We start from the raw sequence: 286,138 nt of genomic DNA on the forward strand, positions 1-286,138 counted from the left end.
CCCTGACTTTTTACACCCTCCTTCAAATTCCCTGACTTTTTACACCCTCTTTCAAATTCCCTAATTTTTCCTTGACGTTTTACACCGTTTTTCAAATTCCCCCACTTTTTACACCCTTTTTCAAATTCCCCGACTTTTTACACCCTTTTTCAAATTCCCCGACTTTTTACACCCTTTTTCAAATTCCCTGACTTTTTACACCCTTTTAGAAATTCCCCGACTTTTTACACCCTTTTACAAATTTCCCGGACTTTTTAGACCCTTTTCAAATTCCCGGACTTTTTACACCCTTTTTCAAATTCCCTGACCTTTTACTCCCTTTTTCAAATTCCCCGACATTTTACACCCTTTTTCAAATTCCCCGACTTTTTACACCCTTTTTCAAATTCCCCGACTTTTTACACCCATTTTCAAATTCCCCGACATTTTACACCCTTTTTCAAATTCCCCGACTTTTTACACCCTTTTTCAAATTCCCCGACTTTTTACACCCTTTTTGAAATTCCCCGACTTTTTACACCCTTTTTCAAATTCCCCGACTTTTTACACCCTTTTACAAATTTCCCGGACTTTTTAGACCCTTTTCAAATTCCCGGACTTTTTACACCCTTTTTCAAATTCCCCGACTTTTTACACCCATTTTCAAATTCCCCGACATTTTACACCCATTTTCAAATTCCCCGACTTTTTACACCCTTTTTCAAATTCCCCGACTTTTTACACCCTTTTTGAAATTCCCCGACTTTTTACACCCTTTTACAAATTTCCCGGACTTTTTAGACCCTTTTCAAATTCCCGGACTTTTTACACCCTTTTTCAAATTCCCTGACCTTTTACTCCCTTTTTCAAATTCCCCGACATTTTACACCCTTTTTCAAATTCCCCGACTTTTTACACCCTTTTTCAAATTCCCCGACTTTTTACACCCATTTTCAAATTCCCCGACATTTTACACCCTTTTTCAAATTCCCCGACTTTTTACACCCTTTTTCAAATTCCCCGACTTTTTACACCCTTTTTGAAATTCCCCGACTTTTTACACCCTTTTTCAAACTCCCCGACTTTTCCCAACCTTTTTCAAATTCCCTGACTTTTTACACCCTTTTACAAATTCCCGGACTTTTTACACCCTTTTTCAAATTCCCCGACATTTTACACCCTTTTTCAAATTCCCCGACTTTTTACACACTTTTTCAAATTCCCCGACTTTTTACACCCTTTTTCAAATTCCCCGACTTTTTACACCCTTTTTCAAATTCCCCGACTTTTTACACCCTTTTTCAAATTCCCCGACATTTTACACCCTTTTTCAAATTCCCCGACTTTTTACACCCTTTTTCAAATTCCCCGACTTTTTACACCCTTTTTCAAATTCCCCGACATTTTACACCCTTTTTCAAATTCCCCGACTTTTTACACCCTTTTTCAAATTCCCCGACTTTTTACACCCTTTTTCAAATTCCCCGACATTTTACACCCTTTTTCAAATTCCCCGACTTTTTACACCCTTTTTCAAATTCCCCGACTTTTTACACCCTTTTTCAAATTCCCCGACTTTTTACACCCTTTTTCAAATTCCCCGACATTTTACACCCTTTTTCAAATTCCCCGACTTTTTACACCCTTTTTGAAATTCCCCGACTTTTTACACCCTTTTTCAAATTCCCCGACTTTTTACACCCTTTTTCAAATTCCCCGACTTTTTACACCCTTTTTGAAATTCCCCGACTTTTTACACCCTTTTTGAAATTCCCCGACTTTTTACACCCTTTTTGAAATTCCCCGACTTTTTACACCCTTTTTGAAATTCCCCGACTTTTTACACCCTTTTTCAAATTCCCCGACTTTTTACACCCTTTTTGAAATTCCCCGACTTTTTACACCCTTTTTCAAATTCCCTGACTTTTTACACCCTTTTTCAAATTTCCCGACTTTTTACACCCTTTTTCAAATTCCCCGACATTTTACACCCTTTTTCAAATTCCCCGACTTTTTACACCCTTTTTCAAATTCCCCGACTTTTTACACCCTTTTTCAAATTCTCCGACTTTTTACACCCTTTTTCAAATTCCCCGTCATTTTACACCCTTTTTCAAATTCCCCGACTTTTTACACCCTTTTTCAAATTCCCCGACTTTTTACACCCTTTTTGAAATTCCCCGACTTTTTACACCCTTTTTGAAATTCCCCGACTTTTTACACCCTTTTTCAAATTCCCCGACATTTTACACCCTTTTTCAAATTCCCCGATTTTTTACACCCTTTTTCAAATTCCCCGACTTTTTACACCCTTTTTGAAATTCCCCGACTTTTTACACCCTTTTTGAAATTCCCCGACTTTTTACACCCTTTTTGAAATTCCCCGACTTTTTACACCCTTTTTGAAATTCCCCGACTTTTTACACCCTTTTTGAAATTCCCCGACTTTTTACACCCTTTTTCAAATTCCCTGACTTTTCCCAACCTTTTCAAATTCCCTGACTTTTTACACCCTTTTTCAAAATCCCTGACTTTTTACACCCTTTTTCAAATTCCCTGACTTTTCCCAAACTTTTTCAAATTCCCTGACTTTTTACACCGTTTTTCAAATTCCCTGACTTTTTACACCCTTTTCAAATTCCCTGACTTTTTACACCCTTTTTCAAATTCCCTGACTTTTTACACCCTTTTTCAAATTCCCTGACTTTTTACACCCTCCTTCAAATTCCCTGACTTTTTACACCCTCTTTCAAATTCCCTAATTTTTCCTTGACGTTTTACACCGTTTTTCAAATTCCCCCACTTTTTACACCCTTTTTCAAATTCCCCGACTTTTTACACCCTTTTTCAAATTCCCCGACTTTTTACACCCTTTTTCAAATTCCCTGACTTTTTACACCCTTTTAGAAATTCCCCGACTTTTTACACCCTTTTACAAATTTCCCGGACTTTTTAGACCCTTTTCAAATTCCCGGACTTTTTACACCCTTTTTCAAATTCCCTGACCTTTTACTCCCTTTTTCAAATTCCCCGACATTTTACACCCTTTTTCAAATTCCCCGACTTTTTACACCCTTTTTCAAATTCCCCGACTTTTTACACCCATTTTCAAATTCCCCGACATTTTACACCCTTTTTCAAATTCCCCGACTTTTTACACCCTTTTTCAAATTCCCCGACTTTTTACACCCTTTTTGAAATTCCCCGACTTTTTACACCCTTTTTCAAATTCCCCGACTTTTTACACCCTTTTACAAATTTCCCGGACTTTTTAGACCCTTTTCAAATTCCCGGACTTTTTACACCCTTTTTCAAATTCCCCGACTTTTTACACCCATTTTCAAATTCCCCGACATTTTACACCCATTTTCAAATTCCCCGACTTTTTACACCCTTTTTCAAATTCCCCGACTTTTTACACCCTTTTTGAAATTCCCCGACTTTTTACACCCTTTTACAAATTTCCCGGACTTTTTAGACCCTTTTCAAATTCCCGGACTTTTTACACCCTTTTTCAAATTCCCTGACCTTTTACTCCCTTTTTCAAATTCCCCGACATTTTACACCCTTTTTCAAATTCCCCGACTTTTTACACCCTTTTTCAAATTCCCCGACTTTTTACACCCATTTTCAAATTCCCCGACATTTTACACCCTTTTTCAAATTCCCCGACTTTTTACACCCTTTTTCAAATTCCCCGACTTTTTACACCCTTTTTGAAATTCCCCGACTTTTTACACCCTTTTTCAAACTCCCCGACTTTTCCCAACCTTTTTCAAATTCCCTGACTTTTTACACCCTTTTACAAATTCCCGGACTTTTTACACCCTTTTTCAAATTCCCCGACATTTTACACCCTTTTTCAAATTCCCCGACTTTTTACACACTTTTTCAAATTCCCCGACTTTTTACACCCTTTTTCAAATTCCCCGACTTTTTACACCCTTTTTCAAATTCCCCGACTTTTTACACCCTTTTTCAAATTCCCCGACATTTTACACCCTTTTTCAAATTCCCCGACTTTTTACACCCTTTTTCAAATTCCCCGACTTTTTACACCCTTTTTCAAATTCCCCGACATTTTACACCCTTTTTCAAATTCCCCGACTTTTTACACCCTTTTTCAAATTCCCCGACTTTTTACACCCTTTTTCAAATTCCCCGACATTTTACACCCTTTTTCAAATTCCCCGACTTTTTACACCCTTTTTCAAATTCCCCGACTTTTTACACCCTTTTTCAAATTCCCCGACTTTTTACACCCTTTTTCAAATTCCCCGACATTTTACACCCTTTTTCAAATTCCCCGACTTTTTACACCCTTTTTCAAATTCCCCGACTTTTTACACCCTTTTTCAAATTCCCCGACTTTTTACACCCTTTTTCAAATTCCCCGACTTTTTACACCCTTTTTCAAATTCCCCGACTTTTTACACCCTTTTTCAAATTCCCCGACTTTTTACACCCATTTTGAAATTCCCTGACTTTTTACTAGAGATGTGAAATTACCGTAATTTTTAAAAACGGTAATTTACCGGGTAAATTACCGATAAATTACCGGTAAATTACCGATTGAAATTTTGGGAAAACAAAAATTACCGTTCAGTCGGTAATTTTTGGTAATTTATATTTTCCTGTGCTTACAATCCATTACTTAAAACAACGTTTAATTGTGAGCACTATCTGACTACTTTACACGTATTTGCGGCTTTTTCTACCAAGACGGCAACTGTGGCGTTTCTAATCAGATTTCTAATTAAAGATTTATTAAAAGGCTGATTTCTAGCTCAACTTTGTAAGTACTGGTTAGCGAATAGCGCCTGGTGAGTCATTTTGGAAGTAAACACAGAAATAATTGATCGTTTAAGTGTAAAATGAACATTTAATGCGTAGTAAAAATGTTTGGTAATTTACCACGGTAATTTACCGCAGTAACTTACCGGTAAATTACCATTGTAAAATTACGGTAAAATATAAAACGGTAATTTACGCGGTATTTGGTAAATTACCGGTAATTTACGGACGGTAAATTACCGACTCACATCTCTACTTTTTACACCCTTTTTCAAATTCCCTGACTTTTCCAGTTTTTTCAGGTACTGTGACAACCCTGTTTTTAGTAACAGATCGTTTTATATTTCATTATCAGTAAGCCCATAAAGCTTCACACAGAAAGTCTGGGTGAGCTGCACAACATATTCGAAGCGCCTAACCTCCTCGCACCGCGGAGGAAACTAATTCGGTGACGCGGCTACTTCGGCTGTCTCTACCTCATGAACCGATTGACCAGTTACATAGATTCGATAACTCATATAAAGACAGAGTATAGGGTCTCTAAAATAGTCTTTAGATGAAATTATTCACAATTTCAAAGTCCATTTGGGAGTAAAGAACTACCAAAAAAAACACCATTTCTCTTTGAAACCCTTGTTTCCCATACATTAAGTCATTTTCAATATATTACTAATGGTATCCGTTACATTTTCCAGGGTTGCCACGGAATTTTCATTTCAAAATTCCCTGACTTTTCCATGCTTTCCCTGACCATCTAAAGCCAATTTCCCTGACCAATTTTCAAACTTTCACTAACAGACAAGTAAGAATGCAGCCTTTAAAAATTACTTATTTATCATCAGCTTTGTACTTACAATTATGCTAATTTTATCACAGTTTTTAAACTTAATAAAACTAGGAACTATCAGAAACAGTTAATGTAGTCCCGTATTTGAGTTGTGACTACACATTTGCTGATGTCGTCATGCAATAGAAATTCCGACTTTTACAACAATTTTCAAATTCCCTGACTTTTTACACCCTTTTTTCAAATTCCCTAATTTTTCCCTGACTTTTTACACCCTTTTTCAAATTCCCCGACTTTTTACACCCTTTTTCAAATTCCCTGACTTTTCCCAACCTTTTCAAATTCCCTGACTTTTTACACCCTTTTTCAAAATCCCTGACTTTTTACACCCTTTTCAAATTCCCTGACTTTTCCCAACCTTTTTCAAATTCCCTGACTTTTTACACCGTTTTTCAAATTCCCTGACTTTTTACACCCTTTTCAAATTCCCTGACTTTTTACACCCTTTTTCAAATTCCCTGACTTTTTACACCCTTTTTCAAATTCCCTGACTTTTTCCAGCCTTTTTCAAATTCCCTGACTTTTTCCAGCCTTTTTGAAATTCCCCGACTTTTTACACCCTTTTTCAAACTCCCGGACTTTTTACACCCTTTTTCAAATTCCCCGACATTTTACACCCTTTTTCAAATTCCCCGACTTTTTACACCCTTTTTGAAATTCCCCGACTTTTTACACCCTTTTTGAAATTCCCCGACTTTTTACACCCTTTTTGAAATTCCCCGACTTTTTACACCCTTTTTCAAATTCCCCGACTTTTTACACCCTTTTTCAAATTCCCTGACTTTTCCCAACCTTTTTCAAATTCCCTGACTTTTTACACCGTTTTTCAAATTCCCTGACTTTTTACACCCTTTTCAAATTCCCTGACTTTTTACACCCTTATTCAAATTCCCTGACTTTTTACACCCTTTTTCAAATTCCCTGACTTTTTCCAGCCTTTTTCAAATTCCCTGACTTTTTCCAGCCTTTTTCAAATTCCCCGACTTTTTACACCCTTTTTCAAATTCCCCGACTTTTTACACCCTTTTTGAAATTCCCCGACTTTTTACACCCTTTTTCAAATTCCCCGACATTTTACACCCTTTTTCAAATTCCCCGACTTTTTACACCCTTTTTCAAATTCCCCGAATTTTTACACCCTTTTTTCAAATTCCCCGACTTTTTACACCCTTTTTCAAATTCCCCGACATTTTACACCCTTTTTCAAATTCCCCGACTTTTTACACCCTTTTTCAAATTCCCCGACTTTTTACACCCTTTTTCAAATTCCCCGACTTTTTACACCCATTTTGAAATTCCCTGACTTTTTACACCCTTTTTCAAATTCCCTGACTTTTCCAGGTTTTCCAGGTACTGTGACAACCCTGTTTTTAGTAACAGATCTAGAGAGCTGCAAACTGAAAAAAGTCATTCCCAAAGCCTGCCAACTCCAATGGTAGAATTTTCACAAACGCCACTGCCACCCTAAAGCCATTGTTATATTTTCAACTCCTCCCTAACGCCACACTAAAGTTCATTTCATTTTTGAATCCCTGCCAAAGCCAATTGTGAAGTTTCACACGAATTTCAATCCCTGCCAAAGCCGATTGACAGATTTAAAAATCTTTCCAATCCCTACCAAAGCCAATTGATAAATTCAATAATATTTCCAATCCCTGCCGAAGCCAATGTGAAATTTGACAATTTTTCCAATCCCTGCCAAAGCCAATGAGAAACCCGACAAGTTTTCTAATAATCCCTGCCAAAGCCAATGAGATATGCGACAAGTTTTCTAATCCTTGACCAAACTAATGAGATATCCGACAAGTTTTCCCATCTCTGCCAAAGCCAATGAGAGCTTCAACGAACATTCTTACTCCAAACACCAAAGCATTTAACCTAACTAATTTTCGTTTATATTTACCCCAACTCCATTTGGATACTATAAATGCCAACGACAGCCAAAGCCACCTGAATCCAACAATAATCCAGTCCCGACCGACTCCCGTATAAGTTTTCGAAATATTTCCACTCCCTTCCAACTCCGTTCCATTTCAGAGATAATATTCCCAAAGCCACCCAAAGCCAAATTATTTATTTTACCCAACTCCAACTCCGACCAAAAATGAGGGAGTCCCTTGGCTTTCTATGGAGTTGGAGTTTCCCAAAGCCTTTGCAGTCCTCTAAACAGATCGTTTTATATTTCATTATCAGTAAGCCCATAAAGCTTCACACTGAAAGTCTGGGTGAGCTGCACAATATATTCGAAGCGCCTAACCTCCTCGCACCGCGGAGGAAAATAATTCGGAGATGCGACTCCTTCGGCTATCTCTACCTTAAGAACCGATTGACCAGTTACATAGATTCGATATTTCATATAAATACAGAGTAGGGTCTCTAAAATATTCTTTAGATGAAATTATTCACAATTTCAACGACTATTTGGGAGTAAAGTACTACGGTACTGGAGGCCTTTGCCAAGCCAAAACTGGAGTTATTAAGGAAAGTCACCTTGTATGAGATCCACTAATCAGGATTTTTAAACGATTACCAACAATATCGGAAATTCGCCTTCAGACTTGCTGGTTTGTTCTTTGCTTGACTGAAATCGAAGGCGAGGGAAAATAGTTTTGAAGCCGTAGCCGATTGGTCTAGCATTAAACAGGTTTTGCGCGGTTAGAGGCTTTTTTGTTCCCCTGCCTAGCGAGAGCCATAAAATCGGAAGCTATATGGAATACTTCTGCACTTTATGCGCGAAGCCTTATTGGCAATTGGTTTTACCGTGCTACGCCAATAACATTACAAACTGCCTAGTTACAAAATGTATTCTAATAGGAATTAAACATAATATAAATGTATAGCATATATGTGGCGTTAGCTTATCTTTGTAGCGAACTGGACACATTTGTCTCCTATTCTTTAACTTAGGCGTAAAGAACCAATTATTGAGGAAAAGGTGGTTGAAAAAATCCCAGAGATGACAGAAAATATACAGTAGTATAATATATACTATAATATATAGCAGACTTAGAAATAAGGATAATTTTAGAACTAGTCCTTGGGACCAGTGACCTTCCTAGTGTCCCAAATAATTAACTGGTCTCCGGAGTGGTCCCAGCCTTTGTTCTCCTATAGATTTGCAATTAATAAACTGGTCCCGAGGACCAGTAACCCCCACTTTTTGAATTAAAAAACTAGTCCAAGCAATTAATAAACTGGTTTTGGACCAGTGGACGTGTGCTATTTCTAAGTCTGATATATAGTAGTATAAAGAGGGAAAGAACGGATGGAGTGGGTTAAAAAACGTGTCATGGGAGCTACCACTAGAAATTTGGAAATATCCACCGTTTTCGGTGAGGGCGCTACTGTAAGTGGGTCAATTTTCACGATTTGTGACTCTTATTTTCCAGTCCCGCAAATCGTTGCTGTTCCTAAGCATAAAATTACTTACCAATTTCCGAACTGGCAGAAGATGTATTGCTTTCGGAACTATTTGTCAGGGAAATCACAATTGGAAGAATTAATTCCTGTTCATTCAATCCTGAATCATTTTCAACGCATTCATTGTTGGCTCTTTGATGTATTCCACTTTCCTCCTATGTTTTAAACAAGTAACAATAATTGAACCAACAATTTTAAGCTGATTCTCTTTCACATCGACTTTGATAATGAAGAATGTTCCATACTATCAGATCTTTGATTTCACTTTCCAACTCTTTAATGACCCCGTTGAGCCTTTCAATTTCATCCAGTTTCTTATTTATCGTAAATAAACTTTTCATTCTCACTTTTTTCATGTTTGATATTAAACCATTACACTGAAAAAAAAAAATTGATTGTATTACAAAAAAGGACTTGGACATATTTCAGAAAAGCTCCTGGTAGTCGTTCACTTTTCTTTCTACGTTTATTATAGGTAAAATTGGATGAAAAAAATTATGGTGCAAATATTTTTTGGCGCAAATGATTATTTAAAAAGTTACAAGCGTTAAATCTTTGGCTACTAAAACAATTATAAGTAGAAAAAGGACCATACACGTATAGGAGTCACAAATTAAGATCTCTGAAGACGAAAATAACCAATTAATTAGCTGGCACCTTTTCCAAAATATTCTCCTATTAATTGGCTGCCACCTTTTCCAAAATATTCTCCTATTAATTTTCTGCCACCTTTTCCAAAATATTCTCCTATTAATTAGCTGGCACCTTTTCCAAAATATTCTCCTATTAATTAGCTGGCACCTTTTCCAAAATATTCTCCTATTAATTAGTTGCCACCTTTTCCAAAATATTCTCCTATTAATTGGCTGCCACCTTTTCCAAAATATTCTCCTATTAATTTTCTGCCACCTTTTCCAAAATATTCTCCTATTAATTAGCTGGCACCTTTTCCAAAATATTCTCCTATTAATTAGCTGGCACCTTTTCCAAAATATTCTCCTATTAATTAGTTGCCACCTTTTCCAAAATATTCTCCTATTAATTGGCTGCCACCTTTTCCAAAATATTCTCCTATTAATTAGCTGGCACCTTTTCCAAAATATTCTCCTATTAATTAGCTGGCACCTTTTCCAAAATATTCTCCTATTAATTAGATATTCTCCTTTTAATTAGCTGCCACCTTTTCCAAAATATTTATATATTAGGTTTGGTTAGGTTTAGTTTTGTTATGCTAGGTTTGGTTTGGTTATTTTCGTCTGCAGAGATCTTAATTCGTGACTCCTATACGTGTATGGTCCTTTTTCCACTTATAATTGTTTTTTAGCTAATGACATGGATCCCTAAGCCTTTGCGCACGCCAAAGAATTAAAAGCTTGTAACTTTTTAAATAATCATTTGCGCCGAAAAAGTTTTGGGTCATAATTTTTTCATCCAATATTACACATAATAAACATAAAAACAAAAGAGATCTGCTACCAGAAGCTATTCTGTAAAATTGCCAAGGACTTTCTTATATGCAGAATGTCTTTCTTAAGTGTCAAGCAAGAAAACAGAGAAACCAATTATGTGGATGAAGGGGGGATCAGGAAACAAGGTCCTCATTTGGTTTCTTTCTTAAAAGGTGCCACCGAAGGCTTGCGGGCGCGGTAGCTTTGCAAGAACTAAAAGCAAGTCTGTAGTTTGTGTGTACATGGACGAAGTAAGCAGCCCATAGAGCCCCATACTAAGCGACTAAACAACCAACAACAACAAAAAACTTCCCCCTTTTCAGCCCCAAAATGGAGGGGGGGGGTTATGAAAAATGCTGAGTCAAATCCCGGAAAAAGCTAGCGCCATCTAGACTGCTTGCTTCCCTGTTAGAACGTTGATTTCCCCACTATCCGGTTTGCTACTATCTGCCGCTAGAAGGCGAATTAACAAGCCAAAAATTGGGAATATGTGTTTCTAATCGCCCACCAATAACCATTGGTTTAATCAAGGTTTTTCTTTTGTGATTTCTACTTTAAAGCAAATGCCAGCTCCAGTGTTGCCCTAACACGCTGATTAACCTTCTACTTAAACATTTTTGTTGCCAAAGGCAGGAACCAATCACAAATCTAGTGCTAGTCGTTTAAAATAAACCACAGTACCAATTGAGACACTATATTGATGGCTCGATCATGCACAGGCCAAAACACTATAGGGAGCTAACAACTGGCTTGGGGGAAAAGATAGTCTGACGTCACTCAGCCCCTCTCTGGTTGGAATTTTTGCGCGTAGAATACTGTTTCCAACCGTTAGGGGGGATGAAACTCCAGTAAGAGATAGAAGGGTGTGACGTTTCAGGGTCAGAACCCTTACTAAAATATTGCATGATAAAAAGGTAGATATTACATGAATTTCACGTGATTGTTACCAAGTACGTAAGTGAATATTACGTGACACAACGTGTCAATGATTATCACTTGTGTTTGAGAAGTATTTCATTAGTGAATACCAGCTCTTTAAAGTGTCACGTTAGATGACTTTTCATACTCAAGGTGATTCATGGGTGACACTCGCATCACTTATATATACCCATGGATATCGGTCACGTTCAAGGCAAAGCCTTTATGAAATGAGGGTTCCTGATAGCAATATCAGGTGAATAACATCCAAAAATCACTTCGGGGCTCTGTCGATACTGTTTGTTAAAAACTCAGTGAGCGCATGTCGGATGAATATCTGACATCAAGTAACACTTCACTGGGTTTATGTACACCTTGTTGAATATTGGACATTCAATATTCACCCGAATTACACCAGCCGCTCACATCACAAACATTCGTGAATTAATGTACAGTCCGCCATTCATCCAAGAGGCAAGAACCACCAACAGTAACTTATATGAAACGTAGCGAATATTGAAGATTCGATATTAACCCGAAATTCACCAACAGCATATACGTGAATTAATGGTTTATCATTTATGTCTTTTGTATCTCAGATCAACAGCGAGTGATAAATTATCATTCATGCCAGGTGTATCTCAGATCAATAATGGGTGACAAATTATCATTCATGCCAGGTGTATCTCAGGTCAATAATGGGTGACAAATTATCATTCATGCCAGGTTTATCTCAGATCAATAATGGGTGACAAATTATCATTCATGCCAGGTGTATCTCAGATCAATAATGGGTGACAAATTATCATTCATGCCAGGTGTATCTCAGATCAATAATGGGTGACAAATTATCATTCATGCCAGGTTTATCTCAGATCGATTACGGGTGACAAATTATCATTCATGCCAGGTGTATCTCAGATCAATAATGGGTGACAAATTGTCATTCATGCCAGGTATATCTCAGATCAATAATGGGTGACAAATTATCATTCATGCCAGGTGTATCTCAGATCAATAATGAGTGACAAATTATCATTCATGCCAGGTGTATCTCAGATCAATAATGAGTGACAAATTATCATTCATGCCAGGTGTATCTCAGATCAATAATGAGTGACAAATTATCATTCATGCCAGGTGTATCTCAGATCAATAATGGGTGACAAATTATCATTCATGCCAGGTGTATCTCAGATCAATAATGGGTGACAAATTTTCATTCATGCCAGGTATATCTCAGATCAATAATGGGTGACAAATTATCATTCATGCCAGGTGTATCTCAGATAAATAATGAGTGACAAATTATCATTCATGCCAGGTGTATCTCAGATCAATAATGAGTGACAAATTATCATTCATGCCAGGTGTATCTCAGATCAATAATGGGTGACAAATTATCATTCATGCCAGGTGTATCTCAGATCAATAATGGGTGACAAATTATCATTCATGCCAGGTGTATCTCAGATCAATAATGAGTGACAAATTATCATTCATGCCAGGTGTATCTCAGATCAATAATGGGTGACAAATTATCATTCATGCCAGGTTTATCTCAGATCGATTACGGGTGACAAATTATCATTCATGCCAGGTGTATCTCAGATCAATAATGGGTGACAAATTGTCATTCATGCCAGGTATATCTCAGATCAATAATGGGTGACAAATTATCATTCATGCCAGGTGTATCTCAGATAAATAATGAGTGACAAATTATCATTCATGCCAGGTGTATCTCAGATCAATAATGAGTGACAAATTATCATTCATGCCAGGTGTATCTCAGATCAATAATGAGTGACAAATTATCATTCATGCCAGGTGTATCTCAGATCAATAATGAGTGACAAATTATCATTCATGCCAGGTGTATCTCAGATCAATAATGGGTGACAAATTATCATTCATGCCAGGTGTATCTCAGATCAATAATGGGTGACAAATTGTCATTCATGCCAGGTATATCTCAGATCAATAATGGGTGACAAATTATCATTCATGCCAGGTGTATCTCAGATAAATAATGAGTGACAAATTATCATTCATGCCAGGTGTATCTCAGATCAATAATGAGTGACAAATTATCATTCATGCCAGGTGTATCTCAGATCAATAATGGGTGACAAATTATCATTCATGCCAGGTGTATCTCAGATAAATAATAGGTGACAAATTATCATTCATGCCCGGTGTATCTCAGATCAATAATGGGTGACAAATTATCATTCATGCCAGGTGTATCTCAGATCAATAATGAGTGACAAATTATCATTCATGCCAGGTGTATCTCAGATCAATAATGGGTGACAAATTATCATTCATGCCAGGTTTATCTCAGATCGATAATGGGTGACAAATTATCATTCATGCCAGGTGTATCTCAGATAAATAATGAGTGACAAATTATCATTCATGCCAGGTGTATCTCAGATAAATAATGGGTGACAAATTATCATTCATGCCAGGTGTATCTCAGATAAATAATGAGTGACAAATTATCATTCATGCCAGGTGTATCTCAGATCAATAATGAGTGACAAATTATCATTCATGCCAGGTGTATCTCAGATCAATAATGGGTGACAAATTATCATTCATGCCAGGTTTATCTCAGATCAATAATGGGTGACAAATTATCATTCATGCCAGGTGTATCTCAGATCAATAATGGGTGACAAATTATCATTCATGCCAGGTGTATCTCAGATCAATAATGGGTGACAAATGATCATTCATGCCAGGTGTATCTCAGATCAATAATGGGTGACAAATTATCATTCATGCCAGGTGTATCTCAGATCAATAATGGGTGACAAATTATCATTCATGCCAGGTGTATCTCAGATCAATAATGGGTGACAAATTATCATTCATGCCAGGTTTATCTCAGATCAATAATGGGTGACAAATTATCATTCATGCCAGGTGTATCTCAGATCAATAATGGGTGACAAATTATCATTCATGCCAGGTGTATCTCAGATCAATAATGGGTGACAAATTATCATTCATGCCAGGTGTATCTCAGATCAATAATGGGTGACAAATTATCATTCATGCCAGGTGTATCTCAGATCAATAATGGGTGACAAATTGTCATTCATGCCAGGTATATCTCAGATCAATAATGGGTGACAAATTATCATTCATGCCAGGTGTATCTCAGATAAATAATGAGTGACAAATTATCATTCATGCCAGGTGTATCTCAGATCAATAATGAGTGACAAATTATCATTCATGCCAGGTGTATCTCAGATCAATAATGGGTGACAAATTATCATTCATGCCAGGTGTATCTCAGATAAATAATAGGTGACAAATTATCATTCATGCCCGGTGTATCTCAGATCAATAATGGGTGACAAATTATCATTCATGCCAGGTGTATCTCAGATCAATAATGAGTGACAAATTATCATTCATGCCAGGTGTATCTCAGATCAATAATGGGTGACAAATTATCATTCATGCCAGGTTTATCTCAGATCGATAATGGGTGACAAATTATCATTCATGCCAGGTGTATCTCAGATAAATAATGAGTGACAAATTATCATTCATGCCAGGTGTATCTCAGATAAATAATGGGTGACAAATTATCATTCATGCCAGGTGTATCTCAGATAAATAATGAGTGACAAATTATCATTCATGCCAGGTGTATCTCAGATCAATAATGAGTGACAAATTATCATTCATGCCAGGTGTATCTCAGATCAATAATGGGTGACAAATTATCATTCATGCCAGGTTTATCTCAGATCAATAATGGGTGACAAATTATCATTCATGCCAGGTGTATCTCAGATCAATAATGGGTGACAAATTATCATTCATGCCAGGTGTATCTCAGATCAATAATGGGTGACAAATGATCATTCATGCCAGGTGTATCTCAGATCAATAATGGGTGACAAATTATCATTCATGCCAGGTGTATCTCAGATCAATAACGGGTGACAAATTATCATTCATGCCAGGTGTATCTCAGATCAATAATGGGTGACAAATTATCATTCATGCCAGGTTTATCTCAGATCAATAATGGGTGACAAATTATCATTCATGCCAGGTGTATCTCAGATCAATAATGGGTGACAAATTATCATTCATGCCAGGTGTATCTCAGATCAATAATGGGTGACAAATTATCATTCATGCCAGGTGTATCTCAGATCAATAATGGGTGACAAATTATTATTCATGCCAGGTGTATCTCAGATCAATAATGGGTGACAAATTATCATTCATGCCAGGTGTATCTCAGATCAATAATGGGTGACAAATTATCATTCATGCCAGGTTTATCTCAGATCGATTACGGGTGACAAATTATCATTCATGCCAGGTGTATCTCAGATCAATAATGGGTGACAAATTGTCATTCATGCCAGGTTTATCTCAGATCAATAATAAGTGACAAATTATCATTCATGCCAGGTGTATCTCAGATAAATAATGAGTGACAAATTATCATTCATGCCAGGTGTATCTCAGATCAATAATGAGTGACAAATTATCATTTATGCCAGGTGTATCTCAGATCAATAATGGGTGACAAATTATCATTCATGCCAGGTTTATCTCAGATCAATAATGGGTGACAAATTATCATTCATGCCAGGTGTATCTCTGATCAATAATGGGTGACAAATTATCATTCATGCCAGGTGTATCTCAGATCAATAATGGGTGACAAATTGTCATTCATGCCAGGTGTATCTCAGATCAATAATGGGTGACAAATTATCATTCATGCCAGGTGTATCTCAGATCAATAATGGGTGACAAATTATCATTCATGCCAGGTGTATCTCAGATCAATAATGGGTGACAAATTATCATTCATGCCAGGTGTATCTCAGATCAATAATGGGTGACAAATTATCATTCATGCCAGGTGTATCTCAGGTCAATAATGGGTGACAAATTATCATTCATGCCAGGTGTATCTCAGATCAATAATGGGTGACAAATTATCATTCATGCCAGGTGTATCTCAGATCAATAATGGGTGACAAATTATCATTCATGCCAGGTGTATCTCAGATCAATAATGGGTGACAAATTATCATTCATGCCAGGTGTATCTCAGGTCAATAATGGGTGACAAATTATCATTCATGCCAGGTGTATCTCAGATCAATAATGGGTGACAAATTATCATTCATGCCAGGTGTATCTCAGATCAATAATGAGTGACAAATTATCATTCATGCCAGGTGTATCTCAGATCAATAATGGGTGACAAATTGTCATTCATGCCAGGTTTATCTCAGATCAATAATGGGTGACAAATTATCATTCATGCCAGGTGTATCTCAGATCAATAATGGGTGACAAATTATCATTCATGCCAGGTGTATCTCAGATCAATAATGGGTGACAAATTATCATTCATGCCAGGTTTATCTCAGATCAATAATGGGTGGCAAATTATCGTTCATGCCAGGTGTATCTCAGATCAATAATGGGTGACAAATTATCATTCATGCCAGGTGTATTTCAGATCAATAGCGACTGATAAATTACCATTTATGTACTGAGGTTGGTGAATATTACACATTCAATTTTCACCAGAGATATGCCAGCTGCGCTCGTCAGAAACATTCAAGAATTTATGTGAGGTCCGCGATTCATCCAAGAATCACCAACATATAAACCATAGTCAATATTGGAGATTCGATATTCACCCGAAATTCAGTAACTGATATATGTCACACACTTAAACGAATTAATGTTTTAACATTTATGTTTGGTGTAACCTTTGGTGTTACTCTGTTGAATAGCGAGTGATAAATTATCTCTTATGTCAGATGTATCTCAGATCAATAAGGAGTGAAACATCAGTTTTGACAGGTGTATCACAGATCAGTAGCGAGTGACAAAGTGTCATTTATGTCTGGAGTATCTCGGATCACTAACGAGTGATAAATTATCATTTATGTCTAGTGCATCTCAGATAAATAATGGGTGACAAATTATCATTTATGTCTAGTGTATCTCAGATCACTAACGAGTGACAAAATTTCATTTATGTCGGGTGTATCTCAGATCAATAACAGGTGATATCATTTGTGTCATTTATTCGGCCCTATCTTGGTATGATAGTGCTTCCTTTAATTCGTATTATAATAAAGATTTTGAATAAAAATGAAAGATAAGATCAGAAGTCTTTTTCATTAAGTTTGTTAGCTGAGAAATAAATATATTTTTTTTCGTTTTAATTATCATTTAAGCATAATAACAGCTGACCAATTTCGTAGTATGCCTTATTTTCCATTTCCCATAATGATAGATAAGCCTGTATCTCGTAATTGAATGAATCGATCATTGCGTCCTCGGATTTCTAAATCAATCGTGGATATCGAAGCAATGTTCAATTATCGTTAAGTGCAGCCACTTGACACCGTCCATATTTTTCGAAAACCGCCCACATGCGGGGTTTCGTTTGAATGGGACATTTGAATTTTGGGTACAGCCGAATGGGGGAGAACCTTCGCGTGTCACTTATATTAGGTGTATTTCAGATAAACTAGTGATATAATATCAACTATTTAAGGTGTATCTCAGGTCTATCGCAAGCCAAAATTGGTCACTTTTATCAGGTGTATCCCAGGTCTGTTGCAAGATATAATTTGTCACGTACGTTGGGTCAATAACGGGCGATTATTTGTCATTCATGTCGGGTGTCTTTCGGGTCCATGGCAAGTGATTATTTGTCACTCATCTCGGGTGGCTTTTGGGTCAATAACGGGTGATTATTTGTCATCTCGGGTCAATAACGGGTGATTATTTGTCATTTCGGGTCAATAACGGGTGATTATTTGTCATCTCGGGTCAATAACGGGTGATTATTTGTCATCTCGGGTCAATAACGGGTGATTATTTGTCATCTCGGGTTAATAACGGGTGATTATTTGTCATCTCGGGTCAATAACGGGTGATTATTTGTCATCTCGGGTCAATAACGGGTGATTATTTGTCATCTCGGGTCAATAACGGGTGATTATTTGTCATCTCGGGTCAATAACGGGTGATTATTTGTCATCTCGGGTCAATAACGGGTGATTATTTGTCATTTCGGGTCAATAACGGGTGATTATTTGTCATCTCGGGTCAATAACGGGTGATTATTTGTCATCTCGGGTCAATAACGGGTGATTATTTGTCATCTCGGGTCAATAACGGGTGATTATTTGTCATCTCGGGTCAATAACGGGTGATTATTTGTCATCTCGGGTCAATAATGGGTGATAATTTGTCATCTCGGGTCAATAACGGGTGATAATGTGTCACTCATGTCGGGTGTCTTTTGGGTCAATAACGGGTGATTATTTGTCACGTATGTCGGGTGTCTTTTGGGTCAACAACGGTTGATTATTTGTGACTCATGTCGGGTGGCTTTGGGTCCATAACGGGTGATTATTTGTCACTCATGTCGGGTGGCTTTTGGGTCAATAACGGGTGATTATTTGTCATGTCGGGTGGCTTTTGGGTCAATAACGGGTGATTATTTGTCATGTCGGGTGGCTTTTGGGTCAATAACGGGTGATTATTTGTCATGTCGGGTGGCTTTTGGGTCAATAACGGGTGATTATTTGTCATCTCGAGTAAATAACGGGTGATAATGTGTCACTCATGTCTTTTGGGTCAATAGAGGATGATTATTTGTCACTCATGTCGAGTGGCTTTTTGGTCAATAACGGGTGATTATTTGTCACCTCGAGTCGGGTGGCTTTTGGGTCAATAACGGGTGATTAATTATCTGTCATCTCGGGTCAATAACGGGTGATTAATTATCTGTCATCTAGGGTCAAAAACGGGTGATTAATTATCTGTCATCTAGGGTCAAAAACGGGTGATTAATTATCTGTCATCTCGGGTCAATAACGGGTGATTAATTATCTGTCATCTCGGGTGATTATTTTACATCTCGGGTCACGTATGTCGGGTGTCTTTTGGGTCAATAATGGGTGATAATGTGTCACTTATGTCGGGTGTTTTGGGTCAATAATGGGTGATTATTTTTCACTCATGTTGGCTGTCTCTCGGGTCAATAACGGGTGATTATGTGTCACGTATGTCTAGTGAAAAATAAGTGATCAGGTGTCACACAGGTTTATAACGAGTGATAATATGACTCTTATCACAAATGACAATCAAGTGTAAGTCACGTAATTTTTACGTAAATGGTCAACGTGAAATATAAATAAATAGCAGGTCTATATTGGACTAATTTTAGGCATAATTGGAGGTCTATTTTTGGGTAAGGGAACTGTTAGCTCCCTATAGAGTAATTTCTTTCCCATAGAGTGCTGTCAGTTGTGACGTCAGATCCAAGGTTAAACGTCACGAGTCTGCCTTAAGCAATGGGCGGCCATGACAGTTACCGTTTTTTCTTTATGGGAAAACAGCATGGGTGACGTCACACCGGCGCTTCTGACAGCACTCTATATACGGCAACGTCATAACCCTCTATCTCTTACCTTAGTGATATCCCCCTCCCCTTCCCTTTCGGGGGCAAATAATATTCTCTAGTACAAAGTTGCCCCTAAAGTAGGGGATACACAGTTCACTCCCCCTCTCAACCGAAATTACCCTATAGAGTGCTGTCAGTTGTGACGTCAGATCCAAGGTTAAACGTCACGAGTCTGCCTTTAGCAATGGGCGGCCATGACGGTTACCGTTTTTTCTTTATGGGAAAACAGCATGGGTGACGTCACACAGGCGCTTCTGACAGCACTCTATAGAGCTATTTCAGAGGGGGTAATGGCTACGTCACCAATGCTATTTGCCCATAGAGAAAACCCTCATAAAATGGCCGCTCTACACTCAAAGGCAGGCCCAATTTTCGTAGCAGACGAAATTTTTCCCGCAACTGAAATAGCTCTATTCTTACCTTGGCTTTTAGTTCCTTGATTTGATCATCTTTGCTTATGCAATCATAGTTGCAATCATCCTCCTCCTCAGTTTCCTAAAAACAAATTCCAGTTTTTTGAAATTTAAAATTTCTGTGTAAACCATGGATTAGTTCAATAATTGTTCAAGTACCTCTTGAAGACTTATTAAACTCATTGCGGAAATGTCTGACTTTATGACAACTTTATTTTACCGACGTCAATCTGCCAGAAAAAGCGAAATATTTCTAAACCAAAAGTAGCACCAAACCAGCGAAGCAGAAATTGCTATAACCGGTTCAGAGACTCAACTAAAACTTTATTTTTTCTTTATATGTATGTAAAACAAATAATCGCTAATTTCATGTAGTATAGAGTCCTGTCAGAAGCCTTGGTTTTGAATTAATAATACGTCACGTTAGGGCAACATTCTTTTGCCACGGTTTGCAGCGCCATCTCTATTTTAAAATTTCTTAATATGATCCAAAATAAGTGTCGTGGGCGTGGCGGCCATTAGAGTTAAACCAAACTATACTTGCAGCTGCCAGCGTAGTCACACTGATCACATCTGAGTGGTTTTTCACCACCTTACATTTTTCATTTAATTTCTAATGTTAAATTTTACATTGTTGAAGTCAAATATATATATTTCCAAAAACGGATTTCTGTAAGAAGAACGTTGAACGTAGCAAATTCATTACCCATCCTCCCATACTTTATTGAGAAAATTCGTCTGCTTATATTTTGACTCCACCCACAAATAAGCGACTCCCATCAAAACAAGTAGTCGAGGAGTGGTATTTGCTACGTTAGTACAAAGAAAGAAACTAGATACTCAAAAAAAGAAACATCAATTATTTGTATTCTTGACTTTAAAGCTTAATTCCACTAAATCGGGAGTTATTTCGCATTGTTGAACACTTTGCTTTTTTACCACTGGCGTAATTTCCAAAAAAATTATTTAACCACGAAAATAGAGATAAGAATGACATTTTCGATCTCTAGAAGTCGATATATGCAGAATTTGTGGGTGGAGTCAAAATATAAGCAGACGAAGTTTCTCAATAAAGTATGCGAGGATGGTACCAGACACACTCTGACTTTTGACAGTGCGTTTGCCAGTCACGTTCTTTGTGCTCTGGTTTCTGTGTAAGTGTATCAGCTTTTCCCTCCCCTCTTGCTTTCTCCCCTTCCCCCTCCCTTTCTGTTCTGCTATGAACTCCCCTAAAAAACGGAAAAAAGAGTCAAGCGACCCTCCTAACTCACCCAATTACGATGACGAACAACCTACCACGAACTCTCAACCACGACAATCTGAGGACATGGATCTAAATGCCACAACTGAAGTAATTAAACCGCTTATTTTTCAACCAAAAGACACCCGAGAAGGAAAGATTACGCCGGAACAGACCAAACAGGGCCAAGGCCCAACGTTCCATGATACGGACTTTATAAAACTTTGCCACCATATCGAACATACTGTAGGAGAAGTTAAGGATTTGCGAGTACTACGTGGTGGAGCCTTACTGGTTGCACCATTAACCTCCCAACAACATGCCACATTCATGAAGTGGGATCATATGGACAAAATCAAATTTTCAATCACTACACCCGGCCACCCGCAGGAACCAGGAAATAAAGGGGTAATTTATCGAGTCCCCGAAAATCTAACGGAACCTTTAATAGCGGATGCTTTGGAACGGCAAGGCCTTCCCTGCAAAAAAATAACCCGACTAGGGGCCACTAGCTCCACCTATCTCCTCAACTTCGGATCCGCAGACCTTCCCACAGAAGTGCGAATGTATTATCAAATTTATAAGGTTGCTCCTTATGTTCGTCAACCAATGCAATGTAAACGATGCCGTCACTTTGGACATACTCAAAAACACTGTAAAAGTAATTTCCGCTGTGTTACATGTGGAGCTAATCACCCGGATGGCCAGGATTGTCAAGGACAGAAACACTGTGCTAACTGTGGAAATTCCGATCACATTGCGTCTTCTATCAAATGCCCTCAACGACTAAAAGAAGTTCAAATCATCAGACTCCAAGAGCAACAAAATCTCTCTCGCTATGCCGCTATACAGGCCTTTAATAAACTTAACCCCACTCCGACCTTCTCGGCTACAGACTTCCCACCCCTTCCCCCTGTCCACCTTCCCCCAACCAATCGTCTCCCCTTCCACCCCCCTACCCGCCCCCCCTCCGGCCCCATCCTTCCCTCCTGCCAGCCCGAAGATATCCTCAATGTGCTTTGCGACATCGTAGTTACCCTAGCCAAACCGACTCCGCCCTCCTTTGACGAAATAATTTCCCTTTTCACTGTCCTCCTCAACCGCACTCTGAAGACTACCATCAACCGGCAAGATATCCTTAAAAAACTTCCGGAAGACAAACAACACGCCCTCAGAAATTGTTTTGCCCAATAATACGCCATATCCCAATCTCACTATCATTCAATGGAACGCTCGTAGCATTCTGGCCAATCAAGGTGACCTTGTCGCCCTAATCCAAACATATACTCCACATATCATCCTTCTACAAGAAACCTGGCTACAACCCAAACATGCAACCCTCAACGCCTATACCGATTACTATACGATTTTTCGAAAAGATCGCCCCTCTGACCCAACTCTCCTCCCACCCCGTGGCGGTGGCGTAGCGATTTTTGCTGCGAAACACCTCTCACCAACCGAACTTACTGTGACACCCCCGCCCACAGTTGAAGGTATCACGATTTCTATATCTTGGAGAGGCCAACCTCTCCAATTGTCCTCCCTCTATGATCCATCGGGCTCCAGCTCTGACCAAGATCTCAATATGTTGTCTCGTCAAATACCGCATCCTATGATACTCGGCGCGGATTTAAACGGCCATCATCCAACTTGGGACACTGCCCTTTGTAATACGCAGGGAATGCATATCACAAGCTGGCTCAATATCAACCCTTCCATATGCTGTATCAATGATGGCACACATACCCGGCGTCCTCTTCAAGCGCGCAATACGGCTCCTGACACCACGTTTGCCAGCTCATCCCTTGCTCCTAGACTAACCTGGGTCCCTCTACCAAAGGGAGGTAGCGACCATCTTCCCATCCTCATTACTCTCCCCACCCCCATAAGACATGGCCACCCCCCGATACCTTCCCACCCCACAATCTGCCGACCAATTAACTGGACTTCCTTTCGCACTGCCGCTGATGCCTATCTAGACCACGATCCGGACACACCACTAACATTCTCTGAACTACAGTCCCTCATTCTATCCTTTGCCCACCCCCCAACCCCGCCTCGTTGTAACGATCGGCTTCCCCATAAACCGCGGCTTCCTTACTGGTGGAACCTTAGACTCCGCCAGCTTCACGAAAAGGCCAATTGGCACCGTAATCGATACTCTAAGCAACACAACCAAACTGACTATAGACTGTACCATCATACCCGTGCCTTGTTTCGCCTTACTCTAAAACGGGAGAAAACCCGATGCTGGCGGGAATTTTGCGATACGCTACAACCATCTACCCCTAGTGGGGACATATGGCAAAAACTCAAATGGGCAACGAGACCTCGCGTCACCTATACACCACCGCCAAACAACACCGCCGACCTCCAAAGAGCAACAATCCTGGCACAGCATTACCATCAAATCTACTTCACATCTACTTTGGAGGCCGTACCACCTCCTCTATCGGATTCTCCCCTCGATCTAAATGACCCTTTCACCCTAGGTGAACTTTATCATGTAATCCCGAAACTACAAAAAACGGCCCCGGGGGCCGACAAGATTTCAAACAAAATGCTTTGTCGCTTGCCGCACACCTTCCTCCCTAAAATTCTCCAAACCCTAAATCATCACTGGACCCACCATGACTTCCCCGCCCACTGGAATGATGCTACCATCATCCCTCTCTTAAAACCTGGCAAAGACCCCACATCACCGGAAAGCTATCGCCCCATAGCACTACTCCTGACCCTGAAAAAGTTATTTGATAGACTGGTCAACCGCCGGCTACTGTACTTCTTGGAAATGCACAATCTCTTACAGCCCTACCAAAGCGGATTCCGTAAGTGTCGCACCACTATGGAACACCCTATTCGCCTCGTCGATGATGTACACACGGCTCTCACCACACAGACCTGTGTAGTTGCAGTCTTCTTAGACCTTAAGGACGCTTTTGGTAGCGTCCACTCTGACCACCTCTTACGTCGTCTAACAGAACTTGGCCTGTCAGGCCACATAATGTCCTGGCTTACTGATTTTCTACTGCAACGTCGCTTACGTGTCAAGATTAATAACCAAGTCTCTCACTACGTCCCTATTAACACAGGCGTCCCCCAGGGGAGCCCCCTGAGCCCCACTCTATTCCTAATTGCCATAAATGACTTCGGTCAGGACTTTCCCACTCAGAGCGCCAGAGGCCTCCATGCTGATGACGTAGTTATATGGGCCACCGGAGCCACCCTCGCCATTGCCCGACAAATCCTACAAGACTGTCTCAACCTAGCTGCCGCTTTCATAGAACAATGGGACTTTCATTTACAATATAACAAATGCAAATACATGGTATTTACTCGTAAACACCGCAAGGATGACGATATTTCCCTCCATATAGATGGGAATCTTCTGGACGAAGTTCATACCTACAAATACTTAGGGCTCTGGTTGGACCCTAAGCTCACGTGGACTAATCACATCAATGAACTCGCTAACAAATGCTCGAAACGTCTTAACGTTCTTCGCGCCGTTATGGGCCTTAAATGGGGCGCTCGGCGGCTTATCGGTCTGCGAATTTACACCCACTTTATCCGTGCTGTTCTGGACTATGGAGCTTTCCTCTATGGTACCGCCTGCCACACCAATCTTCGCAAACTGGACAAAATTCAAAACTCTGCCTTACGAACGATCCTTGGTTTACCCCGTTCGACTTCTATTGCGGCCATGACGGTCGAAAGCCAACTTTACCCACTAGACTTTCGCAGGCTTTCGTTAGAGCTCAATCACTTGGCCAAACTCCTCTCGGTCCACGGTTTCCTCGCCGCCGCGCCGCCCCTCCTTCATCGGACCTTACCTCCCCTCTCCCGTCGTTCACTGTCTGTTAGACTTCAACATCACCTTACTACTACTCTTCGCGCCCTACACCTCGACTGCGGGGGTGTTACTATACTCCCGCCAGTACACCTCCCACGCCCACCGTGGGATAATCCGTCCGTCAATATCATCGACAACTATATTAACCACCCAAAGGCAGATCTCACCCCCGAAGAACTCCGCCAGGAATTCTACAGCCATCTAGCAACGCTCTGTGATCCCGATAACCCCCTAATCATATATACTGACGCCTCAAAAATACCTACAGCTCCTGTTAATGCCATTGGACTCCATGTTCAGAATTTTGGCTGGACTTACGCAAAAACGATTAACGTCCATCATGATATCACTCGCTGTGAGCTAATTGCCATCTGGGAAGCCGTACGACTTGGCCAAACCTTCCCTCACTCTCAATTGATTATTTGTACCGACTCGCAATCGAGCTTACGTATGCTGAAAAGTACCTCCGAAGATCCTCTGGTCTCCATGACCTATAAAGAAATTACTGTGGCCTCTCCTCAACAAATCTCCCTCCTGTGGTGCCCTGGACATACGGGTATCCAGGGGAACGAGTTGGCCGACCAAGCAGCCCGCCGCGCTCTAACTATCGCACCCCAGCAGCTTGATCTCTGGATCCCCTACTCCCGACTTACTCTTACAAGGGTCTTCAAGCAATGCCTAGCGTCTCATTATCAAACCACGTGGCAAACATCGGCGGAAGGCCTACGGCAATCCCTCTACCGCCCGCAAGTTTTTCTACGTCCGGCACCACCCGTTGCCCTACACCGTGCAGAAGAGGTTACTCTCAGTCGCCTCCTCTGCCGCCGCCTGGTCACTGGGGTCCTCTTGCATCGATACGGCAAACTCCCCTCCGATCTATGTCCCCCCTGTCAACTCCCTGACACACCAGACCATATCTTCACCGCTTGTCCTTTATATGCTCCTCTCCATGCTCAACTCCGCACCCATATCCCACAACGTCCACTACAATTTCCTAACATCCTTCAACAAATAAACCTTCACAATCTAGAAGTAATCCGACTGGTCCTGACTATCTGGAAACAGTATTCCACTCATCATGGCCGATGGTAACTCCTCCTTCCCTGACCGGCCGTCATCTTCCCCCCCGCCCACGCCGGACACATCCGCCTCTACCATGTTTTTCACCCGTCTCTCTTCGGCCGCCCGTTCACCTCGCGGCACCAGACCTGGGTGCTACCCCCTCTACTGCGCCTCACCTGTCGCTCTGTTACCGGGTGATAAAGCCGCCGTCCCCACCAATATTGCACTCGCACTACCGCCTAATCATGTTGGCACTATCAGAGGACTCTACCATTTCCTGGAACGAGGCATCCATATCGGAGGTGGTATCATAGATGAGGATTATAGAGGCGATGTGAAGGTCATCCTATACAACCTCTCCTCCACCCCTCTGCTGCTCCAGCCTGGATCCAAAATTGCGAAACTGATTGTTACTCCTATATTTCGGGGTCCCACAGAAGAGACTACCCACCTCGACTCAACAGACCGGGCTGACCGGGGCTTTGGCTCCTCGGACCACGATACCGGGCTCTACAAATAACGACTTCTACGGATTATTGCGTCACCCATTCCTAACAAAAAAAAACAATGTATAATTTTAAAAAAAAAAAACACCACCCATGTTAAAACGACCAAAAAAAAAACAAACAAAGGAAAATTACTAATAACTAACTTATGAACATAATAACGTTGTATAAAAAATTTTGTAAAAAAATGAACACTGTGTACTGGGCGGGCCCGCGGAATACTTCCCTATTGGCCTTTCTCTCCTAATAAAAAAAAAAAAAAAAAAGGATGGTACCAGAGGCTAAAGCTATGATTCCACGTTCTTAGTACATAAATCCGTTTTTGGTTTACAATTATTTTCATAGGTCTGGAAGTGGTTTTGACAATATTCTCGTCTTGAGTCCAGCATAAAATTTCGTTCTCTATAAGTTTACAATCTGTTCTGATCGTCTGCTGCATTCTGGCAAATTAACGGCGGAGTTCCAATCGACCGACCGACCGACCGACCGACCGCAAATAGTATTTGTTTTACGAAATGGATCATTCAGATGAATGTTACCACGATAATCTAGGCAAAGCCACGAAGATCAAATCAAGAACCTGTGTCAATGACGTTACTTTCCTTTTTTAAGCCATCTTATCTCAGGTGCATTTTAATTTTAGTAATGGGTAATCTACAGTCAATTTCCATATGCAGTGTTTTAATTGTTTTAACTTCAATAGACACAGAATAATATGGTTGCGATAAAGCATTGTTGTTACCGTGGCTGTCGCAATAACTCTAGGGATTTGGACCCCACTGTTGTTCAAGGGGCAACGTTTTACCCTTTCCCAAAGCCCAAAACTAAACTAGAAAAGTGTAAAAAATGGATAAGAGCTATAGGAAGAGAGGATTTGAACAATGTGGATAAGATAAGGAAGTTCCATTATGTATGCAATTACCATTTTGTGGGTGCTATGGGACCTACAGATGCAAACCCTGATCCTATTCTGTATGGAGCGAGCGTTAATGTGAGTATTAACACATAATCTACTGCATTTTGGTATTGATTGGTAAAACAATTACACTGTATACTCTTATGTCAAAGAAGGCTGGAACAGTTTCACGTGACTTTCTTGGTAACGAACCCTTGCAAGATATAGACAGTCAAGTGGTTGATCAGGCTGAAGTTACGAGGGTAATAGAGTAATTTCTTTCCCATATACGGCAACGTCATAACCCTCTATCTCTTACCTTAGTTATATCCCCCCTCCCCTTCTCTTCCGGGGGCAAATAGTATTCTCTAGTACAAAGTTGCCCCTAACGTAGGGGATACACAGTTCACTCCCCCTCTCAACCGAAATTACTCTATAACACGTGGTGTTCGTTAATCCAACAATGCAAGTCATGGATAATCGTGAACATATATTAGACAGATTCAGCAGAAGCTTGAAAAGTTCAAATGTTTCGAAATACGCATTAATGTGGGTTGTTGATGAGAATTATGATTGTAGCTACTTAGTTCTTAAAGTAACAGGCGGCTCTATTATCACCCCTAGCATGCTGGCTAATCTTCTGGACACGAATTTTACCTTGCCAAGGCAGGAACCAATCAGACCTAATGCACTAGTTCCCATTGGTTCCTGCCTTTGGTTTAACTAGCCTTTGCCAAGCTTAGCCAACGTGTAGCAGAAAAGGCATCTTTCAGGGGCATCAACGGAGCCGCCCTTTGCTTTAATAAAACCCCAAGTTGTTGTTTCCGTTTGTGTAAGATAAATCCAATATTTGAGGTCAAACTAGATGTGCTAGTATATTTGATTAGATAAGCTTGCTATTTGGTATTCTGATAAATATTACATAATTTCGGTGAACCTATAACATTTTTGACCTTTGAAGATTCCTGTTCACTTCTGGTGGTATTCCGGACAAAGAGTTGATTGATCCTAAGACCATTAAACACAGATGGACTGGAATGGAGATAGGGCGGGTGGTTCCTTGTGGGAAGCGTCTCTCTAGCGCCACGCCGCGACCAATAATGAAACTATTTCCAATCAAACAAACAGGCGCGTGAAATAGCGGACGACATTAGGCCCGTTAAAGCTCGAAAATCTATGTTAGGTTCACTTTTAGAAAGTTGATATTTGGGGTTTGGTATTTTGTTGAAATTAATGCCTTTCATTTGGGATTTATCAGAATAACGTTGATCATTTTTACAAACTCCGAAAACGCACCTTTTGCTTGGCATCTTAAATACCTAAACTAATCCTTTAAATTACTTTAAGAAAACGAACATAAAAGGCGAAAAAGCGGAGAGGAAAAACCTAACCGTACCTAGACTGTATAATCATAAAAATTCAACAGAGCAGACGACATAATAAAGGTCACATTATCTATGCTTTGAAAAGTTTCGGGACTCTCCCGCTAGGGGCGACGATACGCGCTGAAGTTTAAAGATGGGGTTTTAGCTTGTCATTCTAGTCCATCTGTGTTTAATGCTCTTAGATTGATCTTGATAAAGGATAGAAAGGGTACCGGAATAGTTTCACCAATTCGCTACATTCCACAGAATGTGAATTTATTTCCGGAGCTAAACTCGCGCGGTGACAAAAATGTAGCAGATTGAGGCCTAGCTCGGTATAGGGGGCGCTAACTAAAGGTGTAACATGACTCGCCACCTATTCCTACCTTACTCATGTTCAACTTATCTATTATGAGGCTAGAATACGATTAAGATAGGAGCCTGATGTATGTTTGTTTTCGAAGACTCAGTAGTGCATCCGATATAATGTGATGGAGCATAATTTTTTTAGGATCAGAGAGTTTATGTAAATTAAAAAATGCCCGAAACCACGCTATAGGGATGAAAAACATCTAAATGTTTGATATAATAATATATGACCATAATTCATATTTGAAAGCCTGGGAATTATTCAAATTGTATTAAATTTGGTTAAGAAACGATAGCTAATTTAGTAATTTACTATAGGGAGAAGGTATAAATTCGCGTACATCTCTAGCTTTATTTCCAGTCCAAACGTATAGTAGGTCCGGAGTTAATCCCCGCCGCCTCTAAATTACAACCAGCATCTCATTGGTTCTTGAAAACCCACGTCAACGCGACGCGAATGACGAAAATTACTGACGACTGAGGAGAGGCTGCGAAATAGCCCGGCCTCCTTTTACGTCCCCCCTTGTATCTTGATAAGGGGGACTGGGACTATGGTGCGCGAATACTAAGGCATCATATACCTTCTCACTAGTAAACTAGATATCCCTTCTTGATTTGGAAATCATTATCAAAATGTCAACACCAAACGTAATTCATAAGATATCTTTTATTCCTATTAATCGAAATGGGATGGAAACATTACTTTAAAATTTCGGATATAATCTTGATAAAAAAATTGAAATTATAGACAGTTTTCTCTGTTCGGGACTAGAGAACATTGCTGAGCCCCCATTTAGCTTTGGTTTGCCCATTTAATGTATGTATTTTAATTTTTAGTGTGACGTTTCAATGTCAAACATGAAGAAAGAGAGAATCAAAAGTATGTTAAGAATAAATGAGCAACAAGAGGAAATTGGGAGGCTTGATGAGGAAATTGAAAGGCTCAAGGGAATCATTGGAAACTTGAAAAATGAAGTTGAAGATCTTACGGTTTGTAACGTTCTGCCTTTTATAGTCGATTAAAAAAACGAAAATCAGGTTAATTTAGAAGATAATTGTTTGAATAATTAGGAAAAGAATGGATTGAATGGAACCAACGATTATGCCATAGCGGGACCAGTTCAATATGATCCCGAATCATATGGACAAGTATTGTCTCTTCCATTTTTCAAACAGCAACAACCTCAAGAAGAAATTGAAAGGTATTTGAATAGAATTTAACCGCTGAAAATCTTAATGGAAAAACCTTTCATGGAATAAAGTGGTTAAACCTACACTTACCACTATCGCGAATCTATACAACTTCACGAGTTAATAATATGTTAGCTCCCTATAAGTTACTCAGGCAATTCATTTTTATAGTCCCGCGTTTTCTCCCGCGCCGCCGGCTTCCCAATTATATGCGCCACTCTGCGGCCGCCACGTGAACGAAAATCTTATTTACTCTTCTTTCCGGTTTTTCCCCGGAAGCGCGTGTAGTGGAAGCTAGCCAATGATATCGGAGCTATTTAAGTAGCCGAATATTTCGCTCAGTAGCCTCGGTTAAGAGATCAGTGGATTGGATTTAGCTCAGTTGTATAATTTTCTCGTTTCAAGTCACAATAACAACTCTTATCTTTAGCATTCTTTATCAATATCGGCAAATTGCATTGAGTTCCTGCATTTGTTTTTTGTCTCAGTACTGACACAAACTCCACGATTTAATGTTAAATTATTAAAACATAAACATTCACGACTAAAACACTGCATTGGTGAAAAAGCAGCCGGACGACTCGAGGTCGAGGAGCCGTACGAGCGGGATTTTTTTTTTTCGACAAGAGAGAACGAAACATTCGGATTTTTTCCCGCGCGGGCGAAATGAGAAGAAATCGCTGGATACATTACGCCTATGGAGCCTGACTATCTTATAGGGAGCTAACATATTATTAACTCATGACAACTTTTTATATACATCTATATTAGCCTGTCCAACCTCTTCATAGGATTTGGGTTTTTCATTATTTCTTTTTACAGTATCCTAGCTGCTATACTGTCCTAGTGGAAGATCTTTCATTCATACATTCCTGTTTTAACATATATATTTAGGCTATTTCGTCAATTCATCAAGGAGGCCTGAAACACTTAAAATTAATAATAACCTTAGTGGGACTTAGCAATTTGGGCTGTGTTACTGTGTAATGTAGTAGGGTTGTAGCCCCTAGCTGGTTCAATAGTGGAAGTAAAAGTAATAAAAAATACAGTTAAAGCACGGATTAACTAACGCTAGGGATTGTTCACTAACCGTGTTTCCCATGTATTTCTATCGCCAACTACATGTTCCGAATTATTCCTTCCTTGATTCTCCTCTTCATTCCCCCAATTTATTGGACCAAAACGGATGTAGATATAGCGGCGCCATCTGTAGGCAAAATAAATCGTTTTTGCGGATTTTAAAGATGGCGGCGCCCAATTTTAGGTGGGATTTTAATTTTGACGTCATAGGACACGTGATATTTGGTCCAATTTTCTTATAACTTCCGGTTAGGGATAGTAGCTGCTGCTAGGGGGTGCTTGGAACATATGCATACTTAATCTTTTAGGGGGAACGAACAATCCCTAGCGTTAGTTAATCCATGGTTAAAGGGGCGTTGACTATTAATTTTCGTATAACAATGGCTTAGGTGGGGAATTAATTCAACTAGCTTCTGAAGAAGATAGTAATAAGAAATTAGTTTGTCAAATTAAAAGGAACAGGACTATAATATCGTCTGGGGATGGTTTGAACTAGTTAATGCGCAAAAATACTCTAAATGTCTATTATGAGAGCAATGAATTAGCATAAAGTCTGGAAATACTAGAAAATAAATCCCCAAATACTCGAAACGAATTTTCAAATTACTTGATACTCGACTCGAGCTCGATAAGAAAAATTTTCAATACTCAATGCTCGAGACTCGACTCGAAACCAAAAATTCAAGGCTCGCACAGCCCTAACAAAAAATCTAAAAGCTTGATTTCAGTTCAATCCCGAATTGGAAATCGCTATGCTTACATGAAGTTCAAAAATATTATTTTAAGTGAGATTAGTTAGTATAAAGTGTTCATACCACATTCATAGTGAATTCATCTTTTATTAATACAAGAAGTGATATCTAGTTTACTAGGGAGAAGTTATAAATTCGCCTCCACATTTCTAGCTTTATCTCCAGTGCAAACGTATAGTAGGTCCGGAGTTAATCCCCGCCTTTAAATTACAACCAGCGTCTCATTGGTTCTTGAAAACTCACGTCAGCACGGCGACGCGAATGACGAAAATTACTGACGACTGAGGAGAAATAGCCCGGCCTCCTTTTACGTCCACCCTTGTATTTTGAAAGGGGGACTAGCTGGGACTATGGCGCGCTAATACTAAGACATCTTATACCTTCTCCCTAATAAACTAGATATCCCTTCTTGATTAATACTTGTGCTTTATAATTATTTATTTATTTATTTATAGTTTGCAAAGTATTCCCACTGAGTTAATCAGCAACATTTCCCAAAGTCCACTCGAAAACGAAGCCGTGAATCACAATCAACTTGGTATAAAAAGTTTTTTTTTTACAAGTATTATAACGTTTCCCTCACCTAAACTTAAACAAGTTGGGAAAACCAAAATATTACCTCTCCGAGTCAAGAGGTCTACTACTGCAAACTTATTTACCTAGATATGGAATTATTTCTCTTTTTTTTTAAGTAAAAATTTACAAATTATTGAAGCAGTATTCCAAGCATTGCGAATATATAGTAAAGCAGGCGACATTTTACATCAAATAAGGATAAATCTTGGACACATAGAAATCAGTCAATGGGGAAAAGAACAGGAAATGTGTATAAATTTTGGAGAGATATAACCTTTATGTGTTTGTAAAGGCCCAATTGTCTACGCTTCAGCTGTTTACCCGTGTTATGCGTGTTAAGGTTAAATAACACCAAAGCTGATTTGTGGCTAAACGCACTGAAAGTCTTGCGCACCCTAAAAAGAATGAAAACTCCGTAGCTAATACCCGTTTACCATCAGCCCTTTCACTGGTCTAATTGCCACCATGATCTTTTCTTCGATTATTATATCTACACCTCATTATTTAAGCGTGTATTTAACTTTCGGCTCACTCTGAACCGTTGATGTCTCTACATTTCAGACACGAAAATCAACACCCATAGTTTACTACACCTTGGGCCTCAATTATTTACTCTTTAGTTCACTAGGCCTATTACGGATAATACTTGATTTAACCGACAGAGTGTAAGCCTTAGCGTTCTTCTTGATATAACTAAAGCAAGGATTATTCTATATACAGATGTAGTATAGCTAAAGTCATATATAAACAGCCATTTCAAATAATAATATTAAAAAATGTCCTTGGAATATCAAAATGAAACAGAGCTTTCAAGTTACAAAACTACTAAATGCATAGTAATTACGAAAAATACTTCCACATATTCACTTTATATTATGGAAAAAGGGAATATTAAGGTTCTGTATGATTTCTTAACACATCAACGAAAGGCTAACTGCTAACGCGACGCACTAGTGTAACAATGGACGGACACACACAGACAAAAACATAGACTGCTTTTTAACTCTTTCCGTATTAATTTTGAGTTGAGAAACAAGATTATCTTAAATATTAAAATAAATATAATTAATATTAAATATTTTCTTCGTTAGTTGTTCGCCTTATTGAGCGTTACATCGTTTTGATAAAGAACAATTAAACATTCTTGAGAGGCTTGACTAATATTGGCGTTTGAAATGAAGCATACGCCGGTTGCTTCCCCTTACTCAAATAGGTAGTATATAAGGGTGTCGAACTACAGTTAAAAGCAAGAACAACCGCAATTGCGAAAACCTTTGGTGGACAACCCACCTTAGGGAGGCTAGACGTTTCTCGTAACCCTAGCTGATCGCCGCGAATGTCTTAAACCAAACGATGACGATGGAGTTAGAAGCCAATGAGACAGATTGGTGTCTATGTGGAATAGGCGGAAGACCAGTAGATGGTGGTGTCTAGAAGCCAGTATGTACAGACTGGTGTCCAAGTGGGATGGACAAAGACCAAAAGATGGTGGTGATTAGAAGCTAGTATGTACAGACTGGTGTCCAAGTTGGATGGACAAAGACCAAAAGATGGTGGTGATTAGAAGCCAGTAAGTACAGACTGGTGTCCGTGTGGGATGGACAAAGACCAGAAGATGGTGGTGTGAGAACCCAAGTAGAGGAGCCATTTCCGTGACTGTGAAAGCAGTTCGGAAATGGCGAACACCTTTGCTCCGATTTGGAAACTGCGAACGCGGTCACGTGGGTGTAACAACAGACACACACACACAAACACACACACAAACACACAGACGGACACACACGATCGTTACAGAACCTCTCCGTGACTTACGTCACTCGGAGAGGTAAAAACTAAACGTTGCGCAATAAGCACAACATAGAGAAAAACAAATCAGTACTCTTGAGGTGCTTATACCTTCACTTTTCACACGCTTTTGCATTATGAATATTCTATGTCTTGTCAAACGAATAATACACATTAGAGCTTCTTTGGTGATATGTTTTTGCTTTGTGTAGGAAAATTGCAGGAAAAGGATTTTACTGAAAAAAACAATTCTAGCGAAGATAAAAAGTGTATAGAACCGGAGCCTCCGATAGAACATCACGCTAGAAAGAAAATGAGAGAAAAACGCTTCAAATGCGATCAATGTGGTTATGCTACCGATCAGAATAGTAAATTGATCCAACATCTACGCGTTCACAGTGATGAAAAACCTTTCAAGTGTGATCTGTGTGATTATGCCTGCAAGCAGAAGGGTAATTTAATGGAACATCGACTCATTCACGGTGGACGTGAGAAACCGTTTAAATGCGATCTGTGTGATTATTCTTGCTCGAGGAAAAGTAGATTAATCGCGCATAAACGCGTTCACACTGGTGAAAAACCTTTCAAGTGTGATCTGTGTGATTATGCCGGCAGTTTCCATAATAATTTGATAAAGCATCAACGCATTCACCATTGTGAAAAACCCTTCAAATGTGATCAGTGTGACTACGCCACTACGGACAATAACACTTTGAAAAAACATAAAGGCATTCACAGTGGTGAAAAGCCTTTCAAATGTGATCAGTGTGAATATGCCAGTATACATAGGACCGGTTTGATCTCTCATCTACGCTTTCACCGTGATGTAAAACCGTTTAAGTGCGATGAGTGCGAATATGCAACTACGCACAAGCGCATTTTGAACGAGCATAAACGTATTCACCGTGGTGAAAAACCATTCCAATGTGATGTGTGCGACTACGCCTGCCGTTACGAGAGTACTTTGGTCATACATCGACGTATTCACAGTGATGGAAAGAAGTTCAAATGTGATCACTGTGATTACGTCACCTCATTTCATGGTGTTTTTATCACACATCAACTCATTCACAGTGGTGAAAGACCCATCAAGTGTGTTCAGTATGACTGTATTAGCACGAAGAAGCCTTAATTGCTCAAACATCAACGTAAAGACAGTTGTAAAATGATGAAAGTAGCTATACCAGAACGCATAAGGCAAGTGGGATCAGACCACATAGAAATCACTTCAACTAATAGATTGGATTTTAAGGAAAAGGCTGTAGTAGAATATTTAGTTTTGGTCAAAAAGAACATGGCAAATAACGAATTTTGAAAGGGCATCACACCCCCTGTATTTAAAACGGCTTTTTAATGTTTTTTTTATTATTATTAAAATGTGTTTGTTAGTGAGGCCAATTAATAAGGAGTATCCAGGGTTCATTTTCTTCAACTGCCATTGTTTGTTCATTGCGCGTGATCAAAGTTTAGTCATTATCAAATAGTAATTAATCTTTTCAGAGTAAATGACATAAAACTTGGAACATTTGAAAATACTAAACTAAAAAATAAGCCTTTTTAAAATTTTTAAAAATTCACTTTTATGTAAATCAGGCCCAATAAAGCTTTTTTGTATCCCATCCATGATTTGATAGTAAGAAAATCCCTTCTATTTAAATTCAATCAAAACCTCTATTGAACTTTGCATTAAGAGGTCATTTTTTTCCGAGTTAGACCAAAGGTTTCACGACCAAGGCTTCGTCACAACCTATCTTCATACGTTGCCTACGTTAATCAAGGCCTGTGCGCGGCGCCGATTGTTTATTTTTCGCTTGGCAATTTGAGTTGCCGAATTCTCTCACCTGAGAGCGCTATTAGCTGGACCTAAAATTTGAAATATTCATTTTCTCGCGCTTGGAATTTTAAACGTTCATTTTCGCGTGCTTGGAATTTGAAATAGCGTTTCGGTCCAGCTATCAATGCCATCTCGCGGTAAAATAGAGAGAAAATAAGAAGTCTCGTTTCTTAAAAGTCGCCCCGGTCGAAACTACCGCGCACAGGCCTTGATTAACGAAGGCAACGCTTCATATCACTAGCAAAGGCTGAAGTATCTCAGTTTTCATGGTATAAAGTTAAGTTGATAATTTTCTATAGGTTTTAAAAATCTTTATTTTTTCAACCACGCGCTAAATTTCTATTCAAGTCCCGCGCTCCATTTCACCATTCCGATTGTCAAATTAAGGTGTTCTGATTTTTCAATAAACCTTTTAGGCCTACTTTTTGGTTCGCTAAATCTAAAGTTAGATCATCACAATAAATACCTGGATATTATTATAATATCTGGTAATTAATAGTTCCCACGAATATCTAGCACACGGTGCGTTGTATTTTCCGACCATTCCAACTGTAAGTTACGATTTATTTAAATAACATATGTAAAAAATTGGACGATTTTACAACTCCAGAAGTAATTTATTTCCTAAATAATTTTTCTCCCCAAAAAGGGACAAATATTATACAAAAACGAGTTTTGCTTCGCAGTCCTTAATAATCTGCATTTATACACAATCCCGGACTCTTTCAAACCAACAAAGGGCCAGAAATTATAAATTAAGTTTAATCAACATGAGAAGTTTTGTTTTAATAACATGGTTCAAAAATTTGTTATGATTCGAAAATTTTCAAAAAAAGAAAAAGGCTATATGCGGCATTTTAAATCAAAACATTTAAAATAATAGCACCTTTTCTGACTGATAATTTTCACACCAACGACACCGAGTATGACAAGCGTTTAAAGATAGTAATCGGAATGATGAATCTTATTTCAAGAGTAGCACAGGGATATTTCACTCAAATGAGTGATCGTCCGATCTGTTCCAACCTGAATATTTTTAGATTAAAATCTCATTTTGTATTTGCTCGTGTTAAACATTTTACATTTAAAGGGAGGGTGAAGAGAAAATTAACCGATTTTTATCGATTCTTCTACTAATTATAAGACCATTCTGCATAGTGAAACATCCAGGAAATATCTCCGAATGATTTTAAAACTCAAATTAGCTTCAGATTTTATGGATAATTTGAAATAAGGACTTCCGACCAATCGTGTAACGCCCAGCCTTCCTGTTAACAAAATTTCCGTGGCACGCTCTACATCTCGCGCCACGATTGTCACATCACAAGCAACTTTTGTCAAATCTCGTGCTAACTTTCATTCGGCATGGAGGATATTTTTTCGAAATCGGAAATGGAGGGGGTTCTCAGCCCAGATTTTTCGTTAGCGAATCAAATTAGTTCAGTTAGTTTAAGCGACGAAGACGCCGAAGCTGAGCTGCCTGGACAAGAAGGCAGGGCGTTACGCGATTGGTCGGAAGGGCTTATTTCAAATTATCCATAAAATCTGAACCTAATTTGAATTTTATAATCATTCGGTGATATTTCCCGGATGTTTCACTATGCAGAATGGCCTTATAATTAGTATTACAATCGATAAAAAATCACTTGGATTTTCTTCTTCACCCTCCCTTTAAGGTTTCATGCATGAAAATCTGAGCTCTCCTTTTTTCCGAAATGCCACATGTAAAATTTTGAATCATAACAAGTGTTTGAACTACGCAATTATAACAAAATTGTAATATATTTTAATTTGATGTGAATAATACATGATCGTTTCTTTAATGAGATGTTTTTACTCTGTGTAGGAAAATTCCTGGATAGGGTTTAACTGAAATCAACAATTCTAGTGAAGATGAAAGGTATATTGAACATCATCACGCTAGGATGCGAATTAGAGAAAAACGCTTCAAAATGCGATCAATGTGGTTATGCTACCGAGCGGAAAAGTAAATTGGTCCAACATAAACGCATTCACAGTGATGAAAAACCCTTCAAGTGTGATTTGTGTCACTATGCCTGCAAGCAGAAGAATAATTTGATCCAACATCTACGAATTCACAGTGGTGAAAAATGCTTCAAATGTGATCAGTGTGATTACGCCACTACGCACAAGAGCAGTTTGAACAGACATCAACGCATTCACAGTGGTGAAAAACACTTCAAATGTGATCAGTGTGACTTTGGATGCACGGACAAGAGTAATTTGATCTCACATCGACGCATTCACAGTGATGAAAAACCGTTTAAATGTGATCACTGTGACTATGCTGGCAGGTGGAAGATTGATTTTATCCGACCCGACATCAACACAAACACAGTGGTGAAAAACCATTTAAGTGTGATCAGTGGGATTATGGTAGCACTAAGAAGACTGATTTGCTCAAACATCAACTTAAACACAGTGGGGTAAATATGTCCTAAAGCGATCGGAGTAATTATGGTAGAACGCACACATAGAAATCACATTAAAGGGAATGAGAAGCTTCGTTTGAAAAACCTCTGATTTATATTACAAAAGATAGAATTAATTACTGTGAATTCAAAAATATCAAGCTTTTAATTCTCAGATTTCTAGTTATTTGGCAATATGCATTTGAAAATGCTTCATATGAAATTATTTGAAATCCACTTTTTAAGAAAGGCTAAAACGTTTCCCTGTTGGCTGACGTCACATATATTTCTCACGCGAGATGGGGCCACTCTCTCCGCTATCAGACCCAGTGTTTAGACAGGGGAGAAGCATGGACAAAGCTCGAGACGCGTATACCTCGCGCATATAGGATTGCCGCGCTTTCTTTCCTCACGTCATAGTGATGTCATCAAACAGGCGACCAAGCTCAAGAAGACAAAATTGTTGATATATCGAAACTGAGTTTTCGTGATTTTCCAATGGATTTTAAAAATAGAAACTTTGGTTCAATTATATTAAAAACTTGATGTTTTGAAAGTAGAGACTTGAAAGTGTAATATAATACCACGTTCGTGATAAAATATGATATGAAATTGTAAATTCCCATACCCTTTAAGTATATGATTGTAACTAACCTTTAGCTCAATAGACGGGCGACAATTCTGACCAGAGATTTTTAGAAACGCCGCATTTATACCCGTTTTTGTTGTAAAATTTCGAATCATAACAAATGTTTGAACTACGCAATTAAAACCAAATTTCTCACATCGATTAAACTTAAATTCAAATTTTAATACATCAAGAAGCAATGTCTAGTTAATTAGTTTACTAGGAAGAAGCTATAAGATGCCTAAGTATTCGCGAGCCATAGTCCCAGTCCCCCTTTCAAAATGCGCATACCCTTTAAGTCCAAACACAGACGCAATGTGCATTGATTCCCACGATTGATTATTAACAACGTGAAATTCATTATTACGCACGGTAAATTACTGTGCCGTACATGGAAAATAGAAAGGTTTCGTAAGATACTATTTCTGCAAAAAGTTGTATATTTTAAGGTAACATTGTTCGTGAAAGCCGACGAGGTACCAAAAAAGTTCGATTTTCTATATTAAAACATGTAACGCCCTGCTAAATACCAGGAATGTATACAGGCGTAGTCACACTGATCACATTTGAAGGGTTTTTCATCTTGTTCTTTGGTTTCATTCAACCAAACTTCTCTCATAGTGAATTTTATTTCAGCCTCTTTCACGTTGGTAGACGGTAGCTCGCTCAATAGTTTTTCTAATTCGCTTTTGAAATCCCTGTTAATAATACCGCGTTACGTTGGACATTTCGTTGCTCTTTTTCTCAGAGAAGTTTAACTTTAATTTTTGACACTTTTCCAAAATTTTTGAATTTGCTTGGAATAACCGTTACTTTCTACATCTCTCTTTTCTTCGACGGGTTTTCAACGAGTTGGGAGACAAATACTTCAACTTGTGTTTTGAAGCCGGTGACGTCTTATTCTTTACTAGTAGATTGCATTTTTTCTTGGATAGTGTTTTTGCGTATCGAGAGCGATAACTACATTCAGTGCATCGATAGTTTCCAGATGAAATGTCAGCCATCGGGGCATTAATTGGGGGCTTAAACCATGCCCAACATAATTCAGAAAGGTAATGCTCAAAAGGATATGCTAATTTGGTTAGTTTTTGTGGTAGAAATGACAATGTTTTTAGAATTTTAATTGAGTCTTCAGTAAGACCCGGGCACAAAATAAAACTATCATCGAAGAGCTGCTGAAATATATCCGTAGCAACATCTTCTCGGATCGATTCGCCTTCAAACAATAGCACTTTGATTACGCAGCCCTTAAAGATGTGAAAAACAGATGCTTCCCCGTTTTCTTCTACGATTATTTTAACCGGATCCAACCCGTGCCTTACAATAAGCCGATCCTTCCTCGTTATTTCCAAAAGAATCTTTAAATTAAGAATAATTTTTGAGTTTAATTCTTTTAAAATTAAACCGTAGAAAGTGAACTAAAAAAAAGTAATTCTCGCCTCTTTCAATTCTTTGTGAAGACTAATTTTTTCGGCTATTAAGAGGCATTCCTTTTTATCTTTGTTAAGGAGCCAAGTTTTCAATTTACCCAATCTGATACTTCCAGAAAACCCCTGTAATCATTTATGTAGGTTTTTTTACAATGTAACTAAACAACTATGATAATAGAGGCACCAAGGCTTAACCCTTACCAGGGGTTTCTCTGTATGTTTCATCCGTTTACTGGAAATTTCTTCATTGGAAACGTCATCGCAATTACAAAGATGACCTCTTTTTTGTAATAAATTGTATTTTACAGTTGTTTGGACTAGTTTTGATTTAAGTTCTGGGCCAAATTGGGACGAAAATACCGCCGTTGAGCGCGCCGTCATTTTGATACGATTCTTCTGGCTGTCTCCCTCGCTCCTATAGGGCGTAGCGCACTTATCCCTTAATCCACTTATGGTTGTAACTATTGTGTATTAATAAACAAAAGCAACACTTTATTCACAGTTCGCAGTCATTTCCTGTATATTTCTTGTAAACTGAATTAAATTGATAGGGGAGCATAACGTAAAATTGCTAAGGTGCGCATTCTAAATTTTATCATGCTCTTATGTATCAGACTACAGGTGGTGAAAAAATGAATCACTACGCTAAAGTACATTCCAGAGAAGAAAAAAAATCCGAGAGAAATTTGATTACAACTTACTGCCGAGTCTTAGCTCTGATACAGTTGCTAGGATCGTACATGCTTACATTGGCATTGCAGAACTTCTGGCTCCTCAACTGTGCGCCGAGGTAGGTACGCTCATGCCCGTGAGGTACAGAACCGACTGTGCTGTTCAAGTTACCGTCCCCTTTCCCCCTTTGACTCTCTTATTTTTATTTCCGTCATGGTTATGGCTTATGAGCGGGACCACCGACAGCGAACGTCAGCTACTTCAAAAGACAAACGCCACTCACCGATAGGTTATGACAGCGCCACTCGAAAATCCAATATATTTTAATCTAGATTTTAGTAGAACCCCCATTTATTTCTAATGCGAGTTTACATTAAATGTCAATATGTCTATTTTATCCCTATATTAGCAATTATATTTTGACCTGGACTCCTAGAGTTTGCGACCGAGAAAATGTTCATTATTTCCACAAGAGAAGTGACCACAGAAAAGTATGCCGCAGCAATATGCTACAGGTTCCCTCTAACGTGGTTTCCTCTACATATCACGCTTTCAAACGCTCAGTTAAGAAAAATTCAATTTCCAAGTTCCAACAAGTAGGAAATAGAGTAAGGAGAGTCAAAAAGGGAAGGTAACTTGAAAGGCGCAAGGTATCTCACTTACCTTGGCGCACAGCCCAGGAACCAGACGTCATGATAACCATTGCAATGTAAGCATGCACTAACAACAGCAGCAGCAGCAGAACTAAGCCTCGGGCCTAAGTTGTAAACAAATTTCTATCTGATTATTTTTCTCTATGTTGCGCTGATTGTGCAACGACTTTTATTTTAGGTTAAGGTATATTTAATCCATGAGCAAACGTTATAACATTTGTAAGGAAATTTTTTATACCAAGTTGACTGTGATTCGCGGCTTCCTTTTCGAGTACACTATCGGAAATGTTGCCGATTGACTCAGTGGGAATACTGTGCAAACTATATAAAAAAATAATAATCATAAGCATAAGTAGCAATAAAAGATGAATACACCATGAACATATACACTACTGGTATTATACACTATACTGATGTGAGATACTACTGACTTAAATGAAAATTTCTCTCTCGTTATTTATCTGAGAAACACCTGACATGAATGAGGTTTCACTCGTTATTGATACAACTGACGTACAGAAGTTTTCACTAGTTATTGATACACCTGGCATACGTAAGTTTTCATTCGTTATTGATCCGAGATACATCTGACATAAATGATAAAATATTCACGTATGTGTGTGCCGAATATACAGTTGGTAAATTGCGGCTGAGTATCGAATCTCCAATATAAGTTAGTTTTAGTGATTCTTGGATGAATTCTCGAATTTTTGTGATATACGCAGCTGGTGTCTCTCGGGTGAATATTAAATGTCCAATATTCATAAAGGCGTATCTAACCTCAGCGAATACTCGATGTCCGATATTCATCCGAGATGCACCTACTGATTATAAACCTACAAACAGTATAAAGTGGTCCCTGGAGTGATTCTTCGATGTTATTCACCCGATATTGCTATCAGGAACCTTCATTTCTTCAAGGCTTTACCTTGGGCGTAACCATATCCATGGATATTTTAAGGGAGTGGTAGCATTATAGCATGAGTTAGTGCGCGCGTCTATAGCATGCATATTCAAAGATGTATAAATGCACGATAGTGGTAAGTGTAGGTTTAACCACTTTAATCCATGAATGGTTTGTCTATTTCAGCCGGTGAGATTCTATTCAAATACCTTTCAATTTCTTCTTGAGGTTGTTGCTGTATGGAAAATGGAAGAGACAATACTAGTCCATATGATTCAGGTTCATATTTAACTGGACCCGCTATGGCATAATCGTTGTTTCCATTCAATCCATTCTTTTCCTAATTATTCAAACAATTAACTACTAAATTAACCTGATTTTCGATGTTTTTCTCGACTATAAAAGGCAGAACGTTACAAACCGTAAGATCTTCAACTTCATTTTTCAAGCTTCCAATGATTCCCTTGAGCCTTTCAATTTCCTCATCAAGCCTCCCAATTTCCTCTTGTTGCTCATTTATTCTTAACACAATTTTGATTCTCTCTTTCTTCATGTTAGACATTGAAACGTCACACTAAAAATTAAAATACACACATTAAATGGGCAAACCAAAGCTTAAAGGGGGAGCAATTTTCTCTAGTCCCGAACAGTGAATAATTTAAATTTATTTTTTTAATCAAGATTATTTCCGTAATTTTAAAGTGTAATGCTTCCATCCTATTTCGATTTATTCCTTTCGTAAATAGGAAGATATCTTATGAATTACGTTTGGTGTTGACACTCTTGGCAATTATTTTGCTTAACCAATTGTAATACAATTTGAATAATTCCCTGCAGGCTTTTAAATATGAATTATGGTACTCAAGACCCGGATTATTTTTATATAACAAACGTACATCAGGCTCCTATGCTCCCTAACTTTTAAATGGACACTGGCAATATTTTTACTGGACACCCGCGCCGTCTGCTTTACGCCGTCAGCTTCTGCTTCCGCGAATTCGATTAAATAAAGACTCCCTTACATGAAAACTAGGATTTTATAGGAGGAAAACTAGGATTTTATAGGAGAAAAACTAGGATTTTATAGGAGAAAAACTAGGATTTTATAGGAGAAAAACTAGGATTTTATAGGAGAAAAACTAGGATTTTATAGGAGAAAAACTGTGCTTTTATAGGAAAATATTTGAATAAAAATGCTCATATATAGTACTATTTTGGCGTAAATTATGTAGAAAAATCTCGTAAGAAAAAATACTTTACTTTGAAAAGAGGAACTTAATTAAAATATAATGTAAAAAAATCTGAGCAAGCAAAGAAAGCTCCGCAATTTCGGTGTCTAGTCAAATGTGATCGCGATAAAATCATAAAAGAGCTAAAATATTAGGATAATATAAGACATGTTCAAAACTATAAGATTTGAAAAGGAATTATGTGAAGATGGAAATCGAGCTGAAGTTTTGCTTTTATTGAAGAAAGGTATTTATTGTTAAAAAGTGGGGTAAAAAAGCTAAACCAGTTGAAGGGCGAGAAAAGTCACGGGTTTGCCATGCTCCAATACACCTAAAAATAAATTCATTCAAAATTTACAACGGCCATACGAGTTTCTAAACCGGGCTTTCACGAATGAGGGGTGATCTTATTGGTTCGCTTAGAAATGCACAGAGGCAGAATTTTAGTGTCAGATTTTCTCAGATATCATGGCGAAGAAACTGTCGTTAGCGGTTGTCTAGGTTCTATATAACAAATTAAAAGGTAAATTAAAAGAAAAAGCCTCAGATTTTTCAAAGAAGCGTTTTAGAAGAGGAAAGGAACCAAAAAGGGACAATTCAACACTTAGGTAGCAAACAGTTACCCTAGTCCCTACTCCCTTAATAACCCGTTACTGTAAACTAAACTTAGGCTTAAGACTAGAGTAAAGAAAGCAGACGAATGTTTTCGGCCAATGAAAAAATGTCACCTTTGAGTTTGTATTTCTGTTCACTAGATGGCGCTCGCTTCATTTTCAATCTGCCCCTTAACGGACGTATATATATAGCCAGCTTGTTTATTTTATTTTTAGGTCTATAAACAGTGTCCATTTCACCTTCCCTCCGTGAGGGCCGTGGAAGAACACTATGTTAAATTAAACCTGACAAAATTGCGCCTGGGCGGGAGCTAGTGAAATCCCGCCCCAAAAACTATCCAGGGTTCGTACAAAATTTTTGGAATGAAATTCCCCGACTTTTCCAGGTATTCCCTGACTAAATTCCACAAATTTCCCTGACCATTTGCAATAAGGTACATGGCGAACATATATGAAAACCAATCTAAATTCAGTCGAATCATTTTGGCACGAGATATTATTATAAAAATTAGACAATTAATTCGATTAAATTTAACTTTAGGTAAGTCATAAATAACCTGAGCGAGCGAATTTGGCGCTCTGGTCTAATCTCAGACAACACATTTTCTGGTCACCCTTATACTGTTATCCATTATTTCCCTCCATTATATTTTTCCCTGACATTTCCCTGACTTTTTAGGTCCATTTTAAATTTCCCTGACTTTTCCCTGACCTTTTAGGCTCATTTTCAATTTCCCTGACTTTTCCAGGTTTTCCAGGTCGTGTACGAACCCTGCTATCCTTTCCCACGCGAATTGAAATGGCTCTATAGAGAGCTTTCAGTTGGAGGAGGAGCTGAGTCTATAATTTACGCTGCTGTATTTACGCTGTCGGTTTAAAGCAGGAATGAAGCTGAGACCACCCAATATGGCTACCAGAACAGAGGTAAGACTTGGGAGGGTGTGACGTACTACTATCCCATCTGAAAGCTCTCTAGACTCTTATAGAGAGCTTCCGTTTGATGATTTAAGGTGGAATTCATAAACGTCGGACGCAACGCAATTTAGTACAGGCAAAGGCAGGGCGTCGCGCGCAAAACATAGAGATACAAGAGGAACAGTTGAATTTTCAGCTTTGATTCGGGTTCAATGGAAGCGCCCCTTCGCGTGTGTGATAGGGTGAGTTGCTTGTAGCGCCATCTACATGCGGCGAGGTAAACTAAAATATTACTAACCCCATGTTAACACTCGAAGCTGCTTGAAGTTAAGAAGCTTCGAGCGCGTTCAGTACTTGGGAGGGAGACAACGCGGGTTCGAATCCCGACGGGGACGTTTTATATTTAATTAATTTTTATTAATTTCCGTATTAATTGGCCATATGTCTAATCAGCGCCACTAGCGGATGGTCTGAAAACTACTCCCAGACCATCTAGGTATATTTAAGAGGGTTTACAGAATCATAGCCAGGTGGCTCGAACGCCGCGCCATCTGACGGAAATTCTGCACACTCGCTTAAATATACCTAGTCTCTATGGGAGTAGTTCTCAGACCATCCGCTAGTGGCGCTGATTAGACATTTGGCCAATTAATGGAAGGAAAAGTGTTTGTAGAGTAAAGAGATGTTTATTAACAGAGAATTAAAACATTTGCAAGATGAAACATTACGGTATTTATTTTTTGATCAAATTGAATAGCTCCTTCGCTCGCCGATAGGGGCGCCACGTATCAAAAACCCTATCACACACGTGAAGGGGTGGGATGGAAATTTTCGTAACAGAATGTCGCGAGACCCCCCTTGCAATGGTTTGTCTAGGTTCTTAATAGTGTTCTAATCAGTCTGGGAAATAGCACACTTCCTCTGGTCCAAAACCAGTTTATTAATTGCCTGGACTTGTTTTTTAATTCAAGAAGTGGGGGTTACTGGTCCTCGGGACCAGTTTATTAATTGCAAATCTATTGGAGAACAAAGGCTGGGACCACTTTATTTATTCGGACACTAGGGGGTCACTGGTCCCAAGGACTAGTTTAAAAAATATCCTTATTTCCCAGACTGGTTCTAATGTCTATGGCGCAAAAGGAGGAAGTTTGCGCACGACGCCCTGCCTTTGCCTGTACTAAATTGCGTTGCGTCCGACGTTTATGAATTCCACCTTTAAATGATTATTTTTCATTTTGACGTGTACTTCAGCTTCTGTTGTGGGTTGTGTCTTTATGACGGGCGTGGAACGCGTTTTTATGGTCAAGAAGTTAGATGGACAGAGGAATACTTACCGAAAATGTTGCTTCGAGGTTATATGTTTTTGGGTCAGGGTTTCTTTCAGTGGGTCCAAGATCGCCAACAAAATGTTCACTGCATACGTAATGATATTTTTTAATTTTATCGGGCGTTAACTCGACTCTTCCACAGGCTTTTATCCATCTTATACACTTTTCTAATTGAGTTTTTGGTTTAGGGAAAGGGTAAAAATCCGTTCCCTTTACTACAGTTTTATCTAAGAACCTGGAATCATTCCGACAACCCTTGTAACAACAGTTTCTAGTGCGAACCATAATTTACTATTTATATTACATAAAATAATGATAACTGTTCCGTTAAGGCAGTTAGCACTAACAAAATGCAGCGCGACACATTAAGCCTTCATCAAAAAAAAAAAACAGACGACGACCGATGACGATAAGAACGGAGCTAGTGTGCGCAATTTCTGCGCATGGTGTGCGGGACAGTGCGGCTAAGAATCTCCCATTCTCCCAAAGAGCCAGAACGAGTGAAAAGGGTGGAAGCCAAAATAATTTCGGGGTAAAATAGTGTTGCCCACATATTTCACGTTTTTCGTCACTATCTCACTCCAGAATGAGTAGCAGACGACGCGTTCTTCAAAAGCGCAAAGATAAATAAGCACTGGCAGACTTGAAAATAGCAGACTTAGAAATAAGGATAATTCAAAAAAAAAAAGAACAGACGACGACCCAAGTAAATGGTACTTACGATGGTTTTGAACTGTAGAAACATTTTCTAAATGAATTCGAAGCTAATTTATCCATTACTTTTAATGTATACATCTCGTTGAAACCAATCTATACCTCTTGACCTTTAACCACGTACGTGTTTACGTTACAATGATCACATGCCGTGTGCAATGAGATTAAAATTCAAATCGGTTTACCGCGAAAGCGCGAAATAGCTGATATTTCGTTATTTACTCATATGGCCCTCAATCTCAATCTGGCAGAATGCCATACCAACAGAAAGAAAAAAATCTCGGTCAAAACTTCTGCCGGACTCGCGTCGTAAAAATAGTTCCAGTCAGAACTAACTAGCACACTCGCCCATAAAAACGGAACAAAAAAATCATGACGCTGTATAATTTAGCTATAACAATTTTCAGGCAAAGAAATATCTATTAATAAACACACTTAACGGTTAATAAGAATTTAAGACAAGTTGGGAAAGCCAAAATATTACCTCTCCGAGTGGAGATGACTATCACTACCCCTTAAACAACCTAAATATATGCATCTATCGCTTTTTTTAATTCTTTGCAAGTGCAGGAATTCAATTTTAAAATAGTCAATTGTTCAAGCCTTTTCAATATCTCTCAATTGCTGGGGAAACTCTACTCTCTTGCTATACCTCAACCGTATTCTTAGTCTACCAGTATGTAGGGCTCGGGGTTTTTTGGTCGATTTTTTCGGAAAATACGATTAACTACAAATAATCGAAAACTATTCAGAAGTTTATTCGTTTAAACAATACAACAATTTTAGATGATATTTTTTGAGATTGAATAATCTTAGTAAGATTTTAACCGACAAATGTATGCAATCGAGAAAATTTTCGAAAAAAAATTATGTAGAAAAAAGGGTCGTACTCTACGTTCGGTTAAATTAAAAATATTTTATGTTATAAAATCCACTTGCTTTGAAGTCTAACTTTTAGCGTAATATTTTGTAATTTAAGCTTTGTAAAAAATATGCAAATCATTTTTTTGAAGTAGACTTTCATCTGGAATATTGTCACTAATATTTTTTATTAGAATTTAACATGTATACGCTTATCTCCGTATCAGTTATTTATGATCAGATCGCCAAACTCAATTATTGTTACAATCTTTTCGATAAAACCCAATTCCAAAAAGCCATAGTTATTACGTTAGTGGACTCTATCTGTGATATTTTCGCCATAGGGATCTCGTGATACCGCTTACCGTATCGTCGAAATGACGATAAAAGCAACAACAATTAATGTGTAACATCAGAAGGGGATAATAGATAATGCTGGATTTAATTCAAAAATGGATTTCTTCGAAACCCATCCATATTATCTCAACATAAACGCCCTAGACTCGAACAAAGAGGGGTTAATGTAATATAAAAGGGTTAAAGTAAAAAGGGGAAGTGAAATAATATTTGAGGATCACCAACATACCTATTTACCTAGATATGCAATCATTTCTCTTTATTGATAAACAATTGCAGAAGTTAAAACAAAACACAGACAGACACGTCAGGTACAAAGCCTGTCTCTCAGGAGAAGTAAAAATCCACTCGTCCCTACCGCCAACTATATTTCAGAAGGACACACTCGAAACATACATATTTTGATCATTTAGTTGAAAACGACTTCTCTATTCCGTTTTTATTAACTAACGATATCAATACTCATCCTATATTAACTTTGGAAAGAGTTTCATGATACAGTGGAGTAATGTCTCAATTTTTCGCTTTACAAACTATTAACTGAATCCAGGCTATCGACTTCTTACCCAATCTTCGTTACTCGTCTTTTATTAACTTTGACTACAGATTTTTCAGTTAAGAGAAGTTTTTCTCAAATAGTTTATTAAAATTATATGATATTAATTATTTTTATCTGAAGTTACTTATTATACTTCCAGTTGTATCGTTTTAAGAGACGTTTTTCCTAGAGTATGCCTCTTTCGCGAGTGTCTGAAACACCTTAAAATGGTGTAGTTAGATTGTTGATGACAGTTAATAGAATAGTGGTCAGTACAGTTTTTCAGATACCCGTCAACTGTGAATACGATCCGGAAATTGAGAACCCTTTTGTTCAGATTATGAAACTGCGAACGCGATCCCCTGGGGTGTAACAACAGGCAGACAGACCAACAAACACACAGACAGATGAATAAGTCGAGAACAGAACGTTTCCAAAACAATCATCACTCGATGAAATAAAAAATCTAGCCTCTATATTGGCTTCATATGAGTCCAATATTGTTCGACATTTGTCCAATGTCGGTTAGATATTAAACCAATATGGGCTCGATATTAGTCCAATATCGGTTAGAAATTGTCCAATGAGGGTTTGATTTTAGTCCTATATTGGTTAGAAATTTGTCCAATGCGGGTTTGATTGATGTGTGAATAATATCTTTACCATTTCTGGGTAATAATCGATCCCTTAATATATGATTCTGGATCGAATTTTGGATGAGGCTTCAAATCTGGCTTATAGTTCGACCCTCCCTTTTTGGACACTAGTTACGTTATCCAAAAATAGATTAAAAAATGTGCTGTCTCAGAGTCAGCCGTTTGGATCCATTTACATCCAATTTTGGACAATATTTTTTAACAGTGCACGCCTTAGGAAATAGTCAAGTGCTAATTGAGTAGTGATGAGGGTACTATTTATCGCGTATGTGATTCGGTTTAGTAACGTTGCTTTTAATGTTCTTATGTTACCACGCTTTGTGGTACACTTCTCTCGAAGAGAAGTATTATATACTTTTGAAAATATTGCCAATCACAATGATATTGATAGTTCATATCATTATCAGTTTTTTTAATACAATTATTTGTCAGTGATTAAAACTTTGCTTTTTTTAGTTAATAATGAGCTCAAACAATTTAAAAAGATCAGATTTTATCGTAAAAAAATTATAGTGGCGGTTACTCGTCCAATTACTTATCGATAAATGAAACCAAAACCACATTTGTATCAAGAATCGTATGGATCATAATTTTTTTTCGAAATCGAATAAAACGTATTGCAAAAAAACTTTTTTGAGTAAAATTCTTTTGATTATGTTGAAAATTTTAGTTTTTCGGAAAAAATACTTACGATTAATAATTGCATCACTCTACCTTTTTCCAAAACAAATCGAGACGAAATACTTTTGTATAATCTTCGTTTTACAAATTTTAGTATGTTAATTTATTTGAATAATAGTTAACCGATCCCCGAGCCCTACCAGTATGATTTGTAACATTTGTCCATATCAAAGCTGAATCATACATCGCCACACAAAAAGCAAATGTCCCCAAAACATGGAAGCCACAACCCAATCACACATAAGCTAGGCTCGTACTTGTTCATCGCTTTCGATGATTTCACTAATATTAGCATTAACATTTTGTACATTATTGGGTTCCTTATTAATAGATATGCCTACGCCTACAGTACTTTCAATAGAACATTTATTTAATGCATTATCTTTCGTACGATCATGGCCAACTGGCCTCGTGGTAGGACCAACATTTTGCGTGCTAGAACCTGTTCCAGAAACAGCCTTTTTTCCGCGGCTAACGCTCTTCTCCTTTCATTTTCTCGTTTCCTAAATTCAGGATCTGACCTTTTTGCCCTCATTCTTTCCCTTGCCTTTCGTTTTCTGATTTCCTCTTTACTTAAATTATTATCTTCCTCCATTTACTTATTAATCAGTTAAATACTCACAAAGGTTGGCAAAATCAATCTCCTTAAATACTCACACAGGTTGGCAAAATCAATCTCCTTCAGTAATACGTAAGGCTTAATTATATTATTTGCCGAACAAAATTAATCGAGCAAATTTAACACTTAACTTCTTCCTTCGAAATTCTATCAAAGAATGAATCAACTGTTTAAAAAAAGGTTTTTTTCGCGAATAGGGCGCTATCATACCAACAGCAATTCCGTCATATTTAAAAAATATACATTGCCAACACTTTTTTCAAATAAAGAATGATAAAAGTGCGTAAAAAAGGTCTTTCACAAATAGGCCTAGGGGGCGTATAAACTAAACAGCAACAACGCTCTACAGCTACACTAATCTTACACAAACAAGGAGTACTATAAACCCACTACTGGAAGCGGTATTTTTATTCAAACGTAAAACAATTTCGCTTAAGCTTAACATCTCTAGACATCGGTAAAAATGTCTCTATCACTCCTAGACATTATAACTCAAATTCATCTGATTATGTTTTAACAAGGTTAAATCTAACTGGGAGTAAGATGAAAGGAGTAGAAGCTTATCTGTCTAAGGAAATATGAAATTTTATCTTAACAGTTCGTTAAATCATAAGTTTATAACGAAAAAACGCGGAAGGGGAAAACGAGCAGACAACTGCGATTTTTGGGGGTAGAAGGTTAAGAGCCCCATCTGTCGTCCGTGCCAAAGTTGAACTTCCACTCGAAACGCAATGAGAAAGTGGATAAAATAATGCCATCAGCTATTTAACTGCGTCGATATATTTAACGACTTGACCCATGACATGCCCATAACACTGGCTTCTATGAATCCTATTTATTCTTGGATGCTAGGAAACTTGGTAGACGTAACAGTCTGTACCAAGTACCCAAGCATCCTTCAATAAACGCCTGGCAACATTGTGGTACGCATGGTACAACTAAAAAATAGGATGTGTATCTATCTTTCCAGTCACTCCAAGTCGTTAAGCCCTCATTACAGAGGATTTGAAACACTATCGTAATTCCAAGTGTCTCGAATCTCTAAGTTCCTGTCCATTATGAACAGTGCTGAGAGAATGATACATCAGAAAGAGCCATTCAAATCGAATTGCCGAAAATATTATCCATATTTTCATTTCATATAACAGAGAAAACAAATTATTATGGTTCTGAGAGGAGCTTCCCATTTTGGTTGTTGTTCTCAAAAATATATCGCAATGCACGGGCCTAGATAGATACAGGAGGCAATGTAGGAAATATAACGCAATGCACGGGCCTAAAAAGATATAAGAGACAATGTACGAAATATAACGCAATGCACGGGCCTTGATAGATATAGGAGGCAATGATTTAACGACTTCGGTACTTGGGTTTATCTTTAATATTTAAATAAATATAATTATTTTTAATTATTTTAATCGCCAGTAAATAACTTTAAAAATAGTTAAATCGTTTAAAATAAAGTTGTTCCTATTATCTTTCGAAACTTTGCTAATATTGACGTTTAAAGTGAAGGGTACCCCTCTTGCCCGCTTTTTTCAAATTTTGGGGTATATATACGTTTCGTTTCCATTATAATAATAGATAAAAACGCATTCGCGTGAACCTTTGGTGGAAGCCCTGCCATTGGGAGGCTAGACGTTTCTCGTAACCCTAGCCGATCGCCGCGTATATCTTAAAACCAAATAATAGATAAAAACGCATTTGCGTGAACCGATGGTGGAAGCCCTGCCATTGGGAGGCTAGACGTTTCTCGTAACCCTAGCCGATCGCCGCGTATATCTTGGAACCAAACGATGACGGAGGAAAAGAAGCCAGAATGTACTGACTGGCGTCCATGTGGAATGGACAAAAGACCTGAAGATGGTGGTGCATTGAAGCTGGTGTCAATGTGGAATTGACGAAGAACAGAAGATGGTGGTGCATAGAACCTGGTGTCAATGTGGAATCATAGATATATTAAAAGGGTAGATACACAATTCAATGGGAGGTCGACGTGGAAGGGGCAACGAGCAGACAGCCGCTATTTTCTGGGGGTAGCCGTATAAAACGCCATCTATCGGGAACTTTCGAAACTAAATTAAAGGATGAGCTTAGAGTAGTGGCACTCTATGTTAACCCCCTATAGGGCATAATAAGTCAAACCCTCGGAGATGCCATTACTCCATTTTATACGAGCTAAGAGCAGAAAAACGTATTTTATAAATTTTACACCTGTAAAATCGTTTAAAAAACACTTGGAACTTGTATTTCTACTTACTTTCGAGGAAATACCACCGTTTTCTGAAGGTAAGAGTCTTTTTACCTCTCCGTGTGACGTAGTCCAGGAGAGGTTCTGTAACGGCCGTGTCTGTGTGTGTGTCTGTCTGTGTGTGTGTCTGTCTGTGTGTCTGTCTGTCTGTCCGTTGTTACACCCACGTGACCGCGTTCGCAGTTTGCGTATCGGAGCAAACGTGTTCGCCATTTCCGAACTGCTTCCACAGTCACGGAAATGGCTCCTCTACTTGAGTTCTCACACCACCATCTTCTGGTCTTTGTCCATCCCACACGGACAGCAGTCTGTTCTTACTGGCTTCTAATCACCACCATTTTCTGTTCTTTGTCAATCCCACATTGACACCAGTCTGCACTTACACTGGCTTCTAACACCACCATCCACTGGTCTTCCGTCTATTCCACATAGACACCAATCTGTATCATTGGCTTCTACTCCATTATCATCGTTTGGTTTTAGGATATACGCGGCGATCAGCTAGGGTTACGAGAAACGTCTAGCCTCCCTGAGGTGGGATCGCCACCAAAGGTTTTCGCAATTGCGCTTTTTCCTTACTATTATAATGGAAACGAATCGTATATATACCCCAAATTTGAAAAAAGCGGGCAAGAGGGGTACCCTTCACTTTAAACGTCAATATTAGCAAAGTTTGAGAAGATAATAGGTATAACTTTATTTTAAACGATTTAACTATTATTAATGTTAATTATTGAAGATTAAAATAATTAAAAATAATTATATTTATTTAAATATTAAAGATAAACCTCTCGTGCAAAGAGAGAGATTATCATTGCCTCCTATATCTACCAAGGCCCGTGCATGCGATATATTTCCTTCATTGCCTCCTATATCTATCAAGGCCCGTGCATTGTGATATATTTCATTCATTGCCTCCTATATCTATCAAGGCCCGTACATTGTGATATATTTCATTCATTGCCTCCTATATCTATCAAGGCCCGTGCATTGCGATATATTTTTCAAAACAACAACAAAAATGGGAAACCCCAACTCAGAAACATAATAACGTTTTCATTGGATACTTAAGTTTATATAATCTTCTTGACACGGAGAGGTAATATTTTGGTTTTCCCAACTTGTTTTATACATTTATTAGTAATAAAAACATTTAAGGCGAGCTAAGCCTTGGTCTTGTAAAACACGGCAGATTAGTGATTAGCGTTGTTTTCACTTTTCAGCGTTGAAAAACGTTATTTTATCATGTTAAAAAAACGTTATCAACGTTTTAAGGTACTGATATTTAAATATCCGGACATTAAACTGTTACATATTCTTAAAATAAGAGTCGATAATGGTGCCCACCATAACAAACTTTGTTAAGTGTGTGTCTCTATATTTAAAGGCATAAAACAAAATATAACATAAACGTTTTTATTTACTTATTTATGTAACAATCATGGCTTCAACTCATGTTTGCTGCGTTCAAACTGTAGGTGTAAAGAACGTTTTCTTTCTTACCACAACTTTCCGAAAGAGACTGCCACTAGAAAGAAGTGGATTAATTCTATAACAACAGCTGTAGGACCTCTGTCCACTGATATCTCCAGTTTACGGATTTGTTCAAAACATTTTACAAAATCAGATTTCTTTCCCACCACTGGAAAGAGACTACGTAGAGCGCTCAAACCGTACGGTTCGCGATTCCATCCTAATTTGGAGATCAAATTAATGTAACCGATGAAATTATCCCTAAACTGACTTGAAATTATCCCTAAACTGACTCTCCGTAATTTGACTCTCGAGCAACAATCTGAAGCATTAGAAGAAATGGGAGCGTTGTCCTTTGATCATGGATTGAAGCATGAACCCGCTGCTTTTTCAAATATTCAGGCAACACATCAATACCCAGTGTCACACCTCTGTGGGTTTGATTGTTAATCCGCAATTTTGCTTCCTTGGGGCAAGCCCCGATTGCCTTATTCTGGTTGAGGACCAGCTGTACTTAGTGGAGATCAAATGCCCTTACACTATTTTCAAGAATAAAGAAACTATCAGAGGAAAAGCAGCTTCGGGTAACTTTTACCTTTACATTGACGAAGAAACGGATGAACTGGAACGTCTATCATCAGATTCAGGGTCAGCTTTTCGTGTGTAACGTACCCGTATGCTTTTGGGCAGTATTTGTGCCACCCGATAACATCGAAATCTTGATGATAGTGAAAGACAACCAATTCATCAATGACACCTTGCTTCCAAAATTATCCTCTAAATATTTCATTAGTCTCCTACCTCATTTTGCCATAGAAATGTTCGAAAAGCCTAAAAAATAAATTTTCCAAGTCACAAAAGTACAGCCTCTTTTCTCTATGTGCAAATCAAATCTACATTATGGCCATGACCAAGGCTTAGCTCGCCTTAAATGTTTTTATTACTAATAAATGTATAAAAAAAGACTCTTACCTTCAGAAAACGGTGGTATTTCCTCGAAAGTAAGTAGAAATACAAGTTCCAAGTGTTTTTTAAACGATTTTACAGGTGTAAAATTTATAAAATACGTTTTTCTGCTCTTAGCTCGTATAAAATGGAGTAATGGCATCTCCGAGGGTTTGACTTATTATGCCCTATAGGGGGTTAACATAGAGTGCCACTACTCTAAGCTCATCCTTTAATTTAGTTTCGAAAGTTCCCGATAGATGGCGCTTTATACGGCTACCCCCAGAAAATAGCGGCTGTCTGCTCGTTGCCCCTTCCACGTTTTTTTCGTTAAGCCTAAGCCAGCGAAGTGGATCTAGACCCTTTATAGTTTTACTATATCTATGTGTGGAATTGACGAAGAACAGAAGATGGTGGTGCATAGAAGCTGGTGTCAAGGTGAAATTGACGAAGAACAGAAGATGGTGGTGCTTAGAAGCTAGCAAGTACAGACTAGTGTCCATGTGGGATGGACAAATACTAGCAGATTATGGTCCTTAGAAGCCAGTTAGTAAAGACTTGTGTTGGTAGATGAATGGCCAAATTTCCGTGAACCGCGAACGCGTTCCGGAATTCGGGTATTTGTTTGCTCCAATACGCAAACTGCGAACGCGGTCACGTGGGGTCTGACAGACACACAGACACACAGACAGACAGACACACAGACACGGCCGGTGTAATACCTCTCCGTGACATACGTCACTCGGAGAGGTAAAAAATCCAAAAAAGATATATGGTTAGCTAGCTGTTACCCGCGGCGTCGCTCGCGTGTAATAAGAACTACCATCAAAATGATATAAAGAATGGGTAGATTTTACCAAATGATGACTAATATTTTTGTAGCACCATAGGAGCGAAGGCACTCGGCTTTGCCCGTCGGGACATTTTTTATTATTTTTCTATAAAGAAAGGTTTTTGAGTTTTTGGCCGCCATTTAAAAGATGACAACAAATAGAACCCAAAAGACCATTCAGCCCGTCTATAGGTTAAAGCATATGGTTAAAGGAAACCGGTGTACTAAATATTTGCGAAATCGGTTGAAACGCGCGGACTTTGTTGCATAGAGGAGATTTTTTACATTTCTGAGCTCCATTTTTTAAGATGGTGGCGAATTGGAGAAATCTTTCTTAGTACGCGCCTACTACTTATGAGTAACGTTCCTGCAAATTTTCAGCCTTCTAGGGCAAAGGTTTGGGCCAGGGCTCGACATAAGGATATTTTTTTTAGTGAAATAGGTTTAATTTTTTTTAATTAGTCTAATTTAAAAAACGAACCTAATTACATTAAATACACTATTCCTTCATACTTATACAAGCTACTAGGAAATATGTGTATCCAGTGTATCTCCGAAGCATAGGGGATAAAAATTGGGTGAAATCTTTTAAATTTTACATTAATTTTCTAATAAAATTGTCTTTCCAATGAACCTACTTTAGTTAAAAAGAGGCACAATTCCTTCATACTTAATTAGGTTAATTTGTGATTTATTTATCCGTCTAGAAGAAATAAAGCTTTATTACGGCTCGCCACCTGTATTTCGGGTTTTTTCAACAAATTTCATTTAATTTAATTTCTTATGTTCAGTTTCTCATTGTTATTGTAAAAAAGTTCAAAACATTTTTCGCTTTTAACTTTTAAAAAGTAACAATCATTTTTATAAGTCTGGAAGCAGTTTAGATAATTTTCCCGTCACGAGTCCAGCAATATATTTGGTTCTTGATACTAGTCTACATTCTGTTCTGATAGTCTGCTCTTAGGTCTGCTGTATTCTGGGCTTCTGGCAAGCAAGCCTTCGTTGACTTTTGCAGTTTTGCATATATATTTAATTATTATTATTACTTTTTATCATCTAAGTCTACTTTTCGTTTGTTTTTTAACAAATTGTTGCACTTGTTCATATTTTATATGTTCAAACTAAGTAATAATCATAAAATGGCATGTGAGAGAATGAGAAGGTTGCGTCTCAATCCTGAATATAAAGAAAAAGAAAATGCACGAAAGAGAGAAAAACGGGCTGAAAAAAGGAGAATGAGCCAACTATCCGTTGACAGCCTTTCTACTAGTCAAAACGCATCAACTTTGGAGGATTCCTTAACTAATGGAAGTTATTCATCTATTGGAGGCCCAAACAATGAAATGGATAATAAAAATTCTTTTTCAATGAGTTTTGATCATCAGTCAACATTTGACAGCCCTTTATCTAATGAAGGCTTTTTGATTAGCCCTGCAACTAATCCCGAATATGGAGAAAAAGAAAATGGACAAATGTAATATAAGATTGTTTGTGTACAAAAATGTCATGGTCCAGCTTGATATACCTTTAGTTTGAATAACTATTTAATTTTAGGGAAAATTTACAATTTCACAAACTCTCTTTTCAAAATTCCGAAATGAGTTTAGTAAATCTTCAAAGGGTGGCCATTAAAGAGGTATTTGAGAAATAATTAGGTTGGAATATTCCCTTTTATAGACAAACTGAAAAATACATAAACTTTGGTTTTAGGAAATGAACGATGTGGAAGATTGTAACTATGGTCACTTGAGCAAAGATGATCTTATCAATGAAGTAAAAGCCAAGGATGATCGACTCAGGAAACTGGAAGCCGAGGTATTTTTCAAAGCAGAATGTTTTTTGTAGCGTGAAATTAAGCGCAAAAATATTAGACCCTTTTTAGGATCATAACCCACCATTTTAAAGCAAATGTCGGTACCCCTAACATTCTAGCTGATCTTCTACACATAAATTTTACCTTGGCTATCAGCACTCTTTCATGAGGCCAGAGCCAAAACTAGCCTTTGCTAAGCTTAGAGGGCCAGTTAACTCCACCCCTCGATTATGGAAGCATCTAGTGGTATTTGTTTAAACTAGGCCTGTGCGAGTACTCGACAGGACTCGAAAGCTCGATCGTACTCGGCTCGAGGCTCGATAAGCAACTCTTGAAAGGCTCGACAAGTTTTCGAGCCTCGGAAAAAAGCTCGATAAAAGCTCGAGGTCAAGGCTTAAGGTTATCGAGGTTCAGTCAGCTGTCTGTGAGATTCTAGGTTAGGTTAAAGGTCAAGAATTACCATCTAACACAATCTACTGAATGTTGAGACGCTGCAGTGACGCGCGAAATAGGAAATAATTCTGGTTGGTACCTTGTTTATAAGCCCACATTTTATTGCCAGAAGTTTTACTTCCACTTTTGGGCAAAGAAAAAAATGAAAAATACTTCTTGAAGTTTTAGTTTTACTTTTATGTATAGAAAAATACGCTCGGTTTGTATTATCAATGCGATTGTCAGTGCACGTAACTTGACGTAAGTAATTTCGATTAGTGATAATAGGATTCAAGTTTAATTATAGTCAAATAAAAGTTTATCTGTTATATTTACGAATTAATAGGGTTTTTTCTTTACTAAGGCCAGTAATTGAAAGTGTAAAGGAATATCATTCCAAATTAAGAGCTAAAATTGAAAGTCGTTAAGGCTCGCCATTGAAATTTTCGGCTCGATAAGAGCTCGAAACCAGATTTTGGACATGCAGCTTATGGCTCGAAGCTCGATAAGAAACTCTAGGCTCGGCTCGAAGCTCGATAACCGAAAAAGGCAACGCTCGAGGCTCGGCTCGAACCCAAAAAATCAAGGCTCGCACAGCCCTAGTTTAAACTATCCCACACCCGAGACTCGCTTTAAATGTACGCTGTAGGCAATTTCACACGTATTTGAAAGTAAGGCCTAGAGGTCCGTGCCCTCGAGCTATAAAACTCGCGGATATTTTAAATCCTGAAGTTTTTTAGCCTCTTGTCAGCATGCACAAAGCTAGGTTACATCGAGACTTAGCTTTACACGTGCTGAAAACCGATGCTGTAACAGAGTATATACAGAATAAGCTGTCGTTCAAGAATCAAGATAGGTAGTTGCCTATCCTGTAGAGTTCGGTGAAAATAGTGTTATGGGTGCGCGCTAGCTATTTACAGGGTTGCCACAGTACCTGGAAAACCTGGAAAAGTCAGGGAATTTGAAAAAGGGTGTAAAAAGTCAGGGAATTTGAAAATTGTCGGAAAAGTCAGGGAATTTCCGTTGCATACCGACTTGAGAAAATCTATAGTCACGACAAACTAGGCGCACCAGCTTAAATACGGGACAATGATAAACATAATCCCGGATTCTAAGCAGGCAGCCAGTTATAAGTTGGCCATGTAGTTTAGTAGATATTATTCCCCCTCGAGCAGCCAGTTATAAGTTGGCCATGTAGTCTAGTAGATATTATTCCCGCGCGAGCAGCGTGATCGAGTAGGCTATTACTTTCTCAGCAAAACTAAGCGAAGAGTCGTCTGCTCTTCAGGCTATGGATCCAAGGGACCGGGACTTAAAACTGTATGTCTGATGGTAAGAAATATACAATACAAATTTTAGTTTACATGAATATTATTAATGTAGTTAACAAAAGCGCATCTCAGTTTCATAATCTGTGAAAAATGCCGAACAAACTGACTAGATTTAATTTGGATTGGATAAATGAAGAACTTCACGAAGAATGGGCTTTGTGGCTGAAGCCTGTAAATAATGATATATTTTCTGCATACTGTAAGGTTTGCAATAGAAAATTTTCCCTAAGTAACATGGGCGTCCAAGCAATAAAAAGTCATCAGACAAGTTCTGGCCATAGGAAAAAAGTTAATCAAGGAATTGCTTGTAAGGAACAAACCAAAATAGACTCTTTACTAAAAAAGAAAGAACTTGCATGCGTCGGTGAAGATACAAAAATGAAACCAGAATCTTCGTCCAATGTATTCGCAAGCTCCTGCCCTTCCACTTCTACTGGCGAAGTCTGTGATAACTCAAAGAAAGAGACTGAAAATCAAATAACGTCCAAGAAAAGCTCAATTAGCAATTTTCTACTGAAGGAAGAGGTTATTAAAGCTGAAGCTTTGTGGACAATGCGACTTGTTATGACTCAAGCATCATATAATTCTGTAAACCATGACTCCGAAATTTTCAAAAATATGTTCCCTGATAGTCAAATTGCTGAGAAATTTAGCTTAGGACGAACAAAAGCTAGTTATATCGTTACTTTTGGATTGGCACCTTATTTTGACAATGTTTTGCGCCAGAATTTGGCAACTTGTTCCCTTTATGTTGTTTGTTTTGACGAAGCTCTAAATAAAGTAAGCCAAAGAGGCCAGATGGATATACACGTGCGGTTCTGGAGTGGAGTTGGTCAAACTTCAACACGGTATTTGAAGTCTGTTTTTATGGGTCATGCTAAAGCTGACGATATACTTGCGAAGTTCAAAGAAGGCCTTGATGGTTTGCCACTGGAAAATATGCTTCAGATCAGTATGGACGGACCAAATACTAATTGGAGTTTTATTACGAAGCTTAAAGCAGAATTAGAAGACAGCTCACAGGCAGATACCCCTAAGTTGCTCGACTTAGGTTCATGCGGCCTACACGTTGTTCACGGCGCCCTTCAAACTGGTCACAAAGCTGTTAAGTGGAACATTAATAATTTTTTAAGAGGTATTTATTACCTTCTCAAGGACTGTCCAGCACGGAGAGCAGATTATACATCTGTCCAGCACGGAGAGCAGATTATACATCACTTACCGGAAGCACAACTTTTCCAAAGAAGTTTTGCCAAGTTCTTTGGGTGGAAAATGCCTCTTGTGCCGAAAGAGCATTAACCATTTACCAATTCATCAAGAAATTCATTTCGTCGTCAAAATTGCCAGGGACCATTTCAGTTGAATACGTAAAAAAATGCATGGAAGATCCTTTGATGCAAGCAAAGTTGGCATTTTTTAAGACTGTGGCTTCCGAACTTGAGCCATTCTTAAGAAAATTTCAATCTCCTGAGCCCTTGGCGCCTCTGTTGTACATGGATCTCATGAACCTTCTTCAACTTCTCTTGCGACGATTTGTTAAAGGAAACATAATCGACAATGCTACAACTTTGAAAAAGCTTCTTGCAATTGACTTTTCAGAAAAATCAGAAAACCTGCTTCCGTATAGAGATGTGGATGTAGGTTTTGGTGCTGCAAAATATTTTGGAGAGAAAGACCTCAGTGAACGTATGAAAGTCGAATTCAAAATGGAATGTAGCAAATTTTTATCCGCGACTGTCTCAAAAATATTGGAAAGATCACCATTAAAATATAGCCTTACGCGAGGTATATCTGCGTTTGACCCAAGAGTCGTCATTGAAAAACCGGATATCGCCAAAGATCGTGTAAAATTAGCTTTGAAGATTCTTCACGAAAGCAACCGAATTGACGAAAGTGTTGCTGAAAGATCGAAACAGCAATTCGTTTCTTTTGTTAGACTGGTAAAAACGAAGCACAAAGAAATTTTTAATAAGTATAAGGAGAAGCATTTTGCCCTTGATCAATTGTATCGTGATATATTTGACGGTGAAGATGACTTTAAAGATCTTTGGCAAGTTATAAAAATTGTTTTAATTTTATCACATGGAAATGCCTCTGTTGAGGGCGGATTTTCAATCAACAAAAGTTTACTTGTTGAGAATTTACATGAAAACTCAATTATCGCTCTGCGACAAGTCTACGATGGAGTTAAAAATCTTGGAGGAATTAAAAATGTTACAGTGGATGCAAGTTTAATAAGGTCCATTCGTGGATCCAGAATTCGATACCAGCATGAATTAGAAGAAAAGAAAAAAAAAGAGGAAAACGCAGTTAAAGTCGCAGATACTAGAAAAAGACATCTAAAGACGTTGAAGGAGCTTCGAGCAAAGAAATCTAAGTTAAGTCAAACCCACATACTAGAAAACGAAGAGGTGGACAAAGAAATTCTAAAATTGGAGAAGACCTTGAGTCATCTTTTGCCATGAACATGTTCAATCCTATATTATTCTAGTCTTAAATACAAGTGATTTTTTTAAACTGTTTCAGATAGTTCCTAATAAAGTTTTAAGTATTAAATAGTAGTTTCAATTAAAAACTGTGATAAATTTAGCATAATTGTACAAAGCAGATGATAAATAAGGAATTTTTAAAGGTTCCATTCTGACTTTTCAGCTTGTAACCGATTAGGCTTAAAAGCGGGTTACAAGGTGAAATAATGAACTCAAGATAGATATTATGCTTGAATTCTTTTTAATTTCCAGGTTCTTAATTTTGTTAGTAATAAAGGTTTTACAAAAATGATAAATAATTAAATAATGTTAAAGTAGTTAATTTATGAATTATATACAATGCCAAGTCAAAATTGGGGTAGCGCCAGAGGGTTTCTTCTAATTACTTATTACACTCACCGAGGTAGGAAGAGCCATAGTGTTCAATGTGTAACGGTCTTCGGAGTAAGCGGGCCTAGTATAAGTAGCTCGCGAGAACTCACTAACTTACTAGAGGGACGTGGTAGTCGTACCCTCAACCTCGCCGTAAAGTAGATATTAACTTGACGGGTGTCGACCGATTCCCTTGGACTAACGTCAGTTGACCTGACTACTAACTAGCTCTCTCACTGCTAATTAATCCAACTAACTCTCTATTGCTTTGACTATATATAGAATCATAGTAGTTCGGCCTATCCTCACACGGGGGCGCTCAAGGACTGCAATAGCGCGCCCTCAAGTGAGGAGACTCAAAAATAGTTTATGATATAGGCCTAGTCATAAGTTCAATAGACAGGAGCCTAAACGGTAAGCCTAATTTGTTTAAGTGTGTGTGTGTAGGCTCAGTAGCTGAACCGCTACAAGCTAGTGTAAATTTCAAAATTGGTCAGGGAAATTGGCTTTGGATGGTCAGGGAAAACCTGGAAAAGTCAGGGAATTTTGAAATGAAAAATCTGTGGCAACCCTGATTTAGGACTAAATTTTTGGCTTAAAAAGTCGTCTCCGCGCGGACATTCCTATTCAGGCCCAAAAATTGGCTACAAAAATTTTTGGGCCTAAATAGCCAACATTTTTCAGGCTGATATTTAGTCCCAATTTTCGCTAGGATTGAATATTTTGGGCCTAAATAGTAGTCGCCGCGCGGTCATTGCTATTTTACGAGAGATTCGTTAACGAAAAGGCAGGGCGCTATCAGAGAGATTTTATAATAGGGAGTGGAAGATCTTGCCCTTGACAGTGCTAAATACAATGTAGCTCAAACAAGTAGGCTGCGACGCTAAAACAGGCCAGGTAAATTTCCGATCACATGACTTTAAAATTAAAGTTTTGCCCTCACTTACTATTGGTTGTACAATTACCCAATAAGGGTTCGCGATTTCGAGTGCGACTGGCGCCATTTGGAGTTATTTTAAGTCGGACGTTCCCCTTTCCCTAAAAAGGTAGTGTCCATCTCCCCTAGAGACCCTCCCACAACATTCTAGCACCACCCTAGAGGGAGGGGCCACAAAAAATTATACCGGAAATAGACCTGGCTAGTTTTGTTGATCACATGATTTTTGAGCTACATAATATTCCTCAGTTTCCACTCCCTATTATAAATTCTCTCTGGTGCTATGCTATTGGTCGGAAGTGCTTATTTCAAATGATCTATAAAATCTCAACCTAATTTGAATTTTAAAATGATTCGGAGACGGAGACTGTATTTCCTGAGTGTTTCACTATGCAGACTGGTCTTATAATTAGTAGAAGAATCGATAACAAATCACTTGATTTTCCACCTCACCCTCCCTTTAAGCCGAAAATGTTGCGCCTAAGTAGTTTCCTTGGCTATTTAAGCCTATTAACAAAGAAACCTGACGAGGACCATTGTTGCTGAGCCCCCTTCTTGTGTATCATTGGTTTCTCCTCTTTCTTGCTTAGCTGCCCATTTAAAACACGTTCAGCCAAAAAAAGTCTGAAGAATATTAATTTCTGTAATGGAATCTTATTTTGTTTAGCGTAATGCTTTAATTTCAAACATGGAAAAAGAGAGAATCGGGACAACATTTACGATAAATAAGCAAATAGACGAAATTGAAAGACTCAATATTGGCAATAAAGACTTGGAAAATAGAATCAAAGATCTGATGGTGTGGAACATTTTTTCATTTTCATAGTCGATAGAAAAATGAATTAGTTTTAGAGTTGTTTTGTTTAGCGTAATGCTTTAATTTCAAACATGGAAAAAGAGAGAATCAGGACTACATTTACGATAAATAAACAAACAGACGAAATTGAAAGACTTAATAGGGTCAATAAAGACTTGGAAAATAGAATCAAAGATCTGATGGTATATGCAACAATCTTCATTTTCATAGTCAACAGAAAAATGAATTAGTTTAAAAGTTGTTTTGTTTAGGGTAATGTTTTAATTTCAAACATTGAAAAAGAGAGAGCGAAAACATCATTAACGATAAATAAACAAATAGTCGAAATTGATAGACTCAAAACGGTCATTAAAGACTTGGAAAATAGAATCAAAGATCTGATGGTATGGAACATTCTTCATTTTCATAGTCGATAGAAAAATGAATTAGTTTAAGAGTTGTTGTTAATTGTTTAAAAATTGGAGAAAAGTGGAATTCATCAATTTACCAACGAAGAATACGTGAAAACTGGACCAATTGAAAATGATTCAGGAATTAATGACCAGGAACCATCCCTTCCTATGGTGATGCAGCAACAACCACAAGAAGAAATTCAAAGGTATTTAAAGGGAAGAACCGATGGGGCGGCTTATTTAGCTCTAAAGGTATTTTGGACGTTTAATCGATAATGGCAAAGCTGATGTTGCAAAAAGCGTCCATCCAAATAAAAAATCACAGTTTAAACCAGAAGCGCATGACACACGCATTCTTGATTATAAAAATCTACGCAGAATATACCACGCTTAATGTAATATAAATGGTCTATAGTTTACGAAATACACCTGCTGAGATAATCAACAACATTTCCCAAAGTGTACTTGACATGGAGGCCATTAAACTCCAAAAATCTGGTAATGGTGTGCGAATTTTACTTTCTTCACTGATGTTAAAAATGCTTCTCATCTCATCCTGCTGAAATAAGCCATTGGGGGTTAGCATAAGTCTATTATGTAAGGTCCCCATAAGTCAGAAACGAAGTCAATTTAAGTCAAGAGCAAATGCCCCTAATGAAGGAAGCACGTAAGGAAATTTCATCGCCCCCTGTCGGACTCTGGAGGTACCACAAAGCGGAGCTGACGTAATCTAATTTCGTATTGCGCATGTCTTAGTCTTAAAGATTGAATCGTAGGTAGGTTTAAAAATGGCGGCGGCCAGGAATGGAGCTGGGAGGTATTAGCCTAAACTAAAGTAGTATTAAATGAAGAAGCGCATTTAAGTAACACAAAGAGGTAGAATGTATTCAAGGTTAGTAGAAAACAATTTACACGAAAAGTATCTAGTGTTACTATTAGATTATCTTCTTAACGCCGTTAAAGATGTTCAATCTGAAGTTAAGCCTTGCCATTTAAAGTCTTATCAAGAAAAACTGCCAGATCCATTACTTCATTCAGTTAACTGAAAGTGTAGCTTGTTTTCATCTTGTAACTTAACTTAATCCTCCACGTAAAGATGACAATGACCGCTTTTATTTGTCTCCGCCATTATATTTAAAGCATGTGACATGATTTTACCAAATAAACAGCAATGTAAACGGTACCCGCCGCCATTCCCCAATTGGTGAAAAAGTTGAAAGTCCTATCCTAACTTCCGGTATAAGCAAACAGCCTAGATGGCGCTTTTATCGTACCCACCAAATTTTCAAAATGTTAATACGAGTACAATGCCGGTAGAATAGGACCTAATTGGGGACTCATACTTATGGGGACCTTACATAATAGACTTATGGGGTTAGGGATATGGTCCGAGGGGTCCGACATTCCCAAAAAGCGTACGGGATTTCAACATTTCACCAAAGATTTCGTAATTTCACGATTTCACAAAGATTTCGTGATTTCTTCAAAAAATTTCGGGGATTTCTTCCTTGATTTCGTGATTTTGGCAAAGATTTCAGGATTTTCTTTTGATTTCGCGATTTTGCCAAAAATCTCTTCTTTGATTTCGGGATTTCGTCAAAAAAGTTTCTTCTTTGATTTCGCGATTTCACCAAAGATATCTTCTCGAATTAGCGATTTTACCAAAGATTTCTTCTTGAATTAGCGATTTCACCAAAGATTTCGAAATTTCATCATTGATTTGGTAATTTCGTGATTTTGCCAAAGATTTCGTGATTTTGACTGAAAGATTTCGCGATTTTGCGAGAAGTGTAAATGTCGGACCCCTCTATATGGTCAGTGTAAAGTACTGAAATCTATAGATTTTGAAAGGCATACTAAACGCCAACGTATACTGCCAACATTTGGCAGTACAGTAATTCTTAAACAACCTGATGTAGTTCTCATTCATTAAGACATTACTATTTTTAATGTTTTCCATCATTAAGGCTCATCGCAAAATGCCGAAGCTGTCAGTGTCCAAGGCATGCTGGGTAAAGAAGATATTATTCAAGAATCACTTGTTTCTGGGCCTCGGTATACTGCGGAGGTTGGCAATACAAACACGGAAATTAAAATTGCCTCGTTAAAGGCTGAAATTGGGGCGTTTATAACGCGAATTATGAATCTCTGTGTCCCTGAACTGAAATACAGTGACAGTTTGCCTCTATGTGCGCCTTCACCTAAAATTAACGTCGAAAACCAATTCCAAACGACGGAAAGCGATTCGCCACGAGAACCTCTTGAGAACAATATTAACTTAAAAGATTCTTATTGCAGAACACGAAGTGTCTCGACAGAGGATATTACAACTCGATCGAAGAAATTGCGTGTTCCTGAATCGAATGTTGAAGACGAAAAACATTTATATCTATCTCTTGACGCAAATGTCGCAAGTGGTTCACTAGAAGGAGCCCGAGGAAACGATCTTGATGATAACCAATCCAGAATCACCTTGACAGACGCGCGGAGAAATAGACAAAATCAAGCTCTGTATGTTGATCCGATGACACTGAGTGTGCCAGTGTGTGTTCCTAAACCTGAACATAACCCAAATGAGCTATCAGAATTGACCTCCGTCTCTATGGAAGGCGATTTACCCGAAGTTCCGATTGAAGTTGGAAATTATAGTTTTTTGTCCAACTCGAAGACATTTGAACAAAGCGTGTGTGTTAAGCCGAATTCGGAGACACCTGAAGATGTCCCTTCAAAGAAGCCGAACTCGGAGATGTTTGAAGATGTAGCTCGAAAGAATTCCGAAGGTAATACGGCATAACTTGGTTCGGAAATTGGTAATTCGTTTTATACTTAGCCTGATTGTATACAACAATGAATATGCATCTGTATACTCCACCCCTTCTAATCTGTGGATTTGATATGGGTGGTCGTTTTGCTTAGTTCAAAGAGCCAATCATAATGCAGGAAGAAGGCGCCTGTTGAGTGTGGGTGTGACCCAAAATCCCCCCAGACATAATCCCCCCGGACAAAATCCCCCCAAATCATAAGTAACGGACAAAATCCCCCCAAAACTCCTACTAGATGGACAAAATTCCCCCAAAACTCCTTGATGGACAAAATCCCCCCAAATCATATTTAATCGACAAAATCCCTCCAAATTATATTTAACGGTTAGGTTTGGTTTGGTTCCAATAATTCGTTGACACCTTTTCCAAAATATGCTCCTTTTAATTAGCTACCACCTTTTCCAAAACATTCTCCTATTAATTAGCTGCCACCTTTTCCAAAATATTCTCCTATTAATTAGCTGCCACTTTTTCCAAAATATTATCCTATTAATTAGCTGCCACCTTTTCCAAAAGATTTTCCTATTAATTAGCTGCCACCTTTCCAAAATATTCTCCTATTAATTAGCTGCAACCTTTTCCAAAACATTCTCCTACTAATTAGCTGCCACATTTTCCAAAATAATCTCCTTTTAAATAGCTACCACCTTTTCCAAAATATTCTCCTTTTAATTAGTTACCACCTTTTCCAAAACATTCTCCTATTAATTAGTTGCCACCTTTTCCAAAATATTCTCCTATTAATTAGCTGCAACCTTTTCCAAAATATTCTCCTATTAATTAGCTGCAACCTTTTCCAAAATATTCTCCTATTAATTAGCTGCCACCTTTTCCAAAAGATTTTCCTATTAATTAGCTGCCACCTTTTCCAAAATATTCTCCTATTAATTAGCTGCAACCCTTTTCCAAAATATTCTCCTACTAATTAGCTGCCACATTTTCCAAAATATTCTCCTTTTAATTAGCTACCACCTTTTCCCAAACATTCTCCTATTACTTAGCTGCCACCTTTTCCAAAATATTCTCCTATTAATTAGCTCCAACCTTTTCCAAAACATTCTCCTTTTAATTAGCTGCCACCTTTTCCAAAATATTCTCCTATTAATTAGCTGCAACCTTTTCCAAAACATTCTCCTACTAATTAGCTGCCACCTTTTCCAAAATATTCTCCTATTAATTAGCTGCAACCTTTTCCAAAACATTCTCCTACTAATTAGCTGCCACATTTTCCAAAATATTCTCCTTTTAATTAGCTACCATCTTTTCTAAAATATTCTCCTATTAATTAGCTGCCACCTTTTCCAAAAGATTTTCCTATTATTTAAAAATATATTTAATGCAAAACCACACAGTATGTCTGGTTATATATTTCTCAGAGGATTTTCGTTGGGGGATTTTGTCTTCTTATAATGATTTGGGGGGATTTTGTCTTGTTATAATGATTTGGGGGGATTTAGTCCTACATTGGGGGGATTTAGTCCTACATTGGGGGGATTTTGTCGCATTGGGTTAAATGGGGGGATTTTGGTATACAATCGTTGAGTGTAACAGCTCCCACTGGTAGGAGTGCTAGAGAGCACGGGCCAGCATCGCCCGCCTTGAGGGAAATATTTAACTCATTATGTCTCAAGATTCCTCCATTTTCGTAGGAAAAATCCGCATAGTATCATATAAAAATATAATTTAAGTATGTCTGGGGTAGCGATTACAAAAAGCCAATTTTTAAAAGCAATTATAACAACCGCGAGTGATGTTTTTGGTGTCCTAGAAATCATGATAATTGCAATGAGATAGAATATATGTATTAAACCTAGAGTTACAATTCAAATCGCCTTTCCGCGAAACACATTGTTTTTATCAAGGACGTTTATCAAAACATGACAGCGCCATCTGTGAGCCTCTAGCGGAACTAATTACATTTTTACTTGCTTATTTGCAATCAGAAACATCGTTATGATTTTCATTTCATCTATTTATTAGATTAGAAAGAACTAGAGTTTTTGTTATTTCAAGCTTGTTACACAGATTATAGCAGCAGACGATAATAAAACAGTTCTTCAAGTGATTAATAGGTGGCGCCACCCGTATTTGATAGATTCATGCTCGACAAAAAGTGTATCGCGAAACGTCGATTTCAAGATCCCACATTGTGACTCTAGGTTTAATACATATATTCTATCTCATTGGATAATTGTTACCGACATAGTAAGCCTTGGCCCTAGAGCCAGCAGTCGCTGCTGGGCGGTGGGCGCTGGCACTCCTCTTATTCATAGTTGGGAAAATACTTTCACCACGTGACTGATGTCGTCTTTAACTTAGCCCCACCCAAATCATACCCAAAGGTTAGACAGGGTGTTAGCGATATATAGTCATTGTTGTATATATTCATGGTCTCAGAATTGTTAATACTAAATTATAAATTATATATGTCGACTTTATATTTATTTTATATATCATCTGTAGGTAAATTCAAGAACTGTTCAACTTGGTTCAAATATTCTACTGAACATAAAAAGGATCTTCAACGTCACTTTAGAAAGGGTAATGAAGAAATAAAACCCTTCAAATTCGATCAGTGTGAACATGGATGCACGCGGAAGAGTAATTTAGTCGGGCATGAACGTATTAACAGTTGTGAAAAACCCTTCAAATGTGATCAGTGTGATTATTCCAGTATAGATAAGAACAATTTGATCACACATCTAAGCATTCACAATGGTGAAAAACGCTTCAAGACTATGCCAGCTCCGACAAGAGTGCTTTGATCAGAGATCAACGTAGAAATCACTTCGACTAATTAATTGGATTGTAGTTGTTCGTACTCAGCAACTTAAAACTGGGAAAGAACATTTAATAAATGAATTGTACTGCAACGCCATTTTGTTTTCTAAATAAATATTACTGTTCTTGACAACTTTTAATCACTGAGAAAAGTTTCCAGTCTTAGAAAAAATGTAAACACCCTTAATTACGGAATATTTACCATTCAATATTTATGGTTTGTGGCCTTAAATATGTCGCCATATTTTAAAATGGCGTCCAAAGCTAATTAAACTTCTTAACGGGCAGCGCTGGATCTCTTGTTTTACAAGTAATAATGATTTGCTTTTGCTAGTTCATGGCCAACTTAGATTACCTTCGGTAGAAGGCCTGCTAGCTTTACGCCCGAGCCCCGTGTTAAAAAACGACCAGCAAAAGCGCCCCTAGTTCCAACTTTCGCCGTTTGGTGCGCTACCAACCCAGTTTTTCTCCTAATGCTTTATCTATGGGAAAAAAATCGGAAATGGACTCGGTTTTAGAGCATTTTTAATATATTTAGTGATTTTTTTCGTGGCCAAATTTTAAATGAGAAGTCAAGTAAGTTCTAATTTATATTTTGGGACCTATTTTATAATTTTCTTTCCGTTATTTGACGAATAATCAACATTCAAAGTTGGGGTTGTTTTTAATCTTTATGCAAAACGGTCCCAAGGACTAGTTTAAAAAATATCATTATTTCCCAGACTGACCCCAAGCAATTCAAAAACTGGACATAGGCCCCGTAAAATAGTTAAACCTTGAAAGGTTTTTGATTAATTAAGGTGCCTGTAGACCCCAAGCATTTATCTTTTATTGCTTAAGGTTGACAATGGAACCGCCTTATGTCTAAGCCTGGTCGTGACTCGTGAGTTGTAAACAGCGTAGGAAATAAGGCGGTGACACAGGGCAAATGACCAGTTTAAAAATTAAATCGCAGGCGTCAGTGGCAGACTTAGAAATATCACACGTCCACTGGTCCAAAACCAGTTTATTAATTGCTTGGACTAGTTTTTTAATTCAAAAAGTGGGGGTTACTGGTCCTCGGGACCAGTTTATTAATTGCAAATCTATAGGAGAACAAAGGCTGGGACCACTCCGGAGACCAGCTTATTATTTAGGACACTAGGGGGGTCACTGGTCCCAAGGACTTGTTTAAAAATTATCCTTATTTCTAAGTCTGGTCAGTGGTCCACGGGAATGCTTAGAAAATTGTAGGATTTTTCACAAAATTCTTGATTTTTGAATTTTTGGAACTTGGTGTTCTGAAGAAAAAATTAGTAACCAGAGTACAGATATTAACTCAAACATTTTAATTATCCTCTTCTTTAGTTTAGCAACCGACGTTCTCTGGTTAATAGTGATGTACTAGAATACTCATTCCAGGGCTTCGCTGGCCCAATGTCCAGTTTAAAAAATAATCCTTATTTCCCACCCTGTAAAATTCTTTGGGAAAAATTTAAAGTTGTCTGCTAGACGTTCTAATATTTTGGCGCTTGTAGTGAATGTCTTTGTAAGGTAATGGTTGTTCCTTTAAAGGTATTAATAGAAGTTTATTGATTATTAAAAGAGTGTCCGTGTACAATAAAACCTCTTAATAGAAGTGGAAAATCTTTCTCCCAAAGACACGAGAAACAGAACATTGTAAGTGTAAAAGAAAACCATTCATATAAGCCCTGAATTGTAAGAATGTATATTAAACTGAGTAATGCCCTGCAAAATCTTAGTTTATGGTCATAATTTTATTATTATTAAAATGTTACGCGTGTTATCTTAACAGGGAAACTGTACCATGAATGATGGATTCTGTGAAAGGTTCTCGTGTTATGGTCGAACATTTAAGCTGGTAAGTGATGAATAAAATGTAACTTGGATGTCTTCAAGGCATGTGACAGTGACTTATCTACTATGAAAAGTAACACTAATTTCTTCGGAATAATTATTTTTTAAGAAGCTACTTTTTGTATTCATATAATGGGCTTGACAAAAGTTAATATGTTCCTTAAGTTTGTCACTGAGTCACTTCTTAGTTCTTACTGAGTTTGTCATGAAGTTAAGTTGGTGAAACGCCATTGATTCTCTTTAAAGGGGCTAGCCGGAGCTGTTGGGGTGAAGGGGGGGGTCAAACTGTTGCGGTTAGCATATTGCTTACCCGCCCACCGCGACGGTGGCGCCATTCCTTATGGCCAAAGAGCTGGGTGTTTTCCCCTGAACTAAGGGCGGTCTCCCCCCAACAGCGCCAGTGAGCCCCTTTAAGTGATGCCTGGTGAGGCGCTTTCAAAGGCTTAGTACAGACTAAATCGGAAGATGGATTGCAAAATGGAGTGTAGTCAATTCTTGCCTCGTTCTCGAACTAACACTAAATTATGTCTCTAGAATTATAAAGTACAGGTAGTGTCATACTTATGGAACACGTCTTATAAACTTATGGCTTGAGGAAGTCCCTAGCTTGGCTTTAGTCGCGAAAGCCGCAATGTATGGGGAAAGCTTTCTTGTTATTTGTTCATTTTGAAAAATGGCCTCATTCCTATTTTAGGGCCCGTTTACCATAGTGGGAATTGTTTTAGTAGGATAGTAGTAAAAATAGTAGCATTCCCCCTACACGGAGAAGCAAAACCTATGATGAATAAAATAGTATGAATTTCTACATTGTGCCGACTAATCATAGGTAAATGTGCCCCTGTTTTTCTTATGATTAGCCTCATAAATTGGTGCCTTTTCCAGAAATATTGCTATTTTCCTGTCTTTCTACCGTGAAAAAAGGCCAATGTATTGCTCCAACATTTCGTTTCGCATGCTCATTCTGTACTGGCCTCGCAATTTCGCCACTTAAAACGGCCAATGTATTACTCCCCATTTCTCCTTTTCCTGTCCATTCACGAAAGGCTAAGTGGCGAAATTGCGAGGCCAGTACAGAATGAGCATGCGAAACGAAATGTTGGAGCAATAAATTGGCCTTTTAACTAGAGGTCTTTAGAGACCTAATTGCGAGGCCATGTCCTTACGTTCAGACGAGATAAGGTTAGGTTAGGTTTAAGCGTTGCGGATGAAAAGCTTGCTTTTAAAATTTCATGTCGTGCCTCTCAATTAGTAGGCGTCAGTAGTGACCTACTTGAGAGGCCAGTAGAGAATAAACATGCAAAACGGAACCGTGGACAATTACACGGGCCTCTGAACTGAGCTTTTCTTTGTGTTGGCCAAATTTAGAGGCCATTAGAGAATCAACATGCAAAATTAAACTAGGAATAATTAGATGGGTCTCTTATCTAGGGGTTTATAGTCGACTACATTATTAAATGAAAACAAGAAGTGGAACTGTGTAAAAAATTTAGAATGTATAAAGTTGAACTAGTAAAATATATTTACAATAAGAGATATAATTGAAATGGTTACAATAAGAGATATAATTGAAATGGTTACAATAAGAGATATAATTGAAATGGTTACAATAAGAGATATAATTGAAATGGTTACGATAAGAGATATAATTGAAATGGTTACAATAAGAGATATAATTGAAATGGTTACAATAAGAGATATAATTGAAATGGTTACAATAAGAGATATGATGGAAATATTAAAATAGATAGAGTTGGTTAAACACTGGACTGGCCTCACAGTAGGGCGACTATAGACACATGCATGAGAGGCAAAAGATGTGGGGAAGTTGCTTTTGTGACATAATTTATATTTATTATGAGCGCATTCACAGTCCAAATGGATTTTTTTTTTGGAAATATTGTAGAGAAGATTAGGTTAAATGCGGTTCTGGTTAAATAATAATCAAAAATTAAATAAACAGTAAATCCATACGAAACCGTGATTAGTCAAAATGTAGCTATCCATAGTATTTTCTCCGTCATCGGTTTAGCTTTTCGGTTTGTAGGAAAAATACTACTATTAATACTACTATCCTACTAAAAACAATTCCCACTATTGAAGGTGTCCTGGTTAATACTAGGAACAATCCGAAAAATATTTTATTTTAGGGAAGATTTACAATTTTGCAAAGACTCTGTACAAAATTCCGAAATTAGTTTAGTAAATCTTCAAAAAGTGGCGATTAAAACGGTATTTGCAAAATTATTGCAATATTCCTTTTTTTAGACAAACTGAAAAATACGAAAACTTTATTTTTAGGAAATGAACGATGGGGAAGATTCTAACTATGATCACTTGAGTAAAGATGATCTTATCAATGAAGTTAAAGCCAGGGATGATCGAATCAGGGAACTGGAAGCCGAGGTATTTTTCAAAGCATAGGGTTTTTTGTAGTTTGAAATTAAGCACAAAAATTTGAGACCCTTTTAGTATCATTACCTATGAGTAGTCAAATCTGGTATCCCTTAAAGTAGATCCAAACTCTGTGGGTGGGTGAATAATCAAGTTCATTTGTGAAAATACCAATTAACAAAGAAACCCAATGAGGACCTTAGTTGCTGATCCCCTTTCTTCGGTATCATTAGTTTATTCTCTTTCAGTCTTGCCCCTTTAAAATACGTTCAGCCAAAGAAAGTCCAAAGAATATTAACTTTTGTATTGAATCTTATTTTGTTTAGTGTAAGGTTTTAATTTCAAATACGGAAAAGGAGAGAGTGAAAACAACGTTAACGATAAATAAGCAAATGAATGAAATTGAAAGACTTAGTAGGGTCAATAAAGAGTTGGAAAAGAGAATCAAAGATTTGATGGTATGGAACATTTTTTCATTTTCATAGTCGATAGGAAAGAGTTACTCCAAAGGTTAAGAGTAAAACTTAAACTATTTTCATTGTTAATTGTTTTAAAAATAGGAGAAACGTGGAATAGATCTATTGGCTAATCATGAATCATTTGAAAAAGATTCGGGAATTGTGATGCATCAACAACCACAAGAGGAAACTCAAAGGTATTTAAAGATAAGAACCAAAGGGGCGAATCCGATAACTATAAAGGTATTTTGGACGCTTAGTCGATAATGGCAAAACTGATGTCGCAAAAAGCGTTCCTAGACCATTTATATTACACTAAAAATGACAATCTTCGTTTTTTAAAATCCTCTATTTAGTGTAAACTTACGTTTTTTATTTGAATAGTTTACAAGCTCAGATTATCAACGACGTTCCCCAAAGTCTACTTGACACGGAGGCCATTAAACTCAAGGGAACTGGTAATGGTACGTAAATTTTGATGACTTCACAAATGTTAAGAGTGTTTCTCATCTCAGCCTCCTAACACTAGCCATTGCGGGTTAGGGGCAGGGTCAGTGTAAAGTATTATGAAATATATATTGTTTGAAAGGTATACTACATGCTAATGACGTCACGTCCACAGTTGACACTATTTTAATGCTGAAACACAAACTGATGTACTTCTCGTTTGATAAGACACTTCTTATTTCAATAATTTCTCTGTTTTTCTTCGTTAAGGTTCATTGCATATTGTCGAAGCTGTCAGTGTCCAAGGCATTCTGGGTAAAGAAGATATTATTCAAGAGACACCTGTTTCTGAGCCTCAGTATTTTGAGGAGGTTGGCAATACAATCGCCGAAACTAAAATTACTACGAAAAAGGCTGAAAACGCTGGTCATAGAACGCCAATTACGAACCTAGGTGTTCCTAAACTGAAATACAGTGACAGGTTGCCTCTATTTGTACCTTCATCTATAATTAAAGTCGAAAACCAATTCAAAATGTCTCCTGACACAATGACGAAAAGTGATTCGCTACGAGAACCTCTTGAGAACAATATTAACATAAACGATTCTTATTGTAAAACGCTAAGTGTCTCGACAGAGGGAGACACTGAGGATATTACAACTCGTTCGAAGAAATTGGGTGTTCTTGAATCGAATGTTGATGTCGAAAAACGTTTATATCGATCTCTTGACGCAAATATCGAAAGCGACTCACTAGAAGGAGCCCTAGAAAAAGACCTTGATGATAACCAATTTAAAATCACCTTGTCAGATGCGCAGAAAACTGATAATAGACAAAATCAAACTCTGTATGTTGATACGAGGACACTGAGTGTGCCATTATGTGTCCCTAAACTTGAACTTATCCCAAATGAACTATCAGAATTGACCTCCGTCTCTGTGGAAAGCGATTTACCCGAAGTTCCGATTGAAGTTGGAAATAATAGTTTGGTGTCCAACTCAGAGACATTTGAAGAAATCGCTCCAAAGAATTCCAAAGGTAATACCGCATCGCCTCGTTCCGAAATATTTTATACTTTAATAATCAAAGTACTTAGAGTAAGACGTCTTATGCCGACTCTCGGTTGGGAAAATATGCTAAGCAATTATTTCCCCTTCTTGGTGTAAATTGTTATTTCGACAATTTCAAAAAATTCATTCAGTGGGTTAATTATTGGGGTGTGCTGCTACCCGATACCTTAAAAATACCCGAAAATGACTTTTCCAACTATTCGAAACTCCTCGGGTAGTGAAAAACCTCCCCGCCCCCTTTAGCCGTGTCAAGCCGAAACAGGTTGTCGGGTTATTCGCGGGTACAAGAATAGGAATCAAAGGTGAAAGGGGGACCACCGACCACCCACTGTCTAGTCTAGTTTAGAAAGAAGCGGAATTTTTAAGAATGACGAAATGCCATGAAACACCGTTTCAAGGTGAAATTTAGTTCACAATTCACATAAGGTAAACGTTATGTGGTAGTTTCTTTCTGAGACGGACTAGAATCACCGCACGCAGCGCGACACACCTCTAAACACCTATATCATCCCATTGCCAGTATTCAGTGTTGAAATAAGATTAAGGGTCAAGAAAGAGAAAGCGGAACCAAAAGTTGGAGATAGCGTCAAAAATAAATAAATTAAGAAAGATCATACATTGAAGAACCTAGAATTGAGATATAACTGTAAAAATAGTGTACTTAAGGGAATTTTTGAAGGAAGTGTCTATTCATTTAACCCTAGTTACCCGAAAAATTTTGGGTACCCACCCCCGATAACTATTCGTTTTAACTTTTAATACCAGACTGTCACCCGACAACCATTTTTCGGCTAAGCCTAATTACCCGAATACCCGACAAAAATTCGGGTACCCGCCCCGATACCCGGAAACCATATATTGATTACCCGAACCCGATTCGAAATTGAAAAATCACTACCCGCACATATCTAGTTAATTATAATTCATTTCATCTGCGGTATTGTTGTAAGAAGTTGTAAAATGCCCCTGAGCAGTCCCTACTGCCTCCTCCACCAAGCTTTGAAGCTTTGGTCAAAAAGGTTTAATAATCTATGATTAATTTAATTAATGAACGGATGTTCTCGAAACCCTTCAAATGAGGAAACAATCCGAATGCATTTTTATCATCTTCCGAAAAACGCGAATGTCGGACACCTGGACTCCCAATAACAGGGACATCATGCCATTAAAGGGGCTGGCCGAAGCTGTTGGGGTGAAGGGGGGGGGGTCAAACTTTGGTTAGCATATTGCTTACCCGCCCACCGCGACGGTGGCGCCATTTCTTATGGCCAAAGAGCTGGGTGTTTTCCCCCTGAACTAAGGGCGAACTTCACCCCAACAGCGCCGGTGAGCCCCTTTAACTAGATAACTAGAAACAATGCACAATAAATCATATTTCAATTCAGTTCAATTCAATTACAAACGGGCTTGAAGTCCTATCTACAAGGGCCTACCGGCCTGTAGAATAGTAATTCGAGTTGCGCACTATTATGTATTTGACTACATATATTATTACGGCGTGCGCAAATGAACGTGATCAACGCCATTTTACTTGTCTTCGACATTGCTTATTCGTGCAATCGGCATTCTTGTTTTTAAGAGTGCGCCTACACAATCCTACATATTTAATGCCTCTTTGTAAACTTTATATGAAGAGTATGTGGTCACTTCTACCGCGAAATCCAGGCTAAAGTAATTCAAGATCAAACTTAGTGTGGAATTACTTCGCGGACCAAAAGAAACCTTCAAATGTGATTAGTGTTTCTTTGAAAGCGCGCGGAATTTTAATTTGATCAAACATCAATGTATTTACCAATGGGGAAAAAACCCTTATTGGAATGGATTTGAAGGCTACACAGCCATCAAATTTCATTTAAGTCCTATATGGAAGGTATTTAAATGTGTAGGGCCGAATTTTTATGTTATTTTTAAAATTCTATACAGTATAAAGCATATTTAAACTGTGGCATTGAACGACTTTTCAACCTCTTGAATAATGAAACTAGTGTTATGTATTTAAAACCTCAAAATGCCCTCTTCCACCAGGGTCTTCTTATCGTCACAAGTGCTTATTTCTGCCAAAAGTTTACCTGTTGCTCGATAAAATGAAATATTATTTCCAATTACGCATATTTTTATCTGGCCAAGAATTCGACATTATTTTTAAATTATGCAGGGTTGCCACAGTTCAGGGAAACCTCGAAAAGTCAGGGAATTTCAAAATGTGCCAAAAGGTCAGGGAATAGTTTGAGAATATTTAGAATTTCAACAAGCCAGCTCCCTAATGTTGAGCGTTAAATATTCAAAAATGCGATTTAAACGAGATTGTTTACTTAGATTTAGAAATTAGAATAATGACAATTGATTCAGAAAACGTCGGGGAAAATTCTAAAAGAGGTCAGGAAATTTGAATCCGAAAATTTCGTGTAAACCCTGAGAGGATGCAAGAACGAAATAAATAGATAACTTGTCTTCACGCAGCATCAATTAGCAGTTGATTATTCCAATGATTATGGCGAGAGCAAAGAAACGTTGTATATATGACCTTTCCATGTTCTCCATTTAGGTTTATGTTCATCTCCTTTTTGTTGATATGTTTGTTTACTCATTGAAAAACGGCTTTGGTTAACAATGCTAATATTGTTTAACACTGAATTTTTTAGGGATGCACCGATATGGGTACAGCCGATGTATCGGAAATTCGTAGCCGATATTATCGGGCCATAAAAAAGTAATAGTTCTCCTTGAATATCGTTTCCAAGAGTAGAATCAACATTATTTAGGACCATTTACGTTTTTACTTTGTTTTATTAGAGACATTTGTCATATCTCTTTCGTTTAATTTGGTACCGCTACATATTTTAGCCCTTATTAACCCGCTTAGTTAAAAAATGGTGTGGTCTAAGTTAAATCCTTACTTGGTTTTTAGTAAAAATGCAGCTCCTTTCTTTGTTCAACAAGAACTAGCGTTATAAGCAAACTAATGGACCACAAGTGAAAAGTTCAAAGTGGACATAAGTGACACTAAACGCGTTAGAGAGCGTCAGTGTCGACTTCGATTGTTTGTGGGAGGTATGGGAAACTAGGGAAATTACTCATAGTCGTGAACAACGGGATAAAACTGAATTTGTGGAAAACCTTGCATTTTGAAGGGAAATGTTAAATTGTGGGAATAAATTTCTGTGATGTGTTTCAATTAGAGTTCATTGAGTACCTTATATCTTGTCAAGTTTTTCCCGGAAATATCGGTTTACATTAAGCCGATATTGGCCGATACCGATATGATGAAGATAGGCCGATATATCGGTGCATCCCTACAATTTTTATGAAATTCGCTTGAATGTTATTGTATTTTTGATTCTAAATTGTGAATATTATGTGTCGTTTTTATATTTATTCTATGTATTTTCAGTAGGGAAATTCAAGAAGAAACGTCCAACTCGGATCAAATATTCTGCTGAATATAAACGTCACGTTAAAAAGGATAACGATGAAAAACCCTTAAAATGTGATCAGTGCGAATATACATGCACGAAGAAGTGTGATTTGATCAGACATCAACGCGTTCACAGTGGTGAAAAACCCTTCAAATGTGATCAGTGTGACTATGCAAGTGTGCGGAAGGATGATTTGACCAGACATCAACGCGTTCACAGTGGTGAACAGCTCTTCAAATGTGAACAGTGCGAATATGGATGCATAGATAAGAGTAATTTAATCAGACATAAACGCGTTCACAGCGGTGAAAAACCCTTCAAATGCGATGAGTGCGAATATACCAGCAGGCGGAAGTGTTATTTAATCACACATCGACGCATTCACGGTGGTGAAAACCCCTTCAAATGTAATCAGTGCGAATATGGATGCACGTGGAAGTATAATTTAATCGCGCATCAACGTATACACAGTGGTGAACAGCACTTCCAATGTGATCAGTGCGAATATGGATGCGCAGATAAGAGTAATTTAATCAGACATAAACGCGTTCACAGTGGTACTGAAAAACTCTTCAAATGTAGCGAGTGTGAATATGCCAGCAGACGGAAGTGTCATTTAATCACACATCAGCGCATTCATAGCCGTGAAAATCCCTTCAAATGCAATCAGTGCGAATATGGTTGCACGCATAAGGGTAGTTTGATCAGACATCAACGCGTTCACAGTGGTGAAAAACCGTCCAAGTGTGATTAGTGTGAATATTCCCACAGAGGAAAGTGTCATTTAATCACATGAATGCATTCATAGTGGTGAAAACTAATCAAAACCTTGTCAGTGTGACTATGGATGCACGCGGAAGAGCTCTTTGCTCATACATCAATGCATTCACAGTGGTGAAAACCCTTGAATTGTGATCAGTGTAACTGTAGATGCAGGAAGAAGTACCCTTTGATAGTACATAAACGTGGAATTCGCATGAATGAATAGGTGAATTTTAGTTCATTGAAAGAGTCTTAAAAGGCTGCTCGACAATGTAAAATATCTTTAAACAACTTTTTAATCGTACAATAAACAATTTAAAATCATATTTTATCCTCTTCTGTGAACATTTTAAAATCATCTTTTATCCTCTTCTGTAATGAATGGGTTGAAATTGTTTATGTAACAAACTATTAAATTTCTGCGTTCTGATGGGTTTTAAGTGCCATTTTCAAAATTAATCTTGTATTAAATATGGAAGTAAACATGTTCTCCATTTCCGAACCGCATTCGCGTTTTCCGCTGATCAGGGAATATTGTATTTCACTATGTTAACTTTCTACTTGTTCAATCGACACTAAGTGGCCAGGTGGCCACTATTCCTTCATCTGCCTAGTCTCTGGTCCATTCCGCATATACCCAGTCTGTCGCATTGGCTTTTAACTCCACCACCTTCTGGTGTCCGTCTATTTCGTATAAACAATAATCTTTCAGATTAGCTTCTACTTCATTTCCATCGTTAGGGGTACGAGATGTAACCGGAAACGTTTAGACTCCAAATGGCTTAGGCTTCCTCCAAAAGTTCACGCAGTTGCGCTATTCATCATCAACTAGTCTCCGACTAATCCACGTAGGGACCAATCTGTCAAATGATTGGCTGCAACTCCATTTTATAATCGTTAGGGGTAAGTTTACGGGAAGTGTCTAATTCACCATGTTGGTACTTCCTACAAATGTTCGCGTAACGGTTCTTATCCTCCTCTTTCGTGATCATTTTCGTCGCGTTAAAACGATTTAACGACAATTAAGGTGAGAGTAAAGAAAAATTGAAAATACGACCTTTCGGGTTTTGAGTCAAGGTTTGTCTTCCATTTAAGTGGTTTTTCATCCCTTTTTACCTCTTCGAGTGACGATGACGTCAACGGATAGGTATTACGCAATATATCTCTGCTAGCGCGCGAAAGATTACTTTTAATGCATAGCAATTTAGAAAACTCTAAGCCAATAGAATGGATATATACCCCCAAGGGGGCCTCGCGCCCCCCTTTGTTGTTTTCTCTGTTTGTAATAAATGAATTTGTCTATTGAATTAAGTAATTAAATCATGAACCAGGTATTTTCAGAAATGAGGCATGGCTTCTTCGATTGATTATATTGAGGAGAGTATTTCTTGTCATTGTCAAGAAAACTCTGTGTTAAATGGCTGAGGTAATTGGATTTTCCTTTCCCTTTGTGATGATTTATTTAAGTAATTAAATCATGAACAAATCATTTTCAAGTCAATACGATGTAGGATGTTTGATTCTATACTCATTAGAGGTAAACTGCTTAATCTTGATTGCAACACGCGATTTCCGAGCTCGCTCTTGATCAACTTTAATTTAGTAAATGACCTTTCACCTTTTTCAGTTTGTTACCATCATTGAAAGAAAGATTCTTAAGGCTCGTTTTCATAGAAGCTAGAAAATTCGAAAACGCTCACGCTTCACGAGCTTGAATACGCGCGGTAACGTAATTTTTTCGAACGTTTCCGCTTTCGCTCGAAATTTTCACGCAACTCGCGCCTATGAAAACGAGCCCTCAGAGCAATTTAAGTTGCTTGAAACTGTTGACATTCCGAAATCCGTTCTGCTTTCAGAAGATCATCGCTAAATAAAGAAGTACGTTTTTCGCAATAATCCAAAATATCTTAATTTTCCAGACGATTTAGTTGTTGTAAGAAAGGAAATTTTTCCTTAACATCAGCAAAACTCATTTTCCCATGATTTCACCAAAAAAACCCGCCACAATTCTTAACATATTGAATAAAACGTTATGGATTTTTGATTAATAAAAGTTTACTTTATTCTGAAAACTCCTTCAATATTATACATATGACGTCAATTAACCCTATTAATGACGTTTTGGAATATTTTTGCTAGGTAATAAAAGTTATAATTACCGGTGTTAAAAATGATGTATATTTTCATATTGAAAATCAGTTTCACCCCATAATTTCAAAACGTCCATGCGTGGTCAAACTAAAACCGACTCGAGAGCAAAGTCCAAAAGTTTTTAATTCCAGTCTGAATAGCGTTCGAGGGACAATGCTTCACGTTATCCGTTAGCGTTAGGAAAGACATTCAAACGGTGAACATAAAAAGTCGTTTAGTGTGGTTAATTAAAAATTCAAAATAATTGTATATTGAATTTGGTAATCAGATTGTATTTGATGTATTTTGTTTATTAGGTATATATTTTTTATGTAAATATTTTTATAGAATTGAATAGAATTCAGTAACTTCAGTAATGAAAATATCTTTAACTGCACTGCTCGAGGGGATGTGAGTAATCAGGACTAATAAAACACAATCTTTGACCGAAGATAATGAATTTTCCTCCCCTTTGCGATAATTTAATTAAGTAATTAATTCATGAACCATGCATTTCCTAGTATTAAGGCATGGCCCAATCGATTGACTTTACGTACCACCTTTACGGGTCTCCCATTAAAACTACTTTATCTGAGCCTGACCTAGGCGTTTTAACGGATCCACACCTTAAATTTTCAAACCACACTAACAAAATAGTAAAACGCATACACTCCCTCTCAGGCTTAGTAAGGCGTACCTTCAACCATAGGGCCCCTAAACTAATAACAACTATATACAAAGCCTTAGCACTACCAATTTTAGACTATGCTTCCCCGATATGGACCCCTTCATCAACTCTAGATATAAACGCCCTACAAAAGGCCCAAAACAAATTTACAAAATTAACCAAAAACTTTGAAACTATACCAGCCCCAGAACGCCTAAATAAACTTAAATTAGACTCCGTCAGCACGCGCCATCGTATAAATAACCTATGTCTCTTACATGACTTCTTCAACAATAAACTAGCATTAGATATCGCCACTTTCTTCAGTCCGACCCTTTCACAATCAACCAGAGGTCACTCCCGTAAACTCCAAAAACCTAGGGCAAAAACTACCACTAGGCAACACCACTTCACTAACACAGTCATCACTGATTGGAATGCCCTACCCGAATCACTCGTGACAATCACTAATAAAACTAAATTTCGCACTGAATTATCCCTCCATTTTGCTAAGTCGAAGTCACAATCCTAATATTAATAAATTTCCCAAAAACATTTTTTTTTTTTCCCCAAAATCTAAATTCCCCCGTTCTATATCAATTCCCCCATTTTTAATTATAATGTAAACCCATCTATACAACATTTACCAAGTATATGTCGATCTCATTATATTGTTCATCTTACAATTTATTACTATTTTACTAAATTCGTTCTCATTATATTGTTACCATTTTACTAAATTCGATACTACTGTTACAAAAAAAAAAAAAAAAAAAATACTACCCAAGCCTATAAGGCTTACATGTATTCAACCAAACAAATAAATAAATAAAATAAAAGAATATTTGGTGCTATTTTCAAGAACATTGCATGTTAGGGGTTCAAGATAATTGGATTTTCCTTCCCGCTTGTGATTATTTTATTAAGTAATTATATCTTGAACAAAACATTTCCCATTAATGAGACACGGCTCATTCGATTGATTATATTCATTAGCATATTTCGTGTTATTTCGAAAAAATACCATGCTATCGGGCCGAGATAATCTGGTTTTTCTCCAATTACGCCGTTTTTGTAGGGAATAGGGATTAAGTATCTTACATAGGTCTGAAGCAATTTTTCCGTCTTGAGTCCGGTAGCATTTTCGCCTAGGTTTTTCAAGTTGGTTATGTTGGCATTTTGTTAGCTAAATTGGCGGCGGTTGGCTCAGTCCAAAGAGAATATAGGGGAGGAGTGGATACCTCAACTTGCCCCTTTTTCCTGGTACAGGGCGACTTCGGTAGTTTTGTTCTATTAAACTGGCGGCGGTTGCGCCGGTTTGTTCTGTTCCGTCATGGAGCTGTATTGTAGATACAATACACATCCGTGGTTCCGTCAAATTGACGGTGATTCAACTTAGAGCGTAAAATAGCAGACTATTTTACACTCTTAAGTCGCTTGGTCTCCTTGTGTTAAAGGTAGGGATACTCCATGCCTGTAAACTATGTATACTGTATAGTCAATTCTCGCGTCGTTCTCGAACTAGCTATCAGTAATTCTCTAACATTGCAAAGTCATACTTATGGAACATGTCTTATAAACTTATGCTGAATGCTTAAGGGTTCCTCTTTTGTATTTTGTAACCTTTCTAAGATTTATAGATTTATGGACTTTCATTGCTAATTCCCATTCTTCTGTATCTCTTGAATTTCTCTGAGTTCCCTCTTTTAATGCTTATGAAGTTAAAAGAACATTTTATTTTCTAGTATGACGTTTTAATTCTTAATATGAGGAAAGAGAGAATTAAAATTGTGTCAACGATAAGTAAGCAAAGAGAGGAAATTGAAAGCCTTAATAAGGTCATTGAAGAATTGAAAAATGAAGTCAAAGATCTCAATGTATGTATATATTGCCTTTTTCCCTTTGACGGTATTCAGAGGGCGAAAATTAGGTTGAAGTATCCGTTTAATAGTTGTTAATTATCTAAATAATTAGGGGGTTATTGAAATGAATCAGAAGACCAGCTACGAATGCGTGAAAGCGGAACCAGTTGAACATGATTACGAAACATATCAAATAGCTAACGGTGAATGTTTGAAAGCTGAATTGGTTCTGTATGATTCGGGATCATATGGTCAAGAATTACCTCTCGCAAATGTGGTGCAAGAACAAGAACAAATTCAAGAAAAACCCAAAAATGGAATGACTTGGTAATCCTATAGTGTAACCGTTAATTCCAACCATTGCAGACGACAGGGGACGGAACCTTCCATTGGCATATGTTCAGTCCATTGCTGTCGTGTAACTACCTCGTCCCCAAACTTTTGGCTCATTCCTGTTAGCACCCTTCCCCCTTTGTGGCTAAAATGATTTTTAACAGTTAGTGTTGCGATAACGGTCCTCCTTTTATAATGATTGGCCTATGTAATCGGGATTTGGTAAGCGCCCACAATGATAGCTTTTAAAACTTAGTTTCGTGCTGTGGCCGCGTCCAATCCTTTTATTAAGGATTCGCGTCATACTGTAAGTGTAGATTTTAGTAAAGCAAACTGCGGATCCAGAGGATTCTCTAAAACGTGACTTTACTCAGGATCTCTGGGTTTAGCTTGGCGGAGGCTAGTGGGCGGGATTTAGCCGGGAGTTTTAAGTGTACTTATAAATCCCGTCCACAAATGTCTTCTGCCTTCGCCAAGGCAGAAATGGAGCTCGTAAGAAAAGTCACCTTGTAAGGGATCCACTGGACCCGAACTTTGCTTAAATTTCTCCGTTTGAAGTAAGGGAAGATGGTGGTGGCGAGTCAGTGAAATGCTTTCTAAACAATTAGTCACATTTATCATGCTAGGCCAGTTGCAGAATAAAACATTCTTTAGGGAGTGTTGACGGAACCAATTTTGTTCAGTCATTTTTTCGGCACTCTTTCCGAACTATTCGTCTCTAGCCACTGTAATTATTTAGGTCTAACTCTTCCTTTTCAAAATATTGTGGAAACGTTTTCAGTAAATACTTCAAAATATTATTTTACCTCAAAATAAGACCTTTGTGCAAAACTAATTTTTTTACGTAGTAACTGAGTCGTTTAAAGGGACTGTAAAGAAGGGATCGGCGGGTGGGTAAAAATTATTTGAAATACGTCAGAGACACGTGACTTAGAGGAAAGGCGTGGTTCAAAGAAGCTTAGTTCGTTTTATTTCGAAAACTGACACTTTGGAGAATTGGCGCTGGAATCTCGCAAAAAACAAGGACTAGGTGTCCAGTCCCACTCCATGTGGATTCTTTGTATCTTGTCACGTGGTGCCTGTGACGTATTTCAAAAGGTTTTACCCACCCGCCGATGCCTACTTTACAGTCCCTTTAACCTTGCAGCTTGCGTCGTGAATAATGAATATTTCTATTGTTTGTTTTCTTCTCCTTGATAGTTTGCAAAGTATTCCTGCCGCGATAAACAACAACATTTCCCAAAGTCTCCTGGAAAAAGTGCAGCCTGGTGTGTATTGTTTTAGTTATTTTCAAATATTTAGAAGACTACCGTATATAAATATTATCATAAATTTATCATGCCTCTAAGTAGAGATATGGCTGCTACTCTTATGGCAAAAGCGTTTGTCCGGCTCCCTTTAATGAAACCCTATACTCTTTCCGTATCATTTATCACCTCAACTTCAATGCAAAATTGTACTGCCAAGCCTAGCATTTCTTTTATCCCTTTGACTGAAACCTCCTCTATCTCACGAGAGGTGGGATTTTGGGGGTTGCTTAAGTAAAATTCGTTCCCCTCAATGCCTGCCTATACGAAACGTAAAAATCTCCTTTATTCCATTGAATGATTTTTTTTCATGTGACCCATATTTAGTAATCGTCTCGACCGTTTGGTGGCTGCACCGCGACAGGAATTTCAAAATTTTCTCTCTTCAGATCTTAGCGCTATACGAGTTCTGACGTCAGATGCCCAGTTGCAACCCATATTCGTATACTTAGAGGCATGATAAAATTATGAATAGGGAGCTAACAGTTCTGACCCTGAAACGTCACACCCTTCTATCTCTTACTGGAGTTTCATCCCCACCTAACGGTTGGAAACAGTATTCAGTATTCTACGCACAAAAATTCCAACCAGAGGTGGGCTGCGTGACGTTAGACTATCTCTTCCCCCTAGTTGTTGTTTGCTCCCTATTGTTTATGTTGCACTGTCAGGAACGACGGTAATTGGTTTGCTCCGTCTGGTAATGTTTGTTGACTGACTATAGCGAGATTAGGTCTTACACTGTTTCACCCTACACATCGCATCATTTGGTAAGAGGGTTTTGCCCACTTCAAGGAGGGGTATGAATTCCTGTTAGTGAATATATAATGTAAAAAAAATAATTACTCAGTGTCTCCGTGGAAGAGCCAGATATATATTTTAATATAAATTCAGCTCCCAAGGGCTCCGCATGCATAAATTGAACTGTTTTCCCACCAAAAGTTTCTTTTTGACATGGATATATCGCCGATAGATGGCGCTGGGTTTCGAATGATAATTGTTTGCCTGAAGTGTTTTAGCCATTGAGTTGAGAAAATTACCACTAGAGTGGCCTTTCATCCGCTAGGCTAAGACCCAATTAGCTATATCACGCGCTTGTGGCGCCATCCCGGTGCAACCAAGGGAACTAAAAGAAAAGGCGGGAAATTTGACAGATTTCAAGAATACATGTATTTATACATTTCTTATCTAGGCTTCGAGATGGCGACACCATCGCGTGATAAACTTGGTAGCTGCAAAGAGGGGGAGTCGAAGCTATAGGTTTTGGCAAGGCCTTTTGGGTGTTCTCGATTTTCTTTTTTATTTATTTGTTATATTTCCCTCCTAATATCCGGTTCACCGTATTTCAACCAATAAGAGGGCGCGCACACCGGAAGCTTAAAGGTAAACTTTCAAAGCGAGAATATTCCAGCAGAGCCTTCTACTCTCCCTCTTGCGGTAGCTGTCCGTCCGTCCCGATGTTTTCAAAAGTGTCCCACGTACCCCAATAGGCAGGCCATTCTAGTGGTAATGTTCTTAACTCAAAAGTTTTAGCTTCGCCATCATTATTCATACAGGCCGAGCGCGCTCCTTTTCGGAGAATTTTGCGCTACATTTTATTTCCCCGAATGCGTCCGCAAGGGGCGTGTTTTAGAACCTGGATTTCCCGCGGTATTTGAAACCCAGCACAACTTGAGCATGGATTAACTAACCGTGACTAGCGTTAGTTAATCCATGACTTGAGGGAAGAGCTTAGATAATAGCACATGAAGAATTATTAGAATTCTAAGGAATCGTTTGAACTTCTAAATTTAAAATATAAAATAAGGAATTTAAGAATGAAAAAACCTATCTATTTGTTTTATTTTTCTAGTAATTCTAGTATCTCACTTTAAAAATAGGAATGTTAGTACAGACAATTTTTTATTTAATTCAAACAAAACTGGTTCAGATTGTTTTAAAACATTTTAAAACTATAAAAAATATAGTGCCACGTTAAAACTAGTAATAAATAGTGCCACATTATAACTACAAATAATATAGGGAGTGGACAAAGGGGTGAAAATATCCCCCATTAAACGTCATGCCTCCGCTAAGCCAATCAGATGCATTCCCCCACAAGTCTTCCACTCTGTAAAGTGTTCCGCCACTTTGGTGGAAAGAGGAAAAGCCATATTAAACTACAACCCTCTTGCCTCTGTCTATAGATAGTTTTCACACATGGAGGATTCATACCTTTTACACCAGGAAGCCGGGCTATCTGGAGGACAAAAGCAGACGGGTTTTTGTCCGCCAGATTGCCCGGCCTCCTAGTGTAAATGGTATGAATCATCCATGTGTGAAAACTATCTATAGTGCCACATTTAAACAACTTTATTCCTATTTTTAAAATGAGAACAATTTATATTTTTAAAATGTGGCAATATTTTGTTTATATTTTTAAAATGTGGCACTATTTTATTTATGTTTTTAAAATGTGATACTAATTTTGTCCTATTTATAAAATGTGACGCTATTTAATTTATATTTTTAATGTGTGACGCTATTTTATTTATATTTTTAATATGTGACGCTATTTTATTTAAATGTGAGAATATTTTATTCTTAGTTTTAAAAGTGATAAAATATTTCATGTTGTAACATTCCTACGTGATTGAAAAAACGTCATTTTAAATTTAGAAGTGCAAACAATTCCCTAAGATTCTTATAATTCGTGATTTTCAATATCTACGCAAATCCCTGAATCTCAAAGTTTGACTGGGTTAAAAAATTCGTGGGTAATTTTGAGATTTCAGGTTTTCAAAAGCGACATCTATGCGTGGTGCCCAAACACGCCTTGACCCCCTTCACAGAGATAGCGCGCTCAGGCCTGTATTAATAATGTTGGCGATGGTTTTAGAAAGTGGGGACCGTTTCGGCAAAAGTTAATTGATAATAACAAAAAGTATACTTCGTTCACAGTTCGCAGCCTTTGGTTGTAGACGCCATGTTAAATGAAACGCAAATGACCCTCCTCTCAACCTCTACGCGAACCAACTATTCCGATAATAGGTTTTTGGGGGTGAAAGTTTTTTAAAAAATAGTACTCTATGGTGGCGATCCAAACGTTAATACTTGGTAACTGTTACTACATGAGATTACTCACGCATGTGCCATGTGCTACGGTCGTGAAGGTACACAATCGCAGAGGGGTCGACACTATTTTGAGAGGTAAAGAGGCTTTTGGTAAATCAAATATGTTAATCGAAATGTATCATATTAAAAACTCTGTGATCTAAACAGCCAAAGACTGATCCTTCGATCAAGTATACTTGTTGTTTTTATCAATACACATTTCTTTTTGAATTTCATACACCTGAGTAGTCCGGATTTCTCCCTTTTCTTCTATGTGTGATGCTATTTTGTAAACTTCTTTTCATTTCTTTGATGAAATTTTGTTTCGGTTTTGTGTAGATAGTTTCAAGGAAATACATTCCAACAAGTCCGTCCACACCTCTGGTCGAGATGAAAGGACTGTACAACATCACATTGAAACTGGAGATAAACGGTTAAAATGTGGTCAGTGTGACTTTGAATGTATAAAGAGGAGAAGTTTCACCATGCATCAACGCGTTCACAGTGATGAAAAGCCGTTCAAATGTGATCAGTGTGCCTTTCGTTGTACTATGAAGAGACATTTCACCACACACCAACGTGGTCACCGTCACAGTGAGGAAAAGTTGTTCAAATGCGATCAGTGTGACTTTGCAAGCACGCTGAATAATTTGATCAGGCATGAACTCATTCACAGTGTTGAAAAACCTTTCAAGTGTGATCAGTGTGACTTTAAATCTACACAGAAGAGATTTTTGACCGCACATCAACGCATTCATAGCGGCAAAAAACCCTTCAAATGTGATCATTGTAACTTTGAATATACACATAAGATGAATTTGATCACACATCAACGCATTCACGGTGTTGAACAGATGTTCAAATGTGATCAGTGTGACTTTCGTTGTACTCAGAAGACAAATTTGACCACACACCAACGTGTTCACAGTGGTGAAAAGCCGTTCAAATGTGAACAGTGTGACTTTCAATATACACATAAGATGAATTTGATCACACATCAACGCATTCACGGTGTTGAACAGCTGTTCAAATGTGATCAGTGTGACTTTCGTTGTACTCAGAAGACAAATTTGACCACACACCAACGTGTTCCCAGTGGTGAAAAGCCGTTCAAATGTGAACAGTGTGACTTTGAAGCTACACAGAGTAGAATTTTGATCATTCATCAACGCACTCACCGTTTAGAAAAACCCTTCAAATGTGATCAGTGTGACTTTGAATGTACACAGAAGAGAAATTTCACCACACATCAACGAATTCACAGTGGTGAAAAGCACTTCAAATGTGATGGGTGTGACGTAGGATTAACTAAGTGTCATTTGATCAGACGTCAACGCAATCGCAGTGGTGTTGTAAAACCATTCAAATGTGATAAGTGTCGCTTTCGATACACGAAGAAGAGTAATTTGAAAAGACATCAACAAATTCACAGTGGTGTAAAGCCATTCAAATGTGATCAGTGCGTCTATGCCAGCAACGAAAAGTCTAAGTTAGTCAAACATAAACGCATTCACAGTGGTGAAAGACTGTTCAAATGTGGTCAGTGTGACTTTGAATGTAGGTCGAAGATGACTTTGACGAAACATCAACGCATTCACAATGGTGAGAAGCCGTTAAAATGTGATCAGTGTGACTTTGGGTGCACGGACAAGAGTGATTTGAAGAGACATCAACGCATTCACACTTGGGATGCACGAGAAAGAGTAATCTGATCAGATTGGTGAAGAACCCTTTAAATGTGATCGTGTGACTGGATGCAAGGAAAAGGGTAATTTAATCAGACATCAACGAGTTCACAGTGGTGAAAAACCATTCAAATGTGATCATTGTGACTTTTCATGTAAGCAGAAGAGTAATTTGATCAAACATCAACACATTTACATTTTAATCTGTTCACTGTTGCTATGCTGCAGCTTGAGAGAAGAAGCTACATTTATCGTAACACGAAACGCAGAAAACACATGGATTAAGGGAATGGTGAATTTGTAAAAGAATGGACAAAAATACTAGATATTTCTACTCACCATACGAGAAAGTTTAAAATTTCAATGTTGTTTCGGTACGACAAAGGGGTTAACATGGTCATGGTTTCATATTCTTCCGAAATATTATTGTATGGAAACGTTTATTGATGATAAAAGTAGTTAAAGCCAAACCGCATAAGCATATATAAAATCACAGAAAGATCACAAAATATGCGAAAAGTTTTGAATGAAAACAAGGGAGCGAAAATATGCCCAATCTCTAATATGATTTTATTCCTGGTTTGTAAATAACTTAAATGTTTAAAAATTTAGTTTTTTTTTTGCGGTATGTGAATTTAATTTTTTGTGGCTCGTAACTTGGACTCATTTTACTTCCCACACAAGAATTAAAGCTCTATAATTATTTGTTCAACCATTTAATATTCATTACTTTTTCAGGGCTTTTTTTAAATGATCAGTTTTCAGAAGATAATTTTAATTAAAGCAGAAGTAAGATGAGACTAGAAGTAAAGAGCTCTAGCATTGGTAGTAGATCCTGACACTAGTGAACAATTTTGAGGATTTTATGCCGCTTCCATCGCGCCTACACTAGAGAGAAAAAAATTGGTCGAGTTCCAAAATAATTTCCTACCCCTTTCCCCTCAACTTAAAGCCGCGGAACACGGATGCGGGTGCTCGAATCTAGTTCGGCCGTCTACCACCGCGAGCGTCTCTCGTTTTGGAGGGAAAATTCAGAAACCGCTACCAGAGGGCCAAACGTTGGTGTCTCATCAAGAATATTCACTTTCGCCAAGTGAAGAATTTGGTTAGCTCAGTTCTAGTCTCATCTCACTTCTGATTAAAGTTACCTTACGTCGTCGAATTCTGAAAAATACAGTAACTTCAGGACTACATACGACAGGATCATATTCCTCTTTATACGTGTACTGATTTACGTCCAACATTTCCGTATGTCGAATGAACACAATGAATTAATTGTTATTTTTAGATGAATATTAGTAGGTTTTTAATAATAGTTCTGGAAAATTGATTGTTTGCGTTGTAGGTTTTCAATAATTTGGGCACAAAAATGATCTTAATCGCTGTGAATTTTAGCTCGAGTTTCAATCACGTCTTAAAGGGACTGAAAAGAATGCATCGGCGGCTGGGTAAAATTATTTGAAATACGTCAGAGTAACGTGACCAAGAAGAGGCGTGGTTCAAAGAAGCTTAGTTCGTTTTATTTCGAAAACAAGCACTTCAGGGAATTGGCGCTGCAATCTCGTGAAAAACAAGGACTAGATTTCCAGTTCTACAGTGGAAATACAAAGGCCCCTCATAGAGTGGAACTTCCACTCTATGAGGGGCCTTTGTATCTTGGCATCACGTGATGTCTGTCACGTATTTCAAATAATTTTTACCCACCCACCGATGGTACCGATGCCTTCTTTGCAATCCCTTTAATTAGGCCTAAGTTTTCGTTCAAATTCAGTTCCCTTCTACCTTTTTTGTAAGCGCACCTTCTCGTCCTCGTGTTTTTTTAACCATAATTCCTTTGAAGAGGTTGGGAGTTCTGCAGGCCCCTCAGGAAATTTTCATGCAGTAGAGTTCATCTTTACAGAATATAATAATCATATTTATTTCGCAAAAATAATTCGATGGCAACCACAGAGGCAAGCCTATATGTGGTGGTTACCGGGACAACACTAGACAAACAATAAAGAGAACCACATAGAAAACGAAAATGAAAAAAAAAATTACAAATTTTCACGTAACCAAATATTGAAGACAAAATTAGACACTAGAGACCGAAATTGTGGTATTGAAAGTGTATACGACACTCATTAGCGTCATAACTCAATCGTAACGTGGCAATACAGAAACTTTTACTTTTGCACTGAACTCCGTGTACTTGCCATTCTTCACCAGAAAATTCAATTTCAAAGTTGGTTGCGTATTTAAAATACTGAAAGGTCTATTGTTTTGAGTTTCTTTGTTATGATGTTTTTATATTTACAATTGACACGACAATCTTCATTGTAACCATAGAATGATGAGGCATATTTATTGATGAATTTCAAAAATCATTAACGGACCACACCCAATGAAACGGTACTGTTAAAATAACATTTAGTTCTAATATTGACGCTCGCGATGGAACGAGTCGCGCGAAAATGTCTCGTGTTTTTAACAAAATTTTGGATTGTAATTTCAGTTATTTTCTCCCAGTACTTTTTGGCTGTTGTGTTACGAAACCTATTAATGCACCAGTCTGTTTTACGGGAGCAGTACGGGTTCCTCGTAAGCTCGATTAAAAGTGTATTTTTCCTTTACATCCTTCTGACCAAACGGAAGAAAATTTTAACAAACATGCTGAATTTGAAAAATCAATTACTAAGTGTGAATCCCGTTGCTTTTTACGCATTGAAGCATCGACTGTCTATGTTAATGATACTCGTTTTTCTTTACGTCGTAACTACGAGAATATTGTGCGCTTTCGAATTACCTAAGATGAAGTATGTTTTGGATCTTGACAGTTATAATAATCTTACTATCCAACTGCTGGCAACATTTTGTCTCGGTTGTGACGTTTCCAGCGCATCTCCGAGTATTCGCAATGTACTACTTGGCACTTACGCCATAGTTTATCCAATAATTTGGCTAACTATTGGTCTATTAGTTTCAATACCCTATGTAATGTCTGTGAAAATGACCGAAAAACTTTTAAAAGAAGTTGGAAATTCTATTCGAAAAATTGATTTTAAACACCAACATCAGTGCCATTTTCAATTGGAATCGACTCGAAGTGTACTTCGAAAGGCTTCGAAAAGTGTTTATAGCATCAATGAAAGCTTTGATTTTGTAATTTTTGTTTTTATGGCGACATCAGCTGTTGCGCTTTGCTTGAACGGTACGACCGTCATATATTACCTGTATGCATTGAAATACGATCGACTATCTACGGTCTACTGTTTCGTAGTTTACGGTGAAGATATTATTCACGCGTTCGTTTTGATTATTATGGGGTCAAAGATCAAGGAAGAGTCCAGAAACTGCGTCATGGTCGCGGTTGATTCGTTAAATGACGCGATTTCTAATGGGTATGGCGCCGAGATGCAAATGTTTTTAACCCAACTGGAATCTTATCGTTTGGAAATGAGAGCTGGGGGATGTTTTGAAGTTAACAGACGTTTAATTTTGACTTTATTGGGGGTGGTGGTCACTTACGCCGTCGTTTATCTTCAATTTAATCCTTACGCTTTGAGCATCGTGGCTAATAATAAACTAACATAGAAACTAGGCTCTTTTCAAACAAACACAAAAGAAGCACGATATCACGCAGCCTTTCCTGTGTTGCAAGTTGTTCATATGGAACTAGTTTAGAACTTAACTCTTCATAGTAGAGTTTCAAAAATCTGAGCTGGAATTTTTCTCTATTCTATTCTCCAAATCTCTTAGATGATACTAGAGCCCTCTGTTATTGCCTTCGTAGAGTGTCTTTATGAATTCATACAATCATTACTATTGTAAATTTATATATGATTCCAATTCTAAGTTTTAATTATTTTATACGTTCTCTCGAATGAAAAAGAAATAATTTTAGATCGAAAGCAAATCAGGATTAAGGTCTAGAGATGGTGCGAAATTTTCTTACCATGTTAATTAGATTTAATGAATATTAGTGCAGAAGGGTGTGCTCTAATTTTTTTCCTTCGGTACGTACAAATATATATTTAGCTCATGTTTTTGAAAGTTATTAAAAAGAACACGCCTTAAAGAGCACGCCCTAAACAAACCAATTAAGATACTTTTTTATTTTGTCACACTTAAGAGAAACTTCGTCATGAAACAACAAACAAAGGTGGTTGAATTTTTAACCAATTTAGTCATGCATTGTTATCTCTATCATATACATCCTGTTTATAAAGCTGGCACTTGTGCGATATTATTTCGCTTATACTTCTATGTTTGTTGAACAATAGTTCTTCGTCACCAGTGGAATTTAACATATTACCGTCTCCAAACGGAAGAAAATCTTCTATACCATCTCCAAATTGAAAGACCAGTTATTCTCCGCAAACGTGGCTTTGTATTCCACTTTGAAACAAAAATATAAGATGCTAATTGTCTGCGTAATAGGTTACGCCGTGTTAAAGATGATTTTCGCAATTTTTCAAACGACTAATATAGAAAGGCTAATAGATAACTTTACCGAAACTGAATCGAAACCTTTATCACCATTGATGTTGCGACGTTTGGAGGGGTGTCTACAATGGGACGTTATCTAGCGGCTTTAAGAATGCGCATATTCTATGCGATCACGTCTGTTACGGCTCAAACCACCTAACCAAGACAGGCAAAGCTGTATTAAACCCGCGTTAACCAATGGCAATGCGTAGCATGCGCCCTCACATGTCTACCGACTGCAATTTATCGCCAAATGCTTTTTTTCTAGGGTTTGATGATAACCATGCGACAATGGCCGCCACAGCGCTATTGTCATTCGTTGCTCTAAGCAAACCTAGCGCTCTATTCAGTTGCCTGTCCATGGTTAGATGGTCTGAGGTTACCGTAACAGCATTGGCGTCGTTGCGTTACGCCATTTCGATAAAATTAACCTAAGCGCGTATGATGGAAGTTCAAACATTGATAAAGAAACCCAATTATGAACAGCACGCAGCTAGGCAATTAAGTTTAACCAGAAACAAAATAAGGGATATTTCAAAGTTTGTGGGTAGCCTCTGACAATTTTAAAGTCGTCATTTTGGTTTTCTTAGCCACCTCTCTCTTGAGTGTCTCCATTAATGTTACTCCAATGATCATTTACGAAGACACAACCAAAGAAAAATTTTGCGCGTATTACTTCGCTAGTTACACGAGTGACATTCTCCATATTTTGTTTCTGATTGTTATTGGTTCAAAGGTCAAGCGTCAATCGATTCACTGCACTTTTTTAGTGGCTGACCAACTAAGCAAAGCAATCGCGAATTTTAAGGAGATTCAGTTACTGTATAGCCAATTAGAACCGCCCAGTTTCGACCTGAGTGTCTGAGACTATTTTGTTATAAATAAGAATGTAATTCTGTCCATTTCGAGATTTGTTGTTACTTTCGCAGCCGTGTATGCCATAGATATAGTAAAACTATAAAGGGTCGGGTGTACGCTCAACTCAATATACGGGCCTTGAAAGCTGTACAATATTAGCAAAGATGAGACTGATAGAGAATCAGTATAGGCAGTAGTGATCAAAGCCTGGTGAGACCGGGGGTAATGCCAGAACTCAGCTTTCTCGAGCATAGTTGACGTAGGAGATGACAGAGACAATACGAGTAGGTCCCCGCTCCCATGCGCAAAGGATATGCGTCCTGAATCTAAACGTACCGAAAATAGTTTTCACTATCACCTATTTTCCCATTTTTCAGCGGATTTTATAAACCGGGTTTCTATCTCCTCTTACGATACATTGAAATATTGGGCAGAGAGAAAATAAGAATTATTTTTGGAAAATAAAATTTTATCTTTTAATATCAGAAAAACATTTGTGGTTTGAAATTTCCTATTAAAATTTATTTTAGTTTTTGAAAATCAGAAAAAAGGCTATTACTAAAACCTACCCACTGACGAAATAAACGTTAGCAGAACCCATAACCATATTTCAAGAAATATGAATCTGATATTAAGTGTGCAGAAATATGTTTATTTCTTTGGCTCATGAATTCTGATGACAGGTCCGTTGTTTTTGATTATATAAAATAATGTAAAGCGACACGCATGGCAAACCTAAATATTTCAGGCAAATCGGTTTTTGAAATTTTGTATGACCCCTGTTATATTTAAATGGAAAAGGTTTCTCTAATAATAACCACACCCAAATGTATTTATCGACTTTAATACTTCACTAAGCGTAATTTAAAATGTATCGTACTATTATTGTTGTTTGCATATCCCAAATATTACCACTCCTAAGAGAAAAACCAATTGAATCGTGCAATCTATAGAAGCTTCGTATATTTGTTTTACGGTTTATTGTTGTCAACACAAGAAAAAGAAAATGTAAGCAAAGGCAGGAACATTTTGATAAAAAACATCAATTCACTTCTGGTAAAGGCGATTTCAAATTTACCTATTAAATTGTGTTTCAGTTTTTCTGTATTTGTAAGAGACTATTTTTTATCGCAATTAAATTTTTGAAACGAGTCGGAAATCTTTTTTCCTTGAAAACCGTTTAATATGCAATATTTAGTTATTATAGTGACTAGAGAGCTGTATGGAAACGGTATATTTCCATTTACGGTGGTAACCATGGAAAACCGTGGGAATGGATGGTTTTTCTAGTAATATCACATGGACAAAACCTCTATGGAATGGAAGTGGTTAAATTGATATACATTTTAGTTTGGAAATGGTTGGTAAATGGATAGAACCTATTTTCTATGGAAGATCTAAAATTCTTAAAAAGACTTAAAAAGGGGCCACAGAGTAATGGCAGCTATCTGAATTTGACTATATTAGACTATATATGACATAAAACATAGGTGCCACTACTACTTATCTCAGTTTGTTGTAGCCTAGTAGTCTGGAGGATAACTGTCGATTTTTAATAAAATCATGCACTTTTTCAAGAAAGCATGAAACTTGGTATAAAGTTAGTTTGAAGCATATTAAGTCAATTAAAGATTGGAGGCATTCTGTATCTCTGTTGTGACAGCCGTGACAAGCCGTCAAAGCGGCCGTGAAATTGTAAACTCACCTAACATCATTTTAGGTAGCACCCCTCGAGATGCGCAGCCTTCGAGCTATAGAGAAAATGTAGGGGTCGTGTATAAAGCAAAAATCTCTCCGATTCGTAGGAGCTCAGTAAGAAAATGAAAGAAATTTTCAATAGAAAATCAAACCACGCGCTACAAAATGAAAAAAATTACTTAATTCTTAACTGCTATTATTGAACATTTTAAAATAACAATTTGGCAACATAATTAAAGGCATAATTTCGTATAAGCACAACTCCAAGTAACATCTGTTACTATTATTAATAAAAATATTTAACCATAAATATTATTAGAGTTGTAAACAACTTTTTTTAATCATTCATATGTAAAACCCTCTATGGTTTAAATGTATTCCATTTTCATAGCAGTAAACACAATAGGAAAAAAGTTACTTCCAATAAAAGAAACCCTCCTTATACATGAAAGCCAATATGAAGTCTTATCTAAGAGAGCTACCGCTCTCTTAGAATTATTGAACATTTTAAAGTAACAATTTCGCACCATTTAAGAATAAACAACTGTCAACATTTTTAAGTAATAATTTGAGAATATTTTAATTATTCTTCACACTTTAAAGATTGAAAAATATTTTTATGATACAGGCATTCAGAAATTCGGTATCCCAATACTGCTAATTTATGCTTGTTAAGTTGTAAAGATCTGAAAATTCATGGCAAATTTTAGTATTGTGGTGATAGAATGGAATTTTTTCTGGTTTTTTAGGTTATTTACTGGGCTTTAGTGATCTTTTGCATGACAAAAAATATTAGGACTTCATATCATAGTTGTTTAGTGCAGAGCGTGGTTCACGTTAAGTTACCGGAATTTTTCTTTTATAAAATTAGATTTTAGTTCCCGTCATAAAGATTGCTTACGGTAGTTAAATCCAAGTTAAATTATACTTCGGCTTAATTATGAACAGGTTCGTGTTAGTGAAAGACGATTCTCTAAATTTAAAAGGAAACGAAGAAACCAAGATAAACTAGGAAATTTGCTTCTTATGTAAAAAATACCACTGAAAAACTGACTTACCAAGCGGGCCATATTTGGGGGCAGGTACTTGTCGGATGGAACAAAATATAAATCCAAAATGGGTTATTTGAGTATGATCCTTGTTTGTTGGATGGCCTTGCCGCCAGCAGGTGATGTGTGCAGAGAAATAATTAAGTGCGGTTGCGTCAAAGGCTGTCGAGGTAATTGTAAATATCAGAAAGCGAATCTACCGTGCACTGCGCTTTGTAAATGTGGAGGGTGCCTAGAGTTGTGAAGCGCTAATTATTTAAAGAGCCATAGACTTCTCTATCTTTAAACATAATTTGTTTATAAATTTTGGAATACATTTAAACCATAGAGGATTTTACACATGAATGATTAAAAACTCTAATTATGTTGCGAAATTATGACTCTAATTATGTTGCGAAATTATGACTCTAATTATGGTGCGAAACTGTTATTACTTTAAAATGTTCAATAATTCTAAGAGAGCGGTTGGCTTTCATGTGTAAGGAGGGTTTCTTTTATTGGAAGTAACTTTTTTCCTATTGTGTTTACTGCTATGAAAATGGAATACATTTAAACCATAGAGGGTTTTACATATGAATGATTAAAAAAAAGTTGTTTACAACTCTAATAATATTTATGGTTAAATATTTTTATTAATAATAGTAACAGGTGTTACTTGGAGTTGTGCTTATACGAAATTATGCCTTTAATTATGTTGCCAAATTGTTATTTTAAAATGTTCAATAATAGCAGTTAAGAATTAAGTAATTTTTTTCATTTTGTAGCGCGTGGTTTGATTTTCTATTGAAAATTTCTTTCATTCCTTACTGAGCTCCTACGAATCCGAAAGATTTTTGCTTTATACACGACCCCTACATAGCTCGAAGGCTGCGTATCTCGAGGGGTGCTACCTAAAATGATGTTAGGTGAGTTTACAATTTCACGGCCGCTTTGACGGCTTGTCACGGCTGTCACAACAGAGATACGGAATGCCTCCAATCTTTAATTGACTTAATATACTTAAAAGTAACTTTATACCAAGTTTCATGCTTTCTTGAAAAAGTGCACGATTATTTCAGCTATCCTCCAGACTATAGTTGCTGGCTAAGCTAACAGTGCCGTCTTCTACCTCATCCCCCTATTACTTTAGCACACGAGATTCACGGCTATTATAGCTGTCAATCAGTCCATTGTAAGTTTTCGCCTCAAATTCTCGGAATAAATATTTTGGGAAGTGACTTATGCTACTTGGCGACGGGCGAGCAAAAGGCCCTCAGTCCAGTCAAATTTTTCTGCATTTCTTCATTTCTTCAGCCCCCTTATTTTTATTAAAATTCCCGATGAAGAACCGGTACTGCAGTGGTAATTTCGGGCCAAGCCAAGACGCTCAAGAGTTATATTCTTTCGAACACTATGGTATGGAAATGGTTTTCTGCTTTTGTTCAATTCTTAAATAGTTGTAAATGAAAAAACGTTTCTTAATTGGGAATGGGAATGGTTGGTATTTGGAAACGACGGATTGGTAACGGATGGGGAGGTTGATGAAATCTATGGGTGGAATTGGTAAACAAAAATATGAACAAAAATGGTATGGAAATAGAAACGTTTTAAACTGAAATGCAGCTCTCTAATATTGACTACAGGGCGTCAATTTCGTTCTTTCAATTTTAACTCTTATTATACACGACCTCATTCTGTTTTGATTGAAAAGTATATACTATACATAAAATCCCTGAGGCGGATGTCAGACTGTTTTTACTACCAAGGGGTTTAATTATACTTTCTGGTGAGATATAACGATGAACTTCAGGAGGGAATTATACTGTGTATCCCTGAGGATTCCTTTATTTTAGTGTGTAGGTTTTCGCAACAAGATATAAACGTGGTAGAAAAATAAGCCAAATGTTACCAAGCACGCTTTTACCATGGAAGAAGGGTGAAATGGAATGGTGAGGTGAATAGGCAGACGGCTACGCGAAATGTAGGGTCACGTGGGAAAACTCTCCTCTCCTCTCGGCACTAGCTGTAACTCGATTACTGCTCTGCGCAATATTGGCATGATTGGAGTTTTCGCATTTTTAAATAGACCATTCCTGTAAATACTTGTAGAGAAACAAACGTGCAGGGGCGGAAAGGTGTCTTTCGACTCGCTAAGAGGCAACGCCAGATGGAGCCACAGTTCACTAAACGCGGGAGGCTAGGCAACTCGCTCTGCCTCTAGCGGTGCTTCTCAAACAGAGTTGGGCACTCCTCCTTAGATAGATTTTTTTCCTATCAAACTATCATAGATGGCGAAACTATCAATTCTTTTGGCTATATTTTAGAGTGGAACTCCTTCTTAGATAGATTTTTTTCCTCTCAAACTATCATAGATGGCGGAACTATCAACTCTTCTGACTATATTTTAGACTGACATTGCTGGTTAGATAGATATTTTTCCTCTCAAACTATCATAGATAGCGAAACTATCAACTCTTCTGACTATATTTTAGACTGACACTGCTGGTTAGATAGATATTTTTCCTCTCAAACTATCATATTTGGCGAAACTATCAATTCTTCTAGCTATATTTTAGACTGGCATTATTTGTTAGATAGATTTTTTGCCTATCAAATCAAATCGAAATCTTTAGGAACGACTAAATTAATCGATTATTTAATTTCCGGACTTTAAATTTGATTGTTTTCGATCAAACTGATTTGGGCTCTACCTAATTTTACTCTGTTTAATCGATTCCTGATATTTCCTGATTTTGTAGAATTTCTAATATTTTCATATATTCATATAATTTCCATAATCTCATTTCTCAAGTTTGACTTTTAACTGTCTATAGTTCAAAAGCTACTATCCAAACTTTTTCAAATTATTCGCCCTTGATTTAATCTAAACCATCTACTATAAACGGTTAACTAATAATAATTAAAGGCAAAAATTGCAATTAAAAACTGTGGGTAATAAAAATCAGAAAATCTACACTTTAATTTATCTACTTCTACGTTTGGATGATTTCGTGGAATCGCTCTTCCTCCTCGAGTAGTCGTTCACATCAGTGACAGCACGGAGCTTCTATATACAAGAAGCTCCGCCTTCACAGTTTGAACTGTTGAACCATCGTTTATTTTATTTTTATTTATTTGTTTGAGAGGGTTATAACGACCACCAAGTACAGAATCTTCTTATAGAATAAACCTACACTTGCTAACGTTCAAATATATTAAAAACTTCGATATCATTCAAAGAACGACTTATCTTTCCAGAAATTTTCATAACTATCAAAATTGCCTATCAAAGATTAGCACATAATTTTTTAAAATGAAATCAGAAAACAGATGTCGCCAAATAAAATCACTCAAAGAATCAATATATTTCTCAAGGAATAATGCCTATCATTTTTTATGATTTCTAAAAGATGGGGTTAGTAGCCAGATCACGTTGAGAATCGATATTTTTCTCTAGAAGATTTCAACGAATCAATGAATCATATCAACTTCGAGTGCACTTTCTAAGCTATCAAACTCAATCGATCATTATAATTCAAATTTTTCTCGAAAATAACTATCAAAATTGATACTTTGATAGGGGCAGATATAGTTTTCTATCGTATCAAGTGGTAAAACTATCAAATGATATGATAGTGCCCATCTATGTTCTCAAAACACCTCTAGCCCCTGTTAAGTTCTCTTCAGCCATATCAATAATGGAATGGTCTATTGAAACTCACTATTTTACCCCGAAGAGTCGAAGCCAGAAGTCGTTATAATCTTTTAGCAGACGACGCATAGGAGGATTTCTACTATTTTAGAATTTGGGGTAATTCAGTAAAAGGTGGTCAATAGGAAATTTTGGTTCAGATAGTGTTTCCCGGAATAGTGTTTCCCGGAAAAGTGTTCCAAACTTCATATCAGCCTGACTGGTAAGTAAGAATGTGTATTAGTGACACTAAAGTCTTTGTTTATGGCTATATTTTTATTATTTTTATAATGTTACGTATATTAACTTAACAGGGAAACTGTACAAAGAGTGATGGAATTTGTTAAAGAATGTCGAGTTATGGTCGAACGTTTAAGCTGGTAAGTGATGAATATAATGCAACTTGGATGTCAACAAGACATGTAACGGATCCAAACCGTAACCTAGCTATAGAATAAATTCCCAAAAGTGGATATGTTTTAATTCCCTGAATACTACTACCCTTCCAAATTATTGCTGATTAGCTTGTTTATTGCCGCAATTTCAACAATATTGGGCAAATTGAAAGAGGCGCACATTTAGCCACTCGTGTAACTTTGTAAGATGTTCTAGCTATAGGGGGATTTAGACAGTTCTGCATGTGAGATCTACCCATAGACATGGCCAACTTAGATTACCGGTGGTAGAAGGCCTGCCAACTTCACCCGAGCCCCATGTTAAAAAACGACTAGCAAAAGCGCCCCTAGTTCCAACTTTCGCCATTAGGTGCGCTACCAACCCAGTTTTCCTCATAATGCTTTTTCTATGGGAAAAAAAATTCGGAAGTGGACTCGGTTTTAGAGCATTTTTAATATATTTACCGATTTTTTCGCCGCCGAGTTTTAAATGAGAAGTCAAGTAAGTTTTAATTTATATTTTGAGACCAATTTCATAATTTTCCGTCCGTTATTTGACGAGTAATCAACATTCAAAGTTGGGGTTGTTTTTAAGGCGGAGAAATTAAATTTCTCGGAAAACCTAAGCCTTGGTCCAACGGCGCCACTAAATTTTAATGTAAACTGCCTTCAAGACCGAGGCTTAACGCTAAACGGCGCATTTCTCCGCCTTAAAAACAACCCCAACTTTGAATGTTGATTACTCGTCAAATAACGGACGGAAAATTATGAAATTGGTCTCAAAATATAAATTAAAACTTACTTGACTTCTCATTTAAAACTCGGAGGCGAAAAAAATCGGTAAATATATTAAAAACGCTCTTAAACCGAGTCCACTTCCGAATTTTTTTTCCAAATAGAAAAAGCATTAGGAGGAAAACTGGGTTGGTAGCGCACCTAACGGCGAAAGTCGGAACTAGGGGCGATTTTGCTGGTCGTTTTATAACATGGGGCTCGGGTAAAGCTGGCAGGCCTTCTACCACCGGTAATCTAAGTTGGCCATGCCATAGATATAGGATCTATCCTCGTTGCTGAATATTGCAGTATTAGCTAATAATACTGCGGAATGGTGAATTATCGAAAATTCTTTAAACAGAAAAACCATTCGAAATCGTGATTACTCAATATCTGAATTATGCCTCATGAGTATATTCAATATGTATCTATCCATAGTATTTTCTCCATCATCGGTATTTTTTTTTGTCCTGTGTCCCGCGCGTTTTTTCCATCTAGGAAAAATACTACTATTTTTACTACTACCAGATACTACCTTACTAAAAAAGTATCGAAGACTGCCTCGTAAGTCGAAACTAGGAATGAAGCGCTTGGCTCTATTCATACAAGACACGTAAAAATATTTACGTATAGAGCTATTTCAATTCGCGGGGAAAGGAGAGCTTTTGAGGCGTGGTTTCGCCAGTCCCCACCTAGGAGCCGTATTGTGCGGTAAATTTAGCATAGAGATGATAGAGTTCTTCAGTGGCCCGCACGGAGGGAGGGTGAAAACCGGCTCCGTTTATTGGCAGGCCCAACTGTGACGTTTGCCCCCTTCAACTGGCATAGCTCTATTAGCTTGGGGTGGGGAGGGCGTGTTGGTTTCGTATGTGCTAATGTAGTACAGTACTCATGTTTTGAAACTCACTAAGGTAATATTCGAGATGGCCCGACGGTTGGGGTACATTGTCTTACCAACCACATCTAACTGAAAAGGTCCCTTGTTCTATCCAGCCTAAATAAACAAACCACAAAGTAAATATTTTCCCCCCAACCCAACAAACCGGTCTATAAAGAAAATATTTCCCTAAGTAGGCGTTCCAAGAAATCGGCTTCGCAGTCATCAATCAAATTAATCCTAAACTTGAGGGTTACCGCAATCTAACCGGGTGAATTCTGACGATACCAATGTTATTTCTTTCCCAATACTTCCAAGGGCTGGAAGACGATCTTTTCTTAACAAAAGTCCAAAACAACTTGTTTCCGTCCGAAGTCGGAAAATTACTGTTAACTCATAACATAGAGCCAAGATGGAACTAATGTCCTTTTTTCTTTTTTTTTGCAATTCTTTCACATTATGAGCTTCAACGTGGTAGCGGATATTGTCTTAATCGGTTTCTAGCCACACTCGTTCATGGCGTACCCCGGCCACAAACATACATACACACAAATCATCAGCACAAGGCTAGGTCTGGAAATATAACCTCACCTAGCAAAAATGGGGTTGAGATAGAGCTCTCTCAATTGTGACGTCAGTACCTAGGTATAACGTCACACGATTGACTTTGGCAGTGCCAGTGGGCGGCCATGTTTGGTAAATAGCATGGGTGACGTCACACTAAGGTTTCTGAAATAGCTCTTGAACAAAATTGCAGCGATAATTATCACAATCTTTTGAACTAATTAAGCTTTGCCATGTGTTTCTTAGCCATGATAGCGAAAGCTACCATGTATTTGTTCGTTTTGATGTACCTTAATTTTGAAAAATTATTTTATTTTAGGGATAATTTACAATCTCACAAACTCTCTTTTCAAAATTCCGAAATGAGTTTAGTAAATCTTCAAAGGTTGGCAATTAAAAAGGTATTTGCGAAATTATTGCAATATTCCTTTTGTTTTAGACAATCTGAAAATAACGAAAACTTGGTTTTTAGGAAATGGACTACGAGGAAGAATGTAACTATGATCACTTAAGCAAAGATGATCTAATCAATGAAGTTAAAACTAGAGATGATCGAGTTACGAAACTGGAAGCCGAGGTATTTTTCAAAGCATAGGGGAGCTTTTTTGTTGTGTGAAATTAAGCACAAAAATATGAGACCCTTTTGGGATCATAGCCATTTTTATATGCACAGGATAAGTTGTCGAATCTGTTGTCTCTTAATTAAAGGTTCTCATCTAAGGGGATTGGTAACATGTCCGTCGTTAATAACGAGGACCTTTGTTACTGATCCCCTTCTTGTGTGTCATTGGTTTCCCCTTTTTCTTGCTTGTCCCTCCTTGCCCCTTTAAAATACTTTCAGCCAAAGAAAGTCCGTAGATAGTTAATTTGTAATGGAATCTCATTTTATTTAGTGTAATGTCTTAATTTCAAACTTGGAAAAAGAGAGAGTGAAAACAACATTAACAATAAATAAGCAAAGAGACGAAATTGAAAGACTCAATAGGGTCATTAAAGACTTGGAAAGGAGAATCCAAGATCTGATGGTATGCAACATCCTTCACTTTCATACTCGATTGGAAAGATAATTACTTTAAGATTGAAAGTTATTGTTAATTGTTTAAAAAATAGGAGAAAAGTGGAATACATCAATTAGATAATAATGAATACGTGAAAACTGAACGCGTTGAAAATGATTTGGAAATTAATGTCCAGGAGTTACCCCTTCCTATTGTTATACACAGTGTCCAAGGCATTCTGGATAAAGAAGATATTATTCAAGAATCGCTTGTTTTTGAACCTCAATATGTGGCGGAGGTTTACAATGCAAACACAGAAATTGAAATTGCCTCAATAAATTCTGAAAATATGGGGTCTATAAAGCAAAATACGAATCCGTGTGTCCCTAAACCGAATTACGATTACAGTTTGCCTCAAAGTGCGCCTTCACGTAAAATTAAGGTTGAAAACCAATTTGAAATGTCTCCTGATACGAACACGGAGAGCGATTCGCCACGAGAACCTCTTAAGAACAATATTAACATTAACGACTTTCTTCTTAAATCACAAAGTGTCTCGACAGAGGGGGACACTGAAGATAATACAACTCGATTGACGGAATTTCGTCTTCCTGAATTGAATGTTGAAACCGAAAAACATTTGGATGAAAATGTGGAAGGCGATTCATTAGAAACAGCCCTAGAAAGCGATCTTGATGATAACAAATCCAAAAACGCCTTGACAGGTGCAAAGGAAACTGATAGACAAAATGAAAGTATGGAACTGTTTGTCGATCCGAGCTCGTTGAGTGTGCCAGTGTGTGTTCCTGAAGTAGAACGCAACCCAATTGAACTATCAGAAATGCCCTCCGTCTCTATTGAAAGCGATTTACCCGAAGTTCCAATTGCAGTTCAACATATTAGTTCGGTGTCCAACTCGGAGACATTAGAAGGTGTCGCTCCAAAGATTCCAGAAGGTAAAACCTCATCGTCTCGTTCGGAAATTACAGGTAAAACATTTAATGCTTTAATAGTCTTGAGTACCTAGTATGAGTAGTCATATTTCCGCCTTCTCGGTATAAAGCCTAATAGCGTAACTGCTCGGAGGTCGCTAAACAATTGTAATGTATTTTTATCATATTCCGAAAATCGCGAATGACGGAGACACGAACTCCCTGCAGGAAAATCAGTGCTTAAATTTTGGACCTTATTACGCTTTAGATTTAGATGAAAACTAATCTTGGGCGAAAAGCCTCTAATTTATTCTCATTTTCACTCGTTGTTGTTGTACATACTTAAAGGGGCTGGCCGGAGCTGTTGGCGTGAAGGGAGGTCAAACTGTTGGTTAGCATATTACTTACCCGCCCACCGCGACGGTGGAGCCTTTCATTATGGCCAAAGAGCTGGGTGTTTTCCCCTGAACTAAGGGCGGTCTCCCCCCAACAGCGCCGGCGAGCCCCTTTAATAAGTGTGTAGTTATACTGTCTTAAAACTATTGAATGAAAATTAATTTGAGAGAAAAGAAAAGTTAAAAGTACAACCTTTCGAGCCAAGGTTGATCTTCATCCCCTTTTTGTTGATATGCTCGTTTACTCATCAACACACTTTTTTTATTCTGTAACACTTCGTTTTCGTACGCATTACCTTTTTTATGAAGTCCGCCTGAATGTTATTGTTTTTTTGATACTAAATTATAAATGATGTTTGTGCTTTTTATATTTTCTATAGAGAAATTGAAGAAGAATCGTAAAACCGGGTTCAAATATTCAACTGAATATAAACGGGGCTTACAACGTCGCATTAGAAAGGGTAAAGAAGGAAAACGCTTCAAATGTGAACAGTGTGACTATACATGCAAGCATAAGTGCGATTTCATCAAACATCAACGCATTCATAGCGGTGAAAAACCGTTCAAATGTCATCAGTGTGACTTTGCAAGTACACAGAAGAGTTCTTTGAACATTCATCGACGCATTCACAGTGGTGAAAAACCCTTCAAATGTGATCAGTGTGACTTTGCAAGTACGCGGAAGTGCGCTTTGACAGTACATCTAGGCATTCACAGTGGAGAAAAACCTTTCAAATGTGATTGGTGTGAATATAGATTCAGTCGGAAGAATGATTTGAAGTCACATCTACTACGCCTTCACAGTGCTGAAAAACCCTTCAAATGTGATCAGTGTGACTATACCAGCACAATGAAGAGTGATTTGATCACACATCAACGCATTCACAGTGATGAAAAATCCTTCAAATGTAAAGAGTGCGAATATTACAGCACGGACAGGGGTTCTTTGACCAAACATCTACGCGTTCATAGCGGTGAAAAACCCTTCAATTGTGATCGGTGTGACTTTGCAAGTACGTGGAAGGCTCATTTGATCACACATGAACGCATTCACACTGGTGAAAAACCCTTCAAATGTGATCAGTGCGAATATGCTTGTATTCGCGGGGATAATTTGATCACACACAAACGCATTCACAATGGTGAAAAACCCTTCAAGTGTGATCGGTGTGACTATGGATGCACTCAGATGAATAATTTGATCAGACATAAACTCATTCATAGCGGTGAAAAACCCTTAAAATGTGATCGGTGTGACTATGAATGCACCCAGAAGACTCATTTGATAGAACATAAACGTAGAAAACACATGTGTGAATAGATGGATTTACATTGTTGAACCAGTTGGACAAAAACCGTATTTCCTCGTCTTCTGTAATGATTCATGAATAGGCTAAAACTGTGTATGTAACAATCTATTAAATTGCTCCATTCTAAATTGTATTGCACCTGCACAATTCTGCATATAGGCCTATAATAACTTATTGTGAAGAGTGGTCCTTTCTCCCGCTAAAGTTGTTTGCTTCGTTCCGGTTATATCATGAATCCACTGCCTTCTCAAATACTTGAGAAGGCAGTGATGAATCTATATAACTATGAATATACAGCGCTATCATATGCTCTTCTATCATGACGATTTGCTTTGGGTGTTACCCTCCTAACTTTGACAAGTTTTGCGTAGCTCTAATAGCTAATCACAAGACAAGAGGAAGTGAAGTTTCGAATTTACACACCCCCGAACTCTGCCTTCCTTCTCCCGCTCCTAACACTAGCAGGCATATGACTGCTGATTCCTTTCGCTAAGCTCCGCCGAAACCTTATCGAGAGGTTAGACAGCGTAATTACGCAGCTGTATAATCATCTGGGAGCACGGCAGTGCTCCCAGCCAAGTCGAGCACTGATCGAGCACTGACATCCTTTTCTCGAAGCAACTCGTGGCACTTTTAAGCCCACTGTAACTTCGTGATGGGTACAGGTAAAAGTCTGAAATTTTGCTTGCCGCGAGGACTGTCAATCCTAGCTATAGTTTCCAAATTTCAAGTTCCTACCCTATATACTTTTCGAAATATCGCAGGTGAAATTTACCTTATATTGTCACTCACTCACTCACTCACCGATCATCAAAATTCTAAGGTACTTCTAGGGGAGATAGAAACTTAAAATTCATGATTTAGTTTTAATTTATTTTATAAAGCACAGAAAAATTAAAACATCCCGAAATTTTTATAAAATTGTTCTTTAGTTCTTTATTTTAAAACTAGATGGCGCAGCCGTCTTTTCAACAGAAATAATGTGTGTTCTTGATGAAAGGACGTAATGGTCCCAAGTTAACCGAAAGTTAAATATTTATTAAAGCTAATAGGAGTAGTAGTTTAAGAGAAATGTGTTGTATCTGATGCTACATTCTTATATTAGGATATCGCGTACAATCGTTATTGCATATTCTCTGCGGGTCGAAAGGGGTAATTCAGCGTAAATATGGACAAATGTTAGCGATTATATTGGCAAACGAAGTACCACGAGAGGGTCTTGTTTTAATATAACTACCGAAGTATAACGAGAGGGTCTACAAAAAGAAGTGAGATCCTATGAAAAACATTAACATGTACAAAAATGGGCCAAGCCTCGTTCGTGCCCTCTCCGCCGTAAAACGTTCTGAGATCCCATGTAGAGCCAAGTCTGCCTTTTGTTCTCATTCAATCGCCAATTGAACAATTATGTTATAAATTAAGTCCTTTTCCTAATTAATAACCAATATTCTTTGACTCTATCATTATTATACATCTTTGTTCGTATCAAAAATATCGTGACTTGGCAAGCGCAGGTAATTACCTTATAAACGTGTACATAAGGTTATGCATAACTAGCCTTATAAACTTGTACATATCCCCTCGACCATAAACGATTTAGTGAATATCCCTTTGATTATTTTAAAATCGGCAACGATTTAGTGAATATTTCCTCGACTTCCTTTTAATATTACTTACTTGCGATTGCCAATTCACGATGTTTTTGATACGAACAAAGATGTATAATAATGATAGAGTCAAAGAATATTGGTTATTAATTAAGAAAAGTACTTAATTTATAACATAATTGTTCAATTGGCGATTGAATGAGAACAAAAGGCAGACTTGGCTCTACAAGGGATCTCAGAACGTTTTACGGCGGAGAGGGCACTAGCGAGGCTTGGCCCATTTTTGTACATGTTAATGTTTTTCATAGGATAGTTATATAGATTCATGGTTAGGCCTATATTAATACAAGATCAAACTTAGTATGGATGATATCTTTAATATCATATTGAAACTCGGACCAGAAAAAAGTCTTCAACTGTGATTAGTGTTTCTTTGTAAGCACACGGGAAATTAATTTGGTCAAACAACAAGCCATTTACAAATGTGGAATAAACTCTTGTTCGTGATCAATGTGCCTTAGGAAGAACGCTCTTGACTATGACTTGGAAAAAGTATGGGCAATTTGAATGGGTTTGAAGACTACACAGCCAGAAAAAAATTCATTTATATCCTATATGGAACATATTTAAATGTGTTGGACAAAACGTTCACACTTTGTGTTATTTTTAAGATTCTACATAACGTATATTTGAACTGTAGCACTTACGACGGCTCATAATCTTGAATAATGAAAATAATAAAATGCCCTCTTTCCCGTCATCGCTGGTACTCCTTATTTCGACCAATAATACTTTGACATCAGAGAGGGGGTGCCAGAACGAAATAAATTGGTAACTTGTCATTACGCAGCGTCACCTAGCATTTGATTCACTGAAATTCCGTTGAATATGGGGAGAGCAAAGAAAAGTTTAAAATACGACCGTTCGATTTTCGAGCCAAGATTTTTCTACACAGTTAGAGCTGAAATAGATTTACATATGAGGATTTTTAGTACTATATTTCCTATAAAACACCGTTTTTCTACTATAAAACCCTATTTTTAGGCCGCGCTTTATAATGTGTTCTAAATGTATAAAAAATTAAAACTATTTCAGACCTTTCCTATGGCGTATGCTTTGATGACTAGACGAACGATTACAGCGTATGAAACCATCTTAAGGAGGTTAAGGCAGAAATTTCCCGATTTTTTACCAACACTCGTTTTATCCGCCTTTGAGCGAGCCACGATGACGGCATTCAGAAACGTATTCCCACTGGCTATGGAAATTTCTGGTTGTTTTTTTCATTTTACCCAGGTATATCAATTTCACAATATATATATCAAATGTGTACAAGCGGGTTTTCAAAGGCGCCGTTTGGCGTGTGGAGTATCTTTTTTTGGCGATATTTAATTTTCTGGCACCCGCACCCTCAACCAGCGCCTTAGAAAAAAACCCAGCTCTAATAAAAGCTGGTGATCCCTTGGTGATAAAATTTTGCATATTGATTTTTAAGAGTGTGATATTGTTATTTAGGCTATTTGGAAAAACGTTGTTAGTCTGGGGTTGCAAGACTTGTACACAACCAATGACGTTGCGAAAAAAATTGTACGAATGATGATGGCGGTGGCTTTGCTGCCATCAAAAGCAATTTGGGAAGGCGAACGCACTCTAAGGTACGAGATACACCAGGCAGAACAAGAAGACAGGGAAATAGCTCGTTTGAACCCGTTAATGGCATACTTCACGACGACATGGCTTATTGGTTATGGACCCAACGTCATCTGTTCATGGTCAACATCGAAGAACGAATAATAACGTTGAGAGTTTTCATAACCAATTAAACAGGAGAGTAGGCGCTATTCACCCAAATGTTTTCTTCTTTTTGGGTGAGTCAAAATTCTGCTACTCCATTCCATCAAATAATTTTAAGACTATTTCTAAATTGCAAAGGGGTGGTAGGTCAGAAATTAGGTTCAGCTGGGAAATAAAAATTTTTTGTTCTAAATTCTGATATCTTATTGTCACCTCTTGGACAGCTTCTATGGAAATTTTACATGGTATCACCCATTTTCCTTGCCCATTAAGGAAGCTGTTAAATTGGGATTTAGAAATCAACCTAATTCCATGGCTCAAACGAACTTTCCTGTACTTTTTTTATTGGTCACTTTAGATCGACTTAAAGATGGTGAAAGTATTTACAAAAAGGAGTACGCAAGCTTGGACAACGGAGCCCAGATTGCAAGGCCACGGAAAAAAAACATTTGTCTAATGACAAAAGAATTAATAGCTGTAACGAAAAATTGGAGCAAAATCGGTACACCGTCAGGGAATTTCTACGCGTGGCAAGTCACGTAGTTGCAGAATTGGACCGTCCCACTGTGCCGATTCCAGGTGTTATACATGCGCAACCAGCGGCGGCAGCAGTCCGTCCAGCCCCGGCAAACATCGGTCTAGTTCATCCAGCTGCGGCCAACCCTATTCGTCCAGTTCTTGCCCCACTCCCTGGTCCAGCGCCGGTACTTGATGTCGACCCAGCCCAGGCCATCGTTCCAGTTCTAGACCAGGCACCCGGAGTTGACCGAGATCCGGCCCCAGCTGTCGGTCGAATCCAGGTCCCAGAAGTAGGCAATTTGTGCACGGTATGCATGGTAAATAGAAGAAATACTGTGTTTGTTCCATGTGGCTATACTTGCGCCTGCGAAAGATGTAAAGACAGGATCATGAATTATGATGTGCCCATATTGCAGGACCCTCGCCTCAGCAGCTTACAGGACTTTCAACCCATAACTGCAGTGGTTTTTATTTTTTACCAATGTTTTTAATTTGGTATTATGCTTTTTCAATTAAAATTTTATACAAAGTCTACGATAGTTATACGTTATTCCAGTTGTGAGACTTGGCGTTATACGTACGTCCAATATACATTAATCCGGTTATACCTTATTCCGGTATAGAATTTCGCGGTTATAGGCTAGTCCAGTTATACTTTATTCCAGTATTGGACAGTTATACCTTATTCCAGTTTTCAAATACGACGTTATACACTATTCCAGTTATATTTTACTCCAGTTCGTTATAATACCTTATTCCCGTTATACTTTTTTTCTCTTATTAATTAGCTGCCACCTTTTCCAAAACATTCTTCTACTAATTAGCTGCCACCTTTTCCAAAATATTCTCCAATTAATTAGCTACCACCTTTTCAAAAATATTCTCCTATTAATTTCTGACACCTTTTCCAAAATATTTCTTATTATGTTGGTGCAAGGATGGTGCACATAGAATATGATTTTAATTTTCCATTTCGGATACGTGGGGGGCTGTCATTTCGTCAGCCCTTCAAAATCTTTAATGAAGTAGAGGCGAACCGTAGTGGTGCAAGCTAAGTTAAGGGTGGTGCATGATGGTGCATGCTTGGTGCAATTGATCCATGTATGTTTGGTGGCGATTTGAGCACCTGGGGGGCCAAGTTAATGGACGTCGCCTTTTCCAAAATATTGATGTTTATCTTCATTGCTGTTAGGTTATGTTTTTTACCTCTCCGAGTGACGTATGTCACGGAGAGGTTCTAATTTCGACGTGTCTGTGTGTGTGTGTGTGTGTGGGGGTATGTGTGTGTGTGTGTGTCTGTCTGTTGTTATACCCACGTGACCGCGTTCGCAGTTTGCAAATCGGAGCAAACGTGTTCTCAATTTCCGGAAATTTCGAAAATTGTATTACACTTACAGGCTATTACTCCATTGCCTGTCTAACATCACCAGCCTCTGGTCTTTGTCCATCCCACATGGACACCAGTCTGTACACACTGGCTTCTAATCACAATCGTCTGCTGCTCTTTGTCCATCCCACATGGACACCAGTCTGTACACACTGGCTTCTAATCACCACCGTCATCTGCTCTTTGTCCATCGCACATGGACACCAGTCTGTACACCTGGCTTCTAACACCCCCATCTTCTGGTCTTTGTTTTTGTCCATCCCACATGGACACCAGTCTGTACACCTGGCTTCTAACACCACCATCTTCTGGTCTTTGTTTTTGTCATCCCACATGGACACCAGTCTGTACACCTGGCTTCTACTCCATCATCATCGTTAAGGTTAAGACATACGCGGCGATCGGCCAGGGTTACGAGAAACGTCCGGCCTCCCTAAGGTGGGGCTTCCACCAGAGGTTCACGCAATTGCGCTGTTCTTATCCATAGCTGCGATTCGACACCCTTATATACTACCTATTTGAGTAAGGCGACGCAACCGGCGTATGCTTCATTTCAAACGCCAATATTAGTCAAGTCTCTCAAGAATGTTTAATTATTCTTTTTCAAAACGATGTAACGCTCAATAAGGCGAACAACTATCGAAGAAAATATTTAATATTAATTATATTTATTTTAATATTTAAGATAATCATGTCTCTAAACTCAAAATTAATACGGAAAGGGTAAAACAGTAGTCTATGTGTTTGTCTATATGTGTCCGTCCGTTGTTACACTAGTGCGCTGCATTAGAAGTTCGTTTTTGTTTTGATGTGTAAAGAAATCCTTCAGAACCTTAATATTCCCGTTTTCCATAATATAAAATGAATATGTGGAAATATTTTTCGTAATTATGATGCATTTAGTACTTTTGTAGCTTTAAAGCTCTATTTCATTTTGATATTACAAAGATTTTTTTTAATATTATTATTTAAAATGGATGTTTATATATTACTTAAGCTATACTACATCTGTTTATAGCATAATCCTTTCTAAAATGAATACAAGCGCAACGCTACAATGTTGGTCAAATGAACTATTAATTGTTAATAGGCCTAGTGAACCAAAAAGTAAACGCTTGGGTTTGGTTTTCGTTTCTGTAATGCAGAGACATTAACGGTTAAGAGTGAGCCGAAAGTTAAATACACTATTAAATAATTAGGCTTAGATTATATAATCATGGTGGAAATCTGGGCCGCGTTCAGCAGAGCCCAGCGCTGTTAGCAGTGTCCTACATAACGGGATTTTGTTTTTGAATTTTGACGTCACGGTGCTTAGCGCTGAGCTAGCGCGGTCTTCAAAGAAAATAGTCGGCCTTTTGGATAACGTGACGTAAAACGTGTAGTTCTCAGCTTGGCGAAAAAACCATGGATGAATCAATACAAATAGCTCTATGGGACTATAGCTATTTAATTGGTGTGAAACCAGTTGATCACGCGAGAATTTTAAGAGATATGTTAGTTTCTAATTTTAATTATAAAAGTTGTTATCTATCTCTATAAATATGTTATCATACAATTTTTGTTAAGCCTTGGTACCTTGCACGCTTTATTGCGCTAGCGTCATTTATAAAACACCGATGACCGGAGAAAAGCTATGACGACAGAGCTCACCGGTAAACATTTCCAAAATCCGCTGTCTTTTTTGGTGAGCTCTGCTGAACGCAGCCCAGACCAGTGAAAGGTCTGATCGTAATGGGATAATAGCTTCGTGTTTTCATGCTTTTCATGGTACGCATTTACTTTCAGTGTGTGTAGCCACAAATAAGCTTTGGTGTTATGTAACGTTAACAGTCATGTTGACAAACTAAGAAAATCGTTGAGGTGAAACGAGAGGATAGTGTTTATATGGCAACCCTGTTGTGAATATGGCTTTGAACATAGAGGGCATACAGTTGAGGAGTAGAAAATTGGCCTTTACAAACACGTAAAGGTAGTATCCCTCCAAAGTTTTATCTCTTCATTTCCCGTTTCTCCCCCATCGGATGATTTTAATGTGTAGAAGTATATCATTTTTGGATGTAAAATGTCGTCTGATTTACAGTATATTTGCTATGCTTTGTATACTGCTTTAATATTTCATAAATTTTAACTTAAGAAACATTTCCATATCTGGGTAAATAAGTTTGTAAGTAGTCGTCTTGACTCGGAGAGGTAATATTTTGGTTTTCCCAACTTGTTTATGTTAGGAGGCGGTTATACACTTCAAGTAAGTGTCTCCCTTATGGAACAAGAAACAAATAAAACCATCAAATTCTACTCTGAGTCTTTTTTGGGTATGTTATATAATGTTAATGGTAAGAGGAGAACTGGGAATTGGGTTGACTGAGGTTTGTGTAAATGGGAATTGGGGATATTAAATTGGGTAAAATGTGGGGTAACCTGAAAACGGTACCCAATTCCCACTTAGGGACTCTTGAGTAAAAAAAAATACTCTTTCCTGAAGCATAATAGGGAAAACTCGCACACTAATATTGGCAGTTTGGCACGAGTAGGCAGGCAAAGAGAAACATTTTACATGGTTTGCTTTTCGCAATAAATGATCACCAAGAAATTTTAAATATTCTAAAGCACCAAACGGTGGAACTACTGTACACACAGAATAAAAATGCTGTAAAATAAACACTATGGTAAGGGCAATAGCGTATGCCATCAAGATGATGTTAATTTAATTGCGCATCCTCCCTGTTTTTAATACCGTCAACAATACTTTTTTTCTAAACAGTGGAACTAACAGTTTTAATACCGTCAACAATACTGTTTTTCTAAACAGTGGAACTAACAGTTTTAAGTATTAATTGCTCGTGTATTCAGGGGCGTTTGTAGCTTTTAAAATAACCGCTTCAGAGGTTGTTTCAAAGACAGTCTTAACCGTTGAATATATTGTAGGGGTCAATGAAAAAACCAGCACTATATGCTGTTTTACTACCAATAAATCACAGTTACATAAAATGTCTGCTGCTGTAAAACTAACAGCAAAATATGTGGTTTTAAACTCACTAAGCACTGTGGATTAAAACGTGGTTTGCTGTGAAAATCAAAACACATCATGCTGTTTCAAACCGCTTATGGTACACTAAAAAATAGGGTTGCTGTAAAAATAACAGCTCTTAGAACAGTTATAAATCCCTAGCTTATTTTGATAAAGACGCTCTTTGCTGTTAAACTAAAAGCACTCAAACCTTTATTAAAAACATTAAGCTCTGTTGGTTAAGATGCAACTTGTCATTTATATAAGACGACTAGCTGTTTTTAACAGACTGTCCATTTGGGTAAATTTATACTGGTTGCTGTTATACACTCTTAGAAAATCTGGTGTGCTTTAACATCTTTAAAAGTAGTTTATATGGGTCCAAATTTTACACCATTACAGGTGTTCATTTACACCCCAGAAAGGGTTTAATAAAACTTATTTGAGCAATTATTGTCAAAGATAAGAATAAAATTGTGCAACAGAGGTTCAGTTTAACACTTTTTTACTCCCATATGAGTGTTGCTTAATTCCTTAAAGGGTGCAGCATAACACCTTTCCGAGTTTAAATAACGCTTTCTGAGTGTCGTATGACACCTTCCCGAGTGTTTGATTTATCAGCAAATAGCGCTATGTGCTTAGCAAGGTTCAACCTTGAGAGAACTTAAGAGGACAGTTCTAACAAGCAAGGGTAGTTCTCGCATCAATGTGAAACTACATAAAAAGTTTATTCCAGTATTGGACAGTTATACCTTATTCCAGTTTTCAAATACGACGTTATACACTATTCCAGTTAAATTTTATTCCAGTTCGTTATTATACCTTATTCCCGTTATACTTTATTCCATTTATACTTAATTCCGCCCCCAGCGTTTCCCTATTGCAGCGTCATCTACGTGCATTATTATTTTAGCAACAATTTTCGAAACAATAATTATTAAATATTAACTCTATATAAAATTTAATGTTTCAATTGCAAATTTTAATTACGAGAAAAAAGTTTAAAATAACTTTGGCAATATGTATGCAAAATTAGGCCAACACGATGGCGCTAAATAGGGTCTAGTTCTGAGGTAGCCCACCTGCCTTTTGTCCCGAGTATTCCTTCCCCATTTATAGCTTCCCACCAGACCCAATCGTTTACGAAGTTACGGCGTGTATTTCTCTCAGAATTCGTATCCACCCCCTATCATTCTTGATTATATAACCTACTTTAATTGCGACGTTTATTGGAGTTTTCGCATTTAATTTTTACCCCATAATTTTGTGCCGAAACCCACTATTATACCCCTAAAAGCCAAAGCCAAATGTAATGTGTTTGCACGCGCGTAATGTTCTTACGCGACATATACGTTCCGCTAAGTTCCGGTATGAATCTCGACTGGTCGCTGAGATTTTCGTCAATCCAAAGGCTCTTTACTCCCACGTCTCACGTTCGCTGAACCCCAGAGCCCATCTGTCGGTTGTCAACGACCCTGCTGGCGTTACGCTTCGGGACCCCGCTGAGATTGTTGAGGCTCTCAACGTTTATTTCCGGTCGGTCTTTATTCCGGAACCCCACGAGGAGGCGGTTTATCTTGGGGACTTTATGTCACGAGTCGCTTCTGACGAGACCGCGCTCCAAGTAGAAATGGAGCCCTCAGATTTTGGTTTGTCCTATGTGGAGGTTCGCCGCTACTTGCGACGTTTGCGGCTCGACAAATCTCCTGGCCCGGATGATCTTCATCCGCGGCTCTTGCGCGAGGGTGCCACGATTTTGGCTGCGCCCCTGTTGGCCATATTTCAACGGTCAATTTTGTCGGGTGTCGTTCCTGCTATTTGGAGGAGGGCGAACATTACGGCCATCAAGAAGACACCCTCTTCCTGCTCGGTCACGAATTTTCGGGGAATTAGCTTGACCTGTTTACAGTGTAAACAATTGGAGCTCTATGTCCGGGATGCTCTTGTCTCCTTCCTAACGGCCCGGAATTTCTTTACGCCTGACCAACACGGTTTTTTGATGAAACGGTCGTGTTTCACAAACTTGTTAAGCACCCTTGAGAACGCCTCCCGCTGCCTCGATTCGGGAGCCTCGGTCGACTTAATCTACCTTGATTTGCGCAAGGCTTTTGATACGGTCCCGCATTCGTTGTTACTTCGGATACTAGAATGGCTTGGCGTACCCTTCACGCTTGTGACCTGGATTGCGGCCTTCCTCCGAAATCGGCTTCAGCGCGTGGCACTTCGGGGTGTTTACTCCTCGTGGTGTGAAGTGGCTAGTGGTGTGCCTCAGGGTTCGGTACTGGGGCCCACGTTCTTTATTGTTTATATCAACGACCTCCCGCGTGCTATCCGACACTCGTTTGTGAGCCTGTTTGCGGACGATTCCAAGGTTGGGCGCGGCATTCGCACGCCCGCCGACTCTCTCGCACTGCAGGGGGACGTGGATGCTCCTGATGCGTGGGCCAGCTCAAACGGCATGAGCTTCAACCCCACCAAATCCGTGGTCCTGCATTGCGGAAGAAATAACCCTCGCTTTCAGTACCGTTTGGCGGGTAGGCCTATTGAGGCTCAGTCTGTTGTGAGGGACCTCGGGGTTATGTTTGCTGGTGGTATGCTGGGAGATACCCATAGTAGGGTGGCGGCGGTCCGTGGCTCCCGTGCTCTTTACATTTTAAAGCGCTCCTTTTCGCATTTTAGCGTCCGGTTATTTGGCGTCCTGTATAGAACTTACATCCGCCCTCATCTTGACTACTGTTCAAGCATATGGTTTCCCCACCTCGTCAGGGACATTGAGAATGTTGAACGGGTCCAGCGCAGGGCCACAAAACTTGTTTCTGGCCTGCGAACTTTGCCCTATCCGGAGCGCCTCAGACGGCTGGGCCTTATGTCCCTAGCTGATAGGCGGCTGCGTCAGGATTTGGTGGAAACCTTCAAATTGGTCCATGGCCACTACGACGTGGAGGCCACCGCATTTTTTACCGTTCGCTGGACTGGGAGGAGAGCGCCCACTCTTTCCAAGTCCCGCTGTACGTCCCTGCCTCGGCGTGTCTTTTTCACGCAACGGGTTATTAACTCGTGGAATGGTCTCCCTAGTGAGGTGAAGAGGAACTCGTCTGTCCATGCGTTCAAGGCTCGGTTGGACAAATTCGTCCACTGAGTCGCGTCATTGCTTTTTTTATGTGTTTTGTTTTTATTTTGTCTTATTTTGTTCTGTTTCTTTAAATTTTGGCTTTCTTTTTACCCGTCAATAAACTTTATTATTATTATTATTATTATTATTATTATTATTATTATTATTAATCTTAAATGTTTTAGCAGACGACGCATAGGAGGATTTCTACTATTTTAGAATTCGGGGTAATTCAGTAAAAGTTCGGCAAAACTAAATTTAGGGTAAAATAGTGTTACCCAGAAATGCATTCATCGTAACTTCATATCAGCTCGGACTGGTAAGTAAGAATGTAACTAAGTTGTAAAGAGGGAGGGTAGTTTAGTTAGGTTTATTTAGTTTCTGATACGGATTTAAATAACCAACTTTAATTGCGACGTTTATTGGAGCATAGCCCACTTGATCACGCTGGCTGCACGTGCTCTAGAAGCCCCCTCAATCGACCCTAAGAATGAAAATAACATAGGTTCGGTCTAAGATTCAAACCCGTCTGGTTTTAACATGGGCGTCTATGGAAGGGGACCAGTCTTATCAAAAGTGGATTATGCTTCACACATAAAGTACGTAAGTCCCACTTTTACATAGCTTTGGCCATGGATTTCATGATATTCCCGAAGTAAATACTAAGCAGACGAACAAAAATGCTTTTAACCAATCATTAGCCCCCTAACCATAGATAACCTCTTTAATGCCAGACCAATCGGCGACGGCTATTACTATTTTCTTGCATGAGACCTCGACTCGACCTCGCCGTCGACATAACCGGGAAGCCCGGAAGGCGAATTTGCTGTATCGTTCGGTAGTCGTTACAAAATATTTAACGTTTTAAAGCTCAAGTTTCGAAATTTTTTGAGACATTTACTAAGTCTTCAACTAGATAAGATTTTCTTTAAATTTCAACAGAAAAATAGCTCCGTGAATAAAATTAGACACGAAAACTACACTACGCCTTGGCTAGATATCAGCGGCTATCGTTAAAAAACAGATGCACGGCGTCCTAAATAGTCCAAGCAAAAGCTACCAAGTTTTATAACATTTTAACGCCTTACTCCCAAATAATCTTTGGCATTGTGAATAGTTTTATCTAAAGAATATTTTAGTAGTTCTCGAATTTAGGTACGTGGTAAATCGGTTCTTTAGGCGGAAGGACCGGATGAATCCGAAGGAGCCGCGTTACTGAACTATTTCCCTCCGCGTAAGGGGAGGTTCTTTCCTTGGAGCTTAGAGAATATCGTGTAGCTCTCTCAGGCACATGTTACGTACTTCATGTGTAAAGCCTAATGGTTTTATCGACCATTTTCTCCCAAATAGTGCATCCACTGGTTCAAATCTCTTGAATTTTTAATGAGACGTGTATTGAAAGGTTTGATATTATCCTGTAAAATTTAAAGTCTTCAGCTATAATAGTTTTTTTTTATAAAAAAAAAATCATCACATAGTTGCCCAAATTTACGTTCGGTTAGGTTAGGTTTGGTTGAAACTGCCACCCTTAAAATCAATTTATTTTAAACATCTCTTTATTTGCGCCGAAAAATTTTAACACCATATTTTCAAACAACATCGGAAAAAAAAAATACGAGCAGGGGCTATTCTTAAAAATTGCTTAAAAAGGGTATATCCGCCTCTAGATGATAAGCTAACGGTCAAATCCTTAATCCTTCAATTTCTCGACTATGTGATGATTTTTATTTTTTATTAAAAAAACCATTATAGCTGAAGACTTTAAATTTTACAGGATAATATCAAATTTTTCAATACACGTCTCATTAAAAATTCAAGAGATTTGAACTAGTGGATGCACTATTTGGGCCAAAACGTTGATAAAACTGGTCCCCTCCCATGGACGCCCATGTTAAAACCAGACGGGTTTGAAAGTTCAGACCGAACCATGTGACGCGCCGCGTGCGCGAGTTAACATGTAAAAAAATCGTTTGGACGGGCTTCTAGAGCGCGTGCAGCCAGCGTGATCAAGTGGGCTATGATTGGAGTTTTCGCATTTTTAAATTTTACATCACAATTTTCTGCCGAAACTCACTATTTTACCACGAAGAGTCTTAGCCGAAGCCAAAAGTCGTTAAAATCATGTTTTAGCAGACGACGCATAGGAGGATTTCTACTATTTTAGAATTTGGGGTAAAAAAAAAATTTGTTTCAAATAGCGTTTTCCGGAAAAGTGTTCACTGCTCATAAATCAAGTTCTAAACTTCAATCAGCATTCAGCGGTTTTCAGCCCTGACTGGTAAGTAAGAATGTATATTAGTGATACTAAGTTAAGGCCCTATTTTTATTACTATTAAAATGTTTCGTATGTTATCTTAACAGGGAAACTGTACAAAGTATGATGGATGTCGTGAAGGATTGTCGTGTTATGGTCGAACGTTTAAGCTGGTAAGTTATGAATATAATGCAACTTGGATGTCAGAAAGGCATGAAATGGATCCAAACCTATCGAAACTAATATATCTTGAAACGAATTAATTCTCTCTTGCTATTTTAAAAAATAAAAATACTAGCAGACTAAGGAGAGTAAATAATTTATAAGCCGCTAGGTATGATCTAAGACCATTAAACACAGATGGACTGGAATGGGGAAAGGGCGGGTGGTTCCTTGTGGGAAGCGTCTCTCTAGCGCCACGCCGCGACCAATATTGAAACTATATCCAATCAAACAAACAGGCGCGTGAAATAGCAGACGACATTAGGCCCGTTAAAGCTCGAAAGTCTATGTTAGGTTAGAACGTAACCTTAGTTAGAGAAAGTGTTTAGTTGAATGTAAGTTACTTTCAATTATATTTTTTATTTAAATAGGTATAAGAATTACTATACAAGCCTTAAGCCATAGCTCACTTTTAGAAAGTTGATATTTGGGGTTTGGTATTGTGTAGAAAGTAATGCCTTTCATATGGAATTTATCAGAATAACGTTGATCATTTTTACAAACTCCAAAAACGCACCTTTTGCTTGGCATCTTAAATACCCAAACTAATCCTTTATATTACTTTAAGAAAACGAACATAAAAGGCGAAAATGCGGAGAGGAAAAACCTAACCGTGCCTAGACCGTACAATCATAAAAATTCAACAGAGCAGACGACATAATAAAGGTCACAAAGATGCCTTGAAATGTTTCGGGAGTCTCCCGCTAGGGGCGACGATACGCGCTGAAATTTCAAGATACGGGTTTTAGCTTATCATTCTAGCCCATCTGTGTTTAATGGTCTTAGGTATGATAATGATTCCTATTTTAGAGGCCGTTTTCCATAGTAGGAAATTTTTTAGTAGGATAGTAGTAAACATAGTAGTATTTCCCCTACGCGGGAAAGCAAAACCACGGAGCTGTATTGTAGAAGGAGTAGAGACTCGTAGCTTCCCCTCTACTAAAAAAAGCTCGACCTTATTTGTCCATAAAAAGGGGGTTTGAATTTTGACCCTCCCTCCAAACCTTGGCGAGCCCATGTAAACAATAATGATGGCCGCGAGCTATGAACGTTCAGGAGGGTTAAGCCTCGGTCTTTTGTGTATCGAGTCCGAGTGACGGGAGTTTCTCAAGCGTTTGCAAATTTTTTTTTTACTTAAATTTTTATTTTTTCTATTATTTCTATTTATATTAACTATAATATGGAAAATATTCAAAGAATTAAGCCGGGAAAGAAGAAAACGACGCCTTCTTTAAAACACGTGACGTCAGAGATTGTTTACATAGGCTCGGTATGCGTGAAAATTGTGCGCGGAGCACTAGTACGCTTATGTCTAGGGCCGCCTAGTCTCTACTCCTTCTACAATACACATCCGTGGCAAAACCTATGATGGAGAAAATGGTATGAATTGCTACATTGTGCCGACTAATCGTATTAACAGTAAAGAATAGGGAACTCGTAAAAAAAGAATGATAAGAAGGAGGATGATACAATTAATAGGGTTTTTACCAGAAGTGAATTGTAATCATGGGAAAGGAGCCGGGAAAATATGGTGTAATATGAACATGAAAATGTAATACATGGATTTAGTTAAACAATAATTCAGCATATTCCTTCGTGACTGGGCTTTACAGAACAAACATCAGCGGGTATGTTCCTGTTTTTATTATGATCAACCGAATAAACTGCCGCCTTTTCCAAAATATAGCTATTTTATTGTCTTTCTACCTTGAAAAGACGCGCATGTGAGATTTTACCCTCATTGCTAGTTCTGAATTCGGAAACTTGCCATGAATATTAGCAGTATGAGCTAATAACGCTGCGCAATGATGAATAATTTAAACAGTAAATCTATACCGTGATTACACAATATCTGAATTAGGCCTCGTAAGTAGTCCATAGTATTTTCTCCATCATCGCTATAGCTTTTTTTCTCTGTGTCTGGGGCAATGCTTTTCAGTCTAGAAAGAATACTGCTATTTTTACTGCTATCTTACTAAAAAAGTATCGAAGACGGCCTCGTAATTAGGAATGAAGCGTTTTGCTGTATTCATAAAATGGAGTTGAGGAATAGAGCTATCTCAATTGTGACGTCAGTGGCTTGGTAAAACCAGAGTTCGAATTAAAAACCCAGCCCAAAAAAACCCGCGGGTTTTATTGGGTTTTACCCACCATAAAAACCCACTAAAAACCCAGTTAATAAAACCCATCACTAAGATCATCAATTTTGATGAATTTGAATGTGTAACATAACGCGATCAAAGTACGCGCCATTTCGTGACCCTATAAAACTATACCAGGGGTCGCTAATGTAAGGAACTGAACTGAACCGTGGAAGTGGATCTAGGGGAGACGGGGTCGTGGGAAGACAGACAGCTACGGCTGGGACTAGGAGTCGGTTGTATGATTTTAACCTGAATAAAGTACTGATGTTTATTTTAACTAATTGTTTTAACTTGAGTGAGTCCAGTTACAATCCGTGAGAACCTGAACACAACAGAATGGTGGAATAATTTCATTTTAAATATAGTTTAAGATATTTGTTGTTTTAACTTGAAATGTACTATTTAATAATATTTATTATTTTTAATGAAACATTTTAAGACTTTTTTTATTAAGAAGTTACTTTTGAATGACATTTTTTTCTACCATGCACGCATATGCTAAAGATCAAAAACCCAAAAACCCAATAAAACCCGGTGGGCTGGGCTATTTTTTTTTTTTTTAAAAAAACCCGGATTTTTATGAACCATGGGTAAAACGTCACATGATTGACTTTGGCAGTGGGCGGCCATGTTTGGTACTTGTTATATTTTATGGGCAAATAGCGTGGGTGACGTCACACCAAAGAGGGTAGAGAGAGGGGGAGTAGAAGCTAGCGGCTTTGGCAAGGCATTTTGGGTGTTCTCGCTTTTCTTTATTTATTTGTTATATTTTCCTCCTAATATCCGGTTCATCATATTTCAACCAATAAGAGGGTAGAGAAAGATGCGCGCGAACACCGGAAGCTTAGAGGTAAATTTTCAAAGCGAGAACACTCCAGCCAAGCCTTCTACTCCCCCTCTTTCTACCCTCTTTGGTCACACTAAGGTTTCTGAGATAGCTCTTGAACAAAATTGCAGCGTTAATTTTCACAATTTTTGAACTAGTTAAGCTTTGCCATGTTTTTCTTAGCTTTTTATAGCGAAAGCTACAATGTATGGGGAAACCTTTCTTATTATTTGTTCGTTTTTGATTTACCCTCAGTTTGAAAAATATTTAATTTTAGGGAAGATTTACAATCTCACAAACTCTCTTTACAAAATTCCGAAATGAGCTTAGTAAATCTTCAAAGGTTGGCCATTAAAGAGGTATTTGCGAAATTATTGGGATATTCCTCGTTTTAGGCAAACTGATAGTTATTGAACCTTTGTTTTTAGGAAATGGACTACGAGGAAAATTGTAACTATGATCACTTGAGCAAAGATGATCTAATCAATGAAGTTAAAGCTAGAGATGATCGAGTTAGGAAACTGGAATCGGAGGTATTTTTCAAAGCATAGGTGGAGCACAAAAATATGAGACCCTTTTGGGATCATAGCCAATTTTATATGCACAGGATAAGTTGTCGAACCTGTTGTCTCTTAATTAAAGGGTCTGTAAAGTCGTCTTTCCTTCTAGCAAACGCGGCGGGAAGGGGGGGTTAAGGACTCTCGGGGGTGAGGACTTTTTAAAAACAAAATTCAACGGTCCGCCGACATTTCTATGGGTCGGTGAATAATTAAGGTTATTGGTGAACCCACCAATCACGATTGGCTCTAATCTAAGGGGATTGGTAACACAGCCCTCCTTATTAACCAAGAAACCCAACGAGGACCTTTGTTACTGATCCCCCTTCTTGTGTGTCATTGGTTTCTCCTCTATCTTGCTTGCCCCTTCAAAATACATTTAGCCAAAGAAAGTCCGAAGATTGTTTTGTAATGGAATCTCATTTTGTTTAGTGTAATGTTTTAATTTCAAAAATGGGAAAAGAGAGAGTGAAAACAACATTAACGATAAATAAGCAAATTGACGAAATTGGAAGACTCAATAGGGTTATTAAAGAGTTGGAAAGGAGAATCAAAGATCTGATAGTATGGAACATTCTTCATTTTCATAGTCAAAGTGAAAGAGAATTACTTTAAGAATGAAATTTATTGTTAATTGTTTAAAAAGCAGGAGAAAAGTGGAATACATCGATTAGCTAACAATTTATACGTGAAACCTGAACCCGTTGGAAATGATTTGGAAATTAATGGCCAGGAGTTATCCCTTCCAGTTGTGATGCACAGTGTCCAAGGTATTCTGGACAAAGAAGATTTTATTCAAGAATCGCCTGTTTTTGAACCTCAATATGTTGCGGAGGTTTACAATACAAACGCGGAAACTAAAATTACCTCAATTTATTCTGAAAATATGGGGTTTATAACGCGAAATACGAGTCCGTGTGTCCCTAAACCGATTTACAGTGACAGTTTGCCTCTATGTGCGCCTTCACCAAAAATTATGGTCGAAAACCAATTCGAAATGTCTCCTGACACGAAGACGGAAAGCGATTCGCCACGAGAACCTCTTAAGAACAATATTAACAGTAACGACTCTCTTCTTAAATCACAAAGTGTCTCGACAGAGGGGGACACTGAAGATAATACAACTCAATCGAAGGAATTGCGTGCTCCTGAATTGAATGTTGAAGTCGAAAAACATTTGGATCTTTCTCTTGATGCAAATGTCGAAAGCGATTCGCTAGGAGCCCGAGAAAACGATCTTGATGATAACCAATCCAAAATCGCCTTGACAGGCACAAAGGAAACTGATAGACAAAATCAAAGTGTGGAACTGTTTGTTGATCCGAGCTCATTGAGTGTGCCAGTGTGTGTTCCTAAAGTAGAACGTAACCCAATTGAACTATCAGAATTGACCTCCGTCTCTATGGAAAGCGATTTACTCGAAGTTCCAATTGCAGTTCAACATAATAGTTCCGAGTCCAACTCGGAGACATTTGAAGAAGTCGCTCCAAAGATTCCAGAAGGTAAAACCTCATCGCCTCGTTCGGAAATTGCACGTAAGTCATTTTATGCTTTTATAGTCTTGAGTACCTAGATTGAGAAGTCGTATTTCTAAGCAACTATTTCCGCCTTCTCGGTATAAAGTCTCATAGTGTATTCCATTTAAATGCTCTGAGATCGCTTTACAATCCTAATGTATTTTTATCATCTTCCGAAAACCGCGAATGTGGGAGACACGGACTCCCTGCCGGAAAATCAGTGTACAAATTTTGGACCTAATTCCACTTTAAACTAATCTTGGGCCAAAAGCCTCCAATCGATGCTCATAGATACTTTGTAGAATAATTGCAGGTGCGTTTCAGATACTTTGCAAGATCATTGCAGGTGTATTTCAGATACTTTGTAGGGTAATTTCAGACGCGTTTCAGATACTCTGTAGGATAATTGCAGGTGCGTTTCAGATACTTTGCAGGATGATTGCAGGCGCGTTTCAGATACTTTGAAGGATAATTGAAGGTGAGTTTCAGATGCTTTGTAGGATAATTGCAGGCGAGTTTCAGATACTTTGTAGGATAATTGCAGGCGAGTTTCAGATACTTTGTAGGATAATTGCAGGCGCGTTTCAGACACTCTGTAGGATAATTGCAGGTGCGTTTCAGATACTTTGCAGGATGATTGCAGGCGCGTTTCAGATACTTTGAAGGATAATTGAAGGTGAGTTTCAGATGCTTTGTAGTATAATTGCAGGCGAGTTTCAGATACTTTGTAGGATAATTGCAGGCGAGTTTCAGATACTTTGTAGGATAATTGCTGGCGAGTTTCAGATACTTTGTAGGATAATTGCTGGCGAGTTTCAGATACTTTGTAGGATAATTGCAGGCGCGTTTCAGATACTTTTCAGGATAATTTCAGACGCGTTTCAGATACTCTGTACGATAAATGCAGGTGCATTTCAGATACTTTGCAGCATCATTGCAGGTGATTTTCAGATACTATGTGGGATAATTGCAGTCGCGTTTCAGATATTTTGCAGGATCAGTGCAGGCATGTTTCAGATACTTTGTAGGATAAATGCAGATGCGTTTCAGATACTTCGCAGGATAATTACAGGTGCATATCAGATAATTTGCAGGATAATTGCAGGTGCGTTTCAGATACTTTGTAGGATCATTGCAGCCGCGTTTCAGATACTTTGTAGGATCATTGCAGCCGCGTTTCAGATACTTTGTAGGATCATTGCAGCCGTGTTTCAGATACTTTGTAGGATCATTGCAGCCGCGTTTCAGATACTTTGTAGGATCATTGCAGCCGCGTTTCAGATACTTTGTAGGGTCATTGCAGGCGCGTTTCAGATACTTTGTTGGATAATTGCAGACGCGTTTCAGATACTTTGTTGGATAATTGCAGACGCGTTTCAGATACTTTGTAGGATCATTGCAGCCGCGTTTCAGATACTTTGTAGGATCATTGCAGCCGCGTTTCAGATACTTTGTAGGGTCATTGCAGGCGCGTTTCAGATACTTTGTTGGATAATTGCAGACGCGTTTCAGATACTTTGTTGGATAATTGCAGACGCGTTTCAGATACTTTGTTGGATAATTGCAGGCGCGTTTCAGATACTTTGTAGGGTAGTTGCAGGCGCGTTTCAGATACTTTGTAGGATAATTGCAGACGCGTTTCAGATACTTTGTTGGATAATTGCAGGCGCGTTTCAGATACTTTGTAGGGTAGTTGCAGGCGCGTTTCAGATACTTTGTAGGATAATTGCAGACGCGTTTCAGATACTTTGTTGGATAATTGCAGACTCGTTTCAGATACTTTGAAGGATAATTGCAGGCGCGTTTCAGATACTTTGTAGCGTAGTTGCAGGCGCGTTTCAGATACTTTGTGGGATAATTGCAGTCGCGTTTCAGATACTTTGCAGGATCAATGCAGGCGCGTTTCAGATACTTTGTAGGATAATTGCAGATGTGTTTCAGATACTTAGCAGGATAATTGCAGATGCGTTTCAGATACGTCGCAGGATCATTGCAGGTGCATTTCAGATACTTTACAGGGTCATTACAGTCGCGTTTCAGATACTTTGCAGGATCACTGCAGGCGCGTTTCAGATACTTTGCAGGATCATTGCAGGCGCGTTTCAGATGCTTTGCAGGGTCATTGCGGGTTTTCTTATCAATTATTGTGAATGAGTCGCCTTATATACCCTAAATTTCCAAAAATTGTTAAAGAGGCTTACGCTTGAGTTCAAACGTCAACAATAGCTATGTTTAAAATGATTTTAGGAATAAAGTTTCTTAAAACGATTTAACTAGAATTAAGGTAAATTAATGACGATCAAATTAATAAATATCAATTATATTTATTTAAATATTAAAAAATAGCCTCTAAATTGCGTCTCGACTTGGAGAGGTTCATTTTGGATTCTCAACATGTACTCATCCCTTACAAAAATATTAAGCTGTAATTCATCTGCATACACGCTTTTTTATCGCTACCACGCTGTTATATGTATACATTAAGGCTAAATTTTCTGCTGCTCGAAAAACGGGAAAAATTCATAGCATTTCTAGAATTGCAAATTGACTGCCGTTTTCACATTTTCTGTTTGTTAACTGTTAACTGTCTAGTCTGGCAGAAATATGCAGCGCAATTCCGCAAACGCTATGCAAAAGTAGAAATACCAGCTGCTAGTTTAAAACTGTAATTTGACCATTTTTATAGACATGTTACAGGTTCTCAAAAGTGATGGAAAAGTAGAAATCCAGCTGCTAATTTAAAACTGTAATTTGACCATTTTTATAGACATGTTACAGGTCTGCAAAACTTATGGAAAAGTATAAATTTAAAAGTTAAAAGTACAACCTTTCGGATTTGCATTTATTTAAGTTAATCATCATCCCCTTTTTGTTGATATGCTCGTTTACTCATCGGTTAACGCCTTAATTGATCAGCACTCCTTTTTTCTGTAACACTGCGTTTTCGTACGCATTACCTTTTTTATGATGTTCGCTTGAATATAATTGTATTTTTGATGCTAAATTATAAATTATATGATTGTGGTTTTTTATATTTTCTGTAGGTAAATTCGACAAGAAACGTACAACGGGGCTTAAATATTCAACTGAATATAAAAAGGACCTACAACGTCGCAATAGAAAGGGTAAAGAAGGAAAACGCTTCAAATGTGATCAGTGTGACTATACATGCAAGAATAAGTGCGATTTCATCAGACATAAACGCATTCATAGCGGTGACAAACCGTTCAAATGTGATCAGTGTGACTATGGATTCACACAGAAGAGTTCTCTGAACATTCATCAACGCATTCACAGTGGTGAAAAACCCTTCGTATGTGACCAGTGTAACTTTGCAAGTACGCGGAAGTGCGCTTTGACAGTACATCTACGCGTTCATAGCGGTGAAAAACCGTTCAAATGTGATCAGTGTGGCTATGGATCCACGCAGAAGAGTTCTTTGATCACTCATCAACGCATTCACAGTGGTGAAAAACCCTTCGTATGTGACCAGTGTAACTTTGCAAGTTCGTGGAAGAGCGATTTGATAAGACATCTACGCGTTCATAGCGGTGAAAAACCGTTCAAATGTGATCAGTGTGGCTATGGATTCACGCGGAAGAATAATTTGAACGCTCATCAACGCGTTCACAGTGGTGAAAAACCCTTCAAATGTGAACAGTGCGAATATGCCAGCACGCACAAGGGTTCTTTGATCAAACATGGACGTATACACAGTGGTGAAAAACCCTTCGTATGTGACCAGTGTAACTTTGCAAGTTCGTGGAAGAGCGATTTGTTAAGACACCAACTCGTTCACAGTAGTGAAAAACCCTTCAAATGTGAACAGTGCGAATATTCCAGCACGAAAAAAGGTTCTTTGATCAGACATGAACATATTCACAGTGGTGAAAAACACTTCAAATGTGATCGGTGTGAATATGCCAGCACGGACAAGGGTTCTTTGATCAAACATGAACATATTCACCGTGGTGAAAAACACTTCAAATGTGATCATTGTGAATATAAATGTACGCACAAGAGTAGTTTAATCAGACACGAACGCATTCACAGTGGTGAGAAGCCCTTCAAATGTGATCGGTGTGACTATGCATGTACGCAGAAGTGTCATTTGATAGTACATAAACGTAAAAGACACATGTATGAATAGATGGATTTATATTTTAAATGTGTTGGACAATAACCATATTTGATCCTCTAAATTGTCTGAAACTGTGTTTGTAACTGTTATGTTTCGATGTAATAAAAAACTAACTGACCTACTAGGCCTACCTTATCTATTACTGTAAACATGATAAGGACTGGTATATAAACGCCTGTCGGGTAATCAACCGGCAGAAGGATTGTAATCGCGCCTCTCGTAATATTCTATGTAATCATTGTAAATACCATTAAAACTTATACCTTGACTTTTAACCGTGCAGTGTCATGTACATATAAGCAACTCTTATAGTAATGAACACAACATAATGGCGACGGAGGCGAGATCCCGATAACCCCTTGCACAACGAAGATCCTCGACTATAATCACCGCCGCTAAAAGGAGTACCAGCTGACGGAGCAGAAGAAGACAAACACAACATGTCTCTTACCGCACAATTCGGAACCTTCGAAGAAAGATCCGAGTCCTGGACCCTGTACGCAGAAAGGCTGGGGCAGTATTTCATTGCTCATGATGTAACCGAGGAAAACAAGAAACGGGCGATGTTGCTCACCGTCATTGGAGCCTCAACGTACGCCACGTTGCGCAATATCGTGGGACCTGCCAAACCTACCGACAAGACCTACGCCGAATTAGTCAAAGCGTTAAACGACTACTTTAATCCTATACCATCAGAAATCGTCGAGCGTTATAAGTTCAACTCGAGAGACCGACAACAAGGAGAAACGATAGCAAAATACATCTCCGAACTCAGAAGAATGAGCGAATTTTGTATGTACGGCAACTCATTAGACGACATGCTTAGAGATCGACTGGTGTGCGGATGCAAGGACGATTCACTGCAGAAAAGGCTGTTAGCAGAAGAAAAGCTAACACTAACTAAAGCTGTTGCCATCGCACAGACAATGGAACAAGCGACACAAAATGTTAGTACCATGAGGAGCCAGCAGTACGCAGATGGAGCTGAGAAGATAAATGCGATATCCATACTCTCCAGAAAGACAAGACAAGACATCACAAATCAAGACGGCCATCTACACCCAACCAAGAGGTGAAGCCAGCAAAACATGAAGGTCAAGGTCATTTCAAGAGAACGGAAAACAGTCATTCCAACGGATGCTACAGATGTAATGGACAAGGACACGCAGCAGTCAATTGCCAATACAAAGAATCCACCTGCCACGCATGCCGTAAAAAGGGACATCTATCAAGAGCCTGCAAAAACAGCCAGCGCAAAAATTGGTCACAAACAAACCATATAGAGCCTCAGGACAACGAATACGACACGTTCGAAATTCACCATATCTTCTCCGAAGAAGTACCATTGGATCAGAACGAGGAAGGTATCTACCACATGCCTGCGTTGAATGACACGAGGACAGTTGCGCCGTACAAGATAGAATGCGTGATCAACCAGAAAAGCATCATCATGGAAGTCGATACTGGCTCTGCGTTTTCACTCATCTCAAGCGAGAATGCCGATGGAATAGTAGACAAGGAATCACTACAGAAATTCGACACAAGTCTCAAATCGTTCTCTGGACACTCCATCGAAGTCATAGGCGTCACGAGCGTCGACGCGTCGTACCAAATTCATGAAGACATACTACCAATAGTAGTGTACAAAGGAAAAGGACCCACGCTTTGCGGCAGAAACTGGTTGTCATCGGCACTACCCATATTAGGAAAGGGATTCCCGAATACAGTGGACGTAGTAGCGAACATATCCAGCTCGGAAGAAACTTTACAAGCGATACTAGACAAACATGCAGAAGTCTTCGACACCAGTACATATGGACACTTGAAAGACGTAAAAGTTCATCTGTATCGTAAACCGGACATGGAACCAAAGTTCTTCAAAGCGCGTTCTGTACCATACGCATACAAAGAAAAAGTCGACCAAGAACTAACAAGACTGGAAGAAGCGAAGATAATCTCTCCAATACCGTTTGCGCAATCAGCCGCTCCCATCGTCCCGATTTTAAAACCTAATGGCAAAATCAGGATATGCGGCGACTTTAAAGTCACCGCCAATCAGCAAATCCAGACGGAAAAGTATCCGCTACCAAAGGCCGAGGACATATTCACCAAGTTGTCGGGATGCAAAATATTCTCGAAGTTAGACATGAGGGATGCATACAGTCAACTGGAGTTGGACGACGAATCCAAAGATTTAGTTGTCATCAATACTCAAAAAGGGCTTTTCAAGTACAACTACTTACCATACGGTATATCGTCAGCATCGGCCATATTCCAAAAGCACATGGAAGCGTTGCTAAGGAACCAAGACAATGTGACACCCATGCAGGATGACATAGCGATAGGCAGCTCAGACGAAAGGGACCATCTACGGAAATTGGACTCAATACTCCAAGTCATAAAAGACGCAGGACTCAAGCTTAGACGTGAAAAATGTCAATTCGCTAAAACATCCCTTGATTTCCTGGGTCACCACTTGGACAAGGAAGGGCTGCATCCAATGTCAAACAAAATGACGGCAATATCTGACGCTCCTGAACCCAAAAATGTGGAAGAACTGAGGTCATTCTTGGGTTTAATCAACTACTACGCCAAGTTCGTACCGAACTATGCGACGCAACTAGCACCATTATTCGAGCTTCTACGAAAAGACACGGATTGGAGATGGAACGAAGAGGAGAGGTCGACATTTGCCAAAGCCAAGGAATTCCTAACCAAATCGAACCTACTAGTACACTTCGATCCCAACCAAGAGATACGACTAGCGTGCGATGCGTCACCCACTGGCATAGGAGCTGTCATATCTCACTACGCACACGGCGAAGAACGTCCCATTGCCTTCGCATCTCGAACGACTTCCAACGCAGAGAAAAACTATTCTCAACTAGAAAAAGAAGCCTTATCTCTTATATATGGTGTGACGAAATTCCGGGACTATTTGTTGGGCCGCAAATTCAAGTTAATCACCGATCATCAACCATTGGTCAGTTTATTAGCCCAGAATAAACCGACGCCACAAATGGCAGCAGCAAGATTGCAGAGGTGGTCACTCGCCTTATCAGCTTATGACTACCAGATCGAGTATAAGAAAGGCAGCTCTAATTCAAACGCCGATTGCATGAGTCGCCTTCCACTACCAATACAACATCAAGAACCACCACTCCCCACGGAATACGTATTGCTCATTGATAAGTTCGACAACGGTCCAATAACGACAGATGACATACGGCGTGAGACAATGAAGGACAAGACATTGTCGAAAGTCATGGAGAACACGATAGAAGGAAAAGGATGGAACAAAGCAGATGTCACAACGAAACCATACTTCAACCGGCGAGAAGAACTAGCCACGATGCAAGGCATATTGATGATGGGAAAAAGAGCCATAATTCCCGAGAGCCTGAGATCTAAAATGATGGAACAGTTACACGACACCCATCAAGGCGTAGTAAGGATGAAGTCACTCGCAAGGTCTACAGTATGGTGGCCTAAAATTTATGAAGATATTGGAAAACATGTAAAGCTGTGTGATGCATGCCAATCCAAGACACCGGAACCAGCGAAAGAATTTTCACCATGGCCCACCGTTTCAACACCGTGGTACCGAGTCCATTGTGACTTCGCTGGACCCATTGATAATAAATACTTGCTGATAACAGTCGACGCGTTCACCAAATGGATAGAGGTAGATATCGTTTCATCTACTTCAACTGACTGCGTCATTCGCTCACTCAGATCGAAAATGGCTCGCTTCGGTATAATCAACACTCTGGTCACGGATAATGCCACATGTTTCACCAGCGAACAATTCAAAGCGTTTACCATCAATAACGGCATAAAGCATCTCACATCACCGCCTTATCACCCACAATCAAATGGACTAGCTGAGCGAAACGTTCGTACTGTGAAAACATCGCTAGAAAAACTATCCTTCGGACACAAGACAGCAAAGGACATAGTGGATGAAGGATTGAAAAGCACCAAAGAAGGTTCACTTGACGAAAAATTGGCTCGCATACTCATGAGGCACAGGCGGACTCCTCTTACGTGTGGGAAATCACCATCCGAATTAATGTTGGGAAGGAATATCACGACCGTTCTTGACCTATGTCTACCAAAGAAGCAATCTGAGACATCCGAGTATAACGTCACAAATCCCACCATGTACGCTAAAGCAGACCTAGTCTACGTAAGAAATTATGCTAGAGGACCTAGATGTATTCCCGGTATCATAGACAAGCGCATGGGTAACAAGTTATACCAAGTGGAGCACAGACAACAGATTCTGCGTAGGCACCAAAATCAAATTAGGAGGAGATGGACCAATCCGGAAGTGGAACGCAAAAAGGACGATGTGACCCAAGACCAATCACAACAAAGAGCACCTGAAACTGTCTGGATTCCAACGCCGACGTCAATCGAAAATAACGACACACCAACAGGAACTAATCGAACAACAGCAACAACAACAAGAACGCCCGACCACGAGATGACGCAACAGAAAAACATAGCGGCACCAAGTCCAGACGAAACAACTTCGCGGCGATCAGTGCGAACACGCAAACCCATAGAAAGATTAGGCTTATAAAAAGAAAAATTGATGTTATGTTTCGATGTAATAAAAAACTAACTGACCTACTAGGCCTACCTTATCTATTACTGTAAACATGATAAGGACTGGTATATAAACGCCTGTCGGGTAATCAACCGGCAGAAGGATTGTAATCGCGCCTCTCGTAATATTCTATGTAATCATTGTAAATACCATTAAAACTTATACCTTGACTTTTAACCGTGCAGTGTCATGTACATATAAGCAACTCTTATAGTAATGAACACAACAGTAACAATCCATTAAATTTCTCCATTCTAAATCGTATTAACGGAAGCTCCGCGCATTTTCAGAGAAGACTCTTGGGACACTATATACTGTTGTATCACCGCGTAATTTACCATTTTCCGAAATTACCGTAATTTTCTTACCCTAGTCCTGGATCTTCATTTGCGTCTTTAATTACTTTAACTTCGTCATCGGCTTTAAACAACAGAGATAGGAAAATTGTCGAATTCAAACTTGTTGTTTTTCCAGTACTTAGTAGGTTTATGACGTATAGAGGTTTAATTGGCTGAATTTTACTGTTTAATCTACGTCGGGGGGTTATTATGAACTCCTGGTATAACTTTGGATTCTGTATATTGTCTCAATGATCCAATTTTAATCTACATATATATTTTCGAAAGTTGTTAGTTTGAATTTATCATCTTTCCGAATATGACCATGCAAGCTGCCTGGTTTATATCGGTAACACTATAGGGAAGGATTAAAACAGGTTTGATTGAGTTCTTCTATAGACTGGTAATGCGACGAACCCCTATCCTGTTAAGAACCTACTATTCTGGACCCGTAACATATTTTAATGTGTTGGACAAAACGTTCACACTTTTTTATGTTATTTTTTAAAAAAAATAAAATGCCCTCTTTCCCAAAGGTCTTTACTCATTTCTTATTATCGCTGGTAATTATTTCGACCAAAAATACTTTGACAATAGAGAGGGGTGCCAGAACGAAATAAATTCGTAACTTAACTTTACGCGGCGTTACCTAGCTTTTGATTCACTGAAAATTCATTGAATATGGTGAAAGCAAAGAAAAGTTTAAAATAAGGCCGTTCGATTTTGAGCCAAAGTTCCATCTCCATTTAAGTTGATGTTCGTCCCTTTCTAATTGATATGCTCGTTTACTCATCCACTAAGGCTTTTGGTGAACAACGCTTTATTCGTTTCATAAACACTGTGTTTTCGTTCGCCTCAGCATTACATTTTAATGAAGTTGCCTTGAACGTTACTGTATTAGTGTATTTTCCATACTAATTATTCTGAGAGAGCGGTAGCTCTCATAGATAAGACTTCATACTGCTCTTAATGTATAAGGAGGGTTTTTGTTTGGATGTAGTTTTTTTGTATTGCATTAACTGTTTTGAGAGATCCATTAATTAGTTAATTTTATAAAAAATAAAGTTGCTAAGGGTGGTTTTCATTTCCAAAAAATTCATCACACCTTTTGTTGAAAAACAGGAATTTTTCCCATCCCTAACATGGGAAATTTTTGGAAAAAAACATTCCGGTTAATCCGATTTTAGAAAAACTATACGTTTGTTAGACTTGAAAACGGTTTTAAATGGAAGGTACAACACCTAACATTCCGCTAAGCAATTTTCATTGACTATAACTAAGTCTAAGTATGTTTAAATTAAAATTTTCAAAACCATTCCAATCTGCGATATTTAAGCAGTGTAAAGAGTCAGTTTATGATGTTAGCACTTTTAAAGCTATTTGGTTCATATTTCGTGGTGGTTAAAAAACAAGGGGACCTAGCTTTGTGTGAGCTAACAAGTTAAGTTGGAAAAGGTCCCCCACACTAATAAATTATGTAACCAACTGCCTTTGGTAATTGTGGGTACTTGTAGGTACTAGTGGGTGCTTGTAGGTACTAGTGGGTGCTTGTAGGTACTAGTGGGTGCTTGTAGGTACTAGTGGGTGCTTGTAGGTACTAGTGGGTGCTTGTAGGTACTAGTGGGTGCTTGTAGGTACTAGTGGGTGCTTGTAGGTACTAGTGGGTGCTTGTAGGTACTAGTGGGTGCTTGTAGGTACTTGTGGGTGCTTGTAGGTACTTGTGGGTGCTTGTAGGTACTTGTGGGTGCTTGTAGGTACTTGTGGGTGCTTGTAGGTACTTGTGGGTGCTTGTAGGTACTTGTGGGTGCTTGTAGGTACTTGTGGGTGCTTGTAGGTAATTGTGGGTGCTTGTAGGTACTTGTGGGTGCTTGTAGGTACTTGTGGGTGCTTGTAGGTACTTGTGGGTGCTTGTAGGTACTTGTGGGTGCTTGTAGGTACTTGTGGGTGCTTGTAGGTACTTGTGGGTGATTGTGGGTACTTGTGGGTGCTTGTGGGTACTTGTTGGTGCTTGTGGGTACTTGTAGGTACTTGTGGGTGCTTGTAGGTACTTGTGGGTACTTGTGGGTACTTGTGGGTGCTTGTGGGTACTTATGGGTGCTTGTGGGTGCTTGTGGGTGCTTGTGGGTGCTTGTGGGTACTTGTGGGTACTTGTAGGTACTTGTGGGTGCTTGTAGGTACTTGTGGGTGCTTGTGGGTACTTGTGGGTGCTTGTGGGTACTTGTGGGTGCTTGTGGGTGCTTGTGGGTACTTGTGGGTGCTTGTGGGTGCTTGTGGGTACTTGTGGGTGCTTGTGGGTACTTGTGGGTGCTTGTGGGTACTTGTGGGTGCTTGTGGGTACTTGTGGGTGCTTGTGGGTACTTGTGGGTGCTTGTGGGTACTTGTGGGTGCTTGTGGGTACTTGTGGGTGCTTGTGGGTACTTGTGGGTGCTTGTGGGTGCTTGTGGGTGCTTGTGGGTACTTGTGGGTGCTTGTGGGTACTTGTGGGTGCTTGTGGGTACTTGTGGGTGCTTGTGGGTGCTTGTAGGTACAAATTCTATAGATTTGTGCACAAACATGAGTCATATACCTGTACACAAAAATATTCCACGGACTTTTGCACAAAAACATTCCATATACCTGTACACAAAAATATTCCATGGACCTCTGCACAAAAACATTCCATATCCCTATGCTAAAAAATTTTCCTTACCCATTTGCACAATAATATCACGTTCACCTGTGCACAAAAATATCACGTACACCTGTACACAAAAATATTCGGTATCCATTTTCACAAAAATATTCCGTACACCTGTGCACAAAAATATTCCAAATCCATTTTCACCATAATATTTCGCACACCTATGCACAAAAATATTCCGTACACTTGTGAACAAAAACAGTTCGTACACCTGTGCACAAAAATATTCCGAAAACCTGTGCACAAAAATATTCCGAAAACCTGTGCACAAAAATATTCCGTACACCTTTGCATAAAAATATTTCGTACACTTGTGCACAAATAGAAATCACAGGCTTGTGCACAAAGAAATGTCGTAGACTCGCGCAAAAAGAGATGTTATAGACATGTGCACATCAGATTCCATAGAGTTATGCACAAACATTTTCAATACCCCTATGCTCAAACAGATTTCAAACCCTAATGCTCCAAAAGATTGCAAACCCATTTGCACAAAAATAATCCGTAGACCCGTGCTCAAAAATATTCCGTAGACCCTAGCTCAGACAGAAGTCACTCGCGTGTGCACAAACAGATGCCATAGACTTGTGAATAAACAGATGTCATAGACTTGTGAATAAACAGATGTCATAGACTTGTGAATAAACAGTAGTCATAGACTCGTGAATAAACAGTAGTCATAGACTCGTGAATAAACAGATGTTATAGACTCGTGCACAAAGAGATGTTATAGACTTGTTCACACACAGGTGTTATAGACTTGTTCACTCACAGGTGTTATAGACTTGTTCACTCACAGGTGTTATAGACTTGTTCACTCACAGGTGTTATAGACTTGTTCACTCACAGGTGTTATAGACTTGTTCACAAGCAGGTGTTATAGAATTGCTCACAAACAGGTGTTATAGAATTGCTCACAAACAGGTGCTATACAATTGCTCACAAACAGGTGTTATACAATTGCTCACAAACAGGTGTTATACAATTGCTCACAAACAGGTGTTATAGACTTGTTCACAAACAGATGATTTAGACTTGTGCACAAACAGATGATTTAGACTTGTGCATAAACAAATGTTATTCACTTGTGCATAAACAAATGTTATTCACTTGCGCAAAAAGAGATGTCATAGAAATGAGCAAATCAGATTCCATAGACCTGTGCACAAACAGAAGTCGTAGACCTGTGCACAAACAGAAGTCGTAGACCTGTGCACAAACAGAAGTCGTAGACCTGTGCACAAACAGAAGTCGTAGACCTGTGCACAAACAGAAGTCGTAGACCTGTGCACAAACAGAAGTCGTAGACCTGTGCACAAACAGAAGTCGTAGACCTGTGCACAAACAGAAGTCGTAGACCTGTGCACAAACAGAAGTCGTAGACCTGTGCACAAACAGAAGTCGTAGACCTGTGCACAAACAGAAGTCGTAGACCTGTGCACAAACAGAAGTCGTAGACCTGTGCACAAACAGAAGTCGTAGACCTGTGCACAAACAGAAGTCGTAGACCTGTGCACAAACAGAAGTCGTAGACATGTGCACAAACAGAAGTCGTAGACCTGTACAAATAAAGATTTTTCACTTGGGCACATAAAGATTTTTCACTTGGGCACATAAAGATTCTTCAGACTTGTGTGCACGTAAAGATTCTTCAGACTTGTGTGCACGTAAAGATTCTTCAGACTTGTGTGCACGTAAAGATTCTTCAGACTTGTGTGCACGTAAAGATTCTTCAGACTTGTGTGCACGTAAAGATTCTTCAGACTTGTGTGCACGTAAAGATTCTTCAGACTTGTGTGCACGTAAAGATTCTTCAGACTTGTGTGCACGTAAAGATTCTTCAGACTTGTGTGCACGTAAAGATTATTCAGACTTGTGTGCACGTAAAGATTATTCAGACTTGTGCACATAAATATACCATAGACCCATGAACAAAAAATTCCATAGACCTGTGCACAGAAGATTCCATACTCCTATACTCAAAAGGATTCCATGCAGATTTGCACAAAAACATTCCGTAGACCTGTGTAAAACAATATACCATAGGCCTGTGTAAAACAATATTTCATAGGCCTGTGCACGAAAAGATTTCATAGACCTGGAAACAAAAATATGCCACTGACTTGTGCACAAAAAGATTGCATAGGCCTCTGCACAAAGAGATTTTATACCCCTTTGCACAAAAATATTCTGTAGGTCTGCGCTTAAACAGATTCCGTAGACTTGTACACAAACAGATGTTATAGTTTAGACTCGCGAAAACTGTCTATAACTGGTAATTATCTTTAATTGCTTATTTTGTTTAATTATATTTAATTAGAGATGGGCCGATACCGATGCCATATCGGTATCGGTACCGATATTTGGCCTTAACCGATATATCGGTATCGGTTAAAAATGAACCGATATTTCTACCCGATGTTTTTTGAAGACAAGTTGGGAAAGCCAAAATATTACCTCTCCGAGTGGAGATGACTATCACTACCCCCTAAACAACCTAAATATATGCATATATCGCTTTTTTTAATTCTTTGCAAGTGCAGGAATTCAATTTTAAAATAGTCAATTGTTCAAGCCTTTTCAATATCTCTCAATTGCTGTGGAAACTCTACTCTCTCGCTATACCTCAACCGTATTCTTAGTCTACCAGTATGACTTGTAACATTTGTCCATATCAAAGCTGAATCATACATCGCCACACAAAAAGCAAATGTCCCCAAAACATGGAAGCCACAACCCAATCACACATAAGCTAGGCTCGTACTTGTTCATCGCTTTCGATGATTTCACTAATATTAGCATTAACATTTTGTACATTATTGGGTTCCTTATTAATAGATATGCATACGCCTACAGTACTTTCAATAGAACATTTATTTAATGCATTTATCTTTCGTACGATCATGGCCAACTGGCCTCGTGGTAGGACCAACATTTTGCGTGCTAGAACCTGTTCCAGAAACAGCCTTTTTTTCCGCGGCTAACGCTCTTCTCCTTTCATTTTCTCGTTTCCTAAATTCAGGATCTGACCTTTTTGCCCTCATTCTTTCCCTTGCCTTTCGTTTTCTGATTTCCTCTTTACTTAAATTATTATCTTCCTCCATTTACTTATTAATCAGTTAAATACTCACAAAGGTTGGCAAAATCAATCTCCTTAAATACTCACACAGGTTGGCAAAATCAATCTCCTTCAGTAATACGTAAGGCTTAGTTATATTATTTGCCGAACAAAATTAATCGAGCAAATTTAACACTTAACTTCTTCCTTCGAAATTCTATCAAAGAATGAATCAACTATTTAAAAAAAGGTTTTTTTCGCGAATAGGGCGCTATCATACCAACAGCAATTCCGTCATATTTAAAAAATATACATTGCCAACATTTTTTTCAAATAAAGAATGATAAAAGTGCGTAAAAAAAGGTCTTTCACAAATAGGCCTAGGGGGCGTATAAACTAAACAGCAACAACGCTCTACAGCTACACTAATCTTACACAAACAAGGAGTACTATAAACCCACTACTGGAAGCGGTATTTTTATTCAAACGTAAAACAATTTCGCTTAAGCTTAACATCTCTAGACATCGGTAAAAATGTCTCTATCACTCCTAGACATTATAACTCAAATTCATCTGATTATGTTTTAACAAGGTTAAATCTAACTGGGAGTAAGATGAAAGGAGTAGAAGCTTATCTGTCTAAGGAAATATGAAATTTTATCTTAACAGTTCGTTAAATCATAAGTTTATAACGAAAAAACGCGGAAGGGGAAAACGAGCAGACAACAGCGATTTTTGGGGGTAGAAGGTTAAGAGCGCCATCTGTCGTCCGTGCCAAAGTTGAACTTCCACTCGAAACGCAATGAGAAAGTGGATAAAATAATGCCATCAGCTATTTAACTGCGTCGATATAGTTAACGACTTGACCCATGACATGCCCATAACACTGGCTTCTATGAATCCTATTTATTCTTGGATGCTAGGAAACTTGGTAGACGTAACAGTCTGTACCAAGTACCCAAGCATCCTTCAATAAACGCCTGGCAACATTGTGGTACGCATGGTACAACTAAAAAATAGGATGTGTATCTATCTTTCCAGTCACTCCAAGTCGTTAAGCCCTCATTACAGAGGATTTGAAACACTATCGTAATTCCAAGTGTCTCGAATCTCTACGTTCCTGTCCATTATGAACAGTGCTGAGAGAAAGATACATCAGAAAGAGCCATTCAAATCGAATTGCCGAAAATATTATCCATATTTTCATTTCATATAACAGAGAAAACAAATTATTATGGTTCTGAGAGGAGCTTCCCATTTTGGTTGTTGTTCTCAAAAATATATCGCAATGCACGGGCCTAGATAGATACAGGAGGCAATGTAGGAAATATAACGCAATGCACGGGCCTAAAAAGATATAAGAGACAATGTACGAAATATAACGCAAAGCACGGGCCTTGATAGATATAGGAGGCAATGATTTAACGACTTCGGTACTTGGGTTTATCTTTAATATTTAAATAAATATAATTATTTTTAATTATTTTAATCGCCAGTAAATAACTTTAAAAATAGTTAAATCGTTTAAAATAAAGTTGTTCCTATTATCTTTCGAAACTTTGCTAATATTGACGTTTAAAGTGAAGGGTACCCCTCTTGCCCGCTTTTTTCAAATTTTGGGGTATATATACGTTTCGATTCCATTATAATAATAGATAAAAACGCATTCGCGTGAACCTTTGGTGGAAGCCCTGCCATTGGGAGGCTAGACGTTTCTCGTAACCCTAGCCGATCGCCGCGTATATCTTAAAACCAAATAATAGATAAAAACGCATTTGCGTGAACCGATGGTGGAAGCCCTGCCATTGGGAGGCTAGACGTTTCTCGTAACCCTAGCCGATCGCCGCGTATATCTTGAAACCAAACGATGACGGAGGAATAGAAGCCAGAATGTACTGACTGGCGTCCATGTGGAATGGACAAAAGACCTGAAGATGGTGGTGCATTGAAGCTGGTGTCAATGTGGAATTGACGAAGAACAGAAGATGGTGGTGCATAGAAGCTGGTGGCAATGTGGAATTGACGAAGAACAGAAGATGGTGGTGCATAGAAGCTGATGTCAGTGTGGAATTGACGAAGAACAGAAGATGGTAGTGTATAGAAGCTGGTGTCAATGTGGAATTGACGAAGAACAGAAGTTGGTGGTGCTTGGAAGCAAGCACGTACAGATTAGTGTCCATGTGGGATGGACAAAGACTAGCAGATTGTGGTCCTTAGATGAATGACCAAATTTCCGTGAACCGCGAACGCGTTCCGGAAATCGGGTATTTGTTTGCTCCGATTTGTAAACTGCGAACGCGGTCACGTGGGGTCTGACAGACAGACACACACACACAGACAGACACGGCCGGTGTAATACCTCTCACGTGACATACGTCACTCGGAGAGGTAAAAATTAATACTTATGTTGAGAGTAGATGGCGCCATAAGACCTAAACTCTGAGACAGCACAGTTTTTCATCTATTTTTGGATAACGTAACTAGTGTCTAAAATGGGTTTTTCGTATGATAAGCCAGTTTTATAGTTTCAAGTACCGAAATTGGATCGAGAATCATCAATAGAGATGGGCCGATACCGATACCATATCGGTATCGGTTTGATATCGGTTTAATCGAAGGATCGGGTAAAATATCGGTATCGGTACGTATCGGTTTCCCAAGTATCGGATCATATCGGTATCGGTTTAAACTGGTATCGGCCCATCTCTATATTTAATTGCATATTTTGTTTAATTCAGTTTAATCTGTACTTCGCAACTAAATTATTTGGACGCGCAATAGTTATAATGACAATAGCCCTTTTCGCATGTCGGAGGGTAAAAGTGGGGGAAAATGCGAGGTGCATGCGTGTTAGTAACAACGTGGATAAAATAGCAGACTACGGTCTTAGCCTCCGCGTATTTCCTCATCATTTTAGAGGCATCAACTTTGCCATTAAATCTCATCATTTTCGATACATCTTCTTGATTTTTTTTCTTAGAAATTTGGAAAAAAGTGTAATAAAATTCATTTAAGCCAGTGGTTTTTTAGTTAGTTCAATTTTGTAGTATTGTTCAATTATTTTTTTTCATATGATTCTTAAGCCTTTGCACTATGCCTGGATGCTGTGTTATGGTAGTGGGTGGGATGTAAGAATCAGTCGTATAAAGTAAAGAGGGTTGGTAAAACAGTGGAAATTAAATTTCACAGAATTGTTGCGAAAAGGAGAACGAGTTATAAATCGAAAATGTTGGAACTCCAAAGACTGGGATATGTAACATGCATTTCGTTAGTGGGTATCGGACCCTGGTCGGGAATCGGCGGCCCTCGCGGGGAAAGCGCTCTTTTTTGAGGGGTTGCTCTCGTGGTTTTGCCCGGCTCTGCTTGGATACCGACATTATTTATGAAGCCGACACTAAGCCTTGGTTATTAAGGGATATATTTTCGATATTATAATTTTTTAAAGCTTCAAGGTGCATGTGTTTTCTCCAGTAGGATTTAAATATAATTCCCATATTTTTTTACTAACGTCTTTAAATTCCAATATTTTTAGTTTATCATAGTTTAGATTCAAACTTACTCCGTTATCTACAATCCCAGCTATTTCTCCGTAGGCCGAGGGCGTCGTCTGCTATTTTATCCACGACGCACGACAAGCGCATGCGCGCATAAATTTGCGAAAAGGTCTATTAAGCTAGCTAATTGCCCTACCAATTTGATTATCCGTAGTAAAACGACGTAAGTCCTAGAATGACTTTCTTTATTACTTAACCCAAGCAAAAAAGTCTTAAGTTCCACAGTTTAAAGGTAAACCACGTAATTCGGAGCAGGTACTTAAAACTATTAAAAACAATACTTAAACTTTGTTTTTCTTAATGAAACAAAAATTGGCGCCCACTTTAAAAATGGGGCTTTCATTTAAGACCGTTTTCAAATCTATCAAACGTATAGTTATTTTTGTATGGGTAGTTACAAAATGGGTAAGTTTGGAAAATTTCCCATGTTATTTCTATGGAGATTCTCTAGTTTTTCGCCAAAATCTGTGATTAATTTTATGGAAATGAAAACCACCCTTAGCAACTTTATGCTTTATAAAATAAACTATTAGGTGGATCATCTTGAAATTTTTACCACATATTAAGGGCCCGGATTTTAGTTCAGTAGAAAAATTTCGAAACAATAAACTTAATACGAAAAAAGTAAAAACCAATCCAAAAACCTTCCTTATACATTAAAGCCGTCATCAGGCCTTATCTAAGGGAGCGGTAGCTCCCTTAGAATATCGTCCAAACTAGAAAGTTGTTCGTGGGTCATAGCAAGCCCAACCAACTTGTCGTTTTTGCAGTTCCAAATGACTTTAGCTGTAACTTTGACTTCATCGAAAATAAGTAGTCCATCACGTTAGGGTTCCAATTTCCCATTAGCCACTTCTTCTTTGATGAAATCCTAGTAACAACTTTTCGCTCTTTCAAGTAATCAAAATTGATACCAGGTCCATCCAGATGTTTTGACATTTTTCTTTGCACGCTTCTCCAACTAGGTAATTGAATAATTCCAAAACTTTGTATAGCTTCGTAGGCTGCATGGCTCCAAGCTATGGCAAGGGCTAGAAAATATTTTGGCAATTATTACCTAGTGTCACTCATGTTGTTTGCCATGAACATTGCTTTAGGTGAAAGCTCCCATCGGGAAGTTATAAAATTATTCAGAGCATAAGGTAAATTTGTCAAATTTTAACTTTTCTACTATCCACACGTGCGTTTCTCGCAGAGCTCCGCCCCACTGGCTTCTCGCCTCAACGCGACGTGAATTACGAAATGATTTTTATAACTTCCTAGCCCTAGCCCCACTACAGGTCAAATATGCCTCAATGACCAACAACAGTCAACGTGGCTATTTACCTATGCGGTATGTTATGGTGCTCCACTTGTTTCCTTTTAATCCCTTTTCTTAGTAAATAGTATAAAAAAACAATTAAAGAAATGTAATTTTGTAGTGCTGCAGGATTAAGGATGGCTTACCATTCCTCAGTTGATCTTCTTGAAATTGCTGTTTATCTTGCTCTATATGTATAGCACAATCTTTCTCCCAAATGTCTTTTAATGTTCCACTTCTTTCTGGATTTTGATTGAGTAGTTCATTCAACTCGTTTGAAAAATCTTTGTTTATTTTCGTCACATTTGATAATTCCCTGCTGAGGATAGAGTAAGTTCATATTCATTGCATTTAGCTTTCAGTTTTTTATTGGATTCAAAAAGCCTGTGCCTTCGGACTCTTAGGTGAGATTGACGCTTGCTTTTACTTCTCGGAGATAAGAATTTAAAGGGACACTTCGATGATGGTGAAGCATAAACACGATTTCCTAGAGTCTTGATGTGTTTTGAAAGGTTTCGACATGGATTACAATGATTTTTAGAATCCTTATATTTATCCGGAGTATATTTAGAAGGTTTAAACCAAACTGAACAAAGCTGTGACGATATTCTTGGTGCAGGAGAAACATATTTCACTATGTGTTTTGGAGTAAACTTTATCTCGGATATCTTTTGTACAGCTTCATTCGTAACACCAGGACAGAGTACGTAACCTTCACCAAAAACTCCCTTAAGAAATGCAAATGCTTTTTCGTCCAAAAATAAATCCTCATCAAAGATACATTCCCTTGAACATTTACCTCGAAAGGCTACAATCATTGAGGCTTCTCCCTTCTCGTCAATTAGGAACTTTATGGGCTTATCACCAAGGTTAAGAACGAAAATATCCGATCTTGTTATTTCCAAGTAATGCTGCAGCGAAATATTATTTTAAATCTTTAGTAAAGTTCTCTACATACGATATTAATTATGTCTTACATCATTAGAATTAAGAGCTACTATCTCATTGCACGTAACAAACTGGCTTATTTTTCCAGCGTTTTTCAAACCTTTTAGCCAGTCAATTACTTTAGTCAGTTTTGATGCTTGTTGTATCGGTATGGAAGTATCCTACTTAGATTAAAGATGAGATATTAAGCAATCAAATCAGAGGTATTATCAACTTATAAGCACACGGCTTAAAAAACCACAAGCGAACAAGGTTAAGAATTGAGAAGCTAGCCAAGGCTTACCAAATCATCAAGTTTTCTCTTCTTATTAGTGCTTTCATCACTTTCGTCAATATTATTTTCTTTTGTTGAACAATTGGCTTTACGATCATTAAATTTAACTTGGCACGATTTATTACCTAACAATTTCGCGTAAAAATTACATTGCGTTTCTTTGTCGCTCTTCAACTTAAACATCGTCATTGACTCCATTTTAAGTAAGCAACAAACCAGAGGACGTTCCCCCCCCTCCCCGGACACCTCGTGATCTTGTACTATTTTTTTTTTCAAGATTACGTCATGCTTTACGTCAGTACTAAGTCAACCAATCAGATGCGGGATGGGGAGAGCGGGGTAGGGTAGCCTGGTAAGAATGACGTTACATACATAATGCATTACGGGTATATACTGTGGCAACCTTCTCTTAATCATTCGCTTCTGCTATTAGTAATAGCTTGAGCGCACCAAGGATGATGGGGGGTGGATACGAATTCTGAGAGAAATACGCGCCGTGACTTCGGACGCGATTGGGTCTGGTGGGACGCTAAAAGTGGGGGAGGAATTTATTATTTCCTTTTCGGCTAGTATTCCACTAATTGACCCATCCACTTGCCTTTCGTCTATACCACTCAGACACCGATGTATACTTATTAGCTTCTAACAACCGCACCTTGTACTAGTCTTTTGTCTATACTACATAGACACAAATCTTTGTCTCCTTGGTGGCACAATTGATAGCATCCATGGAAAACTGCATTAGAATAATGTTTACGTATAACGAGATGATAGTGTTTGCACGCCAACCGTGTTGTGAATAGAACTTTGTATAAGATTGAATAATACAGAATTTTAATATAAACGCCTGCAGTTGCTTATTAACAAAGAGCAAGAGAAAAAAATTTCATATTGAGGTAAATAAGTGGGTAGTCTGCGAGAGGTCGGGCATTCATGAAATCCCGTACGCTACCCTCGAAATCCAGCTTGAGAAATCCGAAATCAATGCTGATTTCGAAATCCCATAAAAAATCCGAAATCACTAACGAAATCACAAAATCAGTAAAGAAATCATAAAATCAGTAAAAAAATCACAAAATTAACAAACAAATCACGAAATCAACAAAGAAATCACGAAATCAGAAGCGAAATCACAAAATCTGGAACAAAATCAGAAAAATTACAAAATTCTCGAACTCCAAAATCAAAAGAAATCACAAAAATCTGACGAAATCACGGGAAAAATTTCAAAATCCGAGGAAATCAAGGGAAATTCATTGGATTTTATCAAATTTTGAAATGAATAAAAATCCGACGAAATCCAACGAAATCAAATTGGAACCTTAGGGGAATCCATCTCATTTCCTACCACCGCTCGTCAACTTTTATACAGCGCTCGGAATCTTTTGGGGAATTTGATATACCAAAAAAATTAAGCCTCTCATATATGTCCCACCCTCGTGAGAAGCTTTAAACTGTGCTTAGAAAGTTAACATAGCCTTGATATTCTAATATACCTTTCTTCGTGTATACCGCGATTTCGTATCAACAAATTGAACAATTTCCGTTTTTTCTGTACGATTTATAAATTCCGTGGCTAGTCGCTTTCCCTCTTGAACTAGCGAATTATGCCACTGACTATTGACTGATTTAATTAAAATAATCAACCATTTTAATTAGTTAAGCAAAACCGTATCGGATAACCAAATGATGAAAACTTGATAATTTTTCTGAAAACTTTTTCACAGACCTTAATCGTAATCAGATGAATTTAAATTTATTAATTATTTAATATCAAAACCTAACGTAACCCTATAGTAGTAATACACATGAATCGCTCTGTTATCCTTGGTTTTTATCTAAGATATACACAAAACCAGCGAGAATATAAAGTTTCCAATATTGGCCTAATTTGAACGTATCATCTCTGAGGGGATTGTCGTTACTCAATAATCTTACGTGTGTGGTCTGATTCGTCGAACCTCCGGGTACTCCAAAGCGTCTATCACCCTCTATCGATCCATGTGCCTACCTGTCCTAGAGTACGCTACTCCGGTGTGGAACCCTTACTTAAAGAAGGACATTGCTTCTCTTGAGGGTGTCCAGCGCCGTTTCACGAGTTTCTACTTGAAGTCGCCCAGACCGGGCAAACCAAATCACATCCCTTATGCTAGGCGTCTACAGGATCTACTTCTCTTACCGTTAACGACTCGCCGCGACGTATCTGACTTAGTGACGTTTCTTAGACTCGCGCGCTCTCCGTACTTTGATCTAGATGATTTAGTCCGACTTAGCTCGAGGCATTCTGTCCCCACCTACTTCATCCCATACGCAAGATGTCTGGCCTTAAAGAACTCGTATTTTTACCGGATAGTACGATTGTGGAATAGCCTGCCTTGCGACATTCGTCAAAATTGTACTCTTTCAATACCACAATTTCGGTCTCTAGTGTCTAATTTTGTCTTCAATATTTGGTTACGTGAAAATTTGTAATTTTGTTAATATTTTTTTTTTATTTTTTTAAATTTTCGTTTTCTGTATGGTTCTCTTTATTGTTGTCAAGTGTTGTCCCGGTAACCACCACATATAGGCTTGCCTCTGTGGTTGCCAGCGAATTATTTTTGCGAAATAAATATTATTATTATTATTATTATTATTATTATTATTATTATTATTATTATTAGTATTAGTATAGACAACTAAAACAACATTTCACTTCTAATGTTGATTTTTATGGGCTTATCATTCATGAATACCTTTTAGAATAATTATGCGAAAATGAAAATAACATTCCACTCGAAATCATAATCGATAGTTTCAATGGCATAATAGCGTGTTTTACAAGCACCAGGCGCTAGAATGAGTGTTTACAGTTTAACCGAGAAAGTGATGACACACTTTTTACTAGGTCCACTCAGGTAGAGTCAGCTATGGAAATATAGAAACTGGTATTGAGAGTTCCCACTTTCAACTTTTCGGTATTTCCTTGCTTTTGTATTCGAGGACGAACTTTCCGATTTTAAAGGCTAAGATCCAGGGAATACCGATCACTTGTGATGGTGTCGTAGTTTATGGTTGTCAAATTTTCATGGGTTCTAGGCGATTTGAAGATAACTAATAGAGCATCCGTTATATTTTTGATCCTTATCTCACGTCAATCCCACCTTTCACGGTTTTCACTTATGGTAAAAACCCTACGTTTTGCGTCAAGAAGGTCCAATTTAAAACTCGAAACATAAATAATATTTGGACGATCTTTATTGTAGTTACCAGCCAAGCAATTCAGCGTTGTTCGTTAGTCTGATACTTTTCGCTTCTACCATTTTCAAAGGTGGTGGCGTGTTCAATCAAATTGTCACAAAGCCATGTCTAACTGGTAAACAAAATACATAAGTTTATAAGTGACGTTCTATAAGTATGGCACTAACTATACTACGTAATGCTAGAGACTTACTGAGAATTGACTTCACTTGGTTTTGCCGTCCATCTTAATATTTAGTCTGTATTAAGCCTCTGACAGTGCCTCTCCAGGCGTCACTCTACGAGAAACTATGACCTACGTCACTTCATGGCAAGCTCTCAGTAACCAATGACAAACTTGTGGAACATATCTTATGAACTTATGTATGAACTATGTATTTATATTAATGATATCGGTTGCATCGAACGGATGTGATTTGGCAGGGCGTTGATTACCAGTCGGTAATATATAATACCGAACTGACTATTCGGTTAAAGTTCGACTACCATAAAATTAGGTCCTTGGCACTAGAGAGACCAACCTTATTTTAAAAATATCATCCCAATTTTATTTGTCTCCCATCAAAAACTACCAGCAAGTGCCTAGGAAAATGAGGAGAGTTATTTTGAAATTTAGGAGCTTCGAAATGATTTTCCCCTTGCTTTGCATTAACTATTCGCGAATATTAGGGTTACTACCCGATTTACCACGAATAGTTAAGCCTAGTACTCGCGAGAATTAGGGTTAACTATTGGCGAATACTAGGCTTAACTATTCGCGATTAATTAGTTAGTAAAAAAATTACCAATTTGTATTCGATTTGGAATAAACTATTCGATTCCGGAAAATTTTTTGCTATTCGGTTACCGGTTCGATACCCAAAAAGTGCTATTCGCACAACCCTACCCATAACCATGCGCGTTTGAGACATGCCCCCCCCCCTTCGTTAGACGATTGCTTTTTAGGTGGGCTAGCGTTTTTTTGTTGGATCTCAGCCTTTAAAGTTCAATTACCTCTGTTTATTTATTAATATGAAGAAAATGGAATTTTAACCTAGTTGTCTAGCGATGTTTTTATGGAAGTTTAACAAAACCAGTTTTTATATAAACACCATATGATTTATTATAAAGATTTAAGCACCATTGAGAAGATCAACAGTATTCCTTCAATCATTTCACAAAAATTGCAGTTTGAATGAAAGCTTTCAGAAATAACACCGTAACATATTTTCTTACAAAGCAATCTGGTTTATAGACTATTCCATAATAACAATAGCAGTACTTCAAAAGTAAAATCTAGAAAAATATACTGAAAACAAAATGTATTTTACAAAAATAAGTTTAGTAAATGTTTTTCAAACAAGGTATTACAATGTCTTTTGTAAAAGAATTAACCCATAACCGATATTTACAATCGAGAAGTCCCGAAAATACAAAAGAGGTATGAAAATACTGTAATTTCAATGTAGGAGGTACAAATATCCATAAGTTCATGTTAATTAAGTATGACACTTCCCATTGTAGTAATGGGGCTTGATTGCAAACAGAATTGGTGAAACTTTTGATAAGTGACAAGTTTGGTTGCGTAAATCATGTTTTACTCTGAAAGACTTCTGCATAAGCCTAATTTTATCGAATCCTGAATTTTTGTCGTATATCAAGGTCAATTAAGCCTTGTTAAAAGGTACTTAAGCCGTGGGAGTTAAACGAGACGCATTCTTCTAGGCTCACTGTCCTCGATTCGCAAAAATATTACTTCTTTTCTGGTCCAGGAGTTGGAAATGTTTTTCTAAGATAAAATTGGAGTTGGGTGGCAGTGGAAGTTTTCGTGTGCGGAGTTGGGAGGCAATGGGAATAATGATAATTATAATTGCGGAGTTGGGTGGCAATGGAAAATTATCTTAAAACATGGAAATCTACGGAGTTGGAAAACTTAAGTGTGGTAAGTGGTAGGACTCCAATTTAAAAGCGTCATAAGTGGATCAGAAGCTTCGTACGAAATTCTTTTTTCACCCGTAACCCCACGTGACACGTCCCCTCAGTGAGTCTCTCACACAATGTAGCCATGGGCGCTTTCCTTTTCTCTTAAACCCATTGACAAGAGTCTCCTTTCTAGCTTTGAGGCATATTAAAGTAAGTCAGTAGGCATATTGGCAGGCACAACTAATAACAGAATGGACTCTAGTGTTAGTATGTCTTGATTCGTGAAGTTCGTGGCCTTGTCCTTCAAAATGGCATTTGCGAAGCGAATCAGTCCGATTTTAATTAAATAGCTAATTTAAGAAACTAAGCGTAAAATATGACTCAACATCAACGCGTAGCGCCTTTTTCCCCCAAATCTTAAGTTTTAATGTCTATATAGAAGAATTTTACGTATAAATATTATTCCTTACTTGAAAATCATAATTTATAAGCACTCGTGAATCAATCTTATGTCAAATTTGAAAGAAAACTAATGAGCTACACTTTTTACTTAAACTTTCTATTTTTCCAATTAGAAACTAGAAAGGTTTCAATGGACGAAGTTAGAAGGAGTTTAAGAAATTTTACTTTTCATGGAAGGAGTTGGGAGGAGTTTAAGAAATTTTAATTTTCATGGAAGGAGTTGGGAGGAGTTTAAGAAATTTTAACTTTCATGGAAGGAGTTGGGAGGAGTTTAAGAAATTTTAATTTTCACGGAAGGAGTTGGGAGGAGTTTAAGAAATTTTAACTTTCATGGAAGGAGTTGGGAGGAGTTTAAGAAATTTTAATTTTCATGGAAGGAGTTGGGAGGAGTTTGACATTTCGCTGGGCGGAGTTCTGCGGAGTTGAAACTTTTGATTATGGCATTGGGAGGCATTGGAGTCATTGTTGTGTATTGCCTTGGAGTTGGTAGGAGTTGGAGGTTAAAATTTGCGTTTTGCAGCTCTCTACTAGTGAACAAATTTGACGATTTTATGCCGCTTCCATCGCGCCTACACTGGAGAGAAAAAAAATTGGTCGAGTTCCAAAAAATTTCCTGCTCCCTTTCCCTCAACCTAAAGCCGCGGAACAAGGACGCTTGAATCTAGTTCGGCCGTTTACCACAGCGAGTGTCTCACGTTTTGGATGGAAAATTCAGAAACCGCTACCAACCTTTGGTGTGTTATCAAGAATATTCATTTTCTCCAAGTGAAGAATTTGATTACCTAAATACTTCTAGTCCCTTATCCTACTTCTGCTCCTACTTATTTAATTCACTGAAAAATATTTCTCTATATTTCGAAGTTAGCTACATTTTGCAATTCTCTACAAAGATGAAACTGAACGAATCAATATAATTTTTGATGCTTGCATATATTAGTATCGTATTTTCAGGGGCTAAGAGAAATATTTTGGCAGGATTTACGAATCATTTCGAGGGGGCTATCAGGCGCGTAGGAACGTTTCGAATTTAGGGGGGTACAGTCTAAACATGGATTTTGGCGCCCCTCCCCAAAGACAAGAAAAATGTCGAAAAATACATTGAACAAGGTTGAAACATTGTACTTTAATTACAGTGAAATGGTGAATTATTATGATTTTCCAAAATTCGGTGTCCGATAGGTGTTGGTTGTGGAAATATTTCTGCACATGAAATTTTAATCAATCTTATGAATCCACTCTGGATATGTTTAGACAACTGCTAAGTGATTTAGTTGTTTTCAAGTCATTGTTGTTCGTAAGTCAGGGCACCAACACTTGAGACAATTTTTAATATGAAAAATATGATTCGCTTTGTAAGACCAGGATTTCATAATAACTCCCCTGATAGGACTCATAAATGATAAGACCTGTAGTGTGGATAATTCTATTTTAGTGTGAATGTGAGATTCATGAAAGTGCGTTAGATCGCACCTTGATCTAATTAAATACTGAAGGGTTCACGCAGAAGGCGAAAAGGCTAATAATTAAAAAACCATAAGCAAAAAAAGACTTAAATGTGACTGAAAATTAACAAATCAAGCTATTTAAAAGGGTCGGGTAGGGAGAGAGGTTTTTTTAGTGAAAACCGATTTTTATAATTAAAGATATTTAAAGGTCTGTGAACTTAATCTGCGAGCTTTGACATTTCAGATCTCAGGCGAAATTAAATTGAAGTGCAGCTCAGAATTCGAAGTAATTGCTATTTTTTCAAATAAAATCTTCAATATTTCTTTAAATTTAATTATGCGAAATTCTCCTGAGCTAGGGAAGCGAGCTCCGAGACTTTTTATCTGAAAAAATGAGATGTCGTTAATTCTACGTTTCAAGCGTCATATTGCTGGGATTATAAATAATTTCTCCAAAATCCCAAAAATATAAGAACATTAGTGAAATTATGGGATAAAATAGGATAATTTCTAAAATATTCTCACTTCAGTATCATTTTGGCGCCCTTTGAATATACATTTGGCGCCCTTTCTGACCTATTTAGGCGCCCTAGTAAAATTTTAGGGGGGTACAATGTACCCTTGTACCCCCCCGTTCCTACGCCACTGGGGGCTATGTTTGAAATTTGGAGGGGCTCCAGCGCCCCCCCCTCCAAAAAAACCGGCCTAGAGACGCCAATGGGCGTAAGACATATCAGCCTTCAATAGTCTTCAATCTATGAACCTTATTGAACCTTTATCTAGCAGAAGTGTATGGACTATTAAATGGGTAGAAGTGTGCCTAGGCTGGTTAAGTCAAGCTAATTACTCAAATGTATTATTAACATTTCCTGGTGTTAGGGACCAATCAATATCTGACAGCCCATATTTCCTCTGTAACTAAATGTTGTAGACCCCATGCGCGTTCTTGGACACTTTCCAATAAGTTTGGTACGAAGATCACACACTTTAATTTACAGCAGACCAATCAGAAACAGCCTGTATATAATAATCTTTCAGCAAAAATTAAGGCAAGATGAAAGCGTATTTTTTGTTTTTTCCCCTTCAAGCGAACCCCAAAGTTTCATAATACATCAACTTTCACAATTAAATTCAAAATTTTATGTCAGAAAAACATATTAATCACAAGGAAAAGACGGGACAATAAGCACTAGTACATCGTTCAGTCACCGTCTTTCACGTGTAGTAAACACGACTAGTGTACCATAGAAAAGAGTGCGCGATACGATTTTAAATTAAAAACGTAATGTCAAACTATATGAAACATGACATTCAACATTAACGATAAATCCTTCAAAATTCCCTAGAAACTTCGTAATTACAGCTAGAGGAAAAGAAAGAGTGAGAGATAAGTTTTTAAATTAAAAATGTAATGTCAAAACATATCAAATTTCGCCTTCAAAATGAACGAAAAATCCATTAAAACCGAGACTCTGGAAGCTTCGTAATTACAGTTGGTATCTCTGATTCGACCGAATATCATCATGCGATTCGAGATTTTCGCGCTGTTTTTCGCAGCGGTAATGCTATCAACGCCAATAGGGACTAACGGAGTAATAATTAAACACTGTGAGAAAAGCGATGGTTCCTCTTACGACTTCGATACCATATCTATGGTGTCAAAAGAGAATTATAAGAAAATTTGCGAAAAAAACAGTAAGTTTTTAGATAACAACTGTAAATGAAGAAAATGTTTTATAAATATTCCAAATAATTAAAATCCCCCTTTTTCCGTAGAATTATGTTTCGATGCAATGAAAACTATAGTACTCAGGGTAAGAAACATCTCATTCAAGTTAACAGCAAGTAAAAAGTTAACAAAATCTATTTAAAAAATTGCAGAGACCGCAATACGCAACCAATTACACTTGCTTGGACAATTTTAATCTCGAACGAGATTTTGAAGGAAGGTGCCCTTTACAGTATGAAGAGATCAAAAATGGAGAGAGAGTAGCGAGCTTACGATTAAATATCTCATTATTGAAAATTAATCCTCATTTCTAATAACACTTGTTTTTTTTCGTACAGCGTAAAGAAATTTTGGCGGAGTTAAGTAAAAAAAAAAGAAATCGATTTAGTAGGTAAGGACTCGGTTAATATTTACTTCAGTCCGACTCATAGCCGAGCATAGAGCCCCCCCTCCAACACGTAACGAAAAGTTGAAATTATATTATTGGCTCACTTAAACTACGTTCTGATGACGTTGCTGACGGAGGCAGCGAAAAATACGTAATTCTTCCTTTTAAGCCACATCGTATATATACGATGAGGCTATTAGTTTGTCCCGCGAGCCAGTGGTGGTTGTAGTTTTTCACTATTTGGAATGTGGTCAGAGTTACCCAAAGAAATGGTTATGTCAGAGCTAACCGAAGAAATGGTTATTTTATGCCTTTGGCAGTATAAAATTTTTCGTTCGTCATTGAAGGGAGGGAGAGTGAATGTGAGAGAATTGTGGTCAGGTGATATTTTTCGTTCGTGTAGTTTAAAAGGATGGGGATTATAATAGTATGTTTAAGCATTGCATTCAATTGTACAGGTAAGGTTAAGCTTTGTGAATTGTGATTTCCTCGATATATTTAAAGCTAGAGAGAGAGAATTTTAGTATTGCCTTAATCTAAATGGAAGGTTTAATACTCCCTTTAAAATTCCGGTCACCCGTGGACAATAAGGGTTTCACTCCATCAATCATCCCGCTCCCCGATTTCAAAATTCAAAGAAATGGAGGGGAATTTTTAAGAAGCAAAAGCAAGTAAATACCGACGTTATATATAGAATGGTGTTTATTATTAGAATTTACGTGTATTTCTCCTCAAATCGAGAAGAATTTTAAAAGAAAGTCCGAGAGGGCGAGAATTCTAGAAGCGCGCTTTGGAAATTTTTTAGTTTCTTCTTAGCTTCAAGGTATCGATGGGACTAATAGTTTTACCTGAGTAGTAGTGGTAGTAGTAGTAGTAGTATTTGTAATTTTGTAACGGGCGTTGGCGATATTTGATTCTCTTTGCCAAGCAGCCATTGAAAAATTATTCCCTCTGACCGGTGTATTAGGAGATATTTCACTAGAAGTATATTTATTGTAGTAGGGATAGCGAGAGTACGTAAACGATGTGGCTTAATTATGGGCTAACCCATCTTGTTACCTCTGCTCTGTCGCTATGACCCGCCTTTTCTTTCATATGACTCGCCTCTTCTCTCATACCACCCCCCCCCCGTCGTGCGCCCAGATTACTCTGCTCTCCATTCCTACTTCTAAAATTAAGTCAATCCCTGATAGTGCAAAGATATTACAACTGAGTCAAATAGCCTGCTGTATAACTGAGGTAATATCCGGTATACCCAAAAATGAACGACAAAGCTTCATAAATGACGTTCATTATGTAAGTAAAACCAAACATTGTGAAATAGGGAAAATAGTTTTTTGAAACTGTATCATTATTTTAGCGATGCCACAGCGGGAAACGTTAAGTTTTAATCAAAAGTTCATAGATAAAAAGAAAAAGTATACTTTATTGTAGCGTGCTCGCGCCTTGTAATATAAGAAACCCCCCCTTTAAGTTTCAGAATAGTCTCAACCCACCTCTGCGTATGATTACCTTCACGTATGTAGTAGCAGATGCTAGTAATAGAACCGAGAATAGAAGTTTGGATCGCCATAAACCTTTGACCTTGAAAAAAGAACTCTGATATTATCTAGGGCCGTCGAGAGAGATTGCGGGACCCGGGGAAACTGACCAGATGGCCCCCTCTCTTGACGGCCTTCTTATATTTTGGTTCGTGTAGGGGTTGAGAGGAGGGTCATGTCCTTCCCATTTTACATGGCGTCTACAGCCAGAGGTTGGGAACTGTCAACGAAGTATACTTTTTGTTATTATCAATGAACTTTTGCTTTAATGTATGACTTGGAATTAAAATAAAATATTTTGAAAAAGTCATGAATTCCGTTTCATGTTTTATGATAAATATAAGGCCTTAACACAAATCTCAAAAACCTGGAGATTCCATGATCTCAGCCTCAGGCCACCCTTGTTTCTCTACATCCCTTTGCCATTGGGGACTTCTTTTTTGTTGTTCAGTCAACACTTTGAAATTCCTTTTTTCTTCTCCTCAAAATCTGAACTTGTTTAGAAAGAGAGAGAGAAAGAAGCGGCAGAAAAAGTCAATAAAATATAAAAGGATTGTAAAAATTCTTCAGTTCCTCCAACGTCTATTTTTAACATCAAAAGGATTTTGAGAGAAGTCATCGGGCGCAAACTTGGAATCCCCTTCTCATTCGTGAATTCTATAAGATAAGACGCGAAACGAAGTTTAAATTGGGGTTTTTTTTTTTAAATTTAACTATTTCTCGTTCAGTATACCGGTTTTTGGTAATGTGACATAAGGGGTATAATAATAATAGAGGGTGTTTCTGAGAAGTCTGCCACAAATTAAAGGGGTGCTTTCCTAAGGTTAACCTGAGTGAAAAGGGTCAAGAACATGGATGGGATCTGCAATGTTTTTTAGCCCCTGAAAATAGGGAAATAGTCACAATAACATGTGAAGTAAGTCATATCCAGCTAGCTTTCAATAGTCTTCAATCGAAGAACGTTATTGAACCTTAATCTAGCAAAAGCGTACGTACGCGTAATGTTTTGCTTTTCCCTTCAACGTTTCATTATACATCAACGTTCACAATTATATTCAAAATTTTATGTCAGAAAAACTTATTAATCACGACGAAAAGACGGGACAATAAGCATTAGTATATCGTTCAATCTACATCTTTCTTGTGGGGAAAACACGATTAGTGTACCATAGAAAAGAGCGCGCGATACGCTTTTAAATTAAAAATGTAATGTCGAAACATATCAAATCCCACATTCGAAATTTACGAACAATTCTTTAAAACCGAGTTTCTGGAAGCCTCGTAGTTTACAGTTAGAGTCTCTGATTCATCATGCGATTCGACATTTTCGCGCTGTTTTTCGCAGGCATTATGCTATCAACTTGCCAATTCGGCAAATCAATACCGTCATTATGTAATATGTAAGAAAATAGACGGTTCCTCTTACGAGAAAGTGAAATTTCAATATGCGTATGGTTATAACACTTATTGTCACAGGATTAAAAATGAACCAGATAAATACGGTAAATGAAGATGATTTTTTATAAATATTTCAAATAATTTTAAGTCCCACTTTTTTCTTCCTTAGTATTATGTTTCGATGTAGTTAAAAAAATACTACTCGAGGCAAAAGTAAATAGGTATCAAAAAGTTAATAGCTTTAAGTCAATCATACCTTCCCGCCTGCATGCTATGTAAAATGAGTATCGAGTATCACGTGGCTTGCTTGTAACCAATAGGATGCTCGCATGACGTCATAGAAGCGACAAGAGATATTGGAAAGCAGTACAAATTACTGAGCATCATGGGAGTAGATTTAGGGCAATATCATTGGTAGCCGTAGTAGTGCGGGTAATTGCTGAATTATGGTAAATTATATTAAAATACTAAAGTCTAAAACTGTAATTAGTTTCATAATGCCGCGTAATAAACGATTTTAGTTTCGCCTTCGGTATCGACCCAGTGCAATTTTTATCTGAAACCTACTAATAATACCACCATAATACCGCATACTCTTCCATCATGTTGCAAACAAAAGTTTTCAAACGTCCTTGGCTCTCCCAACATTGTAGTATTGTTTTACGTTCATCTTTTTTATTTCACGAATTCGTCATAATCATATTCCTTATCCATTTTTCATTTTACTATTTTATCACATTCATAGGCAATCACATGTAGTCTTCACAGATTTTGTACTAGGCCTAGGCTATACTGTTATAGTCTCACAGCAGACAGCTGATTGAAATTACCTTTAGAACGCATGCGCGTCGATTAAACCTTCAACAACCCGCACTACTTTGTCTGAGCGGCGCGACACTAGATACGTTAGGTACATGTCAAGTGGTTCGCTAGGTGCTACGCCATTTGTGCGCTGCCGCGGAATAGGAGCGGGAATCTCAACTTTCATAACGCGCCCATGCCGGGGAGATATTAACTTCTTGTTTATAATCTATTTACTTCTGCTCGAGGTAAGAAATATCGCCTTCAATTTAACAGCTTTTAAAATGTTAACAAAATTTATTTATTAAATTTCAGAAACAGCAATACGGAACCAAATACACTTGCTTGGACAATTTTAATCTCGAACGAGAATTTCAAGGAAAGTGCCCTAAACTTTATGTTATTGACGAAGAGGTAGCGAACTAATGAATAAATTTCTCATTAATGAAAATAAATCCTCATTGCTAATATCACTTGCATTTTTTGTACAGCTTAGAGCAAAGAGAGTGCATCCAGTAGGCTGCTGTTTAATTGAGGTAATGTCCGGCATACCATCAGAGTACGATTGACACTCGACATTAGAACGGTAAGTCAAACCAAAACATTATGAATTTGAAAAATAGTTTTTTGAAACTGTATCATTATTTTAGCGATGCCCACGTTATTATTAGTAAACTTTTGCTTTAATGTATAACTTGGAATTAAAATAAAACATTTTGAAAAAGTCATAAATTCCGTTTCATGTTTTATGATAAATATAAGAATGACATACTTAATATATTGGACATGGGTTTATGATTAATTTTGATATATGGGTTTTTAAACATTGCTTTTAAAACCCATACATTCTTCAAGCGGCTTAGTTTCGAAATTTCATGTAAAAAAGATAGTAACTTCGGTATCTCATTAACGATTAATTATTGCGGTAGAATAACCTAACTGAAGTAATATAAGTTTGTTACAATTGGGAAATTTACAGAATCGACTTCGACTTCAAGGGGGATTTTCTAGCTCATTTCCCACGGGGTCCTTTTTGAAATTAAACTATTTCTTGTCCAGTACCCGTTTACGTAATGTAACTTGAAGGGGTATAATAATAATAATATTGAAAATGGTACAGGTTGTTTCTGATAAGTGTGCCACAAATTAAAGTGGTGTGTTCTTAGGTTCAAGAACATGGGATCTACAACATTTAGTTACCGGAGATACAGACACCCAAACATTGATGGGCCCCCAAAATAAGGATATCATAGTAACAAGCATTGTTGTGTAAGCAGTAACGTCGCTGGGGTTTGAAATTCTGGGGCTAATCTTGTCAAACTATTTGAAATTTGTTATAAGAAATTAATAACAAAATTTGGTACAATTGGTTCATGGGAATATGTGTAGACTTTTATAACTACCCCAAAAATTCACCCGTGATCTTTTACAAGGTTAGCAGCAACTGCGTTAGTAGAAGCACCCAAATTCTCATTTTAATTGGAACCATTTATATCCGATTCTTAGAAGTCTTAATGCTTTTTTATAATCACAAACTTATCCATGATGGCAAAACGAACAAGTTGCCAATATTCTTCTCGGTATCCTCATTGTATTCTATAACGAGTGGGAGTACAGAGTTTGTAAGTAAATTGGGCTGTTTTTACTTTTAGTCACCACCCGTGAAACCAAGTCTGCGTCTGTTGAATAGTCTGCTCCATTTGTTTCGCATTCATTCGGGGATGCTACGCTAGAGGGATATTCTTTTCTTCAAAATTATACTGTTTGATATTGAAATTCATATATAAATAAATCATTGGGTAGCGGAAAAATATTTGACAACAAAACCGGGTCAGTCATTTTAATTATTAATTATTAGCTAACGTATGCATTTTTAATTTCAGAGTGAAGCATTTTCCTTCAGGCAACACCTCTTCAAGAAAACGGACCAAAAAGCGGAAGGTCACCGACGACATTGAAAACGTTTCAAGTTGTTCTCTGATCCGATCTAGGCTAATTAAATTCGAGTTGAGCAAAAGTTTGCGACCGGGTAAATTGAGCAATAGAGACTTAACGCAAAACATATTGTTATTTTACCTTGAAATAAATATTGGTATTCGCTTTATATTCTATTGACGTAACTGTTTCTTCAAAAACTAGATTAACAATGTATTTATTTGTTTACTATAATTAAAATATCTATTTTATAAATATGTTATTAATCCTTTATTAAATTGAATTATTGTTTTAAACTTATATTAAACAAGTTGGGAAAACCAAAATATTACCTCTCCGTGTCGAGAAGATTATATAAACAAAATTATCCAATGAAAACACTTTTTCCCTCATCCTTTATATATATAGGAGGCAATGAATGAAATATATCACAATGCACGGGCCTTGATAGATACAGGAGGCAATGAAGGAAATATATCGCATGCACGGGCCTTGGTAGATATAGGAGGCAATGAAGGAAATATATCGCATGCACGGGCCTTGGTTGATACAGGAGGCAGTGATAATCTCTCTTTGTACGAGAGGTTTATCTTTAATATTTAAATAAATATAATTATTTTTAATTATTTTAATCTTCAATAATTAACATTAATAATAGTTAAATCGTTTAAAATAAAGTTATACCTATTATCTTCTCAAACTTTGCTAATATTGACGTTTAAAGTGAAGGGTACCCCTCTTCCCGCTTTCTTCAAATTTTGGGGTATATATACGATTCGATTCCATTATAACAGTAAGGAAAAAGCGCAATTGCGAAAACCTTTGGTGGCCGATCCCACCTTAGGGAGGCTAGACGTTTCTCGTAACCCTAGCTGATCGCCGCGTATATCCTAAAACCAAACGATGATAATGGAGTAGAAGCCAATGATACAGATTGGTGTCTATGTGGAATAGACGGAAGACCAGTGGATGGTGGTGATTAGAAGCCAGTGTAAGTGCAGACTGGTGTCAATGTGGGATTGACAAAGAACAGAAGATGATGGTGTTGGAAGCCAGATAAGTACCAGGCTGGTGTTCATGTGGGATGGACAAAGATCAGAAGATGGTGGTGTGAGAACTCAAGTAGAGGAGCCATTTCCGTGACTGTGAAAGCAGTTCGGAAATGGCGAACACGTTTGCTCCGATACGCAAACTGCGAACGCGGTCACGTGGGTGTAACAACGGACAGACAGACAGACACACACACAGACAGACAGACAGACACACACACAGACAGACAGACAGACACGGCCGTTACAGAACCTCTCCTGGACTACGTCACACGGAGAGGTAATTATAGCGAGAACCTTTTACCTCTCTCATTTACTATAACTTCAGGGAGAGATATTACACTGGATGTCTCTGTGTGTCTGTCTATCATCGCGTCCACAGTTGGTAAATCGGAACAAATGTGTTCGCAATAGTGCGTTACGTCACATCTTGATCTCATCAAATATTAAAGGACTCACACAGAACACACATTCAGATTTACTTGGAAAAGTGACTAATACCTAAAAAACAATAAGCAAAACAAGAATTCAAAGTGACTGAAAATTACCAAATCAAGCTATTTAAAAGGGTCAGGTAGGAAGAGATGTTTTTAATCGAAAACTAATTATAAATATTTTTTATAATTTGAGATAATTTAAAAGTCTGTGCTATAATTGAGCTTAATCTGTGAACTTGGACATTTTAGATGAAAGGTCTTAGGCGAAATACAATTGGAACGCAGCTCAGAATGCAAAATAATTGGTATACTTTAAAAATTATTAGAATTCAATTATGGGAACATTTAAGGCAAAAATATCTTGAGCGAGCGAAGCGAGCTCCGCGATTTTTTTATCTGACCAAATGAGGTCTCGCTAATTCTACGTTTAAAACGTCATGCAACTGGGATTATAAATAATTACTTCAAAATCCCAAAAATATAGGACTTTAAAGGACAATTTGTGAAATAGTAGAGTAAAATAGGATAATTTCTAAAAGATGGGATTTTATTGGAATTATAGGACATCTGAGTGTAAGTGCGTTCAGGGCCGGAAATAAGACAAAATTCTTAATAGGACATATAATAGGACATATATCCAGTGACTTCCTGTTTGACTGAAAAATTTGCAGGACATTGTGCACTGCAGTGTGCAAAAATAGTGTCTCATCTCCATAGTCAAGCTATCAAAACTTTATTGGTCAAACTGTCCAGTGACCCCTTAGTTTTTAAAAAAAATATGGGACATAATAAAATTTTATTGAACAACGTCCAGTGTCCTGTGCTTGTTTCCGGCCCTGAGTACGTTTTTAAAAGCTTCGACATAGAGAAACTTCTTTTGCTGAAGCGTAAGTGGCAGGCGGACGATTAAGATACAAACTTCCAGAAAAAGACTGGGTTTTGTCGCGCTATTTGCCATTGCCTTTAAAACAAGTTTTCTCCGTGTCCGCTTTATTTTCACAATAGGTCATTTCAGTATTCATCTCTGCGCAGGCGCGAACGGTCTTCAGAGCTCCAAATTTGCGGAGCTGTCTTTGATAAGCTGAATAAGCTCTCTACCTTTTTTGCCTTACCTAATACCAAAATGGTCTATGTACCTCTTTTTACTTCAGTATCATTTTGGCGCCCTTTCTGATCTATTTAGGCGCCCTAGTAAAATTTTAGGGGGTACAATGTACCCCTGTACCCCCCGTTCCTACGCCACTGCACAAATATGGAGATTTATTTAAAATACTTGTATTTGTACTTTTATATCCTGGTTCATGATTTAAATACTCAATTAAATTACCCCAAATTACAAAAATATTTACAAGTGCTTGTGCTTGTACTTGTAGTTATATATACTGGTTCATGATTTAACTAGTGGTCGGCCTTTGGACAAGATAATCCCCAGAATTCTGGTTAATTAGTTATTCATGAATAATAATCAGATAATTATTCGTGATTACATTGCATTAATCATAGACTTCCCGTGGATAAATTCAAATTATGAATAAAGATAAAACAAACATATTATCCTATCCAAATGCCGACCACTAGATTTAACTACTAAGTTAAATTATCATTATTGTGGTAAAATCTTGATTTTCAAGGCCCCCGAAATTTTAACCTTCGTGAAAATATCACAAAAGCTTCTCAATATGTGCAATCAAGTAGGGTATAACTCGTTGAAGGTAAATTGTCTATTCATGTCTCGATTCAATTACCACAAGTTGGTAAAAAACTTTTTCAAGTGCTTTTAATTGCACTTTTATATCCTGTTTCAAGATTTAACTACTCAATCAAATTTACACAAATTCGGAAATTTATTTACAAATGCCTACCAATGGTGAATTAAGTTACCATTCGCCTACCAATGGTGAATTAAGTTACCACTCGCCTACCAATGGTATTAAGTTACCAACCGCATACGAATGGTGAATTAAGTTACCTACTGCCTACCAATGAAAAATTAAGTTGCTAACCACCTATTAATGGTGAATTTAGTTACCACCCGCCTACCAATGGAGAATTTAGTTACCAACTGCCTCCCAATTGAGAATTAAGTTTCCAACCTGCTACCAATGGTGAACTAATTTACCACTCGCCTACCATTGGTGAATTAAGTTTCCACCGGCCTACCAATAGTAAATTTAGTTTCCACCGGCCTACCAATGGTGAATTCAGTTACAACCCGCCTACCAATGTTGAATTGAGTTACAACCCGCCTACCAATGTTGAATTGAGTTACCACCCGCTTACCAATGATGAATTGAATTTCCACCCTGTTACCAATGGTGAACAATTTTACCACTCGCCCACCAATGGTGAAAAAACTTTCCACCCGCCTACCAAAGGTGAATTGAGTTACCACCGATCACCAATTTTGAAGTGAGTTACCACCCGCTTACCAATTTTGAATTGAGTTACCACCCGCTTACCAATGTTGAATTCAGTTTGCACCCTACTACCAATGGTGAACTAATTTACCACTCGCCCGGCAATGGTGAAAGTTTCCGTCCGTCTACCAATGATGATATAAGTTAAAAACCACCTACCAATGGTGAATTAAGTTATCACTCGACTACCAAATTATTTAAACTTTCCCATAAAATAATGACAGGCACTCGGTTAGATTATTACAAATTAAGCCTGAAGGAACAGATATTATATAAAAAAGACTTGGTTTGCCCAAGCCTAAAAAACAATCGTGGATATTTAATTTATTCTATTGAATTTTAAAGACAATCCGTATTTTACTACTCTTTAGAATTTAATTCAATCTCCTGATTTTACTGGTAATGGATTTATTTCCTATAAATTAATTGAAATAAAACATTAGTTTTCTCAGATTTTTAAACAACAATTACATTTTCCTAAACCATTTTATCATGAAATTTATTTTTTTCAAGGGATATCGTGTTAGCTTGCGCAAAAAGCGTGATGCCCGTTGTTTAAGTTACCAAGTATAAATAAAACGTTATTCAGACTAACATTTGTTCAAAATTTAAATATAATGCCATAATATTTTTCAGTAAACTGGAACGAGGATGCCCATTTCCGCACATTTTTCGAGAATCATAGCCCAATTCCGCACACTTTTTACGGCCCATTTCCGCACTCTTTTCACATTGAAATTTTAATTCACCATTTTTTACCATAACCCATTTCCGCACAGCTTGCAAATAAAACATTTTTATTTTCTTTTTAATTAGGTTAGGGTCGGTTCGGTTCGTTTAGGGTTAGGTTCGGTTCGGTTCGTTTAGGGTTAGGTTCGGTTCGGTTCGTTTAGGGTTAGGTTCGGTAGGTTAGTTTTGGTTATGCTACAATAGGGGCATGCTTTTAAACTTTTGATTTGGCCATTGCAATTTCACTATAGATATAGTTTAGGGTTAGGTTAGGTTCCGTTGGGGTTAGGTCAGGTTTGGTTAGGTTCGGTTAGGTTAGATGAGGCTCGGTTAGGTTAGGTTAGTTTATGCGACAATAGGGGCATGCCATTCTACCTGTGATTTGAACATGGCAATATCACTATCGATATAGAAAAGTATATTGATAGACGTAAGCATTAAACCAAGTGTGATTTTGTTATAAATAGAAGTAAAAGGAGCATTAAAAATAAATCTGTCGTTAAATAGCATCGAAAATTTTACAGTCATAAAACCTCACATTTTGGCTCTTTTCGGATCAATGGGCAAGCAGCATAAGTTTAAGTTTTTTAAAATGTAATCAACTAGAAATATATTTTTTTTTATTTTTGCAAACTGGGCGGAAATGGGTTATGAAAAAGTGTGCGGAAACGGGCTATAGGTTTATAAGATGTGAAAAATAAAACTGTGCGGAAATGGGCGACCACCCTCGTTTTAATAGATTCCTATTTTTTAATTATTCCTAGTGCTTCTAGCGGCCTCTAGTTCTCCTACGGAACCTAATTAGATGCACGGGGGGCAAGGGACTAGTTTCCCCAATGTTAATATCCCCCAGTTTTTCCGTACGGAAAAAAGGGGGCGCCACGGTCCCGTTCCGAAAATCGGGTACTATAGCCAAAGCTAGAGTCGGCTATCCTTGTTTCATCCATGATTTATATACTACCAAAATCACAATCCTCTTAGCCTTATCACAGCTAACGGAGTTTAGAGACAGACAAAATTGCCAACATAATAATACCACCAAGAAAATATACAGTACGTCACTGGTTACTAGCAGCGCACGTCACTGGTTACTAGCTGTACGATTTCGAAAGTTTCTCTCTTTAATTCGGCGAATGCGCCCCCGTTGGGCTCGGACATCCATTATTGTTTCTGAACTTGTTTCGTTTGCCTTTGTGTCTTTTTAAGCCTAATAATAAGTTATATCAATTGCCTTTGAACAGTGAGATGTTTGTGACGCTACGTGTATGATATCATATGAGGGTTTAATCTATTTCCTTTCTGTAGGAAAATCCAAGAAAAAATGTTCAACTCGATACAAATGTTCACCTGAATATGAAAGGGATCTTGAACTTGACATTCGAAAGGATGCCAAAGAACAACGCTTCAAATGTGATCAGGGTGACTATGCAAGTACGCAGAAGGTTCATTTGATCAGACATCAACGCATTCACAGTGGCGAAAAACCCTTCAAATGTGATCAGTGTGACTTTGCAAGTACGCGGAAGACTGATTTGATCAGACATCAATGCATTCACAGTGGTGAAAAAACCTTCAAATGTGATCAGTGTGACTATGGATCCACACAGAAGGTTCATTTGATCAGACATCAACGCATTCACAGTGGGGAAAAACCCTTCAAATGTGATCAGTGTGACTATGCAAGTACGCAGAAGAATCATTTGATCACACATCAACGCATTCACAGTGCTGAAAAACCCTTCAAATGTGATCAGTGTGATTATGCATGTGCATGGAAGACTAAAGTCTGTCAAACGAAAGAAGAGCCCTGAGAAATTTGTCCAAATTGGTGTCGCCACCATCGACCCCATAGTACTTTATCAACTTGTTTTGTTTTTATCAATAGTCGTCTGTAATATAGTCTGCTATAAACAGATAGGCTTAATCGCAATAGAACCAATAAATTTTGCTATATATATTTAATATGTTTATGTTTCATGATTTTTTACGATCATCGAGTATTAAAGAATAAAAAACAAAATTAACGACAAGACACCAGTTTTATCTTTGTTGAACTAGCATTGCAATATATTTTAATGACATAAGTTAAAATACTTTTCCATAAGTAGTTCAGCATCAAAGCGTCTTCAGTCCACGTCTTTATCAGAGTCTTCGCTGTCTTCTTGCATATTAATTTTAAGCGGTTCAATTGTGGTTTCGATGATGGGATCTTTTTCCCAATACTCATGCATTATATTCTCGACGTGGTCTATTGCCTTACGCCAATTCTCTGGTGTCACACGTTCAATGGCCCTCAATGTTGCATCTTTGACCGTCGAGAGTTTGAAACCAGAATTCTGCTTCGCAACGTCATTCTTCACTTGTGCCCATATTAGTTCAATCGGGTTAAACTGGCAATGGTACGGTGGAATCCTCACTACCGTGTGACCTCTACTTTTAGCAACCTCGTCAATTTCGTACGTCAGGGTTCTGGACTTGTGACGCTTTATTATTTCATAAAGTTCACGTCGAGAATATAATGCATGAGTATTGGGAAAAAGATCCCATCATCGAAACCACAATTGAACCTCTTAAAATTAATATGCAAGAAGACAGCGAAGACTCTGATGAAGACGTGGACTGAAGACGCTTTGATGCTGAACTACTTAAACTTATGGACGAGTACTTTAACTTATGTCATTAAAATATAATGCAATGCTAGTTCAACAAAGATAAAACTGGTGTCTTGTCGTTAATTTTGTTTTATATTCTTTAATACTCGATGATCGTAAAAAACCATGAAACATAAACGTCTTAAATATATATTGCAAAATGTATTGGTTCTATTGCGATTAAGCCTATCTGTTTATAGCAGACTATATTACAGACGACTATTGACAAAACAAAACAAGTCGATAAAGTACTATGGGGTCGATGGTGGCGACATCAATTTGGACAAATTTCTCAGGGCTCTTCTTTCGTTTGACAGACTATAGGGTTCGAAAATTACGGTAGTTTTGGAAAATGGTATAAGGTAAAAGGTAATTTACCAAAATTTGATTTGATTTGATTGATAGTTCCGAGTGCGCTGGTAACAGAAATGAAAATGGTTCGAAAGAAGAAAAGCTAAAACGTTTGGAACAATTCGAAAAGCGTGCCTGGATTATTTTAACATCCTCTGTGTGAATTTTGTTACATTTAATATAAAATTACTTCTGAAAATGGAGTTGCTAAAACAGGGTAGAGTATTTTCTCCGAAATATGTATTGATACATACACAGTTTCTGCCCATTAATTACAGAAGACGAACAAATATGGTTTTGGTCCAACACATCCATCTATTCATACATGTGTCTTCTACGTTTATGTCTGATCAAATGAGTCTTCTGCGTACATCCATAGTCACACTGATCACATTTCAAGGGTTTTTGATCACTGTGAATGCGTTCGCGTCTGTTCAAATTACTCTTGAGCGTACATTTATAGTCACACTGATCACATTTGAAGTGTTTTTCACCACTGTGAATATGTTCATGTCTGATCAAAGAACCTTTGCCCATGCTGGCATATTCGCACTGTTCGCATTCAAGGGTTTTTCACGACTGTGAATACGTCTGTGTTTGATCAAAGCACCCTTGTCCGAGCTGGTATATTCGCACTGTTCGCATTTAAAGGGTTTTTCACCACTATGAATGCGTTGATGTCTGACCAATCACTCTTCCACGTACTTGCATAATCACACTGAACACATTTGAAGGGTTTATCACGACTGTGAATACGTCTGTATTTGATCAAAGCACCCTTGTCCGAGCTGGAAACATGCACTCAAATTTCTATAATAATATGTCCACCACTTTTGCCCAATTTTTGATTCAGAATATCTTATTTTGTATTTGTGTTAAAGTCAACAAAATTTAGACACATTAAATAGAGATAATCTCCATATCTTGTCATTATTATTCATGAGTATTTTCGGCGCAAATTGATCAATATTTTACAAAAAATGCGACTTATATTACGTCATTTATATTCATTGTAAAATCTTATAAATTTTCGTGCATACTAACCAACTACTATAAAACATATCAAAATTTCGTAACTAAATTACTAATAGTTTTGACACAAATTGACAAGAATTGTAACGCAATTGATCATTTAATATCTGCGCTTTTATTTGTAATAAAATTTTGTTACTCTCAAGTTACGTTGATTTTTCTTTGTTTACAAATTAGAATTAGCTTATAAAAGTCCTAATTAAGCGAATTTAACCTGGTTTTTTTTGTTTTAAGTTATGTAATGAAGCCTGGCGCATTGAACGGTGCATAAAATTAAATCGCAATTCGCAATACATTACTCATAATTTGTCATCTTCAAAGCTAATCATTGTGCGATGTCGAAAATATTTTTATCGAAAGGCCCGTTCTCGTAATAGTCGGAAAAGACAACTTTAATGTCAATTACAGTTGAATATAACTGTTTAAAAACCCAAAAACCACGAAATTATCAGACGAAAATTTAAACTTTGAAACGTATGAAGGTTCTATGCTTAGAAGACTATTTCAACGGATGCCCATAAAATATTTTATCGGTTTCGTGTTTTGTTAATTATATGGCTTATAATTGTTTAATTATAATGCTAATTTTAACTAAATAGACTGCAAAAACCCGGGGAATCCGATAAACTCGCTTTTATCTTCGTGTGAATAACAGTTAATTAGCTATTAACTGAAATACAGTAAAATCTTCCGAAATTACGCCTAATTGTCATTAAATTTAATTTTAATTTTTAAGTAATGAACATAATGATGTAGTTTAAATGTCGTCGAATATTTTGAACCAGGCTTAAAGTTTTTATCTTTAATTGTTAATGAGATATTAATTTTCGAAGTTAAAACGTGTGAAAAAAGGCTCCTGGAGGAATAAACCAGTTTACCTTAAAAGCGTGAGGGAAATTAGACAGCTGCATTCGATTGACCGTGGCTTTGTGACAAGTTAATATGACGCATAGACACGTAGAAAAAAATATAATTAAGGCTAAATAAGGCCTAATTAAGCAATTAAAACCAAATATTTTTGCCGACTTTTATAGAAATAAGTGTGGCGCGTCGAATGAAATAAGAACCGAGGCAAAATTCGTACTAAAAGTGGGTTACGTCTATTTATGCAAATTTTTTAATTGCCTGCCTAATTATGTAATTTAATTTTGTACAAAAAGGTGTAGTTAGATCAAAAACGGCTGAACATACGATGTCGCGTGTGAGTTCGTTGGATTCCCCGCCCTGAAATTATTCAGAAAAGTTAGTTTAAATGTCAATTAAAGTTGATCAAAGGCCTCACTTTAATAAAAAGTCAGGCCTAAAAAACGCTGGAATTTTCTATTTTCATGAGAGGTTCATTTGGCGCGAAGAAAAGTAGGCGATACAATTTCTAGGTTGGTGTCCGCTTTTACTGTTTTCTCAAGGTGCAAAAAATTGACATTCTATATCCATAGAAAATAGAACATAAGGGAATGGAAAGTGAGGTGGCGGGTTGAGATGGGTCATCTTTATCTCCCGGCCCATAAACTGTGACTGGAACAGGATGTGTCTCCTGCCTTCTACCAAAAGTATCTACTTTTGCTTCTACCCTTTCCACGTAAAAACTAGCTCGGTAATATCGGAAATCAATATTTTTGATAAAATATAAAATCGGCAATAATCTAAAACTACTGCTACCAAGGCTGCTACTCTTTTTACCTCCCCGAGTGACGTATGTCACGGAGAGGTTCAGTAACGATCGTGTGTGTGTGTCTGTCTGTTTGTGTGTGTGTGTGTCTGTTGTTACACCCACGTGACCGCGTTCGCAGTTTCCAAATCGGAGCAAACGTGTTCGCCAGTTCCGAACTGCTTTCACAGTCACGGAAATGGCTCCTCTACTTGAGTTCTCACACCACCATCTTCTGGTCTTTGTCCATCTCACACGGACACCAGTCTGTACTTACTAGCTTCTAATCACCACCATCTTCTGGTCTTCGTCCATTCCACTTGGACACAATTCTGTACATACTGGCTTCTAATCACCACCATCCGTCTATTCCACATAGACACCAATCTGTCTCATTGGCTTCTAACTCTATCGTCATCGTTTGGTTTAAGACATTCGCGGCGATCAGCTAGGGTTACGAGAAACGTCTAGCCTCCCTAGGGTGGGTTGTCCACCAAAGGTTTTCGCAATTGCCGTTGTTCTTGCCTTTAATTGTAGATCGACACCCTTATATACTACCTATTTGAGTAAGGCGAGTCAACTGGCGTATGCTTCATTTCAAACGCCAATATTAGTCAAGTCTCTCAAGAATGTTTAATTGTTCTTTATCAAAACGATGTAACGCTCAATTAGGCGAATAACTAACGAAGAAAATATTTAATATTAATTGTATTTATTTTAATATTTAAGATAATCTTGTTTCTCAACTCAAAATTAATACGGAAAGAGTTAAAAAGCAGTCTATGTTTTTGTCTGTGTATGTCCGTCCATTGTTACACTAGTGCGTCGCGTTAGCAGTTAGCCTTGTGTTGATGTGTTAAGAAATCATACAGAACCTTAATATTCCCTTTTTCCATAATATAAAGTGAATATGTGGAAGTATTTTTCGTAATTACCATGCATTTAGTACTTCAGCAGCTTTAAAGCTCTGTTTCATTTTGATATTCCTAGGGCATTCTTTAATATTGTTATTTGAAATGGCTGTTTATATATTACTTAAGCTATACTACATCCGTATATAGAATAATCCTTGGTTTAGTGAAAACTAAGACCTAGACTCCGGCGGGAATATCAACTATTATCCGCAATAGGCTAAGAAAAAAAAAGATGTTATAATTGAGGCCTGAGGTGAAGTAAACTTTGGGTTTTGATTTTCGCGTCTGAAATGAAGAGACGTCAACGGTTCAGAGTGAGCCGAAAGTTAAATACTCTCTTAAATAATCAGGTTAAGATTTTATAATAGAAGAAAAGATCATGGTGGCAATTAGAATAGTAAAAGGGCTATTGGTAAACGGGTAGTAGCTACAGATTTATTATTCTACTTATGGTGCGCATTGACTATTAGTGCGTCTGGCTACAATTTAGCTTTGGTGTTATTTAACGTTAACATACATGTTGGCAAACTAAGAATATTGTTGAGGTGAGAAAAGACGATAGTGTTTACACTGCTTACCAGTTGTGAATGTAGCTATCAGAATATAGGGTAAACAGCTGAAGCGTAGACTTCATTTCCTGTTCTTTTCTCCATTGACTGATTTCCATGTGTCCAAGATTTATCCTTATTGGATGTAAAATGTCGTCTGCTTTACTGTATATTCGCTATGCATGGATTAACTAACCCTAGGGATAGTTCGTTCCCCCAAAAAGATAAAGCATGCATGTTCCAAACGCCAGCAGCTACTATCCCTAACAGGAAGTTAAAAGAAAATTGGACCAAATATCACGTGTCCTATGACGTCAAAATTGAAATACTGCCTAAATTGGGCAAAAACGATTTATTTTGCCAAGAGATGGCGCTATATCTACATCCGTTTTGGTCCAATAAATTGGGGGAATGAAGAGGGGAATCAAGGAATAATTCGGAACATGTAGTTGGCGATAGCATTACATGGGAAACACGGTTTGTGAACAATCCCTAGTTAATCCATGCGCTATGTTTGGAAGACCTAGAGAGCCACTGGCACTGGTAACGTTTTTGAAAGGGGGGCTGGCGGAGAATTTGGCCTCTCCGACTCTCCTCTATTTTTGTGCTCACTGGTTTTGGATACTTGCCGAACATTCACTATTTCACCACAAACTTTTGAATTTCGCGCTTTTTGAAAGGCTCGGCATATTTTTTCATTTTGGCTACGTTCAGTAACTGGAAATCGGAAAAAGCCGTTACCGCTACCGATGTGTTTTTTTCCGAACGCTACGTCAGAGTGACGTCAGACGTCACTGAACGTTTTCTTTCTCTCCCTGTTGCGTTTGATGATACTTTCCATGATGGCGTCTGCTAGAGATTCTGGATTGAGGAGAAAACTGTTATTTTTTGTTATTAAATGAACTATCTAACGATGATAAATCGGAAATAACCTTAATTCCAGTTCATTTGCAAAGATCTATAAAAGAAAAATGTGTTATCGTTTCGCTAGTGGCTTTGGACTGGATTGCTTGCCGTGTTGAACTTCAATTAACGACGTCATAAATCCGATTTGCATCGAAAAAACCTGCTCTTCCAGCCGCTGCGATCGGTGTCCCATCGATGCGTAGCGTGACGTAGAAACCGGAAGTGCGAAAAACCGTACAGTAAAAAATCGGTCTCCGATGCGCGAAGCGCTGCGTACGCTAGCAGTTACTGAACGTAGCCTTTACCCCATATTATTTTGCTGAAAAATGCCGAATAGTCACTATTTTACCCCAAAACTTTCAAATTTCACTACTGTTAGTGTATTTTAATGATTATAGAGTGCTGTCAGTTGTGACGTCAGATCCAAGGTTAAATGTCACGAGTCTGCCTTTAGCAATGGGCGGCCATGACAGTTACCGTTTTTTCTTTATGGGAAAACAGCATGGGTGACGTCACACCGGCACTTCTGACAGCACTCTATTTAGATTAATTTAAACGTAAAATAGTAAAATGAGATTGGGCGAACAATTTGTGTATAAATTAAATTAGCTAAGTGTGAAATAGGAAATAAGGGGGCTTGACCAACGTACGGCTCGTTTTCAAATCTTAATTAAGTTGTATAATTGAGATTATTATAATTTTTATCCAAAAGTGTATATATTTGGTCTAATTTCTCGTTAATTATTCTTAAGTAAGTGGAAATTAACTTTGGATTGTGCTTCGGCAGAGTAGATTTACCTTACAAAATGAGTTTAATAAACAAATCACTTTAATTGCAATGTTCAATGGAATGATTCTTGCCGAATATTCACTATTTTACCCCTTTGAATTTCGCGCCTTTTCATGTACTTCGATGATCATAAGTGAATTTAAGCTTTAATACGAAACATGGGGTTTTAATCTTAATTAATTAGTTTAATCGCTTATGGTTTAATTAAGAGTAATTAGAGTTTTTATCCAAAAAAATTATATTTTTGGTCTAATTTCATGTTAATTATACTTAATTCATTTGACATATACTCGAAGCGTGTTAAATAGTGTTCATTTTGCGTATAAAACGAGTTGAAATCAATAATTTTCTTTAAATGCAATCATGTTCTAATAGATTCATGCAGTTTCGTGTTAATTGATATCTTGGTTCTCACGTGAAAAATGCCTGTTTTTGGGTTAATTTCAGTTTTTTTGTAACTAAATTTAATTTGTAAGGAGGGACGGTAGATTAGTTAGGTTTGTTTAGTTTCTGAAACAGATTTAAATAACCTACTTTAATTACGACGTTTATTGGAGTTTTCGCATTTTTAAATTTAACCCCACAAAATGTTCTGCCGAAACCCGAAACTCACTCTATTTTACCCTTAAAGGCCGAAGCCAAAAGTCATTAAAATGTTTTAGCAGACGACGCATAGGAGGATTTCTACTATTTTAGAATTTGGGGTAATTCAGTAAAAATTGGTCAAAAGTAAATTTAAAAGTAAATAGTATTTCCCGGAAAAGTGTTCATATTAATTTCATATCATCCCTGACTGGTAAGTGATAATGTACATTAGTGACCCTAAGTGTTTGTTTATGTACATATTTTTATTATTATTAAAATGTTTCGTATGTTATCGTAACAGGGAAACTGTGCAAAGAGTGATGGAATTTGTCAAAGAATGTCGTGTTATGGTCGAACGTTTAAGCTGGTAAGTGATGAATATAATCGATATAATGCAACTTAGATGTCAACATTGCATAAAACGGATCCAAACTTATTGAAAAATTCCCTCCTTTTACAAAATATTACTAAAGTCGGTATATATGTTTTGACCCCTGAGTAACATGACCTTTTTCAAATTATTGCTGATTAGCATGTTTGGCAAAATTGAAGAATAGCCCCTGCTCGTGTTTTTTTTTTGTTTTTGTTTTTCCGATGTAGTTTGATGTGAGAAAAAATATGGTGGCAAAATGTTTCGGCGCAAATAAAGGGAAGTTTAAAAAAATTGATTTTTAGAGTCGGAGTTTCAAAAATACGAACCTAACCAAACCAAACCTAACCTAATCTAACCTAGACAACGAAATAAATAAGGCAAATTTCTGGAAAAGGAGGTAGTTTATGGTTTTCTTGGTTGAAAACCATTTTCACATGTTTTTGTTATTTCCTTTTCCAAAAAAACCATATGCAATTAAGCCAAAATTTCGGCCATTCAAAACTTGTCCCTATATATCAAGGTTTTTTTATTTAACCCTCCATTCAATAAAGCCGTGCCTTCGACAAGGCTAAATAAATATTATTAATTATTCGCATTAATTATTGTTTGCGCAACTTATAATGATATGCAATGGATAGAGGAAGACGTAAACTTTCTTTTGCTATATGATTTATTAAGTTTGGAAGAGCAGGGGCTATTCTTCAATTTAGCCGCATGTTTATTGCCTCCTTTTCAACAATATTTTTAAATTAGTTTCATTCTACCCCACAAAAGAGGCGCACATTTAGCCACTGGTGTAACTTGTAAGATGTCCTAGCTATAGGGCGTTTAGTTAAGCATGTGAGATCTACCATAGATATGAGATGTACCGTCATTGCTGAATATTGAACAGAAAAACCATACGAAATCGTGACCACTCAATATCTGAATTATGCCTCATAAGTAGTCAATATGCATCTATCCATAGTATTTTCTCCATCATCGGACATCGGTATAGCTTTTAGGAATGAAGCCTTTTCAATTGCTGTATTCATAAAATGGGGTTGAGGAATAGAACTATCTCAATTGTGACGTCAGTGCCTTGGTAAAGGGTCACATGATTGTGACGATTGACTTTGGCAGTGGGCGGCCATGTTTGGTACTTCTTAGATTTTATGGGCAAATAGCTTGGGCGACGTCACACTAAGGTTTCTGAGATAACTCTTGAACAAAATTGCAGTGTTAATTATTACAATCTTTAGAACTAATTAAGCTTTGCCATGTTTTCTTAGCTTTTATTAAAATTTCTTGCTATTTGTTCTTTTTTGATTTACCCTCAGTTTGAAAAATTATTTTATTTTAGGGAAAATTTACAGTTTCACAAACACTCTTTACAAAATTCCGAAATGAGTTTAGTAAATCTTCAAAGAGTCGCGATTAAAGAGGTATTTGCGAAATTATTGCAATATTCCTTGTTTTAGGCAATCTGGACGTTATTGAAACTTGTTTTTAGGAAATGGACTACGAGGAAAATTGTAACTATGATCACTTAAGCAAAGATGATCTAATCAATGAAGTAAAGGCTAGAGATGATCGAATTAGGACACTGGAAGCCGAGGTATTTTTCAAAGCATAGGGGGAGCACAAAAATATGAGACCCTTTTGGGATCATAGCCAATTTTATATGCACAGGATAAGTTGTCGAATCTGTTGTCTCTTAATTAAAGGCTAATTAATCCAAGGGGATTGGTAACATGTCCGTCGTTATTAAAGAGAACCTTTGTTACTGATCCCCCTTCTTGTGTGTCATTGGTTTCCCCTTTTTCTTGCTTGCCCCTTCAAAATACGTTCAGCCAAAGAAAGTCCGAAGATTGTTTTGTAATGGAATCTCATTTTGTTTAGTGTAATGTCTTAATTTCAAACCTGGAAAAAGAGAGAGTGAAAACTACGTTAACGATAAATAAGCAAAGAGACGAAATTGAAAGACTCAATAGGGTCATTAAAGACTTGGAATGGAGAATCAAAGATCTGATGGTATGCAAGATCCTTCACTTTCATACTCGATTGGAAAGGGAATTACTTTAAGAATGAAAGTTATTGTTAATTGTTTAAACAATAGGAGAAAAGTGGAATACATCAATTAGCTAATGATGAATACGTGAAAACTGAACCTGTTGAAATTGATTGTGCAATAAATGCACAAGAGTTATCCCTTCCAATTGTGGTGCACAGTGTCCAAGGCATTCTGGATAAAGAAGATATTATTCAAGAATCACTTGTTTTTGAACCTCAATATGTGGCGGAGGTTTACAATACAAACGCAGAAATTGAAATTACCTCTAAAAAATATGAAAATATGGGGTGTATAACGCGAAATACGAATCCGTGTGTCCCTAAACCGATTTACAGTGACAGTTTGCCTCTATGTGCGCCTTCACCAAAAATTATGGTCGAAAACCAATTCGAAATGACTCCTGACACGAAGACGGAAAGCGATTCGCCACGAGAGCCTCTTGAAAACAATATTACTATTAACGACTCTCTTCTTAAATCACAAAGTGTCTCGACAGAGAGGAACACTGGGGATATTACGACTCAATCGAAGAAATTTCGTGTTCCTGAATTGAATGTTGAAACCGAGAAACATTTGGATCTTTCTCTTGATGCAAATGTCGAAGGCGATTCACTAGAAAGAGTCCTAGAAAACGATCTTGATGATAACCAATCCAAAATCGCCTTGACAGATGCGAAGGAAAGTGATAGACAAAATCAAAGTGTGGAACTGTTTGTCGATCCGAGCTCATTGTGTGTGCCAGTGTGTGTTCCTAAACTAGAACGGAACCCAAATGAATTATCCGAATTGGCCTCCGTCTCTATGGAAAGCGATTTACCCGAAGTTCCAATCGCAGTTGAAAATAATAGTTCGGTGTCCAATTCGGAGACATTTGAAGAAGTCGCTCCAAATATTCCAGAAGGTAAAACCTCATCGCCTCGCTCGGAAATTGCAGGTAAGTCATAAAATCTTTTTATAGTCTTGAGTACCTAGATTGAGAAGTCATATTTCTAAGCAACTATTTCCGACTTCTGGGTATAAAGTCTAATAGCGTATTCCATTTGAATGCTCTGAGATCGCTCTCGATTTGCTTAATAAAATCCGAATGTATTTTTTTATCATCTTTCAAAAATCGCGAATGTGGGAGACACGAACTGCCTGCCGGAAAATCAGTGTTCAGTTTAAGGATCTAATTCTGCTTTAAACTTAGATGAAAACTAATCTTGGGTTATATTAATTCAAAATCTAAAACTTAACATTAAAACGCGAACCAGGAAAAAAATCTTCAACTGTTATTAGTGTTTCTTTGCAAGCTCACTGAAAATTAATTTGGTCAAACAACAAGCCATTAACAAATGGGGGGGACCTTTGTTCGTGAAGAATGTGCCTTAGGAAGAACGCTCTAGACTTGGAAAAAGCATAGGCGAATACTATGGATTTGAAGGCTACAGAGTCGAGTAAAATGTCATTTATATCCTATATGGAACATATTTAAATGTGTTGGACAAAACCTTCACACTTTAATGTTATTTTTAAAATTCTACATAACATTTATTGAATTGAATAATGAAACTTTCCCAAGGGTCTTCACTCTTTTCTTATCATCGCTGGTACTTATTTCGACCAAAATACTTAACTTGTCATCATGCAGCGTCACCTAGCATTTGATTCCCTAAAAATCCTTTAAATATTTTGAGAGTAACGAAAAGTTTGAAATACGACCGTTCGACAATATACGTCGTTTTTTATATATTTTCTGTGGGGAAAGTCAAGAAGGAACGTACAACGGGGTTCTAAAGTTCAAATATTGAACTGGTTATAATAGGGGTGTACAACGTCATATTTCAAAGGGTAACGAAGAATATTATCAGCGCGAATATAGATTCAGGCGCAAGTGTCATTTAATCGCACATAAACACGTTCATAGTGCTGAAAAACCGTTCAAATATGATCTGTGTGACTATGGGTGTTTATTAACTTTTTACCTCGGTAAACATTATTAATCAACGCTACTATTTACCTCTCCAAGTGACATATGTCATTGCAGGGGGTACTGTTTGGGACGTTTCTGTGTATGTCTGTCTTTTATTACACTAGAGCTCGTTCGCATATTGCTTATGGATGTAGAAGTGTTCACGTTTTCCGATGGTCGATAAAAATTGTATTTCACCATGTTAATTTTTCTACTTGAGTACCAATCCACACCGAATCTGTTGCATTGGCTTCTGAATCCACCACCTTCTGGCGTCCATCTACTTCGTATATTTGAGATAAGCTTCTACTTCACCATCGTTAGGGGTACTAGGAACGTCTAGCCTCCGAGGGGCGGGGCTTACGCAAAATGTTCACGGGATTTCGCTATTCATCATCAAATGATTGCCTGCAAGTCTGCAACTCCATAATAATCGTTACGCATAAGATCACGGGAACTGTCCAACCTCCACATGGCACATCTGTCTTAGCCTCCTCTTTAATGATTCATAAGAATTATGAAATGTTTGCACATCTGTTCTAGTCCTGCTCTTTAGCGATTCATAACAATTATGAACCTCGGATTTTTGTTATTAAATCAGTCTTACATACTTACACATACAGTTTCATCTTGCAATAAGTTCTAATGAACCTGTCTTACAACGATTGAATGAAAATTAATTTGAGAATTTGAGAGCAAAGAAAAGTTAAAAGTACAACCTTTCGGGTTTCTAGCCAAGGTTTCTCCTCCAGTTAAGTTGATCTTCAACCTCTTTTTGTTGATATGCTCGTTTATTCCTCCACTAACGCCTTTGATCAACTCACTTTTTTAATCTGTAACACTGCGTTTTCGTACGCACTACCTATTTTTATGAAGTTCGCATGAATTTTATTGTATTTTTGGTACTAAATTATAAATGATGTTTGTGATTTTATATTTTCTGTAGGGAAATTGAAGAAGAAACATACAACCGGGTTCAAATATTCAACTGAATATAGAAAGGGCCTACAACGTCGCATTAGAAAGGGTAAAGAAGGAAAAGGCTTCAAATATCATCAGTGTGACTTCGCAAGTACGCGGAAGAGTGATTTGATCAGGCACGATCGCATTCACAGTGGTGAAAAACCCTTCAAATGTGATCAGTGTGACCATGGATTCACACAGAAGAGTTCATTGGACATTCATAAACGTATTCACAGTGGTGAAAAACCCTTCAAATGTGATCGGTGTGACCATGGATTCACACAGAAGAGTTCGTTTGACATTCATAAACGTATTCACAGTGGTGAAAAACCCTTTAAATGCGAACAGTGCGAATATGCCAGCTCGGACAAGGGTGCTTTGATCAAACACAGACGTATTCACAGTCGTGATAAACCCTTCAAATGTGATCAGTGTGACTATGCCAGCTCGGACAAGAGTACTTTGATCAAACATCAACGCATTCACAGTGGTGAAAAACCCTTCAAATGTGATCAGTGTGAATATAGATGCAGTCGGAAGAGTCATTTGGAACCACATCGACGCCTTCACAGTGGTGAAAAACCGTTCAAATGTGATCAGTGTGGCTATGCAAGTACGTGGAAGAATGCTTTGTACGCTCATCAACTCATTCACAGTGGGGTAAAACCCCACAAGTGTGATCAGTGCAAATATGCCAGCACTAACAAGAATAGTTTAATCATACATCAACGAAGGCATAGCGGTGAAAAACCCTTTATATGTGATCAGTGTGACTATGCGTGCGCGCGGAAGTATCCTTTGACCTTACATAAACGTAAAAGACACGTGTATGAATAGATGGATTTACATTTTAAATATGTTGGACAATAACCACATTTGATCCTCTGAATGGGCCGAAACTGTGTATGTAACAATCCATTAAATTTCTCCATTCTAAATTGCATTAACGGAAGCGCCGCTCATTTTCGGAGAAAATACTCTTGGGGTACTATATGCCTTTGTACAACCGCATAATTTACTATTTTCCTAAATTACCGCAATTTTCTCACCCTATAGTCCTGGATCTTCATTTGCGTCTTTCATTACTTTAACTTCGTCATCGGCTTTAAACAACAGAGATAGGGAAAGGTCGAATTCAAACTTGTTGTTTTCCAGTACTTAGGCCTATTTTTAACTAGAATTTTAAGGTAAGGTTACTTTTAATTTTACTAGAAATATTAGAGTAATTCAAGTTAAATTTTAGAATTTAAGGACGCTTTGTGAACATATATAAAAGAGGATTTCCAATTTTGTTATATTACACTATTATATTTGTTATATTACACTATTAGTGTCAAAATAGTTATAGTTCACAATAAAGATTTATGCTCATTAAAGGGTTAGTGTCGAAATTGTTATAGTTCACAAGAAATATTTATGTTCAATAAAGGGGTAGTGCCAAAATAGTTGTATTTCACTGTAAATATTTATGTTCATTAAAGGGTTAGTGCCAAAATTGTTATATTACACTGTAAATATTTATGTTCAATAAAGGGTGTAACCGTCCACACCAAGCACCTCCTTCCCGGGGAAAAACCGCGTCGTCTGCTTTGTTCATTTTTAATTTTTTACATTTATTTGTGTATAATGTTAATTGTCCCGAAGTGGCGCCTTAAGCGCCACTGCTGTCAATGTATAAAAAACATTTATCGCGGGAATAAAAACCCCCGCCTCCGTCTGTAACGGAGGCAGTTGTCAGTGGCTCGCTCTCCTGTTCGGACGCGTTTTTTGTCTAATAAAATACAAATTATTATTTCTACCACGAACTGCGTTTCTTTTCTACAATGGATCACTTGGTAATTATAGTTAGTCATGGACAATAAATCCTTTAAACTGGAACCTGGGAACTTCTTAGTTTCTCTATAGTTTTAATTTAAATTCTTTGTGAGCCGTGAAATTAGGCCCCCTTTCCTACATTCTAATTTTACGGTTACAAGGGTTAGTGCCAAAATAGTTGTATTACACTGTAAATATTTATGTTCAATAAAGGGTTAGTGCCAAAATAGTTATATTACACTGTAAATATCTATGTTTAATAAAGGGGTAATATCATTGCTAAAATGATTACCCGTAAGACCATTCTAAAAACAACAATTCTAAAATGATTACACACAAGTAACCCATAATATCAGAACAGAAAATTTTAGTGATTACCCATACGATGATCGAGTTACCTTTAACGGTACTAAAATTATAACGTACTTAACGCTCAATTAATACACGTACAGAAAGTTTTAGTTTACAACATTGACTTATGCCGTCGTACACTTTTCGTATCTTATAAATTTCTAGCGTGAACTTATGGCCAGAAGCGCTTGAAAGAGAAAGAATTCGGTAAAACACCCAATAATTGTCATATCCCAGTGCCTTAAGACCATTTTAAATTTTTACCCTCGATTTCTTTGAATGTAGAAATACGGGTTAGGGGAGCGTGATTGAAAGGTGTAAAATCCTTATTGTCGACGGGTGACAGATAATTTAAAGGGAGTGGGAAACCTCCCATTTAAATTAAGGCAATCAAATAATGCTCTCTCTCTCTCTCGCTTTAAATACATCGAGCAAACGTAAAACTCAATTCACAATTAAATGCTATGCTTATACTAACTATTAAAATCCCCTTCCTCCTAAAATACACGAAACGAAAATATCACCTCACCACAATTCTCTCCCATTCACTCTCCCTTCACTGACGAACGAAAACTTTTATACTGCCTAATGCGGTACTCTTTCACGACGACACCACCCACCACCACCGACAACAACAACAAAAACAGTTCATCATACGATGTGGCTAAAAATATAGATTTGGATCAATGATGACGAGATTCCAAAAACAGAATGAGTGTTAATTGTGTCCTTGAATATAACGTGGACAATACTAAGTATTAAATTGAAAAACTACGATTACAGGGTAAAGACCCTAGGAAGCTTGTTTCTGATAGAATGCATGGGCTGTAAAATACACTAATTTACATATGTTTGTTATACTGGATTGTTCAATTTTGTTTGTGCTCATCACTCTTCATATAGTCAATGATTTATCACCACTGTTTTATCTATGCATATTCCTAGACATTTTAAACTCTACCTGATTATCCGTGTTTTGCGATTGATAATTTACTAAAATATTGTTTAGTGACAGTTAATCAAACTCAAATCTTAATTGTATAATTATCACCTATATGTTAAAGTGTGGTTTCAAAAATCGTTGATTTTGAGAGTTAATAGAAGATTATTTCGGTAATGACAACGGCTACTGTTCCTGACAACAACATGAGAAGCAAATAGAAAGGAACGCTGACGCTACTCAGGTCCAAAGCTTCAGTGCTTTTCAATGGCCTCTTCCACATGATCTGTTCAATAGAGTACTCTAACTCTAGTTCCTGATGCTTGAAAACTTGCTTTTCGATCATCGGTTCCACCCTGTAATATTACAGGCCATAAGGCTTAAATCGTTTTATGGTGAAATTGTTACTGACATCAGTTGGGCATTCAATTGAGGTATGCTTCTGATCCAAGAGGTGTTGAAAATGAAGTGTATGTAGTCGAATTTAAGAGCTTGTTGCGAAAAGTATAAACCTCCTTTTGCAACGATGAGCTCTTTCACTTCGGGATAATACTTGAGGAATATCAAGATCCAATCATGGAGTCGGAGTCTATGATCAGAGCTCTTTCTCCCGTTGAAATAATATTAAGAGCATCATCCAAAGAACCTTTGGCCAACTTGAGCATTTTTTCCTCATCGAATGCGTCGATCCATTCCTTAACAACTGGGTCTCCTGCCGCCTGATACCAACCAATGACGTCAGAAGAATAGAGAACTTAGCACGAAGAACAATATTCACCCAATCTTTAATATAATTGAAAACATCTTGTCGCATAAATGCAGGCGCAATTCCCGATTTGATCAAGTCCGAGAGAGAGTCGATGCAGTTGTAGCTTTCCGTCGAGAAGTCCGTTCGCATGTAACAACCCTAGAAGTACAGAACGAAAGTCACTCCGATTAGCCACGACGAAGCGAGCAGACGACAAGTAATGTGAGGCAGAACAGCAGGAATCGCTACAAAACAAAATTATCCTATTCACTGTACGTCTGACTAAAACGTCGGCCTACTTTCGTAATTAAGAGGGTTAATTGTACCTCCTTTACGAAGTTCAATTATTTTTAAACGTTGTTGATGAAATAATTGCTTACGTTCGGCGCATAAGAGCGAGGCGTTTTCCCACAAAGTTTCAAAGCTTTCTTTGGCCATTTTCTTAGCAACTTTCTTGGTGGGCCCCGATTTGTATTTGTTGGTTACGATGGAGTGAATGACGAGTAAAATTGACAGAAGGACCAAAGTTAACACTAATAAAATCAGCACCTGGATGAAACAAGAACGAAATTCAATTGGCTATCAAGTATATTGTGATTGAAAAACATTGTACACTCTAAGAAATTGGGGTGTGCTTTAACACCTTTAAAAGTAGTTTATATGGGTCCAAATTTGACACCGTTACAGGTGTTCATTAACACCCCTGAAAGGGTTTAATAACACTTATTTGAGCAATTGGTGGCAAAGATAAGTATAAAATTGTGCAACAGAGGTGCAGTTTAACACCTTTTTAACTCTTATATCGCACTAAAAGTGACCTTTTACTCTCATATTAGTGTTGTGCAACTCCTTAAAGAGTGCGGCATAGCACCTTTCAGAGTGTCGATTCACACCTTTAAGAGTGGGAGATCTTTTGTTAGGATAGTAGTAGAAATTCTAATACTTTTCCTAGACTTAAGTGCAAAACCGATGACGTAAAAAACACTATAGTAGCTACATTTTGACCACTCATGAGGCATAACTCAAATATCGAGTATGGTTTTCCTGTTTAATTAAATTTTGATTATCCGCCATTCCGCAGTATTATTACCAATTAATGCTATATTCATAGCATTGAGAGAACTTCATCACCTAGGAAAGTTCTCACATGCAGAACTATACCTCGTTAAGCGAGGGTTGTTGCTTATAAAGTCATTATTACGGGTATATAAACTTCTGAAAAAGGCAGAAAGTTTTTAATTGGTACAAATGCATAGGGTATTAAATTAGTTTTGGAGGCTATAATATTCAAGCAGTAGATATAGACGTTCTTGTTAAATTTAATAATCTCTTTTCACTAAGAGTTTTTCGAGCACCAGAAACACGTTTAATCTAATTTGCACTACAGATTTTACAACAAGTTGGGAAAACCAAAATATTACCTCTCCGTGTCGAGAAGATTATATAACCTTAAGTATCCAATGAAAACGTCGACCTTTTTGCCCTCATCCTTTCCCGCGCTTTGCGCTTCCGCATTTCATCCTTACTCTCAACATTATCTTCCTCCATTTTACATATAAAAATCAAATACTCACAAAAAGAAGTGGCAAAAACCTGCTGGCTCTTTACAACCACCTAATTTGACTTAATATCCAATTTCCAACAACAATAATATACCGGTAGTTTAATTGACAACCTACTAGCATCGAAATTCTCATTAAGAATGGCTCCCGCGGATAAAAAAGGGCAATTTTCAACTAGGTGGGCGTTATCTCATTAGATTTGAAAAATATCATTTCTCTTTTTTACCAATGCCTAACCGTTTGGATTTTTTTAAAGCAATCTTAGCACCAAAAAATATTTTTTGATACAAAATAAATGTTTTATATTCTTATTAAGAATAGAACAAGAGGATAAAAAAGGTCTGTCCTCTCGTAATTTTTTAAGCTTTTATCATGATTACTCTATACAACAGTAACAAGGAGTATAAACCCATTAGTGGAAGCAGTAATTTTTTTCCGAAACAATCTCGCTTATGTTTATCCTCTCTAGACTTCGCTAAAAACGTATTACTCCTACGTAAAATATTAATAAACAGGCAAGGGTTCATACCATTAAAGGAGCGCAATATTATCCATATTTTCATTTCATATACAGAGAAAAGAAATTATTATGTTTCTGAGAGGAGCTTCCCATTTTTGTTGTTGTTTTGAAAAATATATCGCAATGCACGGGCCTTGATATTTATAGGAGGCAATGAATGAAATATATCACAATGCACGTGCCTTGATAGATATAGGAGGCAATGAATGAAATATATCACAATGCACGGGCCTTGATAGATATAGGAGGCAATGAAGGAAATATATCGCATGCACGGGCCTTGGTAGATATAGGAGGCAATGATAATCTCTCTTTGCACGAGAGGTTTATCTTTAATATTTAAATAAATATAATTATTTTTAATTATTTTAATCTTAAATAATTAACATTAATAATAGTTAAATCGTTTAAAATAAAGTTATACCTATTATCTTCTCAAACTTTGCTAATATTGACGTTTAAAGTGAAGGGTACCCCTCTTCCCGCTTTCTTCAAATTTTGGGGTATATATACGATTCGTTTCCATTATAATAGTAAGGAAAAAGCGCAATTGCGAAAACCTTCGGTGGTCGATCCCACCTTAGGGAGGCTAGACGTTTCTCGTAACCCTAGCTGAACGCCGCGTATATCCTAAAACCAAACGATGATAATGGAGTAGAAGCCAATGATACAGATTGGTGTCTATGTGGAATAGACGGAAGACCAGTGGATGGTGGTGTTAGAAGCCAGTGTAAGTGCAGACGGGTGTCAATGTGGGATTGACAAAGAACAGAAGATGGTGGTGATTAGAAGCCAGTATGTACAGACTGGTGTCCACGTGGAATGGACGAAGACCAGAAGATGGTGGTGTGAGAACTCAAGTAGAGGAGCCATTTCCGTGACTGTGAAAGCAGTTCGGAAATGGCGAACACGTTTGCTCCGATACGCAAACTGCGAACGCGGTCACGTGGGTGTAACAACGGACAGACAGACACACAGACAGACACACAGACACACACACAGACAGACAGACACGGCCGTTACAGAACCTCTCCTGGACTACGTCACACGGAGAGGTAAAAAAAATACATTTAGTACTCTAATTTTCTCAAAATAATGATAAAACATGTCACAAAAGCAAGTGCCCCACTTTGGCTTCTCAAGCTGGCCCTACTGTGAGGCCAGTACCTAACCTAGTCTCGTTTTTTAAGAGTATCGCTTAACACCTGTAAGAGTGTCGCCTAACACGTTTAGCATAGTTTTATGAAGGTACAACACCGCCAGATTAGCAATTTCTTTGTTAATTTTATTTAAAGGATAAAACTGTTTTCTTTCATGAATATCATCTTTAAAAAAGGTTCAACAATTACGTTTTTCAACAATTTTTTACTGTTTGTATTGACTTTAATATTAAAACATTAATGAAAATGAAAGACCTTATTTAAGAAACCCGCAGTATTATATTTTTTCATGTTTAATTTTGAACGGTGTTTTAATAGTGTTATTTTACACCGAATTTACACTTTAAATTGGCCCCTAAAACGTCAAGGTAATAAAACTCTCTCTTGGGTGTTTTTACGGTGTTTACACCGTTTTAACACGTTTTTAACACTTCCATTTCTTAGAGTGTACTTCGGTGTCCATATTGAAGAAGGACCAAGAATTGGACGTGACTATCACTTTAGGGAAGGAGACGATAATCATATTGCTCATTAAGACGGGCGAAGAGGGATTGAAATGATCCAATCGACTTTGAAAAAATGAGCTTCGCTCTTCCCACGCCATAACATGAGATTTCTAAAATCGTTGAAAGGGTTTATTACTTTGTACTCCGCAGAGTGTTTTAGCGGTAAAATCGCATACCTTGAAAAAATTTGGCGTTTCATAAAGGCCATCCAATTCAATATCGTCCCCTTCGAAATCCAGCCTAAATGTCGTCGAGAACATTTAATTGCAACATAATGTTAACATTGGCTTATAACAGTCCGGAAGCTGAGATTCGTTTCTGCTAGTTTTTTAACATTGCGTAGTAAACGTTCAAATGAGCCTTTGATATAAAACAATAAAGTTGGCGGGTGTGGGGGTGCGAATAGTTGGTTTTGACTTTTTTGGAGATCCCCATTATAAACAAAACTCAATTACTTTGCCACGATTAATCTATTCAAAATTAGCTTAATTTGTTTAAAGAACAATCCATGTGATTGAAAGACCAGTACTAGAAATTACCAAAAAAATAGTTTTGCCATATTTTCTGGGTTACTTTTCTGCTCTCGAATATTTTATAGATATTCAAAAACGAATCCTTAAAAATCTGAATTTATACCAAGAAGAAATGTACCTATAAGAAGGCTTAAATTCGCCAGACTTAGACTGCCACTCTTACGATGGTGTGAGGGAACAAGCAAGACCAACCCCACTTATGTCCGACGTAACCCCAAAAACCGGAGTAAAGAGAAAAGATTTTAATTTGAAATGCTTTCCAATAAATCGGCTTCGATACAGCCGTCCATCAATTTAACCTTAAACTTGATGGTTCCCGCAATCTCGCCGCGGTGAATTCTTTGACAATGCCAATCTTATTTCTTTCCCAATACTTCCAAGAGCCGGAAGAGGATCTTTTCTGAACAAGGGTGCAGACAACTTGTTTTAACTCATAGTATAGAAATAACGCAGTTCCTTGTGCAATTCTTTCACATTACGAGCTCTAAGGTGGTATGTGGATCTTAACTTAGTCAGTATTATCCACGCTTGTTTTTCGTGTGTCCGGGGCCACACACACACACCCCACCCCACACCATTGCAATGCTATGTCTGGTGACATAAAAACACCTAGCAAAATTTGGATTTTCCAAAATTTCGCAATCCTATTTACTCGAAGGAGACAGCGAGGTATTGGGCATTTAGTCTAATTAATAGTCAAATTAAATTTCAACTGTGAAATTTACCTCATGTTGAGGAATCGTTTTAAATATTCTGCCATGAACTTCATCTGTTCCGGGAGATCTATCGTATTCTGATGAAAATTTAAAGTTTAATTGTCATCAAAATGCAATCCTAATTCCGAGACAATGAAGACTCGCTTCAACAACAACAACTCCAGTTCACCTCAAAATTCTTATTTTTCTAGCAATTAATAATAGCAAAAGCGCATAGATAACCAGAAAGTGAAGAACGAGAAGCTTAAACCGCAACGTGAAAAATGAGTTCCCCCATAGTCGATTCAAGATTTCCGTCCCCCTTACAGAGCGACGGGAAGAGTTGGTCTTATGCCGCCGCGGAGAGTTACTTTCGCGTAGTTTTACAAAAGGTACATGCGTAAGTTGGTTCGAAAAAATAGTGCACTTATTTCCTTATCTTCATGTCGTCTGCTATAGTTTAATTCCAAGGCTCAATATAATCTAGTCATTTAGATAGTCGGGAATCGGCACAGTTGTCAAAATGTCAGATTTGAATTTAGCAAACATTTTAGAAAGTTACGAAAAGGATGACTTTTTCCTGATTGATAAAGACGGAAAACTTAAAGGTGCAATAGAATGCATGAAAAACAATGGCAGTTTAAAAGAAATATTCGAAGATATGTGTAGCCAGTATGATTTGTTGAAATCAAAATACAAAAAAGAACAATGTGGGTATTCCTCGTTTTTGTTTGCTTGGAACAACTGGGTACATGATATATTGTTCCAAAATGATAAGCCTCACCCAGTTATTGTGTGCCACGAAGAATTTGAATCAGAACTTTCCAAGGTAATCCATTGGTTTGCCTGGAAAGTACTAGATGCCAAAGCTAAGGTTTCTAGAGAAACTGATATTGAAATGAGCCTAAAAGTTGATAATCAGCAAAAGTTCGAAAGAAGTTACGATTTAAACATACCAAACTCTCCAGCCAAAAAATGTAAAATCAGACACCTTCAAACTGATAGGCTATACTCAATGAATAGACTGGTTGGGGGTGCCATGGGTGAAATATGGTCCATAAATAAAGCTGGCATGAAAATTACTAGGAGGCTGAAAAAAAGGAAAAAACTTTTAACTGCAAAACAAAGGGATGAGGCCCACACTTTATATCAAATCAGCCTTTCACTGCGCAACCGTGATCTCTTTAAAGAAGACATCCCACCAGCCATAGATGCGATAAACAAAGGTGGTTTATTTGTCGCTGATGTGAGTCTAATTCCTTACGTCAACAAGATATGCAAAATCGTGGTTGACGAATACCGAAAGTGGAGGCTCAGCGCTTATCCATCTAGAGTTATAAGTAATTTTTTCTTAACCACAGCGCTTTATTTTTGTCTATTTGGACTTAATCCTATAATTTTTACAGATGAAATAACAGCAATTGTCAAAAATAACCAATCGTTAAAGCAACAATTTCATTCTGCTGTCTCAAATATACCAGAAATTATTGAGCATGAATTTCAAAATGCCGATTTGGAAAAATACAGGGTTATTTTCCAAAGAAAAATAACTCATGCCAAAGTTGCGGATTTAATTAGAGCCGCAGCAAGAAGAAGAAATGAATTAAAAGGGAGACGAGGAGTTGGAGGACAAACATTACGTTGTATGCTGTATGGAATGAAATCGGGAAAAATAAAAGCAGCTAAAACCAAAGCTAAAACAGATAAATTTCTAAAATCCTTGAACGAAACCCAGAAGAGGCAATTGCAGCAGGCTAATATCGCAGTTCCACAATCAGAAATTCGTGAACAGGATCCATCAACATCAGCTCATAACCCACTTCCACAATTGGCAACGTCACCTATTCAAGTTTCAAAACGAGGCAGACAAATCCGAAAAAAAATTTGCGACGATTTTCAATACGATTAGAGGACGGTATGATTTTGACGATCACAAGTTTACAACTAATTCAAACATGAAGAAATTGGTTAATGATATTTCCTGTTTTGTGATAACAAGTTCCTATATTAAAACAAGACTGATTATTTCAAATTAAAATGAATTTGTTCAAATTGTTACGAAGTTCCTATATGTGATATCTCATAACAAAACTGTGATTATTTCAAATTTAAATTCGTCAATATTAGATTTCATTTGTTAAAAGTTTAATTAAGTTCTTATCTGAAAACAAATCTGTCAAAACTGTGATTATTTCAAATTTAAATTCGTCAATATTAGATTTCATTTGTTAAAAGTTTAATTAAGTTCTTATCTGAAAACAAATCTGTCAAAACTGTGATTATTTCAAATTTAAATTCGTCAATATTAGATTTCATTTGTTAAAAGTTTAAGTAAGTTCTTATCTGAAAACAAATCTGTCAAAACTGTGATTATTTGAAATTGTAAATGGTCAATATTAAATGTTTTTGTTTCAATTCGTAACTTTTATTGATTTTATTTATACGCTAAATTTATTCATTGCAAATATCTAATCCTACTTTACGATACGATGCCTCGGCATTCTGGAATGTCTTTGTACACCCTTTAATCAACAGAGATCTTCTGGCGCTACTATAATTTATGCTTGTGAGTTTTCCAGCGGCTACGTACTTCATTTGGCTGAACAATGTCTCCACTGCAGAGCCACTGATCCGAACTGGGTAAACATAACGTCCTGGGTGAGTAGTGGTAAAGTCTTCAATGTAGTCTATAAATCCATAAACTGCAACTCGAAGAAGCTCCCAAGTTTGCCAAGCCAGAAATTTGGGATTCTTCGTCATCGATACATTTGTATCTTCCTTAATTCTTTCAGTGGCCCAATCTTCAAAGATCTTCATGCCCATTATCATGGATTTTACAGGATCCGAATTTACGCCATAAACAGGCTTATGGGAAAGTAAACCCTCTTCAAAGATGTTATGGCAGGCTTTTAGGTAGTTGTTACTTCCGGTCGATCAACAGGCGGTGCTTCATACATAGGGTTTGCATAGTTGTAAAGTTCTCCCAAAACTGGCATTTGCTGCATTATAGTGGCTGGAGTCACGTTCAATTTAGTCCAGGAATCTCGATCGATGTGTGATTGCAAAAGACCTTTCACTTGAACCAGTTCATAGGAATCAGCACGATGATCTTCCCGTTTTTTCATGTCTTTTATTTGTTGCCAACCAAAGCGAATACCATTTTTTGTGAAGTCTCTAGTCCCATCAACTTGCGAGTTATGCATAGCATTGATCATATTCTTAAGTTGATGGGTGGGACATACAACCCAGTAAATCCAGGCATCTCTGACGCAAGGATTTTTAAATTTCGGACTAAACCGGAAATCAAGCGATCCATCAGCGTTCACCGATGGTTGTTGGGCTCTGGTCATATTAAGGCTTTTCCTCATAGATGTCATATTACTGCTCCCTCCATCACAGACCAAGACTCCGACTTCGAAGCCTACACTATGAAACGCGAAAATGGACTTTAGGGTGTAGCTTGAAATTGCCGAGTGCGACACTGGCTTTTCAAACAAAAAGTATGGGCCAATGACATCAAACTTTGTCGCCGTACAACGCCACAAAAATTGCAGTGCATACTCTGCTTCAAGAAGTTCTGAAGCAGTTTTGAATTTGAAGAGATCTTCTAGAGAAGCACAATTGGTTGAATCCACCGCGCACCCCATAAACTCTCCATTTTTTGAGTTCCATATCATTTTACCAATAACCTTTACTTCGTCAAAGATTAGTGCTCCCTCCTTTGGTGGATTATGATAAACGGGATTGTTTGTTATAAATTCATCGAATCTCTCCGATTCTTTTTGAAGGTGAACATAGTCAATGCCAGATTTACTTGGAATTTCTCTAATTTTATCGCGTAAAGTATGAGCGCTGGGTAACTTCAGAATGTCAAATGAAGCTAGGGCTTCATAGGCAGCGGGTGACCGAGAATATACAGCTAATGCTATTCTGTAAGCTAGGAGCATGAATAGGAAGGAGACGCCGACTAACGTTAAGAAATAGGCGCGTTTTCTCTCGTTTTGCGGGTCTCAGACGAGGAGAGTGACTGAGCTTTAACGCGCAGGCGCGTGATCTCGCCAGATCTCGCGATTCTGTAGTCTGCTTAACCTCGAATTTGTTTCACTAAGCCTTAGCCTTATCGGACTGGGGAAGTGGTTCCGAGTTTCTTTCCGACAGTAACGCGTTTTGCCGATTCTATAGTTAAAATTATTACCATAACAATGCCTAAGTATAAAAATTGCTATTATAAAGATTGCCTGAATAATAGTCTGGCAGTTGGGAAAGAATATATGGAAGGAATATTTTTTATTCCTTTTCCAAAACCAAAAACTCAGTTAGCAAAATGCAAGTGTTGGATTAATTCTTGTGGTAGACCAGATTTCTTAAGTGTGGATAGAATTAAAAGGCATCACTTTATATGTTCAGAACATTTCGTGGGTAGTAAAGGACCCACAACTGAATTCCCAGATCCTATGGTCTATCACCCAAAAAAATATATGATTGTAAGTATAAATAACTATAAACCGTCCTATTGTAAACATATATTTAGTTCATATATTAAATATTAAATATTAGGATCCAAGAGAAGCGTCGCCTGGAGATTCATTTAGCCAAATGACCTCTAGTTTTGTTAATTCTACAATACAAGACTTTGAGTGTGTCACTGTAGCCAGTTTTGATGAAAATGAACCTGTATTTATTACTCCTGACATCGAAGCGGTTAATGTACCATTGGATGAAACTGTTTGTACCGTAGTGGAAGATATAACTATGCCCTTGGAAGAAACTGTTACCACACCTAATTTAGATGTAACAGAAGCTAGTTTAACCACAGATGAAGATACAATTATACAACAAATGGAAGGGGAAAAGAATGACACGCTTAACCAATTTGATAGAGTTTTTGCATCATTAGAAGATTTGCATTCTACATTTTTGCAATTCCAATTGGATAACAAGGAGCAGATCTTATTTTGGATGGTTTCACGAAAGCCAAATTTTCGAGAATTGGTAGCATTTAGCACCGCTACTTTTGACGAAACTGGTTTTAGTATTACAATTAATGACCTCTTCCAGTTTCAAGTATATATCTACAGAAAAAACATTAATAGTAGTTTTCAAGAACAGCTTTATGAACATTTTGGAACTCTTGATACTTTCAAAAAACTATTTTGTTTTTTAAAATTTTTGGATACGCATAAACCATGTTGCGGAAACCACGAACAACCATTTGTTGATTTTTCAAAAACAAAACTAAATTGTAAATTTTTAAATCATTACTCTAACGCTTTACATTCACCAAATTGCCAAGGCGTTGTTAGTGGTGATATTATAAGCAATTTATGTCAAAACTGTGCACAGTTAAGAGTTTTGCTAAGAAAGAGAATGTCAAGAGAAAAGAAATACTCAAAAAACCATAAAACCCAAGAAAAATTGCTCAAATTTAGAAAGGAAAAACGAGCTTTAAGAAACAGAATTAAGAAACTTGAAAGAAAAGTTGAAAAACTAATGCGCAAAGAAAATGTAGAACCATTTGGCAGCCTGTTTTCAGGAATATCTGAGGATAAGCCGTTCTTAAGTAAATTAAACTTTTTGAAAATATTGATGAAACAACAGTTGGAATTAATGCAAAAGAACCATAAAAGACCCAAAAAGTGGCACCCTGCGATCATAAGTTGGTGTTCGTATGTGAAAAGCAAATCAACCTCAGCCTATGAAGCTTTCAGAGAAGTTATTCCATTGCCATCGCCTAGGACTTTATACACATATACGTCTGTATTATCTTGTAAAAGTGGATTTACCGAAGATGCAGTCATTGAAATGAAAGCTAAAATAGATTTAGAAAATATGGATGAACATCAAAAATATTTTTCACTTGTGGTTGATGAAATGAAGATTAAAGAAGATCTGGTTTACAAAGTTAACACTGGAGAAATTGTTGGGTTTACGCATTTAAACGCCGCTGGTGACAAACTTAAGTCGGAAGAGATAAAGAAAACTGGTGAAATAACATCCGATTTACCAGTGGCATCTCATGCGATGGTTATTATGGTCAGAGGTCTTACGACCAATTTCAAACACATTTTGGCCTACTTTCCATGCCATGAAATGAAAAGCGAGGAGTTATACTCTATAATGCACGAAGCTATAGAAATTTGTGAAAATAGCGGCTTTAAAATATTAACGGTGGTGTGTGATAAATCTGCGGTGAACCAAAAATTTGTCAGAATGAGCACTGATATTGACGAGGAAAAGGGTGTCGCTTATAAATCGAGGAATCCGTATGCCTCAAGGATTAACCCTCGTGAAATATTCTATATTTCTGATCCGCCACATCTAATCAAAACCGTTAGAAATTGCTTATTCCACAGTGGGTTTAAGAAAACGCGTTATATGAAAAAACAAGGAAAACATTTATTGTGGTCTCATATAGAGGAAATGTTTAAAAAAGACTCATCGTCGCAATTAAGATTGTGCCCTAAATTAACTTTAGACCATATCACACTTGGCCCTTTTCGTGCCATGAAAGTTAACCTAGCAACACAAGTTTTAAGTGATACTGTTGCAGCTGCTATAGAACAGTTAGTTGGTCCTGAAGCGTCTGAAACTGTAAAATTTATAAGATGCTTTAATAAGTTTTTTGATATTTTAAACACACGCAACTTGGGTCAAGGTAGACGCAAGCGAAACCCAAATTTAGACGCCTTTAAATCTGAAACGGATGATCGGTTAAAGGTACTTAATTTAATATATATTTTATATTTCAAATAAAATTTAAATTATAGATTTTCTTATTGACAGTGGTTAGAAGAGGACTTCATAAACTACCTGAAAGAGTGGAAAGAAGAAGCTGAAAGCCTAGATGTTCCAGCAGCAGGAAAAGCAAAAATGCAGCTTAGCCGAGAAACGTTGGAAGGCTTACATATAACAGGTTAACTAATTAAAAACATGTCGTTAACTTAAATTAACCTTAATTGTTTCTTAGTATTTTCAATCGTCGGGGCCATAAAATTTCTGCTCTCAAGAGGAGCCCCGTTTGTATTGACTGACAAATTTAATCAAGACCCACTGGAAAGGCACTTTGGCAAACACCGACGATCAACGGGTTGTAATGAAAATCCTGATTTATTAAATTTTGGATATAGTGAAAGGAAATTTAAGATAATGCAGCCTATTATAAACCAGAGCAAAGTAGGGAACACAACCAAGTGTAAAAAATGTTAACTATTATTAAGTAATAAACACTTTAATCAATGTTTCTGTACTTGTAATAACATCACAGAGTTAGCTGACTATTATCACAAATTTAAAACAATGCTCAATATCCATTAGTTTCCTAAAACATACTGTCAAAAATAGGAACTTACATAACCTTAAATAAAAAATATTCATACAAGAAAATCAAAGTTTTCCTAATTTGCAATAGCAAATGCTATTTTCTTTCAGTGATTTTCTTAATCCTTTTTTCTTAGCTAAAGAAGCTCTTTGGGCTTCACTCATTTTTAATTTCGTATAGTTTTGCAACGCTTTTCCTCGACAATTAATGTAGGTATCAAACAGAATGCCTTTTGCTTTATCCCTACTACAGAAATTTTCTCCACCCCAAAGCTTGTTAAATTCTTCGTTAACATTACTTTTATTTAAAAGTACGTCCTTTAATTTATTCTTCTTGTTGACATTTTCAGAAAGTACCGAACTTTCAAAATACGGTTTCGCAATTTGGTCCATTATTTTGATAAAATTAAACCCTTGGCTTGTCAGCTGTATTAGACCACCCCTGCTCAGAATCTCTGTCCACGTTGCGCAACTACTTGAAGGTTCACCTTCTTTGGAAATACATTTTTCAAAAAGAGGCATTAATTCTTTTTCTTGATATCGTTTTGAGATTTTTTTCATAATGTATCCTCCGATATGATGAAGGACTTGATCCTCTTTTTCCTTTAGTTCTTTTAAAGAACAAAAACGTTTAGAAACGAGATGGGCATCGGGCTCTTTTGAAATACAGTCTGGCTTTAAAGAAACCCACTTTTGGAGAGTTTCTCCAAAAAAGCTTCTTATCCAATTAGGAAGTAATGAGTCCAGTTCATCTTCCGTTAGGTGACTAAACGAATCCATCCTTTGAAAAATGCGATGCAACTCAACAAGAAGCTGACAATCATTTCCTAAAAGCCGAGCTTGTACCATGAACGAGGCTTTATCTTTTATATGCCTTTCGTTGAGGACAGATAGTTTTTTAATGAGAGCATCGCTTAATTCAATTGAAGGTAAAGCTTCTTGAAATACACTGCGTAACTTAAGAGGCAAAGAAAAAGACTTGTGCATATTTTCACGTGTTTTTTCGACCAATTCTTTCCCGTTCATTTTAAAAAATTGTTCATCAAAATCTAGTAAATATTTTGTTTATTTTAACACCAATTCAATCCTATTTTTTTCAACCAGGTTTCTTACCTTCTGACCCAAAATTCTTGGCAAAATAGAGTTTAGGCCGTTCAACCTTTTTCTGGGCTACTGGTAATTCAACAGGCGATTTTTTTAGCGATAGATCTATCGGGTGGCTGAGTGACTTTTCATCATTACACTAAACATACACAAACTATATTAATACATTATACCTTGCCCTATTTAAAGATATAGTTTCTTACCATCCAGTCGATAACACCATAATTTGCCAAAGGTACTAATCCGCCGTTAAAATGACACGAACATACATAATGTCGTTTAGAAATATTCTCGGGAGTTAAATCCGTCCTTCCAGTGGCAACTATCCATTTCTCACAAAGATCTAACTTAGTTTTAGGTTTTGGAAAAGGATGGAATATGACATTGGTCATTTCCAATCGATCCTTAAATTTAGTACTGTTTTGGCAATTTAAATAGGAACATTTCTTCACGTACACCATAATAATTTGCAGAACTAACCTTAAAAGCCAGCTGGTTGCTAAGCCTAGGCTACTTTTGGAGAGTCTCTGTCTAGACTACAAACTCGGCCGAGTTCCGCATTTGCGCCGTAGAGATCTTACTAGCTCACCTCTCATTTTTTCCCCTCACCCCCAAGGACTTGAATTTGGAAACCCCCCAGCATACTGTTTTCCTCTCCTTCCTATTCATGCTCCTAGCTGTAAGTTAGCGGGCTCCACCTATTTCCGTTCGAACCCTGGACGCATTTTTCTTGATCTTTCAGAAAGTCATTGATTGGTTCTCTCTTACTGTTCATCTCCCACGCCGCTTTCAAAGCCAATCCCACAGTTTTGTTTTTTTTTCATTGCTACTTCAAAAATATGTTCAAGATCGTCATGTCCCTTCAGGTTAATTTCATTGACAACTTCCCTCATTTTCTTGTCTTGATTTTCGCTCAGTTGAAGACTCGTTTGTCTTAGTTTGTTTTCAAGCAGTTTAATTTTCTTTGTTAGTTTAAACCTATTTTGTCTGTTTTGAAGGAGTCGCCTTTTCTTGGACTTCGGAGTAAGGACGCTCATCCGACATTTAGAATTAACAGCTTGCCTTCTCAGCTTAGTTTTCGGGGTCACTTGTTGCTTCTTCTTATTACGATCTTTTATATACCTTTAGGGTTAATCAATAAGTAAATAAATACATATATGTTCTTTTTGATTACTATATATATAGTTTACGGACTAGGAGGATTGATACCACTTACACACGGAGGCCAGGTTTCAGGTGATACACGAGGAGGCATGACTCACTGGGTGAGTCTAAAGCCAGGCCTCCTTGTGTAAATGGTATGAATCCTCATAGAACGGCATTGGTGACATTGATACGTCATGTTTAGAAGCTTCTCTTTTGATGTGTTAGCTGGAGGTGTAAACCAAACCAAACAACCCTTAGATTGGAAACGTTCAAATGGGTACACAATCTTCTCAAGGTTTTTGGTTTCGTGTATAATCCCCAATTCATCCTACGGATTAAGCTAAAACATATTTTAATCCTTATTTTTACTAAAAAAAGGCCAGTTTATAAGGGTACCTTTGATATTCCTGGGCAAAAAGCATAGTCTTTGCCTAACATGACCCTTACAAAAATCTTCTTAAGAACTCTTAAGAAAATTCCTTGGGAAATTTCTTTGGAAATCCTTAAGGCGTTCTTTAGGAAATTGGGGAATATTGGCCTCTTTTTCTTTGGAAATTGCTTTGGAAATATCTTTGGAATTTTCTTGGGAAATATCTTTGGAATTTTCTTGGGAAATATCTTTGGAATTTTCTTGGGAAATATCTTTGGAATTTTCTTGGGAAATATCTTTGGAATTTTCTTGGGAAATATCTTTGGAATTTTCTTGGGAAATATCTTTGGAATTTTCTTGGGAAATATCTTTGGAATTTTCTTGGGAAATATCTTTGGAATTTTCTTGGGAAATATCTTTGGAATTTTCTTCGGAAATGTCTTTGGAATTTTCTTGAGAAATGTCTTTGGAATTTTCTTGAGAAATGTCTTTGGAAATTACTTGGGAAATGTCTTTGGAAATTACTTGGAAAATGTCTTTGGAAATTACTTTGGAAATACCTTTGGAATTTTCTTGGGAAATGTCTTTGGAATTTACTCTGGAAATGTCTTTGGAATTAATTTACTTGGGAAATGTCTTTGGAATTTACATGGGAAATATCTTTGGAATTTTCTTGAGAAATGTCTTTGGAATTTTCTTGGGAAATATCTTGAGAAGTGGGTAAAATAATTTAGCCACTTGAAACGAGGATAGTTCTTACACGCAGAACCATATCCCAATACAGGGAGTGTAGTGAACAGTGAACTACACCCCATATAGCGAAGGAAGTTCTCGCATGCAGTGTGAAATTGCTTATAAAGTCAGACATTTAATCGACTAAAAACATCCGTAAACGGCAGAAAGTTTTAACCTTGTGCAATTGTATGGGGTACTATGTGGGTTTTGGAGGCTTTAACGGCCAAGCAGTAGATACAAACGTTGTTGTTAACTTTAATAATGTATATTCTCTGAGTTTTTCAAGTATCAGAAACACGTTTAACCTAATTTTCTCTACAATGTTTTTTTAAAAATATTTATTTTGGACTCTAATTACGCTCGAAATAAAGATAAAACATGCCATAAGAGAATTAAGCAAAAATTCCAACTGACAGCTTAGATTCCCTGTAAATCTAAACATAACGATTTTAATTATATACTCTTATTTTACTTTTAAAGAATTAGTGCCAGCCGGGAGTGTGGCGCACTCCTGTAAGCCATGCTTCTGGGCGGCAAAGTTTGAGGGAATAAGACACATGTCGGCGATCCTACACTACAGGTGCCGACTGACCCGTGTCCGCCGGAGGTGACTTGACCCCCACACCCCTTCCGTCACCTCCCATGTAACCCTCATTTCCTTCCCTGCTTAAACACATACTGAACATTGACTAATCGCATCCTTGTCGCGGACGTATGTGCCCTACTTACATTGAAACCTCCACAATAGAAAAAAAAAGAGTTAGTGCCATAATTTTCCTCATCCACAAACTTAAAATGTGAAAAACTTTGGAAAATAAACCCTAAACCTTCTTTGGAAATTGATCTCAAGAATTCCTAAAGAATTTCGTTGGAAAATATTCCCTAGACGTTCTTTGGAAATTTATCTCAAGAATTTCTTTGGAAAACAACCCCTAGGCCTACTTTGGAAATTTATCTCTTGAAATCCTAAAGAATTTCTTTAGAAAATAATCCCAAGAAATTCTTTGGAAATTTATCTCTAAAATTCCTAAAGAATTTCTTTAGAAAATAATCCCTAGACCTTCTTTGGAAATTTATCTCTAGAATTCCTAAAGAATTTCTTTAGAAAATAATCCTAAGAAATTCTTTGGAAATTTATCTCTAGAATTCCTAAAGAATTTTTTCAGAAAATAATCCAAAGAAATTCTTTGGAAATTTATCTCTAGAATTCCCAAAGAATTTCTTTAGAAAATAATCCAAAGACATTCTTTGGAAATTTATCTCTAGAATTCCTAAAGAATTTCTTTAGAAAATAATCCCAAGACATTCTTTGGAAATTTATCTCAAGAATTCTTTAGGAAATTCCAAGGAAGTCTTTGGAAATTGTTTCTTTAGAAAATTATCCCAAGGGCTCCGTAGGGTTCCAAATAAATTCCTTTAGAACTCTTAAGAAGTTTTTTGTAAGGGGAGCAGAGCCATTTTAACCACATCCAAGTTTAGAATGTTTTTATCATGGTCAAAATATTCAAGCTCGGTAGCAACTTTGAATAAAATCAATATTGTAACTTTTCCGTTTGAGGAAAATATTAACTTAATAGGAGAGTCATGGTACGTTGACACTGCAATCATTCCATTCATTCTTGTTGCTTCAATATCTTCTGATTCCCCGTTGTAACTACTTCTTCTTTTTAAGCATATATATTAGCTTTATATGAAAAACGAAAGAAAAGAAAAATGTTTAAGGTTAATTTAACAAATTAATTGAGAAATTAAAATTAAAACCGCGATATTATTAGTTATGTCTTTTTCATTGGAAAATGTTTCAAAATATTTACTTAGTTCGAGCGTATGGATGCAAAACTCTAGAGCTGATAATGCCGAAGCCGAGTCTTGATGTTGAAAAGTTGTTAATATTCTCGGTGAAAATTCGTCAGGGCGGGTAGAATTTTGGGTCTCCGAAATACACGAAAAACTTGAGGCTACCCCTTCTGATATAACCATTATTTTTCGAAAATCATCATCAGTAGCTGTTTGTTTGTTAACGAGCTTTCTTTTCCGTGTCTGCACTCGTGACTGATTAATTACAAACTTGTTTAGCTCATCCCATTTCTCAGGTGATACAAAATTTCCAAATATCTCAGATTGAGTTTCCGAAGTTTTCACATACATTTCTGTTTGAGTTTCAACACTATTTACAGAACTGTGTGATTCAGTTTGAACCCTGACATCGCAATAAACGCACTTTTCAGTTCCGACGCTAATGTCAGTTTTCATTACAAAAGTGTCAAACTGGACTGACACATCATTAGAATTTGTTTTAGCGTTGGAAAATTCTAAATCCATTGTTGTTTGCAAACCAACATTGTGGCCAAGTTTGGCGTAGAAATTATATTGGGTACTTTGGTTTTTCGGCTTTTGCGCTGAAAGCGCTAACTGTTCTGGTGTTTTCTTTCGAGGCATTTCAATAATAAAAGCAAAAACAAAGTCTCGGAAACAATATCAAAATTCAACTTAACGAAACTTGAAAATTCCACGACGATTGAAACGAAAGAGCGCTAAAGAACAACCGTTAAGCCTAGTTAAGCAGACGATTTTTCAATAGTATTCCAAACTATCCCCATGAGCCGCTACCATCGCGAACTACTTTCCGCTTGTCACGTGACATTAACGATGACCTAATATATCTCTGATTCGATTGGTAGTTGAAAACGAGGCTCACCAACCACCCATTTGTGTCCCCCCTTGCTTCTCATTTTACACGAATACCGTTGCTAAAGGCTGGAAAGGTTTAATGTTCTTCACTTTCTGATCTATGCGCTTTTGGTCATACAGACGCAAATGACGTATTCCGACTAGAGAAAAAATACCTCTAGAAAAGAAAACAGAAAATGGAGGGTGCCCGCGGTGCTGAAACGGTTCGCGAATGGTTTTTAATTGCCATTAACAAGTTAGTTAACTTGATGGATTTTGAATATCGTTCGTTCTTCAATTGTTTCTATATTGAATCAAGTGCACTATACTTTTGCGAGTTCCAAAAACCAAACCAAGGCTTAAGGAAAAGGTAAAGGAGATAGATTGTGGAAAACAAAGAGTATGATAAAAGATTAAGTCCCGCCTCCGTTTCTGCAGAATGAAGGGGGATTGTCGGCTATCGACACGCGAGCACCGGATGCTTTTTAGGCCTTATAGTAAATTCCTTCTTGGTTTAGGCTAGTTTACTATAATTGGGCGTAATCGAAGCTTTTCAATTGATAAGTTGCATTTGAATGTTATTGACTTTTAAGGTCTATTCATTAAGGTTATGTCAAAAACCATCCTCTTACTTGGAAGTTTCTCAAACCTATGTATAAGCAATAATAATTGTACAGAATTATGATAAAATTTGATACTGACCTTTCATTTCAATTTTTATTCTAGTGTTCCTGGAATTGTGAAGCACAGTCATAGAAAATAAATTTATTTTCTATGGCACAATTACCCCTTACGGACATTGGGTAACGCGTCTTTACGCACCCCGTGAACTGCGCTTTCTGTTAACCACTCTCTGCTTTCTGAAACTATACCGTGTGTTTATAAGTAAAATGGAGCAATATAAAGAAATCATGAAGCTTGACGCAATTACAGAAATTAAATGAAATTCCGTAATTATTATTTAGCGGCGACTTAACCCGGAGAATCTGATCAATAATTTTGCTAACTAACATTAGAAGAGTTAGTCACGCAATAGTTTAACAAGGAAAAAAATGGGTTTTCTACGAGAATTTTTACCCATTCTGAGGTTGAATTCTACTATAGTTAACCTCATATTATAAAGACCATACGTTTGGGTCGTTGTTAAGTAGAAGTTTGTTTAGCTTAAGGTAATTGTTCTCGTAATAATAGTTAAAACGGCATGCCTAATAATAGAGTTGCAAATAATCTTTTAAGCATTTCTAACCAAACTTTGCGAAAAAAAATTTGATATCAGAAACCAAAACTTGCTTCGGTCACATGCTTCAATTTAGGGTTCTAGGAAACAAATTTGGCTGTTTCTCATTTAAATCTATACTTTTTCTTTTAAAATAGTTAAAATGTACCGATGAAATCTTTTCGCCTGGGTCTTTCAGCCAAAATCAAGGAAGTTCATTTATAGCTTTTAGTATTGCCGGTTATGCATGGTTGGTCCTTAGTCAGGAGCAATGTTAAGGCTCGTTTACACAAGCGCTAGAATATGAAGCTTAAAGATGAGAGATGAAGCTGACCCATGTTTCTGTTTCTCGCGTAACCGTTCACATGCTCGCGAGAATATCACTTGAACGAGCTTTTGCCTAGAGGCGAAGCTGATTTTCCGAATAAGCTCGCGATCTGCCAAGGTAGATTTTCTCGCACGAGTTCAGCTTAATCGGAATGTCATGTGAATTTTGCTATCCAATGACAAGCATTTGTTTAGTCGGCACATGGTCGGTGGCTATTTTGTCTTTGTCTGCATTCACGCTTGATTTTGAGAGTAAAATGGGAAGCCATTGCCAGGGAAATGAAAATGACAGGCAATTAATATTATATTAAATGATGACGTCGTTACTAGTCCCGCCGCCATTTTGCATGTTTACCTTTACGGCTAAAACAATAAACCTCGGCTTCTCGCAAGAGTACCCAAAAGCGCGCTAACTTGAAGGGCCTATGTGAACGATAGGCCTCGCGTAGAGAACAAGCTTACGTCGAAACAGATTTTTTGCGCGAGATGCGACATCATACTTCCGAACCTACTTTCCGCTTCAGCTAGAGAACCCTATAATCGGTAATCTAGCTTAATTACCTATAATCGGTAATCTAGCTTAATTACCTATAATCGTTAATCTAGCTTAATTACCTATAATCGTTAATCTAGCTTAATTACCTATAATCGTTAATCTAGCTTAATTACCTATAATCGTTAATCTAGCTTAATTACCTATAATCGGTAATCTAGCTTAATTACCTATAATCGGTAAACTAGCTTAATTACCTATAATCGGTAATCTAGCTTAATTACCTATAATCGGTAATCTAGCTTAATTACCTGCCATCGGTAATCTAGCTTAATTACCTGCCACCGGTAATCTAGCTTAATTACCTGCCATCGGTAATCTAGCTTAATTACCTGCCACCGGTAATCTAGCTTAATTACCTGCCACCGGTAATCTAGCTTAATTACCTGCCACCGGTAATCTAGCTTAATTACCTGCCACCGGTAATCTAGCTTAATTACCTGTCATCGGTAATCTAGCTTAATTACCTGCCATCGGTAATCTAGCTTAATTACCTGCCATCGGTAATCTAGCTTAATTACCTGCCATCGGTAATCTAGCTTAATTACCTGCCATCGGTAATCTAGCTTAATTACCTGCCATCGGTAATTTAGCTTAATTACCTGCCATCGGTAATTTAGCTTAATTACCTGCCATCGGTAATTTAGCTTAATTACCTGCCATCGGTAATTTAGCTTAATTACCTGCCATCGTTAATCTAGCTTAATTACCTGCCATCGTTAATCTAGCTTAATTACCTGCCATTTATAATCTAGCTTAATTACCTGCCATCGTTAATCTAGCTTAATTACCTGCCATCGTTAATCTAGCTTAATTACCTGCCATCGTTAATCTAGCTTAATTACCTGCCATCGGTAATCTAGCTTGACTACCTGCCATCGGTAATCTAGCTTAATTACCTGCCATCGGTAATCTAGCTTAATTACCTGCCATCGGTAATCTAGCTCAATTACCTGCCATCAGTAATCTAGGTCAATTACCTGCCATCGGTAATCTAGCTCAATTACCTGCCATCGGTAATCTAGCTTAATTACCTGCCATCGGTAATCTAGCTTAATTACCTGCCATCGGTAATCTAGCTTAATTACCTGCCATCGGTAATCTAGCTTAATTACCTATAATCGTTAATCTAGCTTAATTACCTATAATCGGTAATCTAGCTTAATTACCTATAATCGGTAAACTAGCTTAATTACCTATAATCGGTAATCTAGCTTAATTACCTATAATCGGTAATCTAGCTTAATTACCTGCCATCGGTAATCTAGCTTAATTACCTGCCACCGGTAATCTAGCTTAATTACCTGCCATCGGTAATCTAGCTTAATTACCTGCCACCGGTAATCTAGCTTAATTACCTGCCACCGGTAATCTAGCTTAATTACCTGCCACCGGTAATCTAGCTTAATTACCTGCCATCGGTAATCTAGCTTAATTACCTGTCATCGGTAATCTAGCTTAATTACCTGCCATCGGTAATCTAGCTTAATTACCTGCCATCGGTAATCTAGCTTAATTACCTGCCATCGGTAATCTAGCTTAATTACCTGCCATCGGTAATCTAGCTTAATTACCTGCCATCGGTAATTTAGCTTAATTACCTGCCATCGGTAATTTAGCTTAATTACCTGCCATCGTTAATCTAGCTTAATTACCTGCCATCGTTAATCTAGCTTAATTACCTGCCATTTATAATCTAGCTTAATTACCTGCCATCGTTAATCTAGCTTAATTACCTGCCATCGTTAATCTAGCTTAATTACCTGCCATCGTTAATCTAGCTTAATTACCTGCCATCGGTAATCTAGCTTGACTACCTGCCATCGGTAATCTAGCTTAATTACCTGCCATCGGTAATCTAGCTTAATTACCTGCCATCGGTAATCTAGCTCAATTACCTGCCATCAGTAATCTAGGTCAATTACCTGCCATCGGTAATCTAGCTCAATTACCTGCCATCGGTAATCTAGCTTAATTACCTGCCATCGGTAATCTAGCTTAATTACCTGCCATCGGTAATCTAGCTTAATTACCTGCCATCGGTAATCTAGCTTAATTACCTATAATCGTTAATCTAGCTTAATTACCTATAATCGGTAATCTAGCTTAATTACCTATAATCGGTAAACTAGCTTAATTACCTATAATCGGTAATCTAGCTTAATTACCTATAATCGGTAATCTAGCTTAATTACCTGCCATCGGTAATCTAGCTTAATTACCTGCCACCGGTAATCTAGCTTAATTACCTGCCATCGGTAATCTAGCTTAATTACCTGCCACCGGTAATCTAGCTTAATTACCTGCCACCGGTAATCTAGCTTAATTACCTGCCACCGGTAATCTAGCTTAATTACCTGCCATCGGTAATCTAGCTTAATTACCTGTCATCGGTAATCTAGCTTAATTACCTGCCATCGGTAATCTAGCTTAATTACCTGCCATCGGTAATCTAGCTTAATTACCTGCCATCGGTAATCTAGCTTAATTACCTGCCATCGGTAATCTAGCTTAATTACCTGCCATCGGTAATTTAGCTTAATTACCTGCCATCGGTAATTTAGCTTAATTACCTGCCATCGGTAATTTAGCTTAATTACCTGCCATCGTTAATCTAGCTTAATTACCTGCCATCGTTAATCTAGCTTAATTACCTGCCATTTATAATCTAGCTTAATTACCTGCCATCGTTAATCTAGCTTAATTACCTGCCATCGTTAATCTAGCTTAATTACCTGCCATCGTTAATCTAGCTTAATTACCTGCCATCGGTAATCTAGCTTGACTACCTGCCATCGGTAATCTAGCTTAATTACCTGCCATCGGTAATCTAGCTTAATTACCTGCCATCGGTAATCTAGCTTAATTACCTGCCATCGGTAATCTAGCTTAATTACCTGTCATTTGTAATCTAGCTTAATTAACTGCCATCGGTAATCTAGCTTAATTAACTGCAATCGTTAATCTAGCTTAATTAACTGCAATCGTTAATCTAGCTTAATTAACTGCAATCGTTAATCTAGCTTAATTACCTGAAATCGTTAATCTAGCTTAATTAACTGCAATCGTTAATCTAGCTTAATTACCTGCCATCGGTAATCTAGCTTAATTACCTGCAATCGTTAATCTAGCTTAATTACCTGCCATCGGTAATCTAGCTTAATTACCTGCCATCGGTAATCTAGCTTAATTACCTGCCATCGGTAATCTAGCTTAATTACCTGCCATCGGTAATCTAGCTTAATTACCAACCATCGGTAGTCTAGCTTAACTACCTGCCATCGGTAATCTAGCTTAATTACCTATAATCGGTAATCTAGCTTAATTACCTGCCAACGGCAATTTAGCTTAATTACCTGCCAACGGCAATTTAGCTTAATTACCTGCCATCGGTAATCTAGCTTAATTACCTGCCATCGGTAATTTAGCTTAATTACCTGCCATCGGTAATTTAGCTTAATTACCTGCCATCGGTAATTTAGCTCAATTACCTGCCATCGTTAATCTAGCTTAATTACCTGCCATCGTTAATCTAGCTTAATTACCTGCCATCGTTAATCTAGCTTAATTACCTGCCATTTATAATCTAGCTTAATTACCTGCCATCGTTAATCTAGCTTAATTACCTGCCATGGTTAATCTAGCTTAATTACCTGCCATCGTTAATCTAGCTTAATTACCTGCCATCGGTAATCTAGCTTGACTACCTGCCATCGGTAATCTAGCTTAATTACCTGCCATCGGTAATCTAGCTTAATTACCTGCCATCGGTAATCTAGCTCAATTACATGCCATCAGTAATCTAGCTCAATTACCTGCCATCGGTAATCTAGCTTAATTACCTGCCATCGGTAATCTAGCTTAATTACCTGCCATCGGTAATCTAGCTTAATTACCTGCCATCGGTAATCTAGCTTAATTACCTGCCATCGGTAATTTAGCTTAATTACCTGCCATCGGTAATTTAGCTTAATTACCTGCCATCGGTAATTTAGCTTAATTACCTGCCATCGTTAATCTAGCTTAATTACCTGCCATCGTTAATCTAGCTTAATTACCTGCCATTTATAATCTAGCTTAATTACCTGCCATCGTTAATCTAGCTTAATTACCTGCCATCGTTAATCTAGCTTAATTACCTGCCATCGTTAATCTAGCTTAATTACCTGCCATCGGTAATCTAGCTTGACTACCTGCCATCGGTAATCTAGCTTAATTACCTGCCATCGGTAATCTAGCTTAATTACCTGCCATCGGTAATCTAGCTCAATTACCTGCCATCAGTAATCTAGGTCAATTACCTGCCATCGGTAATCTAGCTCAATTACCTGCCATCGGTAATCTAGCTTAATTACCTGCCATCGGTAATCTAGCTTAATTACCTGCCATCGGTAATCTAGCTTAATTACCTGCCATCGGTAATCTAGCTTAATTACCTATAATCGTTAATCTAGCTTAATTACCTATAATCGGTAATCTAGCTTAATTACCTATAATCGGTAAACTAGCTTAATTACCTATAATCGGTAATCTAGCTTAATTACCTATAATCGGTAATCTAGCTTAATTACCTGCCATCGGTAATCTAGCTTAATTACCTGCCACCGGTAATCTAGCTTAATTACCTGCCATCGGTAATCTAGCTTAATTACCTGCCACCGGTAATCTAGCTTAATTACCTGCCACCGGTAATCTAGCTTAATTACCTGCCACCGGTAATCTAGCTTAATTACCTGCCACCGGTAATCTAGCTTAATTACCTGTCATCGGTAATCTAGCTTAATTACCTGCCATCGGTAATCTAGCTTAATTACCTGCCATCGGTAATCTAGCTTAATTACCTGCCATCGGTAATCTAGCTTAATTACCTGCCATCGGTAATTTAGCTTAATTACCTGCCATCGGTAATTTAGCTTAATTACCTGCCATCGGTAATTTAGCTTAATTACCTGCCATCGTTAATCTAGCTTAATTACCTGCCATCGTTAATCTAGCTTAATTACCTGCCATTTATAATCTAGCTTAATTACCTGCCATCGTTAATCTAGCTTAATTACCTGCCATCGTTAATCTAGCTTAATTACCTGCCATCGTTAATCTAGCTTAATTACCTGCCATCGGTAATCTAGCTTGACTACCTGCCATCGGTAATCTAGCTTAATTACCTGCCATCGGTAATCTAGCTTAATTACCTGCCATCGGTAATCTAGCTCAATTACCTGCCATCAGTAATCTAGGTCAATTACCTGCCATCGGTAATCTAGCTCAATTACCTGCCATCGGTAATCTAGCTTAATTACCTGCCATCGGTAATCTAGCTTAATTACCTGCCATCGGTAATCTAGCTTAATTACCTGCCATCGGTAATCTAGCTTAATTACCTGCCATCGGTAATCTAGCTTAATTACCTGCCATCGGTAATCTAGCTTAATTACCTGCCATCGGTAATCTAGCTTAATTACCTGCCATCGGTAATCTAGCTTAATTACCTGCCATCGGTAATCTAGCTTAATTACCTGCCATCGGTAATCTAGCTTAATTACCTGCCATCGGTAATCTAGCTTAATTACCTGCCATCGGTAATCTAGCTTAATTACCTGCCATCGGTAATCTAGCTTAATTACCTGTCATTTGTAATCTAGCTTAATTAACTGCCATCGGTAATCTAGCTTAATTAACTGCAATCGTTAATCTAGCTTAATTAACTGCAATCGTTAATCTAGCTTAATTAACTGCAATCGTTAATCTAGCTTAATTACCTGAAATCGTTAATCTAGCTTAATTAACTGCAATCGTTAATCAAGCTTAATTACCTGCCATCGGTAATCTAGCTTAATTACCTGCAATCGTTAATCTAGCTTAATTACCTGCCATCGGTAATCTAGCTTAATTACCTGCCATCGGTAATCTAGCTTAATTACCTGCCATCGGTAATCTAGCTTAATTACCTGCCATCGGTAATCTAGCTTAATTACCAACCATCGGTAGTCTAGCTTAACTACCTGCCATCGGTAATCTAGCTTAATTACCTATAATCGGTAATCTAGCTTAATTACCTGCCAACGGCAATTTAGCTTAATTACCTGCCAACGGCAATTTAGCTTAATTACCTGCCATCGGTAATCTAGCTTAATTACCTGCCATCGGTAATTTAGCTTAATTACCTGCCATCGGTAATTTAGCTTAATTACCTGCCATCGGTAATTTAGCTCAATTACCTGCCATCGTTAATCTAGCTTAATTACCTGCCATCGTTAATCTAGCTTAATTACCTGCCATCGTTAATCTAGCTTAATTACCTGCCATTTATAATCTAGCTTAATTACCTGCCATCGTTAATCTAGCTTAATTACCTGCCATCGTTAATCTAGCTTAATTACCTGCCATCGTTAATCTAGCTTAATTACCTGCCATCGGTAATCTAGCTTGACTACCTGCCATCGGTAATCTAGCTTAATTACCTGCCATCGGTAATCTAGCTTAATTACCTGCCATCGGTAATCTAGCTCAATTACCTGCCATCAGTAATCTAGCTCAATTACCTGCCATCGGTAATCTAGCTCAATTACCTGCCATCGGTAATCTAGCTTAATTACCTGCCATCGATAATCTAGCTTAATTACCTGCCATCGGTAATCTAGCTTAATTTAGAATACAAAAAAAAACTACATCCAAACGAAAAAACCCTCCTTATACATCATTAAGAGCAGTATGAAGTCTTATCTAAGAAAGCTACCGCTCGCATACAGTGTCTCGCATACACTATGAAGTTACGAAGAGTGGCACGTAAATCCGAGAAATGCTTTCTAAATTCAATACTCGTGGGGGTGGGGTACACTGACAAGGACACTATGAGGTGCAATTTATAGTTTAGCATACATTTTTGGTCTTTCTGTAAATCATAAATAAACCCTTGCAATAAGAAATTTCACAATTCCGTTTGCCAGAACACTAAATCCATCAACATACGGGTCAATTGAAGGTGTTCCCGATATCTAAGAAAGATCGAAGCCAACCTCACCGTGTCTAATCGCTTCCAGTGAGGAAGGCTTTCTATACATATACATGCATACAAAATCTGGCTCAGATGACAATATAAACTCATACGGGACTAGCAAATAATGCGAAATTCTTCATTTCTAGGAGCAATTCAAAAATGATTCTACACTACAAACTCTTATCAGAAACGTTTCAGAACTCCTTTTAGAACCCTATCTTTACACACTGAACTTCAAAACTAATTTTTGAACTATCAAAGCCGCAACTTTTACCAGTCCCCTTTACGATTGAAATATCCATGGCATCGGGTACACTGCCTTTGTACGTTCACACTAATTAAATAACTAGTTATCAGCGCATTTCTCCGTTGATATTAGTACTAGGGGTATGCGAATACCCCTTTTTGGCTATCGAACCGGTTACGGAATACCAAAACATTTTCCGAATCAAATACCGTATCGAATAGTTTATTCCAAATCGAATACCGAATAGTTAGGCCTTGGTAAATTTTTTACTAAACGATTAATCGTGAAGCACAGTATTCGTGAATAGTTGAGCATAGTATTCGCGAATATTTGCGATTAATCGGGTAGTAACCCCAATAGTCACGAATAGTTAATACAAAGCAAAAAATTTAGAAGCTCCTAAATTTCAAAATACCTCTCCAATTTACTAAACGCTTTTATTGCGGCTTAAACCAATGCCTTTAAAATACGGGCAGCTTACCAGGAAATAAAAGACATGCAAAATAATTACACTTGTGCTTTAATTACGTTTCAGTTTGGAAAATCTTGTTTAACGCCAAAGATTTGTTCTTGCTTAGTCTCAGTCTTTTAAAGAGGAACCACGAAAAAATCTCTCAGCAACCTTTTACAGCTTATGAAGATTCTAGGATTTAATTGAACAACAAAATTGCAATGAACGAAATTGAATTCGTTGGAAATGATCGATATTTCAAATACAGGTAGAATTTGAATTTTGAAATCCTCAATTTTTTAATTTATGTGAAAATTTATTTTTATTAAAGATACACTCAAGAGACAACTATTAATTGTTCAACATCTGAAAATGAATTGGTGAGTTTATGAAAATCCGTGACTTGTTGAAGCGAGTTTTCAGTATCTCGGAATTAAGATTGATTTCTTAATGAATAATGACAACTAAACTTTCATCTGTTATCAGTACTGGATATTAGAAGAAAAGATGAAGTTCACGGCAAAATATTTAAAACGATTCCTCAATATAAAGTAAATTTCACACCTCGAATTTCATTTGATTATTAATTGGATCGAACGAGACAGAATTCACTTAATGCTCTAACCCACGCTTTCTTCTTCGAGCAACTGGGTGTGCGAAAATTGGAGAATTCGAAATATTAGTCTGTTACATCCGTACCAAAGATTATTCGAGATTTTTTGGACGATTAATCAAAAAGAATGGCGCTATTGATTTTTGAGAAAGATAAAGAATTTATTAGATGTTCAAGAACATTGCCCTTTTTACTATACAGATTTTTCTTTTACAATTAGGCTAATTTTGAATCGATTTATAGGGACGAGTAATTGACTTTTTTAATAGTTATCTTATACAAAACTGAAAGAAAAAAACTATTCGCACACCCGTCTCCTGCCAAATTCATTGCTTTATTCCTAAAGTTCACGATAACGTTTTCTCAAGTTCACTACGCATCGTTAACCAACTCTCAGAAACGAATCTCAGACTAAAGGGAATGCGAATTTACAATTTCATATCATATTCTACCACGAAAATGGTATCATGTTACACTTTCAAGTGTCTACTTTCAAAATATCAAGTTTTTAATATAATTGAACCAATGTTTCTATTTTTAAAATCCATTGAAAAATCACGAAAACTCAGTTTTGATCAATCAATAATTTTGTCTTGTCGAGCTTGTTTGCCCGTTTGATGACATCACTATGACGCGAGGGAAAAAAAAGCGTGGGAAGCCTATGCGCGTCTCGAGCTTCTCGCCAGTCTTAACTCTGGGTCTGATAGCGGAGAGAGTGGCACCATCTCGCGTGAAAAACATATCTGTGACGTCAGCCTACGGGAAACGTTTTACTCTTTCTTAAAAAGTGGATTTCAAATAATTTCATAGAAAGCATTTTCAAATGCATATTGCCAAATAACCAGAAATCGGAGAATTAAAAGCTTGATATTTTTGAATCCACAGTAATTAATTCTATCTTTTGTTATATAAATCAGAGGTTTTTCAAACGAAGCTTCTCATTCCCTTTTAGGACAGTTATTAACAATTTCAATTTTGTCGATGACTTTTAGGCTGGATTTAGGGAACTATATTGACTACAATGACCTTCATAAATCATACGATAAAAAAAATATTTTTAAGGTATTCGATTTTACGGTTAAAATTAAAAAACTCTGAATAAGAACAGAAGTACAAAGTAATTAACCCTTTTGACGGTTTTAGGAATCTCATATTATCTGGACCACAGTATCAAGCTCATTTTTCCGCAGTCGATTGGACCATTTCATTCCGTCTCCACCCGTCGGAATAAGCAACCTGATAATCGTGTCCAGTCCCCAAGTTACGGTCTCATCCACCTCCTGGTCGTTCTTAAATATGGAAACCGAGGTGAATTTTCTTCAATATAAATCTAATTAATTCCAATTCATTGACTTTAGTTCTTGATTCTTTCAGGTAGTGATTTTAATCGCGATAGCCTTGGTCCTTTTGTCATTTTTACTTGTCATTCACTCCATCGTAACTAACAAATATAAATCTTTGCCCACCAAGAAAGTTGCCAAGAAAATGGCCCAAGAAACCCTGGAAAATGTATGGGAGAACGCCTCGATCTTGTGCGCCGAACGTAAGCAATGACATCATCTCTTTAAAAAGAATTCAAAAGTAATTCAACTTCGTATAGGAGATACAATTAACCCCCTAAATTACGAAATATGGCTCTCTTTGAATCAGACATAAATTGAATAGGATAAAATCATCTTTTGTAGCGATTCCCGCCGTTTTGCCTCATATTACTTGTCGTCTGCTCGCTTCATCGTGGCTAATCGGAGTGACTTTCATTCTGTTCTTCTTGGGTTGTTACTTGCGTACGGACTTCTCGACGGAAAGCTACAACTGCATCGACACTCTATCGGACTTGATCAAATCGGGGATTGAGCCGGCATTTATAGCAAGCGATGATTTAAAATATATCGAGGAATTGGTGAATAATCTTCTTCATGTTAAGTCCTTTATTATTCTGACGTCAATGGTTTGTGTCAGACGGCCCAGGACTCAGTTGCGAAGGAATGGCTATCGCATTCGATGAGAAGAAACTGCTAGATTTCTACGATTATGAAGTTGTTGATCAGCTTTTACCTGATATTTCGGGGGAAAAGCTCTGTTCATAAACACAGACTTGATGCCTTGGCTTTTGATTAACAATGATGTTGAGATTGAAAAGTTCGTCGTGAGAAAAGGAGGATTTTACTTTTCGCAACAAATTCTTAAACTCGACTACAAACATATAATTTTCAACACCTCTTGGATCAGAAGCACACCACAATTGAACGCCCAACTGATGTCAATATCAATTTTATCATAAAACGATTAACATCCTTAACTTCTGTTTTATTTCAGGGTCGAGCCGATGTTCGAAAAACAAGTTTTTTTGTGTCTGGAACGAATGAATCATCGCTTGCTTGAAAAATTCATGTGGAAGAGACCATTGCAAAGCAATGAAGCCTTGGACCTGGGTAGCGTCAGTGTTCCTTTCTACTTGCTTCTCATGCTGTTGTCAGGAGCAGTAGCGGTTGTCATTACCGAAATAATCTTCTAATAAGTCCCTAAACGTTCAATTATAAAAAGTTAAGAACACGAAGAAATAGAATTCCAAGACTAGAAAAAAAAGTTTTCTTTAAACTATAGAAAACAAACCATATCACATTAGGTCATTTTAAATTCACTCTCTAACGTGTAGAGCATAATTATGCAAATAAGATTTGAAAGTAATTAATTATCATATATGACCATCTAATTATTTTAGTAAACTTGTTAGTGGCAAAACACGGATATTCTGGTAGTTTTAAATGCCTAGGAATATGCATAAATCCTTGAATAAACGAAGAATACCTCATTCATACATTAATATATCATTCACATGCTAAAATAGGCAATCGTGTATGGCATGCACATGCCCTCATAACTAAACTGTAAAAAATAAGCGTGCTTTCGGCATCCAAAAATGATAGTGACCGTTCAATTTTGAACAAGCCTTTATTGACGCGTTCACATTTAACCAGAGACATTCAATTTTGAACAAGGGGTGTTTTAGGCGTTCAAAACCAGTCATGAGCATTTATTTTTGAACAAACTACCGTCATGTCGATCAAAACTAAACTCAAGCATTCATTTTTGAACAACTTATACATTACCACTAAAAATGAATCTTTATCCCATTCAATTTCAATTTTGAATAACCGCCTGGGGCTAATGAAGCGTTCAGATAGGGTCGTTTTGGTGTTCTAATAGGATTGTATTAGTATTAGTATTAAAACAAGAGCGTTTTAGGTATTCAAATAAGAACTTTTTGACTTTCAAACGAGTGCATCATGGGCGTTCGAACGAATGCGATATGGGCGTTCGAACGAATGCGATATGGGCGTTCAAACGAATGCGATATGGGCGTTCAAACGAGTGTGATATGGACGTTCAAACGAGTGTGATATGGGCGTTCAAACGAGAGCGATATTGGCGTTCACACGAGAACGAAATCGCAAAAGGTGTGCAAAACAAAATTAATTCTGCCCTAAAATTACTTGATTCCGCTGCTGTAAATTTGTACTACAAACAAAGCTTTCATTAAAAATACAATAACTTCCCATCAATTTACTATAACTTGCTTATTTACCGTGAATTAAATTAATATTTGTCTGTATAAGCATCATTATATAATAATATCAAAGGAAATGTTATGGATTATTGCGTATTTCACCTTTCCCTTATATTTACATAGGCCTTCAAGTAGTTTTGATGTAATTTATAGCTTCAACGTTATAATCGGAAAGATCTTGATAATGAACACTTTCCTTAAGTGCAGACTTTCTTCATATAACTGAATTATTATTTAACACAACGATTATAGTTTATGTGTTCCAAATCCACCCGCCCTCAGAAGATGTACAAGCTTTAAACACATTAGATTTCTTCCTTATCAGTGTGTTTACTATATTTATTTATATAGTATGCCCTACCATAAGGCATTCAGTGACGAAATTTGAAATCAGATTTCACTAGGCTATTCAAAATTCAACGTCAAATTTCAATGTTCATCAAACACTTGTCCACCATGTATTATTAAATGGTGAACTGCTTAATTTTGAACGTAAGCAATTGAATATGAACGCTTGATCAAACTCTCCGATGTTGGTCAATAATGAATGCATAAAGATACAATATTAAACGTTTAATTTTCCAATTTAATTTGAGCGGTTTCGTGCTTAAATTTACACGATATACTAACCTCTTCAAATATGAATGCGTGAGCGTTTAATTTTGAACAATAGTGTTGTGTTCAAATTTAAACGCAAAGAAGTTATTCAAATTTGAACGCAAAGAAATTATTCAAATTTGAACGCAAAGAAATTATTCAAATTTGAACGCAAAGAAATTATTCAAATTTGAACGCAAAGAAATTATTCAAATTTGAATGTTAAAGCGTACCACCACAGTGTCGGGGCTATGCACGCCTAAGCAATCAAAGATGAACCTCACTTTTTTACAGTGATATCAGAAACGCGTGCGAAGAACGTACGTTATAATTTCAAGGGGTCACCGTCTCCACCCTGTAATGATGGCTTTTGAATTGGGTACTTAATATTGTCCACGTTATATTCAAGGAGACGATTAACTGCTTACTCTGTTTTAAGAATCTCGTCCTCATTGTTAAAAATCTATATTGGTACATTTTTGTTTTGGCTCGAGATTGGGTTAGGAATATCCGAAGTATTTTCTAAAATTCATTACCTAGACTTGGTTTTGCCACATTTCCTTCTTCAGTCTCTGTTGCGTTTGATCCGACGATCATGAGTTAGGAGAAATTTCGTAAATCATAAGTAAAATAATCGCAATAAGTATGACACTTCAAATATACCCAATGCTAAATGCTTCCCTTTGGGAAGGTTTCTCCCAAGGGAAACAGAATAAGAGAGTTCTAGGAAACTATAAAATTTTATTCTCCATGGCACCTTAATAATGGTCGCTTCTACGACAGTATTTGACAAATGGCGGAAATGATGTTGTGCCCAGAAACATTTAGTGATATACTTTTTGTTTTTGCAAAATGTTACTTATGGTTAAAGATCGATTAATTCTGTTATATTCATGTAGGGAAAAAATTGTAATATGGATAAAATTGTTACAACTGTAGTTTGTCCCTTATTGAACATAAATATTTATAGTGTAATATAACCATTTTGGCACTAACCCTTCATTGAGCATAAATATCTATTGTGAACCATAACTATTTTGACACTACCCCTTTAATGAACATAACTATTTACAGTGTAATATATCAAAATTGTAAATCTACTTTTAAATATGTACACAAAGCGTCCTTAAAAATCTAAAATATAACTGGAATTACTCTAATATTTCTAGTAAAATTAAAAGTAACCTTAGATTATTGGGGTGGTGAAGTGGTTAGCACTTTCGCCTCGCTTCAAGGGTCCCGGGTTCGATCCCGGACTGTGGCACCGGGTGAAAAACCTGGGAACAAACCCTTCTGCGTAGAGTTTGCAAGTTCTCTCCCCACTTGTTAAAGTTTTCCTCCGCGGTCTTACCCGGTTTCTCCTTTCCATCAAAACTTTCCGAGGTTAATTGTAATAGTTAGTATAGGGCGCTGTAGGTTAGCTGTGGCATAGGGGCTAGCCACCACCCCTCTATGCATTGTAAAGGGACCCACCTGTAAACAAGCCACAGGCTTAGGGTGGAAATCCCATCATAGAAAAAGCTTGGATTATTATTATAACTATTTTGACACTAACCGTTTAATGAACATAAATATTTCACGTGAACTATAACTATTTTGACACTAACTCTTTAATGAACATAGTGTAATACAGCAAAATTGTAAATCCACTTTTAAATATGTTCACAAAGCGTTCTTTAAATTCTAAAATATAACTTGAATTACTCTAATATTTCTTGTAAAATTAAAAGTACCTACACCTTACCTTAAAATTCTAGTTAAAAATAGGCCTTGAATATAAGTATAAAATTGGAAAAAAAACATATTGTTCATAAAAACACACAATTAAACTTTAACCCAATAATTATTAAGAAAAGAAAAATAAATACTATAATAACATATGCTTCTATCAAGTTCTTAGGAAATAAGAGGGAGAGGCAGGCCCGAGACTAGCGCCATGCTTTCACAAACACCCAAGAAATTTCATCGATGATTGGCCGAAATTAACAAAAAATTCGAGCCTGCCCCTCTCGAATTCAATATAAAAGGTCACCTTTTCAATTTTGAAAACAAATCTCCAATTTTCTCCATCGATGTAATCAATAATCAATAAAGCTCAATACTTATCTGCGAGTTTGAATTATGAACGTTCGTTCAAGTCATCTAAGTACTTTGTTTCACTCCTGAACACTTAAATTAACTTTACGTTCCAAAATAGCTCTCCTACAATTAAGTTCTTAAGTATTTTCAGGGTGCAATTACTACTAATCGTGTTTATTCTCCATGGTAGTTACGTTCCAGACCATATCAATAGTTTTCATCCCAATTTGAAAAGTGTAATATATTTTTTGTTGACTATTCGGAAGAATGTGGATTAAACGAAAGAAAATTCGATTAATCATCTTTTACAAAGATTAATCGATTAAAAAATCGAGTAAATGATTTCGTTTATCGACACGGTTAAACTTATTAATACAAATGCTAAAAAAACTCAAAAGCACAAAGTGGGAAAAAATAAGAATAAACAATTTAAGAATAGAAATGTAAATTATTAAGAAATTTTAAGTGCACATTAAGCTATTTCTTCTTTAATTCGAAATTACGAACTTGCTTTGCATACTGTAAATATTTTTCCGTTATTTGCTAACAATTTCTAATAATTTTTAACTCGATCGTTTGGTAAGATTTAATTTGATGTACGGCTGTATCGAAGCCGATTTATAAGAAAAAGTATATAGGAGAAATGTTTTCTTTAGAATGACGAAAATAATTTTTTAGCTAGGTGTGGTAGGAACTTAATGTAACCCAGCCGTTGGCCATCTCGAATATTACCTTAGCGAGTTAGGACAAGAATACTACTCTAGCTACAAAACTAGTACGCCCTCCCCACCCCAACCACACCCAGATAATGCGGACATTAAATAACTCGACTAATTTTAATCATTTCAAAACTCATTACACTAATATTGCTCCTGACTTGGAGCCAACGGACCGCCAACCATGATGTTTATCCGGCAATACTGAAAGCTATAAGTGAGCTTCCTTCAACTTTCCTTGGTTTTGGGCTGAGAGACCCAGACGAAAAAGTTTCATCGGCAAATTTTAACTAATTTAAAGGCGGATTTCCAACGAAAAGGGTACTTACGAACTGAAAACCGAGCATCGAGACTAACAATGGGGCAAGAAGTTATATCAGTATCTCAGAGAGAAGATATAAGATGCCTTTGTATTCGCGCGCCATAGTCCCAGTCCCCCTTTCAAAATACAAGGGGGGACGTAAAAGGAGGCGCCGGGCTATTTCGCTCTCCTCAGTCGGAAATTTTCCTCACTCGCGTCGTCGCGCTGACGTGAGTTTTCAAGAACCAATGAGATGCTGGTTGTAATTTAGAGACGGGGACCTACGTTAGGACTGGAGATAAAGCTGGAAATCTGGCGAATTTATATCTTCTCTCTGAGATACTGATATAACATCTTGAATGGGGCGACTGTGCCGATTTTCGAGTTCGTGCTGAGACCAAATTTTGAAGCGTTCTAACTAACTGAAAACCTTGCAAGGATGGTTCTAGCGAACTGAAGATAAACAATATAGAGAGACCCTCTATTGTTTATCTTCGGTTCGTTAGAACCCTTTTCGTTGGAAGTCGGCCTTTAAAAGAAAAAATATAGATTTAAATTAGAAACGGTCAGAATGTTTCCTAGAACCCTAAATTGAAGCACGCGATCGAAATGAGTTTTGGTTTCTGATATAGAATTTTCTCCGCAAAGTTTTGTAATAAATGCTGAAAATATGATTAAATAAACGCAACTCTATTATTTATCTGCATGCCGTTTTATCTATTATTTCGAAAACCATTACCTTAAGCAGAAGTCCATTAAAATAGCCTAGGAAGTAACCAAAAGCGGGGTATGGGACTCACCTCTCTTGTGTAGCAATACTGAAGAAGGGCGACACATTCGCCATCTCGCGATAAGTTTTCTCAGATCTCTGGTTTAGGCGAGACTCGAACACCAAAATTTGCCCTATTGGGAGAGAAACAGCTATTGGCTGAAAATGAACGCTGGATCTCTAAAGGGACCGGAAAACACCCCCTTCCACTGTAAAACCGAGCCCTCTCTTACAAAGCATCAGGGGAAGAAATGGGGGCTGTGAATTTGGGAATATCAAGGTCATTCGGTTTTATATTATTATTCATAAACCTATTGAAAAAAAAAATATTTAACGACCGTGGCCATTTCTCTTTTTATTTTTTTTATAAAGCAAACGTGCTATATAGAGATATCTACCCATTTCCGGTCCCTTTAGAGATCCAGCGTTCATGGCCTGAAGAAGTCACGCCCCGCTCAAGTGAAGAAATATCTCCAAGAGAGGAGGAGCTCGAGATTTCTAACAGGGTAAGGAAATTGGGAAAAACTAACCGCCCATCCGTGGAGTTAAAAGGAGTTCTTACCCCAGCCAGAAGTTAATGACTTCTTATCCTGGAAGTATTGGACACTAAGGCTTTATATAGTATCCATCCCTGTTAGTCAAAATTGCCTATGGCAATCGTAAAAGAGGGTCGAAAGTTTCTTCCCCACTAGGAAAACTATCTAATCTACTGAAAAAATCCCACGCCGAGAGGTTGTGGCACTCAAACTGTGGGGCGTGTTCAAAACTTCTTCAGCGCCAATCGTTGAAAAGCCGTCTGGCTAGAACTCTATGAAAATCCATTACAATCCGTGGGCCTACGACCCCACACTAGTTTGACCGGAATTTCTAGCAAACTCTATTAACAGCTGTTGTTGTCATCGTTTCTGATTCGTTACCTCAAACCATGGGACACACCTTAAAGTTTCGTTACTTGCCCGCTGCTTGCGCGCAAATCAGCCTGCCAGCTCAAAATGAGGGAAACGCCGTAGGTGGCGCGGTGATCGGACCTAATAAGAAGTTGGCTAACAGAGATGGTTCCGGATATGGTTAGAGTCCAATACTTCCCAGGATAATAAGTCATAAACTTCTGCCCCAGCAGAGACGTACACCATAACAGCTATTGTAATTGTTTACTTCCTAGGCTAATTTAATTGACTTCTGCCTTAAGCTAAACAAAAATTTACTGAACAACCGAACCAAACCTAATGGTCTTTATAAAATGAGGTTAACTATAGTAGCATTCAACCTCAGAAAGGGCAAATAGTCTCGTAGGAAACCGATTTTTAACCTTGAACTTTTGGGCGTCCAACCCTTCTAATGTTAGTTAGCAAAATTATTGATCACATTCTCCGGGTTTAAGTCGCCGCTAAAGAATAGGTATAAAACTCTATTTTAATCTGTATCAAGCTTCATAATTTATTTATATTGCTCCATTATACGGCATGAATTTATACATTAACATGAATATATACAGTATGTGTATCATTAGCCTTTCTATCATGTTATTCAGGGATGGGAGGTATCTTTCTATAACATAAACTTTTTAACGTCATCGCGGTATAGCCAATCAAAATCGAGACACTTGGAAGTTTGAACAGCAGACGACCAGTTTCACAAAATTGATCGAGGGATACAATTCCCAGTAAGGTTTACCAAACTCCGTCAATTGAATATTAAAAATGATCGCCGATACTTTAATAAATATCTCAACACGATGTCCGAAGGTGATGTTGATCTTATAAAGGAAATGTTGTTAAGTGCGCGCAATTTTTTTCCTTATCTAAAAGTGAAAACTGTGTGTAAAGTGCTAAGTCTTGGCCATAAAGAAAATGAAACGGTTGAAAATTAAGTACAGTACCAACATCTGAAATCTTGAGAATTGATGGGGGTTTTTCTGCTGTTGGAGGTAAAATTAACGCTGTACTTGACCAATTTACAAGCATAATTAGTCTTTCGCGTGACAAGACAAATTCTCAAACCGCCTAAAATTCTCTGACGTCAGAGAAACTTAGCCCCTCCCATCCCTGAATATGTAGTTTAACTAGTCAATGCACATATATATATATTCATGTTAAATGAATAAATTCATAATTATAATTATATGGGAACAAATCCTTCTGCGTAGAGTTTGCAAATTCTCTCCCCGCTTGTGAAAGGAGTTTTAGTCCGTGGTCTAACCCGGTTTCTCCTTTCCATCAAAACTTGCAGAGGTTAACGGTAATAGTTAGTATAGAGCGCTGTAGGTTAGCTGTGGCATAGGGGCTGGCCACCACCCCTCTATCATGCAATGTAAAGGGACCCACCTGTCAATAAGCCACAGGCTTAGTGTGGAAATCCCTTCGTAGACAAAGCTTAGATTAATATTATATCTCCACTAAAGTTTTATAAAACAGAGAATGGTTAACAGAACGCGCAATTCACGGGGTGCGTAAAGACGCGTTACCCAATGTCCGTATGGGGTAATTGAGCGTTAAAACTCCAGAAACACCCGATTAAAAATGTGTAATGAAAGGTTAGTACAAATTTTCTTATTATTCTGTTCAATTGTTATCGCTTATTTTTGAGAAACTCCTAAGTTGCAGGCTGGTTAAGTATTCCGTCTAACTTTTAATACTCTTTTCGTACCGAAGAATAATTTTCGGCCAAGTTTTACTTCTCGGATACAGGTATCCCCTCTCGATACTGACAAGAAAATTATTCGTGACCCGAACCCGGTTCCAAATCCGAAAAATATCTAAAAATGTATTATTTAAAATTCACGAATAATTTGAATTTATTTGAATCATTTCACAATTCATTAAAGTCATATTGCTCTTGGTTAGGGAATGTTGTTCCATAACGCCTAGTGCCTATGGGACCCCGAGGGTGTTAATCAGGCACTGCTTAAAGCTATGAATGGGTTTCATTGGTTTTGGACTGAAATACCCAGACGCAATTTCTAAAAAACTACCAGATAAATTACCGGATAAATTACCTATGAACTACTGATGATTTACCGGATAAATTACCGATGAATTACCGGATAAATTACCGATGAATTACCGGATAAATTACCGAAGAGTTACCGGATAAATTACTTATGAATTATCGATGATTTACCGGATAAAATACCTATAAATTGCCGGATAAATTAACTATATATTACCGAAGAATTACCGGATAAATTACCTATAAATTGCCGATGAATTACCGGATAAATTACCTGTATATTAGCGATGAGTTAGCGGATAAATTTCCTATGAATTACTGATGATTTACCGGATAAATTACCGATGAATTACCGGATAAATTACCGATGAGTTACCGGATAAATTACTTATGAATTATCGATGATTTACCGGATAAATTACCTATAAATTGCCGGGTAAATTAACTATATATTACCGATTAATTACCGGAAAATTACATATATATTGCCGATGAATTACCGGATAAATTATCTGTATATTACCCATGAATTACCGGATAAATTACCAGAAAAATTAGCGGATTAATTATCTATAAATTACCAATGAATTACCGGTAAATTAAGGATTAAATTTTTTTTAAAAAATTACCTTTCTGTCGCAAATTTATGGTAATTTTCTTTAAAGTCTGTATATCGTCTATTAAACACGTTGACTGCGTGAGCACTTTATACCTTGTTCAGGTCCTTAAACAACGAGAACTAATGGTAAATTGACGATATACTGAACTCTGAAGTTAAAAGGGGTAATTTTATCGTCTTTGGCAGTCTAGTGCACTTTGTTTTAACTAAACAGTTTTTTTTTGACTGTGAGCGCGAAAATTTTTGAAACTGTTCAGTAATTTACGGACGATAAATTACTTATTCACATCACTGTGACGAAAGAAGTAAGTTTTGGTTTCTGATATCGAATTTTCTTTGTTTTATAAGAAATGTTTATTAAATGAAAGCAATACTATTATTTGCCATAACTACAATTACCTTAAGCAGAAGTTAATGACTTCTTATCCTTTGAAGTATTGGACACTAAGGCTTTATATAGTATCCACCCCTGCTAGTCAAAATTGCCTATGGCAAACGTAAAAGAGGGTCGAAAGTTTCCTCCCCACAAGAAAAACGATCTAGTCTACTGAAAAAAATCCCACATCGAGAGGCTGTGGCACTCAAACTGTGGGGCGTGTTCAAAACTTCTTCAGCGCCAATCGTTGAAAAGTCATCTGTCTAGAACTCTATGAAAATCCATTACAATCCGTGGGCCTAGGACCCCACACTAGTTTCTTGTCACCGTTTCTGATTCGTTACCTCAAACCACAGGAAACACCTTAAAGTTTCGTTACTTGCCCGCTGCTGGCGCGCAAATCAGCCTGCCAGCTCAAAATGAGAGAAGCGCCGTAGGTGGCGCGGTGATCGGACCTAATAAGAAGTTGGCTAACAGAGATGGTTCCGGATATGGTTAGAGTCCAATACTTCCCAGGATAATAAGTCATAACCTTCTGCCTTAAGCTAAACTAACTTTCAGTGAAAAACCGACGTAATGGACTTCTGGTGGTGTATAAAATATGAGGCAAACTAAGTAGAATTCAATCTTAGAAAGGGTAAATATTCTCATATAAATTGGATTTTTTCTAGGCCTGTGCGAGTCCACTTTTTTGGGGTTCGAGTCGAGTCTCGAGTCCTAATTAAAGCTCTTATAGAATCTCGAGTCGAGTCTTTTAATTATTATCGAGTCCTCGAGTCCTTAAGTCAGCATAAGACCTAGGTTTCAAGTCCAGTGTCGAGTCCTGATAAATTATATCAAGTCCCACTCGAGTCCTATAAAATTAATTCCATTAATACTAACTTTAATATAATTTACTTAGTTTAATTTTTCATAATTATAGTACAAGAGTTATAATAAATTAATTTCTTATAAGGATAAATTATACTTAAAAAGTATAAATTTTACAGTGCCCATGACGAAAATGACGCGCAGTAACAATAATTTTAACTGTTGGTTTTGATTTGCTTAACTGCTTTATCTGAAGTCAAATTTTTGTCCAACCCCACTAGATGCGGCCCTCTACTTAAATTCCGGGTCACCTAGTAAATATTTTTGGACTTTATAAGGCGTCAAGTCTCGGTTCGAGTCCTCCTCGAGTCCAATAGTGAAGGTTTTTGAGGACTCGAAGTAATTCTCAAGTCCTAAAATCAATCGAGTACTCGTACAGGCCTGATGTTTTCATTGTAAATCATTCGTACGTCCTATTCTTCTAATGTTGGTTAGGAAAATTATTGATCAGATTTTCCGGGTTTAAGTCGCCGATAAAGAATAAATATGGAACTCCATTTAACTTCCATTATTGCATAAGCTTCATGATTTCTTTATTTTGCCCCATTATACTTATAAGCCTACTATAGACCCGATGTACATACGTATGGGGTGATGGCGCCCCCCCAGCCAGGGCCGGATTAAGGGGGGGCACTGGCCCGCGGGCGCAAGGCTTGTTGGGGGCGCATTGAGTTTAACTATTCCCCCTTAATGACATTTGCTGTTCGGTTTTTTCCGACTTAAGGGGGCGCACACTATCTCGGCCCCCGGGTGCAAAATTGCTTAATCCGGCCCTGCCCCCAGCCACCGGGTTTTATTGGGTATTTAGTTTTTTTTTTGTGTTTTTCACTTTAGCAGTTGCGTTCATGGTAGAAATTGTCATTCAAAAGTAACAGCTTAATAAAAATGTCTTAAAATGTTTCATTAAAAATAATAAATATTATTAAATAGTACTTTTGAAGTAGAAGCAACAAATTTCTTTAAAATGAAATTATTCTTGTATCCAAATTCATGGGTTTTATTAAGCGGTTTTTTTTATGGTGGATATAACCCAATAAAACCCGCGGGTTTTTGGGCTGGCTTTTATTAATTCGAACCCTGGTTACAACTAAAGAAATTCTCTAAAAAAAATTTTGCACTTAACTTAATTTACGCTACGAGAAATGTGCCTTTGCTAGTGCTGTAAAGTTAGGTTGGAAAAAAAGTGTACCCCCTTGGTCGCGAAACCTTGGGTCTATCGTCTAACTCTCAAAAAAGTATTGACCTCGTAATGCTAATCTGCATAGAGATAAACATTACGAGTTCGGATTAAGTATAAATAGGAACGGGACCTGCTAATACTCATAAGCAACCTATCATATCAAATGCTTCGATTGCTCGAAAATATAGTAAGTTTCATCAGGGATAGATTTAATTTCAGAAGTAGGAATGGAGAACAGAGTAGTCTAGGCGCGTGTCAAAGTCCCGGATCCCTTCCTGGGGAAGGGGGGTATGAAAGAAGAGGCGGGTCATAGCGACTGAGGTAAAAATGAATTACGTATTTTTCCCAACAGCAACGTCATCAAAACGTAGTTTAAGAGAGCCAATAAGATAATTTAAGCTTTTCGCTACGTGTTGGAGAAAGGGGCTCCATACTGGACTGAAGTAAATACTAACCGTTCTCCATTCCTATTTCTAAAATTAAATCTATTCCTGATTAAATTAAACCCATGAATTTCAAATATGACAGATTAATAGGGTATAAAAAGAATTACACTCGTGCTTTAATTATGTTTCAACTAGTCTCAGTCTGATACTGAAGAACTACGATAAATCTCTCATCAACACTTTCCAGTTTTTAAAGATTTTGGATTGTCCAGTCAAGCATTAGCGGGCCCAAAAAATGGCTTTGAACGAAATTGAATTTGTTGGAAATGATCGGTATTTTAAATACAGGTAGAACTTGAATTTTCAAATAATAAACGTTATCGTTGATTGGAAATTTAATTTAAAATTAAAGGTACACCCAAGAAACAATTATTAATTGTTCGATACCTTGGTCTGAAAAGGTGAGCTTATTAAAATTCGGTGACGTTGTTGAAACGAATCTTCAGTGTCTCGGAATTAAAACTGCTTTCTTGATGACAATTTAACTTTAATTTCTTGTCAGGATAAGACGGATTTTAAGGAACAGATGAAGTTCATGGCAGAATATTTTAAACGATTCTTCAACATGAAGTAAATTTGACACTTCCATATCGATTCGACTAATAATTGGACCGAATTAGACAGAATTCACTTAATGCTCAAACCACGGGCCACTAAACCCGGGATAGATTTATTTTAGACTATCTGTTACCCGCGGCCGCGCGACGTCGCTCGCGTGTAATAAAAACTTTCATCACAATGAAAGAATGGGTAGGTTTTCCTGATGACTAATACTTTTGTAGCACCCTATAGGAGCCAAGGCACTCGGCGTTGTCCTCGGGACCTTTTTTGTTACTTTTCATGCGGACATTATTCCATAAAGAAGGGTTTTTAAGTTTTTGGCCACCATTTAAAAAGATGACATCAAATCGAACCCATAAGACCGTTCAACCCGTCTATAAGCTAGAGGAAATTCAGTGTACTAAATATTTGTGAAATCGGTTGAAACGCGCGGACTTTGTTGCATAGAGATTTTTTTACATATCTGGGCGCCATTTATTAAGATGGCGGCGGATTGGAAAAATATTTTTTAGGACGCGCCTACTACTTATGAGTAACCTTCTTGCAAATTGTCAGCCTTCTAGGGCAAGCGGTTTGGGCTGGGCGTACCTGATTATCAGTCAGTCAGTCAGGACTTAAATAGATATAGAAGTAGGAATGGAGAAGAGAGTAATGTGGATTCGGTCCCGGACTCCTTCCCCGGGAAAGTGGGGGGGGGGGGGTCAAAAAGAAGAGGCGGGTCAAAAACTAAAATTTGTGTTTAGTTTTTCTTATGTTCTTGAAGAGACATTAACGGTTCACTGTGAGTCGAGGGTTAAACACGCATTGCGAGGAAAAGGTGTAGTTTCTATAGTAGAAGCAAGTGTCATGACGTATCGTCGATTTAAAATAATCTGCATTCAGCCTAAATAATGTAGTAATTCACAATTATAAAGCTTGAATAAATCATGAATTTTAACGTCTGCAATTGCTAATCTATAAAGAGCAATAATTACATATCTAGATATATAGGTTTGTAGGTATTTAGTGATACTCTCGACTAGGATAGGTAATGTTTTGAGTTCAAATTGAATGTCGCTATTGATTTTAGAGAATTAAAAAATATTCAAGAAAATAAAAGTAATTAACTCGTGAAATATGGCAAAAACAAAAATCGATAATTACTAGGGCTAGCCTTTCAATCATTCAGATTGTTTTTTGAAAATTAAGTTAATTTTGAATCGAGTAATTGAATTTTGTTTCTAATGGGGATTTCCTAAAAAAGTCAAAACAAACTATTCGAACACAACAGCTAATTGTTTTATATGGAAAGTTCATGATAACGTTTTCCCTAATTCTATACGCAACGTTAAAGAACTCTCAGAAACCAATCTCAGCTTACAGACTGCTATGAAACAATGTTAACATCCTATTATAATTCAATTTTGTCGACAACTTTTAGGCTGCATTACAAGAAGAAATATGTTGACTTCAATCAGTATTATAAAATAAACGATACGCCAAAATTTTCCGAGGTATGCAACTTTTTACTTATATTGAAACACTGATTAAAAACTGGAGTACAAATTATTAATCGCTTATATACGCCGATTTTAGACATATCAGGTTATCAATAGCAAAGAGATAAGCTCATTTTTCCTCAGTCGATTGGATCATTACAATCCATCTCCGCCACTCGGAATAAAGGAGATGATTATCGTGACTAGACCTCAAGTGACAGTCGCGTCCAATTCTTGGTCCTTCTTAAATATGGACAAAGAAGTAAAATTTGTTCTATAACAATATACTTAATACCCAATTCATTGTGTTTTTTCTTGGTTAATTCAGGTGGTGATTTTATTAGCGTTAACCTTGGGACTTCTGTCAATTTTGCTCGTCATTCACTCCATCGTAACAAACAAATACAAATCAGTGCCCACTAAGAAAGTAGCCAAGAAAATGACTAAAGAAACTCTGCAAAATGTCTGGGAGAACGCCTCGCTCTTGTGCGCCGAACGTAAGCAATTACTTCATCCCTAATATTTAAAATGAATTCAACTTCGTCATAAGCGAAACAGAGATTTATGTTTTGTAGCGATTCCCGCTGTTCTGCCTCACATTACTTGTCGTCTGCTCGCTTCTTCTTGGCTTATCGGAGTGACTTTCATTCTGTTCTTCTTGGGTTGTTACTTGCGTACGGACTTCTCGACGGAAAGCTACAACTGCATCGACACTCTATCGGACTTGATCAAATCGGGGATTGAGCCGGCATTTATAGCAAGCGATGATTTAAAATATATTGAGGAATTGGTGAATAATCTTCTTCATGTTAAGTCCTTAATTATTCTGATATCATTGGTTTGTATCAGGCGGCCCAGGACCCAGTTGTTATGAAATGGCTAGATGCACACAAGAAGAAATTTGTTAAACATTATTTTTTATTTCGATATCCATATATTGATTTTTTCATTCCAATTTTTTCTGGAAAGACAGCTCTGATCATAAACAAAGATGAAGTGGATTTTTATTTTAAAGAGTTTGCGGATATTCATAAGACGAAAGAGTTCTTCTTAAAAAATGGAGGATTTTACTTTTCGCAACAAGTTATTAAACTCGAATACAATCACATAACTTTCAACACCTCATGGATCAAAAGCACACCACAATTGAACGCCCAACTGGTGTCAGTAAGAATTTTATCAAAAACGATTATCAGCCTTAACGCCTGTTCTTTTTTACAGAGTAGAACCGATGTTCGAAAAGCAAGTTTTCAAGTATCAGGAACTAGAGTTAGATTACTTTATTGAACAGTTAACTTGGAAGAGACCATTGCAAAGCACTGCAGCCTTGGACCTGAGTAGCGTCAGTGTTCCTTTCTACTTTCTACTCATGCTGTTGTCAGGAGCAGTGGCCGTTGTGATTACCGAAATAATCTTTAACTAACTCCCTAAACGTTCAATAATAAACAGTTAAGAACACGAAGAAATGGAATTGTACAATACAAGACACAATTTTTATTTTTCTTCGAACAATGCGAAACGAACGAAATCACTTCGTGTTAGGTCGTTTTAAATTCACTCTCTAACTATAGAGCATAATTATGCAAATAAGATTTGAAAGTAATTAATTATCATATATGACCATCTAATTATTTTAGTAAACGTATTAGTCGCGAAACACGGATATTCTGGTAGAGTTTTAAACGCCTAATATGCATAAATCCTTGAATAAATGAAGAATTTCTCATTCATACATTAATATATCATTCAATGGTAAAATAGGCAATCGTCTATGACATGCACATGTCCTCATTATACAGTCCATAGCTATCCGAAATACGTGCGAAGAACGTACGTTACAATTTCTATAGGGTCACCGTCTCCACCCTGTAATGGTAGATAGCTTTTCAATTTGGTACTTAATATTGTCCACGTTATATTCAACACTTATTCTGTTTTAACAATCTCGTCCTCATTGTTAAAAAATATATATTGATACATTTTTGTTTTGGCTCGAGATTGGGTTAGTGATATCCAGCGCCGTCTTAAGGCATGGGCTATATGGGCTGTAGCCCAGGGCCCCGTGTGAATTAAGGGCCCCAAATTTCTTGTTCAAGAAGTAGGCAATACGTAACTATTACCGTCACGCTTCGAGGAAATATTAAGTTGTGAACAAATTTTCTAACCAAAATCTCTGCGGACCCCCTTTCTAAAGAGTTTCATGGCCTACACTAGGTTCCATGGTGGCTACAACCACCCTTCTCAGATGAATTCGCACATGTTTACAGAGAGAATAGTATACCTAGCTCAAGCTGCATCCATGTCATCGTTCTATTCTCTTACTCCGTTGACTTTAATTTAGGAGAGCTAATTTTTTTTAGTGTTCCGACCAACTGAAAAATGTTCCCGTTCGTAACATCAAAGAAGCAGTCTGATGAGTAACATGTCACCCAATTTTGCTTTAGCGGTTAGCCGAACTCAAACGGTTTATTAAATCCAATCAACTCTATGTCTTTCAATCTAAACTGTCTTTTCACTCTACTTTACTTAATCTGTTACTTTATATATTGCCTACATTAATCAAGGCCTGTGCGCGGCGCTGATTTTCTATTTTCGTTTGGCAACTTATGTTGCCGAATTCCCTCACCCGAGAGCGCTGTTAGCTGGACTTAAGGAAATTGAAATGTTCATTTTCCCTAGCTTGAAATTTCAAATGTTCATTTTCGCGCACGTTTTGGTCCAGCTCGCAATGCCATCTCGCGGTAAAATAGATAGAAAACCTGAATGCTCTCCGATATCGATGCTTACAAGTTTTTATAGTTTTATTGTCGTGGGAACCGGTCCCTTCGTTCAAAGTTTTTGTTTTAATTGTCCAGATTACCCACATTCCCTCTAGCAGGACAGTTAAAGATATTTTTACTATAAAAATTAATGAAAATAACTCTTTAAAACGTGAATGTAATTCTTCAAAACATCAATATTTGCGCGAGCGCATTAGGCCTGATTCGTAAAAATATTTACATACAAAATATATACATAATATACAACATACAACAAGTACAATCTGATTACCAAATTATATTATTTATACACTCATTTTGTATTTTCAATAAACCGCACTAATCGACTTTTCTTGTTCACCTTTCCTAACGCTAACGGATAACGTGGCGCATTGTCCCTCGAACGCTATGCAGCGATGTAGGCGGGTGTGATAGGGCAAACTGGAGTTCGAACGCTGCTCTCTTAAATGAGTCTATTTTAGTTTGAGCACGCATGGATGTTTTAGGCCTATATTTTCGAAACTTCAAAATATCTTTAATCATCGCAAGGGTCAGTGACAAATTTGAAAGTTAAGCTCCAAAGTGAAAAAAAGGCGCTTGAGGGATGGAAAATTCTTCAAAAATAACGAAGTCAACTTATTTATTTTAACAAAACCGGGGGCAACATCATCGGATTCTCATTTACACCAAAAGGGTAATGTATCTCAGGATGAGCCAGAAGAGCATGATAATCAAAGAGAATCAGAACTCATGAAAAGGCTAGAAAGAAAATGATTTAAGCTTATCGCTACTGCATTGAAACAACATGAATGCTCTTCTCTGAATTTATCTATTTTTGACGACATGAAATTAACTTTTTAATATATTACGCTGTATCGAGTCTTATACAACTGAATATTCATTTTTTTATGTTCCTGAAATAATTAGCCCTGGGCCCCATGACGCCTTAAGACGGCCCTGGTGATATCCAAAGTATTTTCTGTAATCTGTACCTAGACTTGGTTTTGCTACACTTCATTCTTCAGTCTCTGTGGCGTTTGATCCAACGATCATGACTTTGGAAAAATTTCGTAGATCATAAGTAAAATAATCGCAATAAGTATGACACTTCAAATATCCCCAATGCTAAATGCTTCTCTTTGGAAAAGTTTCTCCCGAGGAAAACAGAATAAGAGAGTTCTAGGTAACTATAAAACTTTATTCTCCATGGCGCCTTAAAAATGGTCGCTTCTACGACAGTGTTTGACAAATGGCGGAAATGATGTTGTGCCCAGAAACATTTAGTGACATACTTTTTATTTTGCAAAATGTTACTTAATGATCGGTTAAATTCATGTAGGGAAAAAATTGTAATATGGATAAAATTGTTACAACTGTAGTTTGTCCCTTATTCAACATAAATATTTATAGTGTAATATAACTATTTTGGCACTATCCCTCCATTGAGCATAAATATCTATTGTGAACTCTAACTATTTGAACACTACCCATTTATTGAACATAAATATTTATAGTGTAATATAACTATTTTGGCACTAACCCTCCATTGAGCATAAATATCTATTGTGAACTATAACTATTTTGTAAGTACCCCTTTATTGAACATAAAAATTTTGGATGTAATATAACTATTTTGGCACTATAACCCTTCATTTAGTATAAATATCAATTGTGAACCATAACTATTTTGACACTACCCCTTTAATTAACATAAATATTTATAGTGTAATATATCAAAATTGTAAATCTACTTTTAAATATGTACACAAAGCTTCCTTAAATATCTAAAATATAACTAGAATTACCCTAATATTTCTAGTAAAATTAAAGGTAACCTTTTCTTATTGGGGTGGTGAAGTGGTTAGCACTTTCGCCTCGCAGCAAGGGTCCCGGGTTCGATTCCGAACTGTGGCACCGGGTGAAATACCTGGGAACAAACCCTTCTGCGTACAGTTTGCAAGTTCTCTCCCCGCTTGTTAAAAGGAGTTTTCCTCCGCGGTCTTACCCGGTTTCTCCTTTCCATCAAAACTTGACGAGGTTAATTGTAATAGTTGGTATAGGGCGCTGTCGGTTTGCTGTGGCATAGGGGCTACCCACCACCCCTTTATGCAATGTAAAGGGACCCACCTGTAAACAAGCCACAGGCTTAGGGTGGAAATCCCATCATAGAAAAAGCTTGGATTATTATTATAACTATTTTGACACTAAATAAATATTTCTTGTGAACTATAACTATTTTGACCCTAACTCTTTAATGAACATAGTGTAATACAACAAAATTGTAAATCCACTTTTAAATATGTTCACAAAGCGTTCTTTAAATTCTAAAATATAACTAGAATTACTATAATATTTCTAGTAAAATTAAAAGTACCTTAACCTTACCTTAAAATTCTAGTTAAAAATAGGCCTTGAATATAAGTATAAAATTGGAAAAAACATATGGTTCATAAAACACAAAATTAAACTTTAACCCAATAATTATTAAGAAAAGAAAAATATATACTATAATAACATATGCTTCTATCAAGTTCTTATAGGAAATAAGAGGGAGAGGCAGGCCCGAGACTAGCGCCATGCTTTCACAAACACCCAAGAAAGTCCATCGATGATTGGCCGAAATTAACAAAAAAAATCGAGCCTACCCCTCTTGAATTCAATATAAAAGGTCACCTTTTCAATTTTGAAAATTCAATCTTCAATTTTCTACATCGATGTAATCAATATTCAATAAAGCTCAATAATTATCTGCGAGTTTTTGTCAAATTATGTTAGTTTGCTTTTTAAGTTTACCCGTACAAAAATTTTAAGCTGTAATTCATCTGCATACGCGCTTTTTTATCGCTACCACGCTGTAATAGGTATAAATTAAGGCTACATTTTCTGCAGCTCGAAAAACGCGAAAATTTCACAGAAATTCCAGAACTGCAAATTGTCTGCCGTTTCTACATTTTCTGTTTATTATCTGTTAATTGTCTGTATTGGCAGAAATATGCAGCGCGATTCTGCAAACGCGATGCAAAAGTAGAAATAACAGCTGCTAGTTTAAAACTGTAATTTGACCACAGTTATAGACATGTTACAGTTCTGCAAAAGTGATGGAAAAGTAGAAATCCAGCTGCCAATTTAAAACTGCAATTTGACTATATTTATTGACATGTTACAGGTCTGCAAAAGTGATGAAAAAGTAGAAATACCAGCTGCTAGTTTAAAACTGCAACTTGACCACATTTATAGACATGTTACAGGCCTGCAAATGTGATGGAAAAGTAGAAATCCAGATGCCATTTTAAAACTGTAATATGACCATATTTATAGACATGTTACAGGTCTGCAAAACTTATGGAAAAGTAGATATTCAGCTGCCAATTTAAAACTGTAATTTGACCATTTTTATAGACATGTTACAGGTGTGCAAAAGCGATAGAAAAGTAGAAATACCAGATCCTAGTTTAAAACTGTAATTTGACTACATGTATAGACATGTTACAAGTCTGAAAAAGTGATGGAAAAGTAGAAATGCAGCTGCCAATTTAAAACTGCAATTTCACCATATTTATAGAAATGTTACAAGTCTGAAAAAGTGATGGAAAAGTAGAAATCCAGCTGCCAATTTAAAACTGTAATTTGACCATATTTATAGACATGTTACAAGTCTGAAAAAGCGATGGAAAAGTAGAAATCCAGCTGCCTATTTAAAACTGTAATTTGACCATATTTATAGACATGTTACAAGTCTGAAAAAGCGATGGAAAAGTAGAAATCCAGCTGCCTATTTAAAACTGTAATTTGACCATTTATATAGACATGTTACAGGTCTGCAAAAGTGATGGAAAAGTAGATATTCAGCTGCCAATTTAAAACTGTAATTTGACCATTTTTATAGACATGTTACAGGTGTGCAAAAGCGATAGAAAAGTAGAAATACCAGATGCTAGTTTAAAACTGTAATTTGACTACATGTATAGACATGTTACAAGTCTGAAAAAGCGATGGAAAAGTAGAAATCCAGCTGCCTATTTAAAACTGTAATTTGACCATTTATATAGACATGTTACAGGTCTGCAAAAGTGATGGAAAAGTAGATATCCAGCTGCCAATTTAAAACTGCAATTTGACCACATTTATACACATGTTACAGGTCTGCAAAAGTTATGGGAAAGTTGAAATCTAGCTTCCAATTTAAAACTGTAACTATTCAACATTTATAGACAAATTGCAGGTATTCAAAAGTAGAATTTCCTACTTTTGAATACCTGCAATATCTCTCTAAATGTGGTTAAATTACAGTTTTAAATTGGCAGCTGAATTTCTACTTTTCCATCACTTTTGCAGACCTGTAACATGTCTATAAAAATGGTCAATTTAGGTCAAATTAAAGTTTTAAATTGGCAGCTGTATTTCTACTGTTCCATCACTTTTGCAGACCTGTAACATGTCTTTAAATGTAGTCAAATTGCAGTTTTAAATTAGCAGCTACATTTCTACTTTTCAATCACTCTTTCAGACCTGTAACATGCCTATAAATGTGGCCAAATTGCAGTTTTAAATTAGCAGCTGGATTTCTACTTTTCTATCACTTTTGCAGACCTGTAACATGTCTATAAAAAAAGGTCCAATTACAGTTCTAAATTGGCAGCTGCATTTCTGCTTTTCCATCACTTTTGCAGATCTGTAACATGTCTATAAATGTGGTAGAATTGCAGTTTTAAATTAGCAGCTGGATTCTACTTTTCTATCACTGTTGCAGACCTGTAACATGTCTATTAAAACGGTCAAATTACAGTTCTAAATTAGCAGCTGGATTTCTACTTTTCCATCACTTTTGCAGACCTGTATCATATCTATAAAAACGGTCAAATTACAGTTTTAAACTAACAGCTGGTATTTCTACTTTAGCGTATGCAGAATTGCGCTGCATATTTCTGCCAGGCTAGACAGTTAACAGTTAACAAACAGAAAATGAAGAAACGGCAGTCAATTTGCAGTTCTAGAATTGCTGTGAAATTTTCCCGTTTTTTGAGCTGCAGAAATGTAGCCTTAATGTATACCTATTACAGCGTGGTAGCGATAAAAAAAGCGCGTATGCAGATGAATTACAGCCAGGGGCGGACTGGCGGCGTTTTCGTGAGGTGGGCATTGGAGGGTCGCGGCCCCTAAAATTTCATATCTTAGCGGCCCCCAATTTCCCAAAAGGACCAAAACTGTTCTAAAGCCACGTTTTACTTTTACATTATGAGGTGAATTAACCATAAAATCCTGTAAAACGGCTAAAACATTTGTGACTAATTAACAATTTAAATGTGACTAATTATCAATTGAAATGTGACTAAATAACATTTAAATGTGACTAATTAGCAATTTAAATTGACAGTAATTAACAATTTAAATTTACAGTAATTAACAATTTAAATTGACAGTAATTAACAATTTAAATTGACAGTAATTAACAATTTAAATTGACAGTAATTAACAATTTAAATTGACAGTAATTAACAATTTAAATTGACAGTAATTAACAATTTAAATTGACAGTAATTAACAATTTAAATTGACAGTAATTAACAATTTAAATTGACAGTAATTAACAATTTAAATTGACAGTAATTAACAATTTAAATTGACAGTAATTAACAATTTAAATTGACAGTAATTAACAATTTAAATTGACAGTAATTAACAATTTAAATTGACAGTAATTAACAATTTAAATTGACAGTAATTAACAATTTAAATTGACAGTAATTAACAATTTAAATTGACAGTAATTAACAATTTAAATTGACAGTAATTAACAATTTAAATTGACAGTAATTAACAATTTAAATTGACAGTAATTAACAATTTAAATTGACAGTAATTAACAATTTAAATTGACAGTAATTAACAATTTAAATTGACAGTAAGTAATTAAAAAACATTTCAGTTTTTTTCACACTGTTTTAATTAAAGCATTTTATGTTAAAATACTTCTCATTAGTTGGGAAGAATTTACTACATACTAATGTATATCGCTAAATGGTACGTTGTTAAGTAGTTCTCTTTTAACCGAAATCAACATCAAAGCTTGAAGATTTTCTTGTCCAAGGGACGATCTCAGTCTGTTTTTTATAATTTTCAATTTTGAAAATGCTCTTTCGCAGCTAATTTGGCTAAATGACAATGTTAATAAATATTCGTAAGCCAGATATAGGTTAGTGTAAGCTGCGGAATGTAGATTAAATTTATGAAGAAGCTGAAAGCAACAAATCAGACATCCGTCACAATCAACATTGGAACATGAAGCTGTAAAACGAGGTTGAGCTATTTGTGCTTTTGAAATACTGGCCTCTGGCTCTGGAGCCTCTGGTTCACTTAACAGGTCCTCATCAAGGCTTACATCAGAACCAGGCTCTCCATCTCCGTAAATTTCTTCAGTTTTTGAATTGAGAGATGCTCTTAAGTCTTGGAATATTTTGGTAAATGAGACCAGCTCTTTCGTCAAAGGATCTTCGTCAATATTCGATAGTCTTGAAATCTGTGGAAGATCTATCTGGGGTATGCCTCTTTCTTGAATTTCCGAAAAATGACGTGGGTGTAGGTATTGCGCACTCGAAATAAGTTTGCGGTTATCGGAGAAACGTTCCGTTAAGCTACTAAATTGTTGGTCTTTAATAACGCGGAACACCTCCACTCTGTAACGATCAATTGGGCTTTCAAGGCTCTCATCTCATTGTAAATTTGCAAAGAGCGGTCGTAAAGCTTATCTTTCGCCTAGGCTGCTAATATCATATAGAAAAAATTCAAAAAAAAGTCCAATGGCTTGCATTGTCTTGCAAGTTCATAACCTTCTTCCTGAGGCTTCTTCCCCCAATTTCCTATCTTTTGTTTTCAAACTGTTTTTGAATTGATTCAAAATAAAAATTACCAAACAATTAGTACTTAGGCATTTAGATCAACGCCACGGCCAGTCGCCGTGGCCGACCGACCGGCCCCCAAACCCTTATTTTGCCTCCGGCCCCGTGGGATATTGCCCACCAGCCCCCGTGGCCAGTCCGCCCCTGATTACAGCTTAAAATTTTTGTACGGGAAGTCAACTTCGAGCGCACCCTAAATTTTTATCTGCTTCTGTTAGGCATTAATATTACTGCTTTTATTTTTCTAAAATTTGAATAAAGAATTGGTTAGGCCTAAAAAGGCATCTTAAAAAAGCTTTACTCATTCATCTTAATAAAATCTTTTGATCTAATACTGTCACGTCTCGATCCTAAAAATATTTCAACCACCATAAAAGATAGAAAATTGAAACATTTTTTGGTCATAAATGGGCCAGTATTGTATATACAGTTATCATAAGTTTATCAGATATGTTTCAATAAGTATGACACTGCCTATACTTCGTAATGCTAGAGACTTACTGAGAGCTAGTTCGAGAATGACGCGAGAATTGAATACACTCGGTTTTGCAGTCCAACTTCCTATTTAGCCTTATTAAGCCTTTGACAATGGCTCAACAGGCGTCGCTTTACGAGAATATGACGTTTCACCTACACCACTTCATGAAGTAACCAGTGACAAACTTATGGAACCCATCTTACGAACTTATGCAGTTATGTTTAAGGTATATCCAATACAAACAACATAAGGATTCCAAGCTTTCAAAGGTGTTGGCAGTCAAGTTCTATAGATTCAAAACCTAATAAAATAAGAGTTACTTCTATTTGAGGTAAAAAGTCGTAGAAAAACAATTTTTCATCCAAAAAAAGTAAATAAAATTAATTTCAGTTTATTTTAGTGATTTTATTCCAGTTTTTGAGACCAGACCTAGCTTTCTGTGTGTGTGTGCATGTGTGTGTTTGTGGCCCCGGGTACACGAAAAACAAGCGTGGATAGAAACCGATTAAGACAAGATCTACTATCACCATGGCGCTAGAAATGTGAAGGAAATTGCGAACCAAAGGACTTTAGCGCTATCATATAAGTTTACAGCAGTTTTCCTGGTTGCGGATAGACGTAAAACAAGCCTGTCGGGACCCTTTCCTTCAGTTGTAATCGGTTTTTAGCTATAAGTTTGAAAGAATTTTTCGATTACGTTCTGTGAGTGTGTATGTTGTGGATGTTAGATAGACGAAAAGACCTTCTTATCTAGATGTGGTGAGAACTTAATGTACATGTACCTAAACAGTTGGACCATCTCGGATATTACTTTAGCAAGTCAGAAAAGCGTGTATTCAGATGAATTACAGCTTAATATTTTTGTAAGAGATGAGTACAAGTTGGGAATCCAAAATAAACCTCTCCAAGTCGAGACGCAATTTAGAGGCTATTTTTAAATATTTAAATAAATATAAATGATATTTATTAATTTAATCGTCTTTAATTTACCTTAATTCTAGTTAAATCGTTTTAAGAAACTTTATTCCTAAAATCATTTTAAACATAGCTATTGTTGACGTTTGAACTCAAGCGTAAGCCTCTTTAATTTTTTTTGGAAATTTAGGGTATATAAGGCTACTGATTCACAATAATTGATAGGAAAACCCGCAATGACTCTGCAAAGCATATGAAACGCGCCTGCAATGATCCTGCAAAGAATCTGAAATGCACCTGCAATTATCCTACAAAGTATCTGAAACGCACCTGCAATGACCCTAAAAAGAATCTGAAATCCACCTGCAATGATCCTGCGATGTATCTGAAATGCACCTGCAATGATCCTGCGAAGTATCTGAAACGCGTCTGCAATTATTCCACAAAGTATCTATATCGCGCCTGCAATTATCCTTCAAAGTATCTATATCGCGCCTGCAATTATCCTTCAAAGTATCTGAAACGCGGCTGCAATGACCCTGCAAAGTATCTGAAACGCACCTGCAATTATCCTACAAAGTATCTGAAATGCTCCTGCGAAGTATCTGAAACGCGGCTGCAATGATCCTACAAAGTATCTGAAACGCATCTGCAATTATCCTACAAAGTATATGAAAAGAGCCTTCAATTAATCTAAAAAGTATCTGAAACGCGCCTGCAATTATCCTACAAAGTATCCGAAATACGCCTGCAATGATCCTAAAAAGTATCTGAAACGCGCCTGCAATGATCCAAAAAAGTATATGAAAAGCGCCTGCAATATTCCTACAAAATATATGAAAAGCGCCTGCAATTATCCTACAAAGTATATGAAAACCCCCTGCAATTATCCTACAAAGTATCTGAAACTCGCCTGCAATTATCCTAGAAAGTATCTGAAACTCGCCTGCAATTATCCTAGAAAGTATCTGAAACGCGCCTGTAATTATCCTACGAAGTATCTGAAGTGCGGCTGCAATGAACCTAAAAATTATCTGAAAAGCACCTGCCATTATCCTTAAAAAGTATCTGAAACGCGCCTGCAATTTTAATACAAAGTATATGAAACGTTCCTGAAATTATCCTGAAAAGTGTCTGAAATGCGCCTGCAATTATCCTACAAAGTATCTAAAACGCGCCTGTAATTATCCTACAAAGTATATGAAAAGCAACTGCAATTATCCTACAAAGTATATGAAAAGAGCCTGCAATTATCCTAAAAAGTATCTGAAACGCGCCTGCAATTATCCTAAAAAGCATCTGAAAAGCACCTGCAATTATCGTACAAATTAAAGTATCTGAAACGCGCCTGTAATGGTCCGTAAAAGTATCTGAAACGCGCCAGTAATGATCCTGAAAAGTATCTGAAACGCGCCTGCTATTTTCCTACAAAGTATATGAAAAGCGCCTGCATTTATCCTGCAAAGTATCTGACATGCGCCTGCAACTATCCTAAAAATTATCTGACATGCGCCTGCAACTATCCTAAAAATTATCTGAAACACGGCTGCAATGATCCTGCAAAGTATTTGAAACGCGGCTGCAATTATCCTACAAAGTATCTGAAACGCGGCTGCAATGACCCTGCAAAGTATCTGAAATGCGCCTGCAATTATCCTGAAAAGAGCACCTGCAATTATCCTACAAAGTATCTGAAACGCGCCTGTAATTATCCTACAAAGTATATGAAAAGCGCCTGCAATTATCCTACAAAGTATATGAAAAGAGCCTGTAATTATCCTAAAAAGTATCTGAAACGCGCCTACAATTATCCTAAAAATTATCTGAAAAGCACCTGCCATTATCCTAAAACGTATCTGAAAAGCACCTGTAATTATCGTATCTGAAACGCGCCTGTAATGGTCCTTAAAAGTATCTGAAACGCGCCTGTAATGGTCCTTAAAAGTATCTGAAACGCGCCTGTAATGGTCCTTAAACGTATCTGAAACGCGCCTGTAATGATCCTGAAAAGTATTTGAAACGCGCCTGCAATTTTCCTACGAAGTATATGAAAAGCGCCTGCATTTATCCTGCAAAGTATCTGACATGCGCCTGAAACTATCCTAAAAATTATCTGACATGCGCCTGCAACTATCCTAAAAATTATCTGAAACGCGGCTGCAATGATCCTGCAAATCAACTGAAACGCGGCTGCAATTATCCTACAAAGTATCTGAAACGCGCCTGCAATGATCCAAAAAAGTATCTAAAACGCGCCTGCAATTTTCCTACAAAGTATATGAAACGCGCCGGCAATGATCCTGCAAATCATCTGAAACGCGGCTGCAATTATCCTACAAAGTATCTGAAACGCGCCTGCAATGATCCAAAAAAGTATCTAAAACGCGCCTGCAATTTTCCTACAAAGTATATGAAACGCGCCGGCAATGATCCTGAAAAGTATATGAAACGCGCCGGCAATGATCCTGAAAAGTATATGAAACGCGCCTGTAATGGTCCTGAAAATTATATGAAACGCGCCTGTAATGGTCCTGAAAATTATATGAAACGCTCCTGCAATTTTCCTACAAAGTATCTGAAACGCGCCTGTAATGATCCTGAAAAGTATCTGAAACGCGTCTGTGATGATCCTGAAAAGTATCTGAAACGCGTCTGCAATTATCGTAAAAAGTATCCGAAACACGCCTGCAATGATCCTTCAAAGTATCTGAAACGCGCCTGCAATGATCCTACAAAGAATCTGAAACACGGCTGCAATGACCCTGCAAAGTATCTGAAACGCACCTGCAATTATCCTACAGAGTATCTGAAATGCTCCTGCGAAGTATCTGAAACGCGGCTGCAATGATCCTACAAAGTATCTGAAACGCACCTGCAATTATCCTACAAAGTATATGAAAAGAGCCTTCAATTAATCTAAAAAGTATCTGAAACGCGCCTGCAATTATCCTACAAAGTATCTGAAACGCGCCTGCAATTATCCTAAAAAGTATCTGAAACGCGCCTGCAATGATCCTGCAAAGTATCTGAAACACACCTGCAATTATCCGACAAAGAATCGGAAATGCACCTGCCATTATCCTACAAAGTATCTGAAACGCGCCTGCAATGATCCAATAAAGTATCATAAACGCGCCTGCAATGATCCAAAAAAGTATCTGAAACGCGCCTGCAATGATCCAAAAAAGTATCTGAAACGCGCCTGCAATTTTCCTACAAAGTATATGAAACGCGCCTGCAATTATCCTAAAAAGTATCCGAAACCCGCCTGCCATTATCCTACAAACTTAGCAATTTCTGACTGTAACATGCATACAATATATTTGGAAGGTACAGTACTTGTAATGAGCCTACAAACATCCTGATTTCTTACGGGAGTTACTATTTCCCCTCTGTTTTCTAGCTGTAAGGTAACTATTTTATGACTCTAGAGTTGCTAAATTTTGTATACTGTTGTACTGAGTTTTCCAACGGAAGATATTTTTTCTGCAAAACGTCTAAAATGTTCTGCATTGCTCTCTGGAATCACCTTAATTTTGTCTGAAATTGAACATTTTTCAGGTTTATTCCAGTATTTTTCCAGAATATTCCAGTTTATTTGCAATATATTGCAGATTCTAAAAAATCTAATTAACAGCAAAAATGCAGCCGTAAATTTTTGTACGGGTAAAGTAAAATCTGATTCAATTATTCCAGTTACCATGATCGAAGGCTCAGTGTAAGTTAAAGCCAAATTAACACGCCACAATTAACGGAATTAAACTCAATTGAGGACGTTCGTTCAAGTATTTTTTTTTTTTTCAGTCCTGAACACTGATATTAACGTAACGTACCAAAATGGCTCTCCTACAATTAAATTCTTAAGTATTTTCAGGGTGCAATTACTACTCATCGTGTTTATTCTCTATGGCATTGGTGGCCAAGCAGTTCTTATAATTTTCCTAGGCACATGGTAGTTTTTGATGAGAGACAAATAAAATCGGGATGATTTTATTTTTAATAAGGTGGGTCTCTCAATTGCCCAGGACCTAAATTTATGGTAGTCGAACTTTAACCGAATAGTCAGTTCGGTATTCGATATTCGTATCGAATAGTGAAAATGGGCTTATCGAATACCGGATCGAATTATTCGGTTCGGTATTCGATTGGAACGGTTAACCGCACACCTATAGTTATTACATAACCACACGGAGTATGATAGAAATTGGTTGTAGATGAAATAGTTTTTCTTAAAATTCAAATAAATTTTAATACCTACCCGTTAAAACTTTAAATAAAGAACAATCTACCACTTATTAATTTATAAAATTATAAACCCTTTCTCCAGCTATTTTTTTTCTCGGTAAATTTTATACCACGTTTTAGATAAAAAAGTTATTTTTAAAATATTCCACTACTTGGGAAACGTTCAAGATATTTTGTTATTTTTTCTTTTTTTTTTCTCCAAAGTGAATACGTGAGTGAGTACGTCGTTACTCAACGGATTGGTTAATGGCAGGTTGGAAGTCGTCGCAAAGAACGTCTCTACAATGTACGCATTCATATTGCTTCACACTCAATTGCCTTTTCACGCAGGTTAAACAAAAGGAGTGGCTGCAATTTAGAGTCACGGGGTCTGTAACAAAATCTTGGCAAATTAGGCAATTGAAGCTCTCCATTACTTTTTTCTTAAATTCCTGAAACGAGAATAATGTATAAGCGTGTAAGTAAATTTCAAATGGTTTTAAGCGGGAGCGCGAAATACGGAATTGATTATTATTTGATTAATTTTTTCATGGTAGTTGAAATTGAACGCTATTATGGTTCTAAAATAACAAGTTGGGAAACCAAAATAAACCTCTCCAAGTCCGGACGAAATTAAGGGGTTTTTCTTGAATAATTAAATGAATATAATTGATATTAATTATTTTAATCGTCCGTAATTTACCTTAATTCTAGTTAAATCGTTTTAAGAAACTTTATTCCTAAAATCATTTTAAACATAGCTATTGTTGACGTTTCAATTCAAGCGTATGCCTCCTTAAGAATTATTGGAAATTTAGGGTATATAAGGCCAATGATTCGCAATGAATGATGAGAAAAAGCCCAATTGCGTGAACCTTTGGTGGAAGCCCTAGCTGCCATTGGCAGGCTAGACGTTTCTCGTAACACTAACCCTAGTATTTCTTAATCCTAACGAAGGGAGTGGAAGCCAAAAATTGCTTTCTGAGAACAAGTTTGTTCCTATTTGCAAACGCGGTGACAGACACACAGACGCGTCCAGTGTAATACCTCGCCGTGACGTCATCGTCACTCGGGGAGGTAAAAATCTAATCTTACTTGGTTATTGTCCGCTTATGTTCATTTTAATATACGGAGCTCTCTTACAACAACGTGAAGTAGGATTAATTTTACAAGTGGGAACAGAAGTTGCAAACTCTACACAGAAGGGTTTGTTCCCAGGATGCCATTGTCCAGGATCGAACCTGGGACCTTCTTGCTGAGAGGCGAAAGAGCAAACTCCACACCACCGTAAATCAAGAGGTCAGGGGTATGGCTTAAGATAGCTCCTCCTACTGAGGAAATATGCCCAATAGACCCAACCAACAAATAAACAAATTGGTTTGGTCTAGTCTCCATCAAAGGGATAGGATCACGTGACTAGCAAAGTTTACTGTAGTACCATATGTCGTTGGGTGACGAAAATAAATCTGTTATTTTATTAGAGTCTGACTCTTGGGGTAAAACGGGTTCTGCGCGTGACAATTTCAAGCCAATCAGGTTATCCCTTTCTCACCTCAAAACCCGAGCTCGAGATCTTGAGCCGTTTTAAAAATTCAAAAGATTTGTTGGCTGAGTCTATTGGCTTCGTTTGGAATTTAGCCATTTTGACACTGCCTACAGAGATAATTCTTACGATTCTAAGATTTGTTGCGGGAGAGCCTTATTTTCTTAGTTCATTAAAGAACGGGAGGGGATGTGTGATCAACTTGTAATAAAACATAAACTTCGCCTTTCTCGTAAAACGAACTGCACTCTTCCCATATCTTTTCATTAATACTATCCACCGACATCATGGCCGCTACTTTTTTGGGTGGAACGTAAGGAACCGGTTTGTTTTTCTTTGCTTCGGGAGCAACAGAGTCTTGAGGTGATCTCTTCCTTTTCCGATTCTTACTAGAAGGCTTTTCCTCACTTTCTTCGTTAGTTTGTGAAAATTCAGATTCATTTAACATCTACAGAGGAAATATTAATTAAACTCTTTGCTAAAAAATTAGTAATGATGGTCGACCAAAGTATTTCTTCGCTTCCAGATTAATTTACCTGCATTTTAATTCCGAGATTTTCCATTATTTTCTTCCCTTCTTCAGTCCATGGGGCTGGTGTTGGATCGTCCCTTTGGAGAAGGAAGCGCCAAACTTTAAATCCGGAACGGCCTTTCTGGGGCCAGTATTTGACGACCTACAATTTTAACTTCAGTTAGCTACACCTGAACACTAAATAGGTTCATAAAATATCAGTCTTCATGTTATTTCTTCACCTTATATATTCCATCGTATCGATAACCTTTTTCAGGACAATACTTGGAGTGTTTAAAACCTTTGAAACCTCTTAAAACCCTAATGGGATTCCCGCTCCGCCAGTCTTTGGCTTCGGCTCCCTCCTTATCATTTAACGGCGCTGCGCAATTTTTGGCTAACGCTCTAGAAAGGTAAATTAAATATTTTATGGTTATTTAAATGATTGCGACTATCAACTAATGTTAACCATAAAGTGTTAATAGCGTGTAAATCTGTCATTAAATTTGGAATGATTTTCTCAAGATTGAATATTAAAAAAATACATTTCATCAGGAATAGATGTAATTTCATAAGTAGGAATGGAGAACGGTTTGTATTTATTTCATTCCGACTCATAGCCCAGTATAGATCACCCTACTTCCACACGTAACGAATATTTTAAATTATCTTACTGGCTCACTTAGGCTAGGTTATGATGACGTTGCTACTAGATAAATGTGCTTAATTTTAGACTTTGAGGGGACATCTTGATTATAACGACACTGTTATAACATCAATAAATAAAGTAGCAATAATTGCAATGCACCAGAGTTCATTCGAAGCAAAAGACAGCGCGAAATACTGATCTTTAAAGCGGATGGTGACACCATTACGACATCATTAGCCTTTATGCCTCATGTATTTTCCTGTTTCTAACTAGTCTCGATTTTCAAATAACAAAGCTAATTTAAATGAGGCTCAGTTTCCACATTTTCTTTTCGGTAGCTTAAAGCCTTCTATTTGTCGAAAAATGCTATCCCTAATGGTTCCCTTTAAAGATGGCTTTTCTACTACACAGTGTTTAAGCTTTCTAAAGGCTAGTTAAGCCAAAGGCAGGAACCAATGGGACCTAGTGCATTAGTTCTGATTGGTTCCTGCCTTTGGCTAGATAAAATTCGTGTCCAGAAGGCTAGCCAGAATGCAAGGGGCGATAATGGAGCCGCCTGTTGCTTTAAAGGCTTTTTCAAACGAAACAACATCCGACTCAACTAGATGGGTCAATGATCAATTTTTAATTTGGTGATTCAACTTGTCCAACTTCTGTTCATAAGCCCCAACTAGTTAACCCGGCTTGACTCGTCTTAACAAGTCAAAAAGTTGTATCGTCTGAAAAGACCATAAGAAGAAATAATTATTACTGGTTTTTATCAGTTAGAACTTGATCGCAAGATTGTTCCGCCGTTCTCTTATTCCCACCGAGGTCCCTGCCTCCACTTCCGGTGTAGTAGAATGTGTCTCCTTCATCCTAAAAAGAAACGAATCCGTTCATTGCTATCGTTCCGTGATAATATGGGCCAAAAATGTTGCGCTTCTATGAAATAGGCGTTTCCCAAACGCAACAACAACCACATAAGTGAAGTTCAAGCTGAGCATTTTATACACAAGAGGAATTGATCCCGTAGAAAGGACTGCATGAGCGAGATATGTGAGACTTAAATCACCAGTAGCCCTTCTGTGAACATTTCAGCACCACTCCTCACTACACTAAAGGTGGGTTTTCATAGGCGATTATTCCTTGCTGAGTATATACATCAACAGGGTACGAGAAACATTTCCACGCACTCCCTAGAATTTTGCCCTCAACACAAGCTTTTGAAAATTCATCTTTAGAGAACAATGCATTAGAAGCGCAATCTTTATGAGAAATAAACTTTGGTTGAAATTACTTCACGGATTTTCGATATACGCTGCACTTGAAAAATGGACCGTTATTTTGAGGCCAATCGTAATGTCCATCTAACAGACCGGAGTTTCGAAAATACGTCATGATTCATCAACACCATTTTAAGATTGAACCAAAAAACATCTTGAAACCTCCTTTTTTCAGTAAGCAGGCTTCGGACGAAATTGTTATATTGAAAATACCTGACTTTTCCAATACCTGACGAATTTTTGAAAATATCCCTGATCATTTTAAGGTGTTTACCAGAGCCCACTTCATCACACCTGACCCATATTTAGCATTGCTCGAAGCATGGTTTGATATACCAAAAGAAATACTTGACATATCCTTGACATTTTAGGACAAAACTTAGGACAAATCCCTGACTTATCTCTTACTCTCCCCCCTTTTTTCGAAATCCCCGCCTCATTCAGGTTCTGGTGGTAACCCATTTTCCCTCTCATTCGTATTATGCGCGTCCAAGAGGCGGATCTTAGCATCACTTTTTTCAAGATAGAGCGTACATCGAAAATCTGGACTCAACGACTACTAACAAGATCATCTTCGTAGCCTCCGGAGAGCGCTATTGAATACGCTCCGTCCTCTTCCCGTCCATGTATTCCACCAACTGGTGGACGATGAACGCCAGCTTCAGAGGCTAGAATCCTGTACTGCCAGGACATTCCTACTACTATTCCAGGTATGGGGCCAAAATGATCCATGGGCACAATCGTGCATTCTTTGGTTCTTCCGGCGCAAGCCATGCCTTTACCCCAATCACGAGTGGATGATTTCATGGACCCTCTCGAATTTTTTTTGCTTTTCCCTTTTTGTCCAGGTTTGCGGATATCATCCTTATTTTTGCAACTGGCGCAGAACCAATCACCCTCTGGTACCGAATCCAACTTTGGATTCAGGCACCAAAGGTGAAAGCACTCTTGACACTGATCGCACACTATTTGTTGGTGAGGTTCATCTTTACCACCACACACTGAACACGAACATTCTCGGCATGTAGCGTCAGGTCTATCCTGACAATGGGAACATTCGGGTTTTCTAAGTCCTATTGGAGCGCAAGAAGAATAACGTGAAAAATTGAAGTGATATACTAAAATTGGCTGACCAACAAACAAATTGTACTTTTTAGACTAGAGCCCTTGAGCATCAGTTCATTTAAGGCGGCGTCTCTATCTGCCAAAAGGACATTGTCTTCTATAATATACATATCATCCACTAGATGAATTTTACAGTCCTGTAGCGCAGTGTCTTCAACTCTGTTAGGAAATAAAATAAGATTGAAGGAACTAAAATTCTCAAAGAAAAGTCGAAATTTATGTGTTAATCTATTTATATCCATATAAATCAAAGTTCTGACTGACTGACTGATAATCAACGCCCAGCCCAAACCGCTTGTCCTAGAAGGCTGAAATTTTGCTGAAAAAATACTCGTAACTAGTAGGCGCGTACTCAGAAATATTTTTCCAATCCGCCGCCATATTAATAAATGGCGCCCAGAAATATAAAAAATCTTCTCTATGCAAAAAAGTTCGCGCGTTTCAACCGATTTCACAAATATTGAGTACACTGGTTTCCTTTAACCTATAGACGGGTGCAATGGTCTTTTGGGCTCGATTTGTGAAAATCGATTTTAAATGGCGGCTAGAAATTTAAAAGCCCCTTCTTTATGAAACAATGTCCACATGAACTGGGTCGCTGTTATTTATTTATAGTTGTCGTTGAAAACATCTCCTGACCCTTCAACGTGAAGCTGTTATAGGTTTTTATCTAAGTTGCGAAAGACATACTGGCTTTTAAGATTATGATCTGAGAGTTTGTATGTTTGTGGTTTGTGTCAGAGGCTGGATAGACGAAAATACCGTTTTAGCTAGTTGTGGTAAGGGCTTATTGTACGCCAACCGTTCGGCCATCTCGAACATTCCCTTAGCAAGTTCAGCTAGCTAATTGGACCAAGTCATCTTGCGACTTATTGCCACTTATCTAACGCCTTTACAATGCATAGAGGGGTGGTGGCTAGCACCTATGCCTTAGCTAACCGACAGCACCCTATACTAACTATTACCGTTAACCTCTGTTAGGAAACATGAATACTGTACTACATTAGCATATACGAAACAAATACGCCCTCCCCACCCAAAACACACCTAGGTAATACGGAATTTTATTTACGTGACTTGTTTCGATGGAAGTTCTTATTACACGCGAGCGACGCCGCGGGTAACAGCTAGTACAACTCATAAATGCATTATTTAGGGCTTGAATATACTTTTACTATTTGATACCAGTGGGTTGAAGTGTCACCAGTCGACTATCAAATTGTTTTTATAGAAAATGTTAATTGTTTTATCGAAATAAAGGATTTCACGGGAGTTCTTCCAGAATGAGAGGATCAAACATTTATTTTAGGACTTTAGGAAGCAATTGAGATGAAAACTAAGTGAAATTTAACTTTAACAGGATCTTCAACTCTAGCATATGCGTTAATAGTGGAACAAGGTAAGTTAATTTGATCAATCATCAGTTGCTAATTAATTCTTAGTCATAAATACAAAATCCCCAATGAATGAGCCCTTGAAGATCAGCTTTAATGCAATGCGTGCCAATAATTATGATAAACGAGAAAAAATAAAATACCCAAAGAAAACGGTTCCAATGACATATTTCAGCCTCCTTGCACTTTTGCGATTGACGATCATGTCGTAATAGTGTCCAATTTTCGTTGAATCATCAGAGTTAATTCACCATGATTTTCAATCCAGGTGTCACTTTGTCATATGTCACCTTTTGTCGAACTCTAGGGCGAATACTTTTTAAAGGAAGCTCAGCTTTGGTTTCGCTAGAAACAAAACAAAACCGAAAATATATAAAGGATGTTTCTTGAAGTCTCTCAGAGATTAAGGGTGATGTTCTTTGAGCCATTTTGGGTCGAAAATGTTCTACGACATTTTGCTGTCCGAGCCACTGTTTTCGAAATATGATTGGAATGTTTTAGGGATGACCCCTTAATTAAATTAGAAATCATTGTCTTTAAATTTCTTAATTAAATTTAAATTAATCCGTAAATTACTCCAATTCCAACTTTTTCTCGGGGGCCAAAATGTCATAGAACATTTTTGACTCAAAATGGCCCAATAAACACGCTAGTTCATTATTGATGGACTTTTGGATTAAAGAAATGAACAGCTTTCAAATATTCTCACTCTGATTCAAATTCAACAGAATAAATTAGCGAGTCTGCACTGTTAGTCAAATCATGAATGCTGCTTGTCGCTGCGTCTTCATTGCCTGAGGACGGTTGAGGTGATTCTTCCGTTTTTCGAAAAATACCGTCTATTTTAGCTTCCATCCAAGCTCCTTGAAAATGCACGTTTTTCGCATCGACGAGTTCCCCAACGTTAAAATATTGACTGCTAGTAGGTTCCAAAGTCGCTTGGGATTCTGAAGAATTGCTATCCTCTTCCTCCAAAGCGGGGGAGAAAAAAAAATGTGCGTTAAAGACTTGATTACATGTTTGTGCGCAAAGCCAACTGAAACACAACAAAACCATAGAAATGGTCTTCATGACATTAAATATGACTAATTACAACAAATAGTGTAAAGTTCAGTAAAGTGGCCCATTGCTTTTAAAATACCATTAAAACAACCTGTGTTAATGAAATGTAAACATGTTTCTTAGCGACAGCACACTTCTACACACAATCGTCCCCTTCTGTTTCCAAACTATTAGTCTCTCATTTCTATCGGTTGGCTTATGCAATTGAGCGCTTTATCGAAAACCAGATGAGCAAGCCATAATAAAAGTTTCACAATTTTGTTGATTTTGGGGCTACTTTTGAAAGCTCATAACTCTGAAATGGCGTAATTTAGGTACATGGTTCTTTGGAATTTTTCACTCGGAGTGACTCCAAGAACACGCTACCTAAATTTGGCCAGACTTTTCAAAAGCACCCTGTATAGGACTCTAGAGTGTAGATAATTTTATTTTAAAGTGATCTTACATCGCACCTAGATCTAATCCAATACTGAAGGGCAGACAGAGACACGCATTATTATTCACTTGGAAAAGTGACTAATAATTAAAAACAGTAAAAAGGTACTTTCAGACGATCCAACTAAATGACTTATCTAGACGAGTCAAAACGTTATGAACTTTTGAAGCGAAAAGTTGAGTAAATCCTTTTTCACGCGATTAAAAACTTTCACCGCCAAATGGAAGTGCCACCTACTTTAATAATAACGCGCGATTTTTTTTTTCCTAATTAATTTTGATTGGCTGAAGAAATGAATTCAAAGAGTTGAGTCAGCAGAAGTTGGATCACTGATCCAAATTTTCTTAGCTTACTTTTTAGGTGACTCAACTCATCCAGTTTCTATTCACACGATCCAACTAGTTGATTCAACTCGATTTGACCTATCAAGCTTAGTCAAAAAGTTGGATCGTCTGAAAGAGCTTTAACTAAAAAACAGGTTTTTATAAGACCTTTCATGAATTTATAATATAATATGGGACAGGTTCAAAAATATAAGATTTTATAGGAATTATAGGACCGCCGGGATCCCTGAACTACTCCTTGGAATCAGTGACAACCCTAGCTTGATGCCATCTCTTGTGCGCGAAACCAACTGAAACACAAGATAACCATAGAAATGATATCCCTGACATTAAACACAATTGATTTTAACAAATAACGTAGAGTCAAGTATTGGGGCACTGCTAAAAATACTCTTATAATTTTTAGTAACCACAATTTTTGTGAATGCAATGTTGTTACGTATTGCACCTCCATGAAATAAGTAAATGCGAAATATTAGAAAAGGTTAATTTATGTATGGCCAGTTTCAGTTATGATAAAAGGGTGGTTGGTATGTTGTACTGCCCAAAAGCTGAAAAGTTGTGAAGCTACGTACAATGCAGTTAGTAGCCGCTTGCTCGTTATTTCCATTTACGCCACTAGACAAGCTGATTTTCTTTGCATCCTTGACATCAGCATCGAGGTCAAGCTTTACGCGAACTTGCAGAGTATGCCTCTCCTCGATACCATAATTGTGTAAGAGTGCTTCTTCGACGGTACCACGTTCATCGGTATGTTGATCAGTCAGCTGTTTTGATTCATTTTAATTTAATTAGTAAAATTAAAGGTAGATGAATACCAGGGCAATAACGAAAAAAGCGCAACTTACCACCTTTCCTTGGAATATTAAGTCAAACCGATTTGTAGGAATATCTATACATAGCGACACAGTGTTCCTGAACGTTTTAACCCTTTGAGTTTTAGAAAAATCTATGGAACTGATTTGATATATCTTCCCAGAAACTGAGCCATCAGCGTAATCTACTTGAAGTCTCATTTTTTTTCTCGACTTTAGCCGCTAATGTTCTTCAATCTAGCAACACTTAATGTTAAATGAACCGAGCCGCGAGCGCGTTGTCACTGTAGTATTGCACGTGCCTCACGATTGCCACAACAGTTGCAGTAGTCGAATACCCCGCCTTTTCTAACCCGCAGAGTTGCTAGATTAGATTAGAAGATTTTGCACAACCCAAGCAGAAACCAGCCCAAATTACCGCCCGCGGCCCTAACACAATCTTGTTTTTTTACAGAAAACCACCCAAGACAGATAGTACTACTATTTTATCACCACTTCTCACTTTAAAATGTGTAGTTTTTTCCCCCACTCCTTCCCTAAAACGGTAAAACCCCTATTTACATAGAGATAAGTGATGGTGAAAGTCCAATTCGCCCTTTCCTGGAATTTCAGAAGGGTTGAAAACCGTCCACAAAGTTATTTTATTAACAGTAAAAAAGCAGCGGTTGGCCAATTTATGGAATATCTCCTAGGGAATATGGAGTCTGATTTTTAGAGGAGCGCCAATACAAGCCCGCGAACCAATCGCAGTATGAGGTGCAATACAAGGTCATTTTAGAACAAGTTGGGAAACCGGAAAAAACCTCTCAGAGGCGAGACGCAGTTAGGAGGTTTTTACTTTTACCTCTCCGAGTGACGTAGTCGCGGAGAGGTATTACACTGGACGTGTGGGTGTGTGTGTCTGTGTGTGTGTCTGACACGTCGAAATTAGAACCCCTCCGTGACATACGTCAGTCGGAGAGAATGGTGACTTCGTTGATGCCCCTGAAAAATAGCTTTTCTACTAAACAGTGGCTAAGCTTGGTAAAGACTAGTTAAGCCAAAGCAGGAACCAATGGGACCTAGTGCATTAGGTCTGATTGGTTCCTGCCTTGGCAAGGTAAAATTCGTGTCCAGAAGATTAGCCAGCATGCTCAGGGCCGAAATAAGGAAAAATTCTTATAGGGCATGTATCCAGTGACCCTGTTTGACTGGAAAAATTATAGGACATTGTCCACTGGAGTGTGCAAAAATAGGGTCGCATCGTCATAGTCATGCTATCAAAACTGAGGAAAATTTATTGGTCAAAATGTCCAGCGACCCCATTAGTTTTTAAAAACGTTATGGGACATTTTAAAATTTTGATGGACAATGTCCAGTGTCCTGTGTTTATTTCCGGCCCTGGTCACTGACGATTTGAGTAATAAATTTTTTGGGATGTTTTGATAGCTTGACTAGGAAGATGCGACACTATTTATGCACACTCCAGTGGACCATGTCCTATAAATTTTCCAGTCATAGGATGGGTCACTGGACACATGTCCTATAATATTGTTTTCTTATTTCCGGCCCTACAGGCGTCATTCTTCAATTTCATTCAAATAACCGTGGGAAATAAAGCGGTGGCACAGGGCAAATGACCAGTTTAAAAATAGCCTGGACCAGTTTAAAAATGAAATCGGAGGGGGGTCAGTGGGCTAATTTTCGTTCTAATATTTGTACAAAAAACTATAAAAGGGAAACATTTGAAAATTTCCAAGAAATAGCAAATGTTGTTTTGCACATCTCTTTAAAATTTCAAGAGATTTGAACCAGTATTTTCAAAATTAGGGCTAAATAACTGTGTTCCTCCCATAGCCGGTCATGCTTAAAGGGTAAAGCTGGCTCCGTGGATTTTTCGAGCGAAAAAGCTCAAAATTACCAACACGCGCTTTTACATAGGAAAAAAATTGTGTGGAAGGCTTCCATAACGTGTGAAGCCAAAGCGTGATCGAGTGGGCTGTGGTTGTAGCCAGGAAGCTCCGAAGGCAAGAATCATATAATGAGAACAAGTCAAGGCTAGGAGTCTATATCCATGGAGTAGAAATTTGTAATAACTAGAATTTTTAAACTGGTTCCTCCTGAAATTTTTATAAAAATTCTCAATTAATGAACTGGTCCCAAGGACCAGTAACCCCCGGATTTAGAATAAAAAAACTGGTCCGAGCAATTAATAAACTGGTTTTTGACCTGTGGAACTGTGCTATTTCCAAGAATGGTAATTGGTCACTGGCAGCCATGGAAATAACACAGGTTTACAGGTACAAAACCACTTTATTAATTACTCAGACTAGTTTTTTTATTCAAAAACCGAGGGTCACGAGTCCTAGGGACTTGTTTATTAATTCTAATTTTTGATAAATATTGAATGGGGACCAGTTTATTAATTCAAGGTTTTCTTCAAATTTCGACTCCTTTCACATTGCAAGGAGTCTTAATCTTATTTCCTAATTATCTCTACTCCTAGTCGTAGTTTCAGATTTCGTGTAAAATCAGTACAGCGTTGCCAGACGTACGATAATTATAGTACAATGCGAAAATTTTAAGAGTTTTTTCGAAGCGTACGATAGTTATGACGCTGTACTAGTACGCTAGAGTGGGATATAGACCGAGTGGGGAAAGGTGAAGCCCCGCCCATTGACATGCGCGGTAACCACTGGATGTTTTACTTCCAACAGCAACACGTAGATGGCGGGAAAATCTACACTTTGGCGCGAAATTTAAAATGCTTCGTTTTACAACATTGGTGTTGATATAGATAATGTTAGTTCAAATCTTAATAAAAAGGTGAATATTTGTGTTAAAATATAGATTTTAAAATATATTTCCCACCATGTTTTAAACACAACATACATATTGTTTATCACTAAACAATAAAAGTAAATATGTTTAAGTTCATGAGTTTTGCAATATTAAATGTATAATTATGGGAGTAGCTTGTCTGTAGGATTTAAAATTATTTGTTAAATAAACATGGGTTGTAAATGCCCATTTCGAGTTTCAGAAACACAGAAATGAATGCATATTTCCCAAATAATCCCAACGTCAGGAAATTTATCAGTGGACCGAGCAATGATGCCTTAAAAAGAAAGTACCGGCACTTCCGTCTTTGCATGGTAATGTTTTGTTCTATCAATGAGAGAAAAATAGTTTTCTTATAACCAATTCGTTTGAATGTCGCTGAACTCCTACTTAATTGACTCCTAACACATCCGCACAGCAATTCAACTAAAGATTTGGGTACTGTATTCGACGCTATGTTACATTTTTGTAGGAACGTCAGCTTATGTCGTCGTTTCTTAGAGATTTCGTTTAAGTTTTGTGGTCAGTTGAAATCTCTGCGTCATTTCCGCATCTTATATTTAAGCCTAGCCAGGGGACCCCTGGCCTAGCTCGTTCCAGGTTGCTGTTTGGTTGGGTTGCCTGTAGCCAATTTCTCCTAAAAAAAAGTAGAAGCAGTACAGCGTAATTTTATAGAGTTCGGGCATAAATACTTTTTACCTAAAGCTATATATATAAATATGGACTATTATTGGCAATCCTTTATCTCCTCATAACTAATGACTGAATCATGTTACTTTTATTCACAAGTTAGTTCATAACATTCTCCAGCCCTCAACTCTATTAAATGCTCTTAATTTTTCTGTTCCTAAACATTTGCGCAGCCCAAAATACATTTTACAATAGCAGTATTACAATTAGGATACAAATGCAATTCCTTAACTAGCGTTTTTGATCTTTTTTCGAACAACGTATCTGATGTACATAAAATAATTCGACTTCAACTTATTGAAGGTTACTGAATGTTAAAAGAAGAGAGGGAGGAAAAAATCACTGATTTACTACTTTCTTTTTTCAAAATTAAATTTGTACTATTTCATTTATGCGTAATTCTCTTGATATTTTGTATTGAAAATGTGTATCAAGTTTATAATCTCGTGAGTTGTTTTACAACTTTTTTTATACACAATAAACATTCAATCATAATTTTTCTCTGAATTTCTTTGGTAGAAATAATAAAGTAACTCCCAAATGCAGATCAATTGAAGCCCCTATGATGAATAAAAGAATGAACAGCGGAAATGTATAATAAAATTAGATTTAATAACATATCTTGCTTGTTTGTTATCAGGGTTGTTTTTGTGATTTATTGAGGTTATTTTCGGGATGAGGAGAAAAGTCTTTGTAAAGTGCGGCGCTTGAAGTTACTTGAATTGGCCAAAAATGTAAATAATCACGATTATGCAATAAAATGAAACTTGTTTTGCTTCAGCTATATTAATGGAAAGTTAAGACAATAACAAAACAAGTTTAACATACATTCAGTCTGTTTCATTATCGTCATTATTAGTTTATGGTAACTAAATTGACTTTAAGCACCGCACTTTACAAAACTACTTTCTTCATCCTGGAATTAACTGCAAAAATTCAGAGAAAAATTATCCTTGAAACAAAATAGATAAAAGAAAACTATTATGTCTTTCATCGAAAAAAACAAGGCATGATCTTGCAATGAAGCAATTGCAGGTATTTTCCAATTTAGGCATCATCGCTCGGTCAACAAATAATTTTAAGAATTTTTCCTAACGTCGGGATTAATAATATTACAAGTAAATCCTTTATTGTTTAGTAATAAACAATGTGTATGTTGTGTTTAAAACATGGTGGGAAATATATTTTAAAATATATATTTTAACACAAATATTCACCTTTCTATTATTAAGATTTAAACTAACATTATCTATATCAACACCAATGTTGTAAAACGAAGCATTTTAAATTTCGCGGCAAAGTGTAGATTTTTCCGCCATCTACGTGTTGCTGTTGGAAGTAAAACATCCAGTGCTTACCGCGCATGTCAATGGGCGGGGCTTCACCTTTCCCCACTCGGTCTATATCCCACTCTATAGTACGCTAAATTCGATAATTCGGCTTCGGCGTACGATAATTTAGCGGGAAATCTAACTAATCTGGGCACAAAAGGCTCGCTAGAGGAAGAAAAAGGTGAAATAGGATGAAATTATTCATATTTTAAGTCCAAAGGCAGGATGAGAGAAACGTTTGGAGACGTTATTTGTCCATCTCCTTCAGGACCCTTGTAATTGGTACCGATTTTAGTATAAATACAAGGTCAATCAGAACACCGCTATTTTGAAGGCGCTCGGAGCGTACGATTATTTTGGTTGAAAATCGATAATCTTTTGGATTTCGTACGATAATGTAGTCAAGTAAAATTGTTAAAAATGATTTGGGACCATGTAATTTTATATGTATAAATAATTTTAAAGTGGGACCAGTAGTAAAATAAATCGAACAGGGGTAACTGGTCTTAGGGACCAGTTTGAATATTGTTGATGTAAGGGGCGCTGGTCCCGAGGACTAGTTGAAAAAAAAACCTTATTTCCATGGCTGGTCACTGGGCTTTGGAAATAGTTAAAGCTGTCTGCTAGACGTTCTCTTTTTTCACGTTTGTACTTTCTTGTGAATTCCTTTGTTACGGTAATGGTTCATCCTTTAATAATAGTTTATTGATTATAAAAAAGAGTATCCATGTACAAGAAAAGCTGTTAATAAAAGTGGAAGCTTTTTCTCCCAAAGACCTGAAAAACCTAAAAAACAGAACAGTGTGAGTAACTGTGAAAGAAAAACATTCATATAAGCCTTGGCTGGTAAGAATCTATATTGATCTGAGGGGAAAACGATGAACCTTTGTTTATGGCCATGTTTTTACCTCTCCGTGTGACGTAGTCCAGGAGAGGTTCTGTAACGGCCGTGTCTGTCTGTGTGTCTGTCTGTCTGTGTGTGTGTGTGTGTGTGTGTGTCTGTCTGTCCGTTGTTACACCCACGTGACCGCGTTCGCAGTTTGCGTATCGGAGCAAACGTGTTCCCAATTTCCGGACCGCATTGACAGTTCACAGAAATTTGGAAAATTGTATTTCTCTCCGTTTGCTACTCTATACTTGAGTACTCACACCACCATGTTTGGTCTTCGTCCATCCCATATGAACACCAGCCTGGTACTTTTCTGGCTTCCACCACCACCATCTTCTATTCTTTGTCAATCCCACATTGACACCAGTCTGCACTTACACTAGCTTCAAACACCACCATCCACTGGTCTTCCGTCTATTCCACATAGACACCAATCTGTATCATTGGCTTCTAACAACACCATCCACTGGTCTTCCGTCCATTCTACATAGACACCAATCTGTATCATTGGCTTCAAACACCACCATCCACTGGTTTTCCGTCTATTCCACATAGACACCAATCTGTATCATTGGCTTCTACTCCATTATCATCGTTTGGTTTTAGGATATACGCGGCGATCAGCTAGGGTTACGAGAAACGTCTAGCCTCCCTAAGGTGGGATCGCCACCAAAGGTTTTCGCAATTGCGCTTTTTCCTTACTATTATAATGGAAACGAATCGTATATATACCCCAAAATTTAAGGAAAGCGGGCAAGAGGGGTACCCTTCACTTTAAACGTCAATATTAGCAAAGTTTGAGATGATAATAGGTATAACTTTATTTTAAACGATTTAACTATTATTAATGTTAATAATTGAAGATTAAAATAATTAAAAATAATTATATTTATTTAAATATTAAAGATAAACCTCTCGTGCAAAGAGAGAGATTAAATCATTGCCTCCTATATCTACCAAGGCCCGTGCATGCGATATATTTCATTGCCTCCTCTATCTATCAAGGCCCGTGCATGCGATATATTTATTTCATTGCCTCCTAAATCTATCAAGGCCCGTGCATTGTGATATATTTCATTCATTTCCTCCTATATCTATCAAGGCCCGTGCATTGCGATATATTTTTCAAAACAACAACAAAATGGGAAGCTCATCTCAGAAACATATAGTGATTTCCACTGACTGCATTAGAGCACTCTAAGTGCACTCTCGGCGCGTTTTCGTCCGCCACTGGGAACACGAGTGCAACACTCGCCCAGAATTGCGTTTTCCATTGACCCCAAAAACTGCCCGAGAATTGCTCTTTCGTGCTCCGAAAAATTCGACGGAGCGACGGTGCTCGAGTATGACGTAATAAAATTAAAATGGCGGACCACGCGGTATCTCATAGAAGACAGGCACTCGCTTATGCTTATGCATTTCTGGAATCATCTTCTCAAAGTTCTGAAGATGAAGAATAAGAGGTTTTTTACTTTAAAGATATTACGCCTCGTCCTAAAACCAATAATTATATCAGAGACGTTGTCAATCATTACTCAAAATAGATTTTTTGTAAATTAATTGAAATGTTAATTCTATTAATTGGTTTCAGCCCATTTGCGTCAAGATATACACACTTTATTACAATTTCGTCTCCGGCGCCAATTTTGATTATTCAGAGCACGCTCGGACCTCTCGATCGTGTTCCACTGACGAAACTATACTCTCCAAAACTCGCTGAGGGCAGTTACGTCATCCTAACCCTGATAGCACTCTTTGGAGCAGTCAGTGGAAGTCGCTAATAATAATTTCTTTTCTTTGTATATGAAATGAAAATATGCATAATATTGCGCTCCTTCTTTAATGGTATGAATCCTTGCCTGTCTATTAATATTTTACGTAGGAGTAATACGTTTTTAGCGAAGTCTAGAGAGAATAAACATAAGCGAGATTGTTTCGGAAAAAAAATACTGCTTCCACTAATGGGTTTATACTCCTTGTTACTGTTGTATAGAGTAATCACGATAAAAGCTTAAAAAATTACGAGAGGACAGACCTTTTTTATCCTCTTGTTTTATTCTTAATAAGAATATAAAACATTTATTTTGTATCAAAAAATATTTTTTGGTGCAAAGATTGCTTTAGAAAAATCCAAACGGTTAGGCGTTGGTAAAAAAGACATGTGTAAGCTATTTGCAGAGATGATAATTGTTTTACATGTTTTAAATAAGACTGAAGCTTCCACTATTGTGTTTATGCTCCTTGTTTGTTTGACTGCAAACCATCTAGGTGTAGATAACAGACAGACCAAACATTTCAAAAATATATATTTTAAATATAATCTGATACGCCCACCTAGTTGAAAATAGACCTATTAAATTTGCGGGAGCCATTCTTGAGAGTTTTTCTTTGCTTGTCGGTTGTCAATTTATCTACCTGTAAATATTTGTGTTTGGAAGTTGGATATTAAGTCAAATTAAGTGGTTGTAAAGAGCCAGCAGGTTTTTGCCGCTTCTTTTTGTGAGTATTTGATTTTTGTATGTAAAATGGAGGAAGATAATGTTGAGAGTAAAGATGAAATGCGGAAGCGCAAAGCGCGGGAAAGGATGAGGGCAAAAAGATCAGACCCTGAGTTTAAGAAGAGAGAAAATGAAAGGAGAAGAGTTTTAGCAGCTCAGAAAAAAGCGAAGGTTGAATGTACAGGTTCTAGTGCGTCTAGTCCTAGTACTAGTTTGCCCATTACTTCTATTGCGCCGTCAGTTGGCCACGATGGTAGTAAGGATGATGGTACGGTTTCTAGTGTTTCTAGTCCTAATTTGTTTGTTGGTTCTATTGCGCCGCCAGTTGGCCACAGTAGAATGAAGGATAATGTATTATACGGAAGTACAAGTGAAGTTGCTAAAAACGTAGCGTTAATTACTGCCGACGAAGCGATGAATTTAGTTAGTAATATTTCAGATAGTTCTGTAATGGTAGCGAACGATGAACAAGTACCTTCTACGTCTCATGGTAATGTTTATCCATTAGAGAGAATGAGAATTTTGAGACAGAATGAAGAGTATAGAATGAAGGAGGCGCGATCAATGGCGAAAAAGCGGGAGAATGAGGCATATCGTGAAAGGGAAAATCAGGTTGGCATACTTACCAAGAGAGTTAAAAGGTTTGATGAGTGGTATAGAGCAAGCGAACGAGTAAAGGACCAGTTGAGTAAGGCTAGTAAACGCCAAGATGCAGAGTACGTTGAAGCTGAACGTGTTAGAAATCAGTTGAGTAAGGCTAGTAAACGCCAAGATGCAGAGTACGTTGAAGCTGAACGTGTTAGAAATCAGTTGGGTATGGCTAGTAAACGCCAAGATGCAGAGTACGTTGAAGCTGAACGTGTTAGAAATCAGTTGGGTATGGCTAGTAAACGCCAAGATGCAGAGTACGTTGAAGCTGAACGTGTTAGAAATCAGTTGGGTATGGCTAGTAAACGCCAAGATGCAGAGTACGTTGAAGCTGAACGTGTTAGAAATCAGTTGGGTAAGGCTAGTAAACGCCAAGATGCAGAGTACGTTGAAGCTGAACGTGTTAGAAATCAGTTGGGTAAGGCTAGTAAACGCCAAGATGCAGAGTACGTTGAAGCTGAACGTGTTAGAAATCAGTTGAGTAAGGCTAGTAAACGCCAAGATGCAGAGTACGTTGAAGCTGAACGTGTTAGAAATCAGTTGGGTATGGCTAGTAAACGCCAAGATGCAGAGTACGTTGAAGCTGAAAGTGTTAGAAATCAGTTGAGTAAGGCTGCCAGTCGTGCAAATGTGGAGTTTAGGAACCCTGAACGTTCTAGGAATAGATTGTCTGTGGCAGAAAGAAGAACAGATCCTGTGTTTATAGAGCAGACGTATTTTGAAAGCATAAAAGAAGGTCCAACGTGGCCATGTGAAGGGTGTTCAAATCTTTTTTTTAAAGCATCGGGTAGCTTAGTTGAGTCTAGAGTGTTTTTGGCAGTTCCTGGGATTCACGGTCGTGAATTGAGTGACAAAGTATTTTTATGTAGTGCTTGTAATAAAGCTGTCAAGAAGAACGAAATCCCAAAGTTTTCCAGAGAAAATGGATTTGAATTTCCTGAAGTTCCGTCAGAACTAGTTAATTTGTCTAATTTGGAGGAAAGGATGATTTCACCACGAATACCTTTTATGCAAATAAGAAGGTTGGGTTGTGACCAACAAAGGGGGATTAAGGGAAACGTGGTCAACGTTCCTATAAATGTCGAGTCTACAGTGTCAGTGTTACCACGGTTACCTCGTGAAACAGATACTGTTCAAATTGAGTTTATGAGGAGAATGCAATATAACACACCATATTTGTATGAAACTGTTAGGCCTAAAAAAATGCACGAAGCTCTTAAGGTTTTGGTGAAAACGCCGTTGTATATTAAGCATGGAATATCTGTAAGAGTCGATATATTGGATCCAATTCCAGAAGAACTTGAATTTATTGTTGACGAAAATGACCGTCAGTTAAATCAAGATAATATATTAAGGGAAAACCCAGTAGGGTCAGTGAATTTAGCGAACGAAAATGATAGCGATGATATGTGGAATGAAGTCAATGAAGCTAACGAAGTTAATTTATTACCTGTTGGGAATCAAGACACGTTGTTAGTGTCATTGTCCGATTTCCTTCCGACTAACACCATGCATGTTAAGTTTGCTCCTGGTGAAGGTCAAACGCCAATGTCTTTGCTCTATGACGAGGACGCTGAGGAATTGTCATTCCCCAGTATTTATGTCGGTCAGAAGAGAAACCTTAAGGTGAAAGGTAGGTTTGGGGATATTGCCAAGTGGGAGTTTCGTAATGTTGATCGACGTTGTGCCAAGAATGTCTCAAAATTGTTTTACGCTTTTGTTAAGTTGGAAACAATGAAAGTTTGTGAATCTATACAAGTGTGTATGAGAAAAACCAAGAGAAAAGATGGTTCTAATTACACTGCTGGGTTTTTATCGTCTGCTGGTGCACTCGATTCAATTGTTAAGCAGGATGACGGTTTTAGAGTATTAGAAAATTTGCAGTCCTCGCCTTCATATTGGCAGCATAGGCAGAAAGAGTTAATGGCTATGATTAGGCAGCTTGGTACGGCTACCTTTTTTATAACGTTTTCAGCTGCGGAAGGCAAATGGCCTGAGCTTTTGAACATACTGAGAGTGACCGCAGGTCAAGAACGCTTAGCGGATAATGAAATTAGGAATTTAAGTTTTTCGGAAAAGGCCAAGTTGATTCAGAATGATCCTGTTACTTGTGCTAGATATTTTGACCACCGTTTTCGGGCTTTGCTTAAAGCTTTGCAAAAACTAGGTCCCCTTGGTGTTATTGAAGATTATTACTTTAGAGTTGAAATACAGCAAAGGGGGTCTCCTCATCAACATGGGTTGATATGGATTAAAGATGCGCCTAAGCTCAAAGATGATTTGTCGAATGTTAAAGAGGTAGAGGACTTTATTGATAAAGTTATTTCTTGCGCTGGTAAATTGAACGATGATAATGGGGATTAGTTAACGTCTTTGCAAATGCACAAGCATACGACAACGTGTAAGAAAAAGGTAAATAACAGTTCAGTTTGTCGTTTTGGAATTCCATTTCCTCCCATGCCTAGAACTATTGTTTTTGATCCGAGTTTAAGAGAACCCGGTACTCTTGACGAAGAACTGAAATGTAAGAGGAATTCCAAAAAATTGAATGAACTTTTGCAATCGAAAGAAAAGGAATTTTGGGTAGATAGTTTCGAGGAGTTGTTGGCAAAGTTGCGAATGAGTGAAGAGGAATATATTAAGGCAGTTACGTATGACATAAAAAAGAAAGTTGTTTTATTGAAAAGACACCCTAAAGATACTAGGGTTAATCCGTACAACCCGTGCACTTTGCGCCTTTGGCAAGCGAATATGGACATTCAGTTTGTACTTGATCCTTACGCTCTGGTTATGTATATTGTGTCTTATATAGGAAAATCTCAGCGTGGCATGTCAATGCTTTTGCGTGAAGCTGCTAAACGAGCACAGTCAGATAAATGCACGGTAAAGCAAAAGTTGAAAGTGATAGCAAATCAGTTTTTGAATGCGCACGAGGTAAGCGCGCAAGAAGCGGCATATAGTGTTTTACAAATTCCAGTCTCTAGATGTAGTCGAGCCTGTATTTACGTTAATACAAATTTGCCCGAAAATCGAGTCCATATTCTCAAAAGCAAAAGTGAGCTTCAACAGTTGTCAGAAGATAGTATGGACGTTTTCGCTTCTGGAATGTTGGACCATTATGTTCAAAGGCCAGATGATTTAGAGGCAGTAACGTTAGCTCAATTTGCGACGTGGTACGAGTTTTCCAAAAGTCGTAGAGTTGCGAAAACCCAAAGTCATATTGATGACAGTCAAAACCTTGAAGTTGAATGTGGTAAATGGTTGAAACTGAAAAATGATTCAGGTTTTATTAGAAAACGTGGTCATTCTAAAATTATGCGGTATCGGAGATTCAATTTAGTGAAAGAACCCGAACAGTATTATCGTGAGCAAATAATGTTGTTCTCGCCCTGGCGCGATGAGAGTAGGGACATTTTGACAAAGGATCTGAAATCAGAGTATGAACTTAAACTTGAGATTATAAAGGAATGTAGAAAAGAATTTCATAACGAAATTGACGAAGCGGCCATTGAACAGGCTGTCCGAGATTTCGAAAGTGAAGCTATTGAAGCTGATCTTACTAATATTCAGCCTGAATTGGAACATCGAAATGAAATAGATAGATCTTTAATTGTTGAAGATTCTGAATTTCTAATTAATACGGTTCAGGAGTCTATAGGAAATATTACCCGTGATATTCTTGATGGTAATGCGGAAAGAACTGTTGCTCCGTCAGTGACGTTAGTCAATGATTCTGAGTACAATGTACTTGTTAGAATGCTGAATGTGAAACAGAAAGAAATATTTTATGAAGTTCTGCATCATTTAAAATGCAAGGAAACGCCTTTACGGCTATTTGTTACCGGTGGCGCTGGTGTTGGAAAAAGCGTTTTGATAAGTGCCATATTTGAAGCAGTTACTAGATTTTACAATAAGCAGCCAGGGTCTAATCCCTCGGAAGTTAAAGTTTTGCGATGCGCACCTACGGGCAAGGCTGCCTTTAATATAGGTGGCGCTACTTTGCATAGTACCTTTTGTCTACCGGTTAGTCAATTTGCCGGGAATATTTCCAGGCTAGAAAGTGAAACTCTTCACAATTGTAGATTGATGTATGGTCAAGTGAAATTGGTAATTATTGACGAAATATCAATGGTTGGAGCCAAGGTTTTTAACCGAGTTAACGCGAGATTGCAAGAGATAATGGGTTGTCCAGATTATTTCGGTGGTGTATCTGTACTGTTAGTTGGAGATTTTAACCAACTTAGACCAGTGCGCGATCATTTCGCTTTTCAAGGTCAAAGTGATACTGACAATCCCTATGCGGCGTTAATTGGTAACCCAATATGGGAAGAATTCCAGTTTGCAGAGCTTGAAGAAATTATGAGGCAAAAAGATGACAAAAGATTTGCAGAAGCTTTGAACAGAATGGCTGTGGGAAGTATGAATCAGGATGATATTGACTTTTTTGTAAGTTTAGAAGTGAATAGAGAGCGTGTACCGCCAAAAGAAGCGATACATCTTTTCCCTACTAACGTTGAAGTGAACCAATTTAACGAAGAGATGCTTTTGAACATGAACACGGAAAAGTCTATTTCCGTTTCAGTAGATGTTGTAAATGGTGATCTTACTAGCGAAGTTAGAAATAACATTCTTTCTCAAGTTCAAACGTTGGCAACGTCTGATACGTATGGTCTGCCTAAAGAATTAACGCTCGCTTGTGGCGCCAGATACATGATGACTAACAATGTTGATACGTCTGACGGACTTACAAATGGGGCAACAGGTTGGTTAAGAAAAATAGAGTACGGCAAAAATAGGCTGGGTGAACAAATTCCGTTTAGGGTATGGATTGAGTTTGCTGATGCTAATGTTGGAAAGTTGTTGAGACAAAAGAGTCGTGGGTTATACGAGCAGAATAACTTTAACAGGATTTGGACTCCTGTCGAGAAAGTTACTAAGGCATTCAGTAGAAAATGGAGGCAAAATAATGTTTCGGTCTCTAGGAAACAGTTTCCTTTGGTCATTTCTGAGGCTATTACGATACACAAGAGTCAAGGTGATACGTATTCGTCTGTAGTAGTGCATTGTAATCAAAGAAAGAAATTAGAGAGAGCTCATTTATACGTTGCTTGTAGTAGAGCGAGAAACGCCTCTGGTTTGTATATTGAGGGTAAATTTCAAGTTCCAAATGCGCCTAAAAACAAACAAGTTGAATTGGAACTTAAAAGATTACGAGATACGAAGAGTATTGCGTTACCGTTCTTGAACGAACCGGTTTATATTTATGTTCACAATGTGCAGTCGTTAAACGCACATTTGGAAGATATTTTAGCAGACAGTACCGTGATAAGAAATGCCCACTTATTATGCTTTGTTGAAACGTGGAAGAAGGAAACCGATGAGTTTAATGTGCCATCCTTTAAGGAAGTGGGCGGTATTTATCTGCCAAGAACGGCACGTAGAATTGCTTTTGGTTCTTCTATTTATTTAAAAGATTTACCCGAGAATGTAGTTAACGATTTGGAAAATAGGGTATTGCGAAGCGATAGACCTTTTAGAAATTCGCATGTGGAACGCTGTTGGTTGGATGTTACCGTTGAAAATGAACCAATGAGTGTTGTGTTATTATACAAATCGCCCGGAGCGAGTTTGAGATTAGTGTTTGAGGATTTTAATCCTTTATTCGATATTAGATATGATGCCTCTGTTCCAACAATTGTTGTGGGGGATTTCAATATAAATTTTTTAAAAAGTAAAACGGCACTGAAGATGTTCTTTGATTCCTTTGACATAACTCTACTCCCTGGTCTTGAAGAGAAAGTTTCAACTGACTATCATTGCCAGTTGGATTTAGCGTTCGGAAACAAACTTTTTCGAGACAGATTCGAAGCTTCTTACAGGGAATGTTACTATTCGTACCACAAAGGTATATGTATTACCAGAAAAAAGCTGAACTATTAGACCTTAAATTTCCTGTGTGCAAGAACAAAATTTGTTTAAATTCAAATGGCGATGTTCTTGTATGGAATAAAGAAATGAGTGCAAATTCAAACTACATTTTTCCTGTGTGGAATAAAGAAATGTGTGCAAATTTAAACTGCATTATTCCTGTGTGAAAGAAAGAAATCTGTGTAAATTCAAATTGCAATATTCATGTGTGGAATAAAGAATTCTGTGAGAATTCAAATTGCAGTATTCATGTGTGGAATAAAGAATTCTGTGTGAATTCAAATTGCAGTATTCCTGTGTGGAATGAAGAATTCTGTGTGAATTCAAATTGCAGTATTCCTGTGTGGAATGAAGAATTCTGTGTAAATTCAAATTGCAGTATTCCTGTGTGGAATGAAGAATTCTGTGTGAATTTAAATTGCAATATTCCTGTGTGGAATAAACAATTCTGTGTGAATTCAAATTGCAATATTCCTGTGTGGAATAAAGAATTCTGTGTGAATTCAAATTGCAATATTTCTGTGTGGAATAAAGAATTCTGTGTGAATTCAAATGGCAATATTCCTGTGTGGAATAAAGAATTCTGTGTGAATTCAATTTGCAATAGTCCTGTGTGGAATAAACAATTCTGTGTGAATTCAAATGGCAATATTCCTGTGTGGAATAACAAAATCTTATTAGGGGGTTTGGGGCTGTTCACAAATTACTTATCAAGGACAGGGTTGAAGGGGGTTATAATCAATGTTGCTAATTGTTACCATGGGAGGTGGGAAGGTCATGTGAAAATTTATGTAACAAATTGTATTTAGACACAAAAACTTTATAGCATAATTAAAGATAGTCAAAATTTATGATGGAAGGCATTCCCTTTGAGGATTACTAGGACAATTTCCACTATGATCTTTTGATTTTGAGGAAAAATAGACGATAAAGCTTTATAGCCTCAAAGTATATGGGCTAGCATACAAGAGGTCTAAACTGTTTGTTACGTAATTAAGGGAGAGTTCTCGATTGTTACTTTTGTTCCGAGAGGGAGATGTAATGTAAGATTGCTTTTAAACATTGGGGTCAGAAGTGTTTGTTACGTAATGGACCATTCCTGTAATTACTTGTTGAGAAACCAACGCGCAGGGGCTCCTTCCGATTTTCCAAGTGGCAACGCCAGATGGAGCCGAAGTTAACTACACGCAGGAGGCTGTCTAACTCGCACTGCCTCTAGTGGTGCTTCTTGACGTACTCATACGCCCTGTGAAGTTCTCTTCACCCAGGTCAATAATGAAATGGTCTATTACGGGAGAACACTGTATCAATGAAGGTTGTTGTCTATCAAGATCTGTTGACTAGATATATGTAAATATCAGGATTTTGCAATAATTGGGGATTTGACTCTTAGTGGATTCAAAATTCATGTGCGGAATAAAGAAAACTGTGTGAATTCAGATTGCAATATTCCTTTGTGGAATAAAGAAATCTTATTGGGGCTGTTCACAAATTACGTTACAAGAACAGGGTTTTATCAAAAGTGTATAGATATAAACAAAAAGTACACTTCATTAACAATTCCCTGCGTTTGACTGTGCACGACATGTAACTTGAGAAGCAAACTACAATCCACTTAACCGATTACATGAACTAGCAACCAGGGAAGAGCTTTTTGATGTCATAGGTTTATAAAAAGTAGTACATGATGCTATCGATCGTAACGTTTTATTTTGGTACTATACATAGCATCTGCTACTATATGAGCCTATTCACGGATTGTTCCGTGTGCGAAGGTCGGAAGGGGGCAGTCGACACTATTCTGATATAAAGGAGGACTTCTCATATTACTCGGCGCGAGCAAGTTTCAACAAAGTGTACCTCTTTTTTATATCTCTGTACTTTTGGTTTTATCAATGAACGGATTTCCATTGAGTATTACCACAACAATTTCAACCATGTTCAGATTATTTAGAGGGAAATAGACGAGAAAGCTTTATAGATAAAAAATTCTAGTATACAAGAGGTCAATTCTGTTCGTTACGTAATTAAGGGCGAGAACTCTCCCGGTTGTCACCTTTTGATTCGGGGAGGGGGGAGGAGTGATGATGTAATTTTGGTATTAAAACGTTTTCAGGTCAATTTTGGTTTCCAGGCGCTACCTACTGCGAGTCCTGTATCAATGAACGTCTGTCTATCAAGTTCTGTTGTCTAGACGCATGTATATGTCAAGATTTTATAATAATTGAGGATTTCTGATCGAGTGTTAACGGATTCAAAATTGGACAAATCGCGTTTAATTGTCACATTTCTTACTGCTTTAGTCGATGTGTTTACAATGTTGAAGCTCCAAAGAAGAAGTTCGCTCCCATTTCCGCTACGATCCCGTTTAGTAAGTCTTGGTGGAAAACCGAGCTTCGGGCAAAGTCAGTGGATTTGTACCTTGAAGTGACGTTCGCTGCTATTTCCCAAACGATCCCGTTTAGTAAGACTTGGTGGAAAACCGAGCTTCGGGCAAAGTCACTGGATGTGTGGCATGAAGTGACGTTCGCTACCATTTCCCAAACGGTCCAGTTTTCTAAGACTTGGTGGAAAACCGAGCTTCGGGCAAAGTCACTGGATGTGTAGCATGAAGTGACGATCACTGCCATTTCCCAAACGATCCCGTTTAGTAAGTCTTGGTGAAAAACCGAGCTTCGGGCAAAGTCACTGGATGTGTAGCATGAAGTTACGTTCGCTGCTTTACCCAAACGATCCCGTTTAATAAGTCTTGATGGAAAACCGACCTTCGGGCAAAGACACTGGATGTGTAGCATGAAGTGACGTTCACTGCCATTTCCCAAACGATCCCGTTTAGTAAGTCTTGGTGGAAAACCGAGCTTCGGGCAAAGTCACTGGATGTGTAGCATGAAGTGACGATCACTGTCATTTCCCAAGCGATCCCGTTTAGTAAGCCTTGGCAGAAAACCGAGCTTCGGACAAAATCATTGGATATGTCCTTAAAGTGACGTTCACTGCCATTTCCCAAACGATCTCCCTTTTGGGAAATTGTCAGGTTTCTCGAACAAATAACTCTCAAATAGAAGCAACATTGGAGGGAGTGTAAAATCTGATAGGCATTTGTCCTCAGGAATGTATGCCAATTCTGGAGTTTTTCCATGATACATCGACTATTGCAGTAAATTATTTGTGACGTCCTTATACGATATGGAAGTGTCTTTAACCCGTTAACACTTGATCAGAAATTCGTAATTATTTCATGTGCAACACTCACTCCTCTAGAGAACAGAACTTACCAGACAGCAAAAATTATCACCAGGGCTTTATTATTGGTTTCTTTAAAATCTGCGATTTTGTTACGAAATTAAAACTTCGTTTTTTAACTATTAATGTTGCAGAATCTATAACTTGGTTATTTAATTTTTTATGCGGGGAATTTATGAATTTGTTATTAAATTTTTGATGTTGGCAATTTGACTTTGTTATTAAATGTTTGATGTTGGCAATATGACTTTGTTATTAAATTTTTGACGATGAATATTTGTTAAATTATTGATGTTGAGAATCTATGACTTTGTTATATAATTATTAATGATGAGAATTTATGACTTTTTATAATTATTGATGTTGAGAATTTTTGACTTGTTGTATAATTGTTGCTGAATTTATGACTTTGTAATATAATTATTGATGATGCTGAATTTATGACTTTGTAATATAATTATTGATGATGCTGAATTTATGACTTTGTTATATAATTAATGATGTTGCTGAATTTATGACTATGTTATATAATTATTGATGATGCTGAATTTATGACTTTGTAATAAAATTATTGATGTTGCTGATTTTATGACTAGGTTACTTATTGATGTTGGGAATTTGTCTTTGTTACGTGGTTAAAGAGTTGCTGCGCTATTAGTGAGTTTGTACTGTAATTGATCAGGTTGTTAATGTGGTTATGGACACTAATACGAAAAGAAAATATGAATATTAAGAAATATAAAACCATTCTCTCTGTATCGTGCTTTAAAGGATGGTACGATCACAATATTGCAGGTTTATTCTGTGTGTCAATTTTAGTGAAAAATTATGAACAACTGTTTCCTATAGGCCGAGATTCTGGAGTTTAGCGACTAACATTATTAAAACGCGAATTTCAAAAGTGATCTTAATTCCTAATTTCAGATTATTACCACTTGTAGTTGATGTTTCAGTATGTGCTCTATACCATGTGACTTCTGGAACCAATCATAGCTATCGATAATATAGCTTCGGAGAACGTGGTTTTGAAGGGAGGGTGAAAAATAAAATCGACTATTATTCCGTTGACAGAATTTTAGTTCATCAAGTGATGAACATCGATTTTCGAGTTATTTCCTGGAGGGAAAATTCTGAAACCGCCACCAGAGGGCCAACCGTTGGTGTGTTATCAAGAATATTCACTTTCGCGAAGTGAAGGATTTGGTTAGCTCGATAATTCTAGTCCCTTATCTTACTTCTGGTTTTAGTAAACGTCATTTCCTACATAAAATGTTTGGTAACATTAAAGTCAAGTAGTGGGATTAGAGATTCTGTAGACCTAGTAGCGTCAATAGGCTAAATATGACATTCACGCCCCTATTTTTCGGAAAAGGGATGAGAAACTTTTTGCGTTTCCGCTCATTGGCCATAACTGGAATTTGTAGTCTTTAACTTGGTTCCGAACTCTATTCTCTGAACCACATTCGCGAGGATATTCATTTCAATATCCTGTTTAAATCCGTATGGTTTGTGCTCTTCATAGAATATGGTTAGAGACAGTATAAGCGCCACATATCGACTATAAGCTGAAGCACAATGTGTTCCTTCTTATTTTTCCCAACAAAAATATGACGTTTAGTTTGGCCCACTGACATTTTTTAGTAAAGAGATTTTCAAATTTTTCCAGGCTCGCTGTAGATCTAACGCCCAAAAAATCTTTTTTTTTAATATAAAAAGCCTATGACGATATATGACTCGGATTTGGTCTAATTTTTTTTGGGGGGGGGGGGGCATTAGTGCGTAGCCTATTCCCCTACTTACTTTCATTAAAAGTAAAAAATATGTTCCATTTTTTATTTCACCGAACTCTATTTAACTGGCGAGTTTTAACAAATACGGTACAATACGTGGCAGTGTTTCACATCAACAAGTCTGCATTTTTAGTTTCAACTCTCAGTATTGGAATCTGAGCTAGTTTTCGGAAAGGGCTAATAGAAGAATACCAATTAGTGGGTGAGTGCATTCCTTTTTAAATATTAACAGAAGTGAAAGTAAAAAGAATATGTAGATTAGATTTAAAATACACAAAAATAAAATTTAGGGTTTAAATTTAAAATTACCGGGAAATTAAACTATCATTTATTGGGACTACAATAAGTAATTTTAAATAGTAGTTATCGGGATAATAAAAGGGAATTTAAAATATAAATTATTGGGAGAATGAAAGTGAATTTCAAATAGTAATTATCGGGAAAATGAAAGGCAATTTAAAGTAGTAATTATCGGGAAAATAAAAAGGGAATTTAAAATAGTAATTATCGGGAATATAAATGGTATTCTTTATGAATAATTATCGGGAATTTAAAGTATTATCGGAAATATTGAAGTAGACTTAAAATTAAGCAATATGGGGAATTTAAATTAAATTATCGGCAGGCTGCGTATTAAATAAAACTTATCTTCAGAACAAGAATTGGGTAATTGTAGGGTAATACGAATTCTTTGATTAATTTATCCTTACATTTAACGTTTTTCTACATAGTTTTTAAAATGGCTGAAAAAACGTTTGCGGCGAAATATCACCCGTGGAACATCATTCAAAGGGTTGCTGGATGTCCAGCACAAAAGTGGCCAAGATACATTTCAAGTTTATTTTTTAAACAAAGCATCATCTATCCTAACCAGATATCAGTGATAGGCGCGTTTGGTTACTTGAACGGGATTCCACCTCAAATAATTTGCGATGCCCTGGAATTCAATAAAGTAGCTCATATATATGACAACCCCAATAAAACATTAGTTTTATTGTACCAGCTGTGGGACAACAGCTCTGACGTTAAAAAGTCTATCGGGAGCTACTCCTTGCAAAATAATAATTTCTGTTTTTTAAATGGCAAGAGGTAAATTTTTTCTAACTAATGTGTTAAGACCACGCAATTTAACTATTTACTATTTTTTTAATAGAATTCCTTCTGATGATTTGGAGAAAAACGCTAGTTTACTGGGAATTTACGAGACAAATTTACCTAAATCATCTGAAATGTAATGTTTTCAATTTCACTTTTATGCCTATAGATCCGTCGCCTACTTAAGTTACTTTGACACTTAATTTCTTTTATGGGATTCCCTTAACCAAATAATATCATTGGGCAAGCTTATTGCAGTTCACTTAAAGGGACGACGGATGTATTCGCCACCACTAAATGGCTTCATTTCTCTATAGTTAATTTTTAATTTTGCATGTACCTTATTGAACAGAAATCAAAGCTTGCCGGCACCTGAGATAGTTTTGGATTCCGAATCCGATGAAATTGACGAGGGAGATGAGCTCGAGTTAAGCTCTTTCATCAAAAAGTAAGTAATTTTGGTAGCGATAGATGTTTGTTTGAATATTATATATTGTCAAACCGTTCATAAAGTACAATGTTTGGAATAGTTATTTTTAGATACGCCTTAAACAGCGTTAAAGTTTAAAAATTAATATTCTATTCCTTTCTTAATTTTCAAGTAACGAAGAAATGTTTGATGTGGCTGCTGGTGGCGCTGAGTCACCTGAAAAAACTGAGGATAATTCAGTTTACCAACCAAGCACTCCTTGTAAAGGAGCGGTAAAGGCTGGGGTAATCAGCACACCGAATAAAACTTCGGTAAACGAAGAAGAAAATAATGAAGATGAAGATGTTTTTTCCAGCGGAAATTAGCGTAAAAATTATAACTAAAAACTGTTTGACCTGTTATTATTAAAGATTATAGAATTATCTGAACTTGTCGTTTTTATTAAGTCTAATGCATACAGTTTTGTACTAAGTGTTTCAATTCGATTATTTACTATATTATTAGCACATTGGAAACCACACGGAGTAATGCAAAATTATTTTTGCCCAAGTAGTAATATTATTATAATAACAAGGTTACATTATTTTAAAAAGGATTCAAGCTTCTAGGGTTGATTGTTTTTTTTTTTAAGAAAATTATTTTCAAAAGTCAAATGATGGATTCAGTGCTAATTGAATATATCATCAGATCTACTGATCCCATTGTCTTGAAATTTCAATGAGGGGTGTAACAATCTGGTCTATTAAATAAATAAGAGTCAATGTCTTAAAGTGGATACGGTTTTTTTAATAAACATTAATTTCCAATGTCAAAATGTTAAATTCAGTACTAACAACCGTTTTCCAAGGTAAAAGAAACCGATTCCCATCCTCCTTGTCCAAAAACATGGCTTTTAGAGAGAAATAGATTAAAAAACCTAGACCTCTTGAACCAATTTTCTAAGACTTGTAAACGTCCAGAAGGCCAGATTTCTCCAAAGCCTTTTTGGTGATGCCCTGACTACATTGCAAGCCATTCTGTCCATAATCAAACTATTTCATCAACACCAGAGCAGTTGAATTACTCAGAAAATGAAGTCTTTCATTGAGAACGTTTAGCACTAGCGAAAAAGGTATCAGTAATTGCAAATGATACTGATAGAATAGTAATTCTAATGTAAAGTCTACCACACAAGAAGCTTCTAAATGTCATCGAACAAGCCGAGGACGGCTTCCAGGAAGCATTTTTATTCTTGGCTGTCCTTGACCACTAAGTATAATATCCCGACTAAATCTTTGTGCTTTTACCAACAGCAACTATTATTGTGATACCTTTCCCCAACGTTCTTCAGTTAGTTTCTTAATCCCCAGAACAGGTGTGTTTTAGGCTTTTGGGACTAGAGTTTTGTTTAATTATAAGATATTTAGTGTCATGTGTAAGCAATATGTTTGTTATCGGAAAGGGGGTGAAAGTACTAAAATTATCATTTTGACAAAGCTAATTAATTTTGACCATTTTTAACCATTTTTAGAAATAATTGATTGTAACACACCTCTCATTAAAATATCAGGTCAAAAGAATCAATGAGACAGAAGATCTGACCAAAAGCTCTACCTCCTCTCATTGAACTTTTTTTTTTTTTTTTTTGCCACCTACGAACACTAGTGCTTAGCCGTTAGGCCTTGAGCACCAGGAAGAATTGAGCGGGAGACCCTACGCGGCCCAGCACTGACGGGGGCCGCTAGGTCGTATGTGTATAAGCAGGGAAGGAAATGAGGTTTACTTGGGAGGTGACGGAAGGTGGAATTGGGGTAAGTCACCTCCGGCGGACACGGGACAGTCGGCACCTATAGGGTAGGATCGCCGACATGTGTCGTATTCCCTCAAACTTTGCCGCCCAGAAGCTTGGCTTACAGGAGTGCGCCACACTCGCGGCCTCATTGAACTTAATGTTAATTTTGATTTCCTTCGAACTTCCGCCGGTAATCCAAAATTCGCACTTTTAGGCCTATTGAACGAGTTCTATGGCGCGATCAGTTTGAGTAGTCGAGCGCGTGATGAAGTGGGCTATGTAAAAACGAACGTGGACCATCACATGACTAGAAAAGCTAGTCTCATTTTTCGTTTCCATTAACTTCATATCCGGTTAGTTACAAGGATGTAAATAACGACTTTCTCGAACGTCAGTATTAAATCCAAAGGCTATACTATTACTCATCCAAGCTACAGACAATAAGAGGAAACATGATTTAATGGGTTTCCCATTTCCTTTACCAAAAACTTTAATTTTTTCGTCAATTTAGGCCTATTGCCTCTATTCGGACTAAAGATGCACTAGTATAGATGGGAGTGAAAAAATTTTGACCTTATATCTCACCTATTGTCGCGACTTGGACTACGAGCTCTTTTCGTTTTATGATTTAATATTCACGACGTACCCGCGCAAAAATGCGTACAAAGCCGTAAACAGATGACAGGATAGAAACCAATGTGTACATATTAGTGTGCAAGTGGAATAAACGATATCCAGTAGATAATTGAGTCCTGGATCTGAGCTGGAGGCACCATAGAAAATAATGCGTTCCTTATTTCCTTTCCCAAAAAAATAATAGGTCAAAAGCATTTTTGACCTATTGACGCTACTCGGTCTACATATACTCTAATCTATACAACAATGAATCTATTTCTAAAAAAATGTTCTTGAAAGGGCTGTGTTTTTAACGCCATACCCATAAAGGGTATAAAGCTGAATGCGAGGGATATTTGGTGTCATTCTGGAAATATCTTATCAGCAGTGAACATTTAAAAATGGTTCAAGTTTCCATCAACTTCATTGAAGGAGTTACGCGTGGCCGTCGAGGGGGAAAGCGAGGGGGAAGGCGAGGAGGAAGGCGTGGTGGTAGGCATGGCACACGACTGTGCTATGCTTGTAGGCAGTTTGGCCATATGGCTGCCAACTGTCCGCTGTTAAGAGGTAACGACTATTGTTTTTATAGATTTTATTAGCGATAGGTTAGTGTAATATGGGAAAACTAATAATATTTTTAATCATTAATATATGTTCAATAGCTATACAACAGCAAGCGCCCACTCAGCCAGCGCCCACTCAACCTGCGCCCACCCAGCCAGCAGCCACCGAGCCAGCAGCGAGCCAGCCAGCAGCCACCCAGCCAGGGCTATCACTGCCTGGTTTTCATAAGACAAAATAATTACTGGTAATTGGTTATGAACTATGTTTTCGGGCTATTTGAATAGGTTAATGGTGAATAGTTAAGTTTTTAAAATTCCTTTATCAGAGATAATTATTTTGCTTTCTTTTTTTTATATATATAGATGAAACCGAATAAAACATTGAACTAATTCTGAACACGTTTTTGTAACCCATTATTTTGCAACTTTTGCGGTGTAAAAAAAGGGGGGGGGGGGTAGACAACACTCAGCATATCGGGGCATATAAGGGGAGGTAATCTAATTTTTCTAAGGCTCAAAAGGCTAATAACGTTATGTTCCCTTTACTGGCTTCTATACACCACCATCATCTGGTCTTTTTGTCCATTCCACATGAACACCAGTCTGTACATACTGGTTTCTATCTCCATCATCATCGTTAAGGTTAAGACATACGCGGCGATCGGCTAGGCTTACGAGAAACGTCTGGCCTCCCAATGGTGGGGCTTCCGTCAAAAGGTTCACTTAACTGCGCTGTTATTATTCCACCATCCACTGGTCTTCCGTATTATTATAATGGTAACGAATCGTATATATACCCCAAAATTCGAAGAAAGCGAGCAAGAGGGGTACCCTTCACTTTAAACGTCAATATTAGCAAAGTTTGAGATGATAATAGGTATAACTTTATTTTAAACGATTTAACTATTATTAATGTTAATTATTGAAGATTAAAATAATTAAAAATAATTATATTTATTTAAATATTAAAGATAAACCTCTCGTGCAAAGAGAGAGATTATCATCGCCTCCTATATCTACCAAGGCCCGTGCATGCGATATATTTTCTTCATTGCCTCCTATATCTATCAAGGCCCGTGCATTGCGATATATTTTTCAAAACAACAACCAAAATGGGAAGCTCCTCTCAGAAACATAATAATTTCTTTTCTCTGTAAATGAAATGAAAATATGGATAATATTGCGCTCCTTCTTTAATGGTATCAATCCTTGCCTGTCTATTAATATTTTACGTTTTTAGCGAAGTCTAGAGAGGATAAACATAAGCGAGATTGTTTCGGGAAAAAAATACTGCTTCCACTAATGGGTTTATACTCCTTGTTACTGTTGTATAGTGTAATCACGATAAAAGCTTAAAAAATTACAAGAGGACAGACCTTTTTTATCCTCTTGTTTTATTCTTAATAAGAATATAAAACATTTATTTTGTATCAAAAAATATTTTTTGGTGCTAAGATTGCTTTAAAAAAATCCAAACGGTTAGGCATTGGTAAAAAAGACAAATGATATTTTTCAAATCTAATGAGATAACGCCCACCTAGTTGAAAATTGCCCTTTTTGATCCGCGGGAGCCATTTTAATGAGAATTTCGATGCTAGTAGGTTGTCAATTAAACTACCGGTATATTATTGTTGTTGGAAATTGGATATTAAGTCAAATTAAGTGGTTGTAAAGATCCAGCAGGTTTTTGCCGCTTCTTTTTGTGAGTATTTGATTTTTGTATGTAAAATGGAGGAAGATAATGTTGAGAGTTAGGATGAAATGCGGAAGCGCAAAGCGCGGGAAAAGATGAGGCCAAAAAGGTCGACGTTTTCATTGGATACTTAAGTTTATATAATCTTCTCGACACGGAGAGGTAATATTTTGGTTTTCCCAACTTGTTTAAAGTATGATGGATTTTGTGAAGGATTGTCGTGTTATGGTCGAACGTTTAAGCTGGTAAGTGATGAATAAATTGTAACTTGGATATCAATAAGGCATGTTATGGATCCAAACCTATCGAAACTATTTTACCTTGAAAAGTAAAAGATCTTAGCAGAATAAATAATTTATACGAAGCTATAGTTGTATTAAAACAAGTTGGGAAAACCAAAATATTACCTCTCCGAGTCAAGAGGTCTACTAGTACAAAGTTATTTACCTAGATATGGAATTATTTCTCTTTTTTGAAGTAAAAATTTACGAAATATTGAAGCAGTATTCCAAGCATAGCGAATATACAGTAAAGCAGACGACATTTTACATCCAATAAGGATAAATCTTGGACACATGGAAATCAGTCAATGGCAAAAAGAACAGGAAATGAAGCCTACGCTTCAGCTGTTTACTCTTTATTCTGATAGCTACATTCGCAACTGGTTTGCAGTGTAAACACTATCGTCTCATCTCACCTCACTTCAACAATATACTTAGTTTGCCAACATGAGTGTTAACGTTAAATAATACCAAAGCTAAATTGTAGCTAGACGCACTGATACTCAGTGCGCAGTATAAAGACAATAAAAACTCTGTAGCTTAGCCCTACTAATCTAATTGCCACCATGATCTTTTCTTCAATTATAAAACCTTAATCTGATTAATTAAGAGTGTATTTAACTTTCGGCTCACTCTGAACCGTTGATGTCTTTTCATTTCAGACACGAAAATCAAAACCCAAAGTTTACTTCACCTCAGGCCTCAATTATTTACTCTTTATTTCACTAAGCCTATTGCGGATAATACTAGATATACCCGCCGGAGTCTAGATCTTAGCTTTCTTCATGAAATCATTAAACCAAGGGTTATTCTATATACAGATGTAGTATAGCTTAAGTAATATATAAACAGCCATTTCAAATAAAGATATTAAAATAAATATTTGGATTATCAAAATGAAACAGAGCTTTAAAGCTACAAAAGTACTAAATGCATCATAATTACGAAAAATATTTCCACATATTCACTTTATATTATGGATAAAGGGAATATTATGATTCTGTAGGATTTCCTTACACATCAAAACAACGCGAATGTGCCCAAAACAGGGAAACACAAC

At 37.4% G+C, this 286,138-nt stretch overlaps 21 protein-coding genes and 6 long non-coding RNA genes across 58 annotated transcripts in view; 18 read left to right on the forward strand and 9 right to left on the reverse strand.

Annotated features, from left to right (window-relative positions):
* Positions 1 to 20,612, reverse strand: part of LOC149679261 (uncharacterized) — a 30,487-nt gene extending 9,875 nt beyond the window's left edge. Inside the window, exons 1-4 of one of the 2 annotated variants that reach the window (XM_089834943.1) lie at positions 20,473 to 20,612; positions 20,321 to 20,395; positions 9,286 to 9,417; positions 9,051 to 9,195 (exon numbers count right to left, since the gene is read on the reverse strand). In XM_089834943.1, coding sequence (XP_089691069.1) covers positions 9,051 to 9,195; positions 9,286 to 9,417; positions 20,321 to 20,395; positions 20,473 to 20,496 — 376 coding nt within the window. In that variant the 5' untranslated portion in view covers positions 20,497 to 20,612. The remainder of the gene's footprint in view (positions 1 to 9,050; positions 9,196 to 9,285; positions 9,418 to 20,320; positions 20,396 to 20,472) is intronic. The other variant, XM_089834944.1, reaches the window with a different exon arrangement.
* A 6,208-nt stretch (positions 20,613 to 26,820) lies between these two features.
* LOC149679263 (uncharacterized) lies at positions 26,821 to 27,441 on the reverse strand. Its single transcript, XR_016365715.1, has 4 exons — positions 27,306 to 27,441; positions 27,121 to 27,217; positions 26,920 to 27,019; positions 26,821 to 26,851 (listed from the first exon to the last, which is right to left on the reverse strand). It is a non-coding gene; the product is annotated as an uncharacterized LOC149679263 (long non-coding RNA).
* A 248-nt stretch (positions 27,442 to 27,689) lies between these two features.
* On the forward strand, positions 27,690 to 36,605 carry LOC149679264 (uncharacterized). 3 transcript variants are annotated; one of them, XM_089834945.1, is made up of 6 exons: positions 27,690 to 27,965; positions 28,043 to 28,132; positions 30,440 to 30,592; positions 30,674 to 30,804; positions 33,081 to 33,163; positions 35,199 to 36,605. In XM_089834945.1, exons 1-6 carry the CDS (start codon positions 27,690 to 27,692, stop codon positions 36,116 to 36,118), a joined length of 1,653 nt encoding a protein of 550 aa, XP_089691071.1. In that variant the 3' UTR covers positions 36,119 to 36,605. The 3 variants fall into 3 exon arrangements, with proteins under 3 accessions (XP_089691071.1, XP_089691072.1, XP_089691073.1); XM_089834946.1 differs by having other exon boundaries at positions 28,046 to 28,132; XM_089834947.1 differs by lacking the exon at positions 28,043 to 28,132.
* Positions 36,606 to 38,583: 1,978 nt separating this feature from the next.
* On the reverse strand, positions 38,584 to 48,485 carry LOC149679265 (uncharacterized). 3 transcript variants are annotated; one of them, XM_089834950.1, is made up of 8 exons: positions 47,930 to 48,056; positions 47,632 to 47,860; positions 43,961 to 44,113; positions 43,749 to 43,879; positions 42,874 to 42,956; positions 41,512 to 41,771; positions 41,320 to 41,433; positions 38,584 to 41,238 (listed from the first exon to the last, which is right to left on the reverse strand). In XM_089834950.1, coding segments are annotated over exons 1-8 (1,521 nt in total). In that variant the 5' UTR covers positions 47,932 to 48,056; the 3' UTR covers positions 38,584 to 40,689. The 3 variants fall into 3 exon arrangements, with proteins under 3 accessions (XP_089691076.1, XP_089691077.1, XP_089691075.1); XM_089834951.1 differs by lacking the exons at positions 47,632 to 47,860; positions 47,930 to 48,056 and adding an exon at positions 48,347 to 48,485; XM_089834949.1 differs by lacking the exon at positions 47,930 to 48,056 and having other exon boundaries at positions 47,632 to 47,910.
* On the forward strand, positions 38,714 to 43,512 carry LOC149679266 (uncharacterized). The gene is made up of 2 exons (XM_089834955.1): positions 38,714 to 43,188; positions 43,421 to 43,512. Exon 1 carries the CDS (start codon positions 38,714 to 38,716, stop codon positions 39,269 to 39,271), a length of 558 nt encoding a protein of 185 aa, XP_089691081.1. The 3' UTR covers positions 39,272 to 43,188; positions 43,421 to 43,512.
* Positions 48,486 to 55,704: 7,219 nt separating the features above from the next.
* LOC149679267 (uncharacterized) lies at positions 55,705 to 56,713 on the reverse strand. The gene is made up of 2 exons (XR_016365716.1): positions 56,577 to 56,713; positions 55,705 to 56,493 (listed from the first exon to the last, which is right to left on the reverse strand). It is a non-coding gene; the product is annotated as an uncharacterized LOC149679267 (long non-coding RNA).
* A 386-nt stretch (positions 56,714 to 57,099) lies between these two features.
* LOC149679268 (uncharacterized) lies at positions 57,100 to 71,878 on the forward strand. Of its 5 annotated transcripts, none has more exons than XM_089834930.1 (10): positions 57,100 to 59,026; positions 59,107 to 59,188; positions 59,263 to 59,367; positions 65,594 to 65,725; positions 65,794 to 65,925; positions 65,995 to 66,126; positions 66,208 to 66,341; positions 66,551 to 66,639; positions 68,103 to 68,915; positions 71,421 to 71,878. In XM_089834930.1, exons 1-10 carry the CDS (start codon positions 58,665 to 58,667, stop codon positions 71,720 to 71,722), a joined length of 2,283 nt encoding a protein of 760 aa, XP_089691056.1. In that variant the 5' UTR covers positions 57,100 to 58,664; the 3' UTR covers positions 71,723 to 71,878. The 5 variants fall into 5 exon arrangements, with proteins under 5 accessions (XP_089691056.1, XP_089691057.1, XP_089691060.1 ...); XM_089834931.1 differs by having other exon boundaries at positions 66,551 to 66,633; XM_089834934.1 differs by having other exon boundaries at positions 68,103 to 68,945; positions 71,421 to 71,560.
* LOC149679269 (uncharacterized) lies at positions 61,033 to 62,427 on the forward strand. Of its 2 annotated transcripts, none has more exons than XM_089834952.1 (2): positions 61,033 to 61,117; positions 61,181 to 62,427. In XM_089834952.1, exon 2 carries the CDS (start codon positions 61,219 to 61,221, stop codon positions 62,425 to 62,427), a length of 1,209 nt encoding a protein of 402 aa, XP_089691078.1. In that variant the 5' UTR covers positions 61,033 to 61,117; positions 61,181 to 61,218. The 2 variants fall into 2 exon arrangements, with proteins under 2 accessions (XP_089691078.1, XP_089691079.1); XM_089834953.1 differs by having other exon boundaries at positions 61,067 to 61,129; positions 61,201 to 62,427.
* A 148-nt stretch (positions 71,879 to 72,026) lies between the features above and the next one.
* Positions 72,027 to 82,594, forward strand: LOC149679270 (uncharacterized). 3 transcript variants are annotated; one of them, XM_089834935.1, is made up of 10 exons: positions 72,027 to 73,271; positions 73,355 to 73,397; positions 73,534 to 73,599; positions 75,743 to 75,824; positions 75,894 to 75,998; positions 76,313 to 76,444; positions 76,547 to 76,641; positions 76,829 to 76,908; positions 77,162 to 77,929; positions 81,353 to 82,594. In XM_089834935.1, exons 3-10 carry the CDS (start codon positions 73,550 to 73,552, stop codon positions 82,129 to 82,131), a joined length of 2,091 nt encoding a protein of 696 aa, XP_089691061.1. In that variant the 5' UTR covers positions 72,027 to 73,271; positions 73,355 to 73,397; positions 73,534 to 73,549; the 3' UTR covers positions 82,132 to 82,594. The 3 variants fall into 3 exon arrangements, with proteins under 3 accessions (XP_089691061.1, XP_089691063.1, XP_089691062.1); XM_089834937.1 differs by lacking the exon at positions 75,743 to 75,824; XM_089834936.1 differs by lacking the exon at positions 75,743 to 75,824 and having other exon boundaries at positions 72,027 to 73,397.
* Positions 82,595 to 86,215: 3,621 nt separating this feature from the next.
* On the forward strand, positions 86,216 to 93,925 carry LOC149679271 (uncharacterized). 5 transcript variants are annotated; one of them, XM_089834941.1, is made up of 5 exons: positions 86,216 to 86,467; positions 86,682 to 86,813; positions 86,911 to 87,125; positions 88,332 to 88,399; positions 91,868 to 93,368. In XM_089834941.1, the coding sequence occupies exons 2-5, from the start codon at positions 86,703 to 86,705 to the stop codon at positions 93,238 to 93,240; spliced, it is 1,767 nt and encodes a 588-aa protein (XP_089691067.1). In that variant the 5' UTR covers positions 86,216 to 86,467; positions 86,682 to 86,702; the 3' UTR covers positions 93,241 to 93,368. The 5 variants fall into 5 exon arrangements, 4 of the variants coding, with proteins under 4 accessions (XP_089691067.1, XP_089691066.1, XP_089691068.1 ...); XM_089834940.1 differs by having other exon boundaries at positions 86,216 to 86,393; XR_016365714.1 differs by adding an exon at positions 93,377 to 93,925 and having other exon boundaries at positions 86,401 to 86,813; positions 91,868 to 93,296.
* An 11,095-nt stretch (positions 93,926 to 105,020) lies between these two features.
* Positions 105,021 to 114,042, forward strand: LOC149679272 (uncharacterized). Of its 3 annotated transcripts, none has more exons than XR_016365720.1 (8): positions 105,021 to 105,178; positions 105,270 to 105,335; positions 107,885 to 107,966; positions 108,038 to 108,142; positions 108,459 to 108,590; positions 108,676 to 109,519; positions 110,271 to 111,293; positions 113,903 to 114,042. XR_016365720.1 is itself a non-coding variant. In XM_089834966.1 (7 exons), the coding sequence occupies exons 2-7, from the start codon at positions 105,289 to 105,291 to the stop codon at positions 111,209 to 111,211; spliced, it is 2,184 nt and encodes a 727-aa protein (XP_089691092.1). In that variant the 5' UTR covers positions 105,022 to 105,178; positions 105,270 to 105,288; the 3' UTR covers positions 111,212 to 111,328. The 3 variants fall into 3 exon arrangements, 1 of the variants encoding a protein (XP_089691092.1); XR_016365719.1 differs by having other exon boundaries at positions 105,022 to 105,178; positions 108,676 to 109,552; XM_089834966.1 differs by lacking the exon at positions 113,903 to 114,042 and having other exon boundaries at positions 105,022 to 105,178; positions 108,676 to 109,552; positions 110,271 to 111,328.
* Positions 114,023 to 123,166, reverse strand: LOC149679273 (uncharacterized). The gene is made up of 3 exons (XR_016365722.1): positions 123,032 to 123,166; positions 122,905 to 122,961; positions 114,023 to 115,484 (listed from the first exon to the last, which is right to left on the reverse strand). It is a non-coding gene; the product is annotated as an uncharacterized LOC149679273 (long non-coding RNA).
* On the forward strand, positions 122,877 to 134,407 carry LOC149679274 (uncharacterized). Of its 7 annotated transcripts, none has more exons than XM_089834961.1 (8): positions 122,877 to 122,945; positions 124,825 to 124,904; positions 124,988 to 125,053; positions 128,350 to 128,431; positions 128,501 to 128,605; positions 129,062 to 129,193; positions 129,276 to 130,164; positions 133,191 to 134,407. In XM_089834961.1, exons 3-8 carry the CDS (start codon positions 125,004 to 125,006, stop codon positions 134,294 to 134,296), a joined length of 2,364 nt encoding a protein of 787 aa, XP_089691087.1. In that variant the 5' UTR covers positions 122,877 to 122,945; positions 124,825 to 124,904; positions 124,988 to 125,003; the 3' UTR covers positions 134,297 to 134,407. The 7 variants fall into 7 exon arrangements, with proteins under 7 accessions (XP_089691087.1, XP_089691084.1, XP_089691086.1 ...); XM_089834958.1 differs by lacking the exon at positions 122,877 to 122,945 and adding an exon at positions 123,037 to 123,229; XM_089834960.1 differs by lacking the exon at positions 122,877 to 122,945 and adding an exon at positions 123,037 to 123,229 and having other exon boundaries at positions 129,276 to 130,131.
* A 15,713-nt stretch (positions 134,408 to 150,120) lies between these two features.
* Positions 150,121 to 151,479, reverse strand: LOC149679275 (uncharacterized). 2 transcript variants are annotated; one of them, XM_089834975.1, is made up of 4 exons: positions 151,064 to 151,479; positions 150,810 to 150,941; positions 150,632 to 150,743; positions 150,417 to 150,560 (listed from the first exon to the last, which is right to left on the reverse strand). In XM_089834975.1, exons 1-4 carry the CDS (start codon positions 151,250 to 151,252, stop codon positions 150,547 to 150,549), a joined length of 447 nt encoding a protein of 148 aa, XP_089691101.1. In that variant the 5' UTR covers positions 151,253 to 151,479; the 3' UTR covers positions 150,417 to 150,546. The 2 variants fall into 2 exon arrangements, with proteins under 2 accessions (XP_089691100.1, XP_089691101.1); XM_089834974.1 differs by having other exon boundaries at positions 150,121 to 150,743; positions 151,064 to 151,478.
* LOC149679276 (uncharacterized) lies at positions 150,426 to 166,152 on the forward strand. Its single transcript, XR_016365721.1, has 2 exons — positions 150,426 to 150,535; positions 165,844 to 166,152. It is a non-coding gene; the product is annotated as an uncharacterized LOC149679276 (long non-coding RNA).
* Positions 158,757 to 166,152, forward strand: LOC149679277 (uncharacterized). Of its 4 annotated transcripts, none has more exons than XM_089834978.1 (8): positions 158,757 to 159,798; positions 159,880 to 159,917; positions 159,985 to 160,092; positions 160,171 to 160,223; positions 161,414 to 163,366; positions 164,276 to 164,374; positions 164,452 to 164,546; positions 164,611 to 166,152. In XM_089834978.1, the coding sequence occupies exons 1-5, from the start codon at positions 159,627 to 159,629 to the stop codon at positions 161,559 to 161,561; spliced, it is 519 nt and encodes a 172-aa protein (XP_089691104.1). In that variant the 5' UTR covers positions 158,757 to 159,626; the 3' UTR covers positions 161,562 to 163,366; positions 164,276 to 164,374; positions 164,452 to 164,546; positions 164,611 to 166,152. The 4 variants fall into 4 exon arrangements, with proteins under 4 accessions (XP_089691104.1, XP_089691106.1, XP_089691105.1 ...); XM_089834980.1 differs by having other exon boundaries at positions 161,414 to 161,516; positions 161,581 to 163,366; positions 164,452 to 166,152; XM_089834979.1 differs by having other exon boundaries at positions 158,757 to 159,385; positions 159,450 to 159,798; positions 164,452 to 166,152.
* Positions 166,153 to 171,481: 5,329 nt separating this feature from the next.
* On the forward strand, positions 171,482 to 174,706 carry LOC149679278 (uncharacterized). The gene is made up of 2 exons (XM_089834976.1): positions 171,482 to 172,210; positions 174,264 to 174,706. Exons 1-2 carry the CDS (start codon positions 171,793 to 171,795, stop codon positions 174,422 to 174,424), a joined length of 579 nt encoding a protein of 192 aa, XP_089691102.1. The 5' UTR covers positions 171,482 to 171,792; the 3' UTR covers positions 174,425 to 174,706.
* A 1,946-nt stretch (positions 174,707 to 176,652) lies between these two features.
* On the reverse strand, positions 176,653 to 180,048 carry LOC149679279 (uncharacterized). The gene is made up of 3 exons (XR_016365723.1): positions 179,902 to 180,048; positions 178,604 to 178,896; positions 176,653 to 178,532 (listed from the first exon to the last, which is right to left on the reverse strand). It is a non-coding gene; the product is annotated as an uncharacterized LOC149679279 (long non-coding RNA).
* Positions 180,049 to 180,111: 63 nt separating this feature from the next.
* Positions 180,112 to 186,235, forward strand: LOC149679280 (uncharacterized). 2 transcript variants are annotated; one of them, XM_089834967.1, is made up of 7 exons: positions 180,112 to 180,163; positions 180,254 to 180,319; positions 181,668 to 181,749; positions 181,818 to 181,922; positions 182,207 to 182,338; positions 182,424 to 183,312; positions 185,276 to 186,235. In XM_089834967.1, exons 2-7 carry the CDS (start codon positions 180,273 to 180,275, stop codon positions 186,127 to 186,129), a joined length of 2,109 nt encoding a protein of 702 aa, XP_089691093.1. In that variant the 5' UTR covers positions 180,112 to 180,163; positions 180,254 to 180,272; the 3' UTR covers positions 186,130 to 186,235. The 2 variants fall into 2 exon arrangements, with proteins under 2 accessions (XP_089691093.1, XP_089691094.1); XM_089834968.1 differs by lacking the exon at positions 181,668 to 181,749 and having other exon boundaries at positions 180,125 to 180,163; positions 181,786 to 181,922.
* A 1,006-nt stretch (positions 186,236 to 187,241) lies between these two features.
* Positions 187,242 to 196,034, forward strand: LOC149679281 (uncharacterized). The gene is made up of 2 exons (XM_089834973.1): positions 187,242 to 195,462; positions 195,529 to 196,034. The coding sequence occupies exons 1-2, from the start codon at positions 194,646 to 194,648 to the stop codon at positions 196,029 to 196,031; spliced, it is 1,320 nt and encodes a 439-aa protein (XP_089691099.1). The 5' UTR covers positions 187,242 to 194,645; the 3' UTR covers positions 196,032 to 196,034.
* Positions 196,035 to 198,298: 2,264 nt separating this feature from the next.
* LOC149679282 (uncharacterized) lies at positions 198,299 to 201,360 on the forward strand. Its single transcript, XM_089834957.1, has 4 exons — positions 198,299 to 198,606; positions 198,680 to 200,839; positions 200,906 to 201,035; positions 201,090 to 201,360. The coding sequence occupies exons 1-4, from the start codon at positions 198,325 to 198,327 to the stop codon at positions 201,326 to 201,328; spliced, it is 2,811 nt and encodes a 936-aa protein (XP_089691083.1). The 5' UTR covers positions 198,299 to 198,324; the 3' UTR covers positions 201,329 to 201,360.
* On the reverse strand, positions 201,332 to 203,341 carry LOC149679283 (uncharacterized). Of its 3 annotated transcripts, XM_089834972.1 has the most exons (4): positions 202,747 to 203,341; positions 202,553 to 202,682; positions 202,131 to 202,488; positions 201,799 to 202,050 (listed from the first exon to the last, which is right to left on the reverse strand). In XM_089834972.1, the coding sequence occupies exons 1-4, from the start codon at positions 203,002 to 203,004 to the stop codon at positions 201,948 to 201,950; spliced, it is 849 nt and encodes a 282-aa protein (XP_089691098.1). In that variant the 5' UTR covers positions 203,005 to 203,341; the 3' UTR covers positions 201,799 to 201,947. The 3 variants fall into 3 exon arrangements, with proteins under 3 accessions (XP_089691095.1, XP_089691096.1, XP_089691098.1); XM_089834969.1 differs by having other exon boundaries at positions 201,332 to 202,488; XM_089834970.1 differs by having other exon boundaries at positions 201,332 to 202,488; positions 202,553 to 202,659; positions 202,747 to 202,904.
* An 11,748-nt stretch (positions 203,342 to 215,089) lies between these two features.
* On the forward strand, positions 215,090 to 224,138 carry LOC149679284 (uncharacterized). The gene is made up of 8 exons (XM_089834981.1): positions 215,090 to 217,523; positions 217,587 to 217,635; positions 217,742 to 217,806; positions 218,861 to 218,930; positions 219,012 to 219,176; positions 219,243 to 219,411; positions 219,554 to 219,768; positions 219,828 to 224,138. The coding sequence occupies exons 1-8, from the start codon at positions 217,477 to 217,479 to the stop codon at positions 219,885 to 219,887; spliced, it is 840 nt and encodes a 279-aa protein (XP_089691107.1). The 5' UTR covers positions 215,090 to 217,476; the 3' UTR covers positions 219,888 to 224,138.
* On the forward strand, positions 219,967 to 224,138 carry LOC149679285 (uncharacterized). The gene is made up of 2 exons (XM_089834983.1): positions 219,967 to 220,127; positions 220,185 to 224,138. The coding sequence occupies exons 1-2, from the start codon at positions 219,967 to 219,969 to the stop codon at positions 220,381 to 220,383; spliced, it is 360 nt and encodes a 119-aa protein (XP_089691109.1). The 3' UTR covers positions 220,384 to 224,138.
* Positions 224,139 to 232,495: 8,357 nt separating this feature from the next.
* On the forward strand, positions 232,496 to 233,299 carry LOC149679286 (uncharacterized). Its single transcript, XR_016365914.1, has 3 exons — positions 232,496 to 232,626; positions 232,691 to 232,739; positions 232,841 to 233,299. It is a non-coding gene; the product is annotated as an uncharacterized LOC149679286 (long non-coding RNA).
* Positions 233,300 to 233,535: 236 nt separating this feature from the next.
* Positions 233,536 to 236,153, forward strand: LOC149679287 (uncharacterized). The gene is made up of 6 exons (XM_089835816.1): positions 233,536 to 233,585; positions 233,663 to 233,680; positions 234,320 to 234,392; positions 234,475 to 234,639; positions 234,706 to 234,874; positions 234,953 to 236,153. Exons 1-6 carry the CDS (start codon positions 233,536 to 233,538, stop codon positions 235,249 to 235,251), a joined length of 774 nt encoding a protein of 257 aa, XP_089691942.1. The 3' UTR covers positions 235,252 to 236,153.
* Positions 236,154 to 251,364: 15,211 nt separating this feature from the next.
* LOC149679288 (E3 ubiquitin-protein ligase UHRF1-like) lies at positions 251,365 to 259,414 on the reverse strand. The gene is made up of 10 exons (XM_089835817.1): positions 258,827 to 259,414; positions 258,520 to 258,745; positions 258,214 to 258,301; positions 256,846 to 257,172; positions 254,768 to 254,901; positions 254,182 to 254,690; positions 253,104 to 253,210; positions 251,946 to 252,108; positions 251,729 to 251,866; positions 251,365 to 251,640 (listed from the first exon to the last, which is right to left on the reverse strand). Exons 1-10 carry the CDS (start codon positions 258,992 to 258,994, stop codon positions 251,365 to 251,367), a joined length of 2,136 nt encoding a protein of 711 aa, XP_089691943.1. The 5' UTR covers positions 258,995 to 259,414.
* Between the last annotated feature and the right edge of the window lie 26,724 nt (positions 259,415 to 286,138).

Source organism: Phalangium opilio, unplaced genomic scaffold (genome assembly GCF_054372755.1).
Source record: "Phalangium opilio isolate 3A_F unplaced genomic scaffold, DU_Popi_V2 ptg000041l_1, whole genome shotgun sequence".
NCBI lineage: Eukaryota > Metazoa > Arthropoda > Arachnida > Opiliones > Phalangiidae > Phalangium > Phalangium opilio.

Coding starts and splice junctions, on each gene's coding strand:
- LOC149679280 (XM_089834967.1), top strand. CDS start 180,273: ATGGAATTTGTCAAAGAATGTCGTGTTATGGTCGAACGTTTAAGCTG. Junction 180,320..181,667: donor ATGGTCGAACGTTTAAGCTG/GTAAGTGATGAA, acceptor ATTTTATTTTAG/GGAAAATTTACAGTTTCACA. Junction 181,923..182,206: donor TTAGGACACTGGAAGCCGAG/GTATTTTTCAAA, acceptor CATTTTGTTTAG/TGTAATGTCTTAATTTCAAA.
- LOC149679268 (XM_089834930.1), top strand. CDS start 58,665: ATGTTCAAACTAAGTAATAATCATAAAATGGCATGTGAGAGAATGAGA. Junction 59,368..65,593: donor TCAGGAAACTGGAAGCCGAG/GTATTTTTCAAA, acceptor TATTTTGTTTAG/CGTAATGCTTTAATTTCAAA. Junction 66,127..66,207: donor ATAGAATCAAAGATCTGATG/GTATGGAACATT, acceptor TAAAAATTGGAG/AAAAGTGGAATTCATCAATT.
- LOC149679274 (XM_089834958.1), top strand. CDS start 123,167: ATGGGCGTCTATGGAAGGGGACCAGTCTTATCAAAAGTGGATTATGCT. Junction 123,230..124,824: donor ATGCTTCACACATAAAGTAC/GTAAGTCCCACT, acceptor TGTTTCAAATAG/CGTTTTCCGGAAAAGTGTTC. Junction 125,054..128,349: donor ATGGTCGAACGTTTAAGCTG/GTAAGTTATGAA, acceptor ATTTAATTTTAG/GGAAGATTTACAATCTCACA.
- LOC149679270 (XM_089834935.1), top strand. CDS start 73,550: ATGATGGATTCTGTGAAAGGTTCTCGTGTTATGGTCGAACATTTAAGC. Junction 75,999..76,312: donor TCAGGGAACTGGAAGCCGAG/GTATTTTTCAAA, acceptor TATTTTGTTTAG/TGTAAGGTTTTAATTTCAAA. Junction 76,642..76,828: donor CCACAAGAGGAAACTCAAAG/GTATTTAAAGAT, acceptor TTATTTGAATAG/TTTACAAGCTCAGATTATCA.
- LOC149679278 (XM_089834976.1), top strand. CDS start 171,793: ATGATATCATATGAGGGTTTAATCTATTTCCTTTCTGTAGGAAAATCC. Junction 172,211..174,263: donor TGATCAGTGTGACTATGCAA/GTACGCAGAAGA, acceptor ACACATTTGAAG/GGTTTATCACGACTGTGAAT.
- LOC149679266 (XM_089834955.1), top strand. CDS start 38,714: ATGAAAGGTATATTGAACATCATCACGCTAGGATGCGAATTAGAGAAA.
- LOC149679288 (XM_089835817.1), bottom strand. CDS start 258,994: ATGAGACTTCAAGTAGATTACGCTGATGGCTCAGTTTCTGGGAAGATA. Junction 257,173..258,213: donor GTTGTCACTGATTCCAAGGA/GTAGTTCAGGGA, acceptor GTTGTGTTTCAG/TTGGCTTTGCGCACAAACAT. Junction 254,691..254,767: donor CAAGGGCTCTAGTCTAAAAA/GTACAATTTGTT, acceptor GCGCTCCAATAG/GACTTAGAAAACCCGAATGT.
- LOC149679282 (XM_089834957.1), top strand. CDS start 198,325: ATGCCTAAGTATAAAAATTGCTATTATAAAGATTGCCTGAATAATAGT. Junction 198,607..198,679: donor ACCCAAAAAAATATATGATT/GTAAGTATAAAT, acceptor ATTAAATATTAG/GATCCAAGAGAAGCGTCGCC. Junction 201,036..201,089: donor GGAAGGCTTACATATAACAG/GTTAACTAATTA, acceptor ATTGTTTCTTAG/TATTTTCAATCGTCGGGGCC.
- LOC149679283 (XM_089834969.1), bottom strand. CDS start 203,004: ATGGTGTACGTGAAGAAATGTTCCTATTTAAATTGCCAAAACAGTACT. Junction 202,683..202,746: donor ATGGTGTTATCGACTGGATG/GTAAGAAACTAT, acceptor GTGTATGTTTAG/TGTAATGATGAAAAGTCACT. Junction 202,489..202,552: donor CAAGAATTTTGGGTCAGAAG/GTAAGAAACCTG, acceptor AATATTTACTAG/ATTTTGATGAACAATTTTTT.
- LOC149679287 (XM_089835816.1), top strand. CDS start 233,536: ATGGAGAAGAGAGTAATGTGGATTCGGTCCCGGACTCCTTCCCCGGGA. Junction 234,393..234,474: donor ATACGCCAAAATTTTCCGAG/GTATGCAACTTT, acceptor CGCCGATTTTAG/ACATATCAGGTTATCAATAG. Junction 234,640..234,705: donor TCTTAAATATGGACAAAGAA/GTAAAATTTGTT, acceptor TGGTTAATTCAG/GTGGTGATTTTATTAGCGTT.
- LOC149679265 (XM_089834949.1), bottom strand. CDS start 47,910: ATGGTTCGCACTAGAAACTGTTGTTACAAGGGTTGTCGGAATGATTCC. Junction 41,772..42,873: donor CGCGAATCACAGTCAACTTG/GTATAAAAAATT, acceptor AATACACAATAG/TTACAACCATAAGTGGATTA. Junction 41,239..41,319: donor TTCACAAAGAATTGAAAGAG/GCGAGAATTACT, acceptor CTTAATTTAAAG/ATTCTTTTGGAAATAACGAG.
- LOC149679285 (XM_089834983.1), top strand. CDS start 219,967: ATGCCTTGGCTTTTGATTAACAATGATGTTGAGATTGAAAAGTTCGTC. Junction 220,128..220,184: donor CAATTGAACGCCCAACTGAT/GTCAATATCAAT, acceptor GTTTTATTTCAG/GGTCGAGCCGATGTTCGAAA.
- LOC149679264 (XM_089834945.1), top strand. CDS start 27,690: ATGGTTGCGATAAAGCATTGTTGTTACCGTGGCTGTCGCAATAACTCT. Junction 27,966..28,042: donor TGTATGGAGCGAGCGTTAAT/GTGAGTATTAAC, acceptor CTTATGTCAAAG/AAGGCTGGAACAGTTTCACG. Junction 28,133..30,439: donor ATCAGGCTGAAGTTACGAGG/GTAATAGAGTAA, acceptor TTTAATTTTTAG/TGTGACGTTTCAATGTCAAA.
- LOC149679277 (XM_089834977.1), top strand. CDS start 159,627: ATGCGATTCGAGATTTTCGCGCTGTTTTTCGCAGCGGTAATGCTATCA. Junction 159,799..159,879: donor GAAAATTTGCGAAAAAAACA/GTAAGTTTTTAG, acceptor CTTTTTCCGTAG/AATTATGTTTCGATGCAATG. Junction 160,093..160,170: donor AGATCAAAAATGGAGAGAGA/GTAGCGAGCTTA, acceptor TTTTTCGTACAG/CGTAAAGAAATTTTGGCGGA.
- LOC149679271 (XM_089834941.1), top strand. CDS start 86,703: ATGAGGAAAGAGAGAATTAAAATTGTGTCAACGATAAGTAAGCAAAGA. Junction 87,126..88,331: donor CCCAAAAATGGAATGACTTG/GTAATCCTATAG, acceptor TCTCCTTGATAG/TTTGCAAAGTATTCCTGCCG. Junction 88,400..91,867: donor CCTGGAAAAAGTGCAGCCTG/GTGTGTATTGTT, acceptor GGTTTTGTGTAG/ATAGTTTCAAGGAAATACAT.
- LOC149679269 (XM_089834952.1), top strand. CDS start 61,219: ATGCCGAACAAACTGACTAGATTTAATTTGGATTGGATAAATGAAGAA.
- LOC149679275 (XM_089834974.1), bottom strand. CDS start 151,252: ATGGAGTCAATGACGATGTTTAAGTTGAAGAGCGACAAAGAAACGCAA. Junction 150,942..151,063: donor AGAGAAAACTTGATGATTTG/GTAAGCCTTGGC, acceptor TAATCTAAGTAG/GATACTTCCATACCGATACA. Junction 150,744..150,809: donor TAGCTCTTAATTCTAATGAT/GTAAGACATAAT, acceptor ATTTCGCTGCAG/CATTACTTGGAAATAACAAG.
- LOC149679281 (XM_089834973.1), top strand. CDS start 194,646: ATGTCAGATTTGAATTTAGCAAACATTTTAGAAAGTTACGAAAAGGAT. Junction 195,463..195,528: donor TTATCCATCTAGAGTTATAA/GTAATTTTTTCT, acceptor TAATTTTTACAG/ATGAAATAACAGCAATTGTC.
- LOC149679284 (XM_089834981.1), top strand. CDS start 217,477: ATGAACGAAATTGAATTCGTTGGAAATGATCGATATTTCAAATACAG. Junction 217,524..217,586: donor GATCGATATTTCAAATACAG/GTAGAATTTGAA, acceptor TTTTTATTAAAG/ATACACTCAAGAGACAACTA. Junction 219,412..219,553: donor CTCGATCTTGTGCGCCGAAC/GTAAGCAATGAC, acceptor CATCTTTTGTAG/CGATTCCCGCCGTTTTGCCT.
- LOC149679272 (XM_089834966.1), top strand. CDS start 105,289: ATGGAATTTGTTAAAGAATGTCGAGTTATGGTCGAACGTTTAAGCTG. Junction 107,967..108,037: donor AAAGGTTGGCAATTAAAAAG/GTATTTGCGAAA, acceptor CTTGGTTTTTAG/GAAATGGACTACGAGGAAGA. Junction 108,143..108,458: donor TTACGAAACTGGAAGCCGAG/GTATTTTTCAAA, acceptor CATTTTATTTAG/TGTAATGTCTTAATTTCAAA.